Source organism: Rattus norvegicus, chromosome 13 (genome assembly GCF_036323735.1).
Source record: "Rattus norvegicus strain BN/NHsdMcwi chromosome 13, GRCr8, whole genome shotgun sequence".
Taxonomy (NCBI): Eukaryota; Metazoa; Chordata; class Mammalia; order Rodentia; family Muridae; genus Rattus; species Rattus norvegicus.
Genome location: NC_086031.1, coordinates 103,278,310 through 103,566,667, shown reverse-complemented (window position 1 = coordinate 103,566,667; position 288,358 = coordinate 103,278,310). Strand labels below are relative to the sequence as shown.

The 288,358-nt window shown below is 45.1% G+C and overlaps 2 protein-coding genes across 8 annotated transcripts; one reads left to right on the top strand and one right to left on the bottom strand.

Moving 5' to 3' along the window:
* Positions 1 to 71,981: 71,981 nt before the first annotated feature.
* Kcnk2 (potassium two pore domain channel subfamily K member 2) lies at positions 71,982 to 269,281 on the top strand. 5 transcript variants are annotated; one of them, NM_172041.2, is given in 7 exon segments: positions 71,982 to 72,082; positions 130,995 to 131,305; positions 167,983 to 168,100; positions 209,632 to 209,792; positions 212,981 to 213,167; positions 225,719 to 225,858; positions 267,123 to 267,475. In NM_172041.2, coding segments are annotated over 7 exon segments (1,269 nt in total). In that variant the 5' UTR covers positions 71,982 to 72,048; the 3' UTR covers positions 267,441 to 267,475.
* LOC120096345 (wiskott-Aldrich syndrome protein homolog 1-like) lies at positions 120,427 to 127,958 on the bottom strand. Of its 3 annotated transcripts, XM_063272730.1 has the most exons (4): positions 127,821 to 127,958; positions 127,074 to 127,229; positions 125,535 to 125,623; positions 120,427 to 123,619 (listed from the first exon to the last, which is right to left on the bottom strand). In XM_063272730.1, the coding sequence occupies exon 4, from the start codon at positions 123,255 to 123,257 to the stop codon at positions 122,238 to 122,240; it is 1,020 nt and encodes a 339-aa protein (XP_063128800.1). In that variant the 5' UTR covers positions 123,258 to 123,619; positions 125,535 to 125,623; positions 127,074 to 127,229; positions 127,821 to 127,958; the 3' UTR covers positions 120,427 to 122,237. The 3 variants fall into 3 exon arrangements, 2 of the variants coding, with proteins under 2 accessions (XP_063128800.1, XP_038947429.1); XR_005492740.2 differs by lacking the exons at positions 120,427 to 123,619; positions 125,535 to 125,623 and adding an exon at positions 126,266 to 126,708; XM_039091501.2 differs by lacking the exons at positions 120,427 to 123,619; positions 125,535 to 125,623; positions 127,821 to 127,958 and adding an exon at positions 126,266 to 126,708 and having other exon boundaries at positions 127,074 to 127,764.
* Positions 269,282 to 288,358: the final 19,077 nt, after the last annotated feature.

Below are 288,358 nucleotides of genomic sequence, written 5' to 3'. Positions count from 1 at the left end.
TGGTTGGCAGGTGTACCTGGTGCCCATGGCGGTCAGAAGAGGGTGACAGATCCCCTGGGACTGGAAGGAGGGTTGGGAGCCATTATGTGGATGCTGGGAATCAAACCCCTGTCCTCTGCATGATCAGCAAGTGCTCTAACCACTGAGCAACCTCTCCAGCCCCCAAGGTTAACGTTGATTTGTCAGCATGGTAAGATCTAAAGTAAGCCAGGAGACGGACCCCTGAGCTTGTCTCGAGGGAGTGTCTAGATTAGGTTAATTGATAATGGCATCTCCCACCTTAAATGTAGGAGGCTCCAGTTTACAGGCTGGGGTTCTCAGGCTGCATAGAACCAAGAAAGGATCTGAAGCCCAACATTCATCTTCTCTACTTCTTGAGTATTATGTGGTATGACCAGCTGCCTCGAGCCCCTGCTGCCATGACAGACTGTGGCTCTTGGGACTGGGAATCAAAATAAACCCTTTGCCTCCATTGTTTTAGTCTTAGTCACAACCATGAGAGGCACAACCGATGTAGATTACAAAATGGCTGGTGCTCTATAAAACAGGCTTTATGCTGGATGGTGCCCGTATCAGTAGATAGAATGTTCTAGCAGCATTTGAGATAGCTGAGACTAAGGTGTAATGTTAGGAGGTCCTGAATATTGTCACTTTTGATGTGACGTTTTCAATTTATATTGGGTTGATTGGTGTGTAATCTTATCCTAGCTACAAAGCATCTGTACAAGAGGATTTGCTTTGTACTCACTCTAAGCATCACGGTTGGGGGGCACCTTTGAAGTCTGAGAGGGCTCTCTCCCATAGCTGTCGGCAGTTTTGGCTTAATTCATGCAGGAACAAATGAGTGAAAGGCAGTGTCTGAGGAGAGCAGCCTTACTGAGAGCAAACCAGGAGCCTGCATGGGCAGGTTGGGGGTGGAGAGCTCCTTACCTTTCCAAAAGGACCTAGCACCAGTCTGTGATAGTCACCTCTGTCACCCATCTGCTCAGATGTCCACACTCTTATCTCACAAGTACCCGGGGCAGACCGGCAGATCTGAAGTCCCCATAGTAACAGGGTGTAGCTCCAACATGAGACAGCTTCCAAATAACTGGAGTTGGCTGGATATCTAACTCTCTGTTCATCTGTCTGCCTGTCTGTCCATCCATCTATCCATATATAGGTATCTCATGAATTTGCCTGCCTGCCTGTCTATCTGTCTATCTATCTGTCTGTCTATCTATCTATCTATCTATCTATCTATCTATCTATCTATCTATCATCTATCCATCAATCATCTATCTATCATCTATCAATCATCTATCTATCATCTATCAATCAATCTATCATCTATCTATCATCTATCAATCATCTATTTATCTATCATCTATCTATCTATCTATCTATCTATCTATCATCTATCTATCAATCACCTATCTATCATCTATCAATCAATCTATCTATCTATCATCTATCATCTATCAATCATCTATCTATCAATCACCTATCTATCTATCTATCTATCTATCTATCTATCTATCTATCTTTCATCCATCTATCATCTATCTATCAATCATCTATCAATCAATCAATCAATCAATCAATCAATCAATCTATCTACCTACCTACCTACCTATCTAACTCATAGTGTGTAAGTGTTATGATCCGTTAGGGAGTAGCGATTTCCTGATCTTGCATCTTCTCAGAGTTTTACCCTTGGGTGCTAAGGCTTGGAATTTGGAAGCTTCAGGATTCAGTGTTGATAGTAATATTAATTGCTTGTCTAGTTCAGACAAAATCAATTTAATTTTTCTTGTCAGCTTAACTTTACAGAAACAGCTTACATATTTCTGGTGGGTCTGTATGACTTTTCAGGACAGCGAAACACCATCTCTAGAGTAGATGGTGCTGTGTGTGAGGAACAAGCCAACTCCTCACTTTCTTTCCGTTTTAGAGGCACTAGCTGGTCCTTAGCAACATTAGGGTAGGTGAGGGAGAGAGGCACACTTCATGATGTGACCTGACAGGGAGCTTCTATCACAAGGAAACAGATTGAAAGAAACAGCTAAAATGGAGTGATTTCTACGTGCTTGGTGGAGGATGGAGAGTTGAGGGTAAATAAGAGATATAAAAGAGTTTAATATGATGGTGATAATTGGGAGGAGCTCAGAGGCTGGTTCATCGAGCTACCTCCCTGTATCCTGTGTCCCTGGGTACGGTGGGAGGGGAGTGTCCTTCTCATGTAGCACTTTTATGACCAGCTTCTGGGAATTGCAGAGAAGTTCTTCAATGACTTCATAGGAGAACAGAAGGGAAAGAATGCTTTCTCAGATTCCTTTATTGTAAGACTGCCATTGTACCAGGGGTCTTACTTTGAGTGTTATAATGTATCCAGAACCCAGAACCTACATAAATACTCAGCTATAGGAAATGAAGACTTTGCTCAAATTCAAACTATGCAAAGGGGCAGGGCTGTCTCAGATGATAATAGGGTTGCTGTACAAGCTCAAGGACCGGAAGTTAGATCCCCAGAGCCCAGGTAACTAGGCTGGATATGTATGGCAATGATGCCTGGAGTCTCAGTGTAGGGAGGCAGGAGTATCCCAGATGCAGCTGGCCAGGAAGCCTCTCCCAACCAGTGAGCTCTGGGTCACTGAGAGTCCTTGTCTCCAGACAGAGGTGGAGAACCATAGAAGATACTGATGTCCACCTTTGACCTCCATACACACATGCACATGTGCACAGCACACGTGCACACATGTAAGGACCTATGAACGATTACAAAATAATACTTGATATAAAACCAGAGTAAGAATCCACCTAAGAAATTAAAAGACATAGACATGAAGTCTGGGAGTAACGATGTGGGCGTGGCTTTCAGTGTTACTTGCAAAGCATATCTCCTTTGATTTCAAACTATCCGAACTCTAAATAAATGGCCTGACAGCATAAAGTATTCCCCAGAGTGCTAACCAATTTGACATAAATGTACCCACGAGGTGGGTGATGTGGGAAAGAGGGGCAAAGGGAGTTGGGTGAGTGGATCGATGTGAAGAGGCCTCAAGAGAGGCCTTCAGCAAGGAGATGCTCACCCCACTCCACTCCTTTACCCTGAGCTGAGACTGGAGTTCTGATTCATTTTCTCACCTGGGCTCCCGCTTTCTCCCATGCTGGGCAAATTAAATGACCTTAAAGGAACAACAGATTCTGTCTGTGAAACCACTGCTGTTTACTGAGAGTCTAGGAGGCACCCACCTTCTGTTCATTTTCACAGGAATCAAGTCTGAGATAATTCTGGAAGCTAGATGCTGTCATTTCAGGTAACTACTCATTTCCTAGACTGAAGTTATAGGCCTCCTCTTCCTCCTCCTCTTCCTCTTCTTCCTCCTCCTCCTCCTCCTTCTCCTTCCTCTTTCCTCTTTCCTCCTTCCTTCTTTCTTCTTCCTCCTCCTCCTCTTCCTCCTCTTCCTCCTCTTCCTCTTCTTCCTCTTCCTCCTCTTCCTCCTCCTCTTCTTCTTCCTCCTCCCCCTCTTCCTCCTCCTCCTCTTCCTCCTCTTCCTCCTCCTCTTCTTCTTCCTCCTCCCCCTCTTCCTCCTCCTCTTCCTCCTCTTCCTCCTCTTCCTCCTCTTCCTCTTCTTCTTCCTCTTCCTCCTCCTCCTTCTCCTTCCTCTTTCCTCCTTCCTTCTTTCTTCTTCCTCCTCTTCCTCTTTCTCTTTCTCCTCCTCCTCCTCCATCTTCTTTGTCACCATCATCACCTTGATCACCACTGCCACCACCACCACCATTTTGAGACAGGGTTTCATGTAGCCCATGCTGATCTGAAAGTCACTCTGAAGCCAAGGTGGGCCTTGACCTTTTAGTCCCCCTACCTTAGCTATAATTTTGGATTAAGCGCCCAACTCTACATATGCAGGTTTTAAAAAAAATCAATATAGTGTTTTGACTCATTCTTCAGGAACTTAATATGCCCATGCAATATAGTTTGATCATATTTATCTACTTCTCCCCAAGACCCTCACATCTACTCCTCTTCCCAGTCCCTCTCAACATTATGTCCTTCTGGTGGCTAAGACCAACCTGTGCTGCTCGTCCACTGGCCTGTGACTCACCTATGGGAGACCACACCTGGGTTTTCTTAGAAGGCTTTTCCTCTTCTGGACTCAGCTCCCCCTGTACACATGTGGTTTCCTCTTTATATTGAAGACAAGGGTAAAACGAAAGCACTGTTCCAGGGATGCAAAATGTAGATTTTAGTATCTCTGATTTAGGAAAGAATTCTGAAATGCCACTCAGTATTCCACCTACCTCTGGAACAAGGAAGATCAGAAGGTTGGGGAACTTGACATGACTTTGATGTGTTAAACGCCGAACAGCGCTGCACTGGATGAAAGTTCTTAGGAAGAGGACCGCGAGGACAGCTATTTTTGCAGGTGTTTGGGAGCAAAATCTACTCACTCAGTGATTCCAGATCTGGGGATGACTGTCACTAGGGAAAACTTTGTCATTTTTGTGTTACTTTCATTCATTTACTTATTTTTTATTTTATATGGAGGAAACCCAGAAGTTCCAGAAGCACATGGTGATTAATCAAGTGTTTGTGTTAGTCATTATGATGGCAAAATTGATTTGGATTTTATAGACTCATTTGTCAAAAAGCTTGGAGTAATTAAAGCCAAGGCGATTACATTTGTTTTCTTGACTAAGAAGACTATAAGTGGTACCTGCTAACTGAAGTCAGGCTGACTCCCAGTTTACATGTGTGCCCAGTAGCTTCATAAAGTCAAGGAAACTGGACACACAGCTGTTACAGTTGGATGAGGAAACGCAGAATTGTCACAAGGCTAAGGGAAGGGGAGTGTAGCGCTACACAAGGGGTCTACAATGAAAAACGGAAGAGTTGTGGGTTTAAAGAAGGAAAAATGTGGGCTTTCTAGGACTCCAAGAAAGCCAGGCAGAAGGATCCACATTAGCAGGCTTTCCCAGGGTGGGAAGGGAGTCTTGCGTTTGGCTGAGAGCCAAACGACATACCCGAGTTTCACCAGATGACAACTGAGGTCAAGATTAGAGTCATCTAACAGTCCAAAGCAGACCTTCTGTGAAGCCCTGCCAGCCGATGAGACGTTGTCCCTCGCTCGGCCTTTGAGAAAAGCGCTGAGTAGCTCAGGCTTCAGGAGTTTGCTTCTAAAGAAGCTCACATTAAAACTGGGAGCTAATGTCGAAGGAGCACACAAGAGTTCATATAGAAAGCCTCCCGTGCGCTTCTTTAGAAACTCACTTGCACCTCTGTCATCTTCTCCCGCTATTTAGGACAAGCCATTAGAAAATTTGAAGTTAACCAACTTGTACTACGGAATCTTCCAAAAATGAATTAAATAGAAAATGTGACCTTTAGAGATGAAAAAAAAAATACTGTTACCACTACAGGATTTTTTAAGCCATATGATTCTTCCTATCCCCAAAATTCATTGTTTTATCTCCTTGCTGTAATAGATGCAAATAAGTGGCCAGGATGATCTTAAATGTTTTATGTCAGGGAGCGCTAATCAATGGAGATTGAATAGAATGTTCTTATTGATCAAAGCCTTCATTTGGCAAATGACAGAATACATAAATAAGAATTTATAACAGTATAATTACATCAATCAGTCAATCATCTCTATTACCATTGCCTTCTAAGAAATGTTCCCCAGGACCACAGAGCTAGGAGGTCTTTTTTTTTTTTTTTTTTTTTTGGGGGGGGGGAGCATTACCAAACAGACAACATCTTTACTCCCGCTTGCGAATTCTGTTCCAATTAGGATGTAAATGGGTTTTCCTGATGAATGGTTAATGTTAGGAAGCTAAGACACCTTGGAAATAGCTTCTCAGACTCAATGAGGGCTTTTTATATACAATTTGCTGTCGGCAGTCTTTAGCATGCCATCTGAACTTCTTTTTGATTCTATGACATTGAGACTGTCATTAGCGTTTCTCAGGACGGAAATAGCACACAAAAGGCTTCCTTTGAGGCTGTTAATCCAGCAGCTCTAGATTCAGCCTCAGAATCTTAACTCGATGGGCCATGGCGCCCACCAGTGTGCCATCATCTTCAAAAAAGGGGAATCTCAGAAAGCATCGTGTACTAGACAGCTAGGATGGCGGATTTTTTAAAACTGAGATCATCACTCTCACACTGTTTCTTGCGGTTATTATTCTAAATATGCAAAGAGAGTAAAGGCAGCCTGGGCTAGCGAGACAGCTCAGTAGCTAAAGTGCTCACAAGGCAGGCCTGGCAACCAGAACCCACAGAGAACGGAAAGCGGAGAACTAACTGCAGGAAGTTGACCTCTGACCCCCACACGTCCCACGCCACGCGCATGCTCCTGCAGCGTCGCGCGCTTTCACAGAAGGATCCTAAATCCGTCTCTAAAGAATACACACACACGAATTAGTCCTGCCTTTCCACTGGGCTTGAGACACTGTGAAAGTTTGATCTCTGTTTTGTCCTCATTTTTCTCACCGTAAGATTGGAATAGGCCACCTTCTTTGAGGGAACAGGACAGTGGAGGTGACTGATGTCAGAGATACATATCCGCGAGGATATGGGGCGAAGGATCAAGGTCCTCTGAGTGACTGTTAGAGTATCCAGCTCTTCTGTCTGATTACTTTTCTTGATTTGCCATCCCCAGAATCATCATCGTCTCCCCTCTCTCTCTCAAAAGCTTCATGGGAGACAATCGCTTGTCCCCCACGCGTCAGGCAAAAATCAATTTTGGCTCAACTCAATTCAGCTGGCACGTGATTGTCAAATGTGTGCTCTGCCAAAATGAAAAAAAAAAGTTCTACATCAGATGTTTTTAATAAAAATTTTAAAATGTTCCAATTCTCAAGAAGTCGTAGTGTAGTTGGGCCAATAAATTATACACACAACTGTAAGCACAGGAGTTGGAGACAAGTTCTTATGAGACGTCTGGGAGCATGTAGAAGTTCCTAGCTTATTTCCAAACCAGGATTAGGGCCTCGGAAGTGGGAAATCCGGGTCATTAAAAGGGGTCTTTTAAATTGAGTTTTGTGGGGAAAATAAGTTGTGCGTGGGTGTTCTCATAAAGCTCACATTGTGTAAAGTTTCTCCAAGTTTTCTCCTTAAAGTGAGCGGGTCTTAGAGGCAAGAGAGCCGGTATACTGGGAGTGACCCATGGAGTCCCCCACCGCCACTTAGTGTCCGGGAGTGCACACATTTATGCACCTTTGTCCTGTTACCCACACAATGAGGATGATATCTGCAAGGTCGTTGCTTAAGTGGGGATGAGCTTCCTATGGGGTGACCCCGGAAACTGAAGGGAATTTCTTTGGGACCAGCCATCATAGCAATACTTGAGACCAACTGTACGTTAAGCCACCAAGTTATCATTGACAAGGGATGGTGAATTCTAACCAGATTTGTGCATTTCAGGAGCATGGCTGTCAGGGTAGGAATAACTACATTTTAGAAGTTGGAGGGAAAAGGCAGGAATGATCAGTCAGGAAGCCCACTGAGAATTGATTATTAAAAATACAATACACTGTTGAGATGATTTTTAAAAAAGATATCTCTGTCCTCAGCTTTGTGAAGCCATTCTTACCTTTGGTCTTTCCAGAGTGTTCTCACCCTGTGCAGCTCAGCAGCCTAATTCATCTAGGAATCTTCCTGTGATCTTTAGACAGATGCCTCTCAAAGAGCCACGTGTTAAAGGTTTGAGGGTCTGTCTGTGGCACTCTCGGGAGGTGGTGGAACTTTTAAACGAAGTGGTCTTATGGGATAAAATTAGATCATAGTGGCCATTGCCTTGATGGGGAGACCACAGCTCCTTCCTCCCAACCCCCCTGTGCTGGCTAACTATGTCAACTTGACACACGCTAGATTCACTGGCGAGGGGGAGCCTCAGTTGAGAAAATGCCTCCATAAGATCTGACTGTAGGCAAGCCTCTAGGGTATTTTCTTAATTAGTGATCGACAGGGGAGGGGCCAGCCTATAAGAAGACAGGCTGAGCATGCGAGCCATGGAGAGCAAGCCAGTAAGCAGCACCCCTCCATGGCTTCATGGCTTTCAAGCTCCTCCCTTCAAGTCCCTGCCTTCTTTGAGTTCCTGTCTTCCTTTAAAGACTATGTGGAACTGTAAGCTGAATAAATCCTTTCCTCCCCGACTTGTGGGTTTTTTTGGTCATGGTGTTTCACCGCAGAGATAGAAACTCTAGCTAGGATATCTAGCTTTCTGGCTACTGTGACACCTTCACGGTTGTGGTATCTACAGTCTCTTTGCTTCACTTCCTGGTGGACCCAAAGCCAAGGAAGCATGGTTAGAAAAAGCCAAAGGTAGTAACCCCACCCCTAAGGACCTACACCCAGCGATTTCTTTTCTTCAGCAAGAATTACCTTCTGGCAGTCCCTACAACCTCCTCCAGATAGCATCCGCATCGGGTGATAGCAGTCAAAACCTGAGCCTACGGAGCCTACTCATCCTCAAACCACGACATCACCTGTTTTGTGGCAGTCCCGGAATGTTGCCTGGTTTTCCTGACGGTTACCCAGCACTCCGGTTGCGTAGTCCAAGCCAGCCTCATTAACCCCGGTGGAGATACAGGTCTCTCTTTTCCAGTCTCATTGTACTTTTAACATTTGTTGTTACATTCTCAACAGTGGCTGCTCTGATTGTCACAGTAAAAACCCACTTCCAAATTGGTTCTAAATATAGTCAGGTGTGCGCTAACTGATTTTTCTTTCTCGTTCTATTGAATTTTTCACAGCAAGAGCAGCAGCTGGAGCCAGTTTATTAACCAATTAGAACTATTTGGCTTGGGAGATATTTGACTAAGAACAAGAAGGGGACCTAGCCTGGGGGGGAAAGAAAGATCTTCTGGCATGGGAGGGAGGTCTGAGTTACCCAGTTGATAATAGATTGCTTTCTCTGCAAAGCATGCGGCTCAGAAATGGAGTCAAAATCAAAATCTTCTTGAAAGATGCTTCAGAGTATAGAAATAAATTGGTGTTTGATATTTGACGGGCAATATTGCTATAGAAATAAATATGGCTTGGTATTTGATTTTCAGTGGATAATATTGGTATTTTACAATAGTGTCTTGTTTCATATTTCAGACCCCTGTGTTTTTTAAGTAGCAATCATTCAGTGTCATTTAAGTCAAGAAAAGAAACTATTGGTTTATTTTGCTATCCTTTTAAGGTGGGTTCTGGCCACAGGCATGGCAGAGATTCAAGTAGGGCTAGGCTCTCACTCTGTCTTTTAAGCCTTGCTCTTTATGCGGCCAAGGTATAGTTTCCGGTTCTTTCCCCCCATATGTCAAGAGCATTGGTTTTAGAGCTAGAAAGTGTAAATCTTCCTAGCTCAAAAGTTTAAATGTCCTCCCTCTGACAGGCCTGAGAGAAGTCCGCTGGGTTTGTTTTCGGGGTGTTCTACTCAGAGGTACTAAGTCTTCTGAAATGTTACTTGTGCATACACTGTTGCTATCCTTGTGAAAACCTGGTTTCTATGTAAGCTCCTTTGTGTCACATTGGTAACTTCGCTCCCTGCTACAGAGTGTCATCCTCTGGGCCCCATCTTCCTAAGTCCAGCTGTGCCCGCTTGCACAGCTGGCCTGTTGACTGTTGACGTTTCCTCATAAGACAGAGTGAGGGGGTCATTGGATCCTCATTTGCAGATCCAGCCAGTTCTTCCATTAAATTTCATACAATTCTGTCCTTATCATAAACGGGAGAGTTAGAATCTATAGACTGTGGTAGACAAGGGGAAGAGAGGCTCCATCTACACAGCCCTGGGACCTCCATCCTCTACCTAGACCTTCCAGTGTGGCTGCTCTGTAGTCACCCACACTCCTTTAAGCAGCCTCTCACTAGGCTATCTCTGAATGTAAGGTGATCGGCTCCCCTGTGAGATCTTTGGTAGAGTCTTTCTTGGAAGAGGAGATGGTTCTTACCAGGCACTTCCCCTAAGATCAAATTCCTCTCACAGACAAATCTCTTCTTATCCAGCCTGCATCATAGTATAACCTGGCACGCAGAGATGCTGCTCCAGGGACCCAGCCTCCACCCAAGGCTGAGCGTTGGTCATTCAGTGAGGACCGCCCTTGTGTGTAGGGGCTGCATTTATATTACAGAGACTGTATAAGTGGAAATCACCTGCACAGCGGCTCACCAGGACGCTGAGCATGGATCAGTCTGGACGACCTTCAATAACAGGGCAAGAGTTGTGTAGTGGGAGTTACATCCTGAGTAACCACGTGTAGTATGGCGTCCCCTGTGGAGATGAGAACTCCTTCAGGGCTGAGACTCTTTAAGCTGTCAGGGTTCTGCTTCTCTTGCTACCTGGCCTGCTGCCTTTCCCCCTCTTTTCTTACACAGCAGGACTTTATTTTCTGTTTTGGGGATTGAGACTCGTGATTGTCAGTGTGGTTGGTGCCCGGGAGCCCTCTTTCCCTAGGCTGTACGAGGCTGCCCTCTTAATGTGTGACCACATGGTCTTTCTGTAGGGTGGGGCTGAGGATAAACTGACACTCCTCTTTTTACTCTTTTCAGAAAGCTACCAATTCTGTAGATTTGGGCTCCATCCTTCTGTCCTCTTTTTTTTTTTCTTTTTTCTTTTTTTCGGAGCTGGGGACTGAACCCAGGGCCTTGCGCTTGCTAGGCAAGCGCTCTACCACTGAGCTAAATCCCCAACCCCCTTCTGTCCTCTTTTAAACATTAAGGCCTCCTGAGAACTCTGTCTCCAGGTATTCTTACACTGAAGATGAGGGCTTTAATGTACAAATTTGGGGTAGGAGGCTAAAATCAGCCCATAGCATGATTTTCTTTTTCTTGGTGGCACATGAGCTGTGATCACCTTGATCTATTGAGGAGACTATGGCATGCAGCATGGGTACCACCTGCTGATGACTTAGGGAGAAGGACCGTGCAGCTTATGTTGGCTGTGGAAGGCTCCCTGGCAGCTCTGGAAGAAGCCAGCTCTCTTAAGGGTCCTCTCTAAAACCAGCTCTGATCATAATAGCAAAAGTTCTCAATTCGAAAGCTTTTGAGGTCTTCGTACAGTCTACACATTAGCCCTCTGTCAAATATATAGCTGATGTCTTAGTTTACTGCTGTGAAGAGACGCCATGATCAAGGCAACTTGTAGAAGAGAAACATTTAAGTGGAGGTTTGTGTACTGTCTCAGAGGGTTAGTTCTTGATCATAACTGCAGGGCGCACGGTGGCAAGGAGGCAGACATGAGTGGGAGCTGAGAACTCACGTCCTCTTCTGAGGAACAAAGTGGAGATCAAACCAGATTGGGCTTAGTGAAGGCCTTGAAAACTCAAATCCCACCCCCCAGTTACAATACTTCCTCCAACACAGCCACACCTCTTAATCCCCCTTAAACAGTGTACCTACTGGGAACCTGAAATGGAAACGTCTAACTTCTTCGGAAAGTTATGTCACACAGGTGAAGGGATGTCTTGCTGGAGCAGACACGTGATAGAATGTTTTCATGAAGCAGACACAGGTGAGTGGATGTTTGGATACAGCAGACCCGTGAAAGGGCAGTTGATGAATATGACCCCACAGACAGTGGGAGAGGAGCACTGAGCATTGGTTTGCTCCACCTCGCTATTCTTCGCCAATGACATGCGTGTATTGGTTGCCTTATATACTGTTGTTGAGCTCAACTTGTGCTAACGCTGCCATTGAGAGAAACTTACCCAAGAACTGCTCATGAGGCTCCTGTCGAAACTCGCCACTTCTGTGGCCGTGCCTCAGGCCAGTTGGTGTTCATGCCAGGTGTCTGCCTGCCTAGAGGACTGGTCTGCACCTGCTGAGTTGTATTTGGTTGAACTGCTGCCCAAGAAGATCGAGCTCACCCCCAAAGAACTATCATTGAGCAGGTCCACTTCCCCCACATCCTAATAACTTTTCTCTCCCACTACCTCTGCTGGTTGGTGGGCTACAGGACTGGTTGAACCCTTGTTAAGGTTCAACTCTTATTTTTGTTCCACCTTGCTATTCTTTGCTAAAAATTGAAAAAAAAAAAAGTATGCCTACAGGAACCAAATAGTCAAATAGAAAGGTCTATGAGTAGAGGAGGCTTCTAATCCCCCTCTGTAGACTGCCTCTTCCCTTGTATGATGATGTCCTTTGCCGTCCAGCAGCTTTTAAGTTACATGAAATCCTATTGGTCTTAATGCTTGTGCTGTCAGGGTGCTAGTCAGAACATCGTGTATCAGTGGCTTTGAGTATATTCTTCACTCTCTCTTCATCCAGATTTAGAGTACCAGGCTTTCACTGAAGTCCTTAGTCCTCTTGGAGCTGAGTTTTATGTAAGATGAGAGATGAGGATCAAGTTTCTTCCTCTACATCAGTGCTTCTCCACCTGTGAGTCACAGCTTAGTGGCAGAGTGTGTGCCTTGCATGTGTGAGGACCCAAGTGCAATCTCCACCAGCAATAATAAAAAAAATAAGATGGGCGATAGACAGTATGTAATGTAATTATATGTAGTAATGACTCAGTTTGTTTATAATTAATGGACACATAGTTTTAAAGGAGCGAAATAAAAAACTATGAGGAGCCCTACCAACAGCATCTAGTCACCAATACCAAGGCAGGGCCTTGCTTTTGCTATATGGCACTGGATAACAATTAACTCCGTTTTCTGCACCATGGTGCTGAGGCCTTTGATAAGGTCTCTGCCCCCTGTTGAACAGAACAGAGCACAGGTCACTCAGGCTATTGGTTCAGGACTCACTAGTTCGGGAGAGGAGCAGCAGTTGCTGTGGCTGTCCCTCAGGACTTGGTCACACTCTGCAAGACTGCCGGGCAGTACAGAGACATCGGCCTATGCTCCAGGGATGGGAACATAGAGCTTTAAATACCATTTATGGAAAGTTTTTGTCTTCAAAAAGGAAAATCCTGAGTCTTATCATTTTGATGTTGGCAATCATAGTGACAGCAAAATGGTAGAAATTTATTTCCCCTTAGTGTGGTTTGGACCGTGCATGTAATCTGTCAGTTAGCAGTAGACACATTCCTGACAGAGACATGGAAACCGAAAAGAATCAGTTACATCCATTTGTCATCGTTTTTAGACAATGCTATTTTTAGGTTCAACAAAGTAACTACGTTTATTTATAGCAAAAAGTTATCGATATGGTTTCTAATCCTACAACACCTCATTTTCTTTAGAGGCCATGCTGTCCTGTTAATTACCTTGTGAATAATTAAAATTTAAGCATTTGCAAAGCATGCGTTAATGTAATTACTCTGAAGAGATCCCGGAGGAGGAGCTGAAAGTCACACAGGTGAAGCGGGAGAGATGCCGAGGTCTGAGCCAGGGGACCCCGCTCAGGAGCACTCAGAAGCTGGGGCTCGATTATTCACTAGTGGGAAAGAAGTCAGTGGGGAGAGAATAGTGTGCAGGAATAAGACTCACTGTCCATGTATGGATGAGTTATTGATGATCTCCAGGTTTCAATCAGTTATACAATGTTTCTCTAGAGGTAAAGTTGTAAAAGCTAGTGGCGCAACATGATGCACGAGCGAAGAGGGGCGGGAGTGAGCATGCGCCATTGGCCTGAGTAACCTATCATCCCGCAGAAACGGTAGCATCCGTGTGAAGGGAAACTGAAAGCTTCCCCTTTAAAATTACCAGCCCCCACCTGCTTAAATCTAGAAGGATTTAATCAGTCAGGATGGACTGACATTTGGGGTGTTGAAGGACAGCGTTTTCTTTTGCCCTGTCAGGGACTGTGGGGAACACTCTGTCTGCCTGGCTTCTAAAGTTCGGCACTCACGTGGACCGCATCACTTGAGTGAGGAGACATGGTCTGTGACATTTGGGGCGTCCGTGTAATGTCGATTTTGACAGAGCCTCTGGCCATGCTTGTGAGGAATTTTCTAGAGTAGGTTAATTGAGGTAGGAAGACCTTTGCTAACTTTGGGCAGGACCATTCCATTAGTAACTTACAGCCACCTTGGAAGCAGAGAATGACCCTTCGGCATAGCCTCCCCGGCCTCCAGGTCTGTGAGTAACAAAGTCCAGTTCTTCATAAGCCACTCCCTCGTGGGTGTTGTTCAAGCATTATGCCCAAAGGCGGATGGGCACACATCCTTAGCTTGCCTGTGATGTTGCCCTTGGCAAGGCCGCAATGCTTTTTCTTTCTTTTTGCATGAGTCCTCACTCCTGGCCTAAGGAAGTATATTTTGGCAAGTTGTTGATCCCGTGTTTTTCCAACCATAATGAGTGGGTGGGGATGGTGTCTATCGGAGACAACCTGTCCACTGCTGGACTGCCTCAATCCTTATTTGCGGCTAAGTTTACTCTGTGCTCTGACAGCAAAGTGTCCTGCGTTAGAACGATGAGTCTGTTCTCTCCTGGGCCTTTCCCAGCACAAGGCTTCTCCCTGGCTCAGGTGGCTAAACTCTTGCTTGTAATGGAGGCCTGATCTCAGCTTTGCCTTGTCTAGGATTCTTCCTTCATCTTCTCTCTGAGCCAGCTCATGAGAAAGGTCATTGTGTGTCCTTCTGAACCCCTATGCTGTCACTGTATACTGACAGAGAGTGTCTTGTCCACTGGGATGAGTCCCTCCCTGGCCTTGACTCATTTGTGATACTTGGTCCATTTGTCTGCCTTTCGGCCTTTCCTTTGTAAAGAGGAATTTGGGGAAAACCCTCAATTCACTGGAATCATCTATCATCTATCTATCTATCTATCTATCTATCTATCTATCTATCTATCTATCTATCCATCTATCTATCTATCTGGCATATATTCATTCTTTCTTTCTATCTATCTATCTATCTATCTATCTATCTATCTATCTATCTATCTATCTATCTATCTATCTATCTGGCATATATTCATTCTATCTATCTATCCATCCCTCCCACACTAGTTTAGGATGCACTGTGTAGACCAGGTTGACCGTCTCCTCCTGCCTCAGGCTCCTGTGATTGGGATTACAGGTGTGTGCCATCATGCCTGGCTTCTGCCTGCTTTAATATTCCACAATGGTGCCACGGCTGATGTAGGAGCTGCTTAGCCCATTCAGTCTACTACTGTAAAATACCTTAGACCAAGCCATTCACAGAATCTATAAATTTATTTCTCACAGTTCTAGAGACTGAGACATCCGAGCTGCAGATACTGGGTCACCTAGTTCTGGCTGAAGGGGACTTCTCACAGATAGCCGTGCTCTCACTCTAGCCTCACAGAGATGGGCTGTATTGCGGGAGGTGGGTGGAGCCTGAGTTGTGTAGGTTGAGCAAACCGGGAGAAGCAAGCTAGTAAGCAGCAGCCTTCCCTGGCTTTTCCTCCAGTTCCTGCCCAGGATTCCTTCTATGACAGACTTCTGAACTGTAGGGTGAAACAAACCCTTTCTCCCCAAGTTGTTTTTGGTCATGGTGTGTCGTCATAGCAACGGAAACCCCAGCAGACAACTTGGACCCCAGTCCTAAAGGTCATAAGAACTTAATCCTGTCCCAAAGAGTTCTGCCTCCCAGTAGCATTGCTTCAAGGGTAAAATTTTCAACATGGGAGATTTTAGTTTGCATAAATGTGCAGACCAGAGTGGTGGATTGGTAGAAATGCAAGCTATGCAGAATACTAGTCCTGAGTGTGAATGTTGATACATGAAGTGGGGAGTTAACAGTTTCCAGATAACAACTGTGTAAGTCGATAGGAGAGAAGGTGGCTAATGAACATGACAAGCGTCGATTGGGAGAAGACAAAAATACCTTTAATAGTAAGACTCTGCAGTCCAGGGCAGGAACCCAGAGAACGGGGAAGCGGGGCAGGAGCACAGATGAGGAAACTCCGGGTCCTTGGTGCAGATGCAGGCTCTGCCTTACGGACCCATAGGGCACCTAGTGGTTCCCAGAAGAATGACTCAGTCTTTAAGGGGAAACCCTAGTTCTGATGCCGCTTAGAATTCTGGGAGGAGAACCTCCCCCCTCCCCCACGCATTTGCTGTCTTCCCAGCAGATCTGCTCCATGGGAACTAGCCCTGCTCCTTTGGGGCTCTTCAGCCTTTTGTAATTCTAGTAATTAGAGATGGAAGGAGGATGGTGAAGCCTACGACTTTTTGTTCTCCGCTTCCTTAAATAGTCTTGGGAGCAAAATCTCTCTCTTGAAGGAGAGAAGAGAATGTTAATTACAGTTTAAAAATGCAAACCCAATTTACCTTGCTTCCTGGCACAGGCAACACGGCTTTAATGTTTTAGCTTCCCGTGTCAACAGCAGCCCACCTCTTAAGAATTTCCTTGCTTGTAACCTGGACCCTAATGTATCAATCTAGTTGCCACATTTGATCCATGAGTTCTTTCCTCTTGAAACAAACATTTATTGGGAAACTGTGTTACTCGTCAAGAGTAAATAGTTAAAATATAATATCGTTTCTTTGGTATTTTTTTTTCTTTTTTGTGGTGGTAGGTGTTGAGCTAGGGTTTGTGCCTGCTGGACAAACTCTCTACCACTGAGTTACCCTCTTCCCCCCATTTCTCCCACTGTGAGAGGTTAAGTTCACAGATGAATTAGTGCATAACATCAAAAGGCAGGGGGGCTGTAACAAAGCATGCATTAGCTGAACCGAGGGAAGCAGTATTGAGCTGAAATGACTGGGTTGAGTTTTAAAAGTCCTGTACACTGTAGAGTAGTGGGCCAGGCTAGCCCTAGTTTCTGTAATGAAGTCCTCTGTCCTCCCTCTAGATTTGTTGGTCTCTCAGCAAAACAAGTCATTCCATTGCGTCTACTGATCATCGGCTGGAGGCTTTAATTTATCAGATTCTTCTGATGTATTAGCCGCTCAAGCCCTCACCAGGGAACATCACAGTAGGGCAAAAGGGCAGTTTTCTCTGCTCGGAACTGATAACTGTGACTGAAAATCTGAGGAAATCGAGCTGAGCTGTCTGTGCCTTGGGCTGCGGCTCCGTCCACCAGGGAAGAGGAAACTTTGGTGTATGGACAGGAGGAAAGACCTCTCAGGCCACCTGCATTTTAAGACCCTGTGATCCTGCCATTTTTCAAACTTGACATACAGTCCCATGTGTGTTGTTGCAGGACCTGGGCCTCTGAGGGCTGTCTGGAGATGGAGACAGGCACCACGGCTTTACTGCAGTTGTCTTCTGAGCATTGGCTAGCTGTATGCGGGCTATGTGAGGTTATTAGTTATAGAGAGGAATCCATCCCCTGAGACCGGGAAATGAGTCATATTGTCTAACATCTAGTTCATTTGGCTTTGCCACATTTCTTGAGTTTGTCAGAGCTTTTGGCAAAAGAAAAACCAGGGTTGTTGTCATAGGTAGGTGGCTTTTAGTGACCTCCACACTAAAATGTTTTCTATCAGAGCAAAGTCAGGGCTGGGGAGGTGGCTCACTTGGTGAAGTGACAGGCTTGCAATCACAGGTCCTGAGATTGCTTTCCAGAGCGTCTGATCTCCACCATCGATGACGGCGGTCTGTGCCTAGGTGTAAGGAACATGCTGTCTTGCCAGTTGGCTGAGGACGGAACTATGCATGGGTCAGAGACAAGAAACTTGACTGCCCACGGCACAGCAGGTAGAAGGAGAGCGGGGGCGGAGAGGGAGGGCGAGCAAACTCACTAGTACCTTTGTCCTGAAGCCTCATGGGACAGTATGGAACAGTTTAGGACGATCTTGCACAATGCACTTGTGCAGCAGAGGAAGGAACCGAAGGAACATCTATTACTGATTTCTTCGTGTGTTTGTGTGGGTACGTTCGAAGGCATGTGTATGTGTACATATGTGTCATTCACCAGAGTATGATCCACTTTGTTTTCTGAGGTAGGATATCTCACTGGCCCAGAGTGCCTTCATTTGACCAGGCTGGCTGCCCGTCTCTGTCTCCCCAACTCTAGAATTACATTTATGGGCCACCATGTCTGACTGTTGGAGTCATAGAATCAAGCTCAGGGCTTTATCGACTGAGCTGTCTCCCCATCTCAAGAAACTCCTGTCATTAAAGACAGCTGTCGGCATGCCTGCCTAGCCTTTGCCCTGGAGGGAGATAATAGTTTTTATGGTACAAATTAGGAAATAAATCTTCCTTCTACCTCAGAGGGAGGCACAATCTGTCTTCTGAGGCTGCTTTTGCCACAACTATCCTTGCAAAGGAAGTATAGAACAAAAGCTGAGAGAAGAGGAGTACATGGTCTGATCTGTTTAGCTCACTGCTGCAATGTTTTGCATGTGCAAAGACCTAGCATTGTACTCCCATCATGCCTGTGCATACATGCACATCTGGCTGAGCACACACAAGGAAGACCAAGGGAAAGGGTCTCTGGGTTTATCTTGTCACAAACTCTTAAAATTTTTTATTTTTATTTGGCAGATAGTACACACTTATTTAGATTCTGCCACCCTCTGTTCTAAGTTGCCCGTCAGTAGATACTAAAATTATTTTGAGTTCTAAACACCGCACTCTTCATAAAGCTTGCATAACTGCTCTCTGGATACTTGTTGAGGGATGAAGAGACATGGCTGGCAGCTCTCTAAGGATTTTGCATCGCCCCTGACAAGCATTCTCCCAAACACCATCGTATAGTTCCCTAGACTCTGAACTTCTTCCCTCTGGTATTGCTGTTCCACTTTCACAGAAGTTTTCAATACTATTACATTCTCAATGTCGTGGCAGAAGTAACTTAAAGAAGGACTTATTTTGGGTCTCAGTTTGTAGATACTATCCATCATGGAGGGGAAGGCATGGTGCCGGGAATGTGAAGCAGCCCACACTGCATGCAGTGTCAGGAAGCAGAGAGAGATGAATGCTGTGCTCAGCTAACTTCTTCCTTTATGCCGGGACTCTAGCATAAGAAATGATGCCACCCACAGTGGGCTATAGAGGGTGGTTAAAGCATTTGAGTTATTAAAGGTTTGAAAGATATCAGCATACATTACCCAATGGGGAGCCCGGGGAGCTCAGTTGACGTTTGAAATGGTAGCAATAATTTTGTTGGGATATCAAGCCTTTATTGAATGGGTGTGGTCAACAGTTGAGTTGTTTTAATTTTCTTATGTATCAGACATTTAGGGGTAAAAGTTGTCACCACGCTGTTTAAAATGTTGAGCTGTTCTTATTTCAGTGTGTGAGACAGCACAGCGTAGTCGAAGGTCACGGGTTTTGGATCAGAAGAACTAGGCTCCATTTCTGCCTTGCTCGTTCTGAGTCCTCCTTCCTGCACCTGACTTGGTTGCGCAACTAAGACCCAGTGGTGTCATATCTGCTTTACCCTCTTAGGAGAAGGGCATTTAAGAGAAGCACTTCTTACTGTAGGTATGTGGTGTATAGGTCTGCATCTACATCTATGCTCATGTGTGCATTTGTGTGCGCGCGCGTGTGTGTGTGTGTGTGTGTGTGTGTGTGTGTGTGTGTGCCTGTGCCTATGGATGCTGGAGGACCACGATGGATGTCTTTTTATAAACCATTCCCCACATTAAATTTTGTGTTTTAACTTTATAACCCCCAGCTCTTCTAAGGACCCCCAGTCACATCTTCCTCCCAAGCTCATGCCCTCACTTATTTGTTATTTAAACCCACAAATTCCTGTCAGTACTGCCCATGTATGAGGCATGGGGGACCAGTCAGTGCTGACACCTTTGAAGAAAAGTCGCTGTCTCTCCCCCAGCAGTCACCAACTGCCTGCAGCCCTCCAGTTAGACGTGGGACCTCAGGGCCTCCTCTCCAACCCATGTTGGATTTTTTTAAACTGGTTTTCTCTTGTGCAGGTAACCACAGCTTCTTGAGTTCATGTGTGTACTAGCCAGGTCATGTCCAGAGTAACTTTTGAGACAGAGCGTCTCACTAACCCTGGAGTTCATCCATTGGCTAGGCTGGCTGGCCAATGAACTCCATCTCCATGTCCCTCCTTCCCAGCAGCTGAGTGATGAGTCCATTTCTGTGCCAGCTTTTACATGGGTATTGGGATATAAACACAGGCCCTGATGTGTATCCACCAAGTGCTTTGACAACTGACCCAGCATCCTGTATTTTTAAGCATCAACTGGAGGTGGGTTTGTATACCTCACTAAAGTGTTTTAAAGATGGAGACAACTCCTCTCCTAAGGGCTGAAGGCATGTGGAGAAGCTGCACCAGTCAGAGTGGCCACTGCAGCTATTCCCCTGCTGTTGCTGCTGCAGTGTAGGTGTGCACTCTGGTCTACTTGCTGTTGGGAGCCATAGAGTGACCATGAGGCCTGGGGCTCACACCTGGCAGGAGCTTTCTCTCCTTTCCTGCACCACATCTGCACCACCATTACATGGACAGTCTTAATTCAGAGTGGTCGTTGAGCCCGGGAACTGCTGCTGTCTTTTACTGTGTGTCCCACTTAGCGAGAGTCAGACTGGAATGACACAGCACCTGACAGACTTCTGTTCCAGACAGTGGGAGCCCAGATGGGTTGGTAAGGAGCTGAGGTCAAGGCCAGGTCAGGAGGCTCTCTGAAAGCCACTAGTCTGTCAGTGACTGGTGTCATGAGCAGTGCCCACAGTTTGTAAAGTTCGGAAAGGTGAAACGTGGAAATGGAGAGTTCAGGAAGACCGGTGTGTTCTTACTCTTATTTTGTGACTTTGGGCATTTGGGTTCAGTTCATGCTGAAAATCAATTCCAGATCACTGACTTCCCAAGGGAACGTGGGTAGGGAGTGTTCAGAGGTATGACACATTGTTCATGGAGAAGGGGCAGACAGTTTGGAGGCTTACCAGTCACTTCATGGAGATGCAAGGCCTACAGAAGTCTTTAACGACAGATGCTAGCATTAAGCTATGCCATGGTTTCCTTCAAATGATTTTTGAGTGGAAATATTTAGCTTCTCCGATTATAGGTATTAAAACTTTATGTGCAGAGTTAGCCTTTAATTTTTTTAAAAGGCTTTCAAAATCCCCCAACACTTAACAGTAAGCAATAAGGTAAATTTTATACAACCCAATTTCAGTACATTGGAAACATAAGGACCAAAGGCCGTGTGGCTCTCAGAGCCCTGGCACTGGAGTCACAAGGCCTTCATTTTGTCTTTCTTAGCTGGCCCACGTTCCAGCTTTGTGACTGACAGAAGGTGTGTGTACCCCCCTTGCCTCAGTTTCCTGACCTGCCAGAGTGAGTAGTAATTGCTGCTTTGTGACCATGGGTGTTTGTCAGGCATGACACCCAAGGCCATGTTTGTGGGGAAACCCTGCTTAGAGAGCCATACGAGAAGCTTTCAGAGAGAATGAGCGGAGTGTTTAGGAATAGATTTTATATTTTTAGGGCGGCTTTAGCTGCACAGTGAGACTGAGCAGGAAGCATGGAGAGCTCCCTGTGTTCCCTGCCCCGACATGTATGATTGCCAGTGTCCAGTCATGGCATATCCATCAAAGGGTTGGCTCCATGGGTACTTAGTGCCATAGTTTTATACCATGTTCACCCAAGTCCACAGTTTATACCATGTTCACCCTGTTCTAGGACATTCCAACCAGCATTTGCTGGTATATAATGATGAGATGTGCCTTGTATTGTACAGAGTATATTCCATTCACTGGCCTTAAACTGTCATCTGTGCCTGATCCCTGACTCCCCATTAATTTCTAGAGCCATGACTCCGTACAACATCTTTGTTTCTGTCTTTCCAGACTGCCTCACAATTAGAATCATACATCTTGACCTGTTAGACTTAGCCACACTCCTGTGTGATTCCTCCCTGCACTCTCATGATATCACATCTCATGAGAGAGGACAGTGAGAGATGTTCTGAGGTCCAGCTATCCTGGCTTTGATCTATCCATTCACCTGTTGAAGGATGTGTTGGTTGCCTCCAAGTTTTGGCAATTACTAGGTAAAGCTAATATACATGTCCACGTGATGGTTTCTATGCGGACAGAAGCTTCCTATTCCTTTGGGTAAATACTAAGGAGGATGGCCAAGTGCTAGGAACATGCTTAATTTTATAAGGAAATCAAACCGACTTCCACTATGGTGATATCTTCTTTTTAATTAGTATTTATTTTTTATTCCAACTAGCAACCAAGTGAATGAGCGTTCCTGTTCTCCACATCCCAGGCATATCTGGTGCTTCCAATGTTTAGGAGTTTTGGTATTTTAGTAGGTGTGTAATTTCAGTAGTTTGGGTATGGCTCTGTCCCTCAAAGGCTCATCTGTAGAAACCCAGGTTCTTTGGATGGCGTGGCTAGGAAAGGTCCTGTAAAAGGCTGTGTGATGATGTCTTGGTTGTCAGCTGATGTACTGGTTATCAATGATTGGATCTTGAAGGTTCTGACTTCCTCAGTAGAGGCCAATTTATGGAGTCTAATGGAATGACATTTGGGGAGGCAGGATTTTCTCAGAGGAAGTGTCATTGAGGGTACACCATAGAAAGTGACACCAAATACCAGACCTTTTCTAGCTTTCTCTTTGCTTCTTAGATACCATGAGATGAGTATCTCTCTGAAGTTCAGAGCTAAGTTAACTTTATTTCCTTATAAAATTAAATAGTTTTCTGACGAAATAATTCAAGGTGAGCTATAGGTCAACTATCCCACGTGACAAAAGGAATACTAGATTTGTTGATGTCACAGTCTATACATTCTTCTTGTTATTGGCCTTGCCTCAAAGCATTAGGACATGAGCTGTGGCCCTTTGTTCCAAGTCCCTGTTAGTGATTAGAGAGACAGAGAAGAATATCTTTAAATTTTTGATTGATTGTTTTTTGTTTTTAAAAAGCAGAATAAAGAGAAAGAAGTCCAGTCTGCAGTGAGTCAGGACTGCAGCAGAACTCTGAGTTTGCTCTTAGAGATGAGAGAGAAGGTGGGGTAAGAGGTGCTGCCTGGAAGGAGGCTCAGTCCCTCATTTATGGAGCCCAGTGCTGCAGGTACAGACTGGCTTGGTACTCCCTTCCCATCTCCTCTGGATGGTGTCTAGGGTTCAGGAACAGGCTCATAAGATGCAGGACATAGTGTTCCTGATGTCTCTGGGTGTCTGGGCAAACCGGCCATAGGCTATCTCAGGGAAACTGGGCTTGGTCCCTTGTGGGAGCTGTATTGGCCTTAGTCTTAGATTGTAGGATCAAAAGCCTCTCCCTGTAATTTATGGCACCAGAAGTTTACATTCATGGAATGTTTTCAGCCGGAACAAGACCCTTCTGGGACTCCCTGCTGAGCCCTGCCCTTGCATGTGGAAGCTTTTTGTCCCCAACTGGGAACAGTCTGGCCAGGTACTTCTCACCTGAGTCAAAGAATTAGGTTGGCCTTCCTGGTTATTTTCCTAATTTATTCAGGTCACATAGTCAGTCCTTTGTTACCGAAGTCTCAGCCAGGGTTCCCCACTGTGCTTGACAGATACCTGCTAAGTGGTGTTCTTTGGATATATAGTTGGTCAATAAAGAAACCAGAAGCTCTCTTCCTCTTCTGGCTTGACACGAATAACCTGTGTGTGTATGTTTCTTTCATCCCACAGGCTTTCGCCCAAATCGGTGCAGGACAGTCCCTCTTGGGGTTCTTCATTTGTTAATAAAACAACACTAATGAATTCAAATGGAAGCTTGACAATTCATTAGAATTCAGAAGAACCCAGGACAGGCAAGTCGTGAAACCTCAGCTGGAGAATGGGAGAGGTTAGCTGGCCTGCAAGTCTGCCCCATGGCACAGCAGTCATGTTGTGGGGAGGGGGCAGCCTTAGAGAGAGCAAGGAAGCCATGTGTGAGTTAGAGGTTTAAAGGCACATGCAGACTCCATCCAGCATCAGAAGGAGAAAGGCAGGAGAGAAAGGAATAGTTAAGCCTTTTCTGAGTCCTGAAAGGAGGGCTAAACCAGCCAAACTTCACGTCAGTTTATAGGGACTGCACTAGGGACAAGGAATTCTGGGAAGGAAACACACATTGTCTTAAGTTGACCCTCCTTCCTAGGGGTGGCCACTAAGCCAGCTCTTCGACCTGCCCATCTGGATTAACCCAGGGGACATTTCTCATTCAAGTCACCACAGATAAATAGGCCACGCTCTTGTTTCAGGCAACTGTTAGCACCTAGCTATTAGAACAAGGAACCTTCTGGAGAAAGGCGCTTTCTTCAGGATCTTCTGCAAACTGCCCACCAGCTGTTCCTCTCCTGGACAGCTCTTGTTTCTTCCTTGGAGTCAGACTCCCTTGATCACCAGACCTGCTTCCCTGGAGGGTGTGAAATCTAATTGTGTGTTGGAAACTTTAATGAAGCATGACACTGACTCAGGCAGAGCTGCAGGTGAGTCCTTACTTGTCTCTTCCTCAGACTACACTGCTATAACTGTGTTAGTTACATTTATCATTGCTGTGGCCAAACACTCAACAGGAAGCAACTTAAGGGAGGAAGGTTTGGGAGGGCCACAGGCCGTCATAACAGGGAAAGCCTTACGGTGGTTGTCTCTGTGATAGCTGAAGCACACCGCTGGGATTCCTTAATTGGCAGAACAGGAAGCAGAAAGGAGACAGGAAGTGAAATGAGCTACAAAACCTCATGGTCTGCCCCTCTAGTCACCCAGTTCCTCCAGCTCTAGGCCCCAGTTCTTGAAGGTTCCACAGCCTCTGAAGCAGTATCACCAGTTAGAGAGCAATCATTCAAACACATGAGCTCGGAGATACCTTACCATAAAAATAGCCTGCAGGCTTTGGAATTGTACAGCCCGGGATTTGATTCCTCACCCGATGTTCATAAGCTCCGCAAGCCTGCGGTGGCCTCAGATTTATCATCTCAAAGCTGGAGATGCCTTCTACTCTTCAGAATTAATCTGAAGCTTATTGGAACTAGTGATTCAGGATCCCTGAGCATGACACGGGTGCCCAGGGAATGTGAGCTTCCTTCCAGTCACGTGGAGAAACGGTTCCACACAGTCCCGTGTACAGACGGGTTTTGCCATCTATTTTCTGAGTGCATCCTGCCTAAGGAAATGGTGCTCAACCATATACTGAAAAATTTAGCAGGGTTGTCCATTAAGAAGCTAATGAGATCTACTAATTAGGCTTTTTTTTTTTTTTTTTTTTTTTTTTTTTTTTTTTGCCTATGCCTTTGCAGAAGAGGATGAGCAAAGAGATTAGGAAATTAGGAAATGCCGGTGGTATCAGGGAAACGAGAAAGGAATTCATGGCACACACATATATGGAGTTTAACTACAAAATGATGTGAAATTTGTGTATGTTACAGCAAGCACTCTCCTGCTGGTTCTGCTCACATCTGGTTTAAACACTAAACACTTACCACAATCACTGAATTCCCTATGTGAACAGTCCAGATGTCAAAAGACTCCAAATCAAAGACCAGGAAGAGAGAGAGTTGCTAACAACGGATTAAGCCTGCATGACCCCTGCTGCATTGGCATATTGTCATTTCTGACTCAGAATTTATTACGTAGTCAATTTATTAATGAATTATGATCTCAGGCCCTAGCTGGTAAGTCGGGATTAGAGGTGTGTTTAGGATAATATCAACCAGGCTGCCAAGTTTATTGATCAGATTGGTTTTTCTAAGATTTATTGTATTTAGTAGCAATCGTGTCACCAATTGACCGGTATGCTTCTCGCTCTATCTGGATAGGAATCTAGAGAGATGATCAGCGGCAGCAGTCGTGAGTCTTGAATAGTCCTTAAATAGTCCAAGGGCTAGACTGGTGGACCCAGAAGTGCACAACCTTGTGAGCTAGGGATTGTGGCCCCAGATTTTCAAGGTCACAGAGTATGGACTGGCCATTTGAGTTGGGGATGTTTTGCTCCAGACTTTAAACACAGGCAGCCCTGTGTTTGGCAGCTATCACAAGTCAACTTCCAGTAGAACTTCCAGTTCTTGATGGCAGCAGCAACCGGGGTGGGGGTGGGGAGGTGAGAAAGGGGGAGGGGAAGGAGAGGAAAGGGGAGGGGGAGGAGGGAAACAAGAGGGGGATGGGAAGGAAGAAGAAGAAGAGTGGGAAGAGAGAGAGGATGAGGGGAAAAGAGGAAGAGGAGAAGGAGAAGGCTACACTTCATTCTGTTATAGCTCTCACACAGGACATGAGTGCTGGAATCCTCAGTGCTATAGCAACGTTTTCAGGAAACTCTTGCTATCATATACAGCCACATGCCTTAGCATCGATATGGACTGCTTGCTGTGTTAAGTAGGCTACACATTAGCCACTATAGTTCGATTGTATGAGGGGCCAAAGGTCCATGTCACGTGTCTACCTTGCGTCTGAGACAGGGTCTCTTACTGAACCCTGGAGCTCACTGATTCCGCTAGGCTGAGAGGCCAACAAGCTTCAGAGATCCTCAGCCTCCGTCTCCCCTGGGCTGGGATTAGAGGGATGAGTCACTTTCCGTTCTTGCATGGGCACTGTTGGTATAAACTCAGGTCATCAGGCTTGCCCAACAAGTGCTTCCTGAATGAGCCGTCTCACCAGCCCCTGGATGCTTATTTTAGTATGAATTCTGTTTGGAAAATATAAGAAACAGGTTTTATACAAGCAGTATGCAATTTTACCCTCACAGCAACCCATAAAAACAGCAACAAACGGAGTGGAGTGACGGATCTATACCAGTAGGCAGATATAAATCCCTGCTCTGCTTGCCCAATGACAGAATTGCTTTCTGGTTCATTTCTCAGAGCATAGCCCTGCTGTGAAGCAGTTTATCCCTGGACATTTTGGCACAGTGAGCCAAATTTCACTGAGGATATTCTTCTAGTCTTTCTCATAAAACTATGTTCACTACCAACTCTCAGATGATGCCAAATCTGTTTGCTCCCATCCTGGGAGTGACTGGAGACAAAGGATGTGACTGAGTAAGGATGCCTGAATTGATACAGCCTAAAAGGCTCCCGGGGCTTGTTTATGTCTTTGTGCCAAGGGTGGAGAAAGTTCTAGAGCCACTGTGGTCAGTACTTTTGAGTGGTGCTCCGTGAGTAAATTTGATCAATTGTTTTTATTTTGAGCTCTTAGGCACCAAGTTAATTTTATTTTCATTACAATTGAGGTGCATGGCGAACAGCCAGAAGGAGATTCATTATGCAGATACCAGACAGAAGAGCTGCTATCTCAAAAGGCAGAAAGCTGAACTCGATTCAAGCAACAGAAAGTCAAACAGAATCCGAGTGAATTAATTAGGGAGTAGTGATGACGATTGTTTTGGAAGTGAGGTACCCTTTCTGTAGAAATTTTAACAAGTCCTCTCTGTTGTTGTTTTTAAAGATGGTCTCATGAAACCTAGGACTGTGAGGACCGTCCTTGATTCAGGATGCAGCCGGGGCAGGCCTTGAACTCCTTATCCTCCTTCCTCTACATCCCAAGTGCAGGGCTGACAGGCATGTGTCACCACACTTCAGAGCTAACAATGGAGTTCTACACATCTCAGGTAATTCAGGAACAGCTTAGATGTGAGGGGTGAGAATAGGAGCTGGAAGCGTTGACTTAGGAGGGGAGAGGCAACGTATTTTACTCTGAGTAGCTTGGCTTGTAGGGAACACAGACCCTTGATTAATAACTATGCATGAGCGGGAAGGAGAAAAATCAGTTTGGGGTGTAGAAGCATGAATAATGGAATCAATTAAGTATAGGAAAATAGGCAGGGTATGAAATGTAAAATTCTATTCCTGGGTTTTCCAGATGTGCCTCTTGAGGTTCCTTCAATGTTAAATATTTTCCAGCAAGATGGGTAAATTCTTAAAATTTCTAACTTAAAAGCAACAGAGAGAAGTAAAAGCTTCAAAGGGTTTCATGGGTACATTTTGGGGTTAGAGGTACAGCTTAGTTGGAGAGTAAGTGTCCAGTGTATAGAGGGCCCAGGTTCAAATTGTGCAAACACACATACACACATGCATAAATACATAAATACATACATACATACATGCATACATACTTACACATGCACACACACCTGAACACATCCATACCCATGTGCACACACAGACATGTGCATACAAATATACACAGGTACAGGCACATATACACATACACACATGTATATGCACACACGTGCACACATGCACACACACATATATGTGCACACATACATACGTATGCACATACACCTGAATACATCCACACCCATGCACACACATATACACAGGTACATGCACATGTACACACACACACATACACACACACACACACAGCCTTGTTACACAAGGGAAAGTACAGGGGCCAGTACTTGTATCCTTGGACCCATGATATTCAGGGTTCTCTACCTAAAGTGTAAAGTAATCCCATATCTGTTTACCACTCTAGTTGGTGGAGTGGACCTGAGAGGACAGGGCCTAAAGATGAGGTGGACTGAAGTCTCATACAATAGCCAGCTTTATTCTGAGCATCCCACAATGCATACTCTGAGGGTTAGGAAGACTCAGATGGGGAAGGTGTTCAGTCACACGGACAAACCACATGTGGTAAACACATGTTTTCCCACAGAGGCATGTGACTAACAACAACTGAAGTGAACTCACTCCTATCTGCTACTCTTGGGAGGAGCACAGAACACATTCCAAGAGCAAGCACTCAGAATCCCCTCACATGACCTCGCTCCTGGACTGTTGTGACCTCCATCTGAGCATTTGTCCCAGATCTCTGAGGGACATCGGAAGCTCACCAGGACTTCACCTTGACACCCTCTTAGGACACTGTCTTAGGGCAGTTAAATACTTTGCTGTTTAGGTGACCTCTGGTTTCATTTAGAAGTTGGGGAATCTTGGAGTTAAAAATATTAATGAGGGCTAGAGATGTCAAAGTACTCACTCTGCAGTTACAGGCTCTGGGTTTGAGCCCTAGCAGCGTGCAGGCATGTGTGTGTGTGTGTGTGTGTGTGTGTGTGTGTGTGTGTGTATGCGCACGCGCGCATGCGTGCATGCCTGATTATTCTTTTTTTTTTTTATTAACTTGGGTATTTCTTATTTACATTTCGATTGTTATTCCCTTTCCTGGTTTCCAGGCCAACATCCTCCTAACCCCTCCCCCTCCCCTTCTTTATGGGGGTTCCCCTCCCCATCCTCCCCTCATTACCGCCCTCCCCCCAACAATCACATTCACTGGGGGTTCAGTCTTAGCAGGACCAAGGGCTTCCCCTTCCACTGGTGCTCTTACTAGGCTATTCAATGCTACCTATGAGGTTGGAGCCCAGGGTCAGTCCATGTATAGTCTTTGGGTAGTGGCTTAGTCCCTGGAAGCTCTGGTTGCTTGGCATTGTTGTTCATATGGGGTCTCAAGCCCCTTCAAACTCCTCCAGTCTTTTCTCTAATTCCTTCAACAGGGGTCCCGTTCTCAGTTCAGTGGTTTGCTGATGGCATTCGCCTATGTATTTGCTCTATTCTGGCTGTGTCTCTCAGGAGAGATCTACATCCGGTTCCTTTCGGCCTGCACTTCTTTGCTTCATCCATCTTATCTAGTTTGGTGGCTGTATATGTATGGGGCCACATGTGGGGCAGGCTCTGAATGGGTGTTCCTTCTGTGTCTGTTTTAATCTTTGCCTCTCTATTCCCTGCCAAGGGTATTCTTGTTCCCCTTTTAAAGAAGGAGTGAAGCATTCGCATTTTGGTCATCCCTCTTCAGTTTCATGTGTTCTGTGCATCTAGGGTAATTCAAGCATTTGGGCTAATAGCCACTTATCAATGAGTGCATACCATGTGTGTTTTTCTGTGATTGGGATACCTCACTCAGGATGATATTTTCCAGTTCCTTCCATTTGCCTATGAATTTCATAAAGTCATTGTTTTTGATACCTGAGTAATATTCCATTGTGTAGATGTACCACATTTTCTGTATCCATTCCTCTGTTGAAGGGCATCAGGGCTCTTTCCAGCTTCTGGCTATTATAAATAAGGCTGCTATGAACAGAGTGGAGCACGTGTCTTTTTTATATGTTGGGGCATCTTTTGGGTATATGCCCAAGAGAGGTATAGCTGGGTCCTCAGGTAGTTCAATGTCCAATTTTCTGAGAACCTCCAGACTGATTTCCAGAATGGTTGTACCAGTCTGCAGTCCCACCAATGGAGGAGTGTTCCTCTTTCTCCACATCCTCGCCAGTATCTGCTGTCACCTGAGTTTTTGATCTTAGCCATTCTCACTGGTGTGAGGTGAAATCTCAGGGTTGTTTTGATTTGTATTTCCCTTATGACTAAAGATATTGAAAATTTCTTTAGGTGTTTCTCAGCCATTCGGCATTCCTCAGCTGTGAATTCTTTGTTTAGCTCTGAACCCCATTTTTAATAGGGTTATTTGTCTCCCTGCGGTCTAACTTCTTGAGTTCTTTGTATATTTTGGATATAATCCCTCTATCAGTTGTAGGATTGCTAAAGATCTTTTCCCAGTCTGTTGGTTGCCGTTTTGTCCTAACCACAGTGTCCTTTGCCTTACAGAAGCTTTGCAGTTTTATGAGATCCCATTTGCCAATTCTTGATCTTAGAGCATAAGCCATTGGTGTTTTGTTCAGGAAATTTTTTCCAGTGCCCATGTGTTTGAGATGCTTCCCCACTTTTTCTTCTATTAGTTTGAGTGTATCTGGTTTGATATGGAGGTCCTTGATCCACTTGGACTTAAGCTTTGTACAGGGTGATAAGCATGGATTGATCTGCATTCTTCTACATGTTGACCTCCAGTTGAGCCAGCACCATTTGCTGAAAATGCTATCTTTTTTCCATTGGATGGTTTTAGCTCCTTTGTTAAAAATCAAGTGACCATAGGTGTGTGGGTTCATTTCTGGGTCTTTAATTCTATTCCATTGGTCTATCTGCCTGTCTCTGTACCAATACCATGCAGTTTTTATCACTATTGCTCTGTAATACTGCTTGAGTTCAGGGATAGTGATTCCCCCTGAAGTCCTTTTATGGTGAGGAGAGTTTTAGCTATCCTGGGTTTTTTGTTATTCCGGATGAATTTGCAAGTTGTTCTGTCTAACTCTTTGAAGAATTGGATTGGTATTTTGATGGGGATTGCATTGAATCTGTAGATTGCTTTTGGTAAAATGGCCACTTTTACTATATTAATCCTGCCAATCCATGAGCATGGGAGATCTTTCCATCTTCTGAGGTCTTCTTCAATTTCTTTCTTCAGAGACTTGAAGTTCTTATTGTACAGATCTTTTATTTGCTTGGTTAAAGTCACACCAAGGTACTTTATATTATTTGGGACTATTATGAAGGGTGTCGTTTCCCTAATTTCTTTCTCGGCTTGTTTCTCTTTTGTGTAGAGGAAGGCTACTGATTTATTTGAGTTAATTTTATACACAGCCACTTTGCTGAAGTTGTTTATCAGCCTTAGTAGTTCTCTGGTGGAACTTTTGGGATCATTTAAATATACTATCATATCATCTGCAAATAGTGATATTTTGACTTCTTCGTTTCCAATCTGTATCCCCTTGATCTCCTTTTGTTGTCTGATTGCTCTGGCTAGAACTTCAAGAACTATATTGAATAAGTAGGAAGAGAGTGGGCAGCCTTGTCTAGTCCCTGATTTTAGTGGGATTGCTTCAAGTTTCTCTCCATTTAGTTTAATGTTAGCAACTGGTTTGCTGTATATGGCTTTTACTATGTTCAGGTATGGGCCTTGAATTCCTATTCTTTCCAGGACTTTTATCATGAAGGGGTGTTGAATTTTGTCAAATGCTTTCTCAGCATCTAATGAAATGATCATGTGGTTTTGTTCTTTCAGTTTGTTTATATAATGGATCACGTTGATGGTTTTCCGTGTATTAAACCATCCCTGCATGCCTGGGATGAAGCCTACTTGATCATGGTGGATGATTGTTTTAATGTGCTCTTGGATTCGGTTTGCCAGAATTTTATTGAGTATTTTTGCGTCGATATTCATAAGGGAAATTGGTCTGAAGTTCTCTTTCTTTGTTGGGTCTTTGTGTAGTTTAGGTATAAGAGTAATCGTGGCTTCATAGAAGGAATTCGGTAGTGATCCATCTGTTTCAATTTTGTGGAATAGTTTGGATAATATTGGTATGAAGTCTTCTATGAAGGTCTGATAGAATTCTGCACTAAACCCGTCTGGACCTGGGCTCTTTTTGATTGGGAGACCTTTAATGACTGCTTCTATTTCCTTAGGAGTTATGGGGTTGTTTAACTGGTATATCTGTTCCTGATTTAACTTTGGTACCTGGTATCTGTCTAGGAAATTGTCCATTTCCTGCAGATTTTCAAGTTTTGTTGAATATAGGCTTTTATAGTAAGATCTGATGATTTTTTGAATTTCCTCTTGAAGTCCTCCAGCATCATGATGAAATATGATTTTAAATCTAGATCTTGCTTTTCTAGTGTGTTTGGATATTCAGTGTTTGCTTTGGTGGGAGAATTGGGCTCCCATGTTGCCATGTAGTCTTGGTTTCTGTTGCTTGGGTTCCTGCGCTTGCCTCTCGCCATCAGATTATCTCTAGTGTTACTTTGTTCTGCTATTTCTGACAGTGGCTAGACTGTCCTATAAGCCTGTGTGTCAGGAGTGCTGTAGGCCTGTTTTCCTGTTTTCTTTCAGCCAGTTATGGGAACAGAGTGTTCTGCTTTCGGGCATGTAGTTTTTCCTCTCTACAGGTCTTCAGCTGTTCCTGTGGGCCTGTGTCCTGAATTCATCAGGCAGGTCACTTGCAGCAGAAAAGTTGGTCTTACCTGTGGTCCCGAGGCTCAAGTTTGCTCGTGGGGTGTTTCTTATGAGCTCTCCATGTGGGCAGCAACTAGGAGGACCTGCACCGCCCTTTCCGGGAGCCCCCGTGCACCAGGGTCCCAGATGGCATTTGGTGTTTTCCTCTGGAGTCAGAAATGTGGGCAGAGTGTAGTCCCTTCTGGCTTCCCAGGCGTGTCTGCCTCTCTGAAGGTTTAGCCCCCCCCTTCCCACGGGATTTGGGGGCAGAGAACTGTTGATCTGGTCAGTCCCTTCAGGTTCCGGTGGTGTCTGGGGCGCAGGGGACCTGCAGCTCCAGTGCCCTTATCTACTGGATCCCAGTGGCTGTATACAGTTTCCTCTTGGGCCAGGGATGTGGGCAGGAGTAGGCAGTATTGGTGGTCTCTTCCGCTCTGCAGTCCCAGGAGTGCCCACCTGTCCAGGCGGTGAGCTCTCTCTCTCTCTCTCACCTGATTATTCTAAAGATCTGATCACAAGTCCAGGCCTGCCACTAACCTGCAATGGGCTAGAAAAGAACCCAGGCTTCAAGATAAGGTGCTACAATGTATAGTGAGTGCATAGTTTCTTTTTCTGTGAGGTTAGTGTCAGATATGGTGTCAGAGAGCACAACACATCAGCTCTATACACAGGCCTCAGCGGTCTTAGTAAGGATCGCTGCTCCTACTGGCTCCTGTGTGACTGGGGCTATGTCTTCTGACATGTGGCTACACATGTCCTCCCATAGGTGAGAGCCACTGAGGGGCCTGTGGAGGAAGATCCAAGAGAGAAGGGGGTCAGTCTGCAGGAAAGCAGGGCCATCCCCATAGAGGGGCTAGAGTAACCTCCCGTGGTTCGGACTCAAACCAGAATCATGCGATGTCTTTAGCATTTTGCCATGACTGCAGCCACTCTTGATTCTCCTTTTCTCCAGCTCTATTCATGCCATCTCTCTGTCTCAGAGGTTTAAACTCATCTCTATATTCCTGGTCTCGTTATCTCAGATTCTCTTGGCATGGCCTCAGGATATAAACAAATAAATGGGCTATACATAATTGTGACACTTATAAAGCAAAGGTGTGTATTCTTTTGAGTCCTAAGCTCCACGAGTTATGATAAAAAAAAAAATAGAGAAACGCGCATCAGTGAAAGATAGTCAATGAGGATGGGGCACTGATGCTTTTGGAGGAGGGTAACTGGGGAAAGGAAAACCTAAGGGCTTTAGTAACTTCTGTAATGCTTTGAATGGATCTAGAGGCTCGGAGAGAGGAGCCATCTCCACGGTGCTGGGGACTTTGCTGGAGAGCCGGGCCTGTCAGGGAGGGGAGAACTCTGCACAGTCGGTTCCTGCACATGTCGCTGGAGGCTTGGGTCTTCCTGCTTCTTTGGCTTGTACCTCCTGATTCCGTTATGATCCTGTTAGTGTTCCCGGCTGGAACGAGCGTCTTCTGCCCTCGTTCTTTTACCTTCTGGGAACTCGCTGTGCACACAGGGTTCTATTCGCATGTTTGACATCTCGAGTTCTTAACACCAAATGTTTTTTGCAAGCTCCATCTAATCCATTTCTGCTTTATTTCATTGTCTCCTACCAGAGCCTTCCTGGATCCTATACTCAAAATCAGAACACCATTAACTAAATTAAGTCTACCCCGTCCGGGAGGGTGTTCCAGCAATTATCCTGACAGACCGAATTTCAGGGGTAGGGCTTGGCTAAGCCGTCCAGCCAAAGTTAAAGGGGGCTGGGGGTGCTGTGGCTCTGGCTTACAAAGGATTAGAAAAAAAGAAATCAAAACTCGACTCTGTAAACACAGATCCTTTCATTTTACTTGATCGTTTTAAAGAATTCTAGATCTGATCTCTACTCCGAATCTGTCACATACCATCTCCCGTCCTTACCCCTTATGAGAAAGTTCTATATGCATTCATAGTTACTTTCTCGGGTAAGCCGGTACGCAGAGTTCTCCACTTTTCTAGGGGGAAAAAGACTTGAGTTACCCCTAAAATTAGACATCATCAGGGAAGTTCAGTCATGTGCCGGCTTGTCGTCAGTCACTGGGATCAGGTTCATTCTATTGCAAGCTTTCCCTGCTGTCAAAGCTCAGCCTGGGAGACTGTACACATGGTGGGGAGAGAGCACGCATGGTGGGGAGACATTTATGGCATAATGTGGGTTTGTCTTGGTGGCCTGCTGAGGTCCATTCATTTGACCCCCAGGCTGCTCTCTACCCTAATGGTAACTGGCATTTGAACAGCATGCTCAGCTGGACCCCTGCTGGACCGGGCACTGTGTGGGCCACTTCAGCACTTCTGCTGAATTCCCTGCAGTCTGCTGCTGGCGCTCTATCTTCCAGCCAAAGCTGTGCCCAGGCAGGAGGAGCCCAGCTTCCTTTCAGTGTGAGTTCCTACTGTTCTGGCTGAAGAAGCTTCCTGGGTTGTCTCCAGCCCCCTCATTTTCTCCTTCGAGGCGGCCACTCTCCATGGCAACAAGACCTGTTATTTCAAAGGCTTCACCTGAGTGAAATGGATGCTAAGCTGTGAACGAACGGACGAATGGACGAACGCTTGAGATGACGAAGGAGCTTTTGGTGCCTCATGGGGGCGGAGCCTGAGGAACTAAGAGCTTGGGCACAGCCTCCCCGCGCCCTCCTTAATGGCGACTGCTCACTGTGCGTGTGTATTCGCTTCACCTTTTCCTCCCTAGCTCACACTTTTTCTCTAGACACGTGGAGGTAAGAATCAGGCTGACCTCTGCTTCCTAACCCTGCACCTCCTCACTGGGCTTACAAGTTTGTATCACCTTTTCCGGGCCCCCATGGATCTCACCTTAGAGGACAGTTGCAGGCCCACCTCTACACCTGGTGTGGTGGCCTTGATGCTGATAGCAAGAACATCTTACCTCCCATTCATAGGACATTTGCTGGCTTAAGAAATAATCACACTCCACTGGGGACCAGTGGGGAAGGGCCTGAGGATTCGTAACATTTCCCCAGGTTGGCAGATGTCATTTAATCTGCCGCTCTGATGCACTTCAAGAACTCTGACAGTGAAGGCACAAAAGGGAGTGATTATATAAGACGTAAAATTAACAAGTACCGAGGCAGTTTGGGAAATACCTGTGTCAGATTGATCTCGGCAATGGTGCTAGCAATTCAGAGAGATATGACAATGACAAGGGTGCTGCTGAGGTGGGCCTGTGCAACAGGACTGTCAATCATCCCTGGGTGTTAAGTCTGTGAGAGTCCCCGGGAGACTGTTCTGGTTTTCAGTTCATGCTACAAGGTTCCGTGCTGGACTTTTCTGCCCTCTTCAAACCTCTTCCCCGACTCCTGTATTCACATTGCTGAATTTAGTTCCTGTAGAGAGCTGTGGCTGAGAGTGTTAACACCGCTCTGACTCTTCCTGCCTCACCCAGTCCCAACCATTGCGCACCCCAGGTGTTCCTTATGAAGCATGAAACCGTCCTTCACCCGCTCAGAGAAACTACGATACTCTCTACTGTATAGGAAACCGTGTGGGAACAGGGGTGTACACCTGCCATCCAAACACTTAAGAGACCGAAGTAGGAGACTTGTGGATTCAAGGCCAGCCTGAGCTACATAGCAAGACTCTGCCCAAAATTAAGCAAATACAGGGAATGAGTTAATTCTTTGAGAACGCTATACATTTTTATCCCACCAATCCCCCTAGCTCTTCCTAGCTCTCCTGTCTCCCCACCCTTCCTGACTTCATATTCTTTTATTTCTTCATTAGAAGAAGCAGTCCGAGTGTAATTTGTGCTGATGACCTGTGTGTGAGGCATTGACTGGAGTGCAGTCAAACCATCAGCCAAATACCCTTAAAACTGCCTGTTCTCCTCTTAGGGGTCATCCGCTGTCAATAGCTCTCCAGTTAGAGGTGACAGCTTGCGAACCCCTCCCCCAGCTTACAGCTTCCTGGTAGCGGGTTCTTTATTCCAAGCATCCCAAACTCGGTGCCCGGCCACAGTTAAACTAGAGCATCACGCTTCAATCCGAGAGCAAGCCGAGGTCGGGAACAAAACTGCTGCCGAGGGATGTTCCCTGTAAAGACAATACTCGCCCATGACAGCGGCGCATTGATATTTTTCCTGGTAAACCTCTGCAGTCAGTCACCATTTTGTTCTTTTTTAATGACAGTCAGTGGAAGTGATGTATAATTCATGTATTCATTCAGGACACATGAGAGACTCACAGTGGTAGCTTTGAGAAGCGAGACTATCTTCAGGAAGGAAAAGCTGTCTGATGCTAACACTGAAAATCACGGGGGAGACCGTGACTAAGGACCAAGGGGCTGAGTAAGGCAGCAAGGGGTCTGGGAAGCACCAAGGGGCAGGTGAGTTTCATGTCTGATTGTGGAAGAAACGACAGGTCAAGACAAATGTCAGCATGGAGAAAACTCAGTGAGAGAAGCCACCTGTGTACTTTTAAAGCACAAAAGAGAAACTTCACAGGGTAAAAATGGAGGCAACTGTGCCATGTATTTTATATAATACGCTTTCCCACACTATCTAGGGTCTAACCTCGGCTGTGTCTCCTGCATCACAAGCTGAGATTCTAACCTCATGCGCTTGTACCTTGAACGAACAACACCATCCACTGTGGGTGGCGTGGCCTCCAGTGTCTGTCCAGTAGCCCTGTCTTCTTCTGGAATAGCTGCCTTGTTAGAAATCGCAGCTTGTACCAGGTATTCCCGGCTGAAGTCTCACATCACAGTAGCCTGCCCACCTGGGCGTGGGGAGGGCCAAGTCCGTTCTGCAGTAATGGGGAAGACTCAAGCGGGCAGATGTGAAATGAGGAACCCAACTGGTCATCCTTCTGATTCTCTAAACCAGAGAGGTGGGAAAGCTGGGACTCCAAGGGAACAAGGCATGAGAAATTAGAGAACAGCAGGACAATTTCTATCCCCAACCCTAGTTTTCTCTATGCCCGGTGACCTGGTACTACCCACAGGTCAATTCTTGGCTAATTAATGTGGTCCTTGGCAGCACAATATAAAGTTGTGTTTTTGTCATTTGCTACAGAAACTGATCTGGTGAGTTTAATGGCTTCAGATCCAACAGAATGGTGAGAAGCGTTGTGTTATCCAATGGGTACTCTTGAGTGTTAACTTGATGAAATTTAGAATCACTATGGAAACAGATCTCTGGGCACATCTTTGAGGAGTGATCTAGATAAGGTTGACATGGGAAGACCCTCCCTAATGGTGGGTGGAACTGTTTCATGAAGTGGAGTCCTGGAATATACTCAAAGGAGAGAGCGAGCTGAGCCCAGCGTCCACCTGCCTCTGCTTCTTGACTGTGGCCAACTACTTAATATTCCTACAGCAACGACTTCCCAGCTGTGATGAATTAGTCTCTCTGTATCAGTTACATTTTGTTGCTGGGATAAAACACTGCAACCAAAAACGATTTGTGGAAGGACTTGATTTTGGCTCACAGGCAGGATCAGAGCCCACAGTAGCAGACATGGCAGCAAGTGTCAGACGCAGTGGCAGGAGCAAGACGATAGATCATAGCTTCAACTGCAAACGTGAAGCACGAAGCAGAGAAAACAAACTGGATAAGTGGGTGAGGCCATCTCCTCTCAAAACCCATCCCTGGTGATATACATCTTCCAACAAGGCCTCATCTCCTAGACCTGCCTGACTTAGGGTCTTACTGCTGTGAATAGACACCATGACCCAGGCAACTCAATATTTAATTGGGGCTGGCTTACAGGTTCAGAGAGTCAGACCATTATCATCAAGGCAGGAGCATGGTAGCATCCAGGCAGGCATGGTGCAGGAGGAGCTGAGAGTTCTACATCTTCATCTGAAGGCTGCTAGCAGAACACTGGCTTCCAGGCAGCTAGGATGAGGGTCTTAAAGCCCACGCCCACAGTAACACACCCACTCCAACAAGGCCACACCTCCTGACAGTGCCACCCCCTGGGCTGTCACACTACTCAAAGCAGTCCCACAACCGAGGATGAGGCGTTCAAATGCCTGCAACTTTAAGGGGCATTTCTCACTCAAGCCACGACAGACTCAAACTCTGATTCATTGAAACCTTTTTAGTTGCTTTGGCTGGGTGGTTTGAGCAATGAGGAAGGTGACAAATAACAGAAAACCGGTACAGAGACATCCTGGGCCTCACCATGTGTTTCTCAGGCCTTTACAACTTTCAGGAGGAATGTGGGGGCATCTAGAAGGGTCTTTGGGTTAGAATAACCCTGGCGTGATATTAGCCGAGCTTTGCAGACTATTCTAGTGGGTGTTTGGAAGACGAGAATGCTGAGAGAAAAGTGAACAGTGGAAGCAAGGTTCATGGAGAGTCAGAGGGGAGCAGGGGCTTTGTTAGGAATGGAACTCAAGGTCATTGCTTATACTTTACAGGGAGGAATCTGGCTACATGTTGTTCTTGTCTTGAGACGTCGAGTAAGGCTAAATACAGGGATAATGAATTTTTGGGGGTGTACGGTGGAAATTTCATGATAGAGCAGCATTCAAGGTGTGTTATGGTGAGCATTCACTACTCTCATCCAGGGTTACCATGAGAGAAGAAAATGGGAGCAAAATGACAAGGGAAATGCGAAATTCAACAAGGAGCAATGTGTGAGAACGTTTGAAGTTTCAGACACGGAGAATGCAGATGCCAGAGCCACGGAACGCTTGCCCAGAATGCTGTAGGCATGAGGCAGAGATGACCAAGAGCTGATCGTGTGGAGCCACCCAAGGCCTTGAGCCCCAGACGGTTCCCCCATCAGCCCAAGATGGCTAGACGTGAAGCAGCCGGGCTAGGTGCTTTCCTTGCTGGCTTTGCGTTCTGCTTTTGTGTGATCAGTCCTTGCTGTACCCCATCCTCCTTTTGTATGGTGATAACCTGCGCCTTCTATGCTGGGAGTATATAACTTGTTTACTGTACAGGGCTCACAGCTAAGAAGTTGCCTGGCTCTCAGAAGAGATTCTGCACTTCTGGACAGTGTTGGAATGCTAAGGACTGTGGGGATGTCTCACGTAGGACTGAATGCAGTTTGCTTTGCGAGGTAGCCAGGAGTTGAGGGGGAAAGATCTTTGATTAAAAGCAATGTGTTTGGATATCAAATCGACAAGGGGGAGAAGTTTCGATGGCCAGCCTTGATTACCAGCTTGGTGGGGTTTAAAATCACCATGGGGGGTTGGGGATTTAGCTCAGTGGTAGAGCGCTTGCCTAGCAAGGGCAAGGCCCTGGGTTCGGTTCCCAGCTCTGAAAAAAAGAACAAAAAAAAAAAAAAAGAAAAGAAAAAGAAAAAAATAAAATCACCATGGAATCAGCTCTTTCTCCTTGGCTTTGAGGGATTATCTTGATTAGGTTAATTGGAGTAAGATAGAAAGACCCACAGTAAATGGGGGTATTACCATTGGGTTGGGATCCTGGAAGTGAATGGAAGAGAGAGAGAGAGAAAGAGAGAGAGAGAGAGAGAGAGAGAGAGAGAGAGAGAGAGAGAGAGAGAAGAAGGGGGAGGAGGAGGAGGAAGAGGAGGAGGAGGAGAAAGAGGAGGAGGAGGAGGAGGAGGAGGAGGAGGAGGAGGAGGAGGAGGAGGAAGAAGAAGAAGAAGAAGAAGAAGAAGAAGAAGAAGAAGAAGAAGAAGAAGAAGAAGAAGAAGAAGAAGAAGAAGAAGAAGAAGAAGAAGAAAAGGAGGGAGGGAGGGAGGGAGGAGGAGGAGGAGGAGGAGGAGGAGAAGAAGATGACGCCAGAGAAGAAGAAGAGGAAGAAAGGCGTGAAGAGCACAAACATTGGGCCCTCTGCTTTCTGAGTGGATACAATGTGACAAGCTCTTTTCAGTTTCTGTTGCCATGACTTCTCTGCCCTGATGGACAACATCCTTCAACTGTGTTCCGGAATCAATCCTTCCTTCCTTTCTTTTTTTTTTTTTCGGGGTTGGGGACTAAACCCAGGGCCTTGTGCTTGCTAGGCAAGCGCTCTACCACTGAGCTAAATCCCCAACCACCCTTTCTTAAGTTAGGTCTCTTTTCTCAGTGAGACAAGTAGTGTACATGGTTATTTCTTTTCTTTGGCATCTATACTCTGATCCTAGGATGTCTGACTTCGAAAACAAAAAGCCAGGATGACAACACGATTTTTGCATGCTCTAGAGGTGAAGGGTCACTAAGCCATCTTTTCCTACTTCTGTGACTTGAATAGTATTCCGTTGCATACATGTATCACATTTATTTCCCTTTATATTCTTAGTGTGCATGTCAGTTGATTCTATAAGCTGGCTATTATGAATAAACCATAGTGAATATGGGACTGTAGATATCGTTCTGCCACACCCTTTTCATTAAACAAAACCCACATATACATACATATATACATACATACATATATACATACACACGTGTTTGCGTGTGTATATGTCCACTAACGGGTTATCTGAATAATATGATAATTCGGCTTTTAATGATTTAAAGAGCCCCCATACTATTTCCCATAATGGCTATCCCAATTTAGTTTCCCATCTCCAGAATCTAAAGGCTTCCTTTCCTAAGTCTTTCCTGTCTACATGTGAATGATGTGCTTGTGGCTTAGTACATCCCACAGTGTGCGTGTGTACGTGTGTGTGTGTGTGTGTGTGTGTGTGTACTTCAGAACATCTCACTCAACATGATAAATACATTTTGTCAATTGATAAAAAAAAAAAAAAACCAAGAAAAGAGTTGCGCCCCTCACCCCCAGGCCTAGGCATCAGTTTTCTCTCCTGACCACCAGAAAAGCGTTTGTTGCCTAGCAACCGGGCTCCAATAGCTACTTGTTGCTTTAGGTGCTCCTCACAGTGTAAGGGAAGGCAGGCAGGCAAGGCCCCTGCAGAGGTCAGATTGTCTCCCTGCTTCATCTGTTTTCTCTCTGCTTTGCTTTGTGGTGTCTAGGGGGACTCTGTTGTTGTGGGCTTTGGCAGACTCACTTGACCCTGAATTCCTCAATGCCACTCTCTGAGGCAACAGAACTTGTACTGAAGACTCTTTTGAAAAAAACACAGAAGTCTTTTTGGGGGGGGGGGCAGTGGTTAAAGCATCAGGATTTGTCAGAAATAACGTATTGTCACGGGTACATTGCAAGCAGGAGAAAACAGTGAAAAATTCACTATCGATAACACCGTGACCTAAACCTGCCCATCTGTGGCCTCTATGGCCAGTGCCACCATTCGCTCACATCTCCCTGTGTTTATTTATCAAGAGAACATCTGGCCAAGATTTGGGGTCATCAAAATGGATACACGTTTTACAGGATATGGGTTGGGATAATCAGAGTGTCCGCAGGGCCACGCAGCAGAAAAAAAAGGCCACCAATAGTAAATAAACCCTCAAATCAAGAATGTGTACATTTGCCTGTGGACCGTACATAGTCTAGCTTTCTGATCCTACCTCAGATATCTGACAATGAGCTAAGATAGTCCCCAGGCCAGGCCTCACTGGTGCTAACCAACCTTTGGCTTACTGGATGGAGTCTGGGTCCTTATCACACCAGACTGTGTCAGGACCCATGGCCCCCGGAGAGTCCTCCCCCTCTCCCTTCTAGGTCTTCATGGAATGTTTCTCCTGATATCGATCTGCGTCGTGGTGGCTCGCTCTCTCCTTTGCTTGCGTGGGTCACTTGAGGTTCACAGTCAGGCTTCTGAGACTTTTCCCCTCCCTTCTCGTGTCTGTTGATTCCTGCTTTTTGGACAGATACTTTGCTCAAAAATGTCTTCTGTGGCTGCCGTTTCCCCGGTTTATCGCTGGCTGTGGAGCCAAGCATTATATTGTACCCTCCATGTCTTATGGAGTGCTTAATGAAGTGGAACACCTATTTATTTGCTTTATAAACACCAAGCTCCTGAAATTTGAGCTAAGCTCGGCCAGAATTACAGGGTAGGCATGTTATCGACGTGCCAGGAGTAATGGGAACAGTGTGCCTCCAATGGTACTTAACCCTCCTCACTGACCCATGAGGCTGGCATGGAGATTTCTCTCTGCTTTTACATTTTATCTTTCTTTGCTCTTCAAAACAGGGCTCGGGCTGGCCTGGAACTTATTACCTAACCAGTGATGACTCTGAACTTCTGATCCCTCTGCTTTTGCCTCCTGAGCCCTGCAATTACAGGCTTGCACTGTATGGCCCATTTACACGAGCTGGGGATAGAACCCAGGGCACTGTACTCGATAGGCAAGTATTCCACCACCTGTGCTGTACCCCCAGCTCCTGGGATTAGACTTTCTCTTTTGTACAATAGCTTGCTTTTTTCCTGCGGTCTTCTTCTATCTCACCCTCTATATGTCTATTAATTCAGTAAAAATATATCAAGTATCACTCCATATCCAGGGCATGTCCTAGACCCTGGGGTCCCAGTGAATAATAAAACAGTCTGTTTCTGTCATCATGGAGTCGAGCGGAAAATGTATCAACTCCAAATGTCTGAGTATCCAGTGGATGAACAGCTTGTGTTGGCTTCTAACCCTGGCTGCAAAGATTCACCATCGTCACATCTAGGAAGCAGCGGAGGCTGTGTATTGCCAGAGCACCAGGTCTGACGACATCAGAGTTCTTACAGGAGGCCTTGTTACAAGTCAAGCATGATGGTACGTACCTTTATTCCGGGGGAGGCAGAGGCAGGTGGATCTCCATGAGTTCAAGGCCAGCCTGGTGTAGATATCAAGTTCTGGGACAGCCAGGGCTACATAGAGAGACTGTCTCTAAACCAACCAATCAACCAACCAACCAATGAAACCTTTCCAAGGAGGTCTTGTTGCAAATAGAGCCAAAGTTCCTGATTAGGACAGACCTGAGAACTTGCATTTCTACCAAGTTCCTTGGTGGAGCTGATATTGATACCTGGAGTCTACAGGGTAAGAATTATTATTAAAATGTTTGCTGAAAGAGTGGTTAAAATCTTTCTACCAGGGAGGGGTGGAAAGATGGCTCAGAGTCAAGTTCCCAGATCACACAGAGGGAGTAGAGAACTGACTCCAGCAGCTCTCTTGTAATGAACCAGTCATGTGACACCTCCCCCCTACAGATAGGTTAAATTAGAAGACATGTTCTATTCCGCTAGGACAAGGCATTTATGTGAAGGTCAGCCGCTGGGTTCACCCTAACAAGGAGGACAGCTTAAATAGCAGCTTAAACAGCAGGGGCCCAGTGGCTGAGCCGGGATGGCAGCATGGCAGATTCTGCCTGAGTTACATTTTGGTTTCCAGGTCATTGCCTCTTTTTGTTTCGATGTGGTCTTCTCTCTCCATGTGTGCCCGCACTTTGATCTCCTACAGGACTACAACCATGGGATTAGAGCCCACCCATACAACTTCATTTTAACCTAAGCACCTCCTTAAAGACCCCATCTTCTCCCTGCATGGTGGTACATTCCTATAATCCCAGTACTCAAGGCTGAGGCAGGAGGATCACCAGTTCAGGGTCTGCTTTCTATGACTACACTGCCCCAAAGCAACTTGTGGAGGGCAGGGTTAGTTTACCTTACATTTTCCAGTCAGGGCTTTAGTCATGAGAGAATTCAGGGCAGAAACTCAAGACAGTAACTTATTGAAGCAGAAATTGAAGCGAAGTCCTGTAAAGAACACACTTTTACTGTCTCATTCCTGTCTTATTTCCTAAGGCTTTCTCAGCCTGCTTTCTTAAATGACCCAACCCACAGCGACCTGGACCCTCACACACCAATCATTAACCAAGCAATGCCTCAAAGACTTTTCTACGGAGGAGTCTAACTGGCTCACTTTCTCAACTGAGGCTCCCTCTCCCAGAGAACGCTAATTGGTGTCAAAAACTAGTTGACACAAAACTACCCGGTACACTGGGCCATGCAACAAAGTCCTGTCTCATAAAAAGAAATAAGGATCCTTTCTCCAACCTGGAGGTCCTGGAGATAGGACTCTAGCATATGTATTGGGGGTGGGTAAAGGTTAGAATTGGGCCTATAATCGCTACTGGACTCAGTGGTGGGTGAGCTCTGCCAGCACAATAAAACTGGAACCAGAGAACAGATCCACTGAATCAAAGAGCCACCTGCCACTCCACAGAGCATGTCTGGGGGCGAGGAGCAGCAGGAGGAGGGTGTCCTACAGCCTTGTGAGGCTTGCTGAAAAGGAGTGTAGGTGCAGATCTGAGGGAAATGGGTTCTCTTAATCACCAAAGTACAGTTGCTAAACACATAAAATTAAATGTTAGTGTAAGCCAACTTTAATATATTAGAGGCCACATATTCAAAGTGGGAATGCCAGTCAGCTGGTAGATATCTACATTTAACAAAAAAACGAGACAGCCAGCTCTCAGGAAAGTTACCCTGTAGGCATCCTCACCAGGCGTGAACACTCTTCAGCAGGGCTTCTCAGCCTCTATGACTGACACAGAGCTAGATAATCCCCGTGGGTTTGCTATTGTCTCAGTTGATTTCCCTGCTGTGTGATACAGCAAGAAAGCAACTTAAAGGAGAAAGCCCGCATTTGTTTCAGCCCACCTTTCAAAGGTGTAGTCACCACAGAGGGGGAAGTTAAGGCCTCTGGAGCTTGCTGATCTCATCAGAGCCATAACCAGGAGGCAGCAAGCAGGACACATGGTGCTCAGTTCTCTTGATTCGCTTTCACTGTCCAAGATCCGAGCCACGGAGTGGAACCGCCCACAGTGGCTTCCCACCTTAGGTAAAGGATCGTGATAATTCCCTACAGGCACGCCAAGGTAACTCTCCAAGGCATCTCCAAGGTAGCTCTAGATTCTGCCTGTTGATGCCACCACGGAGGTGCCCCTGAGGGTGCTGAGTCCTCCCCGACCCCCAGTCTAACTCTTGTACTGCTTGACCGGACCTGTGACAACCCCAAATGCCTGAAGATACTGTGGAAATACCCACGGAGGGCACTCGGGACAAGGTTCTTCCACTTAGGATCACAGCTCTGCTTAGCTTCCATCCCATAATCTCTAGGCACCGCATTCAGTCTCGGAATCTTGCGGAACACTTTTCCAACAGCCCGAGATCAGGAGAACACCTCAGGTTCCATGCTCAGAGGACGAGACTCTGTAGCAGTCCCAGATCAAAATGTAGCCTCCCCTTACCTATTCTCTTTGCTACAGCCTGACAGACAACTGTCAGGAAAAAAAACTTAAAACTGGGGGAGTGTGACAAACATGCCCAGCCTTCTGTCTAGCAGCCAAAGCACAGCTTGTTGGTCTGTCAATCATCCTTGTCATGGTGCCAGTCTGAGTTTTTGGCCCTCTCATCACACACACACACACACACACACACACACACACACACACACACACACACACACACACACACAGAGAATACTTTGCATCAGCCAGGGAAATCCCTGTGGGAGTCACAATCCTGCCTGGATTTATTTCTGTTTCCTGAATGTTTCCTGCATGGCAGAGGTATGTCCTCGCTTCAGAGGAAGCAACGTGAATAAACAGGCTGTCAGAAGAACACCCCGGAAGATGACTGGCTGAGAAGGAATGGTACCTATTTAGCCTTTTGTGTCGCAGTATTTGCAGGATACATACTTGGTGTCCTCTCTTGGGCTAGCCACAGGAAACCCACTGATGCATGCCACATGCTCCACAACCCTTAAGATCCCCTTCATGCTTCTGTATGTGTGTAGGTGCATATAACATGTAAGTGTACGTGTGTAGGTGCATATAACATGTAAGTGTACGTGTGTAGGTACATATAACATGTAAGTGCACGTGTGTAGGTGCATATAACATGTAAGTGCACGTGTGTAGGTGCATATAACATGTAAGTGTACGTGTGTAGGTACATATAACATGTAAGTGTACGTGTGTAGGTACATATAACATGTAAGTGCACGTGTGTAGGTGCATATAACATGTAAGTGCACGTGTGTAGGTACATATAACATGTAAGTGCACGTGTGTAGGTGCATATAACATGTAAGTGCACGTGGAGACCAGAGGCCTTTGTTGACCAGCTGTCTCCCTCAATTGTTCCGCACCTTATTTTCAAGAGTCTCCCGCTAAGCATAACGCTTGCCCTTTCTGTCAGACCGGCTGGCCAGTGAGTTCAGGAGTCTTTGTCTCTGCCTCTCTCCCAAGTGTAGGATTAGTGGTGAACTCCAAAATGCAGGCTTCTCTTAAAAGCAAAGCAAAACAAAACAAACCATGGGTCTTAGAGATCAGAACTCAGGTCTTTACATTTAAAGGGTGATCACTTTTTCCACTGAACCATCTACTCATCGATCCTCTCTTGTGACATATTTAATCAATCACACTACAAGGATGACCAGATGAGGGAGAAGAAGAGGTCATGCTGGGTACAGAAAGAACCAGGGATTTAAACATCAGCGGCACCTTCCTTTATTAGATCCTTATGTGTGTCTGTGACTCAAGATGCCAGAAAGTCCCTGGGAGAATCCAGTTGACTTGCCCCCTATACCCGATCTGCTGCAGCGGCCTGGCGTCCATGTCAGCCCACCGTGACTATTAGAATCTCCCGATATTCCTGTATTCTTCTTTCGATGGCCTTTGTGGTTTGTTTGACCTGCAGGCTGTTCCCTTGCCCCAGGTGATCCCTTTCTCCCTGTTTCTGTTTTCACAGCAGGCACTCACCTTATGGTGCTTAGCTCAATTATTCCACCTCTCACCTTGGTGGACAAGTCTCTGCCTTTCTGACTCTTCTCTGTAACGAGCTGCATCCTTTGAGCCAAGAGCTGCTGAGAATGCAACGGGAGCCAGACGTTTTATTTCTGAGCTGATTCTGCTCTAGTGTGGTGGCTCCAGCAAGAGTTCAGGTGAGACTTCCACAAAGGCCTGTGCAGAGTCTGTCAGAAGGAGAGAATTGCGAGCGCTCATCTTCTTCTACTTCCAAGGTAGAATAGCATCTTCCTTCTGGAGCTCCTCTTCATAATCTGTACGGTTGAGCTGGAGTCCAAATTGATTGAAAATGAGTGGGGGAGAAGCCAGCAGTGGCACAGAGCAGGTCAATCAGTCCGTGAGGTTTATTTGGCCATAGAGAAACATCAAGGCGAGATCGGAGCTCACAGACCTGAGCGTGGAGGAGTTGGTGATTTCTGGGAGGGAGACGTGAACTTATGAATAGCTTTGGGAATTTAATAGCAACATAATAATGCCATGACCTAGTGTGGTCCAGGTCAGATCACCTCAGAGTGTACAAGATGCTCCCTCCCTAGCCCTGGCTCTGCTAGCGGAGGAAAGCACAGAGAGAAAAGCAGTGCAGAACATGCTGTGTCCAGGGCTTGTCATGTACACACACAGGATGGACCTGAGTGATTCATGTTGGAGACATTTAACGGGGGCAGGGCACAAGAGTCTAAGAGTCCAGTCATCATTTATCTTCCCAACTGGGCCTTTCTCCCCTCTTTCTTAGCTGAGGTTACCCACTCAACAGCAGGAGGCAAACTTTAAGAAGAGATATCAACACGAGTTCTTCCTTTCGTTGTCCTCTCCGCCTAAACCAGAGATTCCTATCAGTTTCTGGCCTCTTATATCACGTGACACGTGACTCTTCATGCTTCGTCTCTGTTTGCAGACTTTGTACCCTTATCATCCTCGTGAAGGCCTATGAAGTCCCGTCGGTACCACTGTTTACAAATAAGGAAACCGAGTCTTACAAAATGTTATGGATTAGCCTGAGGGCCATCCATCCATGTGTGGCGGCCATGGGAATCACAGTGAGGTTTGAATTAAGACCGATGTATGATCAAAGTAACATCTGAGTCTAGGTTAATGAGACTCCATCCCCGCCATCCCTTCTGGTTCACATCTCTCTTCTTAGGTCTGCTGCTTGTGTCCCTTTAGGAAGGCGGTCCTGTCCATTCCTCTTCTGCCCTCTCTCCACCCACAACACTGTAGCTGATTTACCACCACGGGGGTCAGCAGTATGTTTGGTATATTTACAAGCATGGTGACGAGTAAAATCAATTCCTTTCAAAAATGTTTATTTATAAATTCTTAGAGAATTTTAAACAATATATTTTGAACTTAACCCATTTCTCTCCAGCTTCTCCCAGAGTCTTCTTCCTTACCCACCCAACTTCATGTTCTCTTTCCTTCTCCCTCTCCTTCCTCTCTCTTAAAAACAAAACAAAAACTAAACAATGCTAAAACGCATAGAGTCCAGCTCGTGTTGGCGAACTACTGCCGGGCCATGTGATCTCTATACCAGGTGTCACTCTACCCAAGAAAACTGACATTCCTTCTCCAAATGCCAGTAACTCAACTAGGTATGGAACTTCCTGTCTACTTAGCCCCCCCCATGGTGGGGTTTGGCTTGAGTTCGTGCAGGTCTCGTGCATGCTATCCCAGTCTCTGTGTGCTTATGTGTGTGACTCCCATGCTCTTTCCTGCAGCGATCCACCACCCCTAGGCCTTACGCATTTTCTGCTCACCCCCTTCCACACAGTGGAGTCAGCTTGTTATCATGTCTCTGGCTGAAATGGGAGGCTACCTCTTCCCTGGAAACTATTTCTCCCTAATCGGTTTTGAGACATCTTTTTCCAAGTCCTTATGTTGTACCCCTTGTGTTACCACTGGGTTGTACATCCCAACACAGACAGCCATGAGAAATGGGGGCTTTTTAAAGTTACTTCTAGACAAATAATGAGTGAGGCACCCTCGGCGCCCTGAAACATTACCCTCCCCATTGCTACAGCGGAGACAATTTCAGGTAACCTACATGGCATAGACTATCAGCTCAGCAGAGAGACAAGTTGAACCCAGTTCTCCCTCACAGACACCAGAAAGCGTAGACCAGCTCAGTTTGTTTCCACACTGTGGCTTTTAGTGTTGAGCAGGAACAGCTCGCATTGGCCTCCCCGAGATGAACTTAGAGAACGGTTGATGTTCCTTTCCTCTTGTAGCTGCTGACCCCGTGGCCTCACTATAAATAACCAGAAAGGGCAGGCCCAGGGGGCTCTGCTTTCACTCTTCTTCCACACATTTATGGAGAGGAGAGAATAGAATTCTTGCTCTGGCCAATTAGAGCTACAGCTGATGGAAAATAAATGAGTTGTGGCAAGGCGAGGCACCGAGGGCATGGTACTGACAGTTGTAGTAGGAGGCCGAGAGGCTGCTGGGAGGCTGCTGAGAGGCTGGGATGTACATCCTGAAGATGGAGGTGACCCTTCCTCAGGTCTCTGGATCCCTAAAGACAACCACAGAAGATAGGCCATGTCCCCAAGTGGACAAACTGCTTCTATATTTGAACACTAAAGGTCATCTAATACAAAAATTCTGTTGATGTTACAAGTGAGTTACAAATATTTGCATGATTGGGCTGGGGAAGATAGCTTGGTCAGTGAAGTGATTCCCTTGAAATCATGAGGACAGGCTTCACATCCACAGAGCCTATGTCCGAGTCTGGGAATAGTTGCACAGGGAATCCCAGTATTGAGGTGAGAAGTGGAGGTAGGAGGGCCCTGGACTGGGAGGCCAGCCAGCCTATCCTGTGCCTTAAAGTTTCAGGCCAATAAGATAATCTATGTCAAGCAAAAGGTGAAAGGGTTTAAGGACTCATTCCTGAACTCATATATACACTACACACACACACACACACACACACACACACACACACACACACACACACATACACACACACACGAACATGAACACACAGTGCACCCCAATGCATTCACAGAGGAAACTTTGCAGACACTGGGAAACTTTATTGAGATCTAGATTTAGCAGCACAGTGCGGCTGTCTGCATGCCCGTGCGTAGGCAACCATGAACATGAGAGTGTGCGTGCGGGCATTTGCTGGTGCACACACAAGTGTGAGCGTGTGCACGAATGCAGACAGTTGCCCATGCACTCACAAGCATGAATGTGTGCATACATCTGTGTATTTGTTAGTGCACAGACACATATATTTGGTGTTTCTCTTTTGTGGCTTTGATTTCCCCATAAGTGCTTGGGGAGAGGATTTTGAGCGATGTGTGGGCATGTCAGACTCTCTTTGCAGACGCATGCATTTCTGGGAGCCGTAGACGTAGAGATGGAATTTTCCTAAGTTATGTCAAGGAGAAGTGGGTGCCAAGATATAGGGTGTAATTAGAATTGGTTAAAGTGTGTTCTTGGCAGCTACCTATTTAGTACACGTTTTATGTGTTTTCCCATCTCTTTCAAGGTGAGAGTCAATTGCTTGCCATCTTTTAGCATTTTGTAAAACTTTCTAAAGATGATCCTGTGGATATGATGAACTGTGGAATTCACGGCGATGTCTGCAAACCATATTAAACATGTTTAGACTCGCGGTTTTCTCCCAAGGAGTCTGCCAAATACAAAGGTGATACCTTCACGTTGAGACGGATGCGTCCGACAACAATTATTAGACAAAAATCACACATTCTTCAAAGTCATACATTTTTTAAATAAGGGCAACTTACTCAGAATCACCACATCAGCACCAATGGCATAAAAAAAACAATCATAAGATTCATCCAGAGAGTAAAAGGCTAAGAGAGGAGGGTGGGTGGGAGAGGGACGGGGAGGAACACAGTAAAAGGAAAAGACACACATGGCGAAGGACGAGTGTAGAGCTTTCGTGTTGCTGAGAAAATTTCCTAGGAAAACAATGCAGAGAAACAAAGGAAGACAGAACTCAAGGGTGGTGACGGGACTCAGCTGCTCAGAGCGAGCTCAAGAATGTCATCTGAGTGGTCACACAGAGTGACAAGGGGCTGCTGCACGGCTCAGCACAGATGAGGCCCCAAGGGGAAAAGAAAACGCAAGCCCAACTAAATCCAAACATCCACCATCTCGCCAGGAACCTCAGACTCTAGGATCTGGAGAAGCCCTGAAACTTAGAATTTGAATTGCGTTTGAAAGAAGGATAACTACTGAATTGGCATTGAGGTGTCCTTCCTCACACACACGCTAAGGATGCTGGGGTGTGCATTCTGAAAAGAATGTTCCCCCCCGCAAAAAGAAAGCCAACAAAATCGTAATGGTGCCCCCTGTGCATCCAAGGGATCAGAAAGAAAAAGCCACAGAACTAACTCAGACTCTGAGGAAGTGGGTCTAAGTCCAGTCGGACAAGCTTGGAGCAATGGCAGCACTCCTGCCCTTAATGTTGGCAGGATACATTTCTTCTCTTAACACGAGAAGAAGGCAGTGGGGAAGTCAATGTCTTTCGATCTTTCGGGACTTCTTAGGCCTGAGGTCAGTTAACTGAATAAATATCAACCACGGCTTTTTAAAGTATAGCGAATAGCAAGTGATATGGCTCTTCCTCAATTACTGTTTACTGTGCTCCAGTGTGTGAACACACACACACACACACACACACACACACACACACACACACACACACACTCTTGAGAGAGGGAGGGGAGAAGAGGAAGAGGAAGGGGAGGAGAAGAGAGAGACAGACAGAGACAGAGAGATCATCCAGGCTGGCCTGAAATTTCCTATAAAGGTGAGAATTACTTGAATTCCAAGTGTTGGGGTTACAGACTTGCAGAATTATACCATATTTATGTGTTGATGGGGACAGAACCCAGAGCCTCATGAATGCCAGGCAAGGACCCCATCAACGGAGCTACTGCCCAGCCCACACTTGCACTGTTTTGGACTTTAGTTGTTACAATGGTGATACTGTGTATCCAAGAAAACAAATACTCTTCTCTAACAGCCTTATAGGAAGCCAACTGGCCCGGTAACCTGCCTCTCTCCTTCGTGTCCTGAGGGAAAGCAACCCTGACTTCCCATCTGATTTCTCATTTCCCTTTTCTTCCTTAATTCCTTTTCTTTTTACCATCATAATCAGATCATCATGTCTGACTTACTGCAGGGGTTCCTTTGCTTGCTGTCTCTTAAGTTTTCAAGCTCGAATATAGCTTTCTAAGACACAGAAGCTTCTGTGTGTGGATGTGTCTCAGGTTCTAGAAAGATGCTTACCACTTAGAAGATGCTGGTTCCATATCTGTTCAGATGAACGAACAAGGGCCAGAGAGATGGCCCTTCAGTATGGAAGAGGGCTTGTCGCACTAGCATGGGGACCTGAGCTTAGATCCCAGCTCTCAGGTTAAGCGCTATCCTGCACCCCTCGCGCCCTGAGTGGCAGGGGTTGGAGGATCCCAGGGATTGGCTGGTTTGCACCTTAACTCTAGGTCCATGAAAGACTCTGTTTCAGATGAGTGGGGTGGAGAGAAATAGAGCAGGGCACCCCAGCATTATCTTCGGCCTGCACACACGTAAGAACACACATAGGATCACACACCATACAGACAAATATATCCACACACCCCAAAACGTTAAAAACGAAATCAGTCAATAAATAGGGTCCAAATACAGGAGAACAGAGTTGATTTTTAAAAGATCAAGAGAAACAAGATACCAAAAAATACTAGTACTAGAATTAAGAAAGCATGTTTCGTCTCTCACTATGAAACAGCACACACTTATACTTCTGGTATTTGAAGTGAACACCCCTCCCACAAAGCACAAAGAAACAGGGTAGAGTGAAGTGAGTTGGGTTCAGTGTTGAATTCTTAAAAATGTGTTGTACGAACTTGTGTGTGTGGGTGGCCTGCTACATTTATGTCTGTGTCAGATGTGACTGTGCCCACAGAAGGCAGAAGACTGTCTTAGACTCCTCAGAATTGGACATACAGACAGTTGTGTTACCACGTGAGTGATGGGGACCGAACCTGGGTCCTCTTAACTGAGTGGTCTAGCGAAGAATTGTCAAACATTGTTAAAATTGATTTTTAAAAATGGGAAGAATTCTATGTGACGCAGGTATCTGTACCTCCCATTCCAAGGACTCTAAGGCCTTCTTCTGGCCTCTACGGGTGCCAGGCAGGCACAAGGCACACAGACATGGATATAGCAGGGCACCCCCGCACAAGAACTAAGAAAACAAATTTAGTTGGCTGTAGGATTTAAAAGCCACAAAACTAGAATCTCCTGAGGAGGCGTTTTATTCTGAAGAGGCATTTGCTCTGCAGCTTTGGCCTCTGACAAAGGCCCGCAATGCCCCATGGAAATGTGTTAGAGATGCAGATTCTCGGGCGTTGTCCCTGTATCTGGAGGAGAAAGTGCCGGTTCTCATTGTGTTCTTAGGAGAACTGGCTTGGGGGTGGCGTAGAATGTTTTCTCCCGACTCTTTTGAGCATCTCCCCTTCTTCACAACACTCCCCCACCACCATCATCATCATCACCATTACCACCAGCATCATCACCACCACCATTATCACCAGCATCATCACCATCACCAGCATCAGATCTACCCCCTACATCATGTTTGTGTCTCCCTCCTGTCCTGTCTGCTGCTTTCTGTTTGGGCACCATTCCCACATCATTAAACAGAAAACAATGGTTTTGAGCATCCTCCTCGAGTTCTCTTTCCCTTCCAGTCGGACGTCTGTCCCATTTTCGCCTTCTTTTTTATAGCACAGCTCAAAATAGTTTCTGTAAAACGTCTCTCTGACTCTCTTTTGAATACACAGCACCAGGCTTTCCCACTAAACACTCTAGTAAGTGGCTCTTCCGGAGGTCGCTCTCAGTGACCTCGGAGGAGGCATTCACTCCTGACTGTCCTTGATCCAGGAGCGGCAGCTGAGCGTTTATTGAACCCTGTCCCAATCTTTTACCTTCTCTCGATCGCTCCTCAGTCTCCCTTGGTTGTCTCCTCCTGTGCTTTAAAATCCTAGACATGTCCCAAGGTTTCCCTGCCCACACCTGTCTGACTTTATCTGCCTCTGGTCTCCCAGTTTCTATCCCTTAACCCAACTGTCGCAGTGAATTCTAGGCTCCAATCATAGACTCTCATTCACAATAAACATTTGGTCCTTAAGGGATTTCCTGGAAGCAGTGCCCAGCTCTCAGGTCTTGTACATCCCTCTCAGACTCCCTCCATTGTAGTCTTCTGTCAGTGTAACCTCATCCTTTCATTGTGTAGGCCTCAAGCACCAAGATGTCTTTGACTGACTTTTCTCTCTGGAGCTGCGACCAAGCCAACAGCAAATCCTATTACTTCTCTGAATTTAACCATCTTCTCTGCTACCTGAACCCAACTTTTCATGTTGTGTGGCCTGAGGGACGTGGCAGCCCCCCTCGCTGGTTTCCGGTCTCACGACAGATGATCCTCAGCAGGGAACAGGGCTCACCACCCCACCCAAACTTCTGTGAGCTCCTTTATAAGTGGTGTGAAAGCTTTGCCTCTGTTTTCACAGTCCTGCCTGGTCTGCTACCTCCCAGTACCCTGTTCCTGCTGCACGACTCCCTTAAGTAGCCCAGACACATCTCCCAGACCTTAGGGCCACTGCATGTTTCTTGGGTCTGGACTCTGTCTTCTCCAGGTATCGACCTTGTTTTCTTCCCATGTCACTCCTTGTCTTAGGGTTTTACTGCTGTGAACAGACACCATGACTAAAGCAACTCTTATAAGAACAACATTTAATTGGAGCTGGCTCACAGGTTCAGAGGTTCAGTCCATTATCATCAAGGTGGGAACATGGCAGCATCCAGGCAGGCATGGTGCAGGAGGAGCTGAGAGTTCTACATCTTCATCTGAAGGCTGCTAGGAGAAGACTGGCTTCGAGGCAGCCAGGATGAGGGTCTTAAAGCCCATGCCCACAGTGACACACCTACTTCAAGCCACACCTTCTAATAGTGTCACTCCCTGGGCCAAGCATATACAAACCATCACACTCCTCAAAGGTCACAACCAAGTGGTAACATAGCTCACCTTGTGACCCCATTTCTCTGTCCTTGCATCCCAGCATGGTGCTACATGTGGTCCACTCTGTGCTGTTTGCCTCTCTCTCCCACATTCAAATGCAAAGCCACGGAAGGATAAACAATTCACACCCCTGATCTCCTCTGGTGTTCATAGCAGTGCATGGCCCACACAAAGCAATTCTTATGTGTTTATTACAAATTAATAAACATTTGAGCTCTCAGTTAGACTCACCCACAGGCTGAGGAATACTACTAAAAGAGAAGCCTTTGCGGGTTTCTGCAGCCACTTTGTTGGTAAGGATACCTTTCCACTGGTCTCTTAGTGACTCATGGTTTGGAACTAGCTTGATTTCACTCCCAAGTTCCTAGCGTCTGGAGACAGAGCAAGCAAATCACTTACTTTGCACGACATTTGACTTGGCTTTATAGGAGGAGACTAAGGAAGCCCAAAGGACTGGCCACCAGGATTCTTAATGTATTTTAATGGAATATTATAACAAGTCAGAATGGGCCAAATATCTGATGGACACCACACCCAACTAAGATAAGATAGGACCTGCACTGCTGACTTCCGTTCAGCTCCGTTTGCAGGATGGCTTGACTGACTTAGTATCAGGCATATTTCCTGATATAGGAGCACCATTAGTTGAATGGCTGCCTGACTGGAAAGACCAATGGGGACCAGTAAAGGAGGTTGGAAGGGTGAGTCAAGGCTTGCTGTAGGTCCGCCACTGATCAAGATGCTTATATATAGGGCCATGAGCTGAGGCTCTGTCAACCCTGGGGATAGTTACCAGTTCCCCTGTGCGGGTGTAGAAACTGAGGTCTGGAGGAGCAGACAAGTTGAATGATCAGTCCCTACCCCAGCCGGCAGCAGTGCCAGGTTTCACACAGCTTGGTGGGCTCTTCTATGTACAGGAAGCCTAATGGTCTGTGAGACCCCACGAGATGGCCCTGGAGAGAAAGGAGTCTGGGCAAATTCCTTTCTGCTTTTACAGAGCAAGTTCACGTGGACACCAAAATAAATCATGAGAGCACAGGGAAAACAGCTCACAGATGTCATGAACTAAACACTAGGCCAGAGAAATGAATGTGGGATTACTTTTGGAAACATGCTGAGCATGTGGAACAAGTTACAAGCCTGGGTATTACCGTCGTGTATTTTTTATTTTTTAATGGCACCATTGGACTCATGACCCAGAGTATGGTATAAAAGAAATGAAAATTAAGGCCAAAAGTATTGCCCTATGTTCTCTACAGCAGAGAGGGTGCACTGATTTTTAGAGAAATCACCATAAACCGTAGACCCTCTTTTCTAGCGAGAACATATGCACGTCAAGCTCCTAGGGACGTAAGCAGCCCAAGCAGCGTGGCATTGAGAGGTGGTTGGCTCGCTAGAGAGCACAGGTGGGGAACATTTGAAAGTCCACTCGTTGCAAAGGGCACTGACCTTAGTCACATTCAATTGGAATTTGTGGGACAGGCTCTGTGTTGAGCTTCACTGTAGACATCCTATTCAGGACGCATAGATGTGTAAGGAAGTTCTCAGTGCTCCCGTGGTAACCACCATGACCTCTGTACTCTGAATCGGTGTGTGCTGTCCAGCACTTCCTGTGGGGCCATGGAGTTCTACTGCATTTTACAAATGTTGGCGTCCTTTGAAAGCTCAGCATGAGGAGACTTTTCCCTCAGTGGGGTCTATATTTCAAAACAGACTGCAAAGTGCTTGGGTGGCAACATGACTTAAACTCCAGACCCTCTGCAAAGGAGCCATGTCCACAGAGGTCCTATGAGCAGTCAGCCACCGTCTTTGTCAGATGGACTGGGCTTGCTTGCAAGAGACCATCATGACAGGGCTTGGGGATGTTGACATTTTGTCAGAGGAAGGTCACTGAACCCTCACCTGCATTCTCCATGCTTTTCTCATCGACACAGTGTCATCTCAACTGCAGGCAGCCATGTTGGAGCCTCAGGAAGGGCTATAATATGTAGGTGTGGAGATTACTCAGGAAGGAGTCCTATGAGGATGTTGGAGAAGCTGTGATACCTGCTGGGTCAGTTTTCCCTATGCTAGTTCTTCTGTGTCGTCCACACTCCAGTAGGTGACAACTCAACCATATTCTGTAAGTGCAGTGGGCTCGTTGTTTCCTCTGACTGAACTTTGATGGAATCATACTTTGGTTTGTCCTTGGGACCTTGTGAGGAAGGGAACAAATCCCTGCAACATTTGGCTTAGGTGATCAGATGTGACAAAACCAGAGATGAGTTTTAGGATAGCAGTTGCACTGACCCTAATGTGAGTGAGGAGTTAGGCCATTGGTGACCTGCTGTCCGAGTGGCAGGGCCTCCTGAGGAGACCAAGAATGTAAGACAGAAGCAATGTATGACACCTAGTCACTAGGCAAATAGGACAGCATTAACTAGAGGGTTGGGAAACGGTTTATTCGGTGGGGACATAAGAATGTGAGTTGAGTTTTAGGGGCTTTGTTGATCCCCATTATGACAATTGATGTTGAGGAAGGAGCTCTTGTCAAATGGAAACCCCAACAGCTAATTCCCTAATAAGGCATCCTGGGGTGCCCGAGGTGAAGGCTATGCAGGGTGACCCCAGTACAGTGCTAGCCAAGGGTCCATCAATCCCAGTAGCCAGGCACACACAGCACTACATTGCTTCATGTTGTAGAATGCTTCCTTGGAGCACAAGAGCCACCGTCATGATCAGAACACCTATGACTGTCTCTGGAGACCCTTGAGGTCTGTTGACTGTTGATGTCCCCTCAGTGACTGGGGTACAGGGCAGGCTGTCAGGCTTGCTGTCCTGTTGGATTTTCACCTGAGATTACAGCTGCCCCTGCTAGACATTCGGTACAATTCTGCTCCAACTGTATATGCTCTGGTCTCAGGAGTGCTAGGGTGTCTAGTTTGGGGGCGTTACCGATGGGGTTCCCATCTTTGTGACTATAGGGGAGCCATCATTCATGCTGGGTGAAGACTTTTACAGTGTGGCCTACTTCTTTCCAGAAAGGGTCCTCTCTTTCCAGAACACTCCAGAACAAAGCCACCAGCTGGGGACCAAAGGTTCAGAACAGGAAACTGGGGGACAGGTCATTTCAGACCATAGTGTTTCTCTTTTATCTGTGTATGATTTTCTGGGCCCCTGTGAGTTCCTAAGGAGACAGACCTTCCGATTCATTCCATGCACTGGACCTGGGCGTGCCTATCCACTGCGATGGTTTCATTCCGTGTATTCCTAAGGACTGGAAACTTGATTCTTATTGAGTTTTAGAGCATATATAAAACGATCCTGTCACTGAGTTACCAAATACTGCAGTGGAAATAAATGAGCCGTTTTAAAGCAGCCATTTCAATAGAGCAGCATAGGCCCAAGGTGCCGGCTTTCAACAGAAGGTGAACTAATTCAGTGTCTCTCAATAGGAGGGTAAATGTCAAGAAATCCTGGGAGCAAGTATCTTTGATATTTCTTCAGTTAAGCACATGTCTGTGGGAGAAAACCCAGAATTAATGCATACTTCTGGCCCATGAGACATCATCACAGTGAATTATAATCTAACACACAGGCTCAAGGAGGGCTGAGGCCTGTACAGACAAAAACCATTGAAGAACTCTGTCGGGAAGCAGCTTTGTGACTGGGCAGGGCCTGGCACTTTTCTGGGCCTTTTTGTATCTGTCTTTTTCCTCTGCTTTTAATTCTTTTTGTCAATATGTGTAAGAAGGAGTTAATTAGATTTTAGATATTCATCCATTCACTGAAAATAATTAGGAGCTGCTCACTTATGTCAGGAGAGAATCTTACTAGACAGAAAACTCCAACCGTCTTGCAGTCTAGTAGGGAAAGACACACGTCAACCCCAAATCACGCAAATAAAATAAATTTACAAATATAATAATGTCAGAGGGAGAAATGCTTTGAGCCTTACAGATATTCAAACAGGGGACTGAGTATTTCAGTGCAGTACTGTATTTCATGGAAAGGTTAGTGAAAAAAAATGGTTCATGACCACATTCCTTTCACTCAAAAATAGTTTTAAAAGGTCTCATAGGGGAAACCAAACCAACCAGACAAGCAAAAACCCAAGCCATTCATGCTCTTATTGTTGGGAAGGAAGAGAAATGATGTTGTAACAGTTTGTACTTGAACTTCTCCTAGGTAGAAACAATGTTAGGAAAAGCCAAGCTCCCAAATGCCTAGGAATGGATGAGATTGTTCTGGGAAGATGACTCATTTGTCCTGGACGGTGAAACATTTACAGAATGTAGTTGGTCTTTGGTGACTTTGTGGTTTCTTCTTGCTTCCACCCCTTCCACCCCCTAACACTAGATTAGAGAGAAAAAAAATGGTAGAGAGGAAACGAAAGAGGTCCCTGAATAAAATCAGGGGGTGTTAAGGGGCAACATTATCATTAGACTATTTCCTGTGGATTAGGGACAATCGAGTTCTTTGGGACAAATTTGAGTTTCACCATCAGGATATCTAATTTCGTCTTGTTGTTGTTTCTTTTTTTTTTTTTTTTTTTGGTTCTTTTTTTCGGAGCTGGGGATCGAACCCAGGGCCTTGCGCTTCCTAGGTAAGCGCTCTACCACTGAGCTAAATCCCCAGCCCCTGTTGTTGTTTCTTTGTGCGTGACTACATAACAAATCATGACCAGCAACAATAACAACAACAACCAACCAACCATCCACCAACGACCCTCTCCCCCCAGCATACAGGGCCCTAGCAATTACACCACACAACTGTAGAAACCATCTGCAGGTGGCAAAATCACTCCCCTGCTAGGGCAGCAGGCAAATCATTGTCAACTGCTATGGGCAGTTTGAAGCAGACCCCCATCCTGCACTGGGTTGAAAACATATACTTAGAATATTTCTGTGCTTTTTAAAGAAACCAGAACTCTAAAACTGTCACCACAAGAGAATAAGGGAGGGAGTGGGTGAGGTGCCAGTCAGTGTGAGATACACCTTTCCCATGATCCTTTAAGTTGTTAAGCTATTATTTCATCTAAATCAAGTCAGGAATTGGTGGTCTTTGGACTCTTCCAATAGCTTTATACTGGGTTCAAGGTCAAGTTCAATAATTTCTGTGGAATCAAAGCAATATGCTTTACCAAGTAGAGTCACTCCATGTGGAATGCTAGCCCTGCTTTTTTTGGATGCCACACTGATATCTGGGTCTCTAACATCTCCAGTCCTCCTGCTCTCCCCCCGTGTGGTCTCCTTGCCCCCCAAGGCAACCGTGTCCTTTCTTACTGCAGGTCCCACAGCTGACAGAACTCTGCTCTTACCAAGTTTGCATTTGTGCTTGTGAGTAAGGAGGTCAACGCACTGGGCCTCCTGTGTGGAACGTGGGGTATAGGGCTAGATGATTCGCCACAGCCAATATCCGGACAGACATCTCAAAGGAACCTCAGGATATTTTTTTCACAAAAGCACCTGCCACCTGCCAGAAATGAAAACAAAGACCTAATCCATCAAAGTCCACAGTTCTGGGACACTCTCTAAATGTACCAACCTTGCCTTTCTGCTCCTGTAATTCTGCTTCTGGCTAACCGTTCTTGTTAACGGAAGTACGTTAACCCAGAATGTGGTTTTTGTTCTTAAGATCTCATCCAGAGAAAGGATCAGTGCTACCCTGGGCTCCTGAACATCCAGTGTAGTCACTAACTCACTAATAACTGCTTTCTATTGGCTCGAGTCCCCTTCACGCCCACTCCAAAAAAAAAAAAAAATCCACAGCAAGACCAGGTCCTAGCTCTCTCACCATCCTTGTTTTCTCTCCTCTCTTTGGAGACATCCCTCTGACCAACTACCCACATCCACGCCCCTGCATCTCAGGGCCCAGCAAAAGATGGGACATGGTAAACACCTATCGTGTTTGACAGGACACAGTGTCTACGCAGCTTCCGGTCTTCTCACCGTGGCGTGGTGAGTACTGCGGAACGCATGCAGTTGGCTCTTCCTGCATTTCCCCCTTGAGCTTCCTCCGAGAACGAGGGTCATTTGGGTCCCCATTGTGGAGACAGAGGCAGCGGTGCTCACATCGAAATGACAAGTGAGCCACATACAGGACACTGCCCTCCACATGGCGCCACTCATCCTATGCCAGCCCAGAAAGGAGGTGTTCCTGTCATGTCTAGCCCTGTGGGATGTCCACTGTACCAGCCTTGGACAGCCACAGGAACACGTTGCGTCTGTCCTCCAGTCTCAGCTTCTATTCCATTCTTGGGAGCTATGAGCCAGACCTAGAGCACAGGGGCACAAGCATGGAAGGACATTCTCTGAGGACTCTACAGATGCTTCGTAATGGTCCCAAGTGTCCAAGGCCAAGTCCCTGTGCCCCTTGTAGCACAGGTGGCATTGTCTCAATGTTTTCACCCATGGTTGGGGAGTCTAGAGGCAAGAATTTAAATAAAAACACACACACACACACACACACACACACACACACACACACACACGGGGAGAGAGAGAGAGAGAGAGAGAGAGAGAGAGACAGAGAGAGAGAGAGAGAGAGACAGAGAGAGAGAGAGAGAGGGAGAGAGATTGATTTTCCATGAGTGTTAATGCTTGCTTATAACAGTACCCAGAAAGCCAAAGAAGAAAGTTTGATAGTTAGAAGCTAGCTGGGGCCATAGAAGGCAATCACACATCAAAAACAGCAACAAAACATGCATACCTATGTGGTTCCCTGCAGTGCTGGACAGCTACATACTACATATTAGGTTACAGGCAGGTTTTATCTCGTGTGGGTCACTGTTTCCAAGTGTTCCCACACAGGTGGGGAGTGGATATCTTATTTTTTACTACAGGCACATGCGCAAATGGTCTAGTTTTAAAATGATAAAGTTTAAGTAAATGATACTGATTTAGCCTGAAAATTAATATTCCTTTCCTTTTTGATGCATGCATTGTGTTTGTGATGTGTGTGTGTGCGTGTGTGTGCAATGCACTTTCTTCTTTAAGGACAGAGAGATAAGAATAAAAACCAAATCACTAAAATGTTAATGCTGTTTTGCTAGAAGGTAATAGAAGATCAGTTTGTCCTCTGCCCAGTGACAGCACAGCTTATGGGCATTGATTAAAACACAGAAACCTTTATTTGCAAGCACCCCTTCACTAGTCTGCCTCTGCTCACCCTCCCCCCAAGCAGGACTGGGTTTTCAGACCCCCACAGAATTGAAAAGGAAAAGCACTAAAGTCAAAAGTTGTATCTGCAAGGTCCTTATCGCGTCTATTTTGAGAGTTTAAAACTCTATTTTCCTAATAGATCCGTGTAGGCAGGAGTCTTGGAGGAACAAGATCGAAGTCCTAAGTCATACGTATGCTTTCTAGAAAGCTCTAGAAGTTAGCTACGAAAGGGATTGTTTTAAAATGATCAGACTAAGCCAGGCATGGTGGTTTGTGTCTGTATTTCTGACGCTTGGGGGTGAGGCAGAAGGATTATGAGTTAGCCTGATTCATGAAGCATCATGGCTAGCCTTGGCTGCATAGTAAGACCCTAACTCAATAACTGGTTGACTACCTAACCAGCTAACTAATAAAAAAAGACCCACACAGATACATAATTAGGTCAACATATTTTCAGATAATCAGTTATGGAATAAAATGTCCAAAATCTGATGTAGAGGGATGAGGACAATTGATTCTGAGTTACAGCTCTTGACGGACTCACAAGAGCTCTATATGGAGGTAGACATAGTACTGGGAAGGAGGAGCTTGGGAGCCTGGCATAACTGTGTGTGAGCCTGAAACCACAGCCCTTTGGGAGGCCAAGAAAGGATGGGGAATTTGAGGCCAGCCTGGGCTCCATAGTTCCTGTCAGGAACAAACAACTTTGGTTAGTAGAACATTTCCAAGAGCCTCTTAATTGTGTTTGTTTCTGAATAATTCATTGCTAATGATTTATACCCTAGTTTCAGATAATTTAATTCATTGATAGAGGACCCAAATACTTGAATGTGGAGTAAAGTTAAGATGAGCTAAGGTCACCCTGTGGAAATAAGAGCTCTACACTGACTGACCTTTGGGGGAGAGCATTGCTGCAGATGCTTTTCAGTGTGTGTGCATGTGTGTGTGCGTGCGTGCATGTGTGTGTGTGCATGTGTGTGCGTGTGTGTGCGTGCATGTGTGTGTGTGAGTGTACATGTGCGAGTGTGTAGTGTGTGAGTGTACATGTACGAGTGTGTGTGTGAGTGTACATGTGTGAGTGTGTGTATGTGTGTGTGCGTGTGTGTGTGTGTGCATGTGTGTGTGTGTACACAAACAGGGAAAAACCTGTGTGCATGTGTTGCTTTTTGAGACAGGTTCTCTCATTGAGCCTGCAGATCACCCAGTGTATTGGCTACCGTGCTGGGGTGTCAGGCTCCAGGAATCGATCTGCCTGTGTTACCTTCCCAATCATGGGGGCTACAGGTGCACCATGTCATGTTTTGGGGCTTTCAAAAGGAAGAGTTCTGAGGATCACGCGCGGTTCCTTGTACTGCAAGGTCAGTACACTACGGATGGAGTATCCTCTGACCCCAGGCACCTCCCTCTCCTCCTGCCAAGTCTTTTAAAGAATTTTAAAGATAAGAAACTACTACATAAAATTTCAGACTGCTTTCTAAGATGTTCAGACCTGGGCAGACTGGGTAGTTATTCCTCGAGGTGAACCATGGGTTGGAGGTTGTTGAAGGGAGCCCTGTTGCGGGGTGATTAGCTGGGATCAGTCCACACTGCTCTCTAGGCCTTTCTGCCTAACCCTGCTGCATCAAATCCTCTTTGCCTATCCCCATAGCCACCCACACTAAGACTGCTCCAGAGGCCTGCCCCCTGACCCATCCTTAGTTACTGTCCTGTTGGCAGTTGCTAACTTTCCCTCTACCCTGCTTGTTGGATTCATTTGGCTTTCCTTATGTATACCTTGATTCTGTCACTGGGCCAGCCTGCAACTCAGCCTCTGACAAGGGCCCCATATTTGGTGTTTTTGTCCTGGGATATTCCCATCCATGTCAGAGCTTTCACGTCCTTCTGTGTGGGGACTGAAGGCCAATTCCCTCATAGATCTCTTATTGTGTGGGACCCTGGGTTAGCATTCTGTCTAAGCTCCACCCCCACAGTTACCTGGCAACAGCCAGGTAAGCCTAACACTGTACAAGAGGCTGCTTGTCCCCTCCTCACTCTCTTGCAATTCCCCTCTTTCCCCTTTGTCCCCTCTCTCCCCATTCCCTTCCCCCCTTCTCTCCATGTGCTCATGGCCGGCCTCTACTCTACTCTTCTATTTCTCTCCTTCTCTCTCTCCTTCTCTGCCCTACTATCCTCCTATCTCCCCTCTCCATATCCTGAATAAACTCTGTTCTGTACTATACCGTTGTGTGGTTGGTCCCTCAGAGGGAAGGGATGTCTCAGTATGGGCCTGCTGAGGCACCCGCTTCCCCCAGGCCCCCAGAGAACATAATCCCCCTCTCTTTATCTTTCTGTCAGCACAACATTGGTGCCAAAACCCGGGGCATATCCTCTCTTTACCTTTTTATAAACACATCACCCTGTCCAAGGAATTTGAATGTAACAGACTTTACTCTCTGTCTCTGTCTCTCTGTCTCTGTCTGTTTGTCTGTCTGTCTGTCTGTCTGTCTGTCTCTCTCTCTCTCTCTCTCTGTGTGTATGTGTGTGTGTGTGTGTGTGTGTGTGTGTGTGTGTGTATGTGTGTTCTATGTGGGTATGTGTATATGTATGTGCAGATGTGGAGAACAGAGGATGATGTCAGGTATCCTCATTGCCTTGTTCCCTGGAGTCAGGCAGGATCTCTCACTGACTGAACCTGACTGAACTCAGAGCTTTCTAGTTTGGGCCTAAGCTGGGTGGCCAGTGTGCTAAAGCAGTCCTTGTGTCCTGGCCCACCCAGGGCTGCGATTACAGGTGCATGTGGCCATGTCTGGGTTTAATGTGCATGCTAGAGATCCAAACTCAGGGCCTCGCATTGCTGGGGCTCCCACTGCTAAGTAGAACCATCTTCTGGGATAACGGGCTTTGCTCTTAGTATGCCTGTGGCTGACTGACTTTCTTTGGTAGCAAGTGCTTTCCTGGGTTGACTAAGCTTGGCCTCATGCTTTGTATGAGTCAGTTGTGACCTTTACAAGTTGGCTTCAGAAGAAGCTTTATAATATCCTCGTATGGTCCCAATTCCTCAATCACCTATGATTGCCTTCAAACTATCCTCAAACAAAGCAAGGAACATGCCTGGGCTTGCCTATATGAAAGACATGCAAATGTAAGAGACACAGGGGGGAGGACTTAATTGTCCCAGCTGAGCCTGACTTAGACCAGCATGCAGTCAACCAATGCCATATTAAAGCACCCAGCTCAGGTTATCAGTCCCCTACCCAACATGCTGGGACAAGCCCTAATGATGCTGCATTTGTCACACTGACCCACAGAACAATGAATAGCAAGAAGTGCCCTGCTCCCGAAACTCAAGCAAAACGAAGGGAGAGGGGACAGAAAGCCTGTCAGAGCCGAAAGATCACGATGCCTGTGGCTATATAGTGTCTTTTCGACCTGACAGGGCACTCACAGCCGTGAAGCCTCAATGGTATGGTTACCTAAACAGGACTTACATAGTGACCACAAGTTGACATGCCAGTGTGGGTGGGTAAAATTTCTCAGGGCCCCATTACCTCGGTGAAGAGCTACAGACAGTCAATGGTTGCTAAGAAGGGGAAGAATTTGTCTGCCAAGGACAAACTGCATAGATCATTTGATCCCAAGAGGTCAGTCCTAAGCACATGTGCATATGAGCAACACTAAGTGGACTCAGTAAGGTGTGCGTGCGCACGCGTGCGTGCGTGTGTGTGTGTATGTGTGTGTCTGTGTGTGTGTGTGTGCCTGTGTGTGTGTGCCTGTGTGTGTGTGTGCCTGTGTGCGTGTGCGTGTGTAGCAGTAACAATGAATGAAGAGGTTATGAACTTGAGAGGGAGATAGGCAGAATGGGAGGAGTTAGAAGCAGAAGAAAAAAAGTTGATAAGGTGTAGATACAGCATGCATACATGAAGTTCTTGAAAACTTTTAAATAAAAATATTCTGGGGTGGGGGGAAGAAATGCCCATTCTTTAGACCATGGAGGTGAGAAGCAGTCACAGCCCGAAGCGGTGGTCAACAGATTCAGTGGCCCCTGCAGTGCAGTCGTAGCTGTGTTTAAGACAGACTTTTCAGAGACATGGCTCAGCAGAGCACATCCTGCTCTTGCAGAGGACCAACATGGTGGCTCACAGCCATCTCTAATTCCAGGGGGTTTCACACGGTGCAAGTACAGGCAAACATTTATACAGAGAAATACAGTTTTAAGAAAATATGTATGTCTTTCTTGTGAAAAATAGACAACTAGGAGGAGCTCGGGTAGCTACAGTTGAATATGCCTCAGGATATAGTTGTGTATGTGATAATTTGTGTATGTGTGTAGTGTATGCATGGGTGTGCAAGTGTACTTGTGAATGTGTATGGTGTATGCATGGGTGTGCCCATGTATTTGTGGATGTGTGTGGTGTATGCATGGGTGTGCCCATGTATTTGTGGATGTGTGCAGTGTATGCATGGGTGTGCACGTGTATTTGTATATGTGTGTGGTGTATGCATGGGTGTGGACATGTATTTGTGTATGTGTGTGGTGTATGCATGGGTGTGCCCAGGTGTTTGTGGATGTGTGCAGTGTGTGCATGGGTGTGCCCATGTGTTTGTGGATGTGTGCAGTGTATGCGTGGGTGTGCACATGTGTTTGTGTATGTGTGCAGTGTGTGCATGGGTGTGCCCATGTGTTTGTGTATGTGTGCAGTGTATGCATGGGTGTGCACATGTGTTTGTGGATATGTGCAGTGTATGCATGGGTGTGCACATGTGTTTGTGGATATGTGCAGTGTATGCATGGGTGTGCCCATGTATTTGTGTATGTGTGTGGTGTATGCATGGGTGTGCCCATGTGTTTGTGGATGTGTGCAGTGTATGCATGGGTGTGCCCATGTATTTGTGTATGTGTGTGGTGTATGCATGGGTGTGCCCATGTGTTTGTGGATGTGTGCAGTGTATGCATGGGTGTGCACATGTATTTGTGTATGTGTGTGGTGTATGCATGGGTGTGCCCATGTATTTGTGGATGTGTGCAGTGTATGCATGGGTGTGCACATGTATTTGTGTATGTGTGTGGTGTATGCATGGGTGTGCCCATGTATTTGTGTATGTGTATAGTGTATGCATGGGTGTGCACATGTATTTGTGGATGTGTGTAGTGTATGCATGGGTGTGCATGTATATTTGGATGTGTGCAGTGTATGCATGGGTGTGCACGTGTATTTGTGTATGTGTATAGTGTATGCATGGGTGTGCATGTATATTTGTGGATGTGTGCAGTGTATGCATGGGTGTGCATGTATATTTGTGGATGTGTGCAGTGTAAGCATAGGTGTACCCCCGTATTTGTGGTTGTGCTCACTCATGCGTGTGCCTGTGAGGCCAGAGGAGGACGTTTTAGTGTGTTACTCTGTCACTCTCTGCCTTACTCCTTTGAGACATGGTCTTTCACTGAACTCTGAGACCTCCAGTTTGAGGTTAGATTAGTTGGCCGTTGGGTCTGAGAAATCCTCCTTCCTCTGGCCTCGCAGGACCCACCAGCACTGGGCTTCCAGAGATTTGTGGCTGTGTCTGGCTGTTTCCCATGGGTGCTGGGATCTAAACTCAGGTCCTCCTGCTTACGCTAATCCACTGAGCCATCTCCCTTGGTTCCTTCCCAAATATTAAAAAAACAAACAAACAAACTCAAGTTGCCCGGGAGAAAAAGAGAGAAGGAAGAAAGCAAAACCAAAGGAAATAACTGAAGGGTCGCTCCAGGACAGGTTGATTTGCTTTTTGGAATGAATACATAAATATGTCTCATCTAAAAATCGAGTGTGATCTGGGGACATTCAAACCCAATGTTTGTGTTACCGATGACATTCTAAGGCCATTTCCACAAAGGCCAGCAGACCCATGACTGGTAAGGAGCAGATATTTCCGACAACCCTTGAAGTGACTGTCACCCTGAGGTCTGGATGCCTAGCTGTCAGTGGAAAGGAAGTGCATCCGTGGACCTCAGGAAGCTGGCACCGCCTGACAGATACTTATTTGAGCCGTGCGCATTGGGAATTTGGGATGGAAACCTCCTGAGAATAGCCCGTCTCACGAAATTTCCAATCCCTCTTGTTTTTGGCAGAAGTTAAAATTCCGTGGAGATGGCTCATGTCTTAAGACTTCTGTGTGGTGCTGGCTAGCACCAGCAAGGAGATCGGCCCGAGGAAAGAACGCCAAACCAACGTGGCTGCGTGTTTTCACGCCTCTGGAAAGGTCTGGGTTTGGCTCCCACTAGGAGAGAGAGAGCACTTGAGGTTTGCGTCCTGTGCCAGGATTTTCAAATGCCATTCACCTGACTCAGGAGACTCTGAGCCTCAGCGGAAACAGAGGGAGGGAGTAAACTCTGAACAGTCTTGATGTTCAGACACACTTTGAACAAGGCTCCTTGCTGGGAGAGGGAACAGGATACCGCTGAAGCAGGCTGTTCGCACACACACACCCCTTGCTGGGGATCAGAGGGTCAGAGTTGTTTGCTGCTCAGAAATCCGTTAGGTGGACATTCACTTGCAAGGCTTGAGATGTTGACGAGGATGGGACTTGGTCTGTCTCTTTAGATGACCCAAGAAAAGAAACAAGTGGGGGCCACATTACCTACTGCCATCAGTGCACTGTTTTCTCTGCATAACCTACCATTTGATCCTTCTCCACTGCCCTGGACAGACTTCCAGCTCCTGTGTGTCAGATCCCACCTTCTCATGCACACTCCGCTCCGACATCAGCCTTGAGTTGGCCAACCATCGAAAACTCCTCTCTCAGCTCCTGTGCACGCTCACAATTGTATTTTAAACACAAAATTGTGTTCTTAGCACATTACCTAGGGCACTGCAGACGCTTGGCAAGTGGAAATGGCCCCGACAGTAACTACAGTTCCCTTTCTGTACCACAGGGACCTTCTACCAATACTAGATTCATCCCCCCGATGCTGTTCTTGGTTCTCACCCTGACTGCATCTGTGATTAACTAAAAGCCAAGCCGCTGGGTACACTCGTGAGGGGCTTTTCTTAGGTAAAACACTTAGGAAACTCCACCTTTAATTCAGAACTTTTGAGGTGAGAAGATCCACCTTAAATGTGGGCAGCGTCCCGGTGGCTGCCCATACAAAGACCAGGGAAGAAGGAAGCTCACTGCCTATTTGGCCTCACCCTTGCTGGCAAGTTCATTCCTTCACTGGCATCAGGGCCTAACTCTCTGGGCTTCCGGCATATACTGAAGACCAGCCAGTATAGCCAGCCTCACGTACTGGACAACTATGACTGGATTCTTGAACTTTCCAGTGGTAAATAGCCACTGTTGGACCTGCTGGACCAAGCCTGAGAGCCACTCTAAAAATCTGTCTGTCTATCTGTCTGCCTAAGTATCTATTTACTGATGTACCTATGTTATCTATGTAGTTATATTAATCTATATACCCATCTGTCTGTTCATCCATCCACCCATCCATCCATCCATCCACCCATCCATCTATCCACCCATCCATCCATCCATCCATCCATCCATCCATCCATCCATCCATCCATCCATCCATCTATCCACCCATCCACCCACCCACTCACCCATCCATCCACTCACCCATCCATCTACCCACCCATCCATCCACCCATCCACCCATCCATTCACCCACCCATCCACCCATCCATCTACCCATCTTCACTCTATCAGTTCTGTTCTTCTAATGAACCCTGGCTAATACAAGCCTTATCTCTCAGCCTCATAGTTTACAAACCATTTGTTATTCCCAGAGTGACTTTTGTTCCAGAAGCTTCCACCTGTCCTCGCTAACATCCTTATCACTCTGGCGGCCTCTTCATGTGCGAATATAAAAGGTGAACACACAGCCACTGGGTGCTGCTCTCTTCCCCACTGGCCCATGCTTAGGGGCTGGGTTAAAGCAACATCGCCCCTCAGCACCGAATCATCTGACGTTTCACTGAGGTGCTCCTTGACACAGACGTCCAGAAGCCTTTTCCTTAAAGCATATGTGGTAAGCGCCATCTGATTTCGTTTATTCTTTGGGGTTCCGGTGGCTGACAGCTTCATCAGATTATAGCCCGAGAGCAGTTTTATGAGACAAAGGTCAGAGGTCACACACTGGTCCAGTGAGCATGACTGTTACGCGCTTCCTTTTCCAGTCCCCTCTGCACAGGCAACTCTACCATGAAACCAGTGTCATCTAGCAAATGGTGTCCAGGGAGCAGAGTTCAGACTTGCTGAAAACCCTCTCTCAGCTCTGAGAAACCCAGCCGAGATAGCATGCTATGTACGGTGTACCCATACATGGGTGAAGAGGGGGTGGATTCTTTTTTTCACATGGGAACAAAAACGTGTCTCTTGCACAATTTCGGTAGCGTGAGCTGTCTCTGATGGAAGGATGAGGTTACTTCTCACCGATATTTGATGCATCAGATCACCTTGTGCCATCATCGTCGTGAGCCGACATGCTTAAGATCTGGCCTGGAAACTCCACAACACGGCTTGTGCTACCTCGGGGTCCCCCCGCCACCTCATGCTCCCTGCTCAGCTGTGTTTTGTTACGGCTTTAGCAGAGCACCGACGGATGTGTTCCCACAGTCTGGGTCTGGTATTGGATGACACTCGGGCTGATTTTGGTGGTTTGAGCAGACCGGTAGGGGGTTATGCAAACCAGAGTAGTTTTCCTTCCCAACAGTAAGAAAACATGTTAAGAGTTTCTGCTGATGGTCAAGGCACCTCTCTCCCCTCTCCCTCACTCTCTTCTGCTGTCCCCTTTGCTCCGCACTCTACTTCTTGAAGTTTGCTGTCGCTTTTATGGTCTCTGATTTAATTGCTTTTTTATCTCAGTAAACCCCCCCCAAACTTTACTCCAATTTCCCCCTCTCCCCTTTTCTATCCCAACCCACTGAAAACAAACCAGGTCATAAAACCGGTATCATCCCTAATGTCAGAGAGAGAGAGAGAGAGAGAGAGAGAGAGAGAGAGAGAGAGAAGAAAAGATAATCAATGCAATTATATAAGGTGAAAAAAAATCAAGTAAATGCCGGTATGGCCCGGGGCCAGCGGTTCGTCTGTTTGTGTTAATAGGTTCCAGCCATAGTGCACCAGGCACAGAACGGCTGCTTGCCTGCCACTGTGCTTAGCAAGCACATGAGCTTAAAAACCAGCTTTGACCACGGAGATCTCTTTGTCCTTTCAGGAATGGAAAGCATCATGAACTTCAAAGCACACGAAGCCTGATTTGAAAATAAAGTTTGTGCTCCTGCTGCTGGGGCCATCGGGTGGGTCTTTAAGTCGCACAAGGCACACGGATGATTTGTGTGTAAGCAGTGCGGCAGCCGCCAGCCAGTGAGAACGAACAGCGCTAGCAACTTTGATAAGCCCACTCATGAGGAAGGCGCGTCTGTCTTTTAAGTTCCTTGGAACAACTGGGATATGATCCCTCGTTTTAATCAGGGTTCTCTTCCTGGACTAAACTGCAAAAACAGAGTACTTGAGTAGTGCATTTCGCTTGCACAGAGCAGCGTTTGTTCATCTTGAGTGTTTTTGGACAGGAAATTGATCTACAGGGTAACATTCACACACAAATAAGAAACAGTATGGGACGGTGGCTTGTCAGGACAAGTGACTCTGTTTTGGACATTACGGACAAGAAACCTTGGAGGAAGAACAACGTTAAAGATCAAAAGCATGACAAGTCCTGATGAAAACACCCCCAGATGATGAACCCACGGGCGAAAAGGAGCGTCTACCGTGAGTATCTTTGCTGGAATCGAGTGTCTTGTTTGTTTTTTAAAACATTTTGGGCATGCTGAGCAGATCTATGAGCGAGTGTTCGATGCAGAGTCTTCATTTACAGGCTAGTGCATAATTAAACTCGTTGGCTCCAGCCGAGGGTTTGATGCTGGAATGCCTTCCATGACTCTGTAATATTGGAGGAAACTGCAGGTTGATTTAGGAGAGTCTTGTACAGTAGACATGCCACACGGAACTTTATTATGAAATGTGTTTTTCTGGCAATGCCTAGTCAGTCCATCAATGTATATCTACCCAACGATAGTTATTACTTTGTTGACTTCATGGGGCTAATCCCATAATCAAAGCACGAACGTATTGAGATTCACCCAATGCTATCCGGATTTAGGAGAGAAACTGTACTATTTTCTGAGTAAATGTTAAGTTTACCTATTCTGTCTTCCTATGGGGAAGAGGTGTTTAGACTCTGGGACTGAGCAAAGAGAAAGTGTCCCTGCATAGAGTAGACTTGTTTGGGACTGACGCCTGGATTCCTTTTATGATTCCCAAGTTTATGTCCACAATGTTCAACAAGTCCTCCTGAGACTAGGGCTTCTCGCATCTCAACGGAACTGACATGCTCTTCCAAAGGCGCCAAGCCTTTGGAAATGAGCTCTACGCAGAGATTAAATCTAGCCCTACTCTTAGAGTCTATCACAGAGTAGATAGGTAGAGAGAGATTCAGTAGAAAGCTGAGGGAATAGGAAGAGCTATCCCGATTCACTCTGTAAATTCATTCATGAGTGTGATTGAACTGCACGTTCCAAAGGATTATATAATAATGGAGTCGCAGTATTGCCTTTATTCAGTAAGGGGCTCCTTTAAAAGTCAAATTTTGAGTTTGTTTGCCACTTTGGTTAGTCTTCTTCTGATTTATTATTTCTTTGGAAGGGCATCGCCTGGGAGCAGCCCAGTCTGTAGCATAGCATAGTTTCCAGTCAGTATGTAAGGTCCTGATACGTTTCTGTGTGTGGGAACACGGGATAAGTTAGCATGTTGGGACCTCCCTTTGCTGAGGCTGAACAGACAGCTGAGATGCTGGCTATGCCCTTCATTGGACTGATCATCTTTTGCGTGTGAAAAGAAACGGGGAGATGAATGGGTAAAAAGTCCCTCGGAGTGGCAAGAGAAATGGGATGAGAGCCGTAACCTCAGCTCTGCACTTACCACCATTACAATGCCAGACAGCACTCTTCTAACATTCTGGTTTTCCCTCTGGCATACTTGGCCTTCTCTACCACAAGCAGGAAAGAAGAATGCTGTACATGTGTTAGAAGACGGCTTAGGATCCTTGGGGTAGGATCTGACAACAGCCGTAACTGAGCCATAGTTGTCGGTAAGGTGAAATGCTTTGGGATAATTACAGGTAGCTTGGCGGGTAAGCTTAAATTACGACATGGGTAACATCATATATAAAAATGGCTAGGCTTAAATTATCCCTTCAATAGTTGAGTCAACTTAGGCGTGGGCTTCACAGGTCCTGTTACCAGGTGGAAATTCTAACTAGAGTAAGACGGTCCAGAGCAACAACCTGGCAGTTCTCTTAGGAATTAGTACTTTTTCAGGCTGGAGTCATCTGGAATTGTTATACAGACTTCTGGGACCTCAATCAAGAAATGATGCAACATTCGACAAGTTCTAACACTGCCTGCCCTCTGTGAGGAAAAGGAGAGAGAGAGAGAGAGAGAGAGAGAGAGAGAGAGAGAGAGAGAGAGAGAGAGAGTGCATTGATTAGGCTTTTACAGGAGAGGCCAAGCAAGGGACCGTGGTTCTGAAGATTTCCACCCGGAGTCAGGAACATGAGTTCAAAGCTAGTCTTGGCTGTTCAGTGCAAGCCAATCTCATTCACACCTAACAACATGACAACAAAATTGGGGGTTGTCTCCCACTGGAGAAAGTGAGTGTAATCTAGCATTCAAGAGACGCCTCTGGAAGCAGTTTAGTATCAAGGGATGACCCTGGAAGTAGTCTAGCATCAAGGGATGACCCTGGAAGCACTCTAGCATCAAGGGATGACCCTGGAAGCACTCTAGCATCAAGGGATGCCTCTGGAAGGAGTGTAGTATCAAGGGATGCTTATAGATAGAAGTAGTCTAACATCAAGTAACAGTTAGGTACAGGTGATAACTGATGTTTCTGCAGCATGTTTTGATTTTTCCAGGCAGGAGTACTGTGTCAGAAGAAGATATACGTGCAGAACAGTACAATGTCTATAGTACTAGGAGGGGTGAGTGTTTACCACTGGGGGGTTTGGGTGTAAAAGAAGGAGAGTCAGGTATTTTGAGTCAAGGCAACTAACCATGAGTTAGAATTCCAGGCCCACCACTTGTAAACGCTATGTCTAGCGTCTCATATGTAGAATGAGTTAATACATCTTACCTCCTATACTTGCAATGGTTAAATTAGATCATCGTGTTGGTTGTCTGACATATAGCAAGTGTGTGATAAGATGTTTAAGTTATATAGATTTCAGGAAGCTTTGGAATTCGGGGTCTGGTAATTGACAGCCCCAATGCTTTGATTGTACTGAACACTAGCTATGATGCGAGCCGACAGAAATCTCTGTTTTCTGAATGCCACCAGCTGACACACAAAAAATGTCAAGCGAAGAACAGCCAGGAGTGGTGGTTCAAGCCTGCCATTTTTGCTCTTGAGGAACTGAGGTAGTAAAATCATCTTTGGTTCCAAAACAGCTCAGACAGCAGGATAGGACCTTTCCTCAAAAACGGAGCAAACCCAACAGAACGAATAAGGAGGTGAACTAAAAGCAATGGTGGTTTTTCCTGCCATTTTCCAAGTGAGGGTCAAAATCCACTTGTTTATGGCCTTTGATGCTTGTAAGGCCATGAAGATACTCACTCACCAGTTGATACTTAATTTCTCCTTCGGATGTTTGCATGTAGCTTGCCTGCTCATCTCAGAAAACCCACTGTAGCAGACATTCTCAGCAGAAGTGGACCTTCTGCAAACTCAAGGGCTAAAAATGTCTCCTATGGCATCTTTCCACAGCGCCTGCAAAAAAGCAAAGATTTCTGGGAGTAACTTATTTTGATGATTTAATTTATCGTGTCTACTTGTTCCAAGCACACGTGCAAAGCACTTGGGCGGGACCGGAATTCTTGCATTGCCACTTAGATCCCACATTCCAGATAGGAAATAACCCAGTGGTTGGAATGATCAATCGGGAACATCAATGGCATTTGGACATGGCCGTTAAAATGTGGTCTTGCATCTGGGTAGCATTGTTTTCTTTCCCACAAACGTCTGCATTTCCGAGCTTGTTTTTTCTCATTCTCATTGTGGGAATGGAGGCTGTGCCTCTTCTCCTGCATAGGGTATATAAACACAAACATGAAGCAGGAGACTGGGTAGGAAGCAGTGAAACTTAGCACAGTGTGGGATTTGTTTAATGGCTTCGTGATCATCTCCGGTTTGTACTCAGGAGTATCTCATTCATCTCCCGCTCTCACACATTATTAAGAGTTTTGAACTTAAACACTAACTTTGTGCCACACCATTCACAAGGCCCACCCCACCAGACAAGAAAGATGATACAGTGTAACTGGGTTCAGCCATGGCCGAGTGTCTGAATTCTTTGTCTCCTTTACACAAGGAGGTTGAGGGTTTCTGTGTCTATTCATTTGTTTGTTATTTTGTAATTCCTGTCCTGGTCCATAGGCCCCAAGTAAAAAAGCTGCGGTCCTCATTACTATTGCCTGCTTCCTAGAGTACATACCCATCGGGCTTGCTGACTGACTGCTGAGGGAGTAGAGATTCCAGCACTCCTCCCAGCCATTTGTGTGCAAGCCTGCCCATTGCATGTGAGACCTCAGGAAACGGTGGAGGATGTAGGCTGGGGGAAGTTGAGCCTCTATCTCTTCAGCATGGAGATGCTATCATCCAAGTGAGGTGAAGACTCGCCTTGGGGCCATTCATGCTCCTCTAGGCAAACCCTCTTCTATGCTCTCTTAAGTAAGCTCATAAGCTCATTGGCTCCTGAGGTCTAACTTGGGCAGTAATATGTTTTGATTCGTTGTTGGTACCTTTTGAAAGACAGTAGACATTCTATAGTACTCACAAAGAAAGGAATCATTGCAACAGAGCCCTGGCTGTCTTTTCCTCAAGGGTGCCATGACATAGAGTTGGACAACTATTTAGTAAGCACATTTCTGTGATCCTATCGTAAGTGGGTAGTGACGGCCACAGCTGGCTGTCTGCCCTACAGCTCCTCAGACACTGATTGACTGCCTCTCATAGGGTTAGATTCTGAGGTTCATGTCATAGACCTCCTGATAATTTCAGTCTAGCAACTGAATGTCTTCCTCTGCTAGGCTGTGGGAAATGTAGTTCACACACGCAAGAGAAAAATAGGAACTGGTCATACAGCAGGGGCTGAATATCTCACACAGATTAACAACTGGTGATTTTGAATTTATACTGTCTATGCTATAGTCTCTGCATGCATGTGTGTGAGAGAGACTTGTGTCTTATGGAGACCCCATGACATTCTTTCCTCAGCTGACATCCATCCCAAACTTTTTAAAAAATACTGGCCTGGAGCTAAGTAGGTGAGACTGGCTAGTCAGCAAGACAGGGATCTGCCTGTCTCTACCTCTCTAGCACTTGGATTACAAACATACAACCATGCCTAGAAATTTAAAAAGTTTGTATCAGTTTTAACTATGTGTATCTCTCTCCCTCTCCCCTCTCTCCCCCTTCCTTCCCCTCTTCCTCCCCCTCTTTGTGAGAGGGAGATAGAGAAGGAAAGGGAGAGGGAGAGAGAGGAAGAGGGAGGAAGAGAGAGAGGAAGGGAGAGGGAGAGGGAGAGGGAGAGGGAGAAGGAGAGGGAGAGGGAGAGGGAGAGGGAGAGGGAGAGGGAGAGGGAGAGGGAGAGGGAGAGGGAGACTCAGTTGTTTAAAAGGCCACACATCTCAGAATAGTTAAAAGATAAAGCAGCTTCACTTCTAAAAACAAATATTTACAGGGCATGATGATGTGTATCATCTTGTAAGGTCATTTGAGGCCTGAATATCTTCATTTCCTCTGAAAACTTCTATTCAAATCTTTGCATATTAAAAAATAACCTGGAGTTCTGTGGGGGTTTTTATTGATGGTTTGAGAGTTCTTTCAAAGTTGAAAATATAAGTAAGCCCCCTAACCCAAAGTTATGAAATTTTCTTTGGTGTTCTTAGAATGTTTGTAATTGTAAATTTATAGTTTGCATTATAGTTTACACTCCACACATAGGTCCATGAACTACTTTGAGTTAGTTTTTGTGGTAGAGGTATGGATAAAGTTTTACACACACATATATGCATATATAAGCATGTACATACATGCACATACATATATACACCCCACACAGGTATACACACACATGCATACACCCACACATTCACATATCCCACACAGATACATATACACACATACACACACACACACACACACACACACACACACACACACACACACTCATCCACACAATTTCCTCTGCAAATTGGTAGAATTTGCCATTCTTCTGAGAGCCATTTCCAGTGCATTGGGCCCTGTTCACTGTGTATGATTTCTATAAAACTATATTCTTTTGCTTAATGCAGCTTTAGAATTTGTTCTGAAACCATGCAGTGTGAGTCCTCTAAATTATTCTTCTTCTCAAAATTAGTTTTCAAATTATTCACCATTCTGGGTCCTTCTTCTTTGTGTATATACTTGTAGGTGCATGTGTGTATGTTTGAGGAGCATGTGTGTGTATGTGTGTGTTTGTGTCTGTGTGTACATATGAATGTATGTATGTGTGTATGTACATACATACATATGTGTGTATGTATGTATGTGTGTGCATGTGTGTGTAGCATGTATCTACATGCATAGGAATCATCCTCTATATCCCTTATACCTTGTGCACCGAGGCAGGGTCTCTCAGTCAAACCCAGAGTGTGCTAGTGTGGCTAGCCTTGCTAAGCCAAGTTCTGTGAGGATACTGACTCCACCATAGGAGGCTGGGATTGCAGATGGGCTGCTAGCCCCATGTGGCACTGAGTGGCATCTGGAATCCTCCCTCTATCCTCCCTCAGGCTTCTGCTGTAAAGGCCTCATCACTGAGCCATCCCAGGCAAGTTTTCCAATTGACTTATTTACGCACACCCTGTGGGGCTATTGGTTGGGGTAAATGTTAGGATCGCATCAGTTTTGGGAGCCATCTCCTTCTCCTCCATCATCCACATTTTATGCCTTCCTTCTTCCGCATACTTAACTTGTTAGCTTTGCCCCTGAACATGCAACTTTTCAGAACTGTTGTAAATGGTCATCATCATGACTACATCTGGAATGAACTACAATCCAGACATGGAGGGCACACCTGTGATCCAGATCTTGAGGCTGGAAGACAGGCTTCTAACCTGGATCTTGACATGGAGATCTTGAGGCATAGTGGCTATGAAAACTTAGGCCCAGGCAAAGTACTACATGTCTTTAATCCCAGGAGACTGGGCAAGCAGATCTCTGAGTTCAAGGCCATCTTGGAACAAAGCAAATCCACATCCAGTGTGGAGTACACAGCTTTAATCTGGGCCACAGTGTTTGCTGGAGGCCTACGTGAGGACATTGGAAGAAGACTTACTTGCTAGCACATCTGTTGGAACCTACCTCTTTGGGATTCCAGTTTACACAGAAGAGCAGCTGAAACGACTAGCCACACGGGACTGAGTAACTACTAGATTCTTGGACTTCCCATTCAAGATGCACATTGCTGGGTTAATTGGACTGCAGACTGTGAGCCATTACAATAAATTCCCTTAACATAGAGACATCCCATAAGCTCTGTGACTCTAGAGAACCCTGACTAATACACAGTTCTCTAAAGCTTCTGTCTCCAGTATTCATCACCAACACATAAATAAGTTGGGCTGATTTTGGTACACTAGCTGACACAGCCCTGATGAGCCTCGCTATTTCTTAACGCCTAGCAACTTCCCTTAAGATGTGATTTAGGTTATTTTTAATATTGATCTTCACTGTGACTTTTCTGTCTCCCTTCCCAGAGTGTGGCGGCCATGTCTTTACTTACCTTGCTGCACCGGTGAGGGGCTTCTCTACCGTGTTGAACAGGAGCATGGTGAATCAGTGGCTTTGCCTTGTTTCTGATCTTAGTAGTATAGATCGCTGGCCTTTATCCTTCAACATGAAGTTAGTTAGAGGTTTATATAGATGGACTTTATCGGATTAAAAAACATCCTGGTTTACCCCTGAGTTTGTTAAGAGATTCATTGCTAAAGATTGGCTTCTCTTTATTAATTTAAACTAAGCACGCAATTGCCGTTAGTATAGTCTGAGACTCTTGTAAGGAAATTTGTGAGATATTTTAGAAGTCATTAATAGCCTGACGCCATTCAACAAAAAGGCAGTGTGAACAAGGAAAACTTTATACCAATCTCTCCCATGCTTACATATGAAAAAAAAATGAGTAGTGAAAAAAATTAGCATGCTCATGCAAATACAAAGTGAGTTGAGAAACTGCATCTATCCAGCAACACCTCCCATTCATACCTCCTTGTTTATAGAAAAAGAAACCTGCCTATAAGTATTTCTGTAAATTGATAAGGCCACGTCCCTTTGGCATATCCCTCGTCATCCTGTGAGGCCAAATGGAATTGAGAGAGCCAGAGAAAGGATTTTCTAGGCTGGATGGAAACCAGGCTCTACATAGTTGAGAACACTGAAGTCACTCTGCTTGTATGATGTCAGAGTGTCATATAAAGGAAGCAGAATCGGCTGCTCCTTGTGGTCATCCATTACCTCTGACTCTTGTGATCTCTCTGTCCTCTCTTCCACAAGGCCCCTGAGCCTTTAGAGGAAGGGGTATCACACAGATATCCCCATTCGGGACTGAGTGTTCCAAAGTCTCTCATTCCCTATGCTGTGACTATCTCTGTGCAAACCACTGTCTACTGCAAACCAAAGCTTCTCTGGTGATGGCTGGTAGATGCAGGGACGTCCGGGTAAAAATCAGAAGTCACTGGGAGTCAGTGTAACGCTCTGTCCATGTAGCAGATGCATAGTAAGTAGATGTAAGTTCTCAGACCGTGGACTTTCTCACCACAGACTCCTGGACCCAGTACCAGTCTGTAGTATGATTTTTCAACTTGTGGAGCAGGCCTTAAATGCAAGTGGAAAGTGGTTGGTTACCCCAGTGACATTTGGGCCACTGTTGCACCAGGAAACCTGTCTTGCCAGAGTGGTTGTTACAGAAGTCACAGCTGGTAAAATCAGTGCTTATTTTTCTTCTCCTGTAGTGCTCACAGGACCTTTCAACACTGTGGGAGCTAGTTAGTATGGAAGAGGCTTCTGGGTGAGTTCCAGCTTGATTTCTTCATGTTTTATGACTTAAGTATATGGCGTCTTCAGCAATAGGGTCTTATTGTCAAGTTCTGAAGGGTATCCAAGAACATTGGCAATAGTTCGTAATGTTTCGGGACTCTATAGGACCTCACTGGTCAACAACTGCAAAAGAGGTAACCCATGTGTGTGACACTGGGCTTTTTATTAGTGTGTAATGTCTGGTAAGGGTATTGCTGCCCTTGTAGGTTAACTTCATTTAAACTCTTTTAGTATATACATATGCATATCTTTTAGGATATTTCTAGAGTAATATATTTTTATATAAACTTTTAAATGTCTTTAGTGTTAGGATATTCCTCCCAACATTCCCTCCTCTACTCTGTCCTGCTCTGGGATATCTTTTTAAAGACACTTTGTGTTGTCAACTCTGCTAATCATGTTTGGGGAAAAACCCAGTGATTAATTTTTCAAGCTTAGATCCATTATTAGGAACGAAGGGTTAACTCTGACTACAAAACCGTTTAGAGTCTTTTCTCAAGTGGTTTGTAAAATCAGCAGAATCCCGAGGATAACTCTTGTTTCCCTATGTCTGTGAACTACCTCAGAGCCAGTTTCAAAAGAATCCTGTGAAGACCCAGGGGCTCCTCAGCGTGCTATTTGGAGCACAGCCCTCTTTGGGTCTTTGGGACGTGTGAAGTCTAGAATGTTTCCTTTCTTCCTTGTGCTCAGCTCCCACACATTGTCTCACTAAGAATGGAGAATCCAAATGTAACGCGTGAGAGAGCACCTGGGGCCCCATTTGGTAGACACCCTGCTCCGACTAATCCGTTCTTCTGTTGTGATCAACACTTTTCAGTATGGCCAGTGAAACAATGTTTTCATTTTCAGTGATCCAACATCCTGAAAGAAGCATAGGTTGCACTGGGGAACAATGGTTGGATATTATACATTAAGAATTTCTATTTGTCACCTGCTGTGACAGTCTTGGTCACTAAGTCCTCCCATGTTCTTGTGTCCACCTTGCCTCTCATGTCAGCTCTCTTCTGAGCACCTCGTGGGACAAGAGAAATACGTGCTGTCTTCTTACCATTCAGGGTCCCTAGGGTGTTTTCGGACGTGGTCCCAGACCAGGACAAAGCTGGATCTCTTTGGTGGGCATTGATAGTCATCCACTCCCTTGTGCAGCCGGACACAGGATATTTGTAAGAATCCAGTCACCTTGCTGAGTGCTCTGGAGGAGGTTGCCGTCAGAAGCACTCCCTACCCTGCTAACCTGCCTGGAGGCTGTAGGGCTAGCCATGCCTGACCCAGGATTGAATGGTTCAGCATCTGTTCCCAAGGACACAGGAACTTTTGAAAACTCCTTTCTCCTTAATTTTTTTCTCTCGTCTTACCTGTGTCACCTTTGTCTTTTCTGAAACAGAAAAGACAAGATTCTAAAGCTCACACACTGCCCCTTGGTTGAGAGTTTGCGGAAGAACTTGAGGTTCTGAGACTTGTAACAGCCAATGGCTCACTTCTATGTTCTCCCTGGGGGACTGTGAGTCCCTGAGTGACTTTGTTAGTGGGAGAGGGTCGTGTGAAAGGAGAAGAATTACTAGAAACGAAAGGAGACCTAGCTGAGCTAGGCAGTGCCTGAGTACAAACAAGATGTCTATTAATACATAGCTTTCTGCAGTCTATGGATTTGGAGACTGAAGGCGGAGGCCCTAAAATGGGAGCTTTGGGTTTCAAAGGAGTTATAGCCAGTGTGAAGCATTGTTGTAAATCCCTTCCCCCAAATCTATCCCTAATTTTAGTAACTTTCTCTGAGGCCTAGTAGTTGATTTTTTTTTTTTTTATCTCCCACTTCATGATCAGATAGGAAAGAATTTCTTCTTGGAACTCCACAAGCTCCCTGGGCACTAGCCAGCTCGCTCCTGCGATGCCTCCCTGCCCACCTCTTTTGACAAAGCCGACCCTGCTCTATTCCCCAAAGCTGAGCATGTCAGTCCAGTGAACCCTCCATGAATCATCTTTAAAAATCTGTCCTCTGGCTATAAATATGTCAACCTCAGTATCTTTATAGTTTGAGTGGAGTTCTGTTGAATGAGCTAGACAATGGGAAGACGTGAGAGCATTTAAGTTGAGGATAAGGCCATCCTGGCCAATGACTGCATGCCCTAGTTAGCAAGCCTGGCTATGCCATGCACAGACCTGTCGTTTCACAGCTGTGGCAACTCAACATCTATCAACCAAAGAGTACCTTTTAGTAAGCAACAAATTTTTAAATTGGATTCGATGTCTGTTTTCACCAAAATCAGATATGATACTGGACTATCGCAAATCTAAAAAGAAAAAAAATGATTTATTTGCTAGCAAAGCATTTAGCTTCATAAGTAAAACAAAACAAAACAAAACAAAACAAAGTGGAAATGAGATGGCTCGGCGCCATGCTGATTCCGACGTGGTGGTGGCTGCCATCTTGGTAATGCCTCCCTACTTAACGCTGTGGATTCTGTGTCTTCCCACTACTGCATTTGGTTGCTTGGGATATTCTTGTCACTAAGACTCTCATGGTTGGGGGATTTTCCTTCTCGGTCTCCTTTTGGATGGGACATTTATTTTGCTTCTGGTAGAGAAGTGGCATGAATACCCCAAGGTATTGAGACTCGGGTGGGACAAGTACTCTGCCAGGAACCGAGCTGGCAAGGAGCACTTGGGAGCTCACTGGAAGCCCTGGGCATCACACTGAGACTCGGCATTCTCTGGACACGCTTGTATGGGTGAGTAAGGACTGTGAGACTTGGCATAGAGAGAAGGCATTCTGGGAGTCCAGGAGTGCCCAGCATCTCAGGAGCCCCATCCACTCACACAATGGGTAACAGGTTCCTCTTCCCAGCAGTTCAACTGCACAAGCCCACACAATCCCCTAGATTACAGCCCTGTTCTCATGCAGAAAGGCTTGCACTAGCCCGTGTTCCCAAGGCACTGTGTTTGAAGATGCCATGCTGTTCTCTGTTTCTTAGCTGCGCCGTGTTCGTCCCATAGTCAAAAATCTCTTCTGAACGGAATGGCCCCTCCTTCATGAGAGACTGTGCGCCTGCATTTCCACGAACCACACGCTACTTAAACTCCAGCGTCTGTTGGAAAATGAGGAAAAGTCTCAGTGCTTTGTTAATTTTTTTCTCACAGTTTTTGAGATTAGTTTTCTTTTTCTTTTAAAATATGTTTCAGGGACACATTAAAAACGCAAGTCGGAGGCGGGGATGTGGGTCAGTTGGTAGAGCACTCACCTAGCTTGTTCCCAGCTCAACCCCCCCCCCCCCCGCACCTTTTAAACAGGCGTCTTAGTGCGCAGCTGCAAGCGCAGTGCTTTGGAGGTGCAGACAGGAAGAGCAGATCGAGACCCGACTGGGCTGCACGCGTCCTAGCTTAAAACCAACCACCAAACAAATGAATGGTACCCAAGTCAGCCATTATCATCTTCATATGTATCCTCACTCTCCAAATTAGAGCTCACAGAGTAAAACCTGTGTGCAGTTTTCTTTTTGCTCAAATATATACATATGCACACACGATGTTTTATTTTTTTCACCGGAACAGAATCGGCACACATGCACCACGCCTAACTTGTTTGGACCGACGCAATGTCCTGCATATACATTTGCTGAGAGGCAATGTGTCTGGTGGCAATGGGCTGTGATTTCGAGTTTACCTAAGCCCTGGGGCAGAATAATTGTGTAATTTTGTGAAGGTTATCCCATCTCTTTGTTTGCTAAGTGAGGATAACAACATTCCAAACCTCATGGTGAGGTGGGAGAGGCTGAGGAAATGAGTACATAAAGCTCTAGGCGCACGCACAGCAATGAGGGCCACTCTCGTTACTTTGGAGGCCGGAAGGACATCCATGTGCTTTTACACACGTGGGATTTCTGTGATGCCTTGGGTGTGAATCATGCTCTCTCTTCTTCCTCCTTTGCTCCTAACTCCATCTCTTCCTTCCCCTTTATTTCCTCTTTTATAAGAAAAGGATTTATTTTTATGCCTGAATACATACACACATACACATATATGCATGCATATGCAGTGTCCACAGAAGCGAGAAGAGGGTGTTGCATGGAATTTCTCGTGTTAGAGTTGCAGATGCATGTGTACCACATGAGAAAGTCTTGGAGAGCCAGCCAGCAAGTAGCACTCCTCTGTGGCCTCTGTGTCAGCTCCTGCCTCCAGGTTCCTGTTCTGACTGCCTTCAAGGATGAGCTGTAATGTGGAAGCTTAAAGCAAACAAACTCCCGGGTTGCTTTTGGCCACAGTGTTTCATCCCAACAATAGAAACCCCCGTTAAGACCTGTGGCGATTGCTCTCCCCACCAACCTTCCCCTGTCTCCACATTATCTCTGTTCTCCCACTTGCTAACCTCCCCAGATATCTATGTTCACATCTATTCATTTTGTTTTGTGACATTGTCTTAATCAGGGTTTCTACTCCTGCACAAATGTAATGACCAAGAAGCAAGTTGGGGAGGAAAGGGTTTATTCAGCTTACACTTCCAAATTGCTCTTCATCACCAAAGGAAGTCAGGAACTCAAGCAGGTCAGGAAGCAGGAGCTGATGCAGATTGCAGAGGCCATGGAGGGATGTTACTTACTGGCTTGCTTCCCGTGGCTTGCTCAGCTTGCTTTCTTATAGAACCCAGGACCACCAGCCCGGGGATGGCACCACCCACAATGGTCACTAATTGAGAAAATGCCTTACAGCTGGATCTCATGGAGGCATTTCCTCAAGGGAGGCTCCTTTCTCCGTGATAACTCCAGCTTGTGTCAAGTTGACACACAAAACCAGACAGTACAGACATACTCAGTTTAAGCAGGAGAGCGTGTGACCGCAGGTTGAGAGCCATCTATTGGAGTCTCTGGGCTCAGCAGTGCATATACAGCTGGTAGACAGTGATGACCCCTGTCCTAGAATCTATCAACAGCCAATGGTTCAGGGGTAAGGGGGTGCCCTTCCTTCGCCCAGTTGTTGACTGAGCCAGTCTTATGAGTCGCTGTGAACTGATCCTTGGGTGAAGGCATGGAGTCTTGAGAATGGTATCTTACAGTTCTTCATCCCGTCTTTGTCTCTTGGTTGTTTTTATCATTGCTCCCAGCAATGGCTTCTGTTATCCCAAGTCAGCAGAGATGTTTTGAGAGTTCCCTTTGCATACACACCTTTGCTGGCACGTCTGGACTTATATCTATTCTCCAGTGTTTGCCCGTGTGTCCCAGAGTGGGGTTGTGGGTTTTAAATGTTTGTGATTCTTCCTTGTAATACATGTTGCCAGACTGTCCTCTAAAACAGCCCCAATTTCGATTTATATTTCTACCCAAGATACGTCTATGCCCAAGATAAATTCCCCTATGTCCCCAAGATAAATTCTCCTATGTCCCCAGGCTCTGCCGCCACTGGATCTGAAAGTCCTGCTGTGTCTTTCTTACTTCAGCTTCCACTTCCTGTCAGTAGATATGGAAAACAGCTCTGCGTATGTGCTGGCCGTTTGGTTTTTCCTGTCTCTGAACTGTTTACATTTGTTGCTTGTCTCTCCGTTAGGCTGTCAGTTTCTTGTTAATTTGTAAGGTTCTCTTCCTATAATTATAGCTCTTAAATCCCGAGCTGTCATCCACATTGCAAACATGTCTCTGGAATTCACCATTTGTTTAATATCTCTGTTTATACTAGCTTCTGCTATGCGATAGTCATTTGTTAGCCTCAGTTTGAGTCTTCCCCAGACATCCCAGTCAATGCCAATAGTACCTTACAGTTAGCGCTTTAACTCATTTTTCTGTTTTCCCTTCGGTTTGGGTTTTTGCTGTTGTTGTTGTTCTGTATCTGACCAAGGTAAGGAAGCTAACTCAGGATAGAAATCCTGCCCGGGTGTTGTTAAATGGAGCATCTTCCTCCCTTCCTGTAGTGGTAAATATTATTTTTTCTTTTCTTTTTCTTCGGAGATGGGGACCGAACCCAGGGCCTTGCGCTTGCTAGGCAAGTGCTCTACCACTGAGCTAAATCCCCAACCCCTAGTGGTAAATATTAAATCAAAGCACAGCAACTCACGCTATAACCCGCACCAGTGGGCCACATAGCATTTGCAGGGCGTGTTCATCTCAGTCAGCAGAACCTCTCAACCCAACTGGATAAGTTTCCAATTTCCATCCCATGTTGCTGTCAGCTACTCTCTGAGCCCTGCAGCAGTCTTGCCACCATGGCTAGCCCTAGAAGCGACTGCCCTTCTAGCTCCCATGGTGAGGGTTGCCACCATGCCAGCCCTATTCAGCCATCCACCCCCCATGGTTATAGTCACAACTCCCAGTATCCCATTAAAATCTAAACTCAATAAGCTTGTAATTTATCAATCAGATTTATATCTTAAGTTCTCACTGCACAAAACGTCCACACAATGAACTCAGAGCCAATTGATATTGATATAAACTGCCCACCTAGATGAGACGAATTGTCCTGTAATAATCCATCCCTTATAAGATATTCATAGCTGTCTGTGGCCACTTAAAGCCACGCGAACCTGGGTCGTCGTCCTTCTCTGCCTCCATCTTGGTTTCTTATCTCCTTCACCATCTCTCCCCAAAACTCTGTGCCCGCCTTACTTTTTCACTGCCCAGTCACAGGCCTTGCCTTATCTTGTGCCTGCCCTCACCTGCATACAGACATCAATCCACACCTCCCTCCTTTTCTCCCTCCCTTTCTCTCTTCCTCCCTCCCTTGCTCTCTCCCTTCTCTCTTCCTTCCCTCCTTCCTTCTCTCCCTTTCTTACTCACTTCTCTCTTCCTTTCTCCCTCCCTCCCTTCTTTTCTCCCTTTGTCCGTCTGTCCGTCCCTGCCTTCCTTCTTCCTTTCACTTTCCAATTGAATGACACTCTGGTAACACGTCCGATTCTCACAATGTGTCGTCTCTTTTGTGATCCCCCGCCAACGCCCCACTGATCTACGTTTATGGACGTGTATGGGTCCCTGTATTTCAGTAGCCTGGTGGACTATCCCTACGTTTATGGACATGTATGCGTCCCTGTATTTCAGTAGCCTGGTGGACTATCCCTACGTTTATGGACGTGTATGCGTCCCTGTATTTCAGTAGCCTGGTGGAACATCCCAGCACTTGGTTTGAGTTAATTTTGTTTCAGGCTACTCGAAGATGATTCCATACTAACTAGTAAAATTACATAGATTCAGAATGAATTATATTATTATAATGTATGACAGTGGTTGTAATGCATTACTGACACTATCATTATGCATGATAGATCAGTAGAAGCATCCTCCCCTCCCCCGGAATGGCCTTACACACACGCCTGCATTTATAAATGAATATATGGGTAAATTAAAGAGATTGTTTCTATATCAATCTACCCTATTGATGTCCTTCTTTACAAGACCCACGGTTTTTCTTCATCCTATGCCTTTCTTGTTTTAGTGTGCATTGTTATTTAAAAGAGATATTTTCTGCTTTGCCTTTTTGCTATGTTACCAGCAAAGGGAGATCTCGCCGACCCTACTGGCTGCATTTGTACTTAGACATCTACCCAGTAGTTTTTGTAAGTATTAATAGTTGTCCTCTCTTAAAGCTCCTTGGGTTTTCACTCAAGCATTTGCATCTCTCCGTTTCTAGTACTGATGCCAAATCTTTGATTTACTGACCCCATTAAGCTTCTAAATTAAAACAGACTATCAACCATAAATACAGATCATAGCTACGAAATATTTCCTAACTCCTGGAAGCTGCTGATGTGATTTCTCTTGTGTGGGTTCCCCTTTCTCATAATGTCACATGATTGGGATCTTCTGTATGTGTGTTTTGGTACAACGTCTCTCATCTAAGGGATGGATTTATGGCCCAGCTGTGCTGTGAGTGGGACACCTGAGTGCTGTACGCCACTGTAAAGTGTACCACCGACTGCTTATTCTTTGTCTGTCAAATGACTTTCTGGTTGTCTTGGGTTTTGAGGGTAAATAAAGCTGCTGGAAACATTGATCCTCACATTGATCCTCACATGTCTGCAGGAACCTAGACTTTCCATTTCAGTTGGTTCTTTGAGAAGTTTGTACAATGTATTTTGATTATATTCTCCATTTTCCTTCCCTTTCCTCTCAGCACTGTGTCCTCCTCCCCACATCAAGGCATATTAGTGATGCTTGAATGTTTCGAGGTATGGTCATCTGGTGGAGAGTGGTCGCTACATCAGGGGTTACGCTCTTAGAGAAAGTGACTGACAGTCCCTTCTCTGACAGCTGGCAGCACTAATAACACCTTGAATCAGAGTGGAACTTACATGTAACCTAACTTCCCTGTCCATGCTGGCATTTGGTCCAGTTGAATAGGCTGGGATGAGCTCGTTCGTACACAGCTGCTCTGCTGTGTCCAGAAGACACTGGTTTCTTGTGCTCATCTCATCTGCCACCTCTGTCTCTTACGTTCTTTCAGTCCTTCTGCAACGATCCATGAAGCTTTGGAGGTGAGAGTGTGTAGGATGACGTCATTATGCAGGTGAAGGCGGGTTCAAGATAGAATGAGGCCTGTCATTGGACGAGAAGGAAGGATGGGCAGGAGAAAAGTTTTAGAGAGGAGGAGGAGACCGGACAAGGAGGGAGAGAGAGGCAGCTGAGAGAACATGGAGGCGGATGTTAGGAGTCCTCTCTGCACATTTACAGGTTGTTATTAATATTCTTAAGGGATGGAGGTGCACAGGGCTTTGCATGTCTAGGTGGACAATCATATCTTATCAATTGGATCAGAGGTTATTGTGTGGTGTGTTCTTTTATGTGGCGATTTAATTGAATTCAAGAGAGTATGTGGTGGCTGGAGACACTGGGCCACCACAGAATTGGGATGTATATTTCTGGCATGGTGGCAACCTGCCTTGGGAACTAGATGGGTAGAGAGATTGTTGCCAGGCTCAGAGAGAAGCCATCGGCAGTGTGATATGGGATAGAGCAAAGTGGGTGAGATGCTTTGCTGACTGAGTTGAAGACATCTACCAGATATCTTGGGGCACTACGGTGACAGATCTAGTGTGGGGTAGAAGAAAGCATTCTTTTTAAGTAATTTTACAGCAGCAAGAGTGAAATGTATTGTTCCACTTAGGGATGAACGTTTTTGAAGTCTGTTAATCTCTGAACTTTGACCAGTTGTAGGTGCCTGTGTCAGTCAGTAGCTATTGCAAACAGAAGCTTCTCTATTGAAGATTGAAAGGTGCCTTAATCTGTAGGCATAATGAATGATTGGGGGTTTGTTTAATGTCCATTCAGCAGAGTAATAGTGGTAGATTCCCTCCTAGCATCTACAATCTGTTAGACGTGGTTTACTTACCCAATAATGGTGCCCAGGGTGGGTTCCATCTGAAGACTTAAGTCCAATCAGAAAATGGTCACTCCCTTGACATTAGTGCCACCAGTGGACCAGTGGTCATATCTCGCTAGGCCAGTCTTTGCAGTCACTCACAGCATTCACAGGCAGGATTGATGACAGCATGTCCCATCACTGTTGCTAGCTGGTAGGGATGAAGCTTCCAGGTCAGGCACAGCTTGATTTTGCCATGATCTATGAGAGGTGGTTTAAAATGTTTTTAAAACAAATTCCATTACTGGATTTTTGTGAGAGTATTGGTGCAATTTGCCATGCTGCCCTTGTGGAGGTCAGAGAATAACTTCTAGGGATCTTCCTTTCCTGATACCTTGAAGCAGAGTCTTCTCTTTTCCCAGAGAATAGAGCGCTCCACCTAGCTGTCCCATGACGGTGCTGGGATCGCAGACGCTTACTGGCTCTTTGTGGGCTCGAGAATTGGACTCACATTGTCAGGCGTGTGGAGTACCCACTGAGGCATCTCACCAGCCCAAGTACTTGAGCTTTTAAGCCTCCTTGTAGGTACTTAGAAGTAAGATTGCTGGATATCTATAGTGAGTGTATGTGTGGTTTTCCTTTCAAAGCTGTATTATTGTCCTGCATGGCTGTATATTTAGCATTCCACCTGCTCTGTATCCTCCTCAGCTTTGGGTCTGAGGGCTTTGCTTGGTCTTCAGGAGTTCGTATGCTCTGTGGCCACTTGGCACTGGTTAGACATGTATAGCGTGAGCCCTTCTCCCTCAGCCACTCATTGTCCATTCATCATTTTAGCAGCATTGCTTAATAAGCAACAGGACTTTAATCTTCATGAATTCCAATTTATCCACTTTTTAGATTTAATATTCTTTGTGTTGTACAAAAAATATGTCTGCTTCAAGTTTGCGAGGGTATTCTTCCATTTTTTTTTGCTACAAAATGTATCATTTTAATCTTTCAAGTCCGTTTTCAACTTCAAGTCGATTTTGTGTGGTTAGGCTTGTGTTCATATGGATACCCTGGCCCTGAAACCTTGGTTGAAAAGATGCCCTCCCTCACCAAGATGTTTTCCTTGACTGGTCAGTCATCTCTGTATATGTAGGACACACACACACACACACACACACACACACACACACACACACGCACGCACGCACGCATATGCAGACACGCATGCACACACACATGCACACACGCATGTACACACGCATGTACACACATGCATGTGCACACATGCATGTACACACATACACACACACACACACACACAGTTGGACCTCCTCTTCTGCTCCATTGATCTAGTTTCCACATCGCATCAGTCTTTCAACTTTGACCTTCTCTTTCAAGGTTGTCCTTACTTATTTTAGGACCAGCTTGTCTCTCTCTCTTCAAAATGCCAGGATAGATTTTGAACTTTATTGTCGTAGATAAACTCTGGGGGTTTTATTCTAATAGCACTGCCTGTTGTAATGCTTGAAGGTTCTACAGATGTCTGCTCACCAAATCTTCATCTCTGCTCCAAGTATTCAACACTCAGTAGTTTGCAAGCATCTTTGTATCGTCTTTATTCAACTTTCCCTCTTAGCACTTAGTGTGGCTTGATGTAATTGGGCGTAGCACTGCTTCCTTGATCTCATTCACTAATCATCTGGGGCTAATGTATAAGACCTGGCCTGGCCTTGAGGCTGGACAGTGTGCTCCATAGCCTGCGTCAGTGCACCTCTTTGCTCTAATGTTCATTTGGAGACACCTCGGGATCTTCTGAAGGACCGTCTGTAAGAAAGAACTGGCTTGTACCTTCTCATCCGTAATTCCTTGTATTCTTGTTCTCCTGCCTTTACCAGGATTTGCAGAGTATATTATATTAATTATATTATATTAATTATATTAACGAGGACAGATATCCTGACCAAAGATGGGCAAAGCAGGGCTTGAGGGATAGCTCAGCAGGAAAGACTTTCCTTGGAGGGCATGAGGTCCAGGGTTTACTACCAGGACCAGTAGGTAAAGGCGATACAGTTAATGCTCTCCATTCCAGCACTGCTGATGCTCTTAGCCACAGGGTTTTGATGTTTACTGTTTTAGTGTTTTATTAGCCAGCTTTCATCATATCTATAAGGCCCCTGGGAAACCCTCCTTTTAATTATGAATGAACGTAGGATTTGATTAAATGAATCTTCTGTCTCCTGAAATAATCACATGGTTTGCATTTGTCCTTTGTTATTTTAGTATGACCCACATTCTGATTGATTTTCAAGTGTGAAGTACATTTCATGGCTTTGAGATCCTTTTGTATATTTATGCTTCTGAGTTACTGCTTTAAGGGATTCGTAGTCAAAGTTCATGAAGTACATGTTTGTAATGTTTTCCTTCTTCCTTGTCTCTCCCTCATTCTCTCCTTCCATCCTCACCTTCCCCTTCTATTCCTTCTTTTCTCCCTCTACTCCCTTCCTCCTTTCTTCTCTTTCTTCCTTCCTTTTCACTTTTTTGTTACACCACTGCCAGGTTTTGAGATTAGGATTATATTGACACCCCTACTCTGTGTGTGTGTCTGTGTGTATGTATTTGAGTGTGTGAATGTGTATGTATGAGTGTCTGTATGTGTGAGTGTCTGTGTGATTCTGTGTTATGTATCTGTGTGTGTGTATGTGTGTGTGTAAGTGTCTCTGTGTGTGAGTATCTGAGTATATGTGTATCTGAGTATGTATGTCTGAGTGTGTGTGAATATCTGTGTGTGTCTGTGTGTATGTATTTGAGTGTGTGTGTGTGTGTGTGTGTGTGTGTGTACATATAGGCAAGAGGTAACCATCTCATCACAAGTCTTTATCAATTATTCCCTACTTAAGTTTTTAGAGACCAAGTGTCTCATTAATCTGGGAGTTTATTGAATCACTTAGCCTGGCTGGCCAGTAAGCCCCAGGCATGTCTGTGTCTCTGCCTCCCTGGTTCTGGGATTATAGGCATTTGCTGGCTTACCTGGCTTTATGTGGATTTGGTGAGCTGAACTCAGGTCCCTTACTGCCTGGGACATCACCTTGACCCTAGATGAAAACAGCTCTCTTGTTAATTCTTTTCTTAACTGGTTTGCATATGGGAAAGTCATGAACGAGAACATTAGTTGTGCAACAGCGAACGTTGGCATTGCTAGCACAATGGATGGAATGATATGGCTGTTGTGAAGGTACCCTATTTCCATGCTAGTTTTAATAATTCATGTTATTCAGGGAATTTTTCAGTTTCATCTAAGCCACTAAATTATTGACATAAAAATATTCCCTTGCTATCATTTTGCTACTTGTAGAATCTGAAGTGATCTCTATTTCTCCTAATGGCTATGTTTTTTTTTTTTCTTTCTTCTGTCTGTCTGCCTGTCTGTTTACCTGTCAAGGTGCTAGAAGGTAGCCGTGTGCTCAGGATAGATTCTTCTTTCTTGTACAACGTGAGGAGGAGGCTCCCAGCGCCAGTCTTTTCGTGTTTCCCTCAACATGGCGCCCTCCATCAGCTCAGCTCATCGGATCTTCTGAGAGGCACCGTATTCCTGTGTGATATTATAGACCCACTGACCACACTCAGGGTTTCTAAGTGTCTTGGAAGCCAGACTTTCCTAGACTCCTTCTCATTCATTTCCTTGCCCCAGGCTCGATAGTGCTCTCCTCTGAGCTTATGGGCCCCATGAATTGAGGTCCACCCCACTTGCCTTGCCTGATGCACCAAAACCCCCAAGTCCCTCAGGATGAATGGTCGTAGTAAGAGGAGAACATAGGTGCAAGGGGCAGTGTGAAGGAGATAAGCCCTGCTATGCTATCAACTTTGTGCTTTATACTTTATGATGTTGTAGGTAAACTTTGGAGTCACTTAATCTGTTACATCTCATCTGTCTCCAGCAATTTGTAAAATGATGGGAAACAAATCAATTACCCTGATTCCTAGCTCAAAGCAAAGGTTGCTGGCAACGGTTACCAGCCCAAAAGGAGGACCATCTGCAACGGTCTCTCATCATCTCTCATCGTGACCCTCTTTAAAAGCATCACAGAAAGCGCTGAGAAACGTCCTATTCCAAACACATCTGCTTCCTCTCCCTCTTCATTCTTTCCTCCTCACGGCGATTATTATGGAAATGATATCTGGTGATGCTTTATCAATTTGTTATGATATTTCACCAGCAGCAGAGAAGCCTCGTGCATCTTCTGCTGTTGCCATGGGAACAGCAAAAGAAGACGAGCATAAGAGTTCAGTTTGGGTAGAAATCAGGTTGGGCAGATAACGTTGGTGAAATAAAAAAGATGTCGGATGTGTATGCCCAAAGGAGAAGGGGACATAAAGCCAGCCATTAGGAGTTTTGTTTCACCACCGTCTATGGGGACATGCCATCTCATCTGGACCCGTTTGCGTCAGTTGTGAACACACTGAAGCAACAAGAGTTGTGCTTTGATTTGTTGTGCTTTGATTAGTCTCTCATCTTTCCCAACCACATCAGATTTTTCACTCACCTGATTCTAACCCGAAGACACTCGTGTTTAACAAGTTAGTAACTGACCAGGTGGAAGCCCCTCCAGCAAATAGCGGCAGGTGCATCTTTCAGACGTCCATCATGGAAGCCTCTGGGCAACACGGCAGTTCTATGAGTTTTCACTTGGGCGATGTGCTGTTGTCCAGGGAGAAGGTTCTACAATAGAGCTTCACCATGCCTACAAGGTGCTGCACTACCCAGGGCTGCAAGGATGGGACCAAATCCCCAGAAATGCAACTCGGAAGGAGAAAAACTCACACCCTCGCTCATGGTTTCAGTCCATTGTTGCTTGGGCCAAACACTTTGGGTAGCATCAGGATATGAAGGTGGGAGGTCCATTTATCTCATGGTTGCTTGGAGGAGGGGGAACAGAGGGAAGAAGGAGAAGAGGGAGAGAGGGAGGGAGGGAGAGAGAGAGAGAGACAGAGAGAGACACAGAGAGAGACAGAGAGAGAGACAGAGAGACTGAGAGAAAGACAGACAGACTTTGACTAGCTACCCCAAGCAAATACTCTTTCAGGTATAATATCATTTTTATCTGGGCCTCCACTAGAAATTGCCACCTAAATTTGGGTTGGGTCTTCCCACTTAAATTAAGGCAATCAACACAATTCCTCAATGGCTATTTGCTGGTCAGGTGACTCTAAGCTGAGGTAAATTGATACTCATAAAGTAAAAAAAAATTAAGCCTTGAAAGGACTGTAAACAAATGTAATTTTATGGAGATATGGAAATCAGGCAATAGTTTGGAATCCAAGTTAGTCATTGTGATGTTGTGTTAGTTGATATCTGGGTAAGAATTGTGCACACTCGCACAAATGTGAATTTCTGTTTGTGTGTGTGCAGGTGTTCCCATGTGGGGCACAATTTACATTTTGTGTGGATATGGACAGATGTGTATGCATCCCTAGAATTCCTTGTCTCTGCCTCTCTCATATTGGGATGTCATGGTCACCAAACCATAGGTCCTGGGATCCCAACTCCAGTCCTCATGGTTACAAGCCACACCTACTGAGTCATCGCCCCACCATTAGGAATTTTTTCTAAAAGGTGACATTGAATTCAAATTTGGAACTGGCTAAACGTGGACATAGTAACATTTTCCTCTAGGTAAAAACAGCCTTACTGGTCTTATACAAAACCCTGTGCTGAACCGGATGAGTTATCTGTCTGGGTTTTTGTATCCTTCTCAGGTCCCTGTGTGGGATGGCTAAGGGATTGGGTCTCTTTTCCAGATGTTCCAATTTTCTGTTGCAAAGTGAGCTTCAAAGATAGCAATCCTCCTGTTTACTAGGGAGTGGCCTTGAGAAAGTCAGGAGATACAGACTTTCAAAGGACACGAGTGGCTGCAATGTTGACTAAATGAGTATTAAAACAGCCCACATTATACATTTTTTATCTACCTCAACTTAGTCAACTGCACCTGAACGCTGTCCTTTCCAACACCTTCATTTTTGATCTTAAATAGTTAGGCCCTGAATTAAAAAAAAAAAAAAAAGCAAGACAAACCAGAAACATTGTTCTTAGATAGTTATTCAAAGTGCGTGTTTGCAATAGTTCTGCGGGGTTCTTACCTAGAAATAAGAATTTCTATTCTGTTGCCCTGATTTCCCCCTGCTGTTGAATGCATGTCTCCTGATGGACAGCCACTTGGTAGTGATTACTCTGTTGAAGGACTCGATTCTAACAAAACACAGACATTCATTATGCTGTAAAAGCAACTCCAGAATGCACCCCCTGGAATTCTACAGCTTTCCGTGAAATGAAAGTACACATTTAATAATCAAGCAATTGTGGAGACGTCTTGCCCAGCATGGATTGCTTACAATAGAGGAGTAATTTATAAATATTAAGCTAACCTCCTATTTGTCAATCTAGGTGACAGCTATAAATTGGAGCCTGGTAGAGCTTTCGTCTGCAGTGATGATGAATGTCTGTCAACCCATGGGTACAGTATAGGGAATGCAGTCCGATGAGCTAAGGCATGATAAAAGCATGTATTAGGACTGGAGAGATGGCTCGGCAGTAAGAGCTCTGTCTGCTCTCGCAGAGGAGCTGAAATCACTTCCAAGCATTCACAGAACACCTCAGAACTGTCTGTAACTCCAGTTCCAGGAGATCAGATGCCCTCTTCTGGCCCCAGGGGTATCAGGTGAATCTCTCTCTCTCTCTCTCTCTCTCTCTCTCTCTCTCTCTCTCTCACACACACACACACACACACACACACACACACACACTCACACACCACGTAGGCAAACCCTCATACACTTAAAATAAAAATAAGTAAATATCTTTTAAAAGGGCTTGTGCCATAGTGTGTGTGTTTGTATGTGAGTGAAATACAGACACGTATATTCATGCATCTAATTTTTAATGCAATATTAGTTTAATATTTCCAGGTGTTCCATTTGTCCCCTCAGTCTCAGTCCCTCCTCCATTGTCCTTCCCACCCCCTTTCCCTCTCATGGGTCCCTTGTAGTTTCCCTGTCTACCCACTTATGTAGATTTTTTTGCTTAATCACGTGACATAAATCCAAATATTAGTATTCTAGCCCTTGCCACTCAGCCCCCCACACATACCAAAGGCACACTTGGGACGGTTAACTCTCCTGAAGGCTGTTGTGCACATTCAGGAATGTCCCTGGCTCTTCCCAGGACAGCACGACACCAAGGATGAGCTACCCTAAAAAGAAAAGGCCCATGCGTCTTTCTATAAATATTAATATTGGAACCATAAAGAACAGGAGAAGACAGGAAAATAGTACCTGGCAGGGCAAGTTTCCTGTGCCGTGAAGAGGACCTTTGGGGTGTTCCCAAAGCCGACTGGGAGTTAATTAGTCTCCGTAGGTTATACTCTGCTTTTCTGTTTCCAGTATGTTTCCCTCAGATAGTTCATTCTTCACTGTCCGTACCAAATGCCACATACTTTTATCTGTAAATCACAAATTTAAATGTGGGACAAGGAATTCAAGTGTAAGATCACTATTTTGAAAAGAGTGAACCTATAATTAAACTTTGATTTAAAACAAATTGGACCGAATGTTTACTTAAGCTCATCATGTGGTCATCTTAATTATCATTAATCTAAAATACATGAGAACTATGGACCTTCTGACCTTGAATAGTAAGTTCACATAATTTCAGAACTATATGCAGTGCTGTCCTCCTATTCAGGTATCTTCAGTTATTTGTCTTATTATACAAGTACATATATACATACACATAAATATATATGTGTGTGTGTGTATGTTTGTGTGTGTGTGCTTGTGTGAGTGTGCTTGTGTGTCTGTATGTCTGTGTGTTTGTGTGTGTGTGCTTGTATGTGTGTATGTTTGTATGTGTGTGTGTTTCTGTGTGTGTGCTTGTGTGTGTTTGTATGTGTGTGTGTTTGTGTGTGTGTTTGTGTGTGTGTTTGTGTATGTGTGCTTGTGTGTGTCTGTGTATGTGTGTGTGTGCTTGTGTGAGTGTGCTTGTGTGTCTGTGTGTCTGTGTGTTTGTGTGTGTGTGCTTGTATGTGTGTGTTTGTGTGTGTGTGCTTGTATGTGTGTGTTTGTATGTGTGTGTTTCTGTGTGTGTGCTTGTGTGTGTTTGTATGTGTGTGTGTTTCTGTGTGTGTGCTTGTGTGTGTTTGTATGTGTGTGTGTTTGTGTGTGTGTTTGTGTGTGTGCTTATGTGTGTGTGTCTGTGTGTGTGTTTGTATATGTGTGTGTATGTATGTGTGTGTTTGTGTGTGTGTGTGTTTGTATATGTGTGTGTATTTGTGTGTGTATGTATGTGTGTGTTTGTGTGTGTCTATATGTGTGGGTGCCTGTGTATGTGTCTGTATGTGTGTGTGTGCTTGTGTGTGTGTCTGTATGTGTGTGTCTGTATGTGTGTGTCTGTTTGTGTGTGTTTGTGTTTGTGTGTGTGTGCTTGTGTGTGTGTCTGTATGTGTGTGTGCGTTTGTGTGTGTGTGCATTGTGTGTGCATTGTGTGTGTGCTTGTGTGTGTGCTTGTGTGTGTGTGCTTGTGTGTGTGCTTATGTGTATGTGCGTGTGTGTGTGCTTGTGTGTGTGCTTGTGTGTGTGTGTCTGTATATGTGTGTGTGAGTGTGTGTGTGTGTGTGTGTGTGTGTGTTTCTGTATGCATTGATAGCATATATGTCTGTGTATCATGTGTACCCAGTGCCTTTGGATGCCGGAAGAGGGGATCAGATTCCCTGGAATGAAACTAGAACTATAGATGGTTGCAAGCCACCACAGAGGTGCTGTGAACTAAACCCAGGTTCCCTGCAAAAGCAGCCGGTGCTGTTAACCTCTGAGCCATCTCTCATCCCCCAAGATCTTTGCCTCTTGAACATTAGCAACTCAGCTGTGTCTGTTGTTGGAACTACCTCAGATCCACCCACGCATCTCGGACTCTTCAGTATATCTCAGTCTTACACAAGCGTGTGTACTGCCATCCCTCGGGTGTCACAGCTACTCACCGTCTGTGACCGGTTCACTCTATACCGGCAGACTGTTTTGATTTCAGAGATAGCAGTGCATGCATGGATTCCTTATGGCTATAAGCAAGTGGGTCGGGAAGATGGCTCACTGGGTAAGCATGCTTGCTGTACACACATGAGGCCTTGAGCTTTAATCAGTACTATCAACTTAAAAGATCTGCCTATATTATAGGACTAAGTGGGATGTCCGGGGGCAGGCAGCAGAGGCCAGGCCAGTTTCCGGGAGCTAGCCAACCTAACCCAAATGGCAAGCTTTAGTTTGTGAGAGACCCTGTCTGAAGGGGTTAAGGCTGACTGTGTCTGTGGTGTGATCCACAGGCAAGCTCACACATGTTCACAGCACACGTATATGCATATGCCTGCCAAACAAAACCTTATTAAAAATGAATATCAAATGATCATTGCTCTGTCCCTTGATTCTAAACAAGACACAATGAAGCACCCTCAAAGCTTTGCTTATGTTGTCCCGTGAGTCTTAGGAGCTTGAGTTGTGTGGAGAGGACAGGACACACACACTCTTCTGTCTCGTAGTCAAAGAGGAACTATCCATTTATGTGTGAAAGTGAAATGCTTGCCTTGTAAGCATAATGCCCTGAGCTTAGCCCCCAGAATCCACTGAAAACAGATAGTGGAAAGGACTCATGATCTCAGCTCTGGGGAGACTGGGACAGGACACTTGGGGCTCAAAAACAGTCAGTCTAATCTATTTGGTGAGCTCCAGGCCAGAGGGTGGCATTTCTGAAGAAAATACCTGATGTCCTCTGGTCTCCACGTGTACACGTGGTCACAAATACACTCGCGCACATGTGTACCTGCACACCTAAAAGCAACTATCTACCATGAGTGTCATCAGAAATTACGAATAATGACGGGATTCTAGTGCAATGGTCTCCACGAAGTTCATTTCAAAAATGAATGATGGATCAAAATGATAACATGATAGTTATCTGTGTTAAAGAAGATCCAGGAAGGGAAATTCCACAACACTACAGAGACAGAAAATTAAGTTCAAGTGCTGGAAACTTACCATCACCCCAGAAACTTAACTTCATCAGCAGAGGGGAAGAACACGCGTGACCAACCTTTGTAAGGACTGCATGTGATACCTCGACTCGGTCCAGGGAGCACCCATTGCTGTAGCCCTTGGCCAAGCAGGTGCTGCTGTTCCACACATGCCCTGCCCAGCCCATCTACAGTTATGACATCATTGGATTAAGCCCATGCTGGAGGCAACCACAAGGTAAAGGTTGGAGTACGGTTTGGGGAATGAAGTTAGGACATGCCTGTGGTAGCTGGTGTTGATTAGCAACTCTATTGGATTGGGAAATGCTTGGGAGTTAGGGAAGCATACTGCTGGGCATTTCTGGAGAGGATTCATTGAAGGGGTCAAGGTTGTTTGAATGTGGGTGCCACAGACCCAACGGCAAGGGATTGGAATGGAATAAAGAGGAGAAAGTGTCAGACTCCTTGGTATAGATAGACCCCCCTCACTCCCTTTCTCTTTCTGCTTGCGGCTTCTATGAGAAGACAGACTAAAATTTCCAGAACCACGAGTCAAAATAAGCCCTTCCTCTCCTACGTTTCTCTCTCAAGAGGAAGGCTGACATAATGCATTTTTAAGCAGGAAAGTGTTATGAGATGATCAATCACATTTAAAACGCTTGGCTTTTACTTTGGCTCACTGTAATCTTTATTCGAATTATACCTGGGGGTGAGCTGGGGAGCTGAGGAGATATCGTAAATGCATAGAACCCTTGTTGACATGTGACAAAAGGCTCCAGGTACAGAGGAACTGGATTGGTGGTCACAGCAGGGAGGGAAGTCTTGACTTTGTAGGACCCACGGGACACTAATGAGGGACAAACACTGTTGGTGATTTTTGCACAGTAGACCTGGCCTTACCTCTTGTTCGACCACAGAGTAGCCCCACCATAATAGTCTATGGAGTCTTCAACCTATTTGTAGTAACACAAAGTTTCAAATTCACCAAGGTAGGGTGGGAAAGGGGGAGCAGAGAGGAGCCATCGTCTTCACAAAGCAGAAGAAGGAAGAGTGAGAACAGAGAAGAGAGGGTCCAGGCTGAGAAGGAAACCCTGAGAGGCAAGGAGAGAACAGAGGTGAGCCTGAGGACAAGTGGGGGCGGGGTGTGGCAGGATGGTGGATGGACGGTGAAAACCAGAATTTAGGAAGCAGACAAGCCTGGTCTCACCTCTTGGCTCTGATCTTGCCTGGCCTGGCTGGGCAAACTGCTTCATCTCCCCAAGCCCACAGTGCCCTGCTGAGAGACTTAATCATAGCTTTTGCCCTAGAAGGTTGTAAGACATTATTCAGACTATAAACGCCAGGTTAGAACTCAATAATTGGTTAATGCAACCGGAGTGTTAGAGCAAAGGCCTGTACCACTGAAAGGTGTGGGTGTACACAGCCTTCCTCTGCCAGTTAAAGAGATGAGTTATCCTGGAAAGCAGAGAGAGGGGGAGCTTTGATAGACATATTGGAAAGGAGGAGCCATAGAGGACCCAGTGGATACTGACATGGGCGTCTGGGTTTATAGAGTTAGAGCTGGGTGAGCAACAAGAGGTAGTTAGAATTCATACAGTTCTTGTCGACCTGTGGTCACATGCATCACTGTCTTACGCAGTGGTGTGATAAGTCACAGCCCTTACAGCTGCCAATGGGGCCAGTCTAGTTCCTGTAAAATGAACTGCTTCAGAGTGCTACCTCTCCCTCAGGAATAGTTGGTCTCATGTCCCGGTGATCTGACTTGGCCACCAGGCCCTGCTGTTCCTAGAATCCAAGCTGACCATAGGTTTAAGAAAATGATTCTTTGTGTCTTTAGGCTTTAAGGGAGAGGTTAAGGGTCACTGAGTTCTTAGGCAGATACACCTCCATGATCAACTTGCTTACGAGCAGAGTCAAGGTAGGGATTTAACCCTCAGATGCCAATGAAGGCAGAAGCTACAGGCATTGGCCTTGCTTAATGGTTTCCTTGTTGCCCAAGTAAGGAGTCAGTGGTTTCAGCAAAACAGCTTCTAAGAATCTGCACCGTTAGCAAGGAGGGCAATGGCGACGATGTTGATAACAATAAAAATAAAGACAGAAAGGTAACTGTCCTAGTTGGTTTTCTGCAGCTGAACACAAACCAAGACACACGTAGGAAGACAGAGTCTTGGCTGAGGAACCACCTCCATCAGATTAGCCTGTAGCCATGTCTTTGGGAGAGTGGGGGCGAGGGGTGTGTTTCATTATTTTCAAATTGATGTAGAAGGGCCCAGCCCACTGTGGGTGGTGCCATCCCTAGGCAGATAGGACTGGGCTGTATAAGAAAGCAGGCTGGGTTAGGCAAGGTAAACCTGTAAGCAGCAACCCTCCTGCCTCAGTTCCTGCCTCCAGGTCCCTGCTTGAATTTCCCTCAAGGAGTCACTGGAACTTGTAGGCTAAATAAAGCTTTTCTTCCCCAACTTAGTTTTCGTTAGTTTTTCTCACAGCAACAGATCCCAAATTAGGGTGGTGATGGTGAAGGTCAAAATTAACATGGTTAAAGAAATAAGAAAAAGAGATAGAGGACTTGGGGCTAGAAATGAGGAGAGTAAAATTTGGAGAATCAGGGAGGAGAGAGGGCTGGAGCGGTGGCTCAGCCGTTAAGAACACTAGCTTGTCTCACGGAGAACCTGGTCCTCAGCATCTACATGGCAGCTCATAACCATCTGTAACTCCAGTTCCAGGGGATCCAATGCCCTCTGTGGCTACCACGCTCATATCCCATACACATACATACATACATGCAAGCAAGACTTTCATATGCATGGAACAAAAATCTTTTAAAGACACACGTGTTTTAAAAGGAGGGGAAGAGTTACCTAGAGACATTTGCTTATGAACACCAAAGCCACTTGACTGTGGCTTTGCCCTCAGCCTCTTTCCACAGACTGTCCCGTTCCCTTTCCTGTGGCCACACCCTTCTACCAGGTAAATATTTGCCATTTACGCACCTCCTGTTCGGTCTGAGAGCTTTGTGGCATTTTCCAGATTCTTTCTCCCCTGCAGGAGGGGGAGCTGCACCTCACACTCGGGTCTTCTGTCCATGAGAACTAAAAGTTCATTCAGGTAGAACTGTCAGCTCTGAGACGGGGAAGGCTTGAAGCCCACCCCACTCCAATACAATTGCCCTGGCTCTTCCTCTCACCCATGACTACCTGCTACTCATGTTACCTCCAAACTAAGCAACAAATCTTACTTGTGTGTTTTTACAGCCGTCTCGATTCTACCTAGATGTCTAAAGCAATCTTTGCTGCCATTTTGGTCCCTTTCAGTTGACAAAACTGCCATCCTCCTGACTTAACCCAGCAAACCTCTCCAACAGCCTCCCCATCTTCATACAGCAGCTAAAGCCCAGACATTTTTCCTGCTCACAAAGCCCTGCACGACCCTTCCCACAACCTGCCCTGCCCCACGTCCTTCTGCTTTCGTCTTGCAATCTGCCCTTTGGTCACACTGACGATGCTTGCTTTTCTCCACGTTCCTTGCTTATCCAAGCTTTGTTCTTTTCCCCCTTCGGGGCCATTTCTTTCTCTGTACATCAGATGATTTCTTGTGTCTTTGTCACGAGCAGTTTTAGTTTAAAAGCTATGTTCCAAGGGGCTTCAAATCACCACCCCATGAAGAAAGTCACCCAGCATCTTGGATCACACACACCATGTCTTTGTTTCTTTGCATGGGTATTTGTCCTGTGTGTGTGTGTGTGTGTGTGTGTGTGTGTGTGTGTGTGTGTGTGTGTATAAATGTATTTGTCACTCTGTCTCTGGAACTATAGTTTTCTGGAGGAGCAGATATTTGCTCTAACCGTTGGTAAAATCTTTCCTCATTGGCCAGAAATAAGTCCAGCATGTAATACTGACGTGGTAAGTATTTTAATGGTCGGCAAGTAGCCGGTTCAGCCTCTGGATACAGAATCAGCTCAGCATCATGTGTTCCATATACACACATATAAACACTCATACACATAATACAGAAATAAACAAAAAAAATTAAGAGGATCAATAGGCAGGCATAAAATATTACTTTTATTGTAGCTCCAGAACAAATTAATGATGCTAAGAGGCAGAAAGACACGGAGAGAAAGGACTTCCAGAATCTTTGTAGTTCTCACTGAATGCTTGGAGATGTCAGGCTTGGATTTAACCATCAGATAATTTGTGACAGGAAAAAAAAACCCAAAAACAAGATAACAGACAAGTCCAGAGTTTTCATCTTGAGACCACGGGAAGAAGGACAGAAGAAAGGGGAGGGAAAGCCCTGGAGCTGTGTTCTCTCTGGTCTGAACCCCAGCAGTAAATATGTGTTACCCAAGGCATGCCACCTGCCCTCCCTGTGGTAAGTCACCTCATACAGAGAGGGTCAAGGCAGCATGACATCTGGGCTTGAGGCTTCCAACAGGACTGGCATGGAAGTCAACATGGCCAGGCATTTGGTGTCTGTTTTACCCCTAGACCTTCACCTCGGCTTCCTATGCACAGGCTCTTAGAAAGAGTCAGCAGGCCTGCCAACTGGGCAGAGACACTAGGGATCTATGGGAACAGCCAGTAGTAGTGATGAGGCAGGGCCTGGACTGAGCTGGGGACAGAGAAGGGTGCAGGTGAAGTGACCAGGGAGGCCCAGAACGCTTGCCAGCAGAGTGTTCCAGAATTGCTCATACTTGAGTGTCATTATTAACGTGTGACCCAGGATGAGCCTGTCCCCAGCAGGTGCTGCCTTCCGTCAGTGCCAAGAGATGGTTGTGACTAGTCCTCTTCCCCTAGGTGCTATCTGAAGGGATCCAGGAAAGACTTGAATGAGAAATGAAGCACAAATGTTTTCAAAGGAAAGTTAACGCTCAGGTGGCTGGTTTGAATTAGTGCCTTGGACAGACTTAAATTCATCAGGTTCTATTTTCTTCAAATGAAAGGTCTCATGTCACGTATCAGAGCCCTGAGGTAGACCAAGGCAGTCTCAGACGAATCATGAATGTGTACTTTACACATCTGTGCTCCGTGCTTCGCTTTGTCTCCTAGCTATGGTATTAAACTGAAATACATTCTTTCTAACACCTTGGGTATTCATTGAATCGCAATTGCTGTCTCTAGAGAAAGCAAAATTAATTATCCTAGCACTTGGGGCTGGGGAAACGGCTCTGTGATTACAAATGTAAATTCTGGCCACACAACATGGGTGCATTTGAGCTGACCACTCCTATAGGATATGGAAATTGAGGCAGGAGAATTCCTGCAGCCGGGGAGGGGAGATGGGGGCACACAAAAGAGACCATGTCTCAAATGAGGTATGATTGAAGATTGTTTTCCAACCTCCGTACATGACACACACATGCCCACTCATACACATAAATGCCCTCACACGGCTGTATACACACACACACACACACACACACACAAACACACACACACATACACACTTCAAATCCCTAAATAGGTGTTCACACACACACACACACTGCCTAAATAGGTGGTCACACACACACACACACACACACTGCCTAAATAGGTGGTCTCACACACATACACACACACACACTTCAAATCCCTAAATAGGTGGTCTCACACACACACACACACACACACACACACTTCAAATGTCTAAATAGGTGGTCACACACACACACACTGCCTAAATAGGAGGTCTCACACACACACACACACACACACACACACACACTTCAAATCCATAAATAGGTGTTCACACACACACAATTCAAATCCCTAAATAGGTGGACACACACACACACACACACTTCAAATCCCTAAATAGGTGATCTTACACACACACACACACACACACACACACACACACACACACACACACTTCAAATCCCTAAATAGGTGGTCACACACACACACACACACACACTTCAAATCCCTAAATAGGTGGTCACACACACACACACACACACACACACACACAGGCACACACTTCAAATCCATAAATAGGTGTTCATACACACACACACTTCAAATCCATAAATAGGTGGTCACACACACACACTTCAAATCCATAAATAGGTGTTCACACACACACACACACTTCAAATCCCTAAATAGGTGGTGACACACACACACACACACTTCAAATCCATAAATAGGTGGTGACACACACACACACACACACACTCCAAATCCATAAATAGGTGTTCATACACACACACACTTCAAATCCCTAAATAGGTGGTCACACACACACACACACACACACACACACACACACACACACTCCAAATCCATAAATAGGTGTTCATACACACACACACTTCAAATCCCTAAATAGGTGGTCACACACACACACACACACACACACACACACAACACACACACACACTTCAAATCCCTAAATAGGTCTTCTTACAGCTGGCATGACTATTTAGGAAAATTTGAACCTACCATTGTGTATAAATAAGTACTTTGAGAAACAGTATTCATGTATATACATATAATACACAAAATGCAGTTGCAGTATGACTCTTTGTAGCTCTAATACTAGGTGTGAACTTCAGGATGTTTCCTATGGAAATCCTATTGTTTCTATATTGCGTGTTATTCTTGCCGTTATAGAAGGGTAATATGTTGTCTAGCTTGTAAGACAACGGAAGTTTACCATGCGTATTTGTCATAACCGCTTAATTAAAATAACATTATTACATCCATTTATTGAGCTGAAGAAGCACTCAGCACACACCTGAAAGTTAAAGGATGACCTGAGGGCATTGGCTCTCTCCTCTCACCATGTGGGACCCAAGGATTGAACTCTGGTCCTCAGACTCCTGCAAGACATCTTCGCTGAGCCATCTTGTTGAGCCCTGACCACCCATTACCAACCCCAGAGAACATTACTTCTGCTTTCCCCCGGGTATTTTGAAGAACTCGCCTTCAGCTCCTGTGTAGAATGAGATGTGTCATGCTTTAAAATGTGAAGTTCGTTATAAATGCCAGGCGTTCTAGAATGTTCACAGCTCACCTCTCCACTGAGTTCCACATACCCGTGAAACAGCTTTCGGCTCCTTGGCTCTTGTTTGCTTTTGTCCACAGATAAAGCACAAGGAGTGTTTCTAGATTTAAAAGTTAATTTTTTTTAACCTCCAAATGAAGAAAAAGGCATTTTAATTGCTTTGTTGGTGTGTGGATTTTGTGGTTTGAAAGTATTTAATGCAGCTTTCAAAAAGTTATTATAGTCTTATCCAAGGTAGAAGCAGTCTTCAGAGTTAAAGTTTACCGCTGCGCAGAAGCACTCACACTTGGAGCCTTCCTATAAAAATATTTTAAAAGTTCCTGTGGCTAATAGAGTGGATTTTAAAAGGAAGTGAGTTTCTTCAAAAATATTTCAGAGGTCTGATTTTTTTTTCGCTAATAAAAACGGTTGTCCTTGCAGTAAAAGTCAGATGAAATTACTATGGTTCAGGCTCTGGAGATGAGAATTTGGGGCCTAGTCAAAGGGGATAAAGAATTGTTAGAAGGATGTGGCTTGGTTGGTAAAATGCTTGCACAAAGACCCGAGTTTGGGTCTTTATTCATAGAGTCATCTCAACCCTGAGGAGGAAGAGGAGGAGACTAGAGGATCCCTGGAGCTTGCTGGCCAGTGTAGCTGAACCAGAGAGTTCTAGATTTTATGAAAGACTTGGTCTCAGTAAGGTAAAGAATGATTGAGGAACACCTGGCTTTGACTTCTGGTCTGTGCATGTAAGCAGTCACACATGCATGTACACACACCCCCTCTATATGCACAAACATGCACACATGCACAAACATGGACACATGCACACATACATGTACACACATGCATATGTGCATGCACACATACACAAAGTAGGAAATAAAAGAATTATTAGTGAATTTCATTTGTGTGAGTTTTAAAAGGGACACATCTTGGGGTTGTCAACATTTTAATTAAACCCTGACTTTATATAGATTATTAAAAATTATAACAATTTTTGAAGAACTGTGCAGCCTAATAGTCCATGCCGACAGTCTTCCACACAGTGTGATAATAGTATTAACACGCTCCCTCCACGTCCCGGCCAGTGCATGGCTTTCATTAAGTCCTGTACAGGTCCCTGACAGACTTAATTGCTTTAGTCTGTACAAAAGGCCAAATTACTCTCAGAGAATAAAAAACACCATGCTGGAGACCAGAGACACAGATAAGCGTCTTGGCTTTAATTTAAAGAGAGGAGATGAGTTCTGTGCAGGAAACAAAGTCAGTCTCAACTTGAATGGCCAGAATGATCCAACACTGTACACTTAAAAATAAGTGGTTGTAGCCATTCAAGTCGTGACAATCCGTGACTGGACCTCAAATGATTCAGGAACGTGTTGAAGTCCTGGTCAGGGGGCATGGCTGCATTATGTTGGTCTGAGGCTTAGAATCCATGTCTAGAGCACTGTTTGCTTTTCTCAAGGGATGTAGCAGGCTTGGACCTGCTCAGGATTCCGGGAGGAGTCAGCACTCAAGCACAGACCTGCTCCAGGGTGGAAGGCAGAAAACTCAGTAGTGCCTGGTCTGCTGTGACCCAGCTGGACCTTGGTGGGGAAGAAGAGGTCAGCACTACTCAAGAGGACAGACTTCAGGGGCTGGACATGGGGTCACACTGTTTAACCCCCAAGGTGCCACTTCTGGAGAGTTGTTTAATAGTCAAGCCCCATCTCGAGTGACAATGTCATCTGTGGACTTAAATTCCTCTGCAAGTTCAGCTGCAAAGCACTTCCTCTTCTTGCCAATACTCCTGAAGCACCCTCTTCATTTCTGGATTTTGTGAGATCTTAAGTGTTGTGACATTTTTTGTACAGTAGCTGTCTTTAATCCAATGACATAATGGCTAATTTTGATGGGTAACTTGATTGGATTAAGCAACGTCCCAAGGACTGATGACACAACACCATTGGGTGTATCTGATGAGGTTCCCAGAGACCCTTAGATAGAAGAGCTCTAACCTAATCTGGAGACTAACCCCTTCATGGAGTCACAATATGAAGACCTTACTGGGAGGTGGTAAAAGGGAGAGGTGGGGCATCTTTGGATAAAGTAGGCATTCTGAGAGTATCTTTGGGGCTGCTTCTTGTTCCTTTCTGTGTTCCCATTCTTCCTGCTTTTTGACCCATGTGAAGTAAAGAAACTTCCTGCTATCCTCTGTAGCCACCACGATATTCTACCTCTAATGGGCCCAGAAACATAGAGTCAAGCGACCATAGACAGAACTGTTTGAAACTACAGCCCACACCTAGGCTTCTTCCTCAAGTTGTTCAAGGAATTTATTCATAGAAATACAAAAGTTATTAATAAGGACCAGCAAGGTTATTATTTGATCTGAGGCATCTTTGGAAAGCGAAAATGATACAGGATTTAAAATGCTGAGGTATTCCAACATAGAACTTGTTTACTGTAGGTTTAAATTGGGCGATTAGAAGTTACATAATCAGGTCTTTGTTTGTTCCTCCCACACACTCAGCTAACCATTTCCAGGGAGCATTTACATTTTATTCCTGTAAAGATCATTTTTAAAAAATGGAATGGGTTTTTGGTGAACAGTTCTAATTTGTGGAAACTCTGAGATAGATTCTCTTATATGTTTGTGGTTTCCATTTCTTTTCTCTCTATATGTTTGGATTCTGTTGAATAGGAATCTTCGAGTCCATATACTTGCAACCTAGAGGTGCAGAAACCCTTGTTTCTTCATTATTTTTTCCCCAAAGAACCTTTGATGTGGCTTTAGCTTTAACTATATTTTCAGGAAGGCAAAAGAAAATCAAGAAAGGATTGTCACATAAGCCAAATAATATAAGATAAATTCATTGAATTAGGATCTTAGGGTCGATGTTACTTTCCTCATAGTGACCACATAGTCACTTACCAGGGGTAGATTATGGTGTGTTGTCTTGCTTAGCTTCTGTTCTGTTGTTTTGTCAATTCGACACACAAGCTAATGTCATCCGGAATGAGGAACCTTGACAGAGACAATCCTTCCATCCGATTCCTTGTAGGTAAGTCTACAGGACGTTTTTCTTGACCGGTGATTGGTACACAAGTGCCTGGCCCAGCCACATCTGAGCAGGCGGTCCTGTGTTGTATAAGAGAGCAGGCAGAGCCTCCATGGGGAGCAAGTCGTAAACAGAACTCCATGTTGCAATTACTGCTTCAAGATTCCTGCTCTGCTTGGAGACTCAGTTATGGAGTCTGGCCTGGGAGTTGTTAGCTAAGATAAATCCTTTCCTTCCCAAGTTGCTTTTGGTCATAGTGTTTCATCCCAGCCATAGAACCTCTAAGATGCTTGAGTTTCATAGGAAACTTCATATTCGTCATCCAGGAGTCAAATAGGAAAAGAAAATTTGTCTAAACAAGTGATTTTTGGAACTTGCTAATAAAATGACCTATCTGAGAGGCCTGAGTTAACTGACTCTTGAGGACATAGCCCTGTTACTGTTTTCATGAGATTAGATCATCTTCGGCAAGTCCCATGATTGGGCCCTCTAGTTACCAAAGAAAGTGGGGAATGAGAGGCTAAACCTACCCCGTCTTGGGACCAGCCTCCATCTTAAAGAAAAAAAAAAAGCCCAAGAACTTGACCTACAACGGAACCCAAGCTACATCCACTTACCGGGAAGGACCCCATGGCTTGTCCTTTGCAGAGTTACTCCCCAGCTACTTCCTAGCAACAGTTAATCAAAGATTAGTCTGATTGTCTCAGATGTGCTTTTAGACCATTTGCTTCAGAGCACTCACCTGTCAGCTTATAGTCATTCTGTTAGATGCTTGCCTGACTGGACACCTCTCCCTCACCCCCTCCCTTGCTCCTATTTCTCTATAAAACCTTGTCCTGATGAGGGTTCGAGGCTTCTCCACCTTCCATTCCTGTACTGCTGTGCCAGGGTTGGATTGGAGGAGAGCCCACGCTCGTAATAGAGACTCTAATGCTATTATATTAGAGACGGCTCCTTGGTGGTCTTTTGGGGTTCACAATCACTTCCTGGCACAACACTATCAAGTTTACCTCTCAGGTCATTAACTTTCATCTATATTTGTTGACAAAATCCGAACATCACTCCAGCCATTTTGCACAATTCAGTCCATTGTGAGCAAGAGTAGTTGGGAGAAAAAGAAGGGGACATTTCCCTGAAATTTTGGAAAGGACCCATGCTGTGTGGCTCCTGTTTGCTTTGGACTCTTAAATAAGAGGGTCCATGGACCTGTGTGGACAGCTCAAGCCTCTCTCATCCCCAGCTCTAACCCAGGTCTCCAGCTTCCATAGAGAAGTTAGTCTAGTGAGCTAACCAATAGGATCTGATTATATGAAGAGGTGTCCGGGACCTGTTGTCCCTCTCTTTGTCCTCTGTTCTATCAGATATACTTTATTTTCATAACTTTAGGGCAAGGTATAGTGTGGGGTTTAAAGATGAAGGGTCCCCCCACAGACTCATGGGTTTGGACACTTGGTTCCCAGTTAGTAGCACTGTCTGGGAGGATATGGCAGGAAGCATGTCACTTCTGGGATGGGGAGGGCTCTTGATCTCTCCCTGCTTCCTGAGCCCAGACACAGTTTGATGGACTAGCTTCCTGCTCTTGTTACCATATCTTCTCTGGCCCCTATAGTGTCTTTATGGCCATGTGGGTTCTATCCTTCTGGAACTGCAGACTTAAAGGAACCTGTTCTCCAAGTTGCTTTCTGTACATTTTACCACTTTGATATAAAAAAAAGTTAACACAGGTAGCTTATGGGAAATAATTTGCTCCAGTTTTGATCAGGGAAAATGTAGTGTTCTTAGAAAGTTCCATATTCTACCACACAGGATAAATCCTGATGATATAAATGTTTAGTGAAATAGTAAGGTTGAAGAGAATTCGTATATTAGAATGTAACTTACATAAATGAAAAAATACATTATATTTTTGTATCTCCTTACACACATCAGAAAAAATACATTTATCTGCACAAGAGGTCGGTATTTCCATGAGAGGGATGGAAAAGAAGAAAGGAGAAGGAAAGCGGGGCTCAACTGAATTCTGGTTGTATTTTTTTCCTTGCGAGGATAAAAAACAAAGAAAGGAAAAGGAAGAAAGAAGAAAAGATAGATCTCTCTGTAGCAAATCTGGGAAATGTCTGCAACTTAAAATCCAAATTTCTGGTCACATTCCAGTTCCTTTCCTTTGTACTTCTGAAACGTGTAACAACTAACAACTCACAAAGTATGTCCTATTTTCCAGTTTCATCCAAGCTGCTTCAAACAACCGAATGTAGTTACTTTTGTGTCCAAATAATACTCCATTGTGTCTGGTTGCCACATTTTTTCACCCATTGATTGATACTCAAGTCTTTGCTACTCTTAAAATAGTTGAGTTCATTTCAACCAGAATTCACTGAGAATTTATCACATTGGATGCTAAGGATAAGGGAATAGCAAGGTCCCTACTCCAACCAACTCACTCTTAAGAAGGAGAAAGGCGGATTAGCAAACCTTCGGGGCATCATGATAGTGATAGTCATGCTTTATATTATTCTCTAAACAGAATAATTGAAGCCATGGCAATGTTTTTTTTTTTTTTTGTTTCTAGAAGACTTCCTGCAAATGTAAACCAGATTAATGGCTGAAGTATCATAGTTGCTGATTTAAAAAACATCATTTATGGGTGCTGACAAGATGCCTCTTAGGCAAGTGCACTTGACTGCGTTTGAGTCCCAGAACCCACATGTCAGGAAGATAGAACAGACTGCCACAGTTGTCCTTTGACCTCCTCATGTCTCTCTCTCTCTCTCTCTCTCTCTCTCTCTCTCTCTCTCTCTCACACACACACACACACACACGTTTTAAATTTACTTTCATATTTTGCATTTCAACTAACTACAAAGTGATTTTTTAAAAAAAAAATCAGTCCCTCAAAGCACAGCTAGCTGACTGACATCCTGTGCAGTTTATTTAAGTAAATGATGAACACCATAGTATGCATTTCTTGCATGGTCCCTTCCAGATCTATTTCTGGGTTTCAGTATGGGTTTTTTTCATGGAAACATAGTTCTGCTGTGGTTGCTGTCTGATTTTGTGGGTTTATCATGCATTCCCTGAAGCATTTAGGAACATACAATGTAAATAGAAAGAATGATGACATTTTTATCAAATGCCTACAATGTGCCATGAGGTGTAGTCAAGAGCTGCTGTGGTGGCTTGACTGAGAATGGTGCCCCCATAGGCTCATATATTTGAATGCTCATCAGCAAGTGGCAGGACTTGAGAAGGATCAGGGGGTGTGGCCTTGTTGGACTGTGTTAACTGGGGACAGGCTTTGAGGTTTCAAACACCAAAACCGAGCCCAGTGGTTTTCTTTTCCTGCTGCCTATGATACAGATGTAGAACTCTCAACTCCTTCTCCACCACCATGTCTGCCTGCAGGCTGCCATGCTCCTGCCACGATAATAATGGACCAACTTCCGAAACTGAAAGCCAGCCCCAATGAAAGGCTTTCTTTGGTAAGAGTTGGTGTGATCATGGTATCTTTTCACAGCAATAGAACACCAGGCAAAGACAGCTTCCTAACTCCAAATGCAACACCCAAGTTCAGGGGCTCCAGTTAAGACCAATGGTCTGTCTGTCATGCAGTTAGTACATGTGGAGAATATAAAGCCATATCTAAAAAGGAAAATCATGACTCCAGTAAACAAAACAAAACAAACACAGGGCAGCTCATTACCGAGAACACTGGGAGTCGGTTTGGAATCTGAGCAATGCAGCCTTGGCACCCCTTCCTGAGAAAGTATCAACGGAAAATGCCAAGCAAGTTTCCTTTTTCCTTTTTTTTTCCACCCAATATCCATCCAAAGGAAAACCACCACAAAATTTAGCATTCCACTGCTGGGAATAAATTTAGAAAAACAGGAAGAAAGAGAAAAAAAATCATGAAATCTTATTCATAGCTACCCTTAGTCGCTAACAGATTTCCACCAATTGTTAAAAATAGTTTGGTAAATATTTGACAACTGAGTATTAATTAAAAGGAACCCAGTGTGGCACTGTGGTGGTAAGGACAGATGCCTGGTAAACCGGCTCACCATATGAGTCACAGCACTAGGGGCACAGTGCACCTGCTGGCTGGGAGTCCACTCCCTCTCCAGGGTCCTTACTGTGCTTATGCTATCACGTACATTGGTTCTCTTAGCAACCAGCAAAGTATAGTTAGACAAATTTGATTTTAACCAGAACCCAGCTTGTGGAAAAGATTTTAATCTGTGTCCAGAGGACAACTTTAATAGAAAGAAAAAGAGGACATCTGTCAAGGCCAGAGGATATACAGTGACTATTTTCTAAGGAGACTGAGAAGAAGCTGAACACAGTGTAAGGTGCATCTCAGAGAGCCGTGGTTCAAACCCACAAGGCCACAGCAAAGAGACATTTTATTGAGTGCATGGTAGATGGTGGGGTGACCATTTCTAGGTCTGTTCTGTCTGTTTCTGGGAGCCCCCTGCAGCCTATCCACACCCTTTCTGACAGTCCTGACTGATAACTCACCCACCCCTTTGCTGTCTCAGGAGAAGAGGGTACGGCTTAGTCCTCTTTTCTTCAGAATAGATAATGTGAGTCCTCCCTCCCCCATCCATGGGTTATTTGATTATGTCATGTTTCAGGCTGTACATTTGTTTTGCCCGCACGCGCACACACACACGCGCGCGCGCGCGCGCGCACACACACATACACACACACACACGTGGCTTCCTCCTGTCTGTTTCTCTTCTTATCTCTGAAGTCTCCCTTCTTTCTTGGATTATGGCTGCCAGTGACAGTCAGTGACAGTCACAGCGGTGGCTGCTGTTTACCAGGTTCTTGCAACAGTTCTGTCACTATTCAAAGCACATCTTCAAATGTGCTCTCTCTCAGGCTCACTCAAACAGGGAAATCTAAGGCACGGGTGAGAATAGACTGGGCCCGGACTGAAATCTAGACGGCTTAGCATTTTATCTAGTGGGCTGGGCTGGTTCACATGAATCTGTTATCCAAATCTCCTATGAGAATAAAGACTTGGGAGAAATACGCAGATTTTCCGTGTCTCAAAAGTAATGAGTTGCATGTTTGTTGATGATAAACCTTGTGTCTTAGGGTTTTACTGCTGTGAACAGATACCATGACCAAGGCAACTCTTATAAGGACAACATTTAACTGGGGCTGGCTTACAGGTTCAGAGGTTCAGTCCATTACCATCAAGGAGGGAGCATGGCAGCATCCAGGCAGGCATGGTGCAGGAGGAGCTGAGAGTTCTACATCTTCATCTGAAGGCTGCTAGTAGAACACTGACTTTCAGGCAGCTAGGATGAGGGTCTTAAAGCCCATGCCTACAGTGACACACCAACTCCAACAAGGCCACACCTACTCCAACAAGGCTACACCTCCAAATAATGCCACTCACTGAGCCAAGCATATACAAACCCCCACACCTGGTTATGATGTAATGCATCCTTTGGTCATGAGAAGAGTTGACTTTTGTGTGACGTTACCATGTATTCCATAGGTAAAACATAGGGGCTAGAAAGGTCGTTCACTGGTCTGCTTCTCCAGAGGACCCAGCTTTGGTTGCTAGCACCAGCATAATGGCTCACAACCATCCATAAGTCCAGTTCCAGGGGATCCTACACCCTTCTGGCCTCTGTGGACACCACATGCACATGGTACACAGATGTATATACAGACACATATACACATACAATAAAATAATAATAGAAATACAGAAAATACTCAAATATCTATTAGGTGTGCTTAGGAATCAAAGAGAACTCAGGTGAGATACTGGCCCTTAGCTGTCCCATTCATGTTTGTTCGAGCAGAGAAAGGCAGATGCAAAGAGAAGTCCACACAAGGTAAAGCATTCCATTAAGTGTGTGTCAGTATATGATAAATGTGATCAAGTTCACCAGAGATGAACTCATGGATACTTTCACAAAAAAAAAGTTTATTCATAATGTGTGATGAGTTGGAAGTTTCAAGAAATCTAAATAATTAGTAATCGAACTAAAGTATTGAAATGGGGTTTTCATCTCCTAAGGCCTGAAGAAGTATTATGTCACAGGAACCCAAGGCTCAAACTAAACCTTCCTCGAGATGGCTGTTGCTTCGGCCATGGTTCTGGGATTTTATAATATAGAAATTGCTGTGTTGGTCCAAGTAGCCTTTCAGTGGGTGTTGGGACACTCCGTTAGCACATTTGCATAATTGGCTGTGTTAGTTTGAGTGTGATGTTGACGCATCTTGTGAGTCTCACATGGACTGAGAAAAAAGCTCGTGACTACCTGGAATCAACACTCTTACCTGCTCACAACCAAATCACTGTCCATTGTCCCACAGAGGCAGACTGTGGAAAGAACCAATGAGAAGCTTTACATGTTGAGTGGCTGCTTAGGATAGGTCAGGGCGCCCTCTGTATTACCAAGCCTTCTTCCCTTCAGATACCGTTTCCCTGAAGAGTGTAAAACCAATATGAGAACATTCCAGGGCAACTAGCCTTATTCGGTGGGCTCCGAAAGCCAGCGGCTAGAGGGCTGGCTATACGGCTCCATCACAAACATCAGTGCCGTAAAAGTACGCAGGGATGAAGCGGGAACCTGGGAGAAAAATAAACGGAGGTGACATCATCAGTCAAGCATCGCCAGCTCCTAGGGAAGGACCTGCCCATCCTTTTGGAGAAGGTAGATGAATTCAGGAACCTGCAGAAGGAGTAAGTTGGTTCGTGACCTTAACCCTCGAAGGAACACTTAAGCACGTGGTTGTGGTGGGTTTTGTGGCTTGCTGCTTCTGTTAATTCGTCTTAGTAGGTAGAGCTTCGAGAAGGGGAAACTAAGGGACTTGAAGAAGGTTGATCCCATAGACAATGATGGTTAGTGCTGGGATCTGGAAATTTTAAATTAGATTAATTAATTAATATCGGCCCCACCCCCACCACACTCACAAAAGAAGTCCTGGCTCCCTGCTGTATGGAGATGGTGTAACCTTCGTGGAGGTCTTCTATCTTTTAGAGATGTGCCTTTGCATGGGTTGCAAGGGTCAAGCCTGTTTCTGTCTTCTGATTGCCGCTGTGAGGTGAACGGCTTTGGTCTGTATGTGTTGCTGCTACAGTGCACTCTTACTGGCCCAAAGTAAAAGAGCCTGCCTGACCTGGATGGAAACCTCCCAGCGCCGGAGCCAAAAATAAACCATATCTCTTTACAGGTTGACTTATCTCTGGCATTCGTCACAGTCAGAGAGGGCTCAAGACCTCAGTGACCTAACCAGGAAGGAGCTAATCAGGGATAGGCATGAGGTGATTTGAGGGTGGGCTGTCTATACAGTGCAGGGTCATATCCTATCTGTGTTTATTAGGACCTTTTGGATTTAATGTGGAGTTTTCCAAACATCATAGTAAGCTTTTACTTATTTGGAAGGCTCTGTGTTTTTCCTGACCACCCTTGAATTTTAGATCAGAGAAAGGAGAGCCTTTGGGGTACTAGCCCTGTGAGAGAGCAATCAAGATGAGACTCTTCAACACAGACGAACTCATTGAATGATCGTATTTTGTTGTAGCCTCTCAGGGCATCTGAAGCTGACATAGAGGCCGTGGTCAGGGGGCCTCATGACCACGTTTAGCCCTATAGATGCTTCTGTTTCGTTTTGTTTTCCGGTAATTGTTCATTTTCGAAATCTGTTTCTGCTCTATTTGAAAATGAGGAGGGGCTGGGGATTTAGCTCAGTGGTAGAGCGCTTACCTAGGAAGTGCAAGGCCCTGGGTTCGGTCCCCAGCTCCGAAAAAAAAGAACAAAAAAAAAAAAAAAAGAAAGAAAGAAAGAAAGAAAGAAAGAGAGAGAGAAAAAGAAAATGAGGAAAATGTCTAAAATAATTTGAAAATCTGGCTTCTAAACTATCAGAAGGTCTCAGATGTGGGGGTCAGTGTTTCTGGCAGGAAGCCATGAAAGCTGACTTGAAATGTTGGCTCCATTCCTGATGCACATGTCACATACTCTTGGTACCTCTGTGGTGCTGTGGGCTTTGAGGTTAGCCTCCTCGTTGATGGTCGAGCTCTCAGTCAGTCATGCTTCTGGGCTTTGTCTCAGGGAATAACCATCGATGTTTGTACTTGCTAGGTGTTAGCTATTGTGCAGCAGAACAAGATGCCAAGGTCTCTTTATTTATTGGAGTCTTGCAGGAACTGTTATAGGCTGAATTGTATTTCTCCACAATCAATTTTGGGGGAAAAATAAATAAAATCTTAATATCAGCAGTACCTTGGAATATGACCCCACTGGGAAATATGGTTTTTGCCGAAGCAGTTAGGATGAGGTCATTAGGGTAGCCTGAACATCTCTAGTAGTATCCTTTAAAAGGGGCAAGGGTGGATTTGGAAATTGACCACTCAGAGGGCATATGTGCCATGAAGAGAGTCCAGGATTCAGTGCCCAAGGCACAAGTGCGCTGTGTCCAGGCCAAGACTCACCGTGGATTTCAGCCAAGTGCAGGAGCTGGTATTTGACAGAACTTACTCTTGAGAGTTGTGAGAGAGGGAGCAAGGCCTTGGGACACCTTGATTTCTGATCTCTGGTCTGCAGAATGCGGACCACACATTTCTATTGCTTTTAGCCACCCGAGGTTTTTTTTTTTTTTTTTTTTTCTCTGTTAGTAACAAAAGACAGTCTGAATAAATATTTAATGTCAGTGAAGCAGTAGGGAAAGGTGCAAGGACTGCGGATTAAGAGCTATGCCTGGTCGGTCCCCAGCTCCGGAAAAAAAAAAAAAAAAAAAAAAAAGAACCAAGAGCTATGCCTGGGGCAGTCAGCTGAACCTGCCTGGGAGGTAGTGGGCTTTTCTGAAGAGGGTGGGTGTTTTAGCTGTGGTCTGATGGGTGAATGTAAGTTGTATTGGGTAGGAAAGGGGGTAGGCACAGATCACACTGGGAGAACTGGCATGCATGAAGGCTCTTAGGGAAGACGTAGTTAGGACACAATAAAAAAAATGAATTCAGCTGGCGGCTGAACTACAAACTGAAAGGTGGTGCAGGGCCTCTGTAGCTCACACAGTCTTGTCACTGGCCCTCGTTATTCAGGGAAGTTACTTGGCTTCTCTAAGGCTGAGAACCCTGTTTGACTCATGGTTCTTATGCGGATTAAATTACAGCTATAGGGTCTTCAGCTCACCTGGCTTACGGCGAACCTTTGATACAGGTTGTCAATGCTACTCTCCCATTTCCTCTCTCCTCTTCTCCAGCTCCCCTCCCTCTGTTCCTTCCTTCTTTCCTCCTCCTCCTCCTCTCCCTCCTCCTCCTCTCCCTCCTCCTCCTCCTCCTCCTCCTCCTCTCCCTCCTCCTCCTCTCCCTCCTCCTCCTCCTCCTCCTCCTCCTCCTCCTCCTCCTCCTCCTCCTCCTCCTCCTCCTCCTCCTCCTCCTCCTCCTCCTTCTCTTCCTCCTCTTTCTTTTAGATAAATCAAGGATATATCTGGCCCTGGGCCACCTTTCACACTGTGACCTAAATGCTGGAGGCTCCAGGAAAGAGGAGAGTGTCCAGGGTTTCAACACCACTACATTTGACTTCCAAAGTTTCATGCTGTTTCAGTGTGGAAAGGGATCGATCCTTCCTGGAGAAGAGGCCATCAGTGCAAAGTCCTGGGAAAAAGTGACTGAGAGACCACTCATGGAGTCAAACCGCCCAGCTCACATTCTAGGAAAGGCAGAAAATCCTTGGGCACTTTACCGAATTTCGCATCTGATAGAAAGGCACTACCTTTAGGATTTTCTTCTACAATAAGTGTGGCCTGGGTTAATGTTAAATTTTCCATAAGTGTATGGCCTCGGGCAGGGGTCACATTTGCTCATTCAGTTGCAGACACAAAAAGAGGCAAAGAGAGGAGTTTCTGTAGACGGGGATATCAGCAGCCTTGCTTTCTGAACACAGCAGGACATGTCTTCAGGGTATCACTCTTCACATTGTCTATTTGCCGGTGAAATCTCCGAGGACAGGCTAGGTTGTCCCTCCCAGACCCATAGTCAACATGAGTAGTCACTGGGGTCTCAAGCAAAAGCAACCTGCTGCGCTGGCAGCGGGCCTCAGTGATAGAGTTTCACACGAAGCCTTACCTGTGTGGAACAGCCAGCAGGCACTGAAACCGAGGCGCGAGGCGCGAGGCGCGAGGCGCGAGGCGCGAGGCGCGAGGCGCGAGGCGCGAGGCGCGAGGCGCGAGGCGCGAGGCGCGAGGCGCGAGGCGCGAGGCGCGAGGCGCGAGGCGCGAGGCGCGAGGCGCGAGGCGCGAGGCGCGAGGCGCGAGGCGCGAGGCGCGAGGCGCGAGGCGCGAGGCGCGAGGCGCGAGGCGCGAGGCGCGAGGCGCGAGGCGCGAGGCGCGAGGCGCGAGGCGCGAGGCGCGAGGCGCGAGGCGCGAGGCGCGAGGCGCGAGGCGCGAGGCGCGAGGCGCGAGGCGCGAGGCGCGAGGCGCGAGGCGCGAGGCGCGAGGCGCGAGGCGCGAGGCGCGAGGCGCGAGGCGCGAGGCGCGAGGCGCGAGGCGCGAGGCGCGAGGCGCGAGGCGCGAGGCGCGAGGCGCGAGGCGCGAGGCGCGAGGCGCGAGGCGCGAGGCGCGAGGCGCGAGGCGCGAGGCCGTTGTGTTTCTAATAGGAAAAGCCCCCCATAGGCTTGAGTGTCTGAACATCTGGTCCCCAGAAGGTGGCGCTGTTCGGGAAGGTTTAGTTATGGCTTTGCCGGAGGAAGCAGGCTACTAGGGCAGACTTTGCGAGTTTAGACTTGTATGCTACCTTTAGTTTATTCTGTCTTTACATCCCGCTGCGGTTGAGGGCTCTCAGCTTCCTGCTCTAGTTGCCACATCTGTTGCTCACTGCCATGTTTCTCTACCGTGGTGGACTTTAACCCCCTGAAACAGTGAGCTCGAATAAACTCTCCCTTCGGTGAGCTGCTTCCAGTCGTGTTTTTTTGTTTTTTTTTGTTTTTTTTTATCACAGAAACAAAAGAAGAACTAATAAAGAAAGCTGTGTTGAAAATGGGAAGACCAAAGCCTTTGCAAGTCACACTTTGAAGCTCAGGCTTGATGTGGACACATGTAGGTGTCTATCACGGTCTGCCAACTATGGCATTAATCGAGCCATACTTCTCAACACTATCATGGGGGACTAAGCCTGAGTCCTACCTTTTGTCAAATAGTTCCCAAAGTGCAATCCTTGGACTATAGCATTAGTGTTTCCTGTCTCCTGAGGACTTGTGGTGCTAGCTCTCAAATCTCCCAGAGTGGCAGAACCCTGGATGTGGGAGAAGCCTGTGGTTTCTACCAGCCCCTCTAGGTGGTGCTCACTCAAGCTGAGATGCTGCTTCTACATGGACCCTCCGCTTACCTGTTTCATTTCCCCAGTGACTTCTAACTTCCGTTCTGATGGACACGCTATAATTTCGAGCACGTATAATCTTCAAAACGAACACACTCTGGCCTGGAAGAACTGCCTTCTTAAAGTTGTTGCACAGCTCAGGTCTGACTGGCTTTTGATGCTTGCCCCTTAGAGGCCTCCTCTATTCTCTTCTGTCACAGAGCAAATTGCCACCCCACCTGCACCGACTCCCTGAGCTCCCACATTCTCCCGTCCATCTCCTACCACAGGCCTTCAGCAAGCTCTTCTGTTGGGAAAGATCTCTCCTCACATCTGTCCCATCCTCGTGGATGCCCATTTCCTCAGAGATGCCTTCTCTGAGCTTTCAACATAAAATCCTGCCAAAGTGCCCTGTGACTTTCTTTTGGGATGACGTGTATTGAAATGTTACAGGGATGCCTACCTCTTTTTACCCCCACTTAGACCACATCGTTCTGAAGGCGATGTCCTTACCTGGCTCCAGAACAACAGCTGAGCGTGCAGTGGGCACACAGTAATTGGGCAGTATGCTTCCTTCCCCCTCACAACTGTAGAGCACTGTTAACTAGAGGATTAAGCAAATGGCAAAATATGTTGAGAGTTGGAATTTGTTGGTGGTCTAGTTTATGGGATTGGGCTAATGGGTAAATGAAAACATTAAAACACATAGATGATGCCAGTGTTTGGATCTAGAATGCCTCCCAAAGGCTCTTGTGTAGAAGGCTAAGTCCTTAGCATGGCAGTATCTGGCAGTGCCGTGGACTTGTGGGTAGTGGGGCCTGGGAGGAGATGGTTAGGCCATTGGAAGCTTGGTTCAAAGGGGTGAGATAGGGCTGCCCAGTTGTTCTCTTTGGCTTCCTTGCTTACCATGCAAGTGGTTTGGCCCCGGCAGTTCTGACTTCATGATGTCCTGCTCAGGGCAGAGGTTCATAAAATGGGACCATGTGATCTTTGTATTGGAACCTTCAGAAGTATAGGAAAATAAAACCTTTGCTCTTTCTGTGTTAGTGGCCTCAGTATTCCATGATAGTAGTGGGAAGATGACAATATATACACTGTACCTACAGTACATAACACAGTACATAGAGTGCACACATTACACACAGTACATACAGTATATATAACACATAATACAGTATACACAGTGCCCCGTGTATACACAGTACATACAGCACATACATTACACATAGTACATAATACAGTATATACAGTGTAATTAAGTACATACACACAGTACACAGTGCATGCATAGTACATATAGTACATACATAGAATGTACATATAGTACACATGCATAATGTATACACACAGTACATACAGTACATACAGTACACAGTGTACACACAGTGTACACACAGCACATACGGTACATGCAGTACATAATACAGTACACACAGTGTAATACAGTACATACACACAGTACACAGTGTATGCATAGTACACAGTACACACAGTATACAGAGTACACACAGCACATACAGTACAGAGTATATAATATAGTAATACAGTGTACATATAGTACATATACACAGTTCACAGTGTATGCATAGTACATACATTACATACATGCAATACATATAGTGTACACACAGTACATATGCACAGTACATACACATAGTACATACACACAGCACACACAGTACACACAATACATACAGTCCATACAGCACATTCAATAAAACACAGCACATACACACAGTGCATACAGCATATATAGTGCAATACAGTGCACATATACAGGATGCATGAGCACACATACATAGTACATACAGTGCAATACAGTGCATGTATATGGTATATACAGTATGCGAGCAGCACACATACAGCACACACAGTGCAATACAGTGCATGTATACAGTACATACAGTATGCACGAAGCATACATATAGTACACACAGTGCAATACCGTACATGCATACAGCATGCATACAGCACACATACAGTATATAACATAGTACATATGATGCATGTACAGTACATATAGTGTATATACATACAGTATAGGCATTCAGCACATACAGTGTATATACAGTAAACACATATAGTACACAGTACACATACAGTACACACATACAGTACATATAGTATGCACATATATCGCATAGTGTACATACAGCAAATCACAGTAGATACAGTGTACAAACAGTACATATGCACAGTACACACAGTACAAAACAGTGCATACATAGTACATATAGTGCACACACAGTATGCACATATAGTACACACTGTGCACACAGTAACACAGATAGTACATACAGTGTGCAGACAGTACACACATACAACAATACAGTACATACATATAGTGTACTCAGTGTACATACAATAACACACAGAGTACACACAGTGTACAGACAGTACATGCAGACAGTACACACAACACATAGTGTCTCACCCTGGCCATTCCAATCCTCTTCTGTGAGTGCAGTGAACTCTCCCTGCTCTGTAGATCAGGAAACGGATCATCAGGAAGATAAAGAACTTCACCCCACCCAGTGCAGAAGCAGAGGAGGTAGGGTGTTCACAGATCTCTTTTGATGTGGTCAAAATGATAAAAAAGAAGCAAGCTCATTTCTTATTTTTTTCCCACCAGGGCATTTGAGTAGGCCAGGATCAAAAAAGCCAAATTAACATGAAAATGAACTTCTGAGTTCATGCTGTAAGTTGGATCACTGTACAAGCTGGGCTTTGTGGGAGCCCGATGTTGTCACTATGCATTCAGGATTTCCTGGACAGTAAAGAAATTAAAGCATGTAAGACAGAATCACGAGGAAGCAATTGTTGCCCTTCCGGTCTGCTCCTGGTGTGGTCAGTCTGTCGGTGTGGATAGAGTGTAAGGTATGATGGTTGGTAATAGGACAGTCCACCACATTTCCTTGTTTCTCTAGTTGCAGTGATACACGATCTGGTCCTCCTCATATTTAAAACACCCCTATGCATACCTTTGTCATACAAAGTCCCTTAAAGGGGCAGGCATGTTGAAGGAGGGACTGTAGAACTGCTGTGGAAATGAGGCGAGAGACAGGCGGTGCCTCCTGCACTCAGATGGTCCCTTCAGATTATGTGTGAAATTAGCTTCTAGTGCCTCAGAGTAAATCTCATTGTATTTGATGTGGCTTAGACTCTTTCTGTTTGTCTTCCTTGTTTTAAGAGATTTGTTTTTATGTAATGTGTGCGAGTATTTGCCTGCATTTAGCACCAGGTTTGCGCAGTGCCCTTGGAGGTTAGAAGAGGGTGTTAGGAATCTTGGAACTGGAGTGACAGATGGTTGGTGGCCATTTAGCTACTGGGACCTGAACTTGGGTCCTCTTCTAAACCAGCAAATGCTCTTAGTGGATGAGCCAGTTCTCCTGCTCCCGTGTCCCCACATACCAACCAAAACACCCTGAACACATAGGATGTCAATGAGATGCCAGGGAGAAGGGCAAATTGGTGGTGAGACTGAAAGCTTTTTGAGTGTGGGTGACACGGAGGCACAAAGGCATGGAGGGACAGTGGCACGGAGCCATGGAGCCATGGAGCCATGGGGTCATGGTGTACAGAAATACACAGGGGCATCAATCTCCCAGTGTAAAGAGGCTTGGGAAAGCAAAGAAGGGGAGGGGAGGGGAGGGGAGGGGAGAGGAAAGAGAAGGGAAGGGAAGGGAAAGAGAAGGGAAGGGAAGGGAAAGAGAAGGGAAAGAGAAGGGAAGGGAAAGAGAAGGGAAGGGAAAGGAAGGGAAGGGAAAGAGAAGGGAAGGGAAGGGAAAGAGAAGGGAAAGAGAAGGGAAGGGAAAGAGAAGGGAAGGGAAAGGAAGGGAAGGGAAAGAGAAGGGAAGGGAAGGGAAAGAGAAGGGAAGGGAAGGGAAGGGAAAGAGAAGGGAAGGGAAAGGAAGGGAAGGGAAGGGAAAGGAAGGGGAGGGAAAGAGAAGGGAAGGGAAGGGAAAGAGAAGGGAAGGGAAGGGAAAGGGAAGGGAAGGGAAAGGAAGGGAAGGGAAGGGAAAGGAAGGGGAGGGAAGGGAAAGAGAAGGGAAGGGAAGGGAAAGAGAAGGGAAGGGAAGGGAAAGAGAAGGGAAGGGAAGGGAAAGAGAAGGGAAGGGAAAGGAAGGGAAGGGAAGGGAAAGAGAAGGGAAGGGAAAGGAAGGGAAGGGAAGGGAAGGGAAGGGAAAGGAAGGGAAGGGAAGGGAAGGGAAGGGAAGGGAAGGGAAGGGAAGGGAAGGGAAGGGAAGGGAAGGGAAGGGAAGGGAAGGATAGCCAGGCAGCAGAATGGCTGTGTAGCAAACATGAGTTCAAGTTCGAGAATTTGCCCCGTTCCTTATATAAATTGGGTGTCCTTGCTCGGGATGCTTGGAGGGAGAAGAGGAGAATGACAATCTTACCATTATCAGTCCTCCTTGACTCAGCACCCCTCACTAGTCCTGGGTGTTAGGGGACAAGATGTCAGCCCTCCCAGAGCCCACAGGATAATCTGTGACAAGGGTAACACCAGGAAAAAACAAAAGGCAAGATGCTGGCCTAGGACTCTCCAGAAACTTCACCCAGCATGGAAGTTCTTGGTGAATGACAGTCTGTCATGAAAAGACTGCTGTGAAGACATTTTATCTGTGGAGTTAGCTCAAGATTACTCTAGACATGTAGGTGGGCGGCACCCACACAGGAGCAAAAGAGACTTCCTGGAGTCGAAACTGTGCCTCAAACTTCCAGTGTGCTGTAACTGCTCTGGGATGCCAGAGAGATTTGCAAGATTTAGGATGTGTGAGCCAAGCCCCTAAAATCAATCTCCTGGACAAGTGCTTTTGCACACAGGGATAATCTATATACAGTGCTCTACTGAAGCAATTCTTTACGTCTGCAAGGGGAGTGTGTGTGTGCGTGTGTGTGTGTGTGTGTGTGTGTGTGTGTGTGTGTGTGTGGATTGGGAGAATCTTTGAGAGGTGGCCATGGGTCCAGACAGACCTCCAGGGAAATGAGCCAGGAGAGTGAAGCAACAGCATGACCTATGACCTAGAAACTCTGGGAGGGTCTAAGTCTGGGAGTGAGATCAGACTCATATATTTTTAAATGGCTTACATTACTTTTGAGACGAGAAGTCAAGAAAAACGTGCTTAAATTGGAGCAAGATGGATGCTTTATTTCAACAGACAGAACAGGTGCTGGGATTATTCTGGAGTCAAAAATAGAACAACAACAGAAAAAAAAAATCATAGATGTTGGAAAGTATTGTAAACGACTTAGGTTCCTGTTACAGCCAAGGCTGTGTCTGTGGCTTCCTCCAAATACCTGGGAAAACACTGACTGTGTGCATGGTGTGGGGGCAGAAGGTGCTGGTCGTTTGGGAGTTCCTGCTGGCAAAGCTGGTGCGAGAGGGTGGCCTTGAAAGGACTGAAGTTCTTCCGTGTTGAGTGAAGGCAGCATCCAATCTCCTACCCTTTCTAGGCCAGTTCTGTTCCGAACAAGTCCTTGTCACCAAGAGTGCAGCAGTTTGGGGGCTGCCCTCCGGGTGTCTGGATAGAATTGCCCAAGCTGGGGTTCTCCAGGAGTGTTGGGGAGCGCCTGGCAACAAGTTCAGCCTGAGGACTGCTGTCTCCCTGCCTACAAAATCTGCCCACGCCCACAGCATTCAGCATCCTTAGTGTCAGCCCTGGGATGGGGTTGGCAGGTTGTTCCAGAGAATGTAGTCTGTTTCCCTCCACCCCCCAACCCCCACCCCTGACTCAGGCTTCCAGTTCCTTTCTGATTCAGGAACTCCAGGCCCAAAGCAAGCTGCCCTGAGAGCGCTTTGACTGACTACTCCTTAACCCTTCCCCAGTGAAGCCTGGCATCATCCTCTTGCGGCCCCCACTCTGAGGCTCACAAGGCAGCGGGATGATATCTCTGTGCCACCCTGGTGGAGGGGCGCTAGCGAGGAAGATACTCACCTGTAGGGATCTGGGGTCTCTCTTGACATCAGGACTCGGGGAAAGCATGGAAGACGCATGCATGACAGCTAGAGCAAGAGGTGGCAGTAGGACGCTGGGTGATGGGTGCAGGTGAGGCTCGAGAGCTGCTCCAAAGCGGGAGGCAGGCCGAGGGCGCTGCGGGGAGGACGTATTGGCAGCTGGGGCGACGCGGACGCGCATAGGGCTGGGAGGGGTGTGCGGAGAGGCGAGCCCGGGCGGGGACACCGCAGGAGCAGGAGGAGGGAGTTCGGAAAGGAGGGAAGAGCGGCGGGTGAGGCAAGGGGAGAGTGGAGCTTCGGGCCAGGCGGGCCACCCCGGGCCACACCCCCACCTTGCAGGCGCCTGGCGGGGCTCGAGCCAGGCGGGGCGCCGCACAAAGACATGCGGAGAGGGGCTGCGCGGGGCCGTGGCACAAAGACACCCGGGTGTTCGGCCGAACTGGCTGCAGTGATCGCCCCCTCGCCGAGCCCCGGGGCAGAGCGGAGCTGCCGGCCCAGCGCACCGAGTCACGGGCCGAGCGCACCCAGGGCCCGCGCGGGACCCCAGGCGGCCACACAGTCGGGGTGACCCAACGCGCGAGGGGGCGTCGTCGTCGGAGCCCAACTTGGCCTCGGCCTCGCCCTCTGCCCAGCCTGCCGCCGCTGGTGTCCCCTCCTTCCCGCGATTTCATTTCTTCTCACGCTCCCCCCCCCATACCCCTCCCGCCTCCAGCCCGGCTCTCCCCACCTTGTAAAACAAAGCCGGGGAAAATGCCTGCCCGTGCAGCTCGGAGCGCGCAGCCGGTCTTGGAATAAGGAGTGAGTACAATGGCGTGTTGGTAAAAAAAAAAAAAAAAAGAAAGAAAAGAAAAAAAAAGCAAAGAAAGAAAGAAAGAAAAGAGAAAAGAAAAGAAAAGAGAGAGAGAGAGAGAAAGAAAAGAGAAAACCATCAAGTCTGTGTTAAAACAAACAAACATTTTGAATGCTGCATGCCTCATGCTTGCCAGCGCCTCGCGGGAGAGACCCGGCTATACCGCAGGAGGTGAGACCCCTGGGCATCCATACTGGCCCGCGCACGCTCCCCCTGGAGGGCAGCGCAGGTCCCCTCACTCCTCATCTTCCTCTCCATTCTGTGGGTTGGATGTGATTCGGGCTTGGCGACCTCAACCCCAGCCCGGATACATTCCTGGCTCCGTCTTGCGCTTTTCCGCTGGTGCCTGGGGTTTTTGCGTTTGCCTCCCTAGGGTGTGGGTTTGGCGCAGCTTAAGACAGTTTCCAGAGAGGAGGGTCAGCCCTAGAGAGTAGCCTGCAAGCAGGTTGCACAGTGGCCCTGATCACACTTGTTGCCCATTGCATGGGGGACACGCAGTGGTGCTGGGGCAAACACAATTCAAAGCTTGTTTCTGCTGCCGTTTGTGGGGGTACTGGTGGCTGGCTGGAGAGATGACTGTGGATGAGGACCAGAGACCAGGAGTGTATAGAGGAGAGCCTTGGGGGAGGGGAGCAGTTGCGATGGTGTGGAGGGTGTGTGGAAAGACCTGCTTCGCCTCTCGCCACACAGTGAAGACTAGGAATCAGTCTAGATTAGATGGGGTTCAGGGAAGGCTGGGTTGTTTGTCTGTTTATTTGTTTGGTTTGGTTTTTTAAATATTTATTATGTATTCCACCAGATTCTATCCATTGAGTCTGCCAATTGTGCATTATCTATTTCTGCTAATTAAATATAAGGACACAGCTTAAAAGAATTAAACTCTGCCAGGACATTTATTAGCCCAACACACACACACACACACACACACACACACACACACACACACACACACACACACACACAGAGAGAGAGAGAGAGAGAGAGAGAGAGAGAGAGAGAGAGAGAGAGAATAAAATATATTACCAAATCTGCCCTCTCTTTCCCCCAAGTGCATCAGGACAATATCTTGGTGGGATATTAGGCTAGGCTGGGTAAACAGTGGTGGTTTCTAATTCTCTCTATGAAAAAGCAGTCTGAGGGTGAAAATCAGTACCTTGGGGAGTGGGGAACCTTTGCTTAGAGAGGTGGTGTGGGGATCTTCTCCTGTGGTGGTTTGGTTTTTTTGTTTTTGTTTGTTGAGGTTTTTCTTTTGGTCTTTTTTTGGGGGGGGGCTCAATGTTAGATTATTTTGTTTTTTAGTCAGAATCTGAGAGCGGGAAGGGGGGGGGTGGGGAGTCCTCGTGAGGCTACAGGTGATGGAGATCTTTAATTGCTGTATGCACTTCTAAAGGCTCTTAAAAACCCAAACAGCCAGCACCTGCCTGAGTGCTTACTTTGAGTGTCATTGCCCTTGTCAATACAGGAAAAGTGCCTTGTACCCTGCTGTAATCAGAACAGGGGAACTGGCTGAAAGGGAAGCAGTCAGTCACACTCATAGACCATAGAGCCTTGCTTAGGAAGCTGCTGCTGAAGCTAAGCCTGGAGTCTCCATGCAGAGTTGCAGCAGCAGCTGCTGGGGGTGGGTGTTGTGTCCTCATGTCCACTCTGATTTCATCCCCTCCGAATCAGGACTTCCTGTGATCTTGGCTGCTTGAGGAGGCCCCTCCATCTGCCTTCACTGGACAACTCTCTTCATGTAGTGCATCCACTAGCTGTTTGGAAAAGCATCCTTCTGATGGGGAACTGGAGAACCTTAGGAACTCACGCCCGCAGCCTTCATTTCCAAGCAGGGTTAGGCAAGGGAGCAGGCTAGGACGCTGCGTGCAAATCATTGCTCTTTATGACAGCCTTACCCTTGAGTAATTTCTGGAGCTGCAGGGCACAATTCTGTGGGGGATATGGTATATGCTTATGGAAAAGTAAATTTTAGATTATGTTTTTATGAAACCTATATTACACACATGGTGGTAATTTGGCTTATTTTTAATATATGTGATGAGCTCTAAATGGATGACTCCTGTAGGGGTTCGTTTCCATTTTCCAACCATTCTGTTAACCCATGATGGTTTGCTGTTGCCTCTCCAATCAGATGTTTTGTGGTGACTGGCTTGTTTTCCCCTCCGCAAGTGGCCATGGAATAGCTTTTGTATTTTCTAAAATGAAACCCATTAATGATGATTTTGAAGAGCTGGGATAAATAATAGATGGGCTTGAGGTCACCTCACAGTATCTGGGAGCTCTAATGGAATGATTAACCTTACGCAGAACATGGAGGGTCTGAGACGTAAGCCAATCCGCCGGCTTGCTTTCTTCTAGCTTTTGCTGGTGAAGTAGGAGACATCATTGTGTCTTGGCTTTGATGGCTCAAGAGTTAGCAATACCTTTGGTGTTTTAAGCGTGTGAGAGATGGCAGAGCCATGTTTCATAATGTGCCCACTCTGGAACATGGGCAGCAGATGTGAATGGAGTGCGTGGTTTGCTCACACCAGGGAATATGCAGGGTATCTTGAACTGCGCTTATTGCAAACCCTTCTCTGTAAGAAACTTGGAAACCCGATAGCAAACCTTCTTTACTCTCTGACTGCTTACAGTGCAAAGGTATGATGACGTACAGAAGGAAGCTTTCCTCAGGAGCAAAAATATTTTGTTTAGTACCATCAGTCCTTGGGAGTTCAGGGCATCTTCAACGACACGTATCATGGGCAGAAACAAATCTACAAATTAATGAGGAACCCCTCAGGCATTCTTTTGCTTAGTTTTTGACTTCTTGGCCTCTGTTTTTTTCCATCCACCTGACACTCCAATGGCAGCAGAGAGCAGGAGCCACGCCCCCTTTCTTGAGCATATATATACTGTTCTGCAAGTGACCAGAGAAAGCTGCTGGGTGAGGTTCTTCAGCTCCCACTAGGAGAATCTCCAAGTTCAGCCAGCCCTGGCTGACCCCTTAAAGAAGCAGCTAGCCCCTTGCCTCCAGACTCCTCCCGCCTAACCCAAATTCTCTGTTGTTGTCAGTGGCGGCCCCTGACTTGCTGGATCCCAAGTCTGCTGCTCAGAACTCCAAACCGAGGCTCTCGTTCTCCGCAAAACCCACCGTGCTTGCTTCCCGGGTGGAGAGTGACTCGGCCATTAATGTTATGAAATGGAAGACGGTCTCCACGATTTTCCTGGTGGTCGTCCTCTACCTGATCATCGGAGCCACGGTGTTCAAGGCGTTGGAGCAGCCTCAGGAGATTTCTCAGAGGACCACCATTGTGATCCAGAAACAGAACTTCATAGCCCAGCATGCCTGCGTCAACTCCACCGAGCTGGATGAACTCATCCAGGTAATGGTCCCAGTGAAATGGGCTCCATTGGTCCCTAATGGCAAGAGCAGACCAGGGCACCAGGGTGGACAGACCTCTTTTCCAGGGGTCTTTATCCCCTCCATTGCCTCCCTCCTACCATCTTACCCCCGCACCCCTGATCTTTCCTTTCTCACCCACCGCCTTCCTGCTCTTTTAGACTTCTTCACTCTTATTCTTTTCCCTGTCTTGGAACTGACCAGCTTACGCTGCTGTAGGCGCTCATGACCAGGTGGGCCACTGCCCATGGAGATAGAGTGCATCGGTCTGAGAAAGCAGAGCAGGGTCTTTTACCAGAGAAGCCCATTGCTCCTGCCACTTACAAAGGCAGGATGGTGGAGTGGAGTGTCACTCTTGGCCTGAACCTTCTGTGTTGTGAACAAGTTGTCACTTGACTCCTCCTTAGAGTTTAGCTTCATTGAATGGTTCTTTCTTCTTTGAATCCAACTAAGATCAGCTTGCTACTCCACAGACAAATCAAGCTTTTGAAGGAAAAGCACCCCCTAGTTTTAATTTAAAACAGGAGAACACCATCCTTACGATAAAAGATGTTTTAAGTATTAACCCCAAATGGTTTTAGGTCTGACTTAGCCTCCTTAGACATGGCCATATGTTGGCTGTAGGTTTCCTTGGTAGAAAACAAGAGTCTTAGGTGACAAGAAAAACCTTTAAATTCTCCTACAAGGGGATTTGTTGGTTGCTGAAAACATTCTTCATGTGTAGACATTGGCTTTCCTAGACAGCTTCCTTTCTCTTGCTTGGTTTAATTCAAATTGGAGTGAAATCAATGTAAGAGTTATCAGAATATGCTTTTCCCTATTTAGTGACTGGGTTTTTTTTTAAATCATTTGAATGAGTTGGGATAATACATTTAAAGATTTATTATTGGATTTAATCCCATGTTTTTGTAAGACCTTCACTCTGGTTTCATCTTGGGACAACTATGCTTCTTATTCCCAGTTACATGTGGCTGGCAGCTGGTGTTACCTGGTCCTGATCCCCAACCAAGGTCTTGCCACCTTTAGGCATTTCTGTGTCTCACTCATTGGACTTAAATTTTGTTCATTTTTGTTTCAGTTTTTACATGATGCAGTCTTAAAATTTGAAAATGTTCTGCGTGTACGCACACACCCGGTTCTCTGTTCCTTTTAGACAATGGTGTCGCATTCTATATCAACAGCCAGCTCGGCTGCCCTTCCCTTGTAAGCACATCTTCATTTCATTCTTTCCTTGTACCACATAAGACCACCTATGGGATATGGCAGGTCTTGAAAGCTTACCACTTACTTCTGTTTTAAAAGCACAGCTTCTGGCCATCTCTGTGGAGGCAGCTTGAGGTGATGTTCAAAGCCTCGGCTCTGGAATCAGATAGGGTGTGTGTGAGCACTTAACCGAATCTTTACGAATAAACAACTTTTCCCTGTAAGCCCTAAGTGATCTCTCTGGCAGGAGACTTCCTATGCAGTAGGTGCGATGGGAGTCAATGCTAGCCCGCCTAAGGTAGTGAGGGGCAGGAAAAGCACTGGGTTTCCCCCAACATCCCTTTATTGAGCTGTGGCTGTTGATCGTTGAAACTGCAACTCCATAGCTGCCATGAAGTGTGATTGGTCTTAGGCAGGGAAAAGAAGAGAATTGTACAGGTTGCTGGAGGAACCTTAGTGTGAATTTGAGAATGAGCTCACCATCGGACTCTACTTAGAACTCTGAAAATAACTTGAAGGTCACAGCAGATAGGGTCGGAGTCTAATTTTTATACACATTGTTTTTGGAATAGACAGAGCTACTTCCCCACCCCTTCTCTCTCTGCTTGCTCCATCCATTTTAGATTTATTGATAAGCACAACTGATTGATTGATTGTCTTTGCTCTTTAAACATAGTTTTGTGTTCACTCAGTATAGAAGTTGCCTATTATTTCTCATGCCCTTATCTTTATAACTCAATTGCTTTAGTACATTTTCTCCTTTGAATATATATATTTTTGGTATAAGAATCTAATGCTCAGATTTCGGGGATCAAGAAGAGTGAAAGGCCAGTGAACCACAGTCATTTTTGTGAATAGCATTCCACCCCTACATCCCCAGTGTCTGGTGTTTCCCTTACTCTTATATCCCCACTTCTTTAACCCTTAAAACCCCACAAGAGGGTCTAGTGGATGGTGTTGTCACAGCATCAGGACTTGGGAAGTCACAGGGCAAGTCTGGGTGATTCCCCTGATGACGTCATTAGGGTGAGGTTCCAGTCTGCAGAATCTGATCTGGCATCAGTGCTAAGAGGCTCTGCTCTCTAGGGAGCTTTATCTGATTACAGTGTGGGAGGCAGACAGAGTGGGAGTGGGTGGTGGCTCTGTCCTGCTGTTTGTGAGAAGGAGGCGGTCGGACAGTAGAACAGTGTCAGATACAATGCTACGCTCCTGGGTCCCAGATCATTATGATTACTGGTCACCTGGTTCCATGCTGTGTTTATCAGGGTGACATGAGGGAAACCGAGGAACCACAAGGCAGGTGATGACCTCTAATGCTTCTGTGTTAGATCTGTGTGACTCCCATTAATTCTATAATGTTGTGTTCAGTCAAGCACCCCCACCTTTCAACAAGGTCAGTAGAAGTGAGGCAGAGACACAGAATCCCCTGACAAAGACTTGTTCTGGGCTGGGATTTGCGAACACCACAGGTGTTTCTATGGTACTTCAGTTAATGTGGTGTCACTGCAGACACACACAGGAAATAGTCATGAACTTTAGACTCATCAGTACCATCAACAGACAGAATTCAACATGCATTAGCTCGTAAAATTGTCCTGCGTAACCTAGTCATCTATAAACAACTTCTGTAGAAATGGAGGCAGGAGAGTTAATTGGTAGAGCTGTTAAGTGAAGCCCAAGTGGGTAGCCTCTTGAGCACATGCACTTGCTTCCTGTGTTTACTAATTTTTAAAACCCCTTAATAAACATCTTCTAGGAAGTGCTCCGATAATCTGAGCATTATGGTGTGTAATAATAATAAATGTGAAATTATCATCTCTGTACACAGTGGCGTATACTGCATGTCTGTGTTTCTAACCTGGTGAGTCCATTGTCTACATCTCAACGTTCTTCCCAGGGAACAGAACTCTTGTCAGTGTCCGGTCAGAATGCCATAGACCAGTAGGAGCGTGGTTATTAGACACAGCACAACTTCAGTCTAGCTATTCCCAAGTTTGATTAATCAACTGAGGGATTTAAAACATGTGGCAAAATCTGTGACCTATGACCTATCAGTAAAAAGGATGTCATATCAGGTGTTTGTCCCTTGGCTTTTAGTCGAAGACCCACTCCCTGTGATCTAGGTAGGGAAACTAGCCTTCCCTGTTAGGAGTGAAGAATCTGTCACGTTTGTACAGTGGTATCTGGGACTTCAGATATATACTTGGTATCTTCATGGGACAGTACTGCATTATGCTTGTATAATTCCTTCCTCTCCGTGTGGTTCTTTCTTGGGTATTTATTGAGGATCTCCAGTGGGTTGACTTCTCTGCTAGTATTTAGCCAAATTAAATGATGGAAGAAAACCATGGCTTCTTTTAAGGTACCCCCTCCAACAGTCAAGCAGGGAGGATCCCTTTAAATATAGTTACATTAGACATGCTTGTGGATTGGAGCTAGGAGTGCTCAATATTGGAATTCTAAGAAAGATATTAGTCACTTAATGGTGGTTGGAGAGACATGCAAGAGGTAACGAGAGGGTGGGTGAGGGGGGAAGAAAAGGACGTCAGAGCATTAACAGGCAAACATGCTTTAGTAGAAGAACTATTTATACACGAGGCACAGGGCCATGAATAGGTTCTGCAGCATTGACCAGGCCCCATTATTCCCCAGGAGGCTGGGGGTTTCTAGATCTGCCCATCTGAGTAGACAAGTCTTGCTGGGGTCTTGGCGGTGTCTGAAAGGTACTAGGAGCTACCGGGTCTCCCAAAGACATGGCTAATTCAATCTTGATAGTTTCTTACTGAGACTCTCTTTCCAGGTGATTCTCTGTTGTGTGAAGTTGACCATTAAAACTAACTTTCACAGGGACCATGCCATGTCCAGCTTTGTGAAGTAAAAATGTGATCTGCTCTGTGAGTTTGTTTGCTCTGGCTTGTGTTTCAACTGCACATCCCGCCTCCTTAGCTTAAGCACTTGTGCAAGGTCAGGGGAAGAATAACCCTGGTGGGAGAGGAGAGACCTTAACATAAGGTCATCGTAATGGGAATCTGCAGATACGGTCCGATTCCAGGTAGAATTGGAAGGAGAGTGAGATGGACCTTCCAGGGACCAGTTAAGCCATGTAATGGAGAGGAGTAAGCCATACCCTGGCTAAGATTTTGTCCCATGGAATTTAAAGATGGTGGCTACATTTCATTCAAATGGGAAGAGAGCAGGAAGTGCAGGGATAGGGGATCTTATACTGATGGTGTCAGACAGGTTCAACTATTGAAGCTTTCAGAGGCCCCAGGTTACAATGTTTACAGAACCAGCTTCTTGTAGGAAACAATGTAACACAGTGTAGCACTCAAATACAAACAAGACCCCACATCGTGCAGAGGCTGGCTGCTCGGTCTGGTTATCCTCCTGTTAAGGACTGATAGAGGACAATCATGTCGTGGATCCTGATCACTGATGTGCACAGGAACATGCTTGTCAGCCAGGGTTCCTGCACACACCACACCAGCACACATTTTCTTCATAACACCAACCGGATAGGCAGAGGCCTCTGGGAGTCTCACTGAAACCAAGTGCATTTCTGTAAGCCAAGATGTGGAGGCAATGCAGACCTCCCTGGAAGTTCTCACAGCATGGCTACTTGGCTGGTAACTTTACATTGTCAACCTGACCCCACAGAGAATCGCTCAGGAAGATGGTCTCCAGGAAAGATTGTCTACATTGGGTTGGCCTGGGGGCTTGTCTGTTGGTGACTGTCTCAGTGGCCTTGACTGCACTAGGAAGACCCAGCCCACCATGGGTGGTCACATTCTCTAGGCAGGGAGTCCTGAGCTATGTGAGTAGATAAATTAAGCTAAGCACTAGGCATGTAGTAATTTTTCCTCTCAGTTCTTGATTGTGGATGTAACTAAATATTTCAACCGTCTTGTTAATGAGAGTTTCCTATAATGAGGGACTGTAACCTGGAATTAATTGTAAACTGAATAAAAACATCTGTCCTCTAAGTTATTCATTTATTTTATTTTATTTTATATATGAATGTTTTGCTTGCATGTATGTATGTATGTAGATAGTGTGTTTACAGTGTCCATGGAGGCCAGAAGAAGGTGTCAGAGACCATGAAACTGGAGATGGTTGTGAGCTGTCATATGGGTGCTGGGAACTGAACCTGGGTCTTCTGCAAGAGTAGTAAATGCTCTTAATGGTTAAGTCATCTCTCAGGCCTGCTTCCCATGTTGCTATGTCTGGTTGTTTTATCCCAGCAACAGAAATGAGGCTAGACCACCATAAAGGTCAGCTCTTGGAGAGCTTGTCCTCTGAACAGAGGTTCCGTGGAACTTTAGCAACCGAGCCCCGGATGACCACAGGTCAGTGTGGCCACGGTAAATTAGAGATGCTCATTAGAATGACCACATAAGGATGTAAACGGGGAGGTTGGAAACATGATCTAGGGAATGGTTTGAAGGAGAATATTTGCAAGTCATCATACAGAAAGGATGCTAGAGGAGACCTCTCCGAGAATAAGCAGAGGCTGAGATGAACAGATGCAGTGTGAGGCAAGTGCTCTAAGAGCCATCGATTGTTAAGGACTGAGATCCACAGAGCGAAAGAACCAGTGCTCTGCAACAAGAGATTGCAAGGACCTGTCTTTACTTTAGGGATCTGTATCTGCAAACTCTGGTCTGTTCAAGGGAGCTTGGGATGTATGTGAGTAGGGGAGCTACTTTGCTTTGGCTCCTAACTGGAGTTGGCTAGGTATGTGAAAAGCAGATGAAGAGCTAGTTTGATGTACCAGAAAGTTATGCCAATGAATGACACTCACAGTGACTTTGTGACTATCCATTCAGCATCTGTGCATAGCCTGGTACACGACCTACTTGGATTCATCCTTACAATAGACATCTTTCTATTGCTTACCTCGGGGCAAAATAGCACACTGTTCCGAAAACTGTATGAATGTGTTCACTTTTCTTACTGACGGTTTTATTCAGTTTGTTTAACGTTTTTGGACTAAAGCGTAGGTTTCAGTGACATAAAACGTATTCTACAGAGTATCTGCAACCCCCCTGGGAGTACATTCTGTTCATTGACTTGACTTCTGGAAAAGCGTATCCAAGCTCTGTCATGTGCAAGTCTTCCTGGGAGCAGGGAACCTAGGAGTTAAGGTGGGCTTGTGTGGTCAACCAGCTGCCACCTAAGTATCTGTGTTTCAAAGAGGGGCAGTAGAACCACTAAATGGGGACATGGACTCCTAAAGATAACCTCCAGTTCCCTCTTTCCTAGGGACTCTATTATGTTATCTGTTCTTAGTGGAAAACCCCTTCTTGCATTCACCTCGAGTCCATATATTCATGTTGCCTCAACTTCCAAGATGAAAAGAATAAAACATAAGTAAATCTTTTCTTGAGTATCAAAGAATTATTGAGATATTTCTGTCTTTTTTCCCAAATAGTACCTAAGTTTTTTATTATCAAACATAGAAGTAGTTTGTCAGAAAAGGATTTTACCTTACAGAATATAATATGATGGTTACTTAGGTAATAATGTTGAGGAGTTAGAAACATCTTGTATGGGTGTTAGATGTGGATAAAACATCATGGAAAGAGATGTGGTTAAAAGAAGACTGTCATAAAATAATATTGTGGGAAGTAATTTGATTGATGGAATAGTTATTTAAGAGGAATTCTTATGCATGTATATTATAACATATGTTAAAATAGTTTTGATTGACCTTAAAGTCAGACGCTTGGGAAGCTCAGCTAGACATGTTCAGTGAGGGCTGCCCAGTCTGGATCTTTTGTGATAATGATGATAAGGAACCTAGGATTTACAGTTGTGCCTTCTAGGTGTGGATTCTCTCATCTAGTTGCATGCCATTCTATACTTGTCCTGGTCATATTTTTGTCAGCTTGACACAAGCTCAGGTCATCTGGGGAGAGGGAACCTCAATTGAGAATATGTGTCTGTCCAGCTGGCCTTTAGTCAAGTCTGTGGTACATTTCCTTAATTAGTGGCTGGTGTGGAAGACCAGCCCACTGTGGTAATACCACCCTGGGAAGATAACCATGCATGGTATAGGAAAGAGAGCTGAGCAAACCTTGGAGAGCAAGTCAGTAAGCAGCATCCCTCCATGGCTCTGCTTCAATTTGTGCCCCAGTTCCTCCCCAAGTTCCAACCCTCACTTCTCCTTCAGGGTAGACTAGAAGTTGGAAGCTAAAGGAAACCCTTTCTTCTCTAAGTTGCTTTTGGTTGTGAGATTGATCGAAGCGCTGAACACTACTTGAAGTACATTATTGGTAACTCCCTCATCTATAGTCATGCACATTGTAACTCTGACTTGTAAAACGGAGATGAAAGAGGTTAACTGCCCCCCCCCCATCAGATTTTCTATGACCTGTCCTGGAGCTGACCTCCTACTCAGTGAAGCTAGAGTGTGGGTTGTCCCATGTCTGTTGCTTGTGTTGTCCAAGAATTACCTGTCACTGCAGGTCACCTAGGAGTCATCCACAGAGGCTGAGCTTCAGAGAGCTCTAGAGGTCAGAGGAGCTTTGAGGCATCATCTCAGTTTTGGTGAGGCCCTTCCTGGTTGCCTTGCACCATAGCAAAGAGCAGCAATAGGCTTGTATATGCAAGAGGGGGATGGAGGGAGGGATGGGGGAGGGGGAAGGAAGTATGGGGACAGAGGGAGGGATGGGGGCAGAGGGGGGAGGGAGGAAGAGATAGGGGAGGGAGAGAGGCAGGGAGGAAGGGAGAGAGGAAGGGAAAAAGGGAGAGAGGGAGGGAGGGAAGGTGACTCTAAGGTAGAAGAAAGCCAGAGACTTAGGAAGGGTTAGGTTTACCTGACTTTTGTGAACTCAGTCTCTCCCAAAGGCAGTACCCTCAGCCACAGGGGCTATCCACTGCTCCTCTACCATCTCAACAGTTAAGACTTTCCTCTAATACAAGGACTCCTGGGTGCAGAGGGAGGGGAACCAAGTCCAAACCATCACTGACTCAACAACAAATGTTCATCCCAAGATTGAATCTTTTCAGACATAGTTTCAAGTATATTCTCCTGTTTGTCTACCAAACAGGAAACTTCTCGCCATTCTCCTTCCATTTCAGATATGTAAACTAAGGTACAGAGTATTAATGTTGGCCCCTCAGCCCCTTTCATCTGGAGATATTGATAGGATGCATTGAGTTTTCCTTTCTAGAGACTCGGGTGCTCCTTCTCCAAGTCCCGGGTCTCTTATGTAATCCTACAGAACAAAAGTTTGTGAGCTGTGCATTTAGAACATGGGCTCTTTATGTCAGGTCCCTGGGGGACTGTAAACACAGGACACACTACAAGGCAGCTGGGCACTCCCTGCTGTCCCCACAAAGAGTGGTGTGGTAGTGGGGGAACGCAGCAGGCACACAGGTCTGAAGGTAAACTCTTGGAATAGGGCAAGAAGTCAGGATACAGAAGGGCACAGGGTGTTCCCAGAGAGCTTGTCATGGTGGGGTCCTGGGCATGTGGAGGCAGAGCCAAAGGAGGGGTCCGGGGAGATGGTGGATTCTTATTTGGCAGAAAGAGCTTCAAAGACAGGGAGGTCAACATCTCAACTGTGATTAAAGGACTTTTTCACTGTGCTCTCCAACGTTCACAGAGTAATACGAGTTCTTGTGCAAAAGTCGGGCAAGTTATCAAAACAAAATGTTAGAAATAGCTGCAGGGTTGGCCATGACCTGTTTCGGCACAGAAACACAATGGGAGCACCACAGCTCTGTGTGTATACATGCTCTGTGACCGTGTTCCTGGCTCTATACAGATGCACACATGCCATTTTCCCATTTAGTCTTTCTTTTCTTCCATCATCATGGGGATGATTGTGGGATATTGTAAGCCCGACTTTCATTCATCTAGTTTTGGGCTTGGTGTGTCAGACTTTGACACTTGGTGAACGAGGGCTTTACTTCTGAGCAGCTTGCCCAGTCTCTGAGTCTTGGTTTTATACATCACACTGTGAGGAGTTTTGAACTGCCTGACTTCAAACTGAGGGTGACCAATTCCCAGGTTCCCCTCCCCAGGGAGCAAGGTGGACAGTCTGCTGGGTGTCACTCAGCAGCCGCTTCTGGTAAAGGGGCTCTAAAGAGCCTGAGGGTGGGAGCTATTTCACTGGCGTGTGTCACGAATGTGGACACAGAACTTTGGGTGTAATTCCTAAGGAGCTGTCTGCCTTGTGGTTTTGAAACAGGGCCACTCACTGGCCTGGAGTTCTTCACATAGGGCAGCCTGGCTGGCCAGTAACCCCTGGGAATCCCTCTGCCTCTGCCTCTCTGTCTCTCTCGGCCTCTTTCTGCCTCTCTCTGCTTCTCTCTGCCTCTCTCTGCCTTTCTCTGCCTCTCTGCCTCTCTACCACTCTGCCTCTCTGCCTCTCTCTCTGCCCCTCTCTCTCTGCCTCTCTGCCTCTCTCTCTGCCTCTCTGCCTCTCTGCCTCTCTGCCCTTGCCCCTGCAGCACTGGAATCACAAGCACATGAGACTCCTGGCTTTTTGATGTGTGCTGGTGACTAGACTTAGGTCCTCATGGTTCCAAGACAAACATTTTACCAACTGAGCCATCTCCTCAGCTCCTAGATTCGCATGCTTTAAGAGGTAGCATGGTCATAAACGAGCACAACACATTTCTCAGGACCTGTTTTAGCATCCGGACAAACTGAAGCAGGGATGTAGAGTGTCTTCAAAGGGGAAGCTCCCTCCCTAGTCTGAAACATCCCCTTTGGTTTGCCTTGCCCTGTGCCATGAGGGTGACGCTCAGCAGTCATTCCAGTCCGGTGACTAAGAATTAGTTACCTTAGCTCATGGAGAGTGATGGGGTTGACCTGTTACACATCCATGCACAGACTGGAGACGCAATCTCTAGGGAGATGTTCATGGAAAGACTGGGAGGCAACTTCACACGTTCCGCACAGCTAAGGATTCAGACACTGAGAGCCACTGGCTGTTTGCTCTTGTTAGGAGTTTTGGCTGCGTCCTTTCTCCTTCCCCTTCCCCCTCTTCCCCTCTACCCCACCCCTTTCTGTCTCTTTCAATGTGTAAACAGCTAATTTGTTGATGGGTAGCTTTTGCTTACCCCTCTTTGTGTTTTTTTTTTAATCTGTAAGTGTGTGTGTGTGTGTGTGTGTGTGTGTGTGTGTGTGTGTGTGTGTTGGTGTCTGCCTGTGTACATTCCTGTGTGTATGTGTGTGAACACGTGTTGGTAGCATCTGAAATTATATATATATTTTGTTTCTGGTGCCTTGATGAACTCTTTGTTCTGGTTTCATGACTGAATGGATTTAAGACCAACACTAGCCTTGTGTTCATTTCTGACCATGTTAACCTTACAGATTGTGTCACATGAACTTAAATTCTGTGAAAATAACGATTCTTTATGTGAATGTAATTGGGATAGCGGGGTTCCTGTTTGATTTTAAAATGAGGTATAGAATTTGGGACAGGTGAAGTAACTTTAAATTTCCTGTGGCTGTTGGGAACAACTGACTCATTTGCATAAGCGCTATCAAGAGGAGCTGAACCTGTGGTGGTCGACACCAAGGAACCTTCTGGGGAGTGGCGGACAGCTTCTTTTGGCCCTCCCACTGGGGTCTTCTGCTCTACCTCATGAGGTTGCCAATGGCTCTGTGAGAGTTGTATCTTACACGTCCTTCTGCTCTGTCCTGGGCTGTTGTGGTGTCTCTTGATTATGTTAGCTGTTCTTTTAAGGGCCGTATTCTATTCAGTTCAAACTTGGCTCAGTGCTGCTTAGAGCTGTGGGTGGGATTCCCAAAGAGGAGGAAGCCAAAGTGAGCGCAGGTCCAAGAGAGGCTTCTTATTTCCTTTCCTCCTTTTCTTCTCCACTGTGCGTGTGTGCATGTGTGTGTGTGTGTGTGTGTGTGTGTGTGTGTCCATGCCATGGCACATACATGTGTGGCAGTCAGAGCACACCTTGTGGGAGCCTGTCCTCTCCTTCTACCCTGTGTCTACCATGATGAAACTCAGGCCATCTGGCTTGTGACCTTTACCCACTGGGCTGCCTCTCCAGCTTTTCTTTTTCCCTTTTCCAAAACAAACTGTTTCCCTTCCCCTCTCCAGTCTTGCCTTGTGCACTGCGTATTGGTAATCGTTGAGCACTTGTCATCAGGCAGATCGTGGAGTCTAGATCTTCCTTCTAAGTTGCTCGAACTATGGTTCGGTGCAGTAGCTTGGCTCACCGCCTCTCAGATCTACCAGATTTCATCCAAGCAGGAAGAGCCTCTACTGTCAGTCCCGTTCATCTCTCCCTTGGCTTGTGAGATTTTTAAAGATTCAATGTAACGTTGGGCATTTCACCGTTTTAGAGATCGCAGGGGGTGTCGGCAGACTTTGATGTTTCTCTTCTCAGTTTTAATTGAAAATTTCACAAACAGACATTTGGACACACACCTCTCCCTTCCATTACATGTTTGTGCTTTCTCTTTAGTATGTCTCCCTGTGTTTTTGTTTGTTTGGTTTGGTTTTCCCTTTTCTAATTCGCACATACTCATTAGATGCAATCACTTATCGGACAGCAAGCTGATGCCGTGGCCACTCATACTTTGCAGCCTGATTGCTCTCCTTGGGCCAGTCCACCCTCTCTTGTCATTCCCTCAGCTGATGGATGAGCCTTTTCATGCAGAACTGTCAATCACCCTGTGACTAGTTCGACTTCCAGGTGTTTGATGCGTTTGTGATTTCACTGGGTTTTGCTTTAAGTTTTCTCAGGAAAGTCAGATATCCTTATAATTTTCTGTGCTATAAGGTGAACAGTTCTAGCTCCCAATCTGTATAGGTTGAAAGTGAAGCTAGTATTTATGCTGTGCAAAAATTTGTATTTCTTATTTTTTAGGTGCAGCTAAGGAGTCTAGTAAATTCTAGAATTTACTAGACACTCATGTACCTGTAATGCATGGAATGGTCTCTGGGAACTAGACAGACATTTGAAGCTTCACTAGATGCCCTACTCCCTCATGACCACATGGATTGTGTTGTCACACATTGCAGGGTAAAGCATCTTCGATTCTCATGCTGTCTGGTTTTAAGGTCCCAACATGGCTTCTAATCTTTTTAACTTCTCCAACGATGCATCTGTTCTTCCTATTTTGCTAAACCTCTTATGGAGGACACTCAAGGGTTCATCAGTAACTGATAATTGCTAAGATGGGGCCGTTTTCCTTTTGGCAGATGAAAGTTTCTTTCCTGTCCCATTTATTGAGGTGCTACAAGGAGTGATTTGAGAGCATGGTGTCATGGACGGTAATGTGAACTAGTCCCTCCTTGGAGGTTGTGTGGTTTGGTACCAGGCCATCATCTGACCCCAAGGAAGTGAATTCTGAGATTTACAAGTAAGAATGCAGCCCTGTACACCTCGTCAGATATCTTGAGAATGACACAGAGCGCAGACACTCTCGCTCTCTCCTCTGGACTTGTAACAACACCTTAAGAGTTCCCATGCCAAGAGTCTTTGGTGTGTATTCCCAACACAGTGGCGATATGTTTGGGATGTCCAAATAGATTTCCCAGCCCTCAAGCAGCCAAGAAAAGAAAACCTTAGTTATAGATGCTCCAGCATTTCTTTATTTTTATTTTCCATTGGTAGCAAAAGGAAGGTCTTCTTGTCCTTAAAATAGCCAGAGAGGCTTGGAAAATGGCACAAGGTGCCCTTATAGACACTTGAGATGGCCTTGACTTTGCTCCTGGTTTTGGAGATTCTCATTCTTGCAGAGAAAATAAAGCCCACATGTGAACTGTAGCAATCCACATGGAGGTGTAAAGGCTTTGGGTGCAATTCCAACCTTCCGCTTTGCTGGGCACTGGTGCTGGTCTAGGGCACACGCTTATTCTGTTTCTCTGAAGGTCAGGCAGGGACTGCTACGTTTGTGCTATCCCATTCTATGCACAAGCCATCACATGCACAAGCTAGAGGTAAGTGTTTCGGTCCACCGTTAAATTAAATTGTGTAAGTCAAAGGTACAATGGGTTTGTTGCTTAGAATACCATTCATATGAGACTGGGCACATTCTGGGCCGTATGACAGGCCACAGACCTTTGATCTTGTATAAACATAATTCAAACAAGAAAGGAAGGGAGCGATTTGTATCATCACTTTATGAATCTAAATTATCTGAACATTTTGAGACAAACTGAACATTCTGAATTTTCTTCCTAGACCCTTGTTCAACAACATTTTTGCATTTATGTATCATGTTCAGATAGCAGATTAGTTGTAATAGACACTCAAGGTAAGATGTTTGCTCATAGAAAGTAAGAAGGAAGATACAATCCATTCATTTATACAATTCATTCATTCATTCATTCACTCATTCACTCACTCATTCATTCACTCATTCATTCACTCATTCACTCACTCATTCATTCACTCATTCTTCATTCATTCACTCATTCACTCACTCATTCACTCACTCATTCACTCACTCATTCATTCACTCATTCTTCATTCATTCACTCATTCACTCACTCACTCATTCACTCACTCATTCATTCACTCATTCTTCATTCATTCACTCATTCACTCATTCTTCATTCATTCACTCACTCATTCATTCACTCATTCGTTCATTCATTCACTCATTCATGGAACAGTTCTGAGTTTTGCTTCTAGCCCCAGAGAATAATGGCCCAGCATCAAAACTGGGCCTGTGGCTGTCACAGCAGGGAAGAGCTGCTCCAAGTCAGCATATTACCCCCTGCATGAGATGATGTCGTGACCTGCTAATGTCATGAAGATGAGACAGTCCTCTGAAAAGATAGAATGGATAGGTGACTTCCTCTATGTAGTCACACCCTGAAAACTTCTCTCCAAGGCAGCATGTGAGAGGAAACTTGGCTGAGAAAGAGTGATGGCGTGTGGAGAATTGGCGGAGCATGTCTCAAGATGGGAGGGTGGCCATGCAAAGTCGGCAGCATCTTTGTCTTGTTCTCGGACCTGTCCACGTACGCTGATGACATGGTCAGGTCGCTATTGCACCAGGACATCCTAGCAGACAAGGGGAGGGGAGGCAGGTCACAGCCCTGTAGAACATGGTCACTTTGGCTTAGATTTAATGACAATGGAGGTAAATACAGAGATATTGTCAGAGGAGAACAGATAATTATGTCATAATTGTGTCCAGTGAGCAAGTTGTGGCCCATGTGGATTGGATGGAATTAAGCTAGAAATACCAGTTGGAGAAATTGTAATGAAAGTTGGTTTTGTAAACAGTTTTGAAGGACCGGGGATGAGAGAGGACAGACATGGTTTAGGTTAACAGGAGGTGAAAGAGCTTTCTGGAAGAGATACTGGGGTAGTGGGAGTATTTCTGGGGAAAGATTCAGGGAGAAAGGGGAGATGGCTGGTGAAGGATTTGGAAACTGGTAGGAAAGATCGAGTTTAATATTTCCAGGGTTCCTTAAGAACAAGATAATTTTTTATGTGTATAATTACCAGAAGATTCTTCTGTTGAGTTCTGTGTGTAAGAGTCCCCTCTTTCATTTTTATCTTCTCCAACTAAATTCTAACATGTTTGAGATTTAAAAAAAAATCTATCTAGATTTCACCTTTGAAATACTATTATTTAAATATCCTACATGATGGATACTTTAGGGCTTCTTCCAGGTGACATACTGCCAAAAGGATTATTATTATTTTTTTTTTTTGGTTCTTTTTTTCGGAGCTGGGGACCGAACCCAGGGCCTTGCGCTTCCTAGGTAAGCACTCTACCACTGAGCTAAATCCCCAGCCCCAACCAAAAGGATTATTTTTAATAGATACAGACATCTTCTCTGTTGAATGTTCCAAGGTCTCACCTCAGAATTCATTTCTGGAAGGTGACATTTGGCTCTTGATTTGAGTGGACCTAAAAAATCCATTTCATGAGGGCAATTTTAAATACTTTTGTTTACTTAATGTTATAAAGGATGTGATTTTGTAATAATGTCACCATTTCCGGGGCCTGTTTTCCTGGGGCAGCTGTTAGATGCTAGTATGCTAATAGTTTTTTGACAGGACAGGAACTGGGCTGTGTTCTTTGTAACTCAGGACTCCAGAGTCACAGGCAACCGCTGTATGTGTTCTTGCATACATGTGTCTGTCTTAGTTGCTGTGGTTCCTTCCCTGACGTAATGTTAAACCCTTCAGGTAAGCGTTACAACAGGAGTGTAGTGAGAGCTAAGACTACATATGAGGCAAACCAAGGGATGTGCCCTTGAGTTTGGAAGGAAAGGCAGAATAAAGGCAAAAATAGCAAGTGACTCTAAGAGGTAGAGTGTGTAAGGAACACATAAAATTTGTCGACTGACTTTGTTAGACTACGACATGGGTCGATTGGATAGGACATTAAGCAGTAGTTTTGGGACTCAGGATCTAAAGTAGCCATTCCCTTTTCAACCCTTCCATCTCTGAATCAAGATGGGCACTTTGACCGTTTTCCTTAGTGCACATTACTAACGAAAAACCAGACATCATAGCTGTGACGTGGGGCTTCAACCCCAACCCCAACCCTGTCTTCACTGCTCTTTTGTAAATAGCACCAGCTCTCTAGGATCAGGGGAGGCCATCCTGACAAATACATTTCTTTGAGAAAACTAATCCATACATTGTATCCTCCATCTTGAGGGACAATCTGCCCTGGCCACTCCCACTTCTCACTCGTCTTGAATTAACGATCTCAGACTGTTCAGCGGGGCTGCTTGCTATCATCTGAGTAAATGAATAAAAAGAAAACTCCCAGAGGAAGGTATGGGTGGGAGTATCTTCATTAAGATTCTCACCCCCCACCCCCATCACCAGAAAAAGCTATAGACAGGATCTGAGTGAGCCTTAAGTAATTTAGTAAATGAAGCACAATAAATTCAATGCACACCAGGGGAGAAGTGAGAAGACTTAACTTTTTTTTTTAAATGTCTGGTACTTGAATGAAGTTCTTATGAAGTTAAAAATATTGCTAGTGTAGCTCTGTATCCTTGTTATCCCGGCCCTCAAAAAGCTAAGGCGGGAGGACTGTCTGAGCTGCATAGCGAGGTCAGAACAACCTGAGATACATGGTGAGCCCTTGTATAAAAATACACAAGCTTTACACATATAAAACTATGGCATTTGTGCAGTGCGTTCAAAGCCCCAGGTTCCACTCAGTCTTGGCTGTGGAAAGAAAAATTGTATGTATTTATAGACTGTCTGCTATAATCGCGGCTCTGCTTTGTGTAGGGCAGTAAAATTTCCCTTTTTATGAATTAAATTTTATTGTATATGCTATTCCACAACATGATTGGTGCAAGTTGCAATTTATTATAAATAAATATCCAAATATTTACTATAGATGTTAATGACTAGGCCTTTCTCTTTTCCTTTTGATTGCAGAGTCTGGAACTCTGGTGACTTTTAACAACCCTGCCTCATCTCCAGTTCTCTGCAAACCCACACCCAAAGCTTGTCAGCTCCAGAGGAGAAGGGGGTCCATGTTCACATCTGTATCAAAATATTTAAATTCCCTGATCTCCTGACCAGCCATTTTAATGACCACACACAGTGGCTATCACAGATTTATTTTCCAAAGACACCTAAAGTGAATTCAAATTATCTTACATATTTCCACTCATAAATACACTTACTTATGTTTCTCTAATAACAATAATAATTGTCACATGACTTTCTCGTGCCTTTACCACCCTAAATGTAAAGGGAGATGATGTCAGCAAGTCTGTGGGACAGGAACTGTCCACACCCCACCATACCCCACCCTACCCTGACCAAGCCCCTTCACCCTCTCCCTGATGTCTGCACATCCATTCCCTTGTGATTAGACAGGAGCCATGGAAGAGTCTCCTGCACCCTGGGAAACCATGCAACCTGATGAACCAAGGAAGGAGATTAACAAGAAAGCTCACAGTACTTGCTTGCCGTGGTCCACCAAATACAACCCCTAGTCCAGCTCTGGCCTCAGAGAAAAGCTTCCATTTCCCTTCTGCTCCAGAGAGAGAGAGGTTAGGGGAGATGTTGAGATGCTGATTTTTCCAGAGGCTGATCAAAGAGCTGGCTTTGCTGTGTATTACTTAATAGAGGTACTGTTGTTTTTAAATGATCTTTCCTGCTTAGACATTTAATATGATGTGTAACTTGTGGCACAAAAATATAATATGAAACTTAACCTTTTAATTGTTAAGCTCATGGTTCAACATTGTTGATTACGTGGCATTGTTGATTATGTGGTATTGTTGATTACATGGGCATTGTTGATTGATTACATGGCATTGTTGATTACATGGGCATTATTGCATGGCACATCACTAGAATTTGCCATTCTTGTATGGTTGGAACTCTATACCTACAGATCAGCATGTCCCCTACTTTCTCCATGCCCCCAGTCCCTGGATATTACCACTTACTGTCTGTTTGCATGCCTTCGACCAGTTTAGATGACTCCTGTGTATGGAAACACTTGTCCTGTGTGACATACCTACCCCAAGGTCATCCATAGAGTAGCATGTGACAGGCTTTCTTCATGGTAGGACTCAGTCGGTACACACGGGTGTTTCAGGTATGGGCTCCATGCCCTCAGCATGTTTAATGGACATTTGTTTTCCCTACGTCATTTGACCGTTCTGAGCAGTGCGACCATGAACATCATAGTGTACATGGCTCTTGCTCCTTTGAGATTCTGTTTCCATGTTTTCTGAATCCCTATATAGAAATGAGATCATACCATGCCATTCTCATTTCCATAGAGCCGCACCACATTGCTGACGTTCCTACACAGGCTCGGACACTCCTTATCCTCATCAACAACATCTCTCTGCTATTTGGATAACACCTTTTCCAAGGGGAAGACACAAATCAGTCCCATTGTGATTTGATTTGTGATTCCTGATAGCGACAGCAGTGAACAGGTCCATTTTTCCTGGGTTAGAGCCCAGGCGGTTGAGTGCTTGTATTAGAAAGTACAACAAAGCCCTGGGTTTGAGGGCCAGCACTGAATAAAGAGCTAGCCTGGCCTACACACACAAGATTCTGTCTTAAAATTCACAAACAAAACAAAACATTTTGTTCACTTGCTTGTCTGCTCTGTGCCACTATTTATTTAATTCTTTGGCCCTTTATATATTTTTGCTATTGAGTCATTTGGGTTTCTTATTTAGACTTAACTGTTGTTGATCATACAATCTGAGAATATTTTCCCTCATGATGTAGGCTGTCTCCTTCATGTAGAAAGTCCTCTCCCACTGTGAATGTGTTTGTGTGTGCGTGTGTGCGTGTGAATGTGTGTTCATGTATATGTATATGCATATATATGCACATACATGCATGCACCTGTGCATGTGGGAAGAGGTTAGAGGAAAATTTCAAGAGTTAAACCCTCTGCCTCAGTGCCTGGAGACAGGGTCTCTATTCAAACTTGGATATAGTCTGGCACCAGCAGGCCTCAGAGATCTTGTGTCTTCATCCAATGCTGCACTTGAATTACAACCTTGAGCATGGCCAGGGCCATCTTTTGACCTGTGTGCTTGGTTCTGAACTCAGGTCCTCAGGCTTGGGCAGCAAACATTTTACCCACCTAGCCACCTTCCCAGCTTCTAGAAAGAGCTCTTTAGTTTGATATTGTCCAACATTTCCAGTCTTTTGTCTGGGTTTTGGGGGAAAGAGTGTGTGTGTGTGTGTGTGTGTGTGTGTGTGTGTGTGTGTGTGTGTGTGTGTGTGTATTTAGGTTCATATGTGTGGGTGTAGCGGGAGAGGATGGCCAAAGGTTAACATTTGTGTCCTTAGCGGAGATTGGCCACCTTATTTGTTGAGAAGGATGTTGAACTGAAGCTAGTGTTCACCGTGGACCAGACTGGTTGGCTAACAAGGTCCTATTCCACCTCCCAGCTTTTCTGTGGGTGCCTGGGGTCTCAACTCTGGCCTCCATATTTTCATGGCAGGCACTTTACCCATCAAGCCATCTTGCCAATCCCAGCTTTAGGGTTTTATACGAGATGATGTATGTTTTATACGAGATGATGCCACTGCTTTTGCTCTGATTTGGATGTTTTACTTCCCCTAATTTCTGTAGCTGGGATTTCTAGTACTCTTTGGTACAGTCGGTGAGCATGGGTCTCCTTGCCTTCCTCCTTATCTTAGTGGAAAAATTTTTTGACCTTTATATATATTATCAGATTTTATCAAAAGCCTCTGTATGTTGCATTGATATATCCAGTTGATATTGTGTCATAGAGCTTCAAGGCTTTCTCTTTCCTTCTTTCTCTCTCCCTTCTCTGGCTGGATAATAACATACATGCTACCTCACCCACGTGCAACCCTGATCAAGCTGGCTGAGGGACATTCCACTGAGCATCCTAACTCAGCCATAGGCTCTTTTTCTTTATGTGGTGTTAAATCTTTTTGTTGATGCCTTCATTTAATTTGTTTCCCAGATCTCAGTAAACAGCTTTCTGTTGACGGTTTCATAGCTTCATCAGGTGCTTGACATCTGCCTGTCCCTTGTCCATCCATGCCTTGTTATCTATGTATCTATAAGTTTTGATTGTGCCATGTTTCCCTCTTTCTTTACGTACTTTGTAACTTTCATGATGGCCCCTACACACTTGAAAAATAGTCTGTGTCCCACTTCCTTCCTGCACCCGCCATGTTTAAAGGTTCAGTTCTTGCATGGGACGACTTTCTCTACTCCCCCAGAGCTCCTGAGACCACAGTGGATACTCTTCACAGTAAATTATTAGCTAGAAATTGATGTGTCTCCCCAACCAAAGCTTCTAATCTCTTCTTCCCTCTAGTGACTGTCTGTAGGATTACAGGAGACTCCTGGGCCAGCAATTTTCAGGGGTATCCAGGCTTTTAGTGTCATTGCTCAGTGTTGGATGTGACAGAAAACAGTTCTTTAGTCAGTCCCTGGAAAACTCACCATCTCAACACACACATGAGTGTTCTCTCTGTCTCCGTCTCGTCTCTTCTTCTTCTTCTTCTTCTTCTTCTTCTTCTTCTTCTTCTTCTTCTTCTTCTTCTTCTTCTTCTTCTTCTTCTTCTTCTTCTTCTTCTTCTTCTCTCTCTCTCTCTCTCTCTCTCTCTCTCTCTCTCTCTCTCTCTCTCTCTCTCTCTCTCTCTCTCTCTCCTCCCTACCTCCACCCCCCATGGACCAGAGCAGAAGGGAAATGGAAGCTTTTCTCTGAGGCCAGAACTAGACTAGGGTTGTATTTGGTGGACCACGGCAAGCAAGTACTGTGAGCTTTCTTGCTAATCTCCTTCCTTGGTTCACAGGTTGCATGGTTTCCCAGGGTGCAGGAGACTCTTCCATGGCTCCTGTCTAACACAAAGGGAATGGATGTGCAGACATCAGGGAGAGGGTGAAGAGGCTTGGTCAGGGTAGGGTGGGGTATGGTGGGGTGTGGACAGTTCCTGTCCCACAGACTTGCTGACATCATCTCCCTTCATATTTAGGGTGGTAAAGGCACGAGAAAGTCATGTGACAATTATTGTTATTAGAGAAACAATAAGTAAGTGTATTTATGAGTGGAAATATGTAAGATAATTTGAATTCACTTTAGGTGTCTTTGAAAAATAAATCTGTGATAGCCACTGTGTGTGGTCATTAAAATGACTGGTCAGGAGATCAGGGAATTTAGATATTTTGATACAGATCTGAACAGACCCCATTCTCCTCTGGTTAGCTCTTGGAGATAACAAGCTTTGGGTGTGGGTTTGCAGAGAACTGGAGACGAGGCAGGATTGTTAAAGCTCTAGCAATCAAAAGGAAAAGAGAATGGGCTAGTTGTTAACATTTTACCCATTTAGGTGGGGTTTCCATGCATAGTTTAGAATATTGCAGAAGCAAGGTGTTAAGGGATCTGGTTGGGGCGACAGCCTTGTGCAGGAACAGACTGGCAGAAGGTGCTTAGCTGAGGAGGACCAAGCCAAGCTGAGATGTGTTTGGCCCTCACGGTTCTCCAGTGTAATTTAATGCCTCCCACTCAATCTCCTGTCTCACTGGTATGAGCAGAGTATTAGGTCATGGGGAGATGGGACAGCAACAAAGGCTGAGATACCCAGGCTGGTATACCAGATGTCTCTATCAAAGGCTTTAGCAAGGGTCTTTCCATACCTCTGCCCCTGCAGCTGAGAGGATCATCCACCTGCCTGCCTGTCATCATCTCTTGGGTCAGTGTGGTCTGAAATGCTCTTGAACTTGACATCCTGATGAGACTGAGGATGGACCAGCAGGCATCAGGGAGCAACTAGAGAACAGCGCTCGCTCGAACAGAGGTGTCTGGCATGTTTGCTGCCCTGATGGCTGTGAGATGACACTCTCCTATCAGCCAGAGTGCTGCCTGAGGGAAGGGTTTAATTGCACGTTTGTATGACAACTCCTGGACAGGCAACATGGGTAGTTCTGTCCCAGTGGCCTTGGTAATGTGTGAGGAGTTCTGTTAGGCCCTTGTCTCTCCACAACCTGGAGTTCTTATTTTAAAAAGTGTTTTATATTAACATATGTTAGTCACGCATAACAGGAGCTTTATGGTAACCACGTCATTCACGTGTATAGAATGGGTGTATAATGTATAGGTCGTATATAGTAAAGGGGATAGTTTGCATTCACCTCATTACTTCCCTCCCTCCTTCCTTCCTTCCTTCTGCTGATCATCATCTTCTCAGTGAGTTCCCCCTGTACTTTTTGTCACATGCATGCGTGTATGTGTGTGTGTGTGTGTGTGTGTGTGTGTGTGTGTGTGTCCATGCCTCTGCATGCTTTTGAGACCCATGAGTTTCACCAAGGTTGCTCCAACCAGTTTAGTATTTTCAAGACAGTGCATGGCTGGGTGTGTGTTAGAGAATGGCAGGGAATCTGGAGGGAAGCTAAGAAGCTCACATCACTATGAATTACAACATTAGGGGATGCTGCTTGTGTATTGCTTTTGCTGTCTCGATTTTGTGACACTGAGCCAGTAAGCCTATGAAAGAGTTTCCAAGGCTACCTGTTCTCTGCACAGTGTTAGCAAGGCACTGGGAAAGTCCTCTCTGGTGTGTTAAGAAGCTGTGTCTGGGATCTGAATGCTCAGAGGCTTGGTAACAACAGTGAGTCAGTCAGCTCCAGGATGGTGGCCCATAGACATGTCCCTGGCAAGACTGGCCAATCAACACTAGAATCCTCTTCTAGTCAGGGCTTGGCTTTTACTGATGACTGGTTTGGCTTGTAGGAATTTTGTAGATTCGAATACAGATTTTGCTAACAGGTCCACTGTCGTTTGTCATGATGTGGGTATACACACAGCCCCAGATTCTCCACCTCCACTGCGACCTTTCAGTTATGTATTTAAGAAGGATATGGGCGAAGCCATTTGTTTATAAATTAGAGAAGATCACTGTCATGAAGAAACTTGAGTAATTTCTCTAAGTATTGTCCCTTGGTAAGCTTTATATGGAGATCAGACACTCCTTCTGTTTAAGCTTTGGCCTGGTGTGGATATACAGTCTAAATGGTAGAGACCAATGACTTTATGGGAAAAGCAAATATAATTTTCCTAATTTGAGAAGGCAGTGCATATCATTAACTGCCAAAGTAAAGCTCCCTTTGTCACACCTTAGATTAATAATTAATTCTCTTCTTCTTTATTTCAAGACAGGGTTTCATGTAGCACAGTGAGTCTGGAATTTACTATGTAGCTGATGTTGGCCTTTAACGAGACTCTTCCTGTCTCCAACCTTAAGCACTGGGATTGTAGGCATGTGCCACCACACCCTACTTATCTGACCTTATTTATTTATAGCAGTTTAAAATGTGTGTGTGTGTGTGTGTGTGTGTGTGTGTGTGTGTGTGTGTTATTGCAGTACCCTGTAGACAAAATATTGTAAAAATATGTTCTTAGTTCAGTCACCCAGTTTCCTTTCCTACCTGTCCAAATCCTATTTTGAAGACAGTGGTTTTAAAAGCATCTCCTAGATCAATACATGACTACAGCCTACCCTGTCTCTCCTTCTAGAACCCTTTCTTCCTTGCTGCTTGAATGGCCTCTAGCTGCTTTTTTCTTGAGTGTTCTTTGCTTTTCTGTTTCTTTCTTCTACTTCCCCTTCACTCCATGTTTCCCTTTCCTTTTGTTAACTCTACCACACACAGACAGCTCTGGAAGGTGGCCAGGAAGATCATGTTTAGCATTCCCATAAGTGTTAGTATCCACACAGTGACCTGGCATCTGGGCAGATTGGGAGAATGTGCATCCGGGTGCCTCTGCCTCCTCTGAGCTTTGTGTGCGCTCTTCTGACTCCTTCTGGTTTGCCAGGACTCCACCAGACTTAATCTTTTCTGGTTACATTGTATCCATCTTGTTGAGTGGTTCAAATTCAGCCCATGATTTCTATAAAGCAACTTTTCACTCCACCCCTGGCACTCAGATACAAATGGAATAAATGTATCTGAATGTATCCAGTGTAAATATATTACTGCAGCTAATTAGGAGACACCCATAGTATTAAAACTCAATCTTAGCATCCTGGCTCTCCAGTGGCAGAGGCAGGTAGAACTCTGTGAGTTAGAGGCCACCCTAGTCTATATAGTGAGTTCCAAGGCTGCGAAAGGTACAAGGTAAGCTCCTGTCTCAACAAAAGAGCTAGGAGCTGATGAGATGGCTCAGAGATTAAGAGCCCTGGCTGCTGTCCCAGAGGATCTCAGGTCAATTCATCACACTGCATGTTGATGTACCACTGTCTAGCTCCAGTTCCAGGGGACCTGATGTGGCCTCCATGGGCACCAGGAATCTGTGTGTGGTGCACAAACAGGCACACAGGCAAATAATACCATACATAAAATAAAATTAAAAAAAAAAAAACTTTGAAAGGGAGTAGCTCCAAAGACTTCAAAATGCTGAGAACATGAGTATGCTGTGTGGCAACAGGTGAGGAAGGATTTAAGAGCTATGGATGCTAAAAAATAAATATGCGTATGCTGTAAAAAACACTCTGCTCTAGGGACTAGGAGTTAATTTTCCTTTCAGTATTCTATTTCTGAATATTCATTAACTCAATATTATTTCTATGATTAAAAATCCTGGGTTGGGGATTTGGCTCAGTGGTAGAGCGCTTGCCTAGCAAGCGCAAGGCCCTGGGTTCAGTCCCCAGCTCTGGAAAAAAAAAAAGAAAAAAAAAAAGAATAGAAAAAAAAAATCCTAAGTACACGTGACCAGAAATGTCAGCTCAGGTACTAACAGTGCATCTGTTTCTTTCTGGCCCTTTGATGGACGGCCCCACCCCCAGTCCTGTTGTCCTGCTTTGGGTTTTAAAGTTCTGTTTCTACTAATAGGAGTTCAGCTTACACTTCAAAGGGAGTGCTAAACATGCTGTGTGCCTCACTAGCCTGCATAAAAATAGTTTTGACCTGCAAATGCACAATCCCTAAATAGAGGGGAAGATGTGAGGAGACAGCTCAGAGTGGCGCTTCTGAGTCTGCTGGACAGAATTCTCCTCTTGTAGTGGTGCTACTCTCCCCAAGTCAGAAGACGCAGGGCTTCATTTTAAATTAAAAGGCTTAAATTTTGGCATGCCTTCTTCCTTTAACGCCAATTTTAAAAACAAAATATAAAATATATTTTAGCTCAAGTTGTTTCTAGTAACACTCAATAAATTAAAAGATTATATTACCCTTCTTATAAAATCCACTCTGGGGAAACCTAGAAAATGCACATTTTTCTAATCCCTGCATTAGTATGATTTAATGATCCATGTTTTGTATTCACAATGCAAAAGTAATTGCATTTACATAAAATCATAACTATTTTATGGAAGAAAGGGCGATTGATATAGATTTCGCACATGTAATGTTCATCGGTACCTAGAGAAGATAATTTGAGTGCGGGATATAACACCGACATTTCTATTTCTTTTTAAAAATTATCTATGTACCTCATTTTACCCCCTAGGACTTGAAGTGGGATAGACAGACGAGTGCCAGGCCCACATGACCATGCATCTTCTGAAAAACAAAGTTTCACACAGTGATCCACAAATGCACTTCCACCGTTAGAGGCTACATATGAATTAGAATGGAGTATTTGTTGTCAAGTCATGAAGGTACAATTTTAAGATGGGTGATTGTCTTAAATATCTAATGTATCAAGTTTTGTCAGGTATGTGCATAAATTGGACACATTTTGAGTTTCCAATCAGAGTTGAGTCAGTCAGAATTCCCAGGAGGTAACATTCCCGGTGACGGGATTTAAGGGAAAGTAGCTTTAATTCAGCAGCAATGGACGTCACACCAGAGAGAAATGCACTGCCTTTACGATCTGCACATTGAAATGCTAGTTCTATTCTTTGTGTCCACTATTAAGGTGAAATCCTGCATGCCACAAATGTTCAGATATTAGCAATTTTCTATCTTTTAACTCGGTTTTCATTAATTATATCAACTCAATGCTCAGCTCTCACCTCGAAGGGAATGGGAGAGAGCTTATTTTAAGATCATGGGTGAGCGATCACTGGCAGGAACCACTGTCAGATTCCTCCTATAACACATTCTGAAGGATAAGTGCTTTTATATTTTTAAATAGTTATGAACAAAGGAAAGTCATGGGAACATCAGGTAGGCAGTTTGAAGCAAAACAGGGAAATCTAATGTATCAGGTCTCTGGGACTATCTGAAGATTCTTTGGCTTTGGATTGGAGGGAGCTGGTGGTCTAATGAGCGAGTACATTTCAAAGGCCTTTGGCCAGCAGTTGAGATGACAGGGAGGTGATCAAGAAATGGCTGTCAGAGAGCTGGAGACAGGCAGAGATAACTTGACTGCCAGATCTGGGTCGGTTGGGACATTCCAACTCCTCACGGTCAACAGCTTTAATCAACTCGTCACGGCCACGGAATCTTTAACACAGATGTAGCTTACTGATGGGACCTTGGGTTCACAGTTGCAACATTAAAGAAAATGTCGCATGCTATGTGGTGTCAAGACACCATCTGCTCCCACAGTGGGTCTTCAGCGGGTCGAGCACTTTGGCGGAAAAGCCATCCCTATCAGGAAGCCCAGGAAGTACCGGAATACCATGAAAGGACAAAAGCAGAACGTGGGTTTAGCTCTTGAGTTATCCTCAGGGTGTGGCACATGTGCCCTGGGGTAGCTTTGTCAGTGCAGTGGGATGGAACTGTGGCTCCACTCGCTTGCCTGTGGCAGCCTGAGGAGTTTCCTACCTTTTTAGGGACCTCAACCCAAGTAAAACCAGATCCTTGGCTTCCATATACAGGGGAGTTGGGGTGAAGCAGTGTGAAGAAGAGAGGGGGTTTATTAAAGACATTTTGATATGGGCAAGGGTTACTGAGAGGTGGCTTAGTGGTTAAGAGCACTTGCTCCTTCTGCAGAGGACCCAGGTTTGGCTTCCAGCACCGACATGGTGACTTACAATCATCCTTAATTCCAGGTCTAGGAGATCTACGACCCTCTCTTGGCCTCTGTTGGCACCAGGTCCATGCTCAATAGGAAGAAAACAGGCCAGACACTCAAACTTGGAAAAAAAATAAATCTTAACAAAAGATATTTGATGTAAACCTTTAAGCATGTTTGTTAACAAAAGAGACACTCAGGGAAGGGGCCAGGCATGTTCAGATGAGGGTGTAGCCTTTCCTCAAGGGAGAGCTGCAGATTACATGTGTTGGTGTTAGCCCTCAGTGTCCCATGGAGGCTCTCCATCTATATCTAAGAACACTGAGGGGTTTCTGGTGAGTGTGGCAAGGACCTTCCCCTAATGAGGAAAGATTTCAGGGGACCAATCACTGGATGAGGAGTAGAAGGGACGTCCAGGTCGGAGGGGGAAAGAGAGGAGGAGAAAAGAGAGTACTGAAGAGGAGGGAAGAAGACGGAGGAAGAGAAAGATGACCCAGATTCGTGTGGTTTTAAATAGTCACAGGTAGCTCTGAATATCTTATAAGGGATGGCTAATTATGGGACAGTTTGTCTTATCTAGGTGGGCAGTTTATATCAATATCAATTGGCTCATTGTGTGGATGTTTTATGGGGGTGAGAATTTACTGATATAAACCTAATTGATAACTTACAAGCCTCTAGAGTTTTGATTTTGTCAGGTTACTGGGAATTGTGACAATAACCACAAGGGGCAGTTGGCTCCATGGGGCTGGCATAGGAGCAACCTGCCAAGGGAACTTAGTGAGTCAGGTGGAGACATTTCTGGAGCTCTGGGCCAGAGAGTTTGCTGAGATGGGAACACCCCGCTGCTGCCATGTGTCCCACCAGTGCCAGCGCTAGCGTGAGATGTGTTCTTTTTTTATTACTCCCACTACAGGTGAGAGTCCTAGAAATTGCAGGTTTTCATCTGGGAAGAGAGAATGGCCTTGAACAGTTGTTGACTGTGCTGGAGTTCTTGCTGCTCCTTGGTCAAGGGGTTTCAACAGGACCAGAGGGCAAGGGGTCTCTGTAGTTTTCCCCAACTTCCTCTCCCACCCTTGTTTATCACGTAACTGTAAAGACACATACTGCTGCCCATTGGAGGAATCTCATTCTGTTCCGTGTATCATGGCTGGTGAAGTAGCTTTGTGCAAAAGACTGCTGCCCTGGGGTTGGGGATTTAGCTCAGTGGTAGAGCGCTTGCCTAGCAAGCACAAGGCCCTGGGTTCGGTCCCCAGCTCCAAAAAAAAAAAAAAAAAGACTGCTGCCCACACTGGAGGGGTACCTCTTGTACCGTTGCTGTCTATAAAGAACATTCTAAACAAGTCTGTCCAACAAATTTAGGAAGTGGGTAATCCACTGGCACAGTCCTTCATTGGTTCACACAGTCCATGCAAGGTCTCCTAGGCTCTTCCACCACTGCACTGTGCGCTGAGGGTCCAGGCCTGCAAAGAACAAGGCCCCTCCTGCTCTACTGTCTGGGAAATGCAGGGCCTTTCAAAACACTTGGCTTTGTGGTAAGATGGCAACTAACACAGAGACCCACGGCTGGACGACTTGCAGAGAGTAGAGACTGTGGAGCACCCAGCCCTGGAGGGATGTTTTTACCATCCTCCCCTCAAGACTCAGGGGTCAGTGTGGCAGAGGAGGTGGACACAGCAGAAGAGCCAGAGGTGGATGGCTCTAAGAAAATGATGTCTGCACCACACCAGGGCTCATAGCAGAGGCTGTGGCAGTATGCATAAGGCCTACGCAGTCCACGTAGACAAAATCCCAGCATGGGGAAGTGGGAGGGGAGAGGGGAATCGGGGAGGGGAGGGGGATGGAAGGGAGAAAGAGGAAGGGGAAAGGGGGAAGGAAGGGGAAAGGGGGAAAGAGGGGAGGGGGAAAGGGGGGAAGGGGGAAGGGGGAAGGGAAAGGGGAAGCAGACACAAAGCCCCACCCCTAACTAAGAAGCCATAGGCACTCGATACCAGCTGGGAAAGGGAAAATCAGTTTCTCCAGTGGAGTGACACTGGGTATATCAGCCAATCTCCAGGGCAGCCCGGGCACAGCTGCCAGCACAGGCAGATTCTGTGTTGCTTGCTTGTTTGTTTGTTTGTTTCTGATGTTTTTTTTGTTTCTTTTCTTTATCTTTCTTTGCTTTTCTTTCTTTTTTGTCTTATTGGGATTTTTTTCATTTTCCTTTCTTTTTCTGAGGGAGGAAACAAAAACCTATAAAGTTGGGTGGTTTAGGGAGATGGGGAGGATCTGAGGGGAGTTGGAAGAGGGGAAACAATATACTCAAAATACATTGTATGAAATACATATTTTTAAATGAAAAACTTTAAGATAGTTGCCACAGTGTAGAGTTAGGCTATCATTATGTTTGCATGTAGCCAGAGGTGAAAGACAAGGTGAGGCGTTTAAGGACCTGCAGCCTCTGGCCTCAGTGTCACATGTGACTGTGTGCGCCTGAGGAATTGTGATTATTTTATGCTGTGACAGTAAATCACAACGGCACCTGGGATCACCTTCTCACTAAGCTGTGGGTGGCTACAGTGTGTCATTTATTTCCTTCAAGTTTGGCTCCCTTCAAGGCACTGTCAATGTAACTTGGTCCCTTTTACAGACAAACCTCTTAAGGTAGCAAAAGGCTCCCACAAGGAAGTAGTCATACATGACAGACATCTGGAGGGAGAAAGCTTTTGTTAAGGGACTGTATTACCATACAGATACCAGAATAAACGATTTTACCATTGTAGCAATTTTTTAGAAACAGTGTCCGTTTTAAAAAGGAGGAAACGAGAGCATTCCTGGGTCTGTGGAAACCGTTCTCTGGGCATCACTGATGCAAACTCCGAAGTTAGCACCTGGCTAACAAACAGGGCAGACTTTTCCGTTAACATTCTCAAATTGGGGTTGGAGTGACCAGGAGGGCTCAGTGGTTAAGAGTGCTTGCAGTTTTTGCAAAGGACTTGGGTTCCCAGCATCCACGTCATGTGCTTCACAACTGTCTGTAATTTCAGTTCCAGGGGAGCCAGAAGTCAATATCTTCTTCCAAACTCTGTGAGCGCCAGCACACAAATGGTACACGTAAACTCACACAGGCACACAGCACACAGGCACACGCGCGCACACACACACACACACACACACGAATAAAACATTAAGTCTTTAAATATGTATAAATTATTAATACAATCCTCCTTTTAGCATTTTGGATGTGATGGTATTTAAATGAAATACTAATTATGACGTTTACAGGGACGATTTATAGAAAGCATTCAGGTCATTCTGCATTGTTCTGGGAGGCACGAGAGTCTGAGTATTGCAAGAAAAAATGAGAATAAGGGGCTGGAGAAATGGCTCCGAGGTAAGAACGTTTGTTGGGTTCTGACGCTGAAGGTCACGGTCCTCCATGTCTGACAGCTCCCTTGAGCACAAGATGGACAACTCCCTTTTCTTCCTGAGGCTTCCTCTTCTCTGTCTGATCTGGGCGGCCCATTGTCTCCCACACCCTCTCTCTGAGGAATGTCACACAGCCTTGGAGAGATTACACGTTCAACTTCCTTTGTCCTGATAAGAACCTGTCTAGCCAGCACCTGGGGTTTATGGAATGCCTCTCCATGCAAATGAGGCAGCCAATAGCACATAACCGCCCTGGAAACCCCTCCCTCCTTCCCCAAACTACATAGCTCTTGATTCACCCTGAACAAAGTTGAGCTGCCTCTCTGAAGCTGATCCTGGAAGTCTGTCATTTCCTTCTGAACCCTGTCCTTAGACTCTGCTACCTTTGTCCTAGGGGGCCTGTGGCCAACAGCCCCTGGGGAAATCATAAGGACCCGAGTTTGGATTCCCAATACCCATGTACAGGCTGAGTGTGTAACGGTGCAGCCTGTGACCCCAGGGCTGTTTGGGGCAGAGATGAGGGGATCCCTGGGGCTGGCCGCCAGTCTAGCCAAAACTTTCTCTGACCTCTGCATATGTAGATACAGGGGGGTATACGTGCAACACAGGCATACACGCCAAAAAGGTGCAACCAGATTTAGGGAGCACTTTCGCTTTTCAATTTACAGCAAGACCAGTTTAATGACTTTTCAGGTCTTTAAAGTCTTCGAGTCTTTTGAGGAATAGCCACTTAGGGTACTTCAGGACATGAAAGTCCTTTATCACTGTCACACATCTCTGACTACCAGTTTCCCTCTGGATTCTCAGGATGTGCTAACCATGAGTACGGAGCAGAGACGGTCTCACCAGTGGGCAGATGGCCTTGCTATATTAACGTTTTACAGCTCAGGAATGAATACAAACACAGTCTCACTCAGGCTCATTGATGCTAAAGCCAGCATTATCACAGAGACCAAGACTCTCTGTCATTAATGAGTAATTGCCCTTGTCATTCCTTGAACTACAAGTCTGGACTAGAGCCATGTGCTCAATGTCTTTTTTGTGGAGAACACTTTTTATGCTCTTTAATTTCTTCTTATTTATTTGTTTTGTGGAGTTAATCTCATATACACCAGCTAGTCGAGGTTAGCCTTGAACTTCTGATCCTCTTGCCTCTGCCTCCTGAGTGCTGGAACAACAGATGTGCACCACCAGCACACCCCAGACCTTACACTGCATTCATGAGGTGCTGGGGGGTAGAACCCAGAGCTTCAGGCATGCTGGGCAGTGGCTCTACCCACTGACCCACCTTCCCTAGGCTCCTCGGTGCATATTCTGGTCTGTGAACTGGTGATCGGCAATTTTGGTGGGACGTAAGCTTGGAAGACTGTTCTTAACTAACATTGCACAGACATAGGTCTTAGGGTAGATAAGTGTGATGTTGTGTTCTCTTCATGTTAATCCAGCCCCCTTGTAAATTACTGATGTCACTGAGTAGCTCACAAGACTTAGTAGAAAAGTAAGCTTTAAAGCTTAAATGTTTATGCATGTATGTGCTATGTGTACATGCATGTGCATGTATGTGTGTGCATATACATGTATGTGCATGTATATGTGTATGTCCATATGTGTGCATGTGTGTCCATGTGTATATGTGCATGTGTGTTTGTGTGTATGCCTGTGTGTGCATGTATGTGTGTATATGTGCATATGTGTGTGCATATTTGTGTGTGTGCCTGTATGTGCATGTCTGTGTGGTTATGTGCATGTGTGTGATGTGTGTGTGTGTGTATATGTGTGTACACATGTGTATGCATGCATGTGGAGGCCAGAGGTTGACACCGGATGTCTGCCGTGATCACTGTCCATCTTGCATTTTGAGACAGGGTCTCTCAGTGAACCCAAAGTTCATTGATCAGCAAGAAAGGCTGGACAATCTCTCCAGTTTCAGTGTATCTTTATTTTTAAGCTATGCCGCCCATTAATTCACTAGAACCAAGGGAATATGGAACAAGAACTCTTTGTGCGATTTGTGTTTAATTAGCATCACTAATTTATTTCTTTACTTCTTATGTACCTCGTACTGTTGTCCCTATCTTAAATACTTTCAAAGACCTGCTTAGCTCAGCTGAGGCAGAAGTGTGCATCCCAGAGGTGGATCACTGCCAAGTGACCGATGCTGCCAGGGGTTGAGATTCTGGACACAGCCTCCAGCACTGCTACAAAGCACAGTCACTGGCTTTCCCAGGCCACCTGCCGCAGGAGACGAGCCTGGAATGCTCTAGGACAGTCACACTGCATCCCTCACTAAACTTGCCCAGCAGGAGCTTGTAGCCTTCTGATAAGATTTTGTTTGCAAGACATTTTAAAATTTTATTCTTATTTTTGGGGGTGTGTGCGTGTATAAGTGCAAGAGCCTGTGACGCTCACAAGAGGATGCCAGGTGCCCTAGAGGTGGATGAGTCCTAGGCAGTTGTGAGACAAGGGCCATGGGTGCTGGGAACTGAACCAGTTTCCTCTGCAAGAGCAGCAAAGGCTCCAAACCAGAGTCATCTCTCCAGCCCTTGTTTACCAAAAATATTTTTTAGAGTTTTATTTAAATTTTAAAATTTTGATTTATATTTATTTTATTATTTATTTTACTTACATATAAATGTTTATTTCTACATAAATATATTGATAATATATTATTTATGCTCTAGAATTATTTATTTCTATTTTAAAACTTGTTCTCAAAAAATATTTAAAGGACGTTTGTTTACCAATACTCAATATATTTAATGACCCCGTCCTCTATTTGTTGAGGGTTTTGTATGAGAAAAACACTGCTTTCATTGTTCTAATTTAACTTTGCTGTGGGATTCCAATGGAAAAGAAGAAAAGCAAGAAGGCAGAGTTACTGAGAACCACAAGATAGATAGATAGATAGATAGATAGATAGATAGATAGATAGATAGATAGATAGATAGATAGACAGACAGACAGACAGACAAACCGACCGACCACTGCGGGGAAGCAAGCTCTCCCCAGGTGGAGATGGATCTGAACAAACACAAACAACTCAGAAGCTCAGTGCTAAGCAGTGGTTCTCCAACTTGCTACCTAGGAACTTCTCAGATCTATGACAAGGTCAAATTGATCTTCATTCGAAGAGTTACTTGATTACATGTCTGTGTATGGTTGTGTGCATGTGGGTGCAGGTTACTAAGGGGGCCAGCAGGGGGCGTCAGATTCCCTGCACAGGAGATACAGAAAGTTTGTGAGCTACCCCAGGTGACTGCAAACTAAACCCAGGTCCTCCACAGGCGCCTCCGTGATCTTAACCACTGAGCCATCTCTTCAGCCCCCAAAGTAATTTTCTTAGTGTCATGAGGGTGTTTTGTCTTTTGTGTTCTGTTTTATTCATGTACAGTTTTCTGGGGTTTATGGGATGGGCTACCCCGGCAGATTGATTGTAGAAGTCAATTAGGATACATCTCTCTTGTGTTGAGCCAGGTATTAAAGATATTTATAAAATTAGAAAGCTGCATCTCTTCTTACTACACATTGCAGTAAAAAAAATCAATATGCAAATTTAAATATAAATATACAAAAGTATACTTTAAATCTAAATTATATGTTTTTATATTTTAAATATAAAAAGTGTAATTTTAAGTAAACAAAACAAAAGCTCACTGGTTTCTTCAGTACTCGATGAGACTATATATAAGGTGGTTCTGAGACTAAAAACTCTCGAGGACTGATAACTCAAAGGATGAGAAATATACACTTGTGTATTCAGCACTGGCTAATAATTTTTAATCTAAAACAGAAAAAATGTAAACCCTCTAAAAGTGATCACATAGGCCTGTGGGGGACTTAGAACAACACCCCAGGTGTGGTTCCTCGATGCAGTAAAGATTTAAGCTGTGGCCATGGTAGGAACTCTGGGTCGTTATGGGACTCTTCTTCTTCCTTTTTAGAGATTTCATATATTTTTAAATTTGTGAGTGATTTGTGTGGGATGAGAGTCTGTGTAAGAGAGGGAGAGGGAAAGAGAAAAAGAGAGAGAGGGGGGGAAAGGGGGGAGAGAGAAGGAGAAAAGGGGGGAAAGAGAGGGAGAGAAAGGAAGGGGAGAGAAAGAGAAAAGGAGGTAGGAAGGCAGAGGACAGGAGAGGGGGGGCAGGCATACTGGAGTATTATAGAACAAGAGCCAAGGTCTTTATATCCTAGCCTTGAACTCTCAATCTCCCTGCTTCTGCCTGGAGTTATAGGTGTGCATCCCACTGCGTGGAGGAAAATCTAAATATATTGGATTCATGAAAATGAACATTTGCATAAAACTCAAAGAACATGGTTTTTATTTTGTAATTTTGTCCATGCTTGCTGCCGGGGATAGAACCCAGGCCTTAGCGTATAATCCAGCTACACACCCAGTCTGCTTCCCTCCCTCCCTGCCCTCCTCCTCATTCTTTCTCTGACTCTCCTCCCTACATCCCCTCCCCCTCCACTTCCTCCTCCTCTCCTTCTTCCCGTTCCTCCTCCTTTTCTTTTAGTTTTGAGGCAATACTTTGCTAATTTACCTAGGCTGGCTTTGAACTCACTTTTAAGCTCGGGTAAACCTTGAATTCCCCAACCCTCCTGGCTTAGCCCTTGGAGTAGCCATCTTGGTTGGACAGGCTCAGCAGAGCATGTCTTACAAGACTGATAAAGGTGGGAAAACTACATTGTCTGGTGCTGAGAACACACAGCTGGACCACACGAGCAGAGCTTCCCCAGAGCTCCCTTCACCGCATGCTGTGCGCATGTTTGTGTGGGACGCCTGTTTCTGTTTTTGAAATGTAACCCAAAATACTGGCACCCAGTGTTATTTATGATAAAGAATGGAGTTTAAACATTGTTTTAAGTGCAGTGAAGATAAAATGTTACTCATTTAGGGTGATTGCTAAACCTTTGTATGTTGTTGAGCAATAGTCCAAATAGAGTCTTCTAGACAGATAATGGCTATTTTTTTCCACCCAGCATTATAAAATATTAATAATATTTAATATGGCTGATTTATTTCCAGAAATCTCTCCTGAGGAAATATTTAGAAACAGGGTGGGATATTTAGACACAAATGCATTCACAGAAGAGTATTTAGTAATGAAGTTGTAATTTATGACAGCAGGAGTCTATGTGTGCTAGACTATGATAAATTCGAGAATAGCAAAGAAAAACACATGACTGATATTACCAGGAAGGACATTATTAAATAAGTCTTTAATATTGTTAGTCAATGCACAGTTTTTCCTTGGTCATTACCAAGCTATGATTAAATAAGTGTGGAGAATACAACATATAACTTAGGTTACGGGTCTAACTATAGAAGAAGCATATTGAACCAGAGTTGGTGGTGTGTATCTGTGATCACCACAAGTTGGGAGGCTAACGATGGAGAGTTTGAAGCTAGCCTGGGCTACAGAGCAAGACCCTATCTCAAGAGAAAAAAAAAAGTAAAGAAAACGCCATCAGAAGTATATGCCTCAGTTCGTTAACAGCGAAGTGTCTGTGTTCTGGAAGAGTGAGGTTTTTTTAAGCCATCTTTTTGGCATCCTTCCTTATTTTCCTAGTTTTGCTTCTACCATGGCCATGTCTTACAAAGTAAATGGAAACACCAAGATCCAAAGTGATTTCGCACACACACGTGTGGCCGTTCCAATCTATAGATTGGCCCCCATCGTGACAGCTGTGAAACGAGAGTGCAACTCTACTCTTAGTTGCTCGCTTGCTGTCGGTCAGCGGCCGGAGGAGCAGGGTGCCCTTTAATCTCCCTTCGCTTATAACTGTGATTCCATTGTAAACATGCGGCAGCATCTTGACCTTTTTCCTCGCCCATCAGACGATTCCCGAGTCCATTCTAAAACCTGAAAGCTAAGCGATAAAGTGCGCGCTCTCGCTCTCTCGCTCTCGCTCTCGCTCTCGCTCTCTCATTGCGCAGAAACGTATCATCTGGCTATCACAGTGCGTCTCTTTGGCTACCTATTTCCTTCTGATGAAATCTACCTCATTCGTACTCCCAGAAGGGATGGCCTTGCCATCTCTCAGTCTACCCCTTATGTGGCATACACAAGGAGCATGCAGAGATTCCCGTGGTCCCCATGAACTCTGCTTAGGATGGCCTTGGGTGATTCTCATTCTCGAAGAATTTACTAGAAGCTGTAGAGATGCAAGGCATCTAGATCTGAGAGAATAGACATAGAGAAGTGACAGGTCACTGTGGTCTGTCTCTTCTCACCTCTGTTTCATTAGATCTTTTAAAATATGCCATTGGCTCATATGGACAGCTCACCAAATACCCGAATCATAGACATGTTAACGAGGCTATCATGGGTTATTTAAATCTAGTATGCGATATGGTATTTAAATCCGCAGCCAATCCACGCTGTTTACTGGAGAACAGTGCTATACTCGGGTGCCGGCTCAAGCCATGCTACCAAACATGGCGGTGGAGGTGCGCGCATGCGTACTATTAGACGCTCCATACCAATCCACGCCCTTGCTGTGAAATGTAAGATTCTCATGATTTAAGTGATGTCATGTTGTCGAGGATAAAGTTTTGATCTCTTAACACTTTTTAAACAGAAAAACATCAAAGACTTAAAGTCGACCCGTGTGTTTAAGTTGCCGTGCCCGGGGCGGGGGGTTGAGATGTTTGACAACGCTGTGTGATTGACGTGTACTGATAAGTCTCTTTTTAAACTTGCAGCAAATAGTGACGGCCATAAATGCAGGGATTATCCCCTTAGGAAACAACTCCAATCAAGTTAGTCACTGGGACCTCGGAAGCTCTTTCTTCTTTGCCGGCACTGTTATCACAACCATAGGTAGGAGACGACGCCTTTTCTCTTTTCCTCCTGGTAGAGTTTGGGGCCTGACATTCACCCGTTCAAATCTCCCTTTTTAGAGTGGGTCAAAACCGTCTGGGATAGAAAACTAGGTTATAGTATATAGAGATCTGAATCAAATGTTTGAATGGAGGGAAATCAGCAAACTGGCGGTCGGTTCTGAATGTGGAGCTAAGCTTAAACTCTATACCTGTGAAACTCAGGAGCGATATGGTGGCAACATATGATCAGTGAGAATATATTGTCATACACCAGGATTGGTTTGAGATCACCATCCTTGGTGACTTCTTCGTTCATGTACTTCTGCCCCTGTCCCCCTCCATAGGTTTCTTATCTTCAGTGTGGCAGTATGACAGGACTTGACTCTGGTTTTGACTTTAATGTGGTTATTCGATGTTACCTCTCTCAGTTTATAAATGTTACCCTCCCCCCTTAGCCGAGCACCTGCTTAAATTGATTGCTCATGAGTTAGGATTACTTCAGGGCGAGGTGTCTCCATGTCATGTTTTGACAGCAGCATAGATGTATTAACTGTGTTAACTATGACCCCAGGCAGGACTCTGGGTGTCTAAATCTCATTTCTTTTTCTCTACAACATTAGACATATGGTTGCAATGGAAGCTCATGCTGTTTTTGAGCTTGTCCTGGGTGTGCCCAGCACTTTAGTGACAGCAGAATAAATGAACACAGTCCTCCCTCTAGTAACCAGACCTTCAATGCTGCAGAACTTTCCAGGAGATTTCTGTGCATATCCTGTGCCGAGAGCCACCCTCACCATTCTCCAAGGTTGGGTGAGGGTTCCGACTTTCTGGTTCATGCAAGGGAACGTGCTAAAGCCATGACTTTTGAAAGTAAGGATACAGATTCATCACAGTCACCGATGCATTTCAGAGGAGGACAATACATATAGGAGTTCTCCTCTCATGGGAGGGTCTGAGACTGAACGTTTTGATTTTATTGCTGGTTGATTGCCACCAACAAATTATAATTGAGTGCACTGCTGAGATACAGTATTGGGGTCCCTTATGAGCACTGTTAGTACCTTTCTGTGACGGTGGTTTTCCGTGCTGGTGTGCCTTTCTCTGGAGATCAAGAAATGAGGCTGATGCCAACATTTCCACCAGCGCCATCAAAATTTGTGTGGCTGTGAAATCTGGAAGAATAGCAGCCTTGGTTCTTAACCGTAATAGCAGGTTCTGTTTGAGGCTTAGACATGTTGGCCATTTCTACTATGGAAATGACTATTTATTGTGTAAACTACTTAGAGTCTGTGAGTGTGCTTGGGGAGGAGGGGGGGTAAAAAGGAAAACAAAAAGGCCCAAGACTGAGCGAGAACGGTTTGCTCCTGTCCAAGGATAACCTCGGAGTTCACATCGTAACTCATTGTACCGCTAAATTATTTTGCAAGAGACGCAATCATTATATGCCCTGAGGTCTGCACTGTATGTTTATAAACAGTCTCGGGTTTTTTTTCCTTGAATCCCCAAATTCAGAAAGTTTCACAGACATATACTTCAGTGCATGAAGATAAATAAACCATTGTCACCAGCCCCACCCCCAAATTATAGCCATTGAACACAGAAGCTGGTTATTTGGGCTACTTCAGAAGCTGCCTAGGAGCCCTGTCTTTCTCTGATCCATCTCAGGTTATAGCCTATGGTGGCTCAAGCCACTCTGAGTCACCCCTCTGAGATCTTTTACTTCATGGTCCTTCTTACTCCGATGTCAAGGCCATCTTCTCCGACCTCGGACTAGATGAAGAGGTCAACCAGGGTAAAAACATTGGTTTCTTTTTTAAGTATCCATGTGACAGCCAGATTTTGCATCTGTGCAACTCAAAGGACAAATATCAGTGTGTTGTTCTTTCTCGAGTGACCCTTCTCAGCCATGGCGGCTGCATCCTGCCACTAACCGCACTGCTCCTTTTGAAACTAGGACTTGGGGGAGTTCGTGCAGGTGACTTGCAGTGTCTTGGGTAGGGTGTCCTGTGAAGGTGGCGCTCTGTGCAGCCATGTGGGCTGCAGATGTCCGTGGCTTGTCTAACTCACATTATCAGTTTCAGACGCAAATTCGAACCAGGAGGCCTGTTCATTGGAACGATGTTCCAGGGAAGATTTATTATGCAAAGCGGCACGTTAAACTTTAGGCCCAAATTTAAGGAATTGCTTCCCAATTACTCACCCTTTCTGAAGTCGGAGCCTTCCAGCTTCCCCAGACTTTATCCCACAGCTGCGCAGATGCTGTTTGTCCGTGATCATTCTTCTTGATTCTTTCCCAGACCCTGCCTCTAGCCCACCCCTCACACAGTTGCCTCTGCTTTTAAAGCAACCCCAGACTTGACCAGCTGATCACCTTTCTAGCTGCTACTGATTTGGTCTAAACTGGTTTTGCTATACATCCCTTTCACTGAAGAGGCTCACTCAGGCCCTCTCTGTGTTTTCAACGCTGGGAGAAAAAGTTGGTGGAAAAAGCCCCAGCCCCAGGCCTGTTGTTGCTGGTGATGCCAGGTCTATAAAGTCAGGGAGTTTTACCTGTTTGGTTTCCCCCCTCCAAACCCCCAGTTTCTGAGATATACTGGGCACTTAATGAATTTAGGGGGAGCTGCAGAGGTGGCTTGAGGGTTAAGAGCACTTGCTGGCTTACAGAGGATGCAGGCTGGGCAACTCGCAACTCCTGCAACTGGTTTCCAGAGCTCCACTCGCCTTTTCGGAGTCCACAGGCACCTGCACACATGCGGTGCACATGAAATCACACACACACACACACACACACACACACACACACACACACACTCACACACACACACATACACACATACATACTCACACACATACTCACACGCATACACACACATACACACACATACACACATACACACATATACACACATATACACACATACACACACACTCACACACATATACACACATACATACACATACACACCCATACACACACCCACACCCACACACATATACACACACATATACACACATACACACACATATACACACATACATACACATACACACCCATACACACACATACACACAGATACACACACATATACTCACACACATACACACACATACACACATACATACATACATAAACACACATACACACACATACTCACACACATACACATATACACACATACATACACATACACACCCATACACACACATACACACAGATACACACACATATACTCACACACATACACACACATACACACATACATACATACATACACACACTTACACACACATACTCACACACATACACACACATACACATACACACATACTCACACACATATACTCACACACATACATACACATACACACACATACACACACATACACACACATACACACACATACACACATACATACACACAGATACACACACATACATACACCCACACACATACATACACACACACATACTCACACACACATATACACACATACTCATACACACATACTCACACATACTCACACATACACATACACACATACTCACACACATACTCACACATACACACACATACACACACATACTCACACACACATACACACAGATACACACATACATACACACAGATACACACACATACATACACCCACACACATACATACACACACACATACTCACACACACATATACACACATACACATACACACATTCACACATACTCACACATACACATACACACATACTCACACACATACTCACACATACACACACATACACACACATACTCACACACACATACACACACATACACACATACATACACACAGATACACACACATACATACACCCACACACATACATACACACACACATACTCACACACACATACACACATACACATACACACATACTCACACATACTCACACATACACATACACACATACTCACACACATACTCACACATACACACACATACACACACATACTCACACACACACATACACACAGATACACACACATACATACACCCACACACATACACACACATACACACACATACACACATACATACACCCACACACACATCCACACACACACACCCATACACATATACATACATGCACACACATACACACATGCATACACACAGATACACATACACATGCATACACACATACGCACACACACACACACACACACACACACGCATACACAGACACACACATTTAGTTTTAAAAGAATGACTCTTACAATTGAGGACAAATAGGCGGTGAGGTGAATTGGTGTGAGCCATGGCTCAGTGGATGTTTTCTGACACTACACTGATAGCTGTGACACTAAGTTCAGGGCATGTTCAACACATCTCATCAAAAGCTGTCTCAATCGTGCATTTATTTATTCTGTGGATGACAAACGCCCTATCATCACTGTTGTCATAACTCTAAGAGTCAGTGTCCTTGGCCTGAGCATGCACAACAGAGAGTCAGGCTGGTTGGTGGGCAGATAAACCTGGCAAGGTGTGTCAGGCTCTATGAACTAAGACCGTTTAATGAGAGCCCATGGGGTACTTCACAGAATACTGCGGTAAGTGGGTAGGCAGGAAGTGTCATCCCAAGACCGGAAAAAGAGTTCATGATTTCCAAGGTGGATGTATATGGATGAGAGGATTCCAGGCACAGCAAGGGGGAGGGGTGAAGGTAGAAAGCTTTGGGTCTGCAAGTCGTCTGAAGTGGTGGCTGATGGCGGGGGCGGGGCTCATCCTGAGGCTCCTGTGACTTGGTGCCAGTTTAAGTGGCTAATTTTGGATTCTTGCTGCTTTCGCCACCATTGGGAGCTTAAGGAGGGCACGGACACCGCTTGCAGCCTCATTGCAGAGGTAAAATTCATACATGTGAAGAAGCCAGGGGCGTCACACAATCCTCACTCAGAACTGGGGTCACGGTGTGGTTACAAGTGGGAAAGAGAGCGTGCCAGGGCCGAGGACGATGGGCCCAAGTTGGACGTGCACCGTGGATTTGAACCATACTTTGAAGCAAGCACTGTGTTTCTGCTGGTGGAAGGGAAAAGCTGTCCCGTGAGGTATATCAAGCTGAAACCCAGTCAGACCATCAACTTGACTTGGTTTGGGGATGAAGAGGTAAACACCCATTATGCAGACCCGAGGGTCATTTAAGGGTACACATAGTAGGAAATGCTAACTGCTGGAGGTGGAGGGGAAAAGGCAGTTGAATATAAATTGATATTCGAGGATTTCGTACCTACCAAATAGAATAAGACATTGATTTCTTTTTAAAACTAAAGTGGGAGATGGCAGTGGTGTTAAGCTAGGTACATCTTTCACGGAGAAGGTAACTAGAGGCTGCTCCGGTTGACGGAACAATCAGGAAGTTGGGACTGTGACACATAGGGAGCCACAGGCCACCATGGAGCACAGTCTCGGATGTCAGGATTCAGTGAGGGAGGACCAGAGGGAGACAGGGCTTGACAGAACTAGATGGGGGATGCAGTGTTCAGGCAGTAGACTTGTAATTCATCGAGAGCTAGTGTTGATCCTATTCAGAAAACCGAGTTTAAAAAAAATGGCCACGGTTTTAAATGCTGTGTTATTTTAGGAAGCTTCCTTTTAGCAATTTATCCCCCTCCCCCCACCAACGTTTATCTCTTCCTTTATTTTGGTTATGCTTTAATTCTGCTGGCTCAGTCATGTTACCTTCTGGTCATTGCACTGGGGTAAGAAAGACCAGTGACAAAAGAGGACGCCGATAAACAAGGCAGGTGTTTGCAGTGAGTGCTGCCAAGGATCCTGAAGTGTGATCATGGAAACCAGAGCAGGGAGTGGGTGGCTGTTCCACAGAGGCTGCCGCAGAACTCTGAGGGGGCGACTGCATCTGAAACCTGAGGGATGAAAAGAAGTCAGCTATGTAAAGACAAGTGAAAAGACGAGTTCAGTCAGAGGGCAGAGATCCCGAGTAAGATGGGGTCTTGCGTGTTCAAGGAATGAAGACGTACCATGGAGCAGACCCCGGAGGTCTGGAAGAAGGGACCTGGGAGAAGGCATGGAGGTTCCAAATAAGCAGGAATCAGAGTGTGTGGGACTCAGGGGGGTCATAAGGTCCACTGTGGAGTGGGAACCACTGCAAAATCTCATCAAAAGAGTAGGGGTTGGGCTAAGGAGATAACTCACGTGGTAAATACGTAAAGTGCTTGCTCTGCTAACAGGAGGTCCTGACTCACGGTCCTCTTTAGTTTACCATCCCGGGTTTACCTTTCGGTCTGAGTAGAGTAGCTTTCCTTTCAGGGACACCTGTCACCTTTACAGAGAATACTCACTTTCTGCTACCACAGTATTGAGAATGAGTTCAGCAATGTGGGCCCTACGGTTGGGTGGTATCTGTATTTTTCTATAGTTTTGAGTCATGGGCTTTCTATTTGATTTTACATGGCTTGCATTGTTAAAGATATTATGATACTGATACCAAGCTTGCTGCAAACTTGTATTATACCAGTTTGGAATAGCATTTGGCTGATGATAAAAAAAAATTGGGGAAAGAAGGAGGAGAAGAGGAAGGAGAAAAGGAGGAAGTAAAAAGCAGGAGGAAAGGAAGGAAGGAATGAAGTAAGAAAGGAAGAAAGGAAGGAAGGAAAGAGGAATAAAGGAAAGGGGGAACAAAGGAAGGAAGAAAGAAAGGAAGGAAAGAACAAAGGAAGGAAGAAAGAAAGGAAGGAAAGAACAAAGGAAGGAAGAAAGAAAGGTAGGAAAGAACAAAGGAAGAAGAAATAAAGGAAGGAAAGGAAGGAAGATCTAAAGTAGTTTTATCAAGCAGTTCTAGATAAAGAGGAGGAAGAGGAGGAGGAAGAGCAGGGGAGAAAGTGGAAGAGGAGGAAGAAGAGGAGGAGGAGAAGGAGGAAGAAGGAGGGAAAGGAGGAGGTGGGGGCAAGAAACAATGTGTTTTGGAAATACAGAGTGTATTGTAAACTGTAAAACCTTTTCTTTTACTGGCCTTTGGCTGGAGTAGAAAACTATAAACTAACTCTGAGGAAAAATTCCCAATGGTTTGTGTTCCATATGGTGGATACAGAAACCTCTACCAGTGTGTGGAGATGAAGGGCCCTGAAGCAGAGGTGTAGAATTTGCCACAGACCCTCCCAAGAAGGTGCAATGCCCATGTCTGTGAGTGTTGAGTGCTAACTGACTACGTCAGCACACTCATGTGTCTGTGGCATTTCACCAGCGGCTGAGAGAGCTGCACACTGGATGTTTCAAGCCTATTTTAAATGAAAGTTAAGGTTCTTCAGGCAACTTAAAGATGAGTGATTTTGCAAGCAGAGTTCTAACTTGGACTTTTATATTTTTAAAATAACTTATTAAAGAGGATATTATTTAAAAAACTTGGAATACCGGTATTGTTTTATTACATGTGGAAGTACAGATGAAATTGTTTTGGGTCCCTGGCTCTATGACTCTTCCCTACACTAAATTAATGAAAGTAAAACTCATATAAAGATTTAACATAAGTCCTTCATATTCAAAATCTGCGTGCAAGCTTAATGAATTATCTGGAGGAGGAGGAGAAGGAGATGGAGAAGAAAAGAAGGAGAAAGGGGAGAAGGAAGAAGGAGAAGGAAAATAAGAGGAAGAGGAGGAAGAAGAGAAGGAAAAGAGGAAGAAGGAGGAAGAAGGAGGAAAGAAGAGGAAGAGGAGGAGGAGGAGAAGAGGAGGAGGAGGAAGGAGGAAAGAAGAAGAGGAGGAGGAAGGAGGAAAAGAGGAGGAGGAAGAAGGAGGAAAGAAGAAGAAGAGGAGGAGGAGGAGGAAGGAGGAAAAGAGGAGGAGGAGGAAGGAGGAAAAGAGGAGGAGGAGGATGAGGGGAGAAGGAAGAAGAAAGAGGAAGGTGGAAGAGGAAGGAGGAGGAAGGAGGAGGAGGAGGCGACCACCCCCACCCCGACCCTACCACCACCTGTCCCAGAAGATGCCCTGGTAGAGTTAGATTTGTGGAGTCCAGAGTTACGCTGGGTGGATGGTGGAGCTGGGTTCCGGTGAGTAGCGTTGCAGGCTCCTAAGAGGATGAGTTAAATTGGCCATTCTGTCTTCTCGTTGCATGTGCATGGCAGGCAAGAAGAGGGCTGTAGAAGAGCACTGAGTACCCTATGCTTCTTGAAAAGGAATTTGGAATCCTTTGGTGTTTCCAAAGCATTGGCCCTTTTCCAGTATTATACCAATATCAAGTTTGCTTGTTATCAGAACACAAAGATCTTTTCTCTCGTTTGTACATAGTTTTGTACAGCTTATAAGGATGCACTTTTAATCTTCTGGGAATCAATGACAATCAACTTCTATGACCTTGAAATTTCCCCAAAAGCATCCTGGAGAGATGACTGATCACTGAAAGGCTCTGGCTGCCCTTCCAGAGGACCAAGGTTTGATTCTTAGCACCAACATGATGGCTCATATCTATCTGTACCTCCAATTCCAGGGGGTTTATACCCTCTTCTGGCCTCAGTGGGCACCAGCCATGAACACAACACACACATACATGCATGGAAAACATTCATACACCTAAAATAAAATAAACCATAAAATCACCCCCCATTGGAAACAGTGGATTTTCACGTCCTGAATAAACATCTGTTTCCTCTGGTCCATAATACTGTTGGTCCTAGGGTGTAAATTTTATCGTGCATTTGGCCAGTCTTTGCTCTGAATCTGATTAGAGCTGAGCAGGATACTTATAAGAACACTGTTCTTGCAAGTGTCTCATTTAATAAGGAAGGCACAGAGTGACCTTTGGTCAGGCTTGTCTACTTTCCACTGGTAATTAATACTGCATATTGGCCTTGTCCATCTTCTTGTCCTTGAAGGTTTTTAGAGTATCGAAGCCCTACTCTTAAAGAGTTGGCATTGCGTAGTACTGAGGGCATAGTGTGGCACTGACAAAGAGCCAGTACCAGGTGACACTCAAGCACATAAACCATCATGGTTTATGTGCAGCAGTTTTGACTTGTTGGAGGTAGAAAGAAAGTCTGGGGAGTTCTTGGTTCTAAACTGTCCAGAGAAATAGCTGCTTTGAGACCAATCGAAAGCTCAAGTCATCAGAAATACATGGTACCTACTAGCCCTAAATTCCAATCATTTCCAACACTCCTTTGGAATAAAAAGCAAGCTAGCTAGCTGACAAACAACAAAAACAGTGTCCATGTTTCATGGATGCATTCATCATACCTCTCTGAAGATGCTAACAAGGAAAGCCATTGCTGGGCTGTGGATATGGCTCAGTGAGTAAAATAGATGCCACATAAGCCCGGGAACTTGCATTGAAGTCCTTTAGACTCACAAAATATGACACTCAGTAGTGGTAAACATCTGTAATCTCAGTACTTCAGGGGGAGACGGAAGGCAGAGATAGGAACATTCCCAGCCTGGTGTACCCATCAAAAATAAAAAGCAAAACAAGTAAGCATAAAACCCAGAGACTCCCATTACCTTAAACAATGTGGAACACAGGCCCGAGACCTGACCTGAGATTGTCCTTTGACCTTTATGCACATGCCTCTACACATGTGTCTGTGTCCATGTGATCCAATGTGCATACTGTGCACATTTTATATAATATACTTTATAATTTTATATAATATATTTATGATATGCTTTATATTATAAACATAATATATTTACATGCTTATAAATATATAATTTATAATATAAATATATATAAACAAAATATACTTTATGATATGTTTATAAATATGTAATATATTTATAAAACAAATCCACTAGTGTAGTGTGATTTAATTATTCCGTGGTTAATAACTAATGCTAGAAATTAATATGGGGGCAGATATTTTTAACCAGCTATTTATCCAAATAAAAGACACAGAGACTTAGAATTACAATAAGTTTTAAAGCACTGGATCTGGGCAGATAATCAACCTTCTGAACTATTTTGTCTGCTCTCGTGCTTGAGCCCCAATATATTACTTGACTTACATTCTGTTGGTGCTGCTCCTGCGTCATCAGGAGAGCCCCCGTGGTCACATGCTCATGATCCACAGTACTCAATGGAAACTTCCTTTTTCCTCTTCTTCTCGCTCTCTCTTGTGGTCCCAACCTGAGACCCCAAGCAGAGAAATCTTTTACCTGCCTACCTCTCTTCTGCCCAGCTATAGGTGGTCAGCAACTTTTATTAACTAATCAGGGGTAATTGTGGGGCAAGGTTTACATAACAAAGGCTGGTGTATGTGTGAATCTGCTCATCATTGGGTAACCAGATCTTGGGATACAGGATTTAGCATTAGAATACATAGCAGCACCAGACCAACCCCAACATTTCCTTCTTTTGTCTAAATAAAAAGGATCTTTCTCTTATAATAACAAGCTATATACAGTAGAGACAAGTATACAGTCTATGGTATAATAATTACATTCACAATGTCCAGTCCATTTGTATTGGCAACTTAGGAGAAAGTATTCTGTTATCTGTCCTATCATGGTGAGTTTAGAGTTCTTTATTTAAATCATGTTTCTCATTACCATTGTAAGAATTTATTTATTTATTTATATATTTATTTATTTATTTATTTAAGGTGTGTGATACCAGCCTGGAAGGCTGACACCTTTTTTTTCCAGATTTATTTATTTATTTATTTATTTATTTATTTATTTATTTATTTATTTTTCCCGGAGCTGGGGACCGAACCCAGGGCCTTGCGCATGCGAGGCAAGTGCTCTACCACTGAGCTAAATCCCCAACCCCTCCAGATTTATTTCTGATGGGTTTGAAGACTAGATAGTCATAGTCTCACAATTAAACTTAAGTTATAAAGGATTTAAGAACATATTTTAGGGTCTAAAGAGGTATTTTAAGTATGGTAAATGCAAGTTAGGAATGTTGGAGGACATGAAAGTTTAAGTTTTAACAAGGCATTTGAAGGTTGGTAAATGAAGGTTAGAGGGTCTAGAAGATGTTTTATGAAGGTCGGGGAAAAGTGTTAACAGGTGTCTTAAGGTTGGTAATTATAGGAAGTAATAAATATTACCTGAGAGTTTGGGAAGTGAAGGCAAGCTGCTTCCAAAAATTATAAAAATGACAGGTTGACTGTAGAGACCCCAAATTCTCTATAATATTGGAGCATCTATCTTTTAGCCATTTGACCCAGTATATCTGACAGACATATTTGTGAACCAGGAACTATGAAGGACTTGCTTACCCTGTCTTAGCAGGGCTTGGTAGTCAACTTTGCCTATGTCCAAATTTTGTTTATTTTGGACAGCACTCTGTCTGCAGAGAGAATTATGGCATTTTCTTTGCCCAGTGGCTAGCTTGCCACAATTGAATTCATCTCCAAATGGAGGTCCTTCAATGCTCATCATCTTCTTCCAAGTAGAATGGGATGCTGCCAGGAGCTGACACGTCTCAATATCAAAAGGCCTTAAATTAATTTTAAAAATATCATTAAATGTCATATTCTGTGAGTCTCTGAGGTTTTTGAAGACCGTCTATCTATTCATAGAGTATCTGATAGGTAAACTTGTTTTTATCTAGTCAACCTAGGAAGCAACTTATAAAATACATTAGTCTCGTGTCCAATATGACCATGAGTTGGACTCTCTGAGTATCAACTTGTATTTCTTAATTATCCCAAACAGTTTGTAATATCATCTTTCAAAGAGACTAGAACTTTACAAATGAATTGTACTGGCCCAATACTCTATAATAGTTGAAACATAATATGTAAAAATAGCCTCAAATTTTGTATCAATATATAAAGATCTATACCAGTCTAACAAAATATAACCTTGGTGTGTATTAGGATACAAATACTATAGCAATGCAAGACTTTTAGCTAGTAGTAGCTCTAATAGTTGAGGAGTAGATTCAATAATCAACCCATTACACCTCTTATTTCTATATTTTTCCTATATCCCCCCTTTTCCTTTCAATCCTTCTCTCCCTACATAATAATGAAAGATAGAGAAAAGAAAAGAGAGAAATCCTTGAGTCTCACCTTTTATACACTATTTTTTCTTGTATAAGACAATTTAATAACTTGCAACCAACCCCTTTGTAACAATAAACATCCATTACCCTATAGGATGACCAAAAATCATCTCCTCCACTTCTTAAGAATGGGGCGACACACTCTCTGAAAATTGCTTTCTGCTTTTTAGGGACAATGACATCTTTTGGAGATCCTAAGAAAATTGGGATATTAGCCAAGTCCTGGGAGAACTATTCGTATCATTTTTTTTGTCCAGTCTGTGTGGGGTGGGAAAGTTCAGGGCTTAACTGAAGTTCTGGTTGGATTAGTCTGTAAGTCTCGATGAACTGAGGTGATCTGAAGTCAGCAGCCCTCCCTGAAGTCGTTCTGGAAATAAGCCTCTTGAGGAAACAGCATTGAGGTGGTTTGAAGCAGGATCAGGCATCCCAAACTCTTCAAGTGTGGATACTGTTAAGGCTGCTTCCTTAGGTGTCATTTTATATGAACATATAAGCTCTCATAAGTAATATACAGTTTTGTACCAACGATGTCTGAAATGTGTGGGGTGTACATCTCAGTTAATGAAGATTTTTGGTTGTTGCTGTTCTTTGAGCAGTTGAAAGACATTTGTCTTCTTAAGCCAGTTCGGGTTGTAATCAAACTGTATTATAAATCTCCATCCCATGCCATATGAAAGTATGGCCTGATGAGTCCTGAGGACTCAGTAGACAACAAGATAGGATGTGAATAGATGCAGTTATGGCTGGAAACATAGACATGTCCCCGTCAGTTTCAGAGTTGTTTCAATTGAGTTTAGCATTATACACTACCCATTCCGTCCTTTTGATTTTCCTTTTCTTCCTGTCTGTAGTCAAGATCTTCAGGAAGTCTCTCTCTATCACATCTGATCCTTATTATTTTGGATGGAATCCAAAGCTGCTTCTCCTCCTCTGTTGACACAAACACAAAGCCTCTCTCCAAACATAACATACCTTTTGTCCAGCAGATTGAAGTCATTATAAGTATAGAGTGATCCAATTCAGCAGCCCCATTTTTATCTAGGTATGTTCTATTTTGATTTCTCTCAAAGAGGTTGTATAATACCATCATTACTATTCAACATATAACCATTTTCATGTTGATAAATCAAAACAAGATGTATAGAGCCCAAATGTCCAAATATAAATAATATGCTTATTATTATTATTTATTGAGACAAAGTTTTATTGTGTAGCCTGATCTGTCCTGGTTTTGTAAACCAGGTTGGCCTCAAACTCATAAGGAGCCCATTTTTCTGTCTTTGTTTCCTTTAGCAAATCCTACTGGGATGTCAAGAATATTTTTAAGTATATTGTAAATGTTTAGAGGTTTGGGTTTGGGTTCTGTATGTTGTGCTAGGCTGAGCTGCCATCTGTTCTCCATGGGAGCCCTACATTCCAAGGACATTGGCTGGCTGCTCAGAGGAGTGTGACACCCTACCCCATGTAAGCTCTCATGAGCTACCATTATTCTTCCTGTGGGAGCCCTGAATTTTAAGGAGGCTGGTTGGGTGCTCAGAGTAGCATGACATTTTACCTCATGTTAGCTTTCAGTAACTCTTGGCTGTGGGACACATGCAGCTTGCTTGTCTGTTTCCCAGCCTTTAATGTGTAGTTCTACTCCTGGTTGTCAACCATCAGCTGGGGGAAGCATGCAGCCTGTTCCCTGGTGGTGGTCTCTGTGACCTCGCCAGCCTGACTGCATAGTCAGTGCCTCTGTAATTTCACCACCGTCTGTCCTGAGCAGGGACTGGGCTGCTGATACTTTCCCAGTCACCATCATTGTCTTAAAGAGTCAGTGGTTCGAGCTTGAAGGGGCTCGAGACCCCATATGTACAACAATGCCAAGCAACCAGAGCTTCCAGGGACTAAGCCACTACCTAAAGACTATACATGGACTGACCCTGGACTCTGACCTCATAGGTAGCAATGAATATCCTAGTAAGAGCACCAGTGGAAGGGGAAGCCCTGGGTCCTGCTAAGACTGAACCCCCAGTGAACTAGATTGTTGGGGGGAGGGTGGCAATGGGGGGAGGATGGGGAGGGGAACACCCATAAAGAAGGGGAGGGGGAGGGATTAGGGGGATGTTTGCCCGGAAACCGGGAAAGGGAATAACACTCGAAATGTATATAAGAAATACTCAAGTTGGGGTTGGGGATTTAACTCAGTGGTAGAGCGCTTGCCTAGCAAGCACAAGGCCCTGGGTTTGGTCCCCAGCTCCGAAAAAAAGAAAAAAGAAAAAAAAAAGGAATACTCAAGTTAATAAAATAAAATAAAAAAAAAGAGTCAGTGGTTCTCCCACCAACCTCGGTTTTACATAGCATTAGGCTTTATCCATGGGCATCGGGTGCCAGTCTTACGCAGACTTTCTCAGTCTTACCTAGAGCCTCTCTTCAACCACAGAGCAGCCCTCAGGAAGTGCACAGGCTGGCATCTAAGCCAGCTACCTGTAACTCATAGGTTTTGTCCTCTATCCAATTATGGCTGGAGTAGTAGGTGTCCACAAGCTAGCGTAATCCCAAACCTCACCTCAAGGAGGGTCCAAGAGAAGCATGGTGCACACAGGCTGGGCTACAGGCTGTCAATAACCTTTATTAACCAATCAGGGACAATGGGGGGTGGTGGCAAGGTTTATACAACAAAAGCTGGTATATATGAGAATCTGCTCATCTTGGGACAACCAGATGTTGGGAAACAAAATTTAGTATTAGAATGCACCTTAGCATCATTCCATCCTGAGCATGTAGGGGTAGTTATGACATCATGATCTATTTCTTAAATCTCAGCATTCAGAAAGCAGGGTCACTCAAGATAGCTATGTGCACTGTCCCATGCTGGCCAGTCTCAATAAAGCCAAAATAAGTAGATATATAGATGGACAGATGGATGAATATCTGTCTATCTATCTATCTATCTATCTATCTATCTATCTATCTATCTATCTATCTATCTATAGTTTTCATTAGGGTACCATGCAACTAAGTTTAAAAAAGTCGCATAAAAATTCTCATAATATTTTAAGTAAGCATCCAAAACTCCAGTGTCCAAAGGTCGGACACGCCCATTTGAGTGACATCATAGTATCAGATGTCTTGTCTCTGCAACTCCAAGATTCTGAGTGGAATTTTTAAACACGATTAACAATGTACGCTTCAGGAACCTAGAGTTCTACCAGTCGCAAGTCATGACATTCTGGTTTGGAATAAAATAAGAATTTGAGAGGAGAAGAAAAGGGAAATCTAATTGCTAGAAAAATAATTCCATATATTCTTTTGGAGTTATGTGGGCTTATCATCATAAAACAAAGGCTGGTATGAAAGGCGTTGTTAAGCTATAGAAACAGAAAGACTCGTGGGCCTGAGGATCATAAATCACGCGTTGGAAATTCTTTGTCTTTTTTACAGCATCTGTTGGTTGATTTTCCTAAATGTTTGTGAAGGTTGGAAAATGTGCCGTGTTAATTGCTTTTTAAAATTCAAAGAAATGTTAGGAAGCATAAATCAAGGCAGCTAAGATAGATGATCACCTCTGTCAGTACGGAGAGGAAGCCATTTGTGTGGAACATTGGAAAACTAGTGAGAAATGAATGGTGGGCTCACTTTAAGTGAAATTCTCTGTATTTACAAATATATGAATATTCCCCTGTTAGCCCACCATGGTTCCTGTCACACTATACCCTTGACTTATTGATACATAACATGATGGCTTTTGTCATTCGAATATGATATGTCCCCTGCAGAGTCAATGCAGTTGAGTATTGGTCCCAGGCTCGTGGTGTTATTTCAGAAGGTTGTGGAGGTGGGGCCTGGTTGGAGGAAGTGCATTACTGAGGACGAGACTTAGGAGCTGATGTCCTCTTCCTGTTTGCTTTCTGCGTCCCAAATAGAGCTGCAGTGTGATTACAGCTTGTCCTCTGCCGCCGTCCTGGCTTCTCCACCATGATGGAGTGTATCCCTTTAAACTGTAAGCCAGGGTATGCCTTCTTCCCTTAAGTTGCATCTGTTTGGATCTCCCCTAGAATGACCAGTAGTCTTTCAATTGTAAAATAAAACAATGATTTAATTCTTTCAATCTGAGCTTCCAAGGTACAAAAGACCATACCTGATGGTCGGGTCCTTTTAAACCATGGTTACAAATGCTCCACTTGGCCTTTGTAAAGGGAAATGTTCCATTGACTTACTCTGTAAGTCAGGGTTATTTGGTTATCTGAATTGTAATACAGTCTATAAGACCCAAGATGCTGCTTACACAGGGGAAGTGTACTGTGTGCTGCAGAGAATCTCATTAGATTCTTAGCTATTTATCTATGTTTGATATTGTATTTTAATCACATTACCCTCTTCCCTTTCCTCCATCCAATTGTCCCATATAGCCTGCTCTCCCTCACATTTTTGGCCTCTTTTCCCCTCAGGTGTTGTTGTATACATATATGTACATGTATAGTCATACATTCATAAACATAACTATTGGGTTCATATAATGGGACATGTGTGTATGTTTTCAAGTCTGACCACTTGGCACTAGAAAACCCATTGATGTGCTCTTCCCTGGGGTGAGCCACCCTCCTGAACCAGCCTTACTCAGTTGCTTGTAGTTCTTCGTGTAGGGTTGAAGCCTCATGGGCTTTACTCCTCCTGGCATGTCTACTGGTGTCAGTCTTGCTCAGCTCACATTTGAATGGCCTCTTAGGTGGCACTCTACAGGGATAGCTTCAGCTTCTGATGTTGCTAGGAGACACAATCTTACAGTTAAGTTTTTCAGGGTGATCTTGTAATGGGTGTATTGTTCTCAGACAGGTGCCTACCTGGGACAACATCACATAACTGTAATCAATCACCTTTCACTCACTCTCATGAGGGAGACGTAATTTAAGTATGGAAGGCATGGTGTTTCCCAGTATGCTCTGTTAGTGACCATTTTTTCCCCTTCCTTTTCTTTCCTTTCTTGTATGTAGATTCAGTTGTGGTGTGGTGTGTGTGTGTGTGTGTGTGTGTGTGTGTGTGTGTGTGTGCGCGCGCGCGCATGCGCGTGTATTGGTGAACTTGTGGGTATGCATGATATGTGCACACTAGCCGACCAGCAAGCCCTAGGGATTCTCATGTCTACTCAATGATGGGAGCCCAGGTGCAGACACCCACACCAGCTTTTTACATGGCTTCTGGGAAACCTGCTTAAGACAAGCACCTTGTTGATTCAATTATCTTCCTAGCCCTGATATTTTCTGTAAATTCACCTTTTCACATTCTGTTTTACAGACTTCCCTTTACTGTTTCACTTGCTTTGTTTATTGTATTGTTTTTAGGGAAAGTTTGAAGATTTGTTGGTCCCGTTCTGAGTTCGGTTTTCCATATACAGTAGCACTGGCAGCATTTCTGTTTACCGTCTACTGTTAGTTCTCTAGTTTGCTTCTTTTTTTGTTTTTTTTTCCGGAGCTGAGGACCAAACCCAGGGCATTGCACTTGCTAGGCAAGCGCTCTACCACTGAGCTAAATCCCCAACTCCTCTAGTTTGCTTCTTAAGACTCTTCCCATGTTTATTTTCCTATAATCCATGGAAAACTTCTGCACCTGTGAGTGGAAGCATTGGTTAGAATTTCTGCCCTTTCTGCCCTTTAACCCCTGTTATCTTAAATGCTAATTTTGATTTTTACATTTGCACATTCAATTTTCTGTCTGTATTTCTGTCTGTATTCAATTTTCTTGTATTTTCTTTCTATTTTGTTTCTTTTTTGCTTTTTTTCCTTTAGTGGTTGTGATGGTTTGCATGTGCTTGGCCCAGGGAGTGGCACTATTAGAAGGTGTGGTCTTGTTGGAGGAAGTGTGTCCCTGTGGGGGGTGGGCTTGGAGACCCTCCTCCTAGCTGCCTGAGGATGCTCAGTCTGTTCCTGGCTTCCTTCGGGAGAAGATGTAGAACTCAGCTCCTCCTGCACCATGCCTGCCTGGGTGCTGCCATGCTCCTGCCTTGACGATAATGAACTGAACCCCTGAACCTGTAAGTCAGCCCCAGTTAAATGTTGTCCTTTATAAGACTTGCATTGAGCATGGTGTCTGCTCACAGCAGTAAAACCCTAACTAAGACAGTGGTGCTGGGAGCCAAACTTAGGAACTTTCCCTTCCTGGGCAGGTGCTCCACCGCAGGACCACACCCAGAGTCCTCCCGGCTTCTGCTTTAGGTGCCCATCACTTCGGTTTTTGTTGGCTTTGGACTCCAGATCTATAGGCAAGATGGTTCATCCTTATTCACTGTTATTCTTATCATGGCCAGGGCCCAGCAGTATTTCATCTTCAGAGATGCTCCGTTCACTCACTCTGGTAGCATTCATCCTGGATTCATGGGATAGTTTCCAGAAGCCTGAGCTGTAACAAACTAACAGGCAAGATCTAGTAAGACACAGGAAAAAGAAATAAGTGATGCATCTGGAGATGGGGAGGAGTAGGCCTGGTGTAGAGGCCAAGAGTAGGAGGAATAACTTTATTCATTTACTACTGTATATATTATTTATATATAATTAATTTTAATAATATAATGTTATATAATTTAAAGTTAGTAAGCATTATTATTACTTACTTTTGAGCCAGTATTGCCGTGTAGCCCACATTGGCATCAAACTCATGAGCGTCTGCCTCAGCCTCCAGGAGGAAATGGTTTCAATGGAATTCAACGGTGATGTTTCTTCTCCAGTTTCTCTGCAGCGCCCATGTCTCTGCTTGGTTGGTTATTTCTAAGATGAGCACCCAGAAAAGGATGAGGTCCCCGAGACTACCGTTCTCTGTACTGTGAACATGCTCACTGGTAGAAGCATAGCGCATGCTGATTGGTTCCCGAACCAGGTATGGGACAGGCCACCACCTTCTGCCGAGTGGAACATCCACACAGATCTCCCCCGTACACCCTTACAGTTGTTGAAACAAGGAATGAGTGCTTTCTAGCCATTGTTCTGAGAGCTCTCTTTGTGTTTTCCCCCGTCAAGCCCAAGGTGTCAGGTTTTGGCTTTTGAAGAGAATAAATTTAGAGTAAAACTTAATCTGAGCAGCCTCCCCCATTATGGGCAGGTTTTAGACAGGGCCGGAATGCATAGGGTTCATATTTTCATTTTTGTGCATGTACTTCAGGACTCAGTGAAAAGGGTAAAAAGGAGCAGAGTATAGAAACATGAGGTGACAGAGCAGTCTTCATGCTCTTCCTAGACTCCATCTCTCCAGGATCTTCCCAAAGATTAGAACTCCCAAGTTTCTAACACATTTTAAAAAGTGGAGACATGCATGTTTATGTATGCTTGTGCACCCCCACCCCAAGTGTATATGTCCATGCTTGCATGAGTGTGTGCATGTGTGTATGTGCATATGTAGGTATGTATGTCCATGAATGCATACATGTGTGTATGTGTGTGCATGTATGCATGTGTGTCTGTGCATGCATGCTTGTATGTGTGTTCATGCATGCATGCATGTGTGTTCAGGCATGCATGCATGTGTATATGTGTGTATGTATGCATGTGTGTGTGCATGTGTGTATGTGAGTATGCATGTCTATGCATACAAGCATGTGTGTGCGTGTATGTACATGCATGTGTATATGTGCATATGTGTGTCCATGCATATATGCATGTGTGCATGCATGTATGTGTGTATGTGCATGTGTGTTAGGTACAGTTACACTCTTTTCTGTTACTTTGGTAATCAACTGAGAAAATAGACCCAAGATGTACAGCAGAGCCCCATGCTTTGTTCATGGAAGTCTCTCGGTCAGTGCTGAGTTCCTTCTACACATTCTTTTCAGTTAAAATGTTTCCTGTCAGAAAATATGATAAGTGGGTCTGCCTCCTATGAGCTCCAAATTCTGTGGCGTAAAGCACCCATTCTACCCTCCATTGGAAATTAAGAGAAAACTCTAGAAAACAAAGAGGTTCCTCACATGGAAACAATACCACTTAGATTGAGCAGAAATAATAAAACATCACCAGGAGTCACCAACAGCTCCTGGATAAATAATTTGTGCTTTGTGATAGCTCTTTGCTTGAGAGAGATAAGTACAATAGTGTGGAGGTTTGTTTTGTAGCCCAGAGAATCCAGGAAACACTGAAAGGAAGGTCATGAAAGTCACAGTAGCGGGTGGAGAGCGTTGTTCGCTGTGCTTTCTATAGTGTATGTGACACACAGCAGGGGCTGTCTAGTGTGTGGTGTCTTCCATGTTTCCCCCATATATATACTGTTGCTTTATGCAGCCTCTGCAGGCAACGATGATCTAAAATCAAACGGAACTTTCCAGACAGTTACCTCATAACTTTTACACAGCTGTTATAAGAACATTGTTTCAAAAAAAGTTGGGTTTTATTATTAGTCAGTTGTTAATCTCTTACTTTACCTAACAAAATCAAACTAGAATCGTCCTCTCTGAATGTATCAAGATCTAATCTCATAGCAGAGATGCATCCTGAAGGTGCCATGGACTACGATACCTAATCTTGATTTAGGGGATGCCCCTTATGGTTTGAGTGGTAAACACTTTCACCTGAACAACCCAATTGCTATCACTTGGAGTCATTATCTTGTTTGTTATACATGTGGATGGCTACCTTTACCATTGTGACCACATCTCTCACATAAGCATCTTAAGGGAGGAGAGGTTTGATTTTGGTCCTCCTGGTAGAAAGCCAGGGTGGCTGGGGTGCCTCTCTCCATGGTAGACAATTTTAAGGCACACCTGATTTGCATTTTGGTAGATCATAAGGCAGAGACAGGACTAAAAGCAGGGTTCAGCTATAATTCTCAAGACCTACCTGAGTGATGTATATCGCCCTGCCAAACTCTCTTGTTTTAAATTTCTCAAAGCAACCCAACTAGGGTTCAAGCTAGGGATCAAGTGTTCCAACAGGAGCTGGTGGGGGACATTTTAACCACAATGTCTTCTTTCTCTGATTCTTTTATCTGAGAACGACAGGAGTTGATGAGTTCTGCATTGTCATCCTAAAATAATAACCAAGGCAAGGACACAGGCTTCCACACTAATTTCAAGTGAGATTGTTTCAAATGTCAGCAGTCAACACTTGAAAGTTTGTGTCTTACCTCTTCGAGCTGTGGTACCTAATTACCACCTGCACTCCAGTTTTCTTGAGTCTGACTTTGGTATTATGGTGGGGGTTAAAACTACACTGGCCATCTTGGTGGTTATGTTTTGTGATTTAATTTTTTTTAATTTAATGCTCTTTTGCTCTGGTTCCAAATACTTTCTTTTGTGGAGGTAGCAATGTAATAAGGCATCTTGCACAAGATTCTACCTGGCCATCCCATGTTTAGTAGAGGTCCCAGTCAGAGTGGCTCTATCAACATAGCAGGTATATTTGCTACGTGCTAATGATATGTTCTGGAAGCTGCTATGCTTGTTAGGTTCTGGAATGAAAGGTGAAGCACACTTCACTTTGTAGATTATTTGATTTAGTCTGAAAATAATATAAAGGATGTTTCCTCAAGTCTCAAATGTGTTTAAGGAAGAAAAGTACTGCCATCACAAGTGTTCCATGATTCCCATTGTTATCTTCATCCAGTGGACATGTGTCCTGATGAGACTTAGGGGATTTACCTGAGTTAAGACAGGAAGCCAAGCAGCTTTGTGCCACATCCATAGTCAAGTGCAGGGTCGAACAAGTGAACCTATATGGCCAGCTTTCTGCCATGGCTAGCTCTCCTGACTCTTATGGAGTTCAGGGTACAGCCTAGGGAATGGTGCTGCCCACAGCAGGGGTGAGAGTGTAGAGCAGGCAAAGGGTTGAGAGACTGGGTCAATTAACAATCAAGATAATTTCCCAAAATATCCACAGTCCAGCCTGATCTAGATAATTCCTCAGTAGATATTGTCTTCCTAGATTTGATTCTAGAATGTGTCAGATTGCCTAAAACTAGCCATTGTAGACACTTGCTCTCTGCCATGCACCATGCGACCCCTCCGTACTTGCTGTTTCCGGGAGGCATTGGGTGTTTTGAAAGCATCGTTCTCAGTGATAGCTGCAGAACTCAGATTCAAATAGAACCTTGTATTCTGAAGCCCACAGTATGCCCCACTGCCTTCAGTATTATTGAGTGTGTTTGCAATCGATCTAACCATCTCTAGGGCAGGTTCGTAAAGGGAACCACACAGGTCAGTCATTTCACTACTTGACAGATAGGTAGCTTTGCTGGCTGGCTTTATGTCTCATTTCTTGATGCTAAGATCAGGAATATAACTTCAAACTGGGCTGAGTTGCTGGAGAAGAAGTATTTCTATGCTTGATTTAATGTGGTGTTTCAGAAACTTTGTTAGCTAGAATCCAGATTCCTGATGTAGGCCTTTCTCTGTGCACAGAAAAACTTGTTATTCAGATTTCTTATTAATCAATGTTTTCCCATTCCCTTGATGCCATCAGATCATTTGTTCCTCTTGTTGGAATAAGAGGAAAGTTAGGTCACCCAACATTTAAATAGTGAATGTAAAGCCAGTATTAGAAATACCTTTTTATTACAAAATGGGCAGATATCTGTTTATTAGCCTGGATTCAGAAAGGAGAGTTGTCTTAGACTTAGAGATCTTATGTTATCAAAAGTGTTCTTCTAACACAGAATCAAATATACAGTGGTTAGATGCTGCCACTATGGCGGTCATAGCGACACTGAGGACCAAGAACCACAGGTAACCCTAACATGTCAAGAAATCAGAAAGGAAAGCTAGGAAACATGCTTGCAACGTCGTCGTCGTCGTCGTCGTCGTCGTCGTCGTCGTCGTCGTCGTCTTCTTCTTCTTCTTCTTCTTCTTCTTCTTCTTCTTCTTCTTCTTCTTCTTCTTCTTCTTCTTCTTCTCCTTCTCCTCCTCCTCCTCCTCCTCCCCCTCCTCCTCCTCCACTTCCTCTTCCTCCTCCTCCACTTCCTCCTCCTTCTCCTCCTCTTCCTCATTTTCATCTTCATCACCATCTTCATCTTCATCATCACCATCATTGTCTTCTTCATTATCTCCATGTTCATCATCACCATCTTCACCTTCAGCACCACCACCTCTTCCTCCTCCCCTTCTTCCTTCTCCTTCTCCTCCTTCTTCTCTCCATCTTCATCATCACCATCACAATCTTTTTTTTTTTGAGAGGGAATTCCTATCAACTTTAGAAATAATTGTAGGTTGTGTGAATATATCTTGTTAGCAAACGTGCTTGAGAGAAGTTCCTTGGAAAACACTTTGAGACATCTGTAACTTCCTATAGAATTGCAATTGACAGCCTCTAGTGGTAGATGCAAGAAGGTAAGTTTCATCTAAGGCTAGCAAGGGGTCATCTTGTGAAATAGCATGGCAGCCATCTTGTGAAGTAGTAAGGCAGCCATCTTGTGAAGTAGTAAGTTGTGAAATACTGTTTCAACTACTGGCCTCTGGCTCCTGGGTCAAGAGGAATTTGCCAGTGATGAAGTTCATACATGATGTCAAATCAAGTTTTGACTTTGTTTCTATGATTCACAAATTCTGGTACATGTACATTCCTTTCCATTTAGAAAGATTTGCTGTCTGGTGTGTCCTAATGTGGGTCTAAATCCTGTCATTATGTAAGTGACAGAAACCTCTGCAGTAGCCTTGGTTCCAATACTTGCTCTAAGCAGTTGGATGAGTACTTAATAAATCCAAACCTTAATGTTTAGTAACTAATATTCAGCATCCTGAGGGCATCAACAAACCTCAGTGTCTATATCCAGAAAATGGTGGTAATTCATCATGCTTAAACTTCATAAGATCATCTTAAAATGTTAAGAATACAGATGAATCATTGCTATGAGTGTTAGAGAAGAGGGTGAAAGTGTTTGATGAGTAATGCTGTTTTCCATGGCTTCTCTTTTGGGATGGAATTATTTTAGTATTTTGTCCTGGGGAAGGAGCATCTAGCTAGTATAGTGATGGCTGGATGGGAATGTTCAGGGACCAAGGATCCAGACTGAAGAGAATTTGTCTTGTGATTAAAGGCAATGTTTGATTAGGACCCAGACCCTCTCTCATGTCTTGCACATTCTGAGTCTATAATAAGAGCACAACCATTCTCACTTCTTATGTATTAAGACTTTATAGTACAGTAATTTATAGTACAGAGTAGGTTGTAGGGTAGTTTAAGGTTTCATGTGGTGGTTCTTGACTGAATAAACAGCACTGTGAGAACAAGCCAAAGACCATCTTCAACACCACAGGCTAGTCAAGGAAGGCCAAGTATGGCATCAGCAACTAGGGTGCAATTAGCAGCTGGTGAGGATCAGCACTGGTAGAGCAGATGGGGGTCAGTTCAGACAGCAACCATCAGGGGCTATTGTTAATGGAAGCCAGTGACTAGAGTTATTCAACAGACTTTTCTCTGAGGGAACAAAGCTTGATTCACTGGGGCCTATGACCAGCAAGAAATTCTCTGAACTCTTTAAATTCTTTGGGGAATGGTGAGAAGGAAAAGAGAAAATGGGAGGAAACACACACACACACACACACACACACACACACACACACACACACACACACGGCTTTGATGCCCAAGAAACTGGCATGTCCTACACAGCTCATGGAGCATCTTTTGTATTTTTCTGCCTTCTTATTCACTCCGCTACCAGTCTTTCACAACGTTTGCTCTATAGGATCAAAATTGTCTTTCTGTACCTAAAATTACTTACATTGCTCAGTGTTAGAATAGTGTTTTTATTATCACTTTGGGGAGATATCTTTAATTTATATTTACCAAATTTTGCCTTTTCCATGAGTCTTGAGTAAAATTAAAAGCAGCACAAACTGCCTGGATCTGAGCATGTGGTCAAAACAGGTCATAGGAATATCTACAGACCAGTCAGTTCGACTCAGTATGTTTTCTTGAGATGCTGTAATGAGTTTATTCTCACACAGACAGGGAGTGATGACTGCAGCAGGGTTACTGCTCCCAGGAGACATGTGAACTAGAAGAAAGCCAAGAACTTGGGCCACATGGATTAGACACACAGTTCCTTAGGGTATTAGATGAAACTTTGTGTTACACTCATATGTGTGAACACTTGGTCCCCTGTTGTTGGTGGTTTGGGAAGATCATAGAACCTTTAATAGGTAGAGTCCCACAGGAGGAAGTGAGTACCTGGGGGCGGCCTTGGAGGGTGAGTCCTGGAGTGGCGGCTTGACCTCTTTCTGCTTCTTGACTGCAGAGTTCATACACTCAGCCACCCCCTACTTCCACAATCAGAGCCAAGAGCCTCTCTCATGGCCACGCCTTCCTTGAGATTATGGGTTGCATCCCTATTAGGCAGGTGTTTGCCTACAGCAATAAGGAAACTAATACAGTAAGGGAAACATAGCTGTGCAATAGATGTTACTGTGCATGAGGGGGACTAAAAGAGCAGAAGAGATATTTCAGCACAGTCATGGAAAGACCATTCAGAAGAAGTGAATACCATCAGGGACTAAGGAGTTGGGAGAGCTCAGCAGGTTTCTCTCAGGGAATATCAGTGGCTGTGGTATACTGGGAAGCAGAGCGAATACCCATCTAGAAATAGTGGGGATAAGGATTGGGGATTTGCATTATAAGATCTTGGGATATTTCAGGGTTTATAAATTCCAGAATAACAAGCAGGAGCTGTGCTTTCAGGAGCATTGGCACTTGTGAGGCAGAGTCTAGTAAGAGAGGACCCTGTAGGATGCGAACAGGGTGAGCTATGAATCAAGGGGAGGAGTAAATGGAAAGGGCAGCCATTTTGCCTATGAAGCAACATGACTTATGCGGTTTGGGACAGGAGGTGTTAGATGACTCTATTCTGTGTGACTGATGTGACCCTGGGTTGGATGACCCTAGTCTGTGTGACTGATGTGACCCTGGGTTGGATGACCCTAGTCTGTGTGACTGATGTGACCCTGGGTTAGATGGCCTTAGTCTATGTGAGTGATGTCACCCTGGGTTAGATGACCCTAGTTTGTGTGACTGATGTGACCCTGTCATGGTAGTGTTGCTGAGCGTGTGCAGTGTTGTCCAGGATATCACAGAAGTTGGGGCCTGCTCCCCATTAATGTCAAGGTGGAAACGAGGCCAATATAAATGTGCTTGTAATGCAACCCATGGGGCTTTAATAAAGGTCACAGCAGAGAATGGGAAGACATAATAAAATCCAATCCTTACTGCTGTCACTGAGAACAAAACCCTGAAACCGAAGGGAAGAAGCTAAAATAAACCAGTCAGACTCCTCAGATTTCTGTTTTCTTGAGGCCCATTCTTGTTTAGTCCAGAGCTGGCCTTGAGGTTGCCGTGTCTGTGTGGAAGATGGCCCTTCTGCCCCTAACTCCCTAGTCTGTGATTGCCACACCCAGCTGTAGCCTGGCTCCTTTTAAAGGAGAAGTATTCGTTAAGAAATTCAGACAATAAATTGGAAGTACAAATAAAACCCACCACAGAGTAGATTTTAAGATAGATCCTTGCGATACCCTCCTCCGGTCCTCAGCAGACGTGGCAGAATGGCTGTGTGAGGACATTTTGAGTCCTCTCTGGAAATCTCTTGAAAATACCATACTGGAAGGAGGACCAGGACAGGAGTAGAATAACGAGAGGCTGCCAGTGAGGTGGAGAAGTATTTGGTTAGCTATCTAGGGAAATATAGAGGCAGAGTGATGGCTAAAACATGGCCTTGCTCATACAGAACTTCTAATCCATCTGCTGAGACAGGGGAGGAGGTGGGCTAAGTCTGGTCTTGGGACTGTGTGTGACATGACTTTATAGAGACATTGGTGTCAAACCCAAGTAATGGATGGCACTTAGACACAAGCCAGTGATGAGCAGTGGAATATGCATGTAAAGCAGACGAGGGAATGGGAGGGACCAATAGGGAAAAGGGATCTGTTTGTGGGGTTTAGCCTGGTACTGTGAGGGCTCACAGATTGGGCATTTTTCTCTGAAATAGTAACCACTTGCCCCATGATTACTAATGAATAATTATTCAATGTCCAACTGGTGTGTCCTGCTCGTTTTAATGATGTATTTAAAAATTTCTGATGCTCAGGCTGTGTTTTGGTTTCTATCTCCTCCCCCCCGCACTCCCTGCTCAAACTGTTTCTTAACGTTTCTGTCTCTATTTCGTAAGCATTTGATGTTTCTTTTCATTTCAAATAAGTGTTTTTTCTGTCTTACTCAGAACATGAGAGAGAATGCCCAAACACTAAAATGCTGTTGGATCATTTGTGTTTTCCATACGGTCAGCTTTCTACTGAGGGTTTCTGATGTAACAGTGTTGAATATTCTCCTTTATTTACAAGACATTTAATTCCACCTACAAGTAATTCGCTTGTTGTCTTCTTTACAACAATCGCTCCTTTGAATAGTAAATAATGGTTGTAAGATGGATATCATCCAGACTGTAAGGGAATTCATCAAGTTACATTTTAATCTTACATATAATATTAACTATTTCAAGATGGATAGCCCTTTTTGTGACCGGGCGATCATTTTCCATGTCTAGTTTTTATCTTTATTTTTTATTTTTAGAATTCCACGTGAGTACTGTATCTACATAATTACCACCCCTCCTCCTTCCTCTCTCAAGTACTCTCATGTCCCCCCCTACTCCCTCACAAATTCATGACCCCCTCTTAAACTATTATTTTCAGTCCATGTATACATGTATGTCTCTGTGCATATGTATATACACACGCATGCCTAAGCCCACTTAGTGATGGTCATATGTAGATGTGTTTACAGTTGACTACTTGGGATTAAGAGTCTATGAGAGACCTTATCTCTGCATAGCATGGATTCTCCCTCTCCCCACAGTCATTGGCTGTCCGTGGCTCTCTATATGGGAGTGAGACCTTTTGAGAGAGATTCCCTGTCACATTGGCAACTCAGCTGGTGTTGTCATCATGCAGATCTTGTTTAGGTACCGTTTTGTTGAGATCTCATGGATGGAGAGTTCCCTGTCACGTAATCCCTTACAACATGGTGTGACACTGTCCTGTGGCTCTTACCATCTTCCACCCCCTCCTCTCTGCTTTCCCTGAGCCTTAGGGATCAGGCTGTACTGTAGATGATCAGTCAGGGTCAGATACCCAGTGTCACTTGGTCTCTGTCATCAACCACTTGTGGATCCCTGTAGCCCTCTCTATTGGCTGCAAGAAAGTGTTTGTGGTGAGGGCTGAGAGCCACACCCACCAGGCAGGGACAGTGCATGGGCTCTGATTTCTATAGCATTTTAAGGACAGGCATACAATATTGCTTACAGTCTTCTTGATCTAGTAACTGCCTTGTCTCTTTTTCTTCAGAACTATCCAGAAGTACTCTAAACATACATACATACGTGTGTGTGTGTGTGTGTGTGTGTGTGTGTGTGTGTATGTATGTATGTATGGGTGTGTGTGTAGAGAGCAATGGTGTATAGACAACTTCATCTAGTTTAGCAGTGTCGCTTGCTGTTGATTAAGACATAGGCTAGAGTGTTACAGCAGCCATTGTCACCCCTGTTCACTCAGTAGATGACAGTTAGGGCAGCTGCTCATGCTTTGGGTCTGTTTCTGAGATCGGTTGTTTCTTATTACCTTCTGTTCCCATGACTAATCTACCGTTTAGGACAGCATCATGTAAATCATATTGCTTCTGAATAGTTAATAGTTACGTCCTGGTGCTACGTGGGAGGGATCTTTCTACCTCATGTGTTTAGTTTTCCAAATATTTCTTAGGTATCATTGTACTCTTAAGTGTTAAGATGACTCCCCTGGGTGTCGAAATTACATTACAACTCCACATACATTTTGTAGACGTTGATAGAAACTGATACTCAAACATCTGTCTCTTGGCTTCTTCTTTTACCTTGGGGTTCACAGGGCCTGACTGGCAGTAAGAAAACTGAAATCACACTTTCCTCTCTGCTTACAAAGTTAGCTTGCACTTACAGATTGAAGTAAACATGGGCCCGGGTGTTCTGTTCCAGCTATTTCAGAACGGCACTTTAATGGGAGAGTGTCTTCATGGGCAGATGGACCTTCTTGATTTCCAATGTAGAAAGTCCTTCCTGACTCATACACCTTCATTAAGGCTTCAGAGAAGAGTGCAAAGGGCGTGTGCAGTTTGCTGACTTATTTTTTCTTTAAAAGAACTAAGTTGGGAATGTTCAGAACCAGTTTATCTCTGTGTGCTCACTGCAGTGTGATTTGACAAGTGCTAGATGAGTCTTGACGGACCGGGCGCGCCCTGTCATTCCTGGTAGGGCAATGGAAGTTGTGGAAGGATGAAAGCTGAGAGTTTTAGTGTCTGGGGATACAATCAAAGTGCTCCTGTGGCCCCAAGTTCCTCTTCAGAGCTCTGACAGGGCATTAGGTTTATATAGGAGAAGGCTTGAGCGAGGAACAAGAGATACACTTGATTAAGCAGCCCCGTGAAGGAGCGGTCTGGGTTACCACAGTCTAGGCTCAACTTCCCTAATGTTGGGACCCTTTAATTCAGTTTCTGAGGTTGTGGTGACCCCAAACAATAAAGTTACTTTCACTTCTGCTTCATAACTGAAACTTTGCCACTGTCCTGAGTTTTAGTGTATCTGTTTTCTGGTACGTTATAGGAAAGGGTCCTCTGACCCTCAAAGGGGTCTGTAGGTTAAATGGGGTCCCTCTTACCCCGCACCGCGGGTGTCAGGCTGTAGGGAAGCCTCAGGACACTGCTCCCGGGGTGAGGAAGCACAGTCTGAGTGCAGGACTCAGCCGGAGCTGGCTCAGGGGTTCCTGGGCCTACGAGGAGGCCGGGCTGTCTGGTTCTCAGGCTCTTGAGCATCTAGGCACTACTGGGATGGCTCAGATGTACTGAGAACAGAGGCAGGGCCCGCGGGGCTGAATGAATCCCAGAGTGGGAAGAAGGGGGAGCTCCAGCTGGTCCTGCTGGGCAAGTCCTTGGCTGGACAGTGGTGGGTTTGAGCTTGGTGGTGGCCTCCGCTGGGAGCACAGGGAGGCCTTCTTCAGGAGATTAGATGGCAGCTCTGTAGGCGAAGCCTTCTCTGTGGCTCCCCATGACAGATTGGATGAGAAGAGGCAGTCCATGGTTTCAAGGCATTTGGATGAGTAAAACCATACTCAGAATGGGCCTGAGATTAAATACCTTTTGCAGGGAGGAGATGTCTGGGAAGGAAATGTGATAGGCTAAGCCTCTAGGCCTTTAGGTACCTCATTATAATGGAGATCTGTCTTGAGCCTACATGACCACAAGCCATGTCATCTGCCCATGAAGGGCTTTGTGGCATTGTCTTTCTGTGACTGATGGTCATTAATCTATGGACGGCTGCAGGCTAGCGACAGCCTGGTTTTCTAGGAGTCAGGTGAAATGCCTACCATCCCTCAGGGTCTCCAAGGTTCAAGCTTCCTCAACCGGGGACCAGAGTGCCTTTCCTGGTTCCACAGTGGTCAGGACCCATAGGTTGAGAACCACTGGTCTAGGTGGTTCTATATAGTGAGAAGGTTAAAAAAAAATGGCTACAATTGTTACTGCCAGAGGGGACTCTGGCCCCTGTGAGAATCTGAAAACTGTCCAGTGAGGTTCTGCCATTCCTGGAGTCCAAGGGGACTCCTAGTGACTGCAAGACTGTCATGTTAGCCTCATTTCTTCCCTCAGCCTTGAATGGGGTGAGAGAAGTCAAGACAGATTCTCCCTGGATGAGCAGTGTGCCTGCGCAGAGTGAAGCTGGCGTCTGACTCAGAGTGACAAGAGACAGACAGGAAATGAAAGCAGAGGCACCAGCCTTCCGTCCTGGTTTCCATTACCTGGTGGGCACAAGCAAGGGTTCAGTGCTCACGAGCTGATGGCAGCTTCTAGTTGGCCAATCTACCATGGCAACCGCCAATGCTATTCTTTGAAAGGGTTGTCACTGTGCATTGTCATGGTGGTATTTGAACACTTCTGTGTTTGTCTTGGTACCATAAGCAATTCTCAGAGCAAAGGATGCCACACACAGATTTGCTCTTTGCATTGGTTTTTGAGACAGGGATCTCCTCACATGGCTCAAGCCTGTAATTCTCAGTCTTTCTGCCTCCATCCCTGAGTACTGGACTCACAGAGGTACCAAGCTCTACTGTGTGTGTGTGTGTGTGTGTGTGTGTGTGTGTGTGTGTGTGTGTGTGTGTGCCAGTGTTCCCCTGCTCCCCTCCATGCAACTGGAATAAAAGAGTCCGCTCTCCTCAATTTTATGTCAGAATTAATTTAGATTGTTTACAGTGGTTTTGACCCTAGACGAGTATATATGGGCACAATGTTCATTTGTTGCATCTCTGTCCTTCCCATTGGGGATCAGGGAACCCCATTCACACTGAGAACTGGAAAGAGACATGAGGCTTCCAGGATCTCCTCAGTCAGGGAGGCCTGGTGAGGCCGGAGTCTGCATACTCCAGCTCCCAAGTCTAAGTGCTTTATCACTTAACTCCGTCAACGGAAGGTAGAAGTGATCTGAGAGGGTTTCCCACGGAGGAGGAGTTGACCTTTTGCAAGACTTTCATTCATTATTTCAAATATGCAGGACAAGTAATGGGTTTGAGGTTCATCCGTCTATCACGGTAGGCATTTGGAATTTCTGACGTATGAGGTCAAAGTTTTAATCAGTGTGGTGATCGGGAAACTAAGCGTCCAGGTCATTTCTGGGGCTGGACTCTGCCTTTGTGTGTTCTGATGGCAGGAGATGTTTTCTCAGGATCTAGCCTTCTGCGACAGTTACTGTAACCTTGGATCCACAGATACCTAATATTTGTGAAACTTGACCAACAGCCACTTACATGTTTTTAGTCATAGATCTTTCATTTTCTTCATGGCTCTGCCACTAGTAGTGATGCTTCAGACACTACACCGTTGCTTCATCATTCTATTGATTCAATCCATCTGATACTCTTAGTGTGTCACTAAGGACCTTCTTCTTCTTCTTCTCCTTCTCCTTCTCCTTCTCCTTCTCCTTCTCCTTCTCCTTCTCCTTCTCCTTCTCCTTCTCCTTCTTCTTCTTCTTCTTCTTCTTCTTCTTCTTCTTCTTCTTCTTCTTCTTCTTCTTCTCTCTCTCTCTCTCTCTCTCTCTCTCTCTCTCTCTCTCTCTCTCTCTCTGTGTGTGTGTGTGTGTGTGTGTGTGTGACATATCCATGAAGAGGCCAGAGGAGCATGCCAGGTGTCCCTCTCTACCATTCTCTTCCTTGTTCCCTTGAGACAATGTCCCTTAAAGAACCTGGCCTTGGCAAGCAGCCAGCAAGCCCCAGGGTCCTTCTGTCCCCACTGCCCTTACCACTGGGGTTCAGGCTGAGCTCAGCCATGCCAAGCTTTTAGCATGAGTGCTATGGATTTTAGCTCATGGCTTCATTCTGGTGCGGCGAGCACATGGTTATTGACGAGTCATTGCCACGGCGCCAGCACCATTTATTTCCTACTCCTTACTCAGCACATCATCATTTAGCGAGCGATCAATTACTGCTAAATGGAATTATTAATTCTGTGTTCAAGTATTTGCTGGCGTCGTTTTCACCCCTTTACTGGTTTCATTCATTAATTTCCCATATGGTCTTAATTATCAAAGCTATAGGCAACCCTCTTTTAATTTGAAAGTAATCTTTATCTCAATTTAGTCTTCTTTAAATATCTATTGATAATTACTTTTTATTCCAATAGATCATAAAATGGTGTTATTATACAATGTTTTTAAAACAAAGAATTTTTATTAGAAATTTTATTTATTAGAATTTTTATTTATTGGAATTTTATTTGAAGTATACTTTATTATTTGAAGAATTCCTACAATATGTATTTTGATCATATTTGTACCCTCCCTAAAAGCCTCTCAGATACCCCAGCTCCCCACCTGTCCAGCATCATGTACATGCTTGAATGCATGTTCATTCCCATCAATGCTCTGTCAATATTTTCTTTTAAACCCAACAAGTCTAAGCTGGGTTGGCCAACCACTCCTGGCTATGGGGCCTGCTTGGTGCTGTGGTTGATACATCAGGTGTCACAGCATTAAAGGAAATGGACTAACCTTTTAACAGCAATCTAATGCCAACAATTCCTAGGCGAGAGGTGGTATTCTGTGCCCACTTCTCTCCCTCTCTGCTGGGGTTTTGCCTGGCTTGCAAGTCTTGTGCATGCTCTCACAATCACTGGAAGTTCATACATACATCTGCCCTTTTGTCTTCAGAAAATTATGGTCTCTCTGACGTCATCCACCACCACTGGCCCTTGCAAACCGTGTTAATTGTCTTCTACTGCAAGAGGTTTCTCTGATGAGAGCTGAGTGATCTGTGGGTGTGGTGGTATCTCGTGCTCTGTCCAGTTAATAGAACAATAGCAGCAGGTTCTTCAGTAAGGCCCATAACCTTCTAGCCACAGATTCTTGGCCTTGTTGACAGTTTGGGGTATGGGTTTCATCCCCTGGAGCTGACTTCAAATCCAATAAAAAATAGTTGGTCACTCCCATAGCGTTTATGGCACTATTGTACCAGTGGGCATGTCTTGCCAGGCAGGTCATTATCGAGGCTTGTAAAACTCATACTTGGGTAAGACTGATGATTAATTCTCTCCTCCAAGTGAGCATAGTCTCTTCCAGCTCATGAACGCTAGCCAGTAGGGATGAAGCTGCCAATTGAATACCAGTTTTAGATCTCCTTGCTTTATGATTCAAGTATGTGGTGTGTTCAGCAATCGTGCTTAATAATCAAGTTTGGGTGATAATCAGTAGTATTGGCAATAGCTTGTAATGTTTGAGGCCAGGGTCTGTGGAACCCCATTGGCTAACAACTCAAGGAGAGGGGGCGTGGTCTATGGGACCCCATTGGCTAACAACTCAAGAAGAGGGGGCGGGGTCTATGGGACCCCATTGGCTAACAACTCAAGAAGAGATAACTAATTCCCGGTACTGACTTTTTTTTTATTTGGTAGTGTGCAGTATCTAGTTGGGGTGTTGCCTCCTTCCCTCCACCCCATTACAGGGTAACTCCATTTAAGCTTCTTTATATAGGTTTATATTTTCGGAAACTTCTATCATTGTAGGTTTCAGTGTGGCTCTTCCAAAAGGCTTTTATATGCCTCTGAAGGGTCTCCTCAGCCCAGCCCTACCACCCCACCCCATCCCATTTAATCCTTCATATTTCATTTTCCCCTTTCCCTCACTTCTAATGCTGTATTCTATTTCTCCTTTCTTCAAAAATAGAGGCACCTGCTTTATTTTTCTTCTTCTCTTCTTTGTGCTGCTAATATCATGTTTTAGTTTCTTGTTGCTATCATAAAATACCTGCCAGAGGCAAGTTAAGGAAGACAGGTTTATTCTGGTCCACAGTTCAAGGCATAATACATCATCATGGTGTCCAAATCAAGGCAACGGGAGCTTGAACAGCTGGTTACATCACATCCATAAGTTGGCAAGGGGACAAATGTGCACACACTGTCACTTGGCTCCTTTATTCCATTTTATATGGCAGCAGCATCCCCTGCCTGAGGAACGCCTCCAAAATTACCATGGCATTTCTCACACCAATTAACACAAAATAATCACCCCAACCCCCCACATACTCAGAGGCTCATCTCGAAGGTGATCTTAGATTCTGTCAAGTTGGCAGTTAACACTGGCTATCTTAGGCCAATTCTCTTTCAAAAATATTCTGCAACTGTGTGTCTGTGCGTCGACCCATCAGATGACTTTCAGTTATGTCCCCGTTGATCCAATGGTTCTCTGGTAAAGGTTTGAGCTGTAACTGTCCCCCTCCCTCTTCCTCACTCGTTCCTTTCTCCTCCTATCCCTCCATGACCTTCTCTGTGATGCTTGAGTTTGTACTTTTATTAAATGAGGAAGTCAGATGATCGATCGATTGTTGCTGCAAACAGTGATGATCACGACTGCAGGGCTGGGAGGGGCGATTACTTATTTTAGTACAAACAATTTGTGATGAGAAAAATGTGCCAATCCTTTGGGACTGCTCAGCAGGAGCGGCATACATGGGCCCAGTACTAGACAGTCCAGGAAGGGTGAACTTACCTTCTAGGAAGGCCTTGCTCCAGGCTGCAGGATGGAGAAGAGAGAAGAGTTGGAGTATTCTCCAAGGTGACTGTCAGGTAGCATGGCTGCTATCCCACTCTGTACCAGATGACCCACAAGCCCCTTGAACTTTACTGTGTCCTTTTCAGGGCTGGGATGTGATCCTGACTTCAATTCTGCTGCTGTGATGTAATACCCTTACAAAAGCAATTTTGGGGAGAAAAAAAACCCATTTATTTTATCTCATGATTTCAGGCTATAGTTCCTCACTGGGGAGACTTGAAACAGTCATAACAGATCAATGGAGAGAATTGTGGAGAGACATGACTGTGTGCAAGCCTACTGCTTGGCTCAAACTCTCTACACTCATAGAGTCCGGGATCTAGGCCCAGGGAATGGTGCTACCCACAGTGGGTTAGATTAACTGAATGAAGACAATCCCCCACAGAGAAACCCCCATGCCAACTGCTCTTTAAATAAAAGGTCCCCCCATTAAGACTCTCTTCAGGTGATTTCAGATCAAAACATGCTGACAGATGTAAATGTTATTACCTTCCAGAGAAGGAAGGAAAGTTGCAATTTACAGTGTTTGCCAACTTCTATGATGAGAGTATTCCCACCAGAATTGATTTACGCTGTTAAGGTGAACTCAGTAGACTTGGAAAATACATAATAATGTCACAGTTCTTGTCCCAAGCTGGGTCTTTGTGCCACAAATGCCCTGCTCCCCACCCTTCCCAGGTCCTGAGCCACCCATCTGCAGTCTCGTTCCCTGATCCTTTAGAAGCTGGATCAGCTGTGTCCCCTGTCAGTCTCGGCCATATTGAAAGCCTTGATTTCCTCATGGGGACACCAAGTAGGGCTTCCTTATTTTAGGGGTTCAAGCAAAGCTAATTATGGCTTGTGTGGTTATCTCATCTTGTAAAGGAGCACTGGTCCGCCCTGAGGTGTTACTGACGAGGCATATTCAGAAACCCAAACAATTGCAGATATCAGCGTGTTCAGCCTCACCTGCTCTTGTGTAGCTGAGGGAGAGCCTTCATATGAGACTCATAAATCACCACTTAGCCAGCTCCACAGCCATTGGCTAGGACATGTGGAAGGCAGACTCTAGAGAAATATCTCCTACACATCCACTGGACTCTGCCACCCGTGGGGATGTTTGGGGGCCTCCAGGGTGGCTCTGAGTGTCAGGAAACTGCTTCATGACTTTTTAATTTATTTTGCACCAGAGAGTGGTCACTGTGAGGGGCGCTTCCTTCAGGAACAGAGTCTCAGCACCAAAACAGGTGGAGGAAGATTTATAAGGTGGCGCCATTGAGTACATGATTTTATGATTTTTACGTGTGTAAGTGTGTGTGTGTGTGTGTGTACGTGCACATGTGCACATGCATATATGTATGTATTTCTGATGCATTGTCTTTTCTTTTTTCAAAACTAATTTTGTTTTTGTTTATTTGTTTGCCTGTTTGCTTCCTAAAGAGAGAGAGAGAAAGAAAGCCTCAAGTCAGACTGTTGATGTAAAATTATAAAGAAAAAATGTTGTTTCTTATCCTGCACTGGATCTGGCACTGTAGTGCCCCAAGATATCTGGTAGAAAATCTTCATCTCACTCAGCAAAGCCTCTCACCCGCTCTGCTCCATCCCATATCACACTGCCGATGGCTTCTCTCTGAGCCTGTCAACAATCTCTCTACCCATCTAGTTCCCAAGGCAGGCTGCCACCATGCCAGACATATACATCCCAATTCCATGGCAGTCCAATGTCTCCAGCCACCACAAACTTTCTTGAATTCAATTAAATCGCATGAAAGAACACACAACACATTAGCCTCTGATTCAATTGATAAGATATAATTGCCCACCTAGACATAGAAAGCCCTGTACACACCCATCCCTTAAGAATATTCATAACAGCCTGTAAATGTAGAGAGGAATCTTAACATCCACCTCCACGTTCTCTCAGCTGGTTCTCCTCACTCTTTTCTTGCTCCAGTCACCCCCTCCTCACTAAAACTCTTCTCCTGCCCATCCTTCCTTCTTGTCCAATGACAGTCCTCGTTCTATCTTGTAGCTGCCTTCACCTGCATAATGACATCATTCTACATCAGGTAGGAAGGAGTTGGAGAGGTGGGAGGGGGAAGATCTGGGAACCACAATCCTAGTATATTGTATGAACAGCAAAGTCAGCAGCAATCAAATTTTATTTTCAAAATAAAAGTATTGCCAGCTATTAGCTTCCATGGTTTAACATTTACTCTTGTGAACAAGGTAAAAGTGTTGTTAATATTGCTCAAAGAAGAAAAGTGAAGAGTTGGCACGAGAGAGGAGTGTCAGCAGTTAAAAGCATGTGGGGCCCTTGCAGAGGACCCGAGTTCAGTTCACGGCACCCACACAGTGGCTCAGAGCCATCTGTAACTCTAGTTCCAGGAGACCTGGTGCTCTCTCCTGACCTCTGTGGACACAAAGCATTTACACAGTACACAGACACAGATGCAGGGAACACTCAGACACATAAATAAATAAAGCAGAGGTTTGAAGGGAACTCAACTGCTCTTAAAGGACATAAGTGAGGCCTCAAGAGACAGCACCATTATGTATGTAAAGTGTTTGCCTTCAGACATGAGGACATCCATTCAATCCACAGAAGCCATGTGACAGAGCCAGTGGTGACACATGACTGCAATCCCAGTGTTGGACAGGCAGAGCAAACAGGTCCAGAGATGCTCACCGGACAACCAGCCAGTGGGAATCCTGGGTCATTTAGAGACCTTATATAAAAAAATCCTCTATTATTTTCCTTTCCAATGGGAGAGACCTGAAGATAATACGCATATTCTGCTTCTCAAATTTATACCTACTAGTTTCGATACAGGGAACAAAAACACACATTGTGCTGGGGAGAAGGGTAAAGGCAAGTAAACCAACAGCATTACATCACCAATAGTTCCTTAAGACACCCAAAGCACAGTATGGCTACCTTCATATATAAGGAAACTCTTTATAAAAGATATACTGACTGTGCCTTTTCATCTATATTAACATTTATCATCTATCTATTATTGATCTATATCCATCTATCTATTTACCTATCTATCTGTGGGAAACCTTGTCAATTGGTTTACTTGACCAAATCAGACTCAGTATTAGTGGAATAAGCTGATGTCATGGACTCCCAGGGGTGACAGACCGTTAAGGGCCTGATGTTCTCGTCAACCTGCCTTGAAGACACATTTGAGGAAGTGTCTTCAAAGAAGACTTCTCTTCTTTGAAGTCTGTACAATTTTTTTTGCAGATTATTAACCTATCTCATGATCCATGCCTGTTTGGGGTTCTGTGTGTTTCTCCTGAGTTTGAGGCCTGTGAATGTAACATGTAATAAGTGTCTCCTTCGTTCATTGGCTAGAGAGAAAAAAATCAGCCTGGTCCAGAGGATGGCACCATCCTATTGTTACAGGGCTTCCTGTCCCTGTAACAAAACACCTGAGGGAACTGACTTCACGGAGACCTGTTTTGTTGTGGCTATGGTTGTGAAGGCCACGGTCCAGGATTGGTCCAGGATTGGGTCTCTGGTGTGAGTGAAAGAAACCAGTGGGAGGAGAACAGGGCAGACCAATGCTGTTACACTGTGATCCAGGAGAGAGGAAGGAAAGGATTGGGTAGCCCAGTCTCCTCCAGTGGCAAACTCCCAATGAAGTTTTTCCCACTCAGCTCCACTGTGATGATTAACTGTCAATTCGGCAGATTCCAGTGTCCCTGGAGATGTGCCTCTCGGCACGCCTGATGAGATTGAGGTAAAAAGGATCATCCCTGACTGGGATCCCGGACTGTATAATTGGAGAAGGGAGCTGAGCAGCAGTAAGCCTCCGTGTCTCTCTACTTGCTTGTGGCCATGATGTCACCAGCTGTTTCAAGCTCTGGCTGCCTTGATTTCCCTCTCATGAAGGTTTCCCTGGAACCCCCAGCTAAAGTAAACTCTTTTCTGCATCAGTTGCTTTTGCCTGGGTATTTTATCACAGAGATGTGAAAACAAATTAAGACCCCTCCCACCCTTGGGAAGTTTCTACCAATCTCTAATAACACCACACTGACAGCCAAGCCGTCAAGCACTCACGGAAGACAGCATTTGCCTTCTGTGGTCCTACCCGTGGGTCCAGACACTAGTCACTCTTCGGTCCCCAAAATCACCAGTTATCCTTGTCAGAATCTAAGCCTAACATTTTCTTTTTCCCTCCTTGTAAAGGAGCTAAAATGCCATCAGCAGTACTAAAATGGATCCTGTCACTGCAGACGGTTGAAATCCTTCCAGTAGGAGCTCCTTCAGCCCAGAGCTCTTAACACAACAAGGAGCTTTTGTTATGTGCCCTGTGTTTGCTTTTCCTTCCTTTATCTACCAGAAGCACACACAGCCCTCAGATATTTTCTCTCAGTTTCTCAAAGATGACACCTTTTATCCCCCCTCTATTATTTCTCTTGGTACTTTCTACCTTTGGTTCTTCAGCTTGTCACGAACGCCCTTCTTTCTCAAACCTCAGTAACGGCTACTCATTATCTGGCCAACACTTTGGGATCGTTTGTGTTTGACTTTTCTCAGTCTCCTAAGTCCATGTGTACCAAGAACATTTTCTGGACCCAGAGATCCCTGCACAACCAGTACTGAGCCCTCACAGCTCCCTGGAGTGACATCACGGGCTAGCTTGCTTTATGCTGCTGTCTTGGTGCTCTTTGCGGAGTTTGGCAAATCGCAGATGCTCAACGCTGTTTCCAAATGAGCATTATCAAAGGGAAGCCTGGTCCTCACATCAGCTACAGGTTTGCCTGGGGAATCAGAAGGACTCGTGCATGCATGGAAGACCACCGATCCAAAATGCTTAACCCAGCTCATGATTGGCTCAGCCTCAACCCTGCACATGATTGGCTTAACCCCACAGCACGTGATTTGCTTAGCCCCACCTTTGTTGCCAGGAGCTCCTTTTTGGCTACTTGGACCTTTGTGTGACACCACCTGCTACTAGATCTTTGCCCTAAAGCACCCAAGCGGGCCCAATCCCTTTTCTGTGTTGTGATCTCAGTCAGAATTCCCTATCACACCTTCCTGTTCCGTCAGTCTCCTTCTCGTCAGTCTCCTTCCCGTCATTATAAGCACCCAAGCCCTTGCAACCATTACACGTGAGAAGTTGCCTTATGCTATGCAAGCTGTTTGTCTAATGACCTTTGGGAAGAATAGCACCCCTGGGAGGTCAGAGCATTCTAGAACATGGTGTCGTGTGACGGTACTGCCATTTGCTTAGTTATTATCTTATATGCTGATAGACAAAGTACCCTGACTTTCTGGTCTTTGCGTCTCTCAGTACGATGGCTAGTAACGACCAGCAGAAAACAACAGTAGTTTTTGCATCAGTGCAGCACAATGGACTTTTCCCAGCACCTTCCTGCAGTGTTTTACCTCATTCTTACACCTTAAGGAAGTGTACGGCAACAATGAACCCTTTTAACAGCTGAGGAAGAGATCCGAGTAAGGTCCCTCGATTGGTGAACCACTGTCATGTACCAGTAAACTTTACCGAGTTCTTAGTTCCTGTGACTTTCAGAGCTGCGTCCCAGCTCTTCATAGCAGCTGCCAGTCTGAAGCTGCATGGCTGCCTCTCAGTTCCCAGCACCTGCTGTGGGGTCCGCCTGTGCTCACAGCTTCTTCTGCGCAAAGCCAGGGAGGCTTCTGTACACGTTCCCATTAGGTGGTTCCACAGAATGTTACAGATTACAGAAAAGGATCCGTGATCTTTGACTGTCATCATAAAACAGCTGGAGAGCAATAGCAGAAGACTAAATCTCAGTTTACCGCCCATTTGCACTTCTGAGTAAAAGAAACTTGGAACAAAAGCTCCAGGTTAATTTACCATGGAGAAGAGAGAAAGGCTTATCTATCATACACGTGTTTTCTGTGCGTCTGGAACTGTGGGTGACTCACCCCAAACGAGTGTAGGTAATACCTCAGTGATTATGAGGCCCGTGAAAGGCAAGGCTCGAACGTGACAGGTTCATGTCTTTGAACCTTAAAAAAGTCAGAATGTCACATGTTAGCATTTATCTATTTTTAAAATGTAATAGGATAAAAAATACATAAATTGTAACACAGCCTCACTCTTTAGGTAATTTACCTGTGTTTGAATATTCTTAATGCATCTTTTTGAACACATTATAAATGGTAATGAAAGTTTTGTAAGTCAGTAGCAATTATCATTGCCTGGGAGACAGAAATAGACTAATGAAAATATTGACTCCGTTTGGTGAATTAACACATTGCTCATCATCTGATCAAGGTTTCACCAAACATTAGCTGTAGGTTGTATTTTATTGGAATAATTGCTTACAGTAGCTTTTACTTTTACTGTTACAATACAAATGGAGTCTTCCTCAGTTGAAATAAACAATCCGTGTCTTGTAATAGCTAGTGATTTCTGGTTGAACTTGGGATGGGGTGTTTCACACTATGACACATTCGTAAACAACTGAATTTTTCCATTTTTGTTTTTTTTAGGATTTGGAAACATCTCCCCACGAACTGAAGGTGGAAAAATATTCTGTATCATCTATGCCTTGCTGGGAATTCCCCTCTTTGGTTTTCTACTGGCTGGGGTTGGGGATCAGCTTGGAACCATATTTGGAAAAGGAATTGCCAAAGTGGAGGACACATTTATTGTGAGTAGCACAGACTTCTTGTTACAGCTATTTAGTGGATTTTTAAACGCATTACAGATTCTTGCACCTTAGATAATGCAGACCTTCAGTTGTCTTTTAGGGACCAATTTCTATGCCTCTCAGCACTCGACTCAATGTGTTACACTCATTTGCATAATTGACCAAAAGAAACTAAAAATTATGTACAAGAAACCTGGACTCCACTTGAAGTTGTATGGTGTCCTAGTTGTGTTCTCTCTCTCTCTCTCTCTCCCCCTCCCTCCCTCCCTCCCTCCCTCCGCCCCTCCCTCCCTCTTTCTGGCCCTCCCTCCCTCCTTCCCTCTCTCTCTCCTTCTCTCCCTCTCTCTGTATGCACATGCAAACTTCTGCATCTCTCTCTTTCTGTGTGTGTGTGTGTGTGTGGGTGTGTGTGTGAGTGTGTGTGTGTGTGAGAGAGAGAGAGAGAGAGAGAGAAAGAGAGAAAGAGACTCTGTGTGTGTAGAGGTCAGAGGATAATCGTGAATGTTGTTCTTCAAATACTAGTCAATTTCTTTTTTGATATAAGGTCTCTAAATGACCCAGAATTCTCACTGGCTGGTTGTCCGGTGAGCGTCTCTGGACCTGTTTGCTCTGCCTGTCTAACACTGGGATTGCAGTCATGTGCCACCACTGGCTCTGTCACGTGGCTTCCGTGGATTGAATGGATGTCCTCATGTTTGTAAGGCAAACACTTTACATAACTGTGCTGTCCCTTGAGGCCTCACTTATGTCCTTTAAGAGCAGTTGATTTCCCTTCAAACTTCTGCTTTATTTATTTATGTGTCTGAGTGTTTCCCTGCATCTGTGTCTGGGTACTGTGTAAATGCTTTGTGTCCACAGAGGTCAGGAGAGAGCACCAGGTCTCCTGGAACTAGAGTTACAGATGGTTCTGAGCCACTGTGTGGGTGCTGTGAACTGAATGAGGGTCCTCTGCAAGGACAACACATGCTTTTAACTGCTGACACTCCTCTCTTGTGCTGACTCGTCATTTTTCTTCTTTGACCAATATTAACAACACCTTTACCTTGTTCACAAGAGTAAATGTTAAAAATTAACCCTGAAAGCTAATAGCTGGCGATGCTTTTACTTTGAAAATAAAATTTGGTTGCTGCTAACTTACGTGGACCTTTTAGGCGGGTTACGGTAATAAATGGCAGACACAAACTCCTGCAATAGTAGAACTCAGCTAAACAAAACTCATCTACAAATGCAGCAGTTCAGAAGGACCCAGATGATACACGTGAGGATGTCGGTGACCGTGGTGCGTTTAGGAGACACGTGGATGACATTAGGATCCTATTATGGAATCCAGGGGGAAGAACGGTGGTGGTGGAACCATACACCTTTATTCCCAGAACTAAAGCAGAGACAGAGTTCAAGGCCAGCTTGGTCTAGAGATCAACTTCCAGGACAGGCACGGCTGCACAAATTAAAACCAGAAATAAATAAAAAGATGCTATTACTGAATTCTAAGTGAAAAAAAAAACCCTATGATTTTCAAGTGTATATTCTTGAAGAAAACCATGGAAGAACAAATGGTTGTGTTTGCACACGGTGTTAAGAACATTCTCTCAGGAGCACTGTGAAGCCTTGCGTGCATCATCTAGTCATTTTGTCATTTCACATGCACTTCAGTGAAGCATGGATTCATGGAACCACCAGCAAAATATAACTACTGACTCACGGTTTCAATCTTAGCATCAGAGACCAAAGCCAGCCCGTGAACATTTTTGCTACTAGACATGGCTGTTCCAAAATAGGACTTTTTTTATTTCCTCATACACGCTGGACTTTTTTTTCCCTGACCGGGAATGCAGAGTCATTGCACGAACTTGGTAACCATACAGCGTTCACTCCTACATTCAGCAAAAATTTGACCACCCACCCCATCCTACTCAGCGTTTGTCACACCATGTACCTGTCGGTCACTTACAAACCTTCAAGCCTTCATAGTGATGTCCTTTTCATTGTCACAATGTTTGACGCCAAACGCTCTGGGACAACTTTTAAGATAGGAATTTATTCCAAGTCTCTCACAGGAGATGAAGACGGTGGTTGAGAGAGTTCCCCGTGGTTCACTCCGTGCTGTGATTTTATATGTATTTATCTCTAGAAAGATCTCACCCTATCATCAAATGGTTGTCAATTTTTAAAACATTACATTATTTATTTTTATACGCACGTACCGTGTTGATCATGTGGAGGTCAGAGGACAGTTTGCAGAAGTTGGCTCTTCTGGGTCCATGTGGGTTGAACTCATGTCTTCAGGCTTGGTGGCAAGCACCCTTACATTCTGAGCCGTCTCATCATCCCCATTTAGTTGCCGCAGTGTATAAGACAGTCAGCTGGTAAATAAAAACGCATGGCAACTCTGCCAGCTGGGCTACTGGCAGTGCCAACCTACAATCCTAGCATTAGGGAGGCTGAATTGGAGCTGCAGGCCAGTCTGAATTATACCACAGGGACACCTTGCTTTAAAAATAGCAAGAAAGTGGCTAATCTCAAGTAGGAGTTGGAGATGATCCACGTTCCATACTTAATTATGAGGAATCCTTATCGAAGAACCAGGTGAGAGCAACCAAACCTGAACAGGTGCTGTGGTGATGGGTGTGGCCAGGTTTGCCAAATCATACCCCTGCCTGCAGGTCCAGTGGCTTGCAGTCCCACAGGCAGCTGGCTCACCTCGGACTCAGATGCAGACTCCCTGAGTATCAGATCTGGTCAACCACGTGAATGTCCTTGTCCCTGTTCCCATTTTCCGGGCATGAATATGCCGTCCTCGCCCAGGTTTCTTGGTTGTCACATATCCCTTGACAGTGCCTGGCCTGCAGTCCGTTGTGTGCCCACAGCATAGACAGATTTTATTAAGGGGTTAATGTGAGTAAGCCCCAAGGCCTGTTGGAAGTCACGCTCTCCCAGCAAATGAGCAAATACACTATAACTTTGAAAAAAGAAATATTTTATCCATGGGAACGTATGTATGTGTCAAAAAGCATTATTTATTGGCATTGGTGGTTCTGGCTTGTTTATGGTATGCTCTAAGGAGTGAAGACCGTTGAAAATGAGAAACTGGAGGGCAGGAAGCCACATGCTCCTGTGAGAGTCCCGTGTAGCTGGGTCTGGTGGGCACGTCCGTAACCTCTCTCTCCCACACGTCTCTGTCTTTGCAGAAGTGGAATGTTAGTCAGACCAAGATTCGTATCATCTCGACCATCATCTTCATCCTGTTTGGCTGTGTCCTCTTCGTGGCTCTCCCCGCCGTCATATTCAAGCACATAGAAGGCTGGAGTGCCCTGGACGCCATCTACTTTGTGGTCATCACTCTGACCACCATTGGATTTGGCGATTATGTGGCAGGTAGGACTGTCTCATGCTGTGGCTGCTCTCCTACCCCAGGTCTGTCGCTTAAGGCTCATTCAGGGTTAGAGTGGAACACAGGCTCTAGGAGATGATTGAGCAGCCTTGCAAGTCTCCAAGCTTAGAGGCCTTAAACAGAGGGAGTTCTGGGTTCCCTCCGAGAGTCTGGGTGGGGTTCCTTGCCTCTTGTTAGTGACTGGGGGAGGTTGCCATGGCTCCGGTGATCCCAGTTCTCAGCAGACTGAATCCCACCTCAGCCTTGCCAGTGAGTGACAGCCCCTTTGCATGTGTTCCTAGTCTGTCCTCTTCCTCTGAGGACGGAGTCATTTGAGTTAAGGACCCAGCCTGCTCCCCCACGAGCTCACTCCTCTTCCTCTGAGGACTCAGTTATTGAGTTAAGGACCCACATTGTTCCCCTGTGAGCTCATCTTTGCTAAGGATGGCTCTAAGGACTGCGTTTCCAAGTACTTTTCCAACCTGTGGTTTGTGGGGGGTTGGGGCCTCGACATGTCTTTGGGGAGGAGGTGATCCAGCCTCTAACAGTGGCAGCAATGACAGCAATTCCTTGACACCGGAGGGAAACCAGGATCAGGCTGGACTCATCTGTGTTTTACTTTGTGACATAAGTATCAGAGGCTGGTTGAGTAGACTTTTGTATTTCTGGGTCAGTTCTGCAATGCAAATGTGTGCCTCTTACCTTTTGGTTTAAGAAATGTCACCTCCTCTTCACCCTTTTAAACTTCTTTTGCTTTAAGTTTGTAAAACGTTGCGGACTTCAGAGGGTGATTTTGCTCTTGGTCATGGAAGATCTTTTTTTGCCTGTGACACTGGTAACTTTAATTATCAGTGCAGGGCAGTAGCTTGGAGCCCAGCTAACGTGGGTCACGTGGTATCTATGTGGTTCACGTGATCTCATTTGTCCTCTGCTTATGGTGGCTGCTGTTTGTTTCCTTGCTGCTCATCTGCCTTCGTTATCAATTCAGATCTCACTCTCCTCATTGGCATTGCTCCAACTGCAGTCTCTGTGCTTATGTGTGCGTGTTCACATGTGTGCACACATGTGTATGGTGTGTGTGTGTACATGTGTATACATGTAGCCAGATCTTCCTCAGCTGCTCTCCACCTCATTACCTGAAACATAACCACTCACTCAACCCAGAGTTCATGGATTCAGCTATGGCGCCTGGGTCCTCCTGTGTCTGCTTTGCCAGATCCGACATTACAGGGCCGTGTCGCAAAGCTTAGATGTCTAATATGTGAACGCTGGGGATGTCACTCGTATCTACGTGCTCTTCACTAACTGAACTATATCTTCCAGCACCCATCTTAAATGTTGGTACTAAAAATAAATGTGGGGATGACCCTTTTCCAGGATCCTTTTCATGAGCTCCCCCAAATTCAAACCCTTAATTAGTTAACTCCAGTTTGAAGTAACAGAGAATACAATAGGCATACTATGTTACCATGGAAACAGCAACATGTCATTAGCTTTTCAACGTAAGATCATCAAACTGGTTGGGATTTAAAAAAATTCTTACATGTTTTTTATTTATCATCTGTGTGTGTGTGTGTGTGTGTGTGTGTCTTTGTGTGTCTCTGTGTCTGTGGTTGTGTGTACTTATGTGTGCATGTGTGTGTCTGTGTGTGTGTCTGTGTATGTGTGTGTCTCTGTGTGTGTCTGTGTGTGTGTGTCTCTGTGTGTGTCTGTGGTTGTGTGTACTTATGTGTGCATGTGTGTGTGTGTCTGTGTCTGTGTGTGTATGTGTGTATGCATGTGTGTGTGTGTCTGTGAGTGTGTCCGTGTGTGTGGTTGTGTATATATATGTGTGTATGTCTATGTGTGTGTGGCATATGTGTATGTGTGTTTGTGTCTGTGAACACACTGTATAGAGGTCAGAGAGCAGCTTGTGGGAGTTGGCCCTCCATAGACTCTGGGATTGGATGCAGGTCCCAGGCTTGAGTGACAGGCACCTTTACCCACTGAGCTGTCTTCTGGCTTTATTTAAATACTTCCACAGAAGAGACTCCACTGCTCTATCAGAAGGTGTTCATGTCTGTGCAGGCATTAAGGGTGACGTTGTCAAAGCCTACCGGTGAGGAACAAGGGTGTCCTAGAAGAGATGTGTCCTTCTCCTGAGTAGGGCTCTTGCTTTGCCTCGAGGACCATGAACACTTCTCTGTACCAGGTGGAGGGTGTGGGAGGGAGGCTTCAGGGGCCTAATGGGTCCCATTCAGCTTGACAATTATCAAAATGAGGTGAGGAGGGAGGTCCAAACATGCGTAGGGCCATGTAGGCAGGGCGATTTCTGTCTTAAAACGCCCATTTTTCCTGGCTTCCCTTGAAGTTGTATGTAGCTGGTGTTAATCAGAACCAAAAAGTGTGGTTCTATGGGGGGGGGAGTGAAGTAATGTGATAAAAAGAAAAATATATATATATACTAGTGGTTCATTAGCTTTATCTAGTTATGAGAACATGATCGCCAAGTCTTATGAAACTCGTTGGTTGTATAGAAATTAGGTGATGTCTTCCACTTCAGGCCAACAGACAGACATGGCATGGATATTTTAAACAACCCCACAGACTGTGCCAATCTGGCGCGTGGCATTCATGGTCTGAGACTCTTTAAAAATATAAAACTTATAAATGAAGAAAATGTGGGTGGAGTCTTAAAATAACATTTTCTGTGACTACCACCTACATTGTCTTGCAGGGGGTAAAACCCCAAGTAACTTATTTTATGATTTTTAGAAAGCAAGTTAAAAAATACTTTAAATTCACCCAAAGAAGTCAACACTCTTAACCTGAAGATATTCTGTCTGTCTGTCTGTGGCTGTTGTCACCTGTCCAAGGAAGGGTATTCATGGCAGCATCCCATGGGTCCTACTGGGGACCGCTGAGTCAATGCCCCATGTCATGGAAGGATAGGCTGACGAGAATGGAGCTAAAGAGATGGCTCAGTGGTTAAGCACCTGCCTGATGGCTCACAACTGTAACTCCAGTTCCGTAGGACCCATCGCCCTCTCCTGGCCTTTGTGCACACTGCATGCACACACAGGTGATGCACAAACGGATACTCATACACATGAAATAATAAAGTAAATCCTTAAAAAAAAATTCTGAGAGGGAGGAGAGAGAAACAGTGAAGTCTAGTGATTTTTCTGCCTCCCTGGTCTTCCTTGGCTTTTGTGAGGCCACAGCTGTGCTTGTAGGGCTGTAAGTCCTTACACACAGGGAACATTCTGAATGGATGTGGAGAAGGCAAGGCAGAGAATGCACCCTTTGTAAGAATCTTCAGAAACTGGGCTTGTCTTGCAAGCTCTTGTGAAGGGATTGATTGGCATGTATTGATTGGCGTGTATAGCCAAAGAGAGTGCACACAGTCCACCATTGCTCCTGGGGACCTTATGACTACAGTGAGCTGCTAAGTTAGGCAGAGCTCGCCTGGGAGAGACTGACTATTTGCTCTGTAGGACTTTCCCTCTGGCTATCTGATGTCCCTATTGATCAATCGATCGATATCAAAGGCCCTCCAGCCTTTGATAGATTCTCTACAAATCTTAGTTTTATATTTCTTTTTCTGCTTGCATCAGAGCATGCTGCGGTGGCTGGGTATGTCACTCTGGTGATTGACATCTTTCCAGCTGATCCGTTCTGTCTTCTCCCCCAAGCTCACCACCCTGAGGCTGAGAAGGACTAAGGGGAGCTGAGTTTGGGCTCTGTTACACTGATAACACAACCCCGCAGCTTAGAGCCCTGTGTGCAGTAATTCTTCCTGAAGCTGAAAAGGGGGAAGGACGGAGCCAGTGTGATTTAGATGGTTTTGAAAGTGTCGGTAACCAGAGTGGTAAGGGTGAGCTACAATGAGCTGCACAGTCCTATCTGAGAATTAATGTTGCTTTCCTCATCCCTGTCTATCCTTAAATACCTAAAATATCCAGTCATGCCTACCTTACAGAGTGAGGATTATGCCAGCCTCGCTTTCTTAAGATCTAGTCTTGATCCTATGGAGAAGCCTCCTTGTTTGGGCTTGCTTCTACACCTGATCTACTAGGTTTGAGAATGTGCAAGAGAAAATGACACAGAGCCCTTAGATCCTTGAAGACTGGAGAAAGGTCTCGCTACCAAGTTTAACACAACTTTAAATGCATTTTCAAAGCTGGTGGCTTTTTAAATACCCATAACCAGACAAAGGGAGGCTTATAAACACCCCCCCCCATGCTTCTCAGTGAAATCCTTTATAACACTTCTTTTCCTGAGTCAGCCTAGGTTGGTTCTGAAGGGCACACATGGGAGAGAGCCTGTGCAAATGATCCTTCAGTAAGGTGGGACCTCACATTCCCTGTGCCTTTAAGAAAACCTCAAAATTTTAGTCCCCAGACTTAAGCATTTTAGGTGACCATTATGATCAACACCACACAGACACACGTGGCTGATTCTTTAGTTTCATGTGGCAACTCTGCTCATGAAGAGACAGAGTGGGTCTTCAATTCCAAGCACCCACACAGTACCTCCAGCGAATTCAGGGCCTTCTTGAGGCCTTCTTGGAGACTACAGCCTTATGCACAAACTCACATTTAGACACACACACACACACACACACACACACACACACACACACACTTAATTAAAAATAAAGAAATATAATCCATATACCACATATTTAAGCTTCTGAATATATGTTATGAATTTTTCATTACTGAAAGAGTGCCTCCCTGACTGGTCACACTTCACGTGTGGGGCACTACACGCTGCTTCTTCACAGAGCACAGCTCAGCCTCCCCAGCCAAGGACCTTCTTCCCAGGACATGTCACTTGGATGACATTTTAAATTTAGTTTTCAAAGTTCTATTGTCCTTTGTCATTGCATTCATGACTTGGGGAAAGACATGATTTGTGTGTCCCCTACTAACATTTCCTAGAATTATGTAAGTCATCTTTGGAAGGGAAATGTTTAATAGCCAAGTGGTTTCCTTCCTGTATAATCCCAAACATGGCTCCCGCCGAGAGGGCTCACTCAATCTAAGGGTGTGGCATCGTGAAAACATTTCAGGCTCTATCTAGAAGCCATGATGAAGGTTTGTTGTTCAGAACAGTTGTTGCTAGAAATCCTCTAGGGTACAGGGCCTGACGCAGCCTAAGAGTTGCACAATTAGCCCTAAGGCCAGTTCCAAAATTGCTACCATTAAGCTGGTTGCTGAGGAAGCTGTTGCTGGAGATGCACTAGGTACCCCCAAACAAGTACTTGGTGAGGATGAAGGATGCTAGAAGAACAGTGACCCTTCCCAAGATCAGCTCAGAAAACAAAGACAAGAATCATGTTAGTGAGAAAGGGGAAGTCTGTGTGACTGCTTGGAAGATATGTTATATTCAGGTTGTGTGCGTGCATACGTGTGCATGTGTGTGTGTGCATATGTGTGTGCATATGTGTATGTGCATGCATGTGTGTGTGTTCATATGTGCCTCCGAGTGTGTGTGTGCATATGTGTGTGTGCATGCATGTATGTGTGTGTGTTCATATGTGCCTCCGAGTGTGTGTGCATATGTGTTTGTGCATGCGTGTATGTGTTCATATGTGCCTGTGTGTGTGTGTCTCTGTCTGTGTGATGTATTAAAGAGCAACTTTTGGAACTCCGTTCTCTCCTTCTATCATTTGAGGCAGGCCACTCTTGATTCTCCTCTCTGCACTGCCGACGTTAGCTGGCCTATAAGCTTCCCAGAGAATTTCTTGTCTTCATTTTCCACCTCTGTAGGAGTGCTGGATCCCAGAGGCTGCTGGATCCCAGAGGCAGCTGGATCCCAGAGGCAGCTGGCTTACCGAGTCAGTGCCAGGGATCTGAACTCAGGCTGTCAGACTTCACAGCAAGCGATTTAGTGCACTGAGCCCCTTCGCTAGCTCTCTGCCTTGTAATCACCACTCATTCATTAATTCATGTTCATCTACCCTGTTGATCAGTGAACACACTGTTCACAAGATACTGTGCTCAGTACTCAATAGTGACAACAGCTGTGGTTCCTGCTCTTCCTGAAGGAATACATGAAGTTAAGGAGCAGCCACTGGATGGGATCAGGCTCTGTGGAACAGGAGAAATCTGCTCATCGTGATTTAGTCAGTGATGAGAGAATTGATAATTGCATGCATGATTAATCAGTGGAATTGGGGGGGGGTATCTTTGGGAAAGTCAAGAAATGAGCTCACAGGGGTCAGCAGGCACTGTAGAAATCCAGGGGAGGGAGCAAAGGAGGGAGCCATGGTGAGTGATGGTTATGATGGAGCTGGTGCTCAATGGAGACTCCAAACTGCTCTCCATGGAGACATAGAAATCATTTCCAGAGGAAGTGATCATTTAACTCCTGGACACCGCACACCGTATACTGCTCACTGCATACCACGCACTACACACTGCACACTTCTACCCTTGTAGAGATGACTGAGTGAGGGAACGACCCATAGATTTCCCTTTCTTTGCACCCATGTGGTTCTAGTTCTTCCAACAGCGGACTTTATGTGAAGAACAGAAGTGGGAATGGGCTGGTTTCTAAATCTGAGTGCTGATCTCTAACATCCAAAAATACAACTTCAAATGCTAGGCAGCTCTAATTGTCTCCACTTTAAAATAATTTCAAAGTTTAAGTTTCCTTTTATGTGTGTGGGTGCTTTGCCTGTATGTATATGTCTGTACTATGTGTGTGACTGCTGTCCTCAGAGGCCAGAAGAGGGCATTGGATCCCGTGGAACCTGAGCCACAGATGGTTGTGAGATGTCGGGTGGGTGCTGGGAATTGAACTCAGGACCTCTGGAAGAGCAGTCAGTGCTCTTAATCACTGAGCCATCTCTCCAGCCCTCTAATTTTCTCCTTTAGCTTTCCATTTTTCTGTCTCAGTGACATAAACTTATTTTAATGGGTGAGTTATAGTTGAAGGCCAAAGTCACCAGATTGACCGTGCCACTGTAAGAATGTTCCTGTTCTCTGGGCAATTTGCTGTCACAAGAGAAAAATACATGAAGCAGAAATATCATACTAAATTATTGTTAATAAAATTATAGTCAGAGCCCAAAATAAGGGCATTATTTGATATCCAAACTAAAATGCTTAGAGAAAATCGATACCCCATTTCTGTGGGTTAGATGAGTATTCCCCAACAGGCCAAGCACAATGTCACTCTCCAGAAGTACAACTTCATAGAATGCCTTCTGCTCAGGGAACACATGCTTTCGGGGGGAAATGTCGGACCCCAGTCTCTTCTTTCTCAGCTTCTTGGTCCATAACACACTCTTGTCATGATCGCTCCTCGGTGTCCTTCACCAAGGAGTCAAATCAGTGAGGTCACCTGACCCCAAATTGGAACTTCCAGGGTCAGGGACTGGGTGGACAATGTTTGGCAGTTGCATGTATTTTGTTATGGCGACGTGAAGCTGAAGCACTGGTTTCTTTAGAGTAGCCCTGCGTTTATGGTCTGTAGCACACATATCCCTGTAGAGGGGAGAATGGTCCTAGAATTGCTCATCCAAGTCAAGAATGACTATGTTTTAAAACCAGGGTATGCAAGGTTTTCATCATCAGTATTTTGTGATTCAGGGGGAAAAACACCAGTCAAGAAAATTAAGGGAAAGGAGTGTTACGTTCTCAAGTTCTTATTTTTAAATCACCGTACTGTAGTAAAATCACACACACACACACACACACACACACACACACACACACACACACACACCAGTTCTATCGTGGTTGCTGTACAAACACTTGCCTGATCCGAACTCAAGGTCTGTAGAATAGAACATCTAGAACATCCCCACCTTCTGGAAACTACAGTAGTCAGGAGGTAAATAAGAGGGCTTTTCTTCAGATCCATGGCACTACTTTGAACCCAAGAGAAATGCTGGTCTTGCCTGGCTTGATGTCTCTCATCTTAAATAAGCATCTTCCATACCACGAGGGTGGGACAGTTTTGTTGACACTGTCCTCTGAATATTGTCCCCTTCAATGGCACGAAGAGGTGATGTCTTTATGGGTCATTAGGCACGAAGGGTTCACTGGCAAATGGGATTGATGCTGTAAGTTCTCTGCCTCTGCCTCTGCCTCTGCCTCTGCCTCTGCCTCTGCCTCTGCCTCTGCCTCTGCCTCTGCCTCTGCCTCTGCCTCTGCCTCTGCCTCTGCCTCTGCCTCTGCCTCTGCCTCTGCCTCTGCCTCTGCCTCTGCCTCTGCCTCTGCCTCTGCCTCTGCCTCTGCCTCTGCCTCTGCCTCTGCCTCTGCCTCTCCCTCTCCCTCTCCCTCTCCCTCTCCCTCTCCCTCTCTCCCTCTCCCTCTCCCTCTCCCTCTCCCTTTCCCTCTCCCTCTCCCTCTCCCTCTCCCTCCCCCTTTTCCTCTCCCCTTCCTCCCTAGCCCATGGGAGCTGCAAGTGTTATAGCTCACCGTCCTACAAGTATAACAGCTGCCACCCTTGTCATAATGGCTCCCACTGCTTGCAGGAGATTCCCCCAAAGATCCGTCTTGCTGGACACGGATGCTCCATCTCAGGAGTAGATGGAAGGGTCATTAGATTCAGGCTGCTCCCTTCAGTACCTCCCGACCAGTTGTATGTCATTCTTCCCTGACTATACCACACTCATTGTCTCAGGAAGGGCTACAGTATGCAGATTGGGGAAGGTTCGTTGACAGGGAACTCCATCCACGTGGCCGATTGTCATCATCCAGGCTGAGGTGACATGGTGTTGGCATCATGGCTACTTTAGGATCTCTGTGCTTTCGTGCATAGCCCTCAGGTCAATTCATGCATAGATAGCCCTTCGTTCATGATGTGTAAGTGGGAGCAGTAAATCATTGGTTCCCCAAGTTGGACCTCGGTTTCTTGACGGTATCATGTATGGAGAGCGTCCCCTCAGCACCAGGCTGCAGGACTGCTGTTTGGTATAAGGTGCAGGGTGCTGACAGTTAGGAGCTGAGCATATGGGTGATGGACAGCTCCGTCCAGTGGAAGGAGCCACGGTTTGAGCAACACAAGCCTGGGTGAGCATGTGAGCTCTGTGGTTCCTTTCTTCCTTTTGTGAACGTGCTCATTTTCCATACCCTTACATCTCTATCTAAAGTCACCAGGATTTCAGAGAAGCTGCAGGGACCTAACAGTCTCTCTTGAGTTCTGGGCAGATTGAGCTTGATGGCACTTGAATCACCAACTTTATTTCTGAGGAAGCAGATGGAGATAAAGTTTAAATTATGCCTAAGGCCCCCACTGATGCCCTGGCCCACATATAGGGGTCTCAACGCCCTCACCATCTACCTGCAGAGCTTTAGGGAAGGATGACTCCCCGGAACCTCATGTAGTCCTTTAGGGTCGGGTGGTGCTAGTCATGGAGGCTAATCTGTGAGGCCGAGTTCTTACTCATCTCCTCCTGTAGAATTCTTGGCTATTCTATAAGCGAGTTGGGATAAGCATATTGACTGAGCAATGTAGGGTGTCGAGAGTCACAACATCCCTTCCACGCCCCCACAAGCCATTCCCCACCCTCCCCTGCCACGACTCTCGGAGAGCAGGCAGGAGGGTTCTCTCAGTGATTGATAGAGGGGAGGTTCGGAGAATCACTTCCCAGCATTGTGAACAGCTTGAACCTTCCCGAGTTATATTTTTAGTAGTTTAATCTGCTAGATTGGATCAAGCTCTGGCTGAGTTACTCTTGCAAATGTCAAGGAGGGGAGGAAAGGGATAGAAGGAAGGAGGGAGGGAGAAAGAGAGACAGAGACAGAAGGAGGAGAGGACAGGAGAGAAGAAGAGAGGAGAGGAGAGGAGAGGAGAGGAGAGGAGAGGAGAGGAGAGGAGAGGAGAGGAGAGGAGAGGAGAGGAGAGGAGAGGAAGCTGTCACACATCCCAGTACACACTCGGAAAGCTTAGACTAGTTGGAAGAGTTGATGAGGTTCCTGAAGCTGTCTGCCTCCCTCCTCTTTGTTATTTTTATTGCTATCTGTATGTTTTCTTATAATGAGCCAGAAAGCTCCTAAAATGGAAAGAGTGTATGTACACAGGAGGTGAAGGGAGGGTGTAGCATCCTGCACTCTACGTGAACGGTGAGTGGAGGAAAAGAAACGGGTGGGCGTGACAACAGAGCAGGTGCGAGCTTTCTGTCTAGGACAGAGAAATCACTCTGCCTTCCTTGATCCTTTATGGTTTTTAGATGGCCTCTCTCTGTGTCCTCTAGGCTGCTCTGAGGCCCCCAGTCCTATCTCAGCATCCCATGTGCTAGATTCAGGTGCAAGCTGTCACTCCCAGCTACCTCACTTTCTTAATAAGACACAGCTGGACACGTTCCTGAACAATAGGTAGAAAATTAATACTCCTGACAGTCATGTGTTTTAAAAAAAGCGTTTCCAGGGGTTCAAAGCACTTGCTGTTCTTGAAGAGGACTGAGTTTTGATTCAAGCACCTACATCAGTTCACAAGTGCTGTTTATCTCAACTCTAGGGTATGGGATTTCTCCTTCTGACCTCAGCAGGCTCCTGCACACATGTATATATGTGAACATGTGTGTGCCTACACATACATGTGTGCCTACACACACATACATCAATTAAAAGGATTAAAATCATTTCCCCATTTAAAGAACCTCCTCTTTAAATCAAGTTATCTCAACATTGCAGATATACTAACCAAGGGGAGGCTTTTGCATCCCGTCAGCTGATTACTGTACAAAATGACTCACAAGTCTCAGGTTGGGGAAAGTAAGGTAGGGTGAATAATTGCCCGACAATGGCTTCTTTCTCGGTGTTTTTCTTCTCAGACCATCAGCGGCCAGTATTTCACTTTGAGAGTGGTGATTAAGAACGTGGAAGAAGGGGCTGGGGATTTAGCTCAGTGGTAGAGCGCTTACCTAGGAAGCGCAAGGCCCTGGGTTCGGTCCCCAGCTCCGAAAAAAAGAACAAAAAAAAAAAAAAAAAGAACGTGGAAGAAACCTTTTCCCATGGCTTAGGGTCACTAAAACTTCTGGGTTAAACATTTTACCCAGATATAAGCCTTATGGTGATTGGGCTGACTTACTGCCTTCCACCTGTAATACCTGCTTACAAGGAATAGAGAATATGCCATCTTTGGCATGAGGGCTACAATAACATCAGTAAGTCTGGGAGTTTGTGTGTTAGGTGGGCCCTAACCATTTAGAAGTTGGGGGGTTGTTTTCTGTTTTTCCTGTTTCTTTTCGGTGTGGAAGCATCTTGCTGTACACTCTAGACTGGCCTCAGTCTATGTGTCCGCTCACAATGCTTGCCTGCCAGAGCCCTCCTCTCCTGGCTTACCTTGTTCCTGTAACATTCAGAGATCTTTGCGGGGCCCCAGAGTCTGATTTGTTTAGGGGAATGTCCCATTAGTGTTCTATATTTGAATGCTTTCTCTTAGCCATGGGTGGAATTTTTGCATATCCCCAGCGTCTATGCGGTTAGTTGCCTCCTGCTCTGTCCCACAATGCACTGGGCCTGCATGGAAGAAATCTTCTGGGTGAAGTCACATGATGGTCTCTAACCATCCTCAGCCATCAAGTCCCAACTTAAAGCAACTGTGCTGGCTTTAGTCAATGTCCCTTCATCAGCTCCCAAGTAGGAGATGGTGGCCATCATGAGTTTTCTTATCTCCATGATCCATCTCTGGGTAGGAGCCCTGTAGTTACACAGGCGAGCTATCACATCTAGCCTTTATATGGCTTCTGGGGATCTGAACTCAATGACAGGCATTCTACACACCAAGGCATCTCTCCGGTCTGAATGTGAGGATTTCTTAGGTTAAAGTTGGGCTCCTTAAGATATGGCCTTGACTACTTATTTGGGTAAATAAGTTAGGATTTTGGTTTTGCTGCTTTATAACTATCTCTGTTAGTGTGCGCTGAACAACGGGAGGGCATGTGGGAATGCACCCGGCAGATTGCCACAGTACAGTGATATCGGCACACAGATGCCATTAAAAGAAAGGGCTCCGTTACTTATTCTTACTGGAGACGTGGGGCTTAAACCGATGACATCATGGAACTTCCCAAGAGACGATGATGGTGGCATTGCCTGTAAAGACCATGGGTTCTCTGCTGACCCACAGGTGCCCGGCCTCAAGCTTGGTACCCGACCGGCCATCCTACTTAAGACCTGAAAACAATAGCCATGCCCAGAGTCACCCACTTCCTGTTCAGTTTGGCAGACCCGTGGGATGGCACAGGATGATATACACAGTCCTCCGCCAGGTGTGGACGCACACTCTCGGATTCCTATGTTTGTAGTGGCGGTGGAGCAATTGAATCCTGAGAGACAAATGGCTGTAAATGACAAAAGAAACAGGAAGCCCAGACAGTCGTCATGATCTGGAAAGGCAAGGGAGTGTCCTTCAGAAAAACCCATTGAACTCGTCCTTGGAAACCTGAGAATTCTGTAAGAGAAAATGAGAAATTTGGTGTGAAGGAAGAGCCTGGGCCTGTGGAGAGGCTAAGAGAGTTCTGACCTTGGGCCGCACACAGATCACCAGTGAGCGTGTTGCAGATCTCAGCTATTGACTCTTGGGACTGCGATTGATACCTTTCCTCTTGCAGGTGGGTCGGACATTGAATATCTGGACTTCTACAAGCCCGTTGTGTGGTTCTGGATCCTCGTTGGGCTGGCCTACTTTGCGGCTGTTCTGAGCATGATTGGAGACTGGCTACGGGTGATATCTAAGAAGACGAAGGAAGAGGTGAGGATGGGGGTGCAGGGAACAGCATCCAGTAAAGGGTGGGTTTGACATTATTTCAGAAAATATTTAGAAGTTTAAACTCCTAATATTAATGCTAGCATACAATGAAGTAATAAAAGTTCAGGAGTTATGAACTGTGTGTTTGTTGAATGGCACAAAGGAAGGTCTATTCCATAACAAAATGAAAAGAAAAGGAGACATCTGAGGCTGGAATATACCTCGCAGCAGAATACTTTCCCCGCATATGTAAAGCCCTGAGTTTAGTTTACAGCAACAGGGAAAAGGTATCAGCGTATCACAGAATAAATAGTGAATGTTTTAAGTGTCTGTAAACATACATTTTTAAAATTCTTTTTGAGTAAATGTCTAGAGGTGGAATTGTTGATAAATTAAACTCAGGTTCAACTTTATGAGGAACTGCTTAAACTGTTACACAATTTAAGTTCTTATTAGCAGTGCCTGAAAACGGCAGTGAGACAGAGTATCGGACTTTGGGATAATGACTGTTTTATATTACTGTGATTTCTTTTACTCTGTCTATATAAATACACATGTTCACATATGCACTGGAAGGCTATGTGTTGTGGCTCTTGGCTTCAGAACTTCCAAATATTCAGAATTTTATATGTTTCATACAAAAACATATAGTAATGGTCTTGAGATTTTTTAAAACATGCAATTTGGGGAATTTTAAAAATCCTGATCCTGAAATTTTATTCCTTGGATATTCAATTTTGACTTTGTATTTATAGCTCCAGAAGTACTATTGGTTGGAGAGTGACAGAGTTGTGTGTGTGTGTGTGTGTGTGTGTGTGGTGGTGGTGGTGGGACTTGTCAACTTTGCTAATTGTTCAGGGGAGTCACAGGTCTGTCTACTCCGCACCATGACACTAGCTATCCTGGCTGTTTCATTACCTGCTGTTCGTAGGCCAGAATGCACCAGTGTCCAATCTTTGCTTGTTATAAACATGCCTTCTTTAAACACTTATTCAAAAAGAAAGGGAATAAGGTAAGAAAGAGTGTTTGATTTCTTCTTACAAATTTAGTCTTTGAAGCATGTTAAGTCATACAGTTTTTGTTGTTTCATTTTTAAAGAGGGCACTGAATCCCATTACAGAAGGCTGTGAGCCACCATGTGGGTGCTGGGAATTGAACTCAGTATCTCTGGAAGAGCAGTCAGGGTTCTTAACCACTGAGTCATCTCTCCAGCCCCAAGTCAGATTGTGAGAAAATGAGCAAGACAGGATGCTCAGTATGTTAAATTGGGGCACAGTCCTCTTTTCAGTGGGACTTGAATGGATGTACCTAAGTCTTGGGAGTGAGGAGTGAGGGCTGAGGAAGAGGGAGATGTTTATTCTGACTTCATGTATACTTTTCTGAATCTTAAGATTCAGGGATAAAAAGCTGTAGTAATGAAACATTTTGGATAAGAGTTAAAAAGAAAGTAACCCAGCTGTTCATCTAAAAGAGCTTCCAACCATATGGAAATTCTGGCACACAGGTGTATATTCCTGTGCATTCATTTCTTGAAGCTCGAGCTTTGGCAAGAAAATACCATTGTGTGACAAACACGCATGGCTGTTACTTAAATACATGTATACATTAGGGGCTGGGGATTTAGCTCAGTGGTAGAGCGCTTACCTAGGAAGCGCAAGGCCCTGGGTTCGGTCCCCAGCTCCGAAAAAAAGAACCAAAAAAAAAAAAAATACATGTATACATTAATACTACTGTGACCACGGGCATAAAGTTCACATGCCATTGGGGCGTAACATAGGGAGAGAGGATTTGATATCTTTATATAATCAACGTAATTGCTGTAGGGTATGTGTTTACGTTTGAAAGTTTTGTCCTGGAGTTTTGCAGTGGGACAAGCTGGCAGGCACCAGATCGCTTCTCCAGGGTAATGGCACTGGTTGTGTCTGGGGCTATTAGAACAAAGTGCAGTAAGACCTCTATTTCCTTACTGCGCTGAAAGACATCGACTCTACGAAGGTGTGGGCAGGCTGGTCAGTGGGGAGGCCTCTCCCCTTGGCTTGCGTGTCTTCTCCTTTATGCTGTATCCTCACCTGGCCTTTGCTCTGTGCCCACTCATGGGCGGGGGCAGCACAGGCCAGCATCTCTTCTTTTTCTCATAAGAAAACCAACGTTACTGGACTTGGACATCCGTCCTTTCCTTTTTTTTTTTTTTTTTTTACCTCCTTAATCTCTTTTGAAAAGCCCTGTCTCCCGATTCAGTTACCTTAAGGGATTTGGCTTCTGTGTGGGAATTTATGGAGGATAGAGTGCATGCAGGCTATGACACTGTCTTTTCAAATAAATTTATGTTTTTACTAAACAGGATAGATGGACAATTAGGTCATGTGCCCATTTATGAAGGATCTCCATGGCTTTCAGCTAAAAGTCTGAGTGTGTTTTCATGGCTAGTTCACCATGGAAAATGTTAGAGGAAGAAGCTAATTTTCCCCACTTACCACAGACCCTTGGACGGCTACGCAGTGTTCTGAGTTGCATGTGCTTTCTGGAAACAGCATCTGTGGAGAGACACTTGTGGAAGGCTGTGGCCAGAGACAGTATAAGCCACAGCAGATCCAGTTAAACCCATGGAAAATGAATTTTAGCCTAAGCAAATGCATATTTTCTGATTCCTGATGTAATTTGGGGAAATACAGAAAAGGGTCACAAATTCAGCAGAGAAAGTAGGAGGAGGGAAAGAAGGCACCATATGACTAATTTGGCACCCGGAACCATGTATTTAATAAAGTAAGGAATGCTAAAGTGAGAAATAATAGATAATTTAAACTTGGAAATATCTCCATGAGGGTCTGACCGCAGCAAAGCCAAAGTGTGGACTCAGAATCCCAAGGGAGACTCACACACCGCTCAACTAGAATGAGCAGATTGTGTCCGGCAAGTCCCAGCATTCTACTGATGTGTTGAAATACGGCTGAGCCGTATTGGTAAACCCTGAACGTATATAGATAGCTATATGGAGGTTTACGCCATTTAAAACATCAAACCATATGCTGTTCCCACCAGAAAGTCATTTTCATGGGACTAAGATGTTTAGAAGTAAAGAAAACTGTTGTTTTTGCCAAAGCTTCACGACGCGAGCGTGTTGGGACAGGGACCCATCTGAGGCGCTTAAGGAGGAAGCGACTGGTCGGAAGACTGTGACAGGGACCCAGAAGCAGCACAGATAGTTTACTCTGCACTTCTCAAGGAAGGCAGTAACAAGCTCAGACGCATTTCTCAGGGACATATGGATGTCTGAAAAGTGTTTGCTTTTTTTTTGCTGTTATTTTTTTAAAGTTCCAATAGGAAGCAGATAGCGTTTAATGGTGAACATTAACCCTACTGACCCATGTACCCTCTGCTCTGAGGCGAACATGCTTCCCTTTAGGAAATGAAGATTATTTTTACTACAGGGTGTAATATAATATTTCTGATACCCAAGGCAGGTATAATAACAATTAGTGTGGTCACAACACTCAGGAAATAAAATCTCTCCTTGCTTAGGAACCAAGTAGGGAAGAGTGAATCCTCACCCAGACACCATTTAATTACTTACTGTTTACACCCGAGTGTGGAAGCTGGGACTTCTGGATACACCTTGGGTTGCAGTCCCTGTGAGGTGGGCAGCAGCTGTGTCACCACATGGAGTGACAGCCCTGCTGGGTCTTGCAGAAGAGAGCCACTATGAATGGATGCAAATGGTTTTTGCAAATATTGTTTCTTTTGTCTCTAAAACTATTATATGGATTTGAGACTTCCAGTTGATTTTCTGTTATTTAAGATAATAACGAGCATCTGGGGACTGTAGTGCCCTGGGACCCTAAAAGTCTTGGTCTCAGGATCATAAGATGTCCCTAGACTGTGTGTGTGTGAAGGGGAGAGGAATGTTTCCTCCTCTGGACACATAGTGGCACCATTGACCTCTGTAGTAAGCTCAGGGCAGCAGGGACCTTTTCCATGAGATAACTTAGGGGCTCTTTGTGGAGTCCAGAAATAGGCAACTAAAGAAAACATCCAGCTTGAGACCTGGGAGCTTTGCAAAGCAGGGACTTACCAGTATCTCCCATGTACGGAATGATTTACAACGCTCAAGGCTTTAATGTCCCCTTTTACAATAGCTATGACTGTATCCTAAAAGCCCCGGAGACCCTGAAGGATTTTAGGGAAGTGGGGTGAATGATTTTGATGAGAGTGAGGAAGGAGGGTCTGAAGAGTCAGATGAGAGAGCTCAGCTGGGACGAACTGGTCTAGGGGACGTGGAATGAAGAGTCTTCATTGACGGTGAGGTTGAGATCAAAATATTTAGTCCAAAAGAATACTTGGTATCTGTGGATAAAGGGAATAGACTTTGGTTATCTCTTAGTTTGAATGCTGAAAACAACACAAAACAAAACAAATGCAAACAAGACAGAAGACACTGTCCATGAATCTAACGTCATCAGGGCTTCCTACCACAAAAAGGAGCCCAGGAAATTAAAAAATAGTGAATGGACAAAAAGAAGAGGATAATTTCAGTTTGACATATATTGATTGGCAGGTAACTTATATATTTGAATGATTAAGTGTAAAAAGAATCTGCATGTCTAGATATGGGGGTTGGGTGGGAAGATAGTTTGGGGATCATAATGGTACCCGTAACAATGGAAGTTGAGAGTATAGATAAATGTCTTCATTAATATTTGCACAGTGAGTCACTCACAGAGATAAAATGAACCCTAGGGCAAAAGCTTCGTGAAGGAGGTCAGGCTGAAGATGGAGACTCAGGTAAATTAACCCCATGGTGGCCGATTCTATTGAAAAGGCCAGGGAGTGAAGTTTTGGAGGATGATAAAATAAAGGCTTGCACTGGCTAAAGACAGTGGGGCTAACATCATGGAGAGGTTGACAAAGTAGCTCATGTCCCCCTGGGGCCACAGCCGCTTGGGTGCCACTGCTGTGGAAACATCATTCCACGGGCTTTTCAGGGCAGCGTGGGTGTCTTAGGGTTTCTATTACTGTGAAGAAACATCACAACCATGACAACTCTTATAAAGGAAAATGTTTAATTAGGGCCGGCTTATAGTTTCAGAGCTTAGTCCATTATTGTCATGGTAGGAGGCGTGGTGGCATGCAGGCAGGCATGGTGCAGGAGAGGTAGCTGAGAATTCTACATCTGGATCCACAGGCATTGGGAAGACAGCCTTAAGCTTCTGAAACCTTAAAGCTCCTGCCCCCGACCCCCAGAGACATACTTTCTCCAAAAAGGCCACACCCAGTCCAACAAAGGCCACTCCCACTCTAAGGCCACACCTGCTCCAACAAGGCCACGCCCACTCTGGCAAGGCCACACCTCCTGTTGATGTCACTCCCTATGGGCCTATGGGGGCCATTTGTCTTCAACCACAGCATGTATATTCTAACAGGGTCCTCTAGGTTCCTCACACAAGATTGTTGACAGAGATGTTTCCTTTTCCTTTTTCTTTTCTTCTCATGTCTGGGTGCCTCTCTTTCCCTCTCTCCCTCCTTTACTGCCCCGCGCCTCATTTCCATCTTCCGGTTGTGTCTTTGATGTTGTAGTTTTTCCTCTGGTTTCTAATACGTTACAGGGGAAAGACGACATAGGATAGTGTAATTTTTAAATCCTTTCGACATTTTCTACTGTTGAGTTCAAGTGGCTGACATTGAACTACAGACATGCCACATCATGATTCTAAGACTAGTCAGATTTATACTTTACATGTATACATTAAACATATTTCTTTGTGCCTCACAGAAGTGCTATATGAATGAAGTATATTCTTACTTTTATTGAAAGTCTTATTTTAAAGATAGGATGGAGACAGGTGGTGCTGTAATACGGGCTTTCACATCTGTGTGGACAGGGAACCTCTCATCATGCCACAGGGCAAAGGCTGGAGTGTTAGGCTTTCATATACCTCTCTGCTTGATAGTTGACTCCAGGCCACTGAACCATGGGCGGTTTCTTTCCACCGTTGTCCCCGCCTCGGTCTCTGAGGCATGTACTGAGTGAATAAGGAGTTGAGAAGGAGAGTCGAGGGAAAAGAGCAGAAGGGCTGGGAAGGTGCTCAGTGGATGTGCTTGGTGCACAAGCATGAGGACCAGAGTTCTAATCCCCAGGCCCACATAGATGTAGAGCAGACATGGTGGCCCTCTGTAAGGCCAGCATTGTGGAGGCAGCGAACAGGAATCCTCAGAGTGAGCAAGTTGGCTGGACCAGCTGGAGTCAGCAGAGACTCAGCCTCATTAACACAGTGGATGATAGTGGAGGAAGAATCTGGTGCCAACTTCTCGCCTCCAGACTCACGTGCATACTTGTGCACCAGCAAAAGCACATCTACAGTCATGCGAACATGCATATACACAAGCACACACACACTACACACATACCCAGTGAAAGTCAATTCATAAAAAAGAAGCAAATGCTACTACATGAGACCGTTTAACCCCTGAAGGCAATGGTAAGTGGCAGGCAGCAGTGCATGTCTAATGTCGAAGTGACTTTTTTTTTTTAACTAGAAAATCAATCACTGTGATTTTTTAATAATATGTGAGACTTCCAAAGAGCATATGAAGAGATTGGAAGCCCACAGAGCTGTGAGTTAGACATGGGAGGGTCTCTAACTTGGAGTCTCTATTTTCTCACAAAATGGAGGTGATCACATTTCCTTAAGAACTTAAGCTGTGAGTAGGTCGGGTTATAGCCAGATGCTTCCTTAAGGGTTTGCTCTGTTTCCTTCTTGGATCTGAAGACTGTCGGGGTCAGATTTTTATGGTGCAGAAGGGTTGGCTCAAGATTACTTGCTGTTCCTGCAGAGGACCTGGGTACCCACATCAGGAAACTCACAATAGCTTTTAGCTCTCCATCCAGGGCTCCAACATATTTTTCTGGCCTCCACTAGAAGCCTATAACACACACATGCACACATACATACACACATACACATACATGCACACACACATTCACACACACATACACAAACACACACATGCACACACACATGCACATACACACATGTACACATTCACACACATACATGAATGCACACACACATTCACACACATATACACACACATGCACCTACACGTGCACACACACATGCACACATACACACACGCACACATTAACACATGCACATACACACACATGCACACATTCACACACACATACATGAATGCACACATACATTCATACACACATATACACACACATGCACCTACACATGCACACACACGCATGCACAATACACACACACACGCACACATTCACACACACACATACATTCACACACATTCACACACACACATGCACACATACATGCACACACACATGCACACATTCACACACACACGCACACATGCATGCATGCACACTTTACAATAAGAGTCAAATCTTCTTGAAATTTTTGGTAAAGTTCTCTGGCTGCCATCTGTGTAGCACCACATACTATTCTGTGCACAGCTCCAATCCCTTTCATTGTGTTCTGAGGACCTGTGCTTACACACCAACAGTTTATGTGACTGAAATGATACACGGTTACAAAATAAAAGATAAACAAGAAAGAACTGGTCCTATATTAAATATACTGGCAGAATTTCATCACCAAATCAAAGTCTAGAATATCTTAAGGGGGAAAAGTAGATAACATTTCAAGTATGTTAGATACGATGTGAATATAATACTAGTTTTTACATTGTGTTCTTTAACTACCCAGTAAGTTATTTCTGCATTATTTTTTTTGAATTAAATCTACAGAGTTTTCTGGGTCTTGCTATCTCAACAGAGGTAGATTCTATATGGATCTTTCCTTTGTTAAAGCAAGTGACAGTGTCTTAATTTCCATCTTAAATAAAAATATTCTAGATTGTTCTTTTCTTGTCTTTCTTTGAGATGTTAGGTCAGACACTGTTGAGAAGAGTCTCCCCTCCCCCAATCCCCCACCCCCGCTTCCTGCATTTCAGACTACTGCCTGCCAATAGGAACCCGGAATGATCTTCCTCTTGGATCCTGCATAGCACAACAGGGTGTTAATAGCGTCTGCCTTCAGACAGTTTATAAGTAATCTCATTTGCCATAGAGATTATGTTATAGAGATTTAGGGCACCAGGATGGCATGATGCTGTCTATCCTGTTTAATTGTTTAGAAACTATCATCTCTGAGGTTTCATGTTCAGGAGAGTGGCCACTATTAACTTACCTTTCAAAAGGATCTCTGAGCTCTCTCATCAAATCCCAAAGTAAGTAAGTAGTGTGCTGAAAGCAAGCACATTTCACACACACACACACACACACACACACACACACACACACACACACACAGAGGAGGTTATATGTGTATGCATGTATATGTGTGTGAGTGTGTGTGTGTGTGTGTGTGTGTATAAGATATCTGATATCTTCTTTAATCCCTCTCCACCCTACTTGGGGGACAGTGTCTCTCACTAATTCTGCAGTTACTAACTTGGGTGTGCTAGCTAGCCAACAAGTCCCATGAAGCCCCTCTGTCTCTAGCTCTCCAGTACGGGTTTTGGTTGGGCACCACCACTCCTGGCTTTTTTATGTGGGCGCTAGGGTCAAACTCAAGACATCATGCTTGTGCAGCAAACACTCCGCTCACTGATCCTCCATCCCAGACGCCTCGAGGATTCTTTCCAAATGAGTGTTTGTGGCCGTTTGAGGCCAAGAGTAGCCACTCAGCAGTTGAGCTAAAGTTGTACGCTCATCTTTTCTCAACCAAAGCGTGGTTTGTCCAGTGCTCAGCGTATGGTCCTAGGTCACATTTGATTTGATTTGACTTGATTTGATTTGAGCCAATTAATGCCTGTGTGTGGGCATGTGTGCACACCAGGAGTGTCCACACACAATCTCATATCTCAGAGAGAAGACACCTGTCCTTTCTCTAGTAAAAGTAAAAGTGGCAGGAGTCAGTCCCATCCTCAGTGAGGTGCTTTTAAGCGCCTCCCCCTCCCAGGGACACATGTGGGTCACGTCTGCTTCCCTTGTGGCTAGTGAGCCATAGAAGTAGAGCTGGCTCTCCACTGAGCAAATTGGATGAGTTAATTGGTCCTGTGGTCTCCCGAGGTCTCACTTGTCCTTGGTACTGTCGCCCCATGGGTAGAGAGGCTGTGTCAGCCGAGTCCCCATGTGACCATTAGGAACAGAGTCTCTGCTGGGTGCCCAAAAAGAGCCAGAAATGAACCTTTGCTGCCTGAAGTCGCTGAGACTGAGGTGGGGGTTGGGCTTGTTTGCGATGATCCCCCCGCCCATTGTGACTCTTCTAGAAGACGTCCAGTTGTTATTTCTCTAGCTCAAGAAGAGAGTTAGAATAGCAACCTCGATTTGCAGTATTCAGAGTTCATATTGCCACGTGCACACCGGTGTTTTGCCTTGGCTTCCAACCCTCTGGCAAGTTTAGGTACAGCTGTTAATACTTATCTCCTTAAGGTTCACTGGCGAGAGTGACTGAGGCAGGAGGGTTGTCTTGAGTGAGCGTAGGCCAGTCACGGCTACATAGTGAATTCCGGGACAGGCTGGACTGCCAAGTAAGACCTTGTCGAGAGAGAGAGAGAGAGAGAGAGAGAGAGAGAGAGAGAAAGTGCCTGCCTAAATAAAAGCCCACAGATGGTTTCATTAAACTAGAAGCATCAAGATAAGAATTGAAGTAAAGTAGAACCATTTGCTTGGGCTGTTAGGATAGTCGTGTGCTCAGAACAGGGCTCTGTTTTTGCTGCCTGGCATCTGTGGCTCTGGCTTCTCATTCTGGCCACTCATTCAAGACAGGTCCCCGGGGTCTTGAACCTGCTCTACTTGTAAATGTCCTCTGCACACTGAAGACCTCTCTTCTCGCTGCCTTTGGGGATCTGTGATTGTCAGATGGCTCTTGAGGGCTCAGGCTGTGCTTAGCATTTGACCAGGTCAGGAGAGGATCTGATAGAACACTGAAAGGCCAGAGCATTTGCCCTTAGGGAGAAAGTTACAGGGGGTGGAGCTCTGCAAGACCTGCCCATGCATACCCCAGAGCAGACCCTGCTTTAGGAATAAAAGAAGGTGCTGGTGGCGACAAGCTCACAGACATAGGGGGACAGAATGATTAAGGGGTGCTCTGCTGTGCTGGAGTGTCCATTGCCCCCATCCCATGAAATACCCCATATGACTACATCAGCTTTAAACACGAGGAACACTCGACACGAGATTGTTTTATGCTTACTCTGTCACAATTTCATTACAAATTCGTTCTAAATTACTCCCTCCTCTTCCCCCAAAAGCCCCCTCCTTTGCTCATGGCTTGCTATATTTAATTGTGTGGTCTACCTGAGTATGCACAGCATCTCCTTCTCTGGAGAAAGTCAACCACTGAGGAATAGATGTCTCGTCTCTTAGCAGCCATCAACTGCCTATAGCTCCTCATGGGAGGGTGGGGAAAGGAGCTTACGGCCCCTCCCTGATCTCAATAGAACGCTGATAGGCCCAGTGTTACATGCACCACGTGGACACCCACTGCTGCTGTGCGTTTATGGGTAGAAGGCTGGCAGCATACATGGAAGACATCACTGCACACGGCCTCTCTCTCCGTCCTTGGCTCCTAGAGTCTTTTCGCCTCCTCTGCTGTGATGTTCTCTGAGCCTCTGAGTGGGTCCATTTAAGGTGGGTACCCGGTAGTCACTTATTTCCAGAACCTTCACCAGTTAGGAATCTATACATTAACATCTGCTCATTTCACACCCAAAGCTTCTCTGACCAAGGCTGAGATTAGTTCTAATCTGTGTCGTAAACATAACTATTTAGAAGGCAGTTTTCACACGAAGTCAGTCTAGTAAAATAGTAGTAGATGCTCTCCAGACCCTATGACCTCTCCAGCCATGATCCACCCTTTGACCAAATTTACAGTACCAACTACGAATTCCTTCTGAGTCCTCAGATCCAGCCGGACAGTGGTTGGCACCGCCACAACAACCAGGTCACCATGCTCTGAGCATGGTCTGCCTGATGGGTTGCTATCCGAGTGTGCAGGTCTCACAGTTGCATAGGATGGCCAATCGGGTTTATTCCCCAGTAGTCTGCACAGCACCTTCTGGCACTGTGACTTAGCCAGCAGGAGGAAAGCGTCAGCTAAGCACCAGCTTGATTCTATAATCGTAAGTGTCCTTTAATTAAAGCAGTAGCAGTAGGGTCTCGCTGTGCAGTGCGGTGGGCAACCAGGAACAAGGCAATCGCCTACATTGCCTTGGGGGTTCTGGGGACTCCCTGACTATATAATTTCCCTTTCTGCTGCTGTTCTAAAAACACCACAATCAGAAAGCCACTCAGGCAAGAAAGGATTTACTTCAGCTCACAGTTCCACAAGGATTGGTTCCATCATGGCGGGACAGCGTGGAATTGGGAACTTGACAGTCAGGGAGCAGTGGGATTCACAGATCGCCCCACACATAGGAAGCAGAGACAGAACAGGAAGTGGGGCCAGGCTACGAAACCTCAGCGCCCAACCCCACTGTCATACTTCATCCAGCAAGGCTTTCTTTGCCTTCTAAATGACTTTGATCTTCTGAAACAACAGCACCATACAGGACAAGCCCGCATGGGATGTTTCTCTCTCAAAGTGTGACGCTGGCCAACAATTCCTAAGGAGGCGCTGGGATTTTTGTTTGATGACCTATGGCTTCTGCGAGCAGCACTGTCCGGGTCAAACTCTACAAATCTAACTCTTTTTCTAATTCTATTTTTAAATAGCTTATAAAACAGTCAAATTCCATACAGCTTCTTATTTTCTTAGTTTTAGTAAACATTCTTCCTTATCTCGTCATCCGCTCCAGTATCCTGCCTCTTCCCTGGTACCCTACCACTCCCCTCCCTACTCAAAGGCATCTTCCCTCTGCTCAGTGGCCCCTTTTGAGCTTCCTGGACTCTTCAAGTACCTCCAACTAAACACAGAAATCTAAAACTCTAGGCAAAGGGTCATATATGAAGCAAGGACACATGATGTTTATCTCTTGGGGCCCCGGTAACATCACTCACACTTTCTAGGTCCACCCATTTACCTGACAATTCATAATTTCATCTTTCTTTATCCCTAAATAAAACCCCATCGTGTGCATGTTCCTCAATTTCATTATCCATTTGCCAGTTGAGGGACACCTGGACTGACTCTGTTTCCTAGCTATTGTGAAGAGAGCAGCAGTGACTATGGTCAGGGACACATTGCTGCTGGAGTGTTGTGGCACCCATAGGGTATTTGATCAAGAGAGGGTCGTATGGTCGTCCTGTTTTTAGCTTTTAAAGAAATGTCCACACTGACTTCCAGAAGGGCTGTACCAATTTACACACCTTCAGTCAGTGTGGAAGGATCCCCTTTCTCTCGTGTGTGGTAGCCAGGATTTGCTGCCATTTGTTCTTTGGATTACGGCCATCCTGAGTGGGATGAGGTGGAACCTTAAACGACCTTAGTGTCAGGGGTCCAGCATCTAATGTCTCAGATATAATAATTATTTATAAATACCATGCCATGTTTCCTTAGTTTTCCCTGTGGTTCGTTTGTTTCTGTGTAAGGAGGCAGAAGAGGATTTGTTTTACGTGTCTGTATCCTTTGCCCCTCAGCTGTCTCAGGTATGTTCCAGTTGTCACCAATGAATATCACTTGTATGTCCTGAAGGGCTCAGGTATGTTTGTACCACAAAACAATTACATGCCTGCGGGTGGCCTCCTGGAGAAACTGGTAGTTTGATGAGGTGCTTACACTATGGGAGTGAGAATCTCTGAATTCCAATCTGTTCTCTTTCTCTGTTATGCAAATTACACGTGCATCTGTCAGATGTATCTGACAGAAAAGATAACGGTTTAGTGAAGGGGAAACTTGGGAGTAACTCAAACATCCTGGAGTCCTATTTAAAACCCTGAAGATGTTAGATTCAGATACAGGCAAAATGCCCATCAAATCCACTGACTCTAAGCAATGGTTTATTGCAAGAGAGAATGAAGCTGGGTTTATTCTCCTCCATCTAGGATGAATAACCATGGTGTCTGAATAGTCTTGGAGAGACAGTGCCCACAAAGTCCTGGAGAAAGGGGTGGATATGATATTGCTCCCTCTTGGTCTTTTTAACTTTCCAGAATGTTCCTTGCTCCCTAAGTACTACTATCTGTAACGCAGGCTTCTTAAAATAACCACAGTGAGATATAACAGAGACTTTTTGCTGCACAGCTCTGTACAACCCTGGGCACAAACAAACAGGTCGATTTGTGTTGTCTGAGATGTAAGCTGATGGTATGAGCACCAAATGTGGAAGTCGGCCTGTCTGCTGAGACTGGCAGTGTGGGTGGGGAGCTCCACCTCCCTTTCTGTCTTGATAGAATCCCTCCCTTTTCATAGTGTGTGTGGGTGGCTGCTGCGGACAGCTCTGCTCTCCGAGGGCAAGCTATGGCCCTTGATTGTCAGTCAGCCTGCCTGTGGGGGACACAGCTTCAGAGCTCTCTTTGGCTTTTTTCGTTTCTGCTTACAATCAAGGCCACTGTTCTCCTTGAGTTCTCAAGTGGGCAGGGGAGCAGCCAGGTCGTGGAATCGCTGTACACCTGGCTCCAGGTGCGTGCAATCCCACTCCAGGATGGTGAGATGCTGGCCCTTCCTGCACACCCCTTCCCCATGGCCTCTTCTGTTATTCTCTGTCTTCTCTTCCTGTGTCTCCAGCAAGGTAATGAGAGTACAGACCCTCTCTTGTCAGACAGAGCAGTCCCGGCAGCAGGCAGTATTTCTGAGGACTAATTTCCCCGGTGCTATATTTGGCAGTGAACGGCAGCTGGGAGCGCTCGCACAGTGTACGGGAACACTCTGCCTTATTAGACCCTCTCTGCTGCCTTCCCTCATTAAAACAGGGTGGGAGACACTGCCGGCTTTAGACAGCGCTTATTCACTTTTTCTATAACTTGTACCCCTGATCGTCTCCAAAAGAGTTCTACTTGCTCATAAAATGACAAAAGTGTGAGCCACCACCATTCCAACTCAAGGTTATGACAGGACAGCTCTGGGCCAGTGCGTCATAACACAACCACGATACACAAGATATATTTACATTACATATCAACATGTATGACACAATATAACATAGAGTATTAGATGTAAAACCACTATATGTAATAATATAAAATAATTGATATGCATGTTATTAAAGATATATAACATCATATTTAATACTGTTGGGTATCATATAGTACATAGGTTACATATTACTAGATATAATTAGCATGAGCTATATAAATTTATATCCCCATTAGCAGTAAAAAAATGTACAGGGTACAACACAAATCATCCACGTTAAAAAAAAATTTCTAAACACTATCATCAAAACCGTTTACTGACAGTGAAGTTCATTTTTTTCTGTATATTAATAGCATGTATACCTTATTTGTTTGTTTACAATATTTAGTTTTTTTCCCTGCATGTACAGCTGTGCATTGTATGCGTACTGTGCCTACAGAGGCCAAAAGAGGGCGCCAGACCCCCTGGAAATAAATGGCTCTGAGCCTCCCTCCATGGGTGCTAGGAATAGAACCCAGGTCCTCAGAAAGAGCAGCCAGGCTCCGAATCTCTGAGCCATCCTCAGTCCCTTGAAAGTTTACTTTTAAGAGAAAATTCTGGAAGCGAATTTTCCTTTGAAGAAGTTGGAAAAATACTTCTTCCTGGGTCTTATGAATATTTTCTTCAGCCTGCCACTGTGCACAGTTAGAACTATTTCTGAACCAGCGGGGCATTGATTTGCAGATGAATGCATTAGAGTCTGCATGCAGCAGCCAGAGATCAGCAGAGTGAGTGGAGTCCCTACTTCCTGTACCCCTCACCCTGCACCTCTCACTCCTCATCCCTCATCCTGCACCCCGTGCTGTGCCCGCCCCTCAGCCTGAATCCCTCACCCTGCGCCCCTCAACCTGTGCCCCTCCTCCTGCTCCCCTCATCCACACCTCTCACTCAGCACCCCCTCCCTGAGCCCCTCACTATGTGCTCCTCACTCCCTCCACACCCGTCACCCTGCGCCCCTCACCCTGAATCCCTCATCCTGCACCCCCTCATCCTGCTCCCCTCACCAGCACCCCTCCCTCACTCCGCACAAGTCACCCCGCACTCCTCACCCTGCGCTCCTCACCCCTTTCCCTTCACCCCACACCCCTCACCCCGCGCCCTTCACTAGCACCCCTCCCTCACTCCACACACGTCACCCCGCACCCCTCACCCCGTGCCCCTCACCTCGCACTCCTCACCCCATGCCCCTCACCCCTTTCCCTTCACCCCGTGCCCTTCACCCCTTTCCCTTCACCCTGCGCCCCTCACCCCTTTCCCTTCACCCCGTGCCCTTCACCCCTTTCCCTTCACCCTGCGCCCCTCACCCCTTTCCCTTCACCCTACGCCCCTCACCCCGTGCCCCTCACCCTGCGCCCCTCACCCCGCACCCCTCACCCCGCGCCCCTCACACCGCACCCCTCACCCCGCGCCCCTCACCCTTTTCCCTTCACCCCGCGCCCCTCACCCCGCGCCCCTCACCCTGCGCCCCTCACCCCACACCCCTCACCCCGTGCCCCTCACCCCGCGCCCCTCACCCCTTTCCCCTCACCCCGTGCCCTTCACCCCTTTCCCCTCACCCTGCGCCCCTCACCCCGCACCCCTCACCCCGCGCCCCTCACCCCGCGCCCCTCACCCCGCGCCCCTCACCCCGTGCCCTTCACCCCTTTCCCCTCACCCTGCGCCCCTCACCCCTTTCCCTTCACCCCGCGCCCCTCACCCCGCGCCCCTCACCCCACGCCCCTCATCCCTTTCCCTTCACCCCGTGCCCCTCACCCCGCACCCCTCACCACGCACACCCTATCCTTCATTTCACACTCTCCAGTGCCCCCACTACACCTCTGCAGTTGGTGTCTGCCCTATTCTGGCAATGTACATGATCAGAGACTAGTTTAGTAGGAAAGCAAAAATCACTTTTCCCATGACTTCTACAGAGAAAAACAAACAAACAAACAAGCAAGACCTAAAACCAAACAAACAAACAAAACCCATATCTACTTCTCCTGGCATAGTTTCCAAGTATCAGTTTCTTCTGTGTATCAATAGCGTTGGTATAATGGCCTCACAGTATTCACTGGTGACCGTGACTGCAGATGTAAAACATTCCCTATAATGAATGCCCCATTGTGCTCCAAACATCGTCAGATAGTGAGTTACTTTTTGTTGCTATAATAAAACACCAGACAGAAACAACTTTAGGGGAAAAGAATTTGTTCTTGCCCTTGGTTCATGGGATAGAGCCGGTCATGAAGGAAGGCAGGGCCTCAGGCAGGGCCTCAGGACAAACTCCCCTCTGCCACTGGGAGGCTACTGGCCCATAACTTGGTGGATCAGGTGACAGAGAAGGCAATACAGGTTCTTGGGTTCTTCTGGTTATTTATTCCCTCCTTTTTCATCATGGGATGGCACTGTGCACATCCAAAATCCGTTTTCTCCCCTCATTTTATTCTTTATGTAAACTTCCTCTCTGCAAGCGGTCAAAGCTGTATCTCCCAGGTAGTTGAGAGGCAAATTAACACATCTGTATGATACCGATAATTCGGATTTTTAACGACTCTGTTTCAGACATCGAGATCAACGGTAGCGATTCAAAGGTAAATCACATGTGGGATCAGCCCGTGGTAACCAGAGTGCAGTGAGGAACATGGTAGGCTACACCGGGAGACGAGACGCAGTGCTTCAGGAGAGTATCATACACCAAGGGGAAGTCATCTAGAACGTTAGAGGGATGAAGAATGGCTACAAGCAGGACCATGTCACTTAAGAAAGTAACAGGGTAGTCATAGTGCCCGGTAGCATGGTAAGGAGACTCGATAGGGTTGTTGTGAGAGATTTGGTTCAGGAGGTCAACGTCCAAGTGAGTGCTGACCTGCAGCTAAGGTCAGACGCAGGGATGCTGAGGGGTCTTGGGGAGGCTGTGTACTCCTCCAGGCATTCCCACCAAGGGGACAGGCACCAGGTGGCACAGTTACTATCACCCCAGCTTTTTTTTTTTTTTTTTTTTTTTATTATCTTGAGTATTTCTTATATACATTTCAAGTGTTATTCCCTTTCCCGGTTTCTGGACAGACATCACCCTCCCCCCTCCCCTTCCTTGTGGGTGTTCCCCTCCCCCCATTGCCACCCTCCCCGCATAGTCTAGTTCACTGGGGGTTCAGTCTTAGCAGGACCCAGGGCTTCCCCTTCCACTGGTGCTCTTACTAGGATATTCATTGCTACCTATGGGGACAGAGTCCAGGGTCAGTCCATGTATAGTCTTTAGGTAGCTATCACCCCAGCTTTATCACCACTCACACGAGACCCCAATGTCCTGCTCTCTCACACCCAGTGATGTTCCAGCTCTTGGGCAACATCACCCAACATCCACCCAGTAGCTCATGACAAACAACGGTTCCCCATTTGTCATACTTGACCGCAGATTTTCCTGATGCAATGGCCACAGCACATCAAAGTCCCTATCTCACACTGTGTCCCCATACCGTCGCTTAGGTCCCCAAGCCCCGTGACCATTTCAGTCCATCCAATCCATCGCTCCAACATCCTGACAACGTTAGCCTGCTTTGCTCTGTAACTCCTTATAAACCCACTTCTCTTCCCTGGTACTTTCCAGGGTTTTGCTGTGAAGTGTTACCGGTAAGAAAAGGATTGATTGATCGATTGCCCCTGCACATTTGTCTGCACATTTATGTAAGCATACCCACGTGTCCCTGCTCTAACAGGAAAGATATGAAAAATATGTGCACATAAATAAATGTTAAAAAATGGCCGTGAGCAAGTTTTTACGTATCTTAAGGGTCCATTTTTCTAACACGGGAGCTTTGCTGTTCCTGGTAAAAGAGATCGGCAATGAGAGCTGTGTGAGTCACACACTTGGGTACTTTTTGGATATGGGTCTAACAGGGTTAGGCGAGGCCTACATTTGTCCGTGTATATATATATGGCTCTTTATTTTGATTCTTAACGCCTGCCGTGTGGGAAAACAGAGACTGCCACAGATACACAGATTCCAATGAAGGAAAGAGCACCTCTCACTCCATCTCCTAACATCACACTGAGTTTTTAGCGTCTTTTGCCAACTGTGCAAACGGAGCTGGGAAACACCTGTGTCCGCCAAGGTCGCTCTGTGGCTTTCAGAGCTGGTTCTGTCCAAATTTATTGAAAACCTTTCTATGAGAGGTTTTTAGTCTAAAGCCCTTCTTCTAGGTTTTCTAAGGATGACTTCACAAACTCGCCCTGTTTACTGGGACATTTATAACAGTCCCTTTCCAACCGTGCACTTAAGGACACCCTCCTACCATGTGTGCATATTAGAAACGAGCTGCAGCCTCTGCTTCCCCTGCCTCTTAAGAGAGTAAATGTGGTAGGTCTTTTTTTTCTCTCTTGCAAATTATCTGCCATCTAGCAAAATCATTTGTCACCACAGAGGAGAGTGTAAAATTTAAAGAAAAAACTGGATATTTGATATTTAAGTATTCTGCTCCCTAGAGAGCCATTGTGTTGGATCTTAAGGTGACCATGGTCAAGTCTGCCCCGGTCATCATGACAAGAATTCTATTTAGAATTCTGTTCCCCAGCTCTGACAGCTTATGGCCTGTAATCTATCACTGTGTGGTAAGGACAGCGAAGGGAGGGTGTGCTGTCCACCTAAAGGCGGGTATCCTAAAATGTCTGCCCTTCCCGCTGCACTTCTCCCAGACCACCGGACTTCAGGGTCACTGGGGTCACCTTTATCATCGTGGGCAGCAAGTGTCAGCACGATAGCAAATTACAGTCGATGGCCCGCCCACATCACAGCCCCATGACATTTTGCCAATCAAGAGGAATGTTTTAATCCGAAAATGGCAACGTTATCCTATATTTTAAAATTCTTCGTGTGGCTCTGAGATTGGAGTTAAAAAAATCTTTTACGTGATTGGCAATCTCACACGCTTTGGTTTCTGTTTGTTCTCAGGTTTACCTTGTAGGTTTACCTGGGGGATTCTCTTGGTGCTCTGGATATACCAGGCTTTTTACACCTCTTCTCCTTCCCTCCCTAGTATAGAGCAGTGGCCTTGAGCCCCTTGCCAATGCCTGCCACCAGGCTGACTGTGGGCCATTCAGATAACAGATCTGGTGCTATATCTCAGCCAACAGCAGAGACTTCTGGCATTCAGCCTAAACGATTCCTCCTCCTCTCGGAACTCCCTCCCTCCTCTGAGGAACTCACTCCTCTCAGGAACTCCTGGAAGTCTTTATTTTGCCTTATTTATTTATTTATTTATTTATTTATTTATTTGTTTGTTTGTTTGTTTATTTATTTATTTTTAAGACAGGGTCTCCTGCAGGTATGGTGGGCCTTACACTCAATATTTTAGCCCAGACTGAACTCAAATTCATTATTCTCCTGCCTCTGTTTCCCAAGGACTGAGATTCCAGGTGTGTGCCATCCACCCCACCATGCCTGGCTTTACTTCTGTCTTAATCTTATTTCACCACACTTTTGATAATTCTGTGTGACTGTTGACTCAGTGTGTGGTGAGCTCTGCAGGGGCAGGGCTCTTCCCTGACCCATCCCAGTGGGTTTCTGAATTGCAAACTCTCCGTCCCTCAGGCCATCCTGCCAGGACTCTGTATTGTTCATGTCCTCCTCTATGACACCAGCCAACCTCGCTACAGCCCTCCAAAGCCCATTTCAATCCACGGACATCGCTTTGACCCCATTTTACTAACCACCTACAAGGTGTGTGTGAGTAGGATACTAGGCTGTGCGTGTCTATTCACAGTCTGCTATGAGAGAGCATAGTGTCCAAAATCACACTTTCAACATAGGTTGCTTTTTGTGTTCTTCCTCTCTTAAAAATGAAGACTATGCACACACTTGTACACACAGATGTGCACAGAAAGGCACACATAGTACACACACGCACACACACACACACACACATACACACACACACACACACACACACACACACATGCACGCACACACATCACGACGTTGACTTATTTCCTGTGGCAGGAGTTCATAGCATTGACTGAGTCATATAATCTTTGGGAACACATCACATACTTTCATAGTCTTCCTTCCCCAACAAGAAACATAAACAAACATAAACCCTAGTAACTAACCCTGCTCTAAGATGTCTTTATAGGTCTCTCACTAGGTGCCCCTACCCACATCAACTGTGCAAAATATTTACATTCTCTTACATTCTCCGAACTTGAGGGTGGAGGAGAAGAAAGGAGTGAGTCTCAGAGGCTGTAGAGAAGGCTCAGCCAGTGAGGGGATGGCTATACTTGCACGAGGATGTGATTTTGGATCCCCTGCAGCCACATAAAGTCTGGCAATAACAACAGCCTGTGTCTGTGATGGGGGCAGTAAGGAAACGGAGACAATGGGGTCCCAGGCAGAAGCCATGAGCTCCAGGGTTACTGAGAGGTCCCGTGTCTTGGTTAGATCTCCACCCCTGTGATAAATACTATGACACAAAGCATCTTGGGAGGAAAGCGTTTATTTGGCTTTACCCATCCCCCTCACAGTCCATCAGCAGAGAAGTGAGGCCTGAACTCCAGCAGGCTAGAAGCTGGAGGCAAGAACTAAGGAAAGACCATGGAGGAACACCGCCTTCTGGCTTCCTCTCCAAGGACTGCCCAGCCTGCCTTTTTATCCAACCCAAGACCACTTGTCCCACAGCAGTGCTTCTCACAGTGGGCTGGACCCTTCAACATCGGTAATCAGTCAAGAAAATGCTCTACAGGTTTGTCTACAGGCCAATCTGATGGAGCCATGTTCCCGATTGAGGCTCCTCCTTCCCAGATGACTGTAGCTCCTGGGAAGTTAACTAACACAAAACTACCTATCACGCCCTGCCTCAATGAAGGTGGAGAGTGACTGTGAAAGATGCAGACTCTGACTTCTGACCTCCACTCACATGCACACACACATACGCCATGCACCTGCTGGCACACACCCATGTCAAACACATTTTACCACACACACACACACACACACACACACACACGCAGAAACACATGCAGAGACACACACATACACAGGTACACACAGACACACAAAGACACACACAGAAACACATGCAGAGACACACAGAGACAGGTATACACAGACACACACACACAGAAACACACACATACATAGGGACACACAGACATACACACACAGAGACACACAGAAAGACACATAGAGAGACACACAGAGACACATACACAGGAACCACACAGACACACAGACACACACATACACACACACACACACACACACACACACACACATTTGCTCCGATACAGAAAGTGACTCTGTTTCTCTCCATGGACCAAGGGCAGGGAATGGGTAGAGAGGCATAAATGTTTATTTCTACTGTCCTGCTATCCTGTGTTTGACCAGCAGTCCTCCTGAATGGTAATCTTAACTTGTTTTTTTGTTTTTTGTTTTTTGGGTTTTTTTTTTTTTGCTTTTGAAACCCTAGAATATTACCTTGAAAACACCTCTGTCCGTATGCATTTTTAAGTAAAATTCTAATATTCTTCGTTTTGCTTGGATAGTTGCAATGACCATGGTGACAGTGAGAAATTTAACACAGTGGTGATTCTCTGTGTCATCTAGGGACCTCCTTGTGAGTGCCAATAAAGCACAGATATCTCAGTAGGTAGCCCTAGATCCCTGGTGTGTGTCTAACAGAGAGGACTCTCCCTGCTGCTTCTATCAGAAGCCCTGATGGTTGGTTTTCTCGATTGCATAAATCGCTGTCTGCTGGACTCCTTCACTGAAATTATTCTTTTCTTTGGGTAATTGATAACAAATCTTATGTGGAGATTATCAAGTTACTGATTTGTGTATTAATATTTTTAAGGTGTGTGTGTGTGTGTGTGTGTGTGTGTGTGTGTGTGTGTTTGCATGCACACAGATACATTCAAAAGCCAGAAGGGTATTGGATCTCCTGGAGCCTCAGTTACAGGTGTTTATTCTGGGAACTAAACTCAGTCTTCTGCAGGAGCAACACATGCTCTCAACCACTGAGCTGTCTTTCCAGCCATTGTCCGATGTTTTGAAACTAGCTCTTATTATATAGCCCAGGCTGGCCTGATACTGTCTTCATTGCCCAGGTTGCCCTTGAAAACACACGACATTCCTGTCTTCACCTCCTTAGTGCTTAGAGTAAAGGAGCACACCATAAGCGACTCTTTTTGTTTGTTTGTTTTCTGGTTATGTCAATACGAATACATAGGCTGTTTCTGCCATTATAGGATATATGCAGTGCACACTGCTCATGTGTCACTGTCCCTGTTTATGATAGTGTTCAGGTAGCTGAGGCTTTACCCATGGGGCCTTCCCTATTCTCCTGACAGAACCCCATCACTGTATTCTCGATGTTGCAGACTCCTCTGCCCAGCTCTGGAGCCATGCCTTTCTCCCAGCACAGTACTTCGTCCTCCTCCAAAGGAGGAGTGGTGTTTAGTGACAGAGACTTGGGCATTGCTGGCTAGTGGGAGTGCTGGCGCTCCCATCTCCCCTCTGAGAGTCTCATGCTCTGCTGTGAGCTAGGTGGGCACTGCCCAGGTGTTCTCTGTAGACAATGATGAAGGATATCTTGACATGATACACAGCACTTCCTTATGTTTGTTTTTGATTATCCATATATCGTCTATCAATCATTTGTCCATCATATACCTGCCTTCCTACTTACCTAGCATCTTTCTGTTATGTATCTATCATGTCTCTAGCTATTGATCTGCCTGTCTATCTCAGAAGCCATGTGTTCATATTAATATCTCCAAGCCCAACCTAATACAAGAGATGCTTTTTTTTCACCTTGACTCAGGGTGACTGTTGCTGTGAGAAAACACCATGGCCAAAGCAACTTGGGGACCAAAGCGTACCCTTGGCTTACACTTCCCTATCACCGTTTGTCATCATCAAAGGAAGTGAGGACAGGAACTCGAGCAGAGCAGGAACATGGCGGCAGGAACTGGTGCAGCGGCCATGGAAAGGTGCTACTTGTTCCTCGTAGTTTGATTAGCCCGCCTTCTTCTTTTTTTTTTTTTTTTCTTTTTTCTTTTTTCTTTTCGGAGCTGGGAACCGAACCCAGAGCCTTGCGCTTCCTAGGCAAGCGCCCTACCACTGAGCTAAATCCCCAACCCCGATTAGCCCGCCTTCTTATGGAATCCAGGACCACCAGCCTAGGGGTGACACCACCCACAATGAGCTGGACCTGCCCCCATCAATCACCAATTAAGAAATTTCTCTACAGGAGCCTGATATTATGGAGACATTTACATAATTGAGGTTCCCTTCTCTCAGATGACTTTAGCTTGTGTCAAGTTGACATAAGACTAGTCAGCACACGCCTTATAGTATCTCTACCTTGTCTAGGGTAAAATACCCATTTCTGTGACTCTCATATATGCAGCCCCTTTTGAATTGTCCTCGGTGCCACTGCCTCATGGGTCCACACGCTGCTTCATCTCCAGCCTTTCCTGCTGGCTCCTTCTGTGATCGCCCTCCTTGACTAGCTCAGACTGAAACCCAGTACTGGGCATCCTCTTGGGTAGATGCTCCCCTTGTGCAGTGGAGCGAAAGGAACCTCTCTAAACCTAGGGCAATGACATTTACCTAATTCTCTTTCACTTACCTGTTAGAGCCACACCGTGTAGGGAGGCAAGAAGAGGAGGAAAGGAAGAACAGTATGTCTAGTGGATTGCTCCCATATCCTTGTGGTGAACATAAAACACTCTTTACAGAGCAGAGATAAACTGTTATTAAGTCTAGGCTTTCTTAATGTATCTTGAGATGGCATTATTTTCAATTTCATCCATGCTGAGTAGCTTTATTTCAGGATGATTGCCTATAAGTTTGAATCATCTCCCTCACTGGGTCTCTATGTTTGACTTGGCCTTTTCTACAAGCCCTTAAGAATGGTGACAATGAGGGGAGCCCTGCCTCTGACCCCCTCATCACCCCTCTTACCAGCTCACCATGATGCTGACACAGCTTCAGCATTGACTCACGGTTAGGCAAAGGACTAATCTTTATAAGTGCATCATGCAACTGTGTAGACCTTCATTAACAGTACACATTTGATTTCGGCTGTTGGATACGTCTATATCCAAATTTGTGCAATATGGGAAGAGGTTATATAAATGTGACAGGCTCCCTAAAACAGGCTGCTACAGAAACCCCAATTCTAGAGCATCAGGGAGAGTTTCAAAGGTAATCAAAATCAAAAACAAAAACTCATGCTCTCATTCTTAGTCTTTATGCATGATATTAGTATGTTGGCTGCTAAGATGTTCAAGAATTACCAACTAGAAAGGGTAGTTTAGGTTAAGGATACTTGATGAATCTTACATAAACTCTCCTGAAGCAGTGGGGGCAGGATTGCATACCATTCTGTCAGGATAATGTGACACTTAAGTAATCCTTTCAGGGTAAGGAGGGCTGTTTTAACCTGGTTGGTGAAGAGACAGTTTAAATTGCTCTTTTTAACAGTGCTGTTCAGCAATGAAATGGAATGTCAATACTTCAGAAACTGAATAAAGCTAATTGTTAGGCACTACTTCTCAGCAGTCTCTGAAAATGGGACGCAAAGTAGGCTTCCGATTATTTTTACACATTGAACCAGAGGGGTGTTTTCAACCCAGCTGGCTGCTTTTAATACTTAACTTTCCTCGACACGTTAAGGTCTGCGAACAGCTGAGTGCCGAGAAAAGTACATTGCTTTATGATCTCACCATCTAAAGGAACAGGAAGAGTGCTGGGAAGGCCTGGTGAACTCATTCCTGGTAACGAACATTTTCCTTCATGTTTGTCACCAAGTCCTAAGTGTTGGGCTTCAAAACTTTTCAAAGAAAAGAGGCTCTGTGTTATCCTATCTGTGCCAACAACAAGGACTAGAGCCACAGAAACAGGGCTAATGCCTATAAGTATCACCCAGTATTTAAAATAGGTGCTGGTAGCTGAATAGACTTCAGCATTACAGGGAGAAACTGTTCATCCATGGATGGTCCAGGAGAGGGACTGTCTGGCCTGACGTGCTGGTTGCTACTCAAAAATATCATTTGAGGAGCAAAAGCCAAACCAATTAGGATACAATAAAGATAAAGATTGTGTAGGGAAAAGATGCAGGGGTGGGGGACAGAAGAATGGAAGGAAGAAGAAGAAAGAGGAGGGAGGGAGGAGAGGAAGTGAGAAGGCAGGATGAAGAGAGAGGACAGAGGGAGGAAGAGAGGAGGGAAGGGCATGGCCTCAGACATGGGAAGGCTCATCTTTAGGAGAGAGACAGTTTAGAATATTGGCAATTTTGGATTTCCTTCTTTGTGGAACCCAAAAGATGGTAGAATCTAAAAGGTGATGGATGGCTGGGGATGTGTGTTACATGGCTGGTACACTGAAACAGAGAGCTCTGTTGGGGCAGCACAGAGGCTATGATGACAAAGTTGAGGGGACAAAGTCTTGGAATGTTTTGAGGTTGAATGGACATAAAGAAGGTGCCCACTGTTAAGATAATGTGAAGTTGGTTCAGAATTGTTCAATTGTTTGTTATATAGTGAGTATACAGTTTTTTGGGGAACTATTATAAATTTGATGATTCCCCCAAGTTAGTATAGAAGAACTAGATAGCAGGGCTAAAATGGAGTGATGTCTACTTTCTTGGCGACTGTTGCTAAATTGTGTTAAAAAAAAAAAAAACAGGTCTCATGAAACAGCATTATTTAATACTGTAGAGTTTATGCTATTGCCATCTGGGCCGAGGTCCAACGGTGCAATCCTGGTAGGCCCTGCTGGTCAGAAGACCATGACTATTGCTTTGTAGGGGAGGTATTAAATTTACCCTGGAAGTGGTTCTCTTACCAAAGATGAGGGGTGTGGCTATATCAGAGCAATTGTTTCCAGTGACCATGTCCCTGCCCAGCCATGGAGAAGCAGAAGGAAGAGAAAGTAAAAGGCAGGGTGGGGATATTTTCTTTTCCTAGATGCATGGCTAGACAGTTAGATGAGAAAGTGTAGAACCACCATGACCTCTCGGAAACAGACTCAACTTTCTACCTCTCATAGATGGATTCTCAGGCACAGATTCTATGCTCTCGGGGACTATGCAGCTGGCACTTTGTAGAGTTGTTTAGAAGAAAATAATCTCTTTATACAAGTACTTAAGAAGACCATGCTTTCAAAAGTTTAATTTGAAAATCATTTCTAAGGTTAGAAATTTCCCTGAAATCGTGTTGGGCTTCCTGCCTTCCAATGAAGACTGACTGGGGAGAGATGAGGCTTTGAGGAGTGGACTCATTTAGATAGCCACAAAAGTCTGGTCAAGGAATTTTTTTCACTGCATAGAGTGGAAGGGTAATAAATGTTAGTAAACTTAGCTGAGTTACAGTTCAGAAATCTGGACTCAAACAGATTCAGTTATTTTTTATTTACTTTATAACATTAAAACTTAAGGATTCCACCAAGTCAGGTTTTTTGTGCATTGACATCCAGGTTGGATAGATTCCCAGGGACGACTACATCTACTTCTGAAGCTTAGATTGTATAGAGCAAAGGAAAAGCATCCCAGGACCCTGCTTCCCAGGTTCGTTCGAAGCTGTCTCTGCAGTGTATTTCATCTGACAGATATTGTCACCAAGGAACGACCAAAAAGAACACAACACTACACCAAAATTTTTACACCTACTTCTATGATTTTGTTGAAGATATTTACTAGCCCTTTAAGTGGGAATCTTTGGTCTCTTCTATACCTATTATCCTTAAGTATGATCTCCTCGTACCTCTGAGTGCCTCCAAAAAGAAACTGGAGAGAGCACACACTAGCAGCTTGACAGCACAACCGAAAGCTCTAGAACAAAGAGAAGCAAATACACCCAAGAGGAGTAGATAGCAGGAAATAATCAAACTCAGGGTTAAAATCAACCAAGTAGAAACAAAAAGGACTATACATAGAATCAAAAAACTAGGAGCTGGTTCTTTGAGAAAATCAACGAGATAGATAAACTCTTAGCCAGACTAACCAGAGGGCACAGAGACACTATCCAAACTAACAAAATCAGAAATTAAAAGGCAGACATAACAACAGAAACTGAGGAAATCCAAAAAAATAATCAGATCCTACTACAAAAGCCTATACAAAGCAGAACTGGAAAATCTGGAGGAAATGGACAATTTTCTAGACAGGTACCAGGTATAAAAGTTAAATCCGGATCAGATAAACCATCTAAACAGTCCCATAAGTCCTAAAGAAATAGAAGCATTAAAAGTTTTCCAACCAAAAAAGAAAAAAAAGCCCAGGACAAGATGGGTTTAGTGCTGAATTCTGTCAGACCTTCATAGAAGACCTAAGAACAATCTCACCAAACTATTCCACAAAATAGAAACAGAAGGAACACTACCCAATTCCTTCTATGAAGCCACAATTATTCTTATCCTAAACCACACAAAGACCCAACAAAGAAAGAGAACCTCAGACCAATTTCCTTTATGAATATCAATGCCAAAATATTCAATGAGATTCTTGCAACCCAAATCCAAGAACACATCAAAACAATGATCCAACATGATCAAGTAGGCTTCGTCCAAGGGATGCAGGGATGGCCAATATACGGAAATCTATCAACGTAATCCACTATATAAACAAACTCAAAGAAAAAAACCCACATGATCCTCTCATTAGATGCTGAGAAAGCATTTGGCAACATTCAACACCGCTTCATGATAAAAGTCTTGGAAAGATCAGGAATTCAAGGCCCATACCCAAACATAGTAAAAGCCATATACAGCAAACCAGTAGCTAACAACAAACTAAATGGAGAGAAACTTGAAGCAATCCCACTAAAATCAGGGACTAGAGAAGGCTGCCCACTCTCTCCCTACCTATTCAATACAGTACTTGAAGTCCTAGCCAGAGCAATCAGACAACAAAAAGAGGTCAAGGGGATACAAATTGGAAAGGAAGTCAAAATATCACTATTTGTAGATGATATGATAGTATACTTAAGTGACCACAAAAATTCCACCAGAGAACTCCTATAGCTGATAAACAACTTCAGCAAAGTGGCCAGATATAAAATTAACTCAAACAACTCATTAGCCTCCCTCTACTCAAAGGATAAACAGGCTGAGAAAAAAATTAGGGAAATGACTCCCTCACAATAGTCAAAAATAATATAAAATATCTTGTTGTGACTCTAACCAAGCAAGTGAAAGATCTGTATGACGAGAACTTCAAGGATCTGAAGAAAGAAATTGAAGAAGATCTCAGAAGATAGAAAGACCTCCCATGCTCATGGATTGGCAGGATTAATATAGTAAAAATGACCATCTTGCCAAAAGTAATCTATAGATTCAATGCAATCCCCATCAAAATGCCAAGTCAATTCTTCACAGAGTTAGAAAAAGCAATTTGCAAATTCATTTGGAACAACAACAACAATAAAACCTGAATAGGAAAAACTATTCTCAACTATAAAAGAACTTCTGGGGAGTCACCATCTCTAACCTCCAGCTGTATTACAGAGCAATAATGATAAAAAAAAAAAAACTGCATGGTATTGATACAGAGACGGGCAGGTAGATCAATGGAACAGAATTAAAGATCCAGAAATGAATCCACACACCTACGGTCACTTGATCTTTGACAAAGGAGCTAAAAACCATCCAGTGGGGGAAAAAAAAAAGACAGCATTTTCAACAAATGGTGCTGGTTCAACTGGAGGTCAGCATGTAGAAGAATGCACATAGATCCATTCTTATCACCCTGTACAAAGCTTAAGTCCAAGTGGATCAAGGACCTCCACATCAAACCAGATACACTCAAACTAATAAAACAGAAAGTGGGGAAGAACATCAAACACATGGGCACAGAAGAAAATTTTGTGAACAGAACACCAATGACTTATGCTGTAAAATCAAGAATCAACAAATGGGAATCTCATAAAATTGCAAAGCTTCTGTAAGGCAAAGGACACTGTCAATAGGACAAAATGACAACTAACAGATTGGAAAAATGTCTTTATCAATACTACATCCAATAGAGGGCTAATATCTAATATATACAAAGAACTCAAGAAGTTAGACTCCAGAGAATCAAATAATCCTATTAAAAATGGGGTACAGAGCTAAATAAAGAATTCTCAACTGAGGAATATCGAATGGCCAAGAAGCACCTAAAGAAATGTTCAACATCCTTAGTCATCAGGGAAATGCTAATCAAAACAATCCTGAGCTTCCACCTCTCATCAGTCAGAATGGCTAAGATCAAAAACTCAGGTGACAGCAGATGCTAGCAAGGATGTGGAGAAAGAGGAACACTCCTCCATTGTTGGTGGGATTGCAAACTGGTACAACCACTCTGGAAATCAGTCTGGAGGTTCCCCAGAAAATTGGAAGTAGTACTACCTGAGGACCCAGCTATACCTCTCCTGGGCTTAATCCAAAAGATGCTCCAACATATAACAAGGACACATGCTCCACTATATTCACAGCAGCCTTATTTATAGTAGCCAGAAACCGGAAAGAACCCGGATGTCCTTCAACAGAGGAATGGATACAGAAAATGTGGTTAGAGAAAGGACTGAAGGAGCTGAAGGGGTTTCCAACCTCATAAGAACAACAATATCAACCAACTAGACCCCTTCCCCCAGAGCTCCCAGAGACTAAACCATCATCCCAAGAGACCTATGGCTCCTTCTACATATGTAGCAGAGGATGGGCTTGTTGGGCATCAGTGGGAGGAGAGGCTCTTGGTCCTGTCAAGGCTCCATGCCCCACTGTAGGGGAATGTCAGGGCGGGGAGGTGGAAAGGAGCAGGTGGGTGGGTGAGTGAGGGAGCACTCTCAAAGAAGCCGGGGGGAGGGAGGATGGGATAGCGGGTTTCTGGAGGGGAAACCAGGAAAGGGGATAACATTTAAAATGTAAATTAAAAACAGCCAATAAAAGAAAAAAAATTACCTCTTCCAAAGAGCAACATACCACTTACTGTATTAGTAGACACATAATGGTTAGAATCCAGTTACCATGTCGTGTACACATGGTACTTTTGCTTGTATACATTCATTATTGGCTATGGTAATAATTAGTTATGAAGCAGTTTTATTCAATGCTCAACCCATTGTGGTAGTAGAAAATAGTTCTTATAGGCAACGGCCTCTCCAAACACAGAGGAGGTTTCATCACTATTGTGTTCAACATTTAGTTTTGCTTTGTTTTGTTTTTCTCTTTGTCAGAATCTCTTGATCAGGATATGTTTCTGTAAATCACTGGCCTTTTGGCACGGGATATGGATTTTTTTGAACTGTTAAAATTGATTCTGATACTTAGGTTGCACTGAGGCAAATGAATAGGACCCCGGGTTTCTAGGTCGCCTTGTCTTTGGGCTGTGCTAATCTACACTGATTCAGAATGCAAATATGACCCTCAAGATGGATGGCCTGGTGTTCCCACAGGGGGTGTCTGTGTCATGCAGCAGTGGGCAGCTCCTCACTGGTTCAGAGGTACACATGTTTCTGTCCCACCCCATCAGGGCAGGGAATGAGTGCATTTCTCTGAGTTACTGCTTTCCGAAGCACAGTCATAGATGTTGCTTTATAAAGTGTTTGGGGAGACAGAAGGCTGCACAGTCGGGGTCTGCCTCACATGTGATGGGAGCCAGAGAGTGGTCAGTACTCCCGTGAACACTGACAACCTTCCTACAAGATTTCTACATTGGAAACATCCAAAAGAAACACAGAGTTGTCCTCTGCACGGTTGTTGGTCAATCAGACAGTTCAGGAAAGTTCCCCCCGAATGATAAAACTATTGCAAGGGCCTGTTTCTTAAGTTCATTGCTGCAGTTCGAATGGCCTTCCTAACATTGTTTGGGATAACACAAAGAGACAGGGGAGTCACAGGCTCTAGACCACTGCTGCAGAGGCAAGCAGCCCAGGGCTCTGTGGGTACGACACTTGGCTGTCCCGAGAGGCCTTCAAGTCTCAGCAAAGGCCTCTAGCTGCCAAGGAAGAGGTTTGGGGTACCCCATGAGGACAGTATGGTAGTCACTTTTATCATTGATGGGACAAAATGCCCAATAGGAGACAACTGAAGGAGGGATAGATTTTTCTTTGATCTCAGTTTGATGGGGAGAAGGCACAGTTGGGTGGCTGTAAGGTGGTTGGTCATGTTAAGCACAGAGAGGTGTGCGCTGGGGCCCATCTGACTTTGTCCTTTTCCTTGCATTTAGTCTGTCCCCAAAACCCCTTCCATGATAGAATGGTTCCATCCGCACTCAGAATGGCTCTTCCCTCTCTGGAATAGCCCTGGCAGGCCAATCGCTAGCCAGCGCGAGTGGTGAAGGCCAGAGTCTGGGGCTGCTTACCATGGTCATGCAAGGCAGTCAGAGCTATGAAAATGGAGAGAACTGGTAAGCTGAAGAGGGAGTGAGAAAGAGCATGGTGAGAGGCGTCTATGCAGGCCTGGCATTCCGGTCACTAGAAACTTAGAGACTAGGCTTGAGGAAACAGGCCTGGGTCTCAACTATGTAGACCAGGTTAGGCATGAATGCTTCTCACAAGCTGCCTCCCCCTCTCGAGAGGAACAAGATGTCTTATCAGATGAGGAAACCCTCCCTTTGACCTGATTATGGTTTGCCATACATTCACCTGATTTATCCAGCTGACACCGCCTGCATTCTCAACGCATATACTCTTCCCAGAGCTGGAAATACCCAACAGGACCCAGCAGTCAAAACCTGCCTCCTGTCACGAAGCCAGATAAGCAAATTAAACCAGCAATTGTAACAAGTCGTGCCGAGAGCATTGAGTTAAGGACAGAGTGTACAGAGTGGCCCAGGAACAAACAGATGATCAAAATATATTCTAGGGAAAATGGCTTTGTGAGGATGTTCAGTTCCCTGAGAGCAGAAACTATCCCAGAGGAATGGGGAAACATTATTGTCTGGACTGAGAGGTTGGCAAGCAAGTGCAGCCTGCCTAGGGAGCTGAAGGAAAGATACAGGGCGCTCCTGGAGACAGAGCTGGAGATAACGGCTGTTTATACTTGAGTCTGGAGGGATAGGCAGGCCCCAGATTGCAGGAGTTCCTTGGAAGGGCTGGAATAGTACAGGAGGGCATGGTTGCTGTGTGGGGCTGTGTTTGAGGAAGAGGGGATGCTAGGCGATTCTGGGAGATTTGGGTGAGACAGCCCAGTGAGGTGGATGGCTGGGAAGGAGCTGAGAGGGAAGGAAGGGTGGCTCTGCAGGAAGAGCAGGCATTTAGATGTGAGATTGCGTGGGAGGAAGAGGAGTGGGTGATGATAACGTTTGATCTGGGCAGCTCAGTGATCGTGTGGAGCTTCACACTCAAGAAGTTCAGCGGTGTCCTCAGGTAGACCTGCAACTTGCGTGCCTTCGGTCATCTGAGTGAGATGCCCTGGGAGCAGTCAGTTAGATACTGTGGGTTCAGGGGTGACCTGACCTAGAGCTGTGGATAAAAGAGTCACCAGGAAGTATGGAGGTATCATTGAGATTGTTGACAAATGGAAAGACATGGTCACCTGGGGGGCAGGGAGGATACACAGAGAGAGGGGGCAGGGAGGGGAGACAGAACCTCAAGGAACAAAGGCAAGTTATAAGGAGATAAACGGAAAGGAACACAGAGTAGATGGGAGCACCAATCTGAACTGTTAGCACACAGCCATGACAGTGCAGAATTGAAACTGCAGCAGACCAGGCAGTGATGACATTTGCAACTGTGGGATCAGGTAAGTTTAGGACAGGGGGATGGATGGTTTAGTGACAGAAGTAAGTCACCCCATGGTCTATGAGGAAGGGGTCATGTGCAATCCACTTACTGCCTTTGCTGTTGTCACTGAGCCACTGTGAGAGTGAGATAAAAGCTTGAAACACGTGGGATCCAGGAGAAGGCTCTTCAGGAAATTCCCACGCTGAGGAAATCCATGGTAACCATTCAGGACCACTGTGTGCCGACAGCTTGGTCACTACATGATGTACATTGCTATGTCAAAGGAAGAGGAAGTGAGATTGAAGTCAGCATTCCCAACCTGTGGGCTGACCCCTTTGAGGGATAGAATGACCCTCTCACTGATGTCACATATCAGATATTTATATTATGAATCATAACAGTAGCAGCATTATGGTCATAAAATAGTAACGAAAATAATTTTATGATTTGGGGTCACCACAGCATGAGGAGCTGTATTAAAGAGTCACAACACTCAGAAGGTTGGGAATCACTGATTTAAGCTTCTATAAGGTTTTCAAAAATAAAATCCAACTAAATAAAACCAATTTAATGCATAAGAATTCATTGTAATTTTCCAGAAGACTATAAGTATCAACATTTCAGACAACAAAAATTTACTTATATATTTGATGTTCTAGGGAACATCAAATTTTGATGTTTTGAAATTTTTAAAAGACTTTATTCATTTGATGAGTATGGGTCTAAAACCTGTGTCTTGTGAACCACATGAGTATAGCGTTCACAGAGGTCAGAGAGGCCCTCAGATCTCCTGGAACTGGAGTTACAGAGAGCTGGGAGCAACCATGTTGTTACAGAGAATGAAACCTGGCTCCACTGCGGGAGCAACAAGTACTCTTAGCTGCTGAGCCGTCTCCCAACTCCAGAATTTCTATTTAACACAGCACATTTACTTCTTGAATATATGATTGTTCAGTGTAAGCTGATTCTGTGCTTTAGGACACTGTGTCATTTGGTGGTTAACGAATACGTTGTGAGGGTTGTATAAAGTTACTGTTTTTTTTTTCTTAAGAAATAGGAACAGATTAATTTTTTTCTTAAGGAGTAGGGATACTTTTTCTTTTATGTTCATGCCTTGATTTAGTTTTTGAGGACCTGGGTTTTTTTTCTCCATCTTTTTGAGGCTTAACAGTTATGTTCCCTAAGTCTAGTATCATAAAGATGACACTGTGAAAACCGACACAATTAAGAGAGAACATGAGCTATGAATAGCCCAAGGGTATATCTTTATGAGTTGATACATTGTTTCCTTCTGGGGATTCAAGCCATACTAACACCACCAGCAGCTGTAGGGTGGCTTTCTGTCTAGTGTGGATTCTAGTTGCTCAGAAAGTTTTGTGTGTTAGAATTAATAGGTAACGAAGACATTCTTGGGCATCATATCAGCACTGGTCTCATTATATTCACCAACCATAGAGTTCTTTGTACTTTAAGAACACACTCATGGGCGTGCATATGTGCACACACTCGTCTCTCGTGTTTTCCCTTCTGATCTCTCTTGTTTTACACTAATGAATCTGATGCTCCAGAGAGGACGCTATCTGGCTGCCTATGGGCACGCAGAATATGATTACACATTGAGTCGTTTCCCCATTTCCCTGCCCATTTCTGACTGTTAAGACTTAAGCTATGATGCCTTGCAGCGGTCGTTTGTCTGCCATTGGGCATTCTCTACAAATTAGGCAAATCACATTCTGCAGAGTAGGAAGAGGCAACCTCCTTTGCCAGAGGTCAAATACAACTAAAGATGAGACAGGCAACCCAGGACTCGGACAAACCGAAGCCTTTTGGCGGTCGTCATTTTCCTAATGGCTTCAGGACTCTGGCTTTGCAGAGGGTTCTCTCGGTCATGAGCAGCCCGTGAGGCCTTGGTGACTTTGTGAAATTTGCTTCTTGAGAAAATTCAGGTGAAGTTCAAGGAAAGTGTCATGCTTTCTCCAGACCTTTAAGACCCCTTCACTTTCAAGTTGCAATAAAGACAGAGTTGAGATATTTAGCTGTCTGGGGTTGGGGGTGGGGTGCCCAGAATCAGGTCTTATTTCTGATGTAGAAAGGCAGAGTTTGTGTGTGTAAGGGTATGCAAAAAAGGAAAAAAACAATAGTAGTGGAGTTGCCACAAATTCTGTCTGCAAATAATTCTCAGTTAGAATTCAGGAAAGGAGCTATCTTCCTTAACACTGGTCTGGGTGGCATTATGCCATATCCCAGAAGTTTATATGGTGTGTATATATGCCTGCTGTTGCTGCAGTGTGTGTGTGTGTGTGTGTGTGTGTGTGTGTGTGTGTGTGCGTTGTTATTGCACTGTATAGGGGAGGTTCTATTGTCTCCAATTCACAAAGAACATTATCCCAAAGCAGAGGCTTGAGAAACACACATGTGGAGTGACAGGTGGCAGACTAAGGATTTGAACTTGGGGTTTGCTTCCCTAGTGAAATCAGACCAAAAAAGAACGAAAGAGAGAGGGGGGAAGGAAGGAAGGAAGGAAGGAAGGAAGGAAGGAAGGAAGGAAGGAAGGAAGGGGGAAAACTCATGTCTGCAAAAGTGAAAGGTAGTATGTATCTGCTCCCAGTTGCAGTGACAACCAGGAAATGTTAGCAACAATGTGGGTCAGGAGGGTTGACTAAGTGTCACTTCTAACAGCACTCAGACTAAAGAACATCTGCCCAGATACCCGGCAATACAAAGTCACAGCGCCATCCTGTCTGTTACTCCACGGCTTGCTGTGCCTTCTGAGATAAAACAGCAGAAAAACCAACTGAAAGAAAAGGAAGGAGGGAGGGTGAGAGACAGGGAGGGAGGAAGGATAGGGAATGTGAAGAGACTTCAGGGGAGGGGAGAAGAGGGAGGAGAGGGGAAGGGAGGACAGAGAAGGGGAGGAGAGAGGAGGGGAGGGAAAAGAGGGGAGGGGAGAGGAGGGGAGGGGAAGAGAGGGGAGAAGAGGGAGGGGAGCAGAAGGGAGGGGAGGGTAGTTTTACTTGAGGGGTCACAGTTCAAGCAGGGTATATATCACAGCGGGGCAGGCATGACAGCAGGGTTCCAGCCAGCTGGTCATACTGCATTGGCAAGCAGGAAGCAGAGAGTGGATAGGAAGGTGAAGCCAGGCCGTGAAGGCTTAAGCCCTGCCCCCGCTCAGTCTCTTAAGCTCCTATAGCCTTCAAAAACACTGCCACCATCTGAGGACCAAGTCTTCAAAACCAGGAGCACATGGGGGACATGGCACATCGAAGCCTTGGCACACTCACTCTTAGATCACTGACAGAAACTGGGAGGGGAAACAGGGACTCACATGGAAAGGGGTCCAGACTGTTTTGAAATGCAGACATTTGCAAAACAATTTGTTTACCAGGCACATTTTTATCCTTACAAAATATGGAAAAGGAAGAAAATAAGATTAGCAAATACAGGAAGAGAAAAACAGCAGCATGTGGGCTTCACGACTTTTATCAACTTTTATCACCGGTCTGTCAGATTGAGAGGGAGTGCTTTATATGATGTGCTCACTAACCCAAGAGACATTTACTGGATGTCTGCTGCATACTCGGTATCTGTGGGGAGGAGATACTAGTTAGAGACAACAGGAAATTAACCCGTGAAAAGAGTAACAGTTGACTTTTGAGAAGCAAAGTATAACTTTTATGGTAAAAGTTCATTTTGCAGGATGAGAGAGAGGGAGGCAGGGAGGGAGGAGGGAGGGGTGAGAGAGAGAGAGAGAGAGAGAGAGAGAGAGAATGTTGACAAAGGGGAAGTGAGTCTTCAAGAAGGGTAGCAACCTTTTGGGATAGGGCTAGCAATAAGTTACTTGTCATATCTGATTTTCTTTCGTCACTCACTTAGACAGGGAATGTAGTATCGTTTGCTTAGTTTATTAAATTAAACTTCCTGCTATGGAAAACTCATAAAGGAGGAGAGAGAGTGTCCTTCGGTGTTCTTTCTCTTGGATAATCATGAATTATGAAATAGAGCAGGCAAATTCCTCCATAAAATCATCAGCAGTAGGACAATCAGGTAGAATCAGTAATAACACTCATTTTATAATAAAATTCAAATTTTACACCAGGCCCTGCCAAGGGGCAAGCTTACAATTAACCTAGCACTTGGAAAGCTTAAGGACTCTGAGTTCCGGGTCAGAGAGACCTTGATGCGAACATTTCTTCTTCTTCTTCTTCTTCTTCTTCTTCTTCTTCTTCTTCTTCTTCTTCTTCTTCTTCTTCTTCTTCTTCTTCTTCTTCTTCTTCTTCTTCTTCTTCTTCTTCTTCTTCCTTCTTCTTCTTCTTCCTTCTTCCTTCTTCCTTCTTCTTCCTTCTTCTTCTTCTTCTTCTTCTTCTTCTTCTTCTTCTTCTTCTTCTTCTTCTTCTTCTTCTTCTTCTTCTTCTTCTTCTTCTTCTTCTGCCTCTTCTTCTTCTGCCTCTTCTTCTTCTTCTTCTTCTTCTTCTTCTTCTTCTTCTTCTTCTTCTTCTTCTTCTTCTTCCTTCTTCTTCCTTCTTCTTCCTTCTTCTTCCTTCTTCTTCTTCTTCTTCTTCTTCTTCTTCTTCTTCTTCTTCTTCTTCCTCCTCCTCCTCCTCCTCCTCCTCCTCCTCCTCCTCCTCCTCCTCCTCCTCCTCCTCCTCCTCCTCTTCTTCTTCTTCTTCTTCTTCTTCTTCTTCTTCTTCTTCTTCTTCTTCTTCTTCTTCTTCTTCTTCTTCTCAAGATCTTACTAAAGGCAATATTTAATCTTTAAGCTGTAATTTGCCTTTCAATTTAAGTTGGAGTTGCAGAGAAAGCGGATTTTTTTTATTGGATATTTTATGGGTTTACATTTCAAATGTTATCCCCTCCCCCTACACCTTCTCTTCCCCCTCTTCCTGCTTCTAGGAAGATGCTCCCACTCCCTCCCACCCACTCCCACCTCAATGCCCTGGCACTCCCCTACACTGGGGAAATGAGCCTTCAAAGAACCAAGAGCTTCTCCTCCCATTGATGCCACACAAGGCATCCTCTGCTACATTTGCAGTTGGAGCCATGGGTACTCTTTGGTTGGTGGTTTAGTCCCTGGGAGCTTTGGTGGGGTCTGGTTGGTTGATATTGTCATTCTTCCTATGGGGTTGCAAACCCCTTCAGCTCCTTCAGTCTGTTCTCTAACTCCTCCATTGGGTTCCCTGTGGTCAGTCTGGTGGTTAGGGGCAAGCATCCTCATCTGTATTTGTCAGGCTCTGGCAGAGCCTCTCAGAAGACAGCTATCTCAGGCTCCTATCAGCAAGCACTTCTTGGCATCAGCAATGGTGACTGGGTTTGATGGCTGCATATGAAATGGATCCCTAGGCGGGGCAGTCTCTGCATGACCTTTTCTTCAGTTACTGCTCCACTCTTTATTCCTGTATTTCCTCCCATGAGTATTTTGCTCTCCCTTCTAAGAAGGACTGAAGCATCCACATTTTGGTCTTCCTTCTTCTTGAGCTTCACATGGTCTGTGAATTGTTTGAAAGCAGATCTTTTAACTTTTCCTGTTAAATGTGCTATTTCAAACCTGCAGGACGGTGTTTGTGTATCACACCAGGCCCTTCACTCTGTCAGACAGGAGGCACTCAAGACATGAAGGCAGTATGAGCTGGGCACACAGTTAACCTGGGCAGGAAGATACCTGGTTAAGGAATAGAAACCCAGTATGAACAGTGGGTGGTGATTTATCACTGTGTGTGAGATTCACAGGGAACCAAATCTAAGACTGAATGTGTCACCAACATACACTCCCTCTGCTCTGCTAGCCCAAGGGTATTCCTGTACTCACTTGCTTTTATTGCTGTGATAAATATCAAGACCAAAAGCAATTTGGAGAGGGAAGGATTTCTTTGCCTTATACCTTTTAGTGCACCATGAAGGAGCCTGGAGACAGGAAGTGAAGCAGAGACCATGGAGGAATGATACTGCTTACTGGATTTCTTACTCAGCCTTCTTTCTTACAGCAGCCAGGACCACCTGCCTGGGAATAGCACCACCCACAGTGGGCTAAACCCTTGCACATCGATTATTAGTCAAGAGAATGCCCCATAGATTTGCCTATAGGCCAATCTGATGATGGCCATTCCTCAAAGGAGGTTCCCTCTTCTCAGATGACTATAGCTTCTATCAAGCTGATGAAAACCCAACAGCTCCCTCTCCCCAGATCAAGGTTAAATGTAGTCACTCGTCCATGTGTGGCAGTCCTCACCTGCAGGCTCAACTGCTGTCCTTTGAGCGCCTCTTTGCTTGCTGCCCCAGAGGTAACCATAGGTTTGATCTCAACTGCATGGGCCACAGAGTTTGGCTCCCCACCTCACCCCCACCAGAGGGAGACCAAGATAGCAAATGATTGCTTATTTTCTAAAACATGTTTTATTTCACATTCATTTGTGTATATATTATGTTTTAATCAAATCCACTCTGTTTCTTCCGTATTCACCCCATGACTTTCACTTCCAATATCACGTGTTCTTTTGTTTAAACACAAAGTATACACTTAGTGTTGCTTGTATGCACACGGATGTAGGGCATCTACACGAGTAGCTTCTTGGGGGGTGGGAGGATACCCTGATGGACACTGACTCTCCCCTTATTCACCAACAGTCATCAATCTCTAATCATTTGCTGCTCAGGTAGGGATAGGGATGGGACTTTATGAGTCCCTCTCTGATCCTTGCTAGACTTCAGGCTGGCTTGACCATGCGCAGGTCTTGTGCAGAGTCACAGCTGCTCTGACTTCCATGTGCCCTGTATATATTGTTGTGCTATGGGTACCCTCTACCCCAACTCTTACTGTCTTTCTACCCCTCTCCTGCCTTGGAGGAGGAGATTAAAGAAATCTTAAAGTTGTGTGTGAAAGTGACCCACCTGTCATTTACCACATTCAGAGGGTATTTAATGTCCCTATGATGTTTGTGCCCACATATATATTAATATCTATGACCTGGCACCACATGTACACACACACACACACACACACACACACACACACACACACACACACACACACACACACACACATACACACACACACATCAGATTATAGTAAATATCTTTATCCATCCTTATTCAGAAATGCATGGGAATGTAGAAACTATCAATTAATTTTCTGATGTCAGCATTGAAAACAGAAGTCAACATCTAAAGATGAAACAGAACAGAACTTCTGTTAATTTGCTTGCCAGGCAAGAGAAGACAAGGTAGCTTAACACCCTGGACCCCCCCCCCCCATCATCCAGGAAGCTGAGGAAAATGGAGAAAAGATTCCTGCTAGGACCTCCCCCTGAAAAACAATCGTTCCTGATGACAAAGCCTGCTTTGTTTACAAGGGGACCATGGAGTCCCTCAAAGATTGGTCTTTCTTCTATTTTTAGGATACAAAAATGTACCTGTGAGTGGCTTAGGTCACGGAGTGGGGTCTTTGGTCTGTATTGCTCAGACCATTTCTATAGGTCCTTGTGGTTGGTAAAGTTTGTCGCCTCAGCTAGGCTGTTAGGTTGGCACTAACTGTGTAATTGTTGGTAGATCAGGAAGGGTAAAAGGCTTCTGCCCTTCCATAGATACTCATTGAATTAACTGCCTTGAACTTCACGGTTCCTCAAGCCAACCTCAGAACAAACTTGCAAGTTTGTTTCTCTTTGCTCTCCCACTACAGAAATAATGTATCTTCCTGTTCATTTAGGCACTGAGAATTCCTAAGTGGCAACTCCAGGTTGGACACAAAGGTTGCCCAGTGTTTTTGAGTTCTAAACACTGGGTTGCATCTCAAGCTAATAGCAGTACACCTAGGTTAACACTTCATTCTCTTCCTCAGTCCTGCTGTCTCTAAAATGACCCGTTCTATGTTCTACATCACAGTCCTTGAAACTACAGGCAGATGAAAGCAATAGATGACACCCCGAAGATTTAGGGACAGATTAAGAGATTTCCTTTTTTATAGCATTTGAAATGTCTTTATGTATGTGTGCAGGTGTGTGTACACATATGTGGTGGCCAGAGGTTAACCTCAGATGTTTCTCAGGTGGCTTCTACTTTAATTAGTTAATTGGTTAATTAATGAGATAGGGTCTCTCCCTGGCCCAGAGCTCTCAAGCTAGGTTAGACTGGCCAGCTAGTAAATCTAATCAAAACATCTGCCTCAGCCTCCACAGTTCTTGGATTATTAATCATGTATTCCCCATTGCACCTGACTTCACATATGCTATTTCTGTGACATGACTATTGCGCACACATGCACACACACACACACACACACACACACACACACACACACACGTGTGGCTAAGGAAGGCCTTATAAATATAATTTTATCTCTCGAGTTTATGTTCATAATATTTTTGAGCCAATTATATAGGGAGTAGCCTCTATATGGCTGCTAATCACGGTCACTGTGAGAGCATAGACAACTTCTCAATAAATCCCCCAAATAATGCAAGAATCACACGCGATGTGGCTCCCATGTTGATGGCTTCTCTCTTCTTGGCCTCCATGCTCCAGGTGGGAGAGTTCAGAGCGCATGCCGCTGAGTGGACAGCCAATGTCACAGCCGAGTTCAAGGAAACAAGGAGGCGGCTGAGTGTGGAGATCTATGACAAGTTCCAGCGTGCCACGTCCGTGAAGCGGAAGCTCTCTGCAGAGCTGGCGGGTAACCATAACCAGGAACTGACTCCATGTAGGAGGACCCTGTCGGTGAACCACCTGACCAGCGAGAGGGAAGTCCTGCCTCCCTTGCTGAAGGCTGAGAGCATCTATCTGAACGGTCTGACACCACACTGTGCTGCTGAAGACATCGCTGTCATTGAGAACATGAAGTAGCTCTCTCTTGGAAGTCTGAGGTGGAGCCATAGGGAAGGGCTTCTCTAGGCTCCTGGTAACTGTTGCTGGTAGCATCTAAACGTTGTGCATGATGAGCTCAAAGGAAAAGCAGATAGATTCACCCATCTGGTCACCTTACATCCAGGGAGTGTGGAGTCCTGAGGCGGCACTCATGAGGAGGCTCCTGAGCTGTCCCACTGAGTGGCGAGTGACGGACGGGCAATGTCTGATACCTTTTTTGTGCCCAGACTGTTTCCCTTCCCCTCTCTCCTAATGTGCCATAAGGCCTCTGAATGAATCAGAATGCTTTGCTAGTCGTGGAGTTTGGAGGGATCAGCCCTTGGTCCTTCAGGGTTCGCCTAACTGAGCCTGGATACCTGACCACTTAGGAATGACAACATTTCTTTTTGTAAATGGCAAGAAATTCTTACGCAGCCTTTTACCTAAGAAATTTTCTGCCAGTGCCTTATCTTATGAAGAAACAAGACCCTGTCTGGTGGGCTTGTGGTTCCCCCTCCCCACCCTCACCCTGGGCTCACCTCTGCTGACTCTCACTGCCCCCCTCCCCTTTGCTTACCATGCTGGAAGCGAGGCATAGCTTGACAGAAGAAACAGATGCCAACCATGGGCACAGAAGCAACACGGGAGCTCTGGTGTCCTGGGCACTGCAGAGAAGGGAGGTCAGAGAAGGCCCCTCTGAGTATTTATTTGACTGGCGTACCAGTGGTACAGCTCTATATATGTACAGAGTAATAATTCCCAGCCAGGTAACCTTGGCTGCTTCCACACAGCACCCCCTTCCTTTTTTCTGGCAGTATTTGAAGTTTATCATTTATTAATAGCTAGTCATTTTTAAAGGCAGAAGAGGTAAGCACATACATCTGCAGTCTAAGCGGTGTAATGAGGAAAACTGTTCAGACTGGTATTCCAAGGTGACCTCAGACAGTCGGTATGGATTCATTCTGATGGGAAGAAAGCACAGAGACCACATGTGTGTGCGTTGACTCACACGCTGCTCACCGTCGGCTTGGACTAGCCCACGAGGTATAGCAGGCTTGCACACTTTTCCTAAGTGGTTCTTGCCAAACTGGAGGGTGAGGCGATGCCCTTCAGAAGGGGGCACAGCCCCAGCCGGCCCAGGGTCCCTCTGTGGTCATGACTGGGTGTGAGCACAGAGGCTGGACTTGGGATCACTGTGAGTTTTGCACACGGAAAGATACAGGCTGCTGGCCTACATCATCTCTAACACTAGAGAAAACGCTGAGTAGCACAATCTAAACCCCCTGAGTTACTTTTTAAGAGAAGGCTGATAACTCGTTATAATTTAAGTTTATATCCTGTAATTCTTTTTGGATGTTTCAAGATTCAGAAAAAAAAATCAGTACCTGCATCTAGTAAACCACCACCATTCCCTCCGTGTCTGTACTCACACCTGCTGAACACTGTCTGTGTAATTTTTAAAGCCCAGAAGGAAAAGGAGTCCTCTACCTGCAATCGCAAAACCGATTTCTTTTCCTTCTGGGGGAGGAGGGATGGGCTTACGTGAGCACGTGGCATTCAGATGAAAGTCTTAAGAAGTAAACCCAGGATGTTTAAAAACACGAAAAGATTCATATTTTCCGAAATTTGAATTTAAGCTGTAAATGTAAATATATCCAGTTCGCTTGCAGAGAGTACTTTTATAAACCTATGAAGATTCTAACCAAAATTTTAGAGTGTGGGGCTCTCTTACAGAGAAAGCTATACCCATCTCCTGAATAGCCCTTCTTGAAGGCTGATGTGGTGGGATGTACCACGCATAAACTGTGAACTGGATGGACAAATAAAGTTTGTAATTAAAATCGGCTCTTTCCACGTCTCCTGTTTGCCGTGAGAACTTCCGTCCCATTCAAGCCTTGTGGGACTGGGGAAGGGGGTGGGCAGGTCAGCTTTCTTGCTGAATTGTCGTCCTTTCTTTATCCATAATAGCCAGGAGCTTCTGTGGGGCTGCCCTTGTCGCTGATTGAACCTAGGGCCTTGCACATGTGCACATGGTAGGCAAAGGGCTCCACTGCTAACACCTGCTTGGTTTCTAAGACACAGTAGCAAAGGCTAGCCCCTAACATGTGAGTGTGGGAACTAGAGGCATGTGCTGCCTCCTCTGTTCTTCTGGAAGTATTTATGACGCTTGATACTGCTACTTTTAAATGCAGTGCGTACACAGCAGTCTTCAGAGGCAGTGGGGTCCAGAGCTAACAGGCTGCGGTTCGTGGAAGAGGATGTTGGAAGAGCGTCTAGTTCTACATGATTTCTTCTCCATCTTATGGCGCGTGTAAACCACTGTATGGTTGTCGGGACTTGCCTTGACCCTGACGTCATCTGGATAATGAACATGGAGGAGCATTTGTAGATAAGGATAGCCCAATATCTGAGTAGTCGTAAAGCATCACAGGACTGAAGTCAGCTGACCGTCTAGACTTTCTGCCCCAGATATTGACTACTCACCGTTCTCCCTTTCCCTTTGTTTCCCTTTAAGCAGTACTGGGGATTAAGCCTAGGTTCTTACATGCTAGGTAACTGCTCTATCCCGGAGCTGTAACTGGAGCCCTTTCCTGTTGTCTTACGGGGACCCACTAGGTTGCCTAGGCAAGATACAAATGTGCAATACGGTGCACTGATGTATGGATTGATTCTGTGTACATATCTAAAATCTGATCCCTACCTACACCTGTGGTTTGCATATAAGTGCCCCCTACAGGTGTATGTTTGTGAACACCCAGTCCCCCTCTGTTGATGCAGCCTGGGAAGGTTGTGGAACCTTTAGGTCACCGGTTCCTCAGGGTGGGCTTTGGGGTTTTACAGTCTGGCCCCATGTCTTGCTTGCTCTGTTTCTTAAGTGGGGATGACAGTGACCAGTTGGCTTTCTGTACCTGCCACCCTACCTTCCCTGTGTGTTACCGGGTCTTTCAGCTGCGATAGCTCCACCACTCAGACACAGTAAGCCAAACAAACCCTTCGTCCTCCAAGTTGCCTTGGGTCAGGGTGTGTCACAGCAAAGTAGAAGCAAGCATGTGCCATTGCCTCTGGATTGGGCAGCTTTTTGTCACAGTGTGCACAGCCTGGCGACTGAGATCACTTCTTTTCCCCACCTTCGTTTCCTTATTCCTCTGTGACGAATACCACTAAGGATCTCGATATAGCCTTGAATTTTCTAGTGAGGCATTTTTCTGCTGGATCGGTAATAAGAGTGCAAACTCTTTCTCGGAGGACATTTGGAAGAGGAATTTAGTTCTGAAATAAAGGTCAGAAGTTCCCAGGACTTTAGTTTCACACCTGGGTGTCAGGTGATGTTCTAAAGCCTTGGCACCTGGGGTAAAGGGAGAGGGGCCACAGGCAAGGCTTTCTGTGTCTTTCTCAGATTCCAAGAAATAAACGGCCTGGTAAAGAGATCACATCCCATGGATTTCTAGGTCGAAGATAAACCAGAACTGTCTCGATTCTCTAGGCTGGATGTTTAAAGGGACATCAGATGACAGAGCCTAGCTCACACTGGAGGCTGGAGATGGCTGTGCAGTGTTCAGTGTTCAGTTTCACTCTCCACGTTTCTTTAAATGTCTGCTGTTCTCATAAAATTCATTATGTAGTTACAGTAGTTTTCATTTCTTATTAAGGCGGGGGTATGAATTTGTCTATTTGAGTCTCTGAATTACTAAAATTAATATTGTCCCGTGCTGACATGTGTTCGGAGAAATAATTGATAGAGACAATACTGACCTGAATGTCTCAGGCATGATTTCCAGAGTAGTGTGCTGATACCTGCCTAACTTGGCAGGAACTCTGGAGGACAACACCACTGCTTTACAACAGGAGATGCCATAAGGCATGCCTGTCCCTGTCACCACTGCCACCTCAGACGTTTGTGTCTCCTTCATGATACATCCCCACATAAAACCTAACTGTTTCCTTCTGAGAGATGGGAGTTTAAGAACATAGTGTTAGAATCCATCTGCTTTCTGTAAGTCTCTGAAAGACATCCCCATGTCAGGATTTCCCACCTGGGAAATGACTTTACATCCTGGGGACCTTATCTCTGTGCACCACACACAAACTGCTTCTTACCACTCCCCTGCCTCTTGCCTGGGAGTCAGAGAGCTTAGCTGCAGGCTCCCGTTGGGAAGCCTCCTTTCTCCTCAGCTAGAAGATCAGTCTCCCACTTGAGCTCTGACTCTCTCCTGAGACCCTGCCATACCGTCTGGCTCTGGTGCTTTGAGATGAGCTCTCCTCAGAGCCCTGTTACGTTGTTGTCTGTCTGTCTGTCTGTGACATTAATCATGTTTATAACAAACTATTTCCTGGTAGACAGCATCTCCTTGAACTCCACTCCCACCCTGTCCAGGACCTAAAGGATGATTCCAAAGGTGGCTGTGCTGTGTTGTTTTGACTCCATGCTGTCCACTGCCTCAGAGTTTTGTAATTCCACTGTACACAAACCCATGCACTATCTCCCCATTACCAACTACAGAAAGTATCTACTACATCCCGTCACGCGTGACTCGATCTACATTTCTTTCCCTTGGGCCTAGCTTTTCTCTAAAGTATTAGCGATTACATCTGACACTCCCTGGCAGGTCTTCATTCTGTGTCTGCTTGGCTCTCTCAGACCTGATGTCTCTCTGGACTTCACAGCCATCGGGGCTACTCACTGGCTCCGTAACTTGTAAAAGGTGCCTCCTCGTTCCCCGGGTGTGACCCTGCTACTGTTTCCCGTTTTGGACAGTGGTTATGTACCAGGCCCGCAAATCGTTCTTGATAGAATTTTTCTCACCCTTGGCTCCATATCCACCGGTCCCTAAACTCTACTGACTCACACTCCAAGGACACCTCGTAAATGTTCATACCCAGCCACTTTAGCCATTGTCATCCTTTCCCATTTACTACCTGGTTTTATGTTGTGGGTCTCTGCTGGTGCAGTGGCTGCTTTAGTATGCAAACTTGCTTCTTGTTATCTCAAGTTCTACTTCTTACCTGTCTTTTATTAGTGTAGGGGTAAGACTCTGTCACGTGACCCAGTCTTTTGCATTACTCTATTCCATAGCTCCAGATTCCTCAGCCCCATCTGCACCTCTCTCCACCCAGCCCACTGCATGACGGCCGGTTCCAAGCTTATGCAGGTGTTGTCTTGTCAGTGATGCCCACTCCTTTTTACTTGGTGGTGTTTTTTTTTTTCCTATTGAAATCTTTTAATTTTTTTCATTTTTATTGGATACTTTATGTATTTACATTTCAAATGTTATCCCCTTTCCAGGTTCCCCCCTCTCCCATACCCTCTCCCCCTGCTTCTATGAGGATATTCCCACTCCCACCCACTCACTCCCACCTTATTGCCCTGGCATTCACCTACACTGGGGAAACCAACCTTCACAGGACCAAGGGCTTCTCCTATTGAAGCCATACAAGGCCATCCTTTTCTACATATGTGGCTAGAGCCATGGGTCCCTCCATGTGTACTCATTGGTTGGTGGTTTAGTCCCTGGGAGCTCTGGGGGTTCTGGTTGGTTGATATTGTTGTTCTTCCAATGAGGTTGCAAGCCCCTTCAGCTCCTTCAGTCCTTTCTCTAACTCCTCCATTGGTCCCCATGGTAAGTCCAATGGTTAGCTGCAAGCATCCTCATCTGTACTGGTAAGGCCTTGGCAGAGCCTCTCGGGGTACATCCATATCAGGCTCCTGTCAGCAAGCACTTCTTGGCATCCACAACCGTGACTGCATTTGATAGCTGCATGTGGGATGGATCCCAGGTGGGGCAGTCTCTGCATGGCCTTTCCTTCAGTCTCTGCTCCACTCTTTGTCGCTGTATTTCCTTTAGACAGGAGCAATTCTGGGTTAAAATTCTGAGAAGGGTGGGTGTCCCCATACGCCAACAGAGGGGAGGGGTTGCCTAACCTCTGGATATGGTCTCTACAGGTTCTCCCTCCCCTTTGTTGGCAATTTCAACTAATGTCACCCCTGTTGGGTCCTGGGAGCCTCTTGCTTTCCTGGCATCTGGGACTTGCTGGTAGTTACCCCCAGTCCTCCATCCCCCATGGCTACACACCTCCGTTGAAATTCCTGACCCTCTGTATATCATCCCTGTCTCCTCTCATACCTGATCCTGTCCCCCTTTTCCCGCTCCATTTCCTCTCTTCCTCCCAAGTCCCTCCCACCCTCTACCCAGCTTGAATATTTCTAAGAAGGACTGAAGCATCCACATTCTGGTCTTCCTTCTTCTTGAGCTTCATTGTGGTCTATGAATTGTATCTTGGGTATTCCAAGCTTTTGAACTAATATCCACTTATCAGTGAGTATATACCATGTAAGTTCTTTTGTGACTGGGTTACCTCACTCAGGATGATATTTTCTAGTTCCATCCCATTTGCCTATGAATTTCATGAAGTCATTGTTTTTGATAGCTGAGTAGTACTCCATTGTGTAGATGTACCAGATTTTCTGTATCCATTCTTCTGTTGAAGGACATCTGGGTTCTTTCCAGCTTCTGGCTATTATAAATAAGGCTGCTATGAACATAGTGGGGCATGTGTCCTTGTTATATGTTGAAGCATCTTTTGGGTGTATGCCCAGGAGTGGTATAGCTGGGTCCTCAGGCAGTACTATGTCCAGTTTTCTGAGGAACCTCCAGACTGATTTCCACAGTGGTTGTAACAGCTTGCAGTCCCACCAACAATGGAGAAGTGTTTCTCTTTCTCTATATCCTCACCAGCATCTGCTGTCACCTGAGATTTTGACCTTAGCCATTCTGACTGGTGTGAGGTGGAATCTCAGGGTTGTTTTGATTTTCATTTCCCTGATGATTAAGGGTGTTGAACATTTTTTTAGGTGCTTCTCTGCCATTCGATATTCCTCAGTTGAGAATTCTTTGTTTAGCTCTGTACCCCATTTTAATAGGGTTATTTGGTTATCTGGTGTTTAACGTTTTAAGTTCTTTGTATATATTAGATATTAGCTCTCTTTCAGATGAAGGATTGGTAAAGATCTTTTCCCAATCTGTTAGTTGCTGTTTTGTCCTAATGACAGTGTCCTTTGCCTTACAGAAAGAAGCTTTGCAATTTTATGAGGTTGCATTTGTTGATTCTTGATCTTAGACCATAAGCCACTGGTGTTCAGTTCAGGAAATTTTCCCCCATGCCCATGTGTTTGAAGCTCTTTCTCACTTTCTCTTCTATTAGTTTCAGTATATATGGTTTTATTTGGAGGTCCTTGATCCACTTGGACTTGAGCTTTTTACAAGGAGTTAAAATTGAACAACTTGCATCCTTCTACATGCTGATCTCCATTTGAACCAGCACCATTTGTTGAAAATGCTGTCTTTTTTTCCACTGGATGGTTTTAGCTCCTTTGTCCAAGACCAAGTGACCATAGGTGTGTGGGTTCATTTCTGGGTCTTCAATTCTACTCCACTGATCTACCTGCCTGTCTCTGTGCCAATACCATATAGTTTTTATCACTATTGCTCTGTAATACTGCTTGAGGTCAGGGATGCTGATCCTCCCAGAGTTTCTTTTATTGTTGAGAACATAAATGCCAGCCCAGGCTACTAAATGCAGCAAAACTCTTGATTATTACAGATGGAGAAGCCAAGATATTCATGACAAAATCACATTTACACACTTTCTTTTCATAAATCCAACCCTACAAAGGATAATAGATGGAAAACTCCAACTCAAGGAGGGAAACTACACCCTAGAAAAGGCAAGGACGTAATCTTCTTTCAACAAACCCAAAAGAGGATACCCACACAAACACAATTCCACCTCTAACAACAAAAGTAACAGGAAGCAATTATCACTGTTCCTTAATATCTCTTAATATCAATGGACTCAACTCCCCAATAAAAAGACATAGACTAACAGACTGGATACGTAAGTAGGACCCAGCATTTCCCTGCATACAGGAAACACACCTCAGTGACAAAGATAGACACTACCTCAGAATAAAAGGCTGGAAAAAAAATTTCTAAGCAAATTGTCCCAAAAAACAACCTGGAGTAGCCATTCTTGTATTGAATAAAATTGACTTTCAACCAAAGTTATCAAAAAAAGATAAGGAAGGACACTTCATACTCATCAAAGAGAAAAAAATCTACCAAGATCAACTCTCAATTCTGAGCACCTATGCTCCAAATGCAAGGGCACCCACATTCATAAGAGAAATTTCACTAAAGCTCAAAGCATACATTGCACCTCACACAGTAATAGTGGGAGACTTCAACACCCCACTCTCATCAATGGGCAGATCATGGAAACAGAAACTAAACAGACACAGTGAAACTAACAGAAGTTATGAACCAAATGGATTTAGCAGATATCTATACACCATTTCATCCTAAAACAGAAGAATACACCTTCTTCTTGGTGGTGTTTTTTAACTGACCAGATCTATCTGAAGGCATCCTTCAGAGCTTGGCTGCAGTGTCACTTTCTTGGATGACTTTCATGCCTTTGTGACAGTCTCTGTCTGAGAGGTCCCCTCTGATCCAGCCAGTGACTGTACAGTCATCACTTTCGACTTGATATCTGGATCACCAGAATGTGTACTGTTTCTTTTAGTCTACTATTCTCCTCTGAGAAGCTAGAAAATTCTACTACTCACTAGACACACACACAGACACACATACACACGTACACACACACACACACACCACACCATACACATACACCACACACACACACCACATACACACATACCACACATACATATCACACACACTCACTCTCACACACTTATACACTCACACACTCACATACCACACACTCACACACACGAACATGCATACACACCACACACAAACATAACACACCACATATCACACACACTCTCACACTCACACACACATACACTTGCACATGCACACACACCACACACGAACATCTCACACACACCACACACACACACACACACTCTCCTCACCAAGGGACTTGTCATTTGCTTCTCTTTACACATTTACTCCTACCCATAAGCGCTTCATTATTTTTCCTTTCCATTACTTTTGATCCATGGAGTTTGCTATGACAACTTTTCAATTATAATTTAATTTTGTAAGCCTGTCAAGGAATTAGCATCTGAACGTATTTGCTAATACTAAGGTAAGAAGTGGATGCCTTTTATTAGCATTAGCTAAATGCACTAATATCCTTATATAATTAATATCCTTGCCAAACAAAATTTCAGGGTTTTACCCCATGCTTAAATAACTGTATAAGCCATCTGGGAGCGAATCCAGTATTTGGCACATTTTAGTTATTTCTAATAGGGAGTTATTAGTCATTTGCAGGGTATAATTTTTAAATAAACTCAGAATAAGTACTTCTCACTCTGTGCATGGCTGGGTGGTGTAGGTGGCACTCCCCCCCCCCCGCCCCCCGCTGCCTTATACATTAAGAGACAGTACACGTCAATTGTTCTCTACTGTCTCCTTTGTTTAAACACCAAGCTAGATCTTTAAATCATGTTACCATTAAACTTGTGGTTTGGAGCTTATTACACATTTTTTCAAATAAGCATCAATAAGTGGTCCATATTAAAATATAACAGTAACCAAGTATGTTATATTTGGGACAATGTGTTGTGAAGATTCTAGCCACACATCTGATTAAGCCATCTTGCCTTTTGCCAGACAGGAGTTTGCTCACACATGAACAGGGCTGACTTTGACATTACCATGGTCTCCAGGCTGGTGAGCCAAATGCATGCCTGGCCCCTGTGAGGACAGTGTGTGTGCAAAGTAAATATGACCTTGCTCCCGTCAGCATTGACCAAGTGCCTCCAATATGTCAATCACTGAAGATATGAAGCCACTCAGAACATGGAGGAGAGACACATGGCAGGAAGTTAGGGAAACCCTCAGAGGTCCCTGAGAGACAGATCTGTGTCTGAACCATGAATACAGGCTGGCAAGGTGCTCAGTGGGTAAAATTGCTTGCCTGATCACGGAATGCCTGTAATCCATGTGGTGGCAGGAGAGAACTGACTCTAAGAAGTTTTCCTCTGACCTCCACATATGCGTCATAGTATAGGCTCACCATTACACACTCAACATATATGCACATGCATGCACATACACCACATACATGCATACACATGTACATGCACACACACTATATACATGTAAAAGCACATACACACGATAGATGATAGCATAGATACACATGTATGATAGATAGATAATAGATAGATAGATAGATAGATAGATAGATAGATAGATAGATAGATAGATAGATGTAATAAGAACGAAACAAGTAAACTCATACTTTCACTATGAACCCTGAATTGGATAATATGTGTGGCTCAGGTATAGGTCCATTTCACAGCAAGTTCAAAATCCTCTCACAGGATTGTTTAGCTCTTAACTAAGCAGCATTCATGGTCTCACATGGTGGTGTGTGTTACTGTGAGGGAATTTGAGCAGCAAAGCATGCCTCTGTATGTGTCTGTGGATGTGTGTGTCTGTGTATGTGTGTGTGTGTGTGTGTGTGAGTGAGAGAGAGAGAGAGAGAGAGAGAGAGAGAGAGCGCAAGCATATGTGTGTGTCATTTCAGTGACTCTGTCTACTATATTCAGTGCTATTAATTTTTATATATACTCCCAGGGCATCTTCTTTCCATGGAACTAGAAAACTAGAAATACTAAAACAACAGTGCAGACTCTTGCTTCTTCCTGCACAAAATGGCCAGGGAAGGACCATCAGCCTGGTCACTAGCTTCTTTGAGTGACAGATAGGGACAATCAGAGCTGTCCCTAGCACAGCTCTTCACAAGAGAAACTGCCCTCATGGGTGGCTGACCAGCTCCAGCCCTGTCCTAGTGCAGATGCTCTGTAGACACTAACTGACATGTAGCTAATAAGAGCAGAGGGTTTTGTCTCCCCATGGGACGGTCCCACTGTACCACATCTCTTCTTACAGCCTTTTCTGCTCCTCCTTGTCTCCTCGTCTCCTTTCTCTTTATGCCTGCATGTCCCTATATCTTACATTTGCCTGAATCCTGCAGGGCCTTGGGTCCTGTCTTGAAGATGGCTGTACGTAGTATATGTCGGTACTGAGGTGACACAATTCAACCATTTTTTAAGATAGGGAGTTGATGACTCTGATATGGCTGTTGGTTTCTGGGCAGCCAAAGAGAGATATTTATTGGCGACATAGAGCTCACTGGCAGTGATGACAAAGGGTACACAGGTCTCCTAAGACCAAAGACAGAAGACGGGGTCCCAGGAACAGACCTTAGCAGGGCTCAGACAGGTAACAGCCATGGCAAGTGCTATGCTCGTGTTAGGTGCAGCACATGTCAGCTGAGCAGAGGCACTCCTTCTCAGGTGTCCATAAGGTTCTAGCACACATGTTCATGGCCTCTGCCTTTGTAAAGGTCTGAGTTTCCAGAGTTGTTGGTGGCTTTTTTATTAGCACTTGATAGACTTTAAACAATTTAAATAATAATACTTTTTTTTTTGGTTCTTTTTTTTTTTTTCGGAGCTGGGGACCGAACCCAGGGCCTTGCGCTTCCTAGGCAAGCGCTCTACCACTGAGCTAAATCCCCAACCCCCATACATTTTATTCTATGAGAATGTCATACAAGCATACACAATATGCTAATCATATTCCCTCCCCTTTCCACCTTCTACCCACTCCTAATTTCATACCCTCATTAAAAAAAATAACCCATGGAGTCTAGTTTGTTCAGCCTGTGAAGACCTAGGGAGAGGGTATCCACTGGTAGGGTGGCCTACCAGGATCCGCTCTGCCTAAACAAAACCCTAATCGCCATCATTGGCTCCCAGGTAAGGAAGAGAATGTCCACTGGCTTCATCTTTCTTCTTCAGGCAACAATCATTACTGTGAATTCACAAGAGTCAGCAGGGTTTTGCCAAGTTGACAAGATACAGTTTGCTCTGGTCCATCCAGATCACAAGCTCTTACAACCTTTCCACTCCCCTTTCCACAAGGGTCCCTGAGCCTTATGAGGAGTGCGGTATGCTTGTGTTTTATATGTGTTTCTATGAACAAAAGCACACAAGTGCTGAGCTTGTCACCAGAGAAGCATCTCCCTTTGCTGGCTCTCTGCTGTTAAAAAGCAGTGTAGGCAGGGAGGCAGAAAGAGCCTCTTAAATGCTCACCCATGGTTAGGGGATTTGTAAGAACAGAAAGCAGAAATGGGCATAGTGCTTTTCTTGACATTTAAACAATCTACAGGGACATGCTAGTATAAACGGAGCACAGAATGATCGAATCCATTTCTAGACCGAATACAAGGAGAAGGGGTACGGTTTCTTCATCGATGCTGAGGTCAGCCGAGGGAGACACAGCCAGTACAGTTTTCCACAAGTTGCATGTAGTCTGGAAGATTTAAGTTTCTCCTTAGCGTATACGTTTCAGAGGTGGCTGGGACGTGAAGGAATCTGGGTAAACCAGTCACAAATAGCCAACTCAGTGAAGCTCAGTGACTCAGCTTCCTGTGACTGAGGAAGAGTTGATCGAAAGCTAAATGCAGACAACTTTAGGACACTGCAAGGTGGCTTTTAACTAAATCAGTGTCTAAGCCTGTGTGCTCTATTGCGCCTTGTAGAATATTTGGCACCATCAGAGGCTCCTGCCTACTTACTCCATATTAGCAGTGCTCCCAATTGTCCAAAGCAAAAAATGCCTCAAATGGTACTGAATGTCCCCAGTGGGGCAAAATAAATTGTGTGTTCTATAGTACAGACTGTAGTCACACCACAAGGAAACTGTATGCTCTCAGAGAAGAAACAATGGATACTTGTAGCTGGTTTTTGCTACTTTGTGGGTTCTTCTTTTCTTTTCCCACCTTTTACCCTCCCTGACTTTATACCTATTACTAGATAGGAAAGAAAGAGGAAGTGGAGAAAGGGGGAGAGGGAGAGGAAGAAGGGGAGGGGAGTAGAGGAGATCACCCAGGAGAGAGAAACTGACATACAAGGGATACTGGCTCAGCTGCTCGTGACTCCCATGCAGTTAACTGAAAGTCCCCTCAGGCAGGGCTAGGGCTTTAGAACCAGTGGCAGGAGAGTCCCTGTCAAGTCACCATAGTTTGCAATCCCATGCTGCCTTGCCTGTAGGCAACTTCGATAACCGAGAGAAGTAGTCAGACAGTTAGCAGTCTCATACACTATTCTTACCATGGGCTCTGTTGAAGCATTTTAGAGGCAAGTGTCCTAGGTGAAGACCTTCATACAGGCAGACTTTTGTAAACATTCTCTGAGACTTTCCCTGCAAATTAATTCTCTGAGGAAGTCAGCTGCAGTGGTAGAATATCCTTGAAAGGGTCTTAAATGCATCTAAATTCAAGTAGCGATTTCCTTCAGCAAAATGAGGCTCTTGAAGTTTTAGCAGAGGGAGAGAGATCCCATTTTCCATTAATTTATAGATGCTTTCCCCATGATAGGGCTGGCTGCATAAAGGCTGAAATACCACAGCCACCGTTTCTACAGCTGAGCTACAGGATGCAAGCAATATTCCAACGAGGGGCAGGCACTCGTTGAATTATTTGGGGAATGTCTTTTTTTAGCAGAAAGATATATTTCACCAGATTCTGATAAAAATATCCTGTCAACCTGGTGAAGCCATTACCTCCACACACTCAGGAAATCCACAAAGGATTAAAGTGTGGGGCAGATTTTTACCTAGGCACGCACCTTGCCCACGAGGGCTTTATGCAATGTCTACTTTGACCGCTTTAGAATTGTTCATAAGGAACAGATAGATCCATTTCTTCACTGATCAAAGCTCCCCAGACAGCTGTTCCCAAAGATGTTTAATGAATCATCACCTTCACGTTGTTTTGTGATTTGATGTTTTAAATATATCCTTCTTTCTTAAATGCCATAACTAACTCCGTGTGTTATTCACTGCAGTAATAAAACACCACGACCAAGGGAACTTGCCAAACCAAGAGTTTATTTTGACGCACAGTCCCAGAGGGAGAGCCCATGATGAAGGCATGGCCACGGTGTTCAGAGCAGGAAGCCCAGAAATCATGGCCTCATCAATGTCAGATGCAGAGCAGGGGGCAGGGAGGGAGGGAGGGAGGGAAGGAGAAAGGGAGGAGGAGGGGGAGGGAGAGGGGGCAGAGGGAGGGAGAGAGGGGGGGGGAGAGGGAGGGAGAGAGGAGGGAGAGAGAGAGAGAGAGAGAGAGAGAGAGAGAGAGAGAGAGAGAGAGAGAGCGAGCGAGCGCGCTGGCATTAGGGTGATGCACTTCTGCAAGGCTCCACCTCCTAAAGGTCCCATGACCTCCATAAACAGAACAACCATACAAGGGGAACCAAGTACTCAAATACAAGAGATGGTGGGGACATTTTTCATTTAAGGCCCCTACTAAGCCAGCTAGCAATTAGGAGCAGCATAAAGAGCCTGTGTTAGTTAACTGATCCTGAGAGGAAGTTAACTGACAACAGGTATCTAGGGTTCAGGAGACTGGGCTGTGCCATTCAGCTCTGCCATTTAACGTGTTTGTGGTAAAGGTCTTAGCCATCCTATTAAGGCTTGACTGAGGGGGCTGGGGATTTAGCTCAGTGGTAGAGCGCTTGCCTAGGAAGCGCAAGGCCCTGGGTTCGGTCCCCAGCTCCGGGAAAAAAAAAAAAAAAGAACCACAAAAAAAAAAAAAAAAAAAAAAAAAAAAGGCTTGACTGAGCACGTGACTGCTTCAAAGATGTGTCACATGGCTGTGACAGGAGGCCTAAGTGAAACTACCTCTCCACAGGTCTGAGGACCCACACAGCACGGCATCCGGCTTGAGAAAGAGCGAAAACAGAGAGCCACAACGATTTCTAGGATCTCCATTTATAATCACAGATAGCCAATCTCACCAAAGATGTATTTATTAAAAATGAACCACGAGGTTAAATTATACTCAAAGCGGAGGAAATTGACGCTATACACAAACTGTCAAAACCATGCACTGATTAAAACAACACCGAAGGCTTTTTCTATATTTATATAATTGATTTCAGATGTTGATACAAATAAACAAGATAGATCGCTACCCGGACAGCTCAGAACTCCCCTCCAACATGCAAATCTTGCAAGAGAAAGAAAACTACCTGTGAGAGCAATAGAATATATCTATTCCCCATAAATAAAGTGTATTCTGCCATGTTGAATTTTCAAACATGTCTCCACTACCCACCTGTTTTGTTGTTGTTGTTGTCGTCATTGTTACCAGAAAGTCCGTTTCCACAGGAATACTATTTTTAACTTCTATAACTCTGCCTTTGTGGTATGAAAGAGAAGACTGTATTTCCAGTCCTATGAGAGCTGGAAATGACTGCTACATACTTGCAGCATAAATTATAACAAACACTTTGTTAGTTCAAGTAGCTGATGCCGGGCTACCATTTCCAGGTGAGCAAATAACTCAGGAAGAAGCAGGACAACTGACTGAGCCCTCATAAGTCGGGAGTGCTCACCGAGCCCTGATTGGTCAGGACTGCTCTCCGAGCCCTGATTGACAGGATGGGGGTGCTCACGGAACCCTGACTGATAGGACAGGGCTGCTCACTGTTCCCTGATAGGACGGGGCTGCTCACTAGGCTTAGGCACTGTGGGCACGACAGAACAAACGCCCATTTGTAAAGAGCATCTTCTATTGCATGTAGATTCTACACAGGATGCATTTTTAAATTCATTTCACATGTCTGCTCTCAATAATTAACGTAGGTGTGGGGCGACTACGAATAGCTCAGTAAAAACTAAATGATTCTGTCACAGCAGACAGAAACATCAATTCTTATATAAATGCTTTTAATATTAATTTTTGTGCATATTTTTTGAAAATTTACAGTGGGTTAAATGCAAAGCCCAGAGCATGGCAAACATGTGTTCTACCACGAAACCGCTTCTCCAGACACTCTACATTCTTTTAAAGACTTCATACATTTCTCACTAGACAGTCCAATGACTTTAACATACCACTATCACATCAAAGACCAATAATGTATTACCCTCCAAACGCTGAATTCGTGTTTATTTGAAAACACAAAGAAAATGTCATTTGTTGCAGGGGCAAAGCATTAGCAGAAAGATAAATGGCATTTAAAACATCAAATGATGGGCCACTCCCCACTGTGAGTGGGACGTTCCCTGGCTGGAGTCTTGGATGATGTAGAAAGGGAACTAAGCAGCGTGGTCCCAATTGTGGACGTGATGCAAATAGAGTATCTTCTTCACCTTAATTCCCTGCCATGATGAACCGCACCCTTAAACCACTAGCCAGAGTCACCCCCCCCCCTAACTTCCCTTTGCCATGGCATTTACCACTGTAGAGGAAAAGGAACGTGGGCAGCCATGCTTCCCATGTGGCCTATGTGAAAGGTTAGTCTCATCTCCTCCAGCTCCTAGAAGCCTCACATTCTACCGTAAATCTGACATCGGATTCTCTCTTCCCAGAGTCTTCTTCTAGCTCTCTTCCCAAGTTTCCCTCTTAGTGGAAAGACAGCAGTAAGTGACACTGGACTATGATCTCAAACTTGGGGTGCTGTCTTCATTTTGATGATACATGCCAAGACCCAGTTTCCAAATAAGGTCACATGTGCAGGTAACCGGGGTTTAGAACTTACATTTCTGCAAGACACCATTCCGTCTATCACAAGACTCATGACGTAGAGGACTAGGGGAGTTCCCAGAGTCCCCCTGTTGCCGTGTAAGTTAGACATCTACAAAGGAGAAAAGGAAAGAAGAGGAGGGAAGAACTTCAGACCCAGCATCTCTGAGAGTTATATCCAGGCTAAGGAGGACTCTGAAAAGAGCTGTAGGTGAAGCACAGAAGAAGTGACCCATTTCTGATAGCCCCACTACATTCAGGTGTCAGCTTGAAAAGGCCTAGTGGAGTGTGGTCTGAATAGAAGCTGGGAGGAGGAAAGCAGAGGCTGTCAATCAGTGTGCTCCCTAGAGAAGTCTAAGAGGGAGAGCCTAGCAGGACAGACTCTGCCCTTCCATACATCCAGAGAGCAACTCCCCATAGTTCCTGTCGTTATGTCCTTCCGAGAGGCCACTTGGCAACAGGATAATAAGACAATCTTTAGCCCCAGTAGCTGCAGCTGGTCTTGAAAGCTGCATCTGGTACTTGTCCCTTTAATCCACAATTCCGGGTCCCCTCCAGGAGGTCCACACTGTTCTTGGAGAAATGGTTCTAACATTCATTCCTGGAAGCGCGAAATTTCTGCCAATCTGACCGGATTGTTGTTTGCGCCCTTAGATTTATGATAGCGTCAGGTGCCACACCAGGAAGTCACCGGAGTCCCACAGTTCTTCTTTGCTCCGTTAAGTACGAGTGACCCTATCATTCTCTTGCTGATAAGAGAAAATTATCTTTGCCAAAATGCTGCCTCCTGTTTTTACCTGGTGGTAAAATCCAGAGAGCAGAATCCAGAGAGCAGAAAGTTCCCTGCTGCCAAGCAGAGGTCAGGGGGATGTTTGCAGGGTACGTGTGAGAGCATGTCCCACCTCAGCTGCAAGAAATGAGCTGGGGTGCAACATGCAGAAGGTTCCCAGGGAGTCATGAAATGATAGAAAACGTCTTTCCCCCTTTGGTTCCTAGGCGTATATATCCTTTGGATAGGGACACAGTACCATGCTGAGGGTTTCATTAAATGTGCATCCTCCTCCGTCCATGTCGTTCTTGAAAAATAATATAAGAATAAAATGTTGGTAATTGTTTAAACACTTATGAAGCCAGCTGCGCCTGAGCACAGGCCACTTCCACATCCGTTCCCCTAGGAGGCGGGTCCTTTGGTTATCACATTATTGAGCATCTCATCCATGTGAGGCTGGAATTCATTAAATCCCTGGAGAATGGTGGTTTTGTTGTTGTTGTTGTCGTTTTTGTTTTTGTTGTTTTGTTTTGTTTTTTGAGGCTTTGGATGTGCAGAAGCCAAATCCATTCTCAGAAGACATGTTCTTCTCTGGTTGGGCATGCTTCTAGTGCTTGGGGAATGACGTGGAAAGATCTGAATCTAGTAAACCTGAATTCAAGTGGCTAACTGGATTTTACGGAGGGTACTGCCGTGGTACTGGGTTGGTGCTGGCATCACCGTGAGAGATTTCATCATTGCAAAGCATATATAGTTATATAGGCCCCTTAAAAGTGAGGGTGCATTCATTTAAAAGTGGGAAGAGGGCTGGAGAGATGGCGAGTGGAAAAGCTCTTTCTGAGTATCGGGGGCTGGTTCCCAGCACTGCATCAGGAAGTTCGCAACCACCTGTAACTACGGCTATGGGCAGGTCTTACTTCCTGGGGTGCCTGTGTCTGTGAGGTACACAGAAACACACTCAGAAACACACATATACAAGTAGGCAATGCAGCTTCACAAGTGGGGAGACCTCTGTCAAGGTTGTCTGACCCCTCCATACCCACAGTCACGTGACCGGAAGGAAAGGCGGAACGAAGATTCTCCAGCAGATCATACTTTCATTGGTTATCTGTGCCCTCGTTCTTAGACAACCTTAAACTCACCCACTCGTACTTCGACGGCGTCCTGATTCGAACGCCAGATAGATCCGTGCCTGACACCCTGTAACCAGAAGTGAACTGGCATCAAAGGGAATACTTTGTTATGTCCTGAGGGGGAAATAGTGATAAAAATTGAAAACTTTACTGCAAGGTGTCTGAGACACCCCGGAGCTGTGGTTCTTTGATTTTCATTCTGTGTACAAGTTGTCATGAAATGTTAATTATGGCTTCAATGAAAGAATCATTGTGCCACAGGCAGAGGTCGCCCACTGCGGTGGGGTGCAGAGATAAAAGTAGAAATCATATCCCCTCCTCCTGAAAGGGATGTCCCACACAAAAGGGAGCACACGACTTAAAAACACATTTTCATTTTGTGTGTGCGTGTGTGTGTGTGTGTGTGTGTGTGTGCGTGCGTGTGTGTGTGCGTGTGTGTGTGTGTGTGTGTGTCCCAGAGATCACAGTCAGGTTGACAATCTTGGTGGCAAGCGTCTTTACCTCTGAGCCATCTCTCCCAATCTAATCGTTCTTTACGTCCTCTCTTGTGGCGTCTGTGCAATCCCTTATCATGTTTTCCTTAGGCTGCTAAGAATCATTTCTTCTCCACATATCTCCAATTCTCCTTGTTACTCTTTGTGTGTGTGTGTGTGTGTGTGTGTGTGTGTGTGTGTGTGTGTGTGTACCCATAGGCTAAAACTACCAAATAAGAAATTTAAAAAAACAAAACAAAACAAAACAAAACAAAACAAACAAACCCTAAATACAACAGAAGTAGTCCAGAGATAAAGAAACTTCTGAAATAGACCGGTGCTGCCTGTGAATGTAGGTCAAACAAACCAGGCCGTCTTCTGCTGCGTTTGAGGTACACACGCCCCCCTAATATCCCTTAAACGAGATTAGAGGCAATCATCTTAAATAAGCTTGTATGATTGTGCCATGCCCAATTAAGTAGGCATAGAAGCCATGCTTCTTTCTCTGGCCAATCAAAGGGAGCGAGAAGAGGTGCCAATTATCACCACATCCCGGAGAATGACTGAAGACGCATCATCACGCGGGTATCTATTGGCACAGCTAATTTTTCTTTTTCACCTAGAGGAGCTTACTCGTAAAGTCCTTTCAGAAGTAAAATGCATTTTCAAAAGACTCGTCAATATCACCTTACCCTTGCAGCCTCCTCATTCCTGTGAGACTGTCTCAAAGGAATGGGTAATTGAAAAGACAACGAAAAAAAAAACTTTCAAGTACAAAACGTTCCCGGTGTGTGCAATGCTTAGTTTGGGGACAGCTTGCCCCAACCTTGGCTCACCTGAGAGGGGTCAGTGAGGGGCAGCCACATTGGCCTGGGAGAGTGTCTATGGAAGGTTATCTGCCTGTCAATCAATACAGGACCTAGCGCCATTCCCCAGCCAGGGTTCAGAGCACACATTTATTCTTTCTCTGCTCTTGGATGTGATGTGATTGACTCCCCCATGTCCCTGCCTTCATGTCCCCTTCAATGACATGCCCAGGAATTGTCAGCCAAATAAATTCCTTTCTCCCCTGAGCTGCTTTTTGTCAGGATGTCTTATCATAGCAGCAGAAATGGAAGATGGGAAAATGTGTGAATTACGTCCCGGCTTTCCCAGTGGTGAGGAGGTTCCTGGGACGGGGGAGTCACATCATTAGCAAGAACATAAAGTTTCTAGGATCTTCCTCATTTCTGGCAGATGGTCTTCACCCAGGTGTCTGCTAGTGGTTGTAGACATGTCCCTGAGTGCCCATTGGTGACTTTCCTGGTGGGATAGGCTGTACCAGTTAGTGCCTTCTCCAGTCTTCTGTTGCAGTCCCTGACCCTTGGTGAGAAGCCATCTCTGGTATTAGTATATCTTCACATACCGCCATTGGTGATAAAATGGCTGTAAGTGGTGGCAACTCTGCGTATGTCCCCATACCAGGACATTAACTTTTGCTTGTGGTCCTTTGCCTCAGATACAGATAAGAGTCTACACTGGGCTCCTGTGGGTTTGAAAGGGTAGCCGCCATGGCAGACCAGCACCCACTGCCCCTTTCTGGACCTAGCACTTTGTTTCCCTGCCTTGAGTCCAGCCTTGCTTCTGTCCAGCAAGATGCCCAGACTCAACCAAATTTCCGGCAAGGTTCAAATGAGAATTTCCACTACATTTTTATTAACATCGATTATAAGTAATTGGCATTCTCAGTAATTTATAATAAAAAAGCCATAATGAAATAAGATTTGAGTTTTTCAAACACTGACTTTCTAAATATTGCAAATCTAGAAAGAGAAGTGAGTATAGATTTTGATGTTAATTGTCATGGTAAACATGTGTTTTATATGTGCTGATAATTATAGGATCATCGTTAGGAAGGGCAATGCTCTGCTAATGAGGTATTGAATCATTGCATGACATACATTAGTAATGTCACTATATATGTAT

What these genes read in the sequence shown, in the direction of transcription:
- LOC120096345 (XM_063272730.1), bottom strand. Translation starts at nt 123,257, where the DNA reads ATGTACTGTATGTGTGTACTGTATGTGTACTGTGTACTATATGTGTTT.
- Kcnk2 (NM_172042.2), top strand. Translation starts at nt 128,069, where the DNA reads ATGCTTGCCAGCGCCTCGCGGGAGAGACCCGGCTATACCGCAGGAG. An exon ending in AGCTGGATGAACTCATCCAG is followed by an intron (nt 131,306 to 167,982) that starts GTAATGGTCCCA and finishes TTAAACTTGCAG; the next exon opens with CAAATAGTGACGGCCATAAA. An exon ending in AAGTGGAGGACACATTTATT is followed by an intron (nt 209,793 to 212,980) that starts GTGAGTAGCACA and finishes CTGTCTTTGCAG; the next exon opens with AAGTGGAATGTTAGTCAGAC.